Below are 202,462 nucleotides of genomic sequence, written 5' to 3'. Positions count from 1 at the left end.
GTTTCCAGGTGGAGTTCTAGAAAATGTTTGGGTTTAGAGATGGAGCTCTGTGAGATGGGTGGTTTAGGGGTGGAGCTCTGGGGAGATTCGTGGGTTTAGGGGTGGAGTTCTAAAAAATGTGTGGGTTTAGGGATGGAGCTTTGGGAGATGGTGGATTTAGGGGTGGAGTTCTATAAAATGTGTGGGTTTAGGGATGGAGCTCTGTGAGATGGTGGATTTAGGGGTGGAGTTCTATAAAATGTGTGGGTTTAGGGATGGAGCTCTGTGAGATGGGTAGTTTAGGGGTGGAGCTCTGGGGAGATTTGTGGGTTTAGGGGTGGAGTTCTAGAAAATGTGTGGGTTTAGGGATGGAGCTCTGTGAGATGGGTGGTTTAGGGGTGGAGCTCTGGGGAGATTAGTGGGTTAAGGGGTGGAGTTCTAGAAAATGTGTGGCTTTAGGGATGGAGCTCTGGGAGATGGTGGATTTAGGGGTGGAGTTCTAGAAAATGTGTGGGTTTAGGGATGGAGCTCTGTGAGATGGGTGGTTTAGGGGTGGAGTTCTAGAAAATGTGTGGGTTTCCAGGTGGAGTGCTAGAAAATGTGTGGGTTTCCAGGTGGAGTTCTAGAAAATGTTTGGGTTTAGAGATGGAGCTCTGTGAGATGGGTGGTTTAGGGGTGGAGCTCTGGGGAGATTCGTGGGTTTAGGGGTGGAGTTCTAAAAAATGTGTGGGTTTAGGGATGGAGCTCTGGGAGATGGATGGGTTTAGGGGTGGAGTTCTAGAAAATGTTTGGGTTTAGGGATGGAGCTCTGTGAGATGGGTGGTTTAGGGGTGGAGCTCTGGGGAGATTAGTGGGTTTAGGGGTGGAGTTCTAAAAAATGTGTGGGTTTAGGGATGGAGATCTGGGAGATGGATGGGTTTAGGGGTGGAGTTCTAGAAAATGTGTGGGTTTATGGATCGAGCCCTGGGAGATGGGTGGTTTCGGGGTGGAGCTCTGGGGAGATTAGTGGGTTTAGGGGTGGAGTTCTAGAAAATGTGCGGGTTTAGGGATGGAGCTCTGTGAGATGGGTGGTTTCGGGGTGGAGCTCTCGGGAGATTAGTGGGTTTGGGGGTAGAGTTCTAGAAAATGTGTGGGTTTATGGGTGGAGCTCTGGGAGATGGGTGGATTTAGGGGTGGATTTCTAGAAAATGTGTGGGTTTATGGATGGAGCTCTGGGAGATGGGTGGTTTAGGGGTGGAGCTCTGGGGATATTAGTGGGTTTAGGGGTGGAGTTTTAGAAAATGTGGGTTTAGGGATGGAGCCCTGGGAGATGGGTGGGTTTAGGGGTGGAATTCTAGAGGATGGTTGTTTAGGGGTGGAGCTCTGGGAGATGGGTGGGGTTAGGGGTGGAGCTGTGGGAGATGGATAGGTTTAGGGGTGGAGCTCTGGAAGATGGGTGGGTTTAGGGGTGGAGTTCTAGAAAATGTGTGGGTTTAGGGATGGAGCTCTGTGAGATGGGTGGTTTAGGGGTGGAGCTCTGGGGAGATTAGTGGGTTAAGGGGTGGAGTTCTAGAAAATGTGTGGCTTTAGGGATGGAGCTCTGGGAGATGGTGGATTTAGGGGTGGAGTTCTAGAAAATGTGTGGGTTTAGGGATGGAGCTCTGTGAGATGGGTGGTTTAGGGGTGGAGTTCTAGAAAATGTGTGGGTTTCCAGGTGGAGTGCTAGAAAATGTGTGGGTTTCCAGGTGGAGTTCTAGAAAATGTTTGGGTTTAGAGATGGAGCTCTGTGAGATGGGTGGTTTAGGGGTGGAGCTCTGGGGAGATTCGTGGGTTTAGGGGTGGAGTTCTAAAAAATGTGTGGGTTTAGGGATGGAGCTCTGGGAGATGGATGGGTTTAGGGGTGGAGTTCTAGAAAATGTTTGGGTTTAGGGATGGAGCTCTGTGAGATGGGTGGTTTAGGGGTGGAGCTCTGGGGAGATTAGTGGGTTTAGGGGTGGAGTTCTAAAAAATGTGTGGGTTTAGGGATGGAGATCTGGGAGATGGATGGGTTTAGGGGTGGAGTTCTAGAAAATGTGTGGGTTTATGGATCGAGCCCTGGGAGATGGGTGGTTTCGGGGTGGAGCTCTGGGGAGATTAGTGGGTTTAGGGGTGGAGTTCTAGAAAATGTGCGGGTTTAGGGATGGAGCTCTGTGAGATGGGTGGTTTCGGGGTGGAGCTCTCGGGAGATTAGTGGGTTTGGGGGTAGAGTTCTAGAAAATGTGTGGGTTTATGGGTGGAGCTCTGGGAGATGGGTGGATTTAGGGGTGGATTTCTAGAAAATGTGTGGGTTTATGGATGGAGCTCTGGGAGATGGGTGGTTTAGGGGTGGAGCTCTGGGGATATTAGTGGGTTTAGGGGTGGAGTTTTAGAAAATGTGGGTTTAGGGATGGAGCCCTGGGAGATGGGTGGGTTTAGGGGTGGAATTCTAGAGGATGGTTGTTTAGGGGTGGAGCTCTGGGAGATGGGTGGGGTTAGGGGTGGAGCTGTGGGAGATGGATAGGTTTAGGGGTGGAGCTCTGGAAGATGGGTGGATTTATGGGTGGAGTTCTGGGAGATGGAGTGGGTTTAAGGGTGGAAGCATATGCTTTGTTTTCTAAGCACATGCTGCATTTCCTTGTTGATAATAATTTAAAGTTATCTAGTAAACTGTTGTTAACTATGGACAGTTATACTTATATAAGTGCAGTCTGGCACACAGCTTCATGGCTTGATCGTTGAATTAGTACAGCTGAGGCTCATGATACTATATAGTCAATGACAATTTTATATTGTGATTCTTCATCTGATCATGTACCATTCTTAATGCTTGTTATTTCTGAAAGTCTGCCCAAGATGAATTATGAGTGTAAGAGTGCTGCTTTGGTAAAATTAGACTGATCTAAACATACGGATGAAGATATTAAAACATATTATGGAAAAACGGACACACTGCTGAATACGGTGATGCAATCATGTGTACAGATGTGATTTGTAATGACATTTCCCATGGTACAGCCTATTGTGATATGTATGATGATCTTGGGAGATCAGTGTATGATGCTAGTAGACCATATCTTACTTGCCCTGACAAGAAATATCAAGCCAGGGTGGGAAAAGTATGTATCAGCATAAAATAAGCAAAGGAACCATTTAAGGCATGGGATATAGCTGGTAGGCCCAGATAATGAGCAATTTACTTTGTTATAATGTGAATGCTTTCTGGAAGGACGCAAGATCAATAAACAGGAGCAATGTGACATTACCATGCTATATTGAGGGTGTTTCAGGAGCTTGTGGTGACAACATTATTCTACTCTGTTTAGTTGTGTAAAGAGTGAGCCATGTTGAGTGGAAGTAGTCTCTAGTGTGGACACAGGGAGTATTATAACAAATGAGGTTCATCAAGCAATAATTTAACTTAAAGATAGGAAAACTGGTTTTTTAGAACAAATTATTGCTTAACACCTATAATTTGTGTGGTTCTTCTCGCAGTTTGCCTGACTGGTTTTATGATACATGGGCTGCTGCCAGAGTCTGTATTTAATAACCGTGTGGCCTGTTATTAAGGATAAGGCTGGGAAGTGAAGCAGTTTGGATAACTATAGACCAATTGCTTTAGCGAGTGTTGTGTCAACGTTTTTTGGAAAGAAACATATTAGATTGATTAGATGTTTATCTTGATACCACAGACAATCAGTTTGGTTTTAAGGCTCACCTTAGTACAGTTTTTTGTATATATGCTCTGAATGAAGTGGTAGAACTGTATAAAAGACAAAATTCCACAGCTGTAATAGCCTTTATTGATGCTTCTAAAGCTTTCGATAGAGTTAATCATCAAAAGTTATTCAGTAAACAAAGGGGCGTACCTAATAGGATATTAAGAATTTTTACATATTGGTACACTTATCAAAGTTTGCAGATAAAGTGGGGTAACTGTGTCTCAGATACATTTAGAGTAAGTAATGAAGCGCGGCAAGGAGGTAGGTAAGCGGTAAGGGACTGTAGGACTTGAAGCTGTCACGACCGGTGATACAAGGATACACGGTGAGAGATCCAATTGCAGGTAAGTCTTTATTTAAGGGGTAATCCAGAGAGAATAAACAGTCCAAGCAGGGGTCAATACCAGACAAAACCAAACCAAACATAAACAAACAAGGACACAGGGCAAGAGCACGACAAGATGACGGACATGAATTAACAAGGACTCGGTGACACATACTAAGACAGACCAGGTTAAATACACAAGGAGAGACAAACGCTAATGGGAATTAGACCGAGTGTAATGATTAGTAACTGGTGACAGCTGAATGCAATGACTTAGGCAGGGACGTGAGGAATGTGATTAATAAAGTGACAGACACCATGGGGAAGGAGGACACCTAGTGGATTCCCAGGGAATACAACCCAGTGACAGAGGCATGTTTGGTAATACAACAGTCAATCACTCTATGTATACTGATGATTTACTTGTTTTTTCCCCAAGTAGTATTGGTTTTCGACAGTTGCTTAATATATGTTCTTATTATGGGATTAGATATGATGTGCAATACAATACAAAAAAAAAAAAAAGAGATTTGAATTTCCCAGATTTGTACTTATCAGGGCAAGTTTTAAATGTATGTACTACAGTAAAATATTTAGGTAATATCATTAATAATGAAATGAGTTTATGATGATATGTATAGGCAACGTCGTAAGTTATATGCTCCAGCAAATATGTTGGTGAGAGTGTTCAAATAAGTTAAAGATAAACCTTTCTAGAGCATATTGTACTTTTTATGCTGCACCTTTGTGGGTTAAGTTTGAGACAGAGAGCCTATGTAAGCTTCAGTTTGCGTACAATGACTGTATGAGGATCCTGCTGAAAAAAAAAAAACAAGATGGAGCAAGCGATTTATTCTGTAAGGTAAGACTACAATCATTCCCTGCTTTGATGATAAATTTGATGTATACGTTTATTTGTCTGCTAATAACATAATGTTGCTGTCAAATCCTAGGCTTACTGAAGTGTGATATCAGTCCTCAATAAGGAAGAATTGGTATTACTATCTTTTTTAATGTGTATTGTTTTGGTTTGTAATGTGTGTTTCTTGTTAATGGACCTTGAGTCTGTAAATAAAGTAAACCAACCAAAAAATTTAAGTGAGCATAAATAATATAACTACAATCCTTTCACATCATCTCAATCACATGCTAAGTTCACGACCTAATCATTTTACAATCTTAGAAATGCACTACATGAGTCACTCTCTTATTGAGTTTCACTGTGACTGAAAGATGAACAGTCCGACACTTACAGTCAGGCCGGTTCCTTTTGGGAAGTTTCTGAGAGGCATTTAAAAAGTCATTAACATTTCATTGATCAAGAACATTACATGCTAGTTACAATGCATCTTACAATTTATAATGAATAAAAAATAAAAACCATCGCATTTAAATATTTATACTTGTCAGCCAAAAGAGTTTTATGTTACACTTTATGGTATTTTGTGCATTTATTGCATTATTGGTGCCGTGTGTTATCCTGAAGGTGTTGTGTAGGTTATACTCAGCTCTTTGTAAATACAACCATTGTTCCTGGATATGCCAATTTCAATTAATATTATTTTTCATTATATTTGTTTATTATCACATTCAAAATAGTTCAATCAGCATAAACTATACTTACCCTTTGGCCATCCATTCTATTTTGTCATTTGAAGAAATGTATCATTACATCACTTGCTCACCAATGGATGTTCTGCAGTGAATGGGTGCCATCAGAATGAGAGTCCAAACAATTGATAAAAACCAGTTCATCAATTAAGATCTTGTGAAAGTGTTTGCAGTAAACAAGTCAACCACTTGCTTCTGATATTTGGCACTTAATTTGTATTATTATTATTATTTTTAAAGGTACGATGGATTCTGCCAGTTAAAAAGCAGGCTTGTGTATTTATGACATCAATTACTACATTTTTTTTTTTTTTTCAGAAATTGAAGTAACTTTAAATGTTATTGTGTTTGTACTTTTCATAGCCTATTTTTAGCTTTCTACACCAAAGATAGATAGCTTCCAGACTAGTAGATTATTTTACAGAGCTGTCAACACTGATCCGACAGCCTGCAATCAGTCGACGAACATATTTGGGAAGGCACATTGTTTAAGTGAGGTATGACATGGCACAAAAACACAAGCCACAAATCTCCACCAGCCAAAGACTGTGTCCATTCAATGATTTGGTAAGGTTTTTTTGGTATAGCTTAAAAATTGCAAGTGCATTGAAAGTTAATGGGAGAATTTATTAAACAGGAAAAAAAAGTTTGAAGTAGTGTGTTTATTTTAAGAGTAATTATTCACACTAACATGTATTGTTTTCTTTGTTTGTATTTATTTATTAAGATTTCATTAAATTATGATTTTTTTCCCCAGAACCCATATTTTTTAAATGTTCTGAAATTACATGTTTTGAAATCTAGTTTTTAGTAGAAATGTAGGAATTACATTTTTTTGTTGTTGTTGTTGAATGGAGACTATAAAAAAATGATCATTGGATTTTACAAAAAAATCTTGTTTAATTGTTGTGTTGTACTGGGATTGAAGGTTATATAAAAATATTAATAGGATCCTCTGGTTCTAAATTATGACATCAATTATGTAATAAAAAAAAAAAAAGCGTTTTGACTGGGGGACTAATAATAATAACAGCAGTCAGACGTTAAGTGTCCCGTCAAAGTAATTCAGTGGATTAAAAGAAAGTCCTTTCACGAAAAAAATAATAATAATCTGTGACAAAAGGATGACATGAATGGACGCACAAGCTAATGTTTATCAGTCAGCAGCAGCAGCATTCCAGAGAGCAGTTAAAGTAGGACTAATCCCCGTGACGTCACGCCGGGTGGGGGGGAAAGAGCCTCCAGAAACAAGAGAAGAGTCGCTTTCAGAGGAGCAAGTACCAACATGCCCAGATTACGGGACTTCCAAGAAGATTGTAACAATATATAAAAGTCGGAAATTGATCTTTAGCCACAGAGGAGCCTGGCGGCGATGCAGCGACGATGCGTTTGAATCAGGAACGGGTTCTTTAGAGGGCTCACTTTCAGCAGAAACATTTAAAGAAACGAAATAAATGAAGGCGTTGTATACTGTAGTGGGCGCACAGCGGTTACGCGCGTTCGCGTGCAACGTTCGGTTTTTAACGCTGCGCGAAAGCAACAGCGAACGCTTCGCCGATTCTAATTAACCATTGCTTTTGGTTTCACACCAACCTTCATTCAGAATGAACCAGTGTAAAGTCATGAAGGACGGCTATCTGGAGAAGAGGAGTAATGGACTTCTGCAGCTGTGGAAGAAGAAGCGCTGCGTCCTGACGGAGGACGGGCTCCGGCTGTACGACTGTAAAGGAGAGAGCGGTAAAGAGATGCGCTTCGAGCAGATGACCACGCTGGACTGTGTGGAGTATAAGCGGGGTCTGGTGTACTTCACCATCGTGATGAACGGCGGGAAGGAGATTGACTTCAGGTGCCAGCAGGAGGGAACGGCGTGGAACGCGGAGATCGCGCTCGCGCTCGTGCGCTTCAAAAACCGCGTCGCCGTTCAGACCGGCAGGAACAGACATCTGTCACATCTGGGCAGCTGCGGCGAGGGAGACGTCGAGCTCTGAGGGTAAAGACAGCTGATTTTGATGTTATTCTGGAAGGGCTGCTTGTGTGCTCGTTCACGCGTTCTCAGGAACCAATTATCCTGAATAACATCTGCTGTTGATTTACTGGCTCGAGATCTGTGAAAGACACACGGAAATCCATGACTAAATATTCCTTTATAGTCTTACGAGGCTTTGCTAAAGGTTTTGCATGGAATAGCTGACCGATTCCAAAAAAAGATAAGAATTTTCGATTGGAATTTTTATGTTAATTTGGAATCTATTCTAAAAGATCATATTGGGAATTTCGCTTAAAACTCCAACATATCATAAAACAAAAAGTTTTACAGAAATAGTTTAAAGCTCTTCTCCAATAAGAAAACTTCTCACATGGAACATCAAATTGAATTAAAAAAATATTTACAAATAATGATTAAAACACCAATAACTCACAAAAGGATTGTCCTGCTATTAATTCAATTCAAAAGGGTTTTCCAAAGTACACACTATTAATAAATGTATATACAATTCTGTTGGATTTTTCGTGTTATTTAATAAAATGTTTTATTTAAGTTATTATTTGATCCCATAGAGTCCTTTGGTTCCAGATTTTATTAGCAAATCCAGAATTAATTTTGTACCCATTTTTTAAGTATTTAAAAGGCATTCATGCTTGATCAGCTCTCATGCATAAAGCAAAAGCAATTAGATAATGCTGAATGAAACATGGAATTAAACCAGATATTAGTTTTCTTCGCTGTAAAAATAATTTGCAATCATGCATTACAAATCGACACAATTTGGATAGCCAGAATTGGATTTTATGCCTTTTCCAGTCGTGCATGGAAAAATATGAATACAGAAAATGTATTTAATTGGATGCATCTGTACTTCCTTTCACGTCTCATGAGTACTGAAGTGCTCCACTAATGCAGTATAACTGTTGTATCCCCCAGATTTCTCACCCTAGACACAGAATGGGATCCAAAAGAGAGAGAGACTGCGGACAATAAAGTGAAGGCAGGAACCCAATGTTAAGAAAACACCGGATGAAAAATGCTGAGAACTTTAAAACTCACTTCTTCTTTTTTTGTGCTTCCAACATTTTTCAAAGTGACACCTTTTGGCCTGCTCACAGACACAGTGGATGGATTTGTACATGTGGGTGTCAGGCCATAGATGTTTTATACACAGTGGAGTTTTTCCATGCACTTTTACTCGAGGTCAACAGCAATAGAGACCCAATGGATTGCTCTCCACCATAATTCAGTGCTAAGTTCACTCCTCACAACTCCAGTGTTGGATTTTGGCATGGACTTTTCACTTTTAGAGACACATTCACCTCATGCTAAATGGAGGACTTACGCTCAGTATTATAAGTTAAAGCATGATGCTGCTTTAGGAGACATTAACCATAGATGAAGTATGACTCACAGCTGCACTGTTTAACATTTCATAAGTATTTGAGCAGTAGATCTCGAATCATTCTTGTAAAGGTTTTCATCTGCACACAAAGCACGGCAGGAAAACCAGACGGCTGTTCCCTGGAATGTATCCCGACTGGACGGAAAACTTGATGGATGTGTTTTTATTTTATTTTCCACTGGGCAGTGCTGTTATTACTACAATTTTCTCCATATTCTGCCGAGCGGTTGCCAAAGTTAGAAAATAAACGTCCGCATTGTGATGGTTAAAAAAAAGATTATAGAGGAAATGCACAAAGCTCATTATGTCATTAGTTACACACTGTCCAAATAAAAAGAATGATTTTGTGGCTTTGTAAGGCATATCGGTGTGAATCTCTCTTAATTAGTTTCTCGAGGCAACAGCAGGATTTTGAATACTAATTAGTTAAGAATGGTTATATTAGTTCAGTCTGATGCATAAAGAGCACTGATAAATCACTACACATAAAGTAGATACTTTCTATCAGCATTGAGCATCAGTTCCAGTTTGACTAAAGTAAAAAGAGTCAGAGTCCATAATGTTTATGTGTTGTTCCAGCTGTTACAGTGTTATTATGGTGGCCGTGAGACACATAACAGTTAAAAAGACATATCATATGAACAAAGCATATTTCATATTGAAGATAGCAACAGATATTATTAACAAATATAGAGATTTTGAGAATGACAGATTCCATGAATATGTTTATGTTTAAAGGTGCTGTATGTAGGATTGACACCGAGTGGTTGAACTATGTATTGTCCAAATTAAAAATATTGGACATTGGAGAGTTGTTTTCACCTGGTCCCTCCTCCTCAGACTTGACACGATGGCAGGTTGCCAGATTGACCACACAAACAGGAACAAAACCATTTGAAAATTAATGAAATAAAATATGCTGTGTTTTCCACCAACTTGCAACCCAGAGTGCCGAAATACAATTGGGTAAATTAGCAGTGGGCGGGTTTCACAAACCAAAACAGAGACCGACATTCCAGCCCAGGACACACACTTTGACTGTAGCATTGTTTTTCAGATAAACAAGTATGTTAACTTAACATGTTTCTTAAATATCTGCAGACATGTTACGGTATGTTTAGGCATTAGCAGAGTCAGAAACGTACATACAGCTCCTTTAAGCTTCAAATTATATATTTTATTTTAAAAATGCAGTTTATATTTATATACATTTCGCAATTAATGCTTATATTCAGCAAACAATAAATTAAGAGCCAGTTAATACATTTGAACAATTATAAAAGATTTTAAATAAATGCTGATCTTTCAAAATTCACATTTATCAGAGAAGCCTGAAAAATTTCAATGTTTCCAAAAAAACAAATAATAATAATGAAATCACACAACTGTTTTCAATATTGAATCAGCATATTAGAAACATATATAGATATATTTACACACACACACACACGCCTCATATACATATGCGACAAGCCAATCATGTCAGTCTCAGAGTACCATATCATTTATTTAAGCCACTAAATAAACTTCATTCTGTAAAATAAGTATAATGAACGAGGCAAAGGACATTTAGAACGCCTCCATTATGTTTTATAATACCCCCAAAAAAACAAACACAAGCATGGGCATCAGTGTCTGTAACTCTGTCCGTATGACTCTGCTGTGAGATTGCCATCCGTTCTAAATGAACCAGTGCACTCCAGCGAGGGACCTTCCACTAACATCCCCTGCTGAGTGTGTAGGCAGCACTGAACAAGCCACTGCCATAATCCACTCTCTCCAGTATAGCTTCGGTCTCATCTCCAGGCCGTTCGGTGCCCTGGGCTGTGCCTGCGGCCCTGCAATAATAGACAGATTGTGTGTGTGGAAAACCCCAGAGCCGGAGCTTCTGAGGAGGCTCTGTTAATAAAAGCCACAGTCTTGAGATGACTCAGCAGTCTGGCAGCTTCCTTACAGCCTGCCGGACCTCACCACATGTACGCCGTACAGAATAAAGTCCTCTTTGAGTGTGTGTGTGTGTGTGTGTGTGTGTGTATAGTGTCGAGCTGTAATTAGACCGAAATACAGGCTACTAATTGTTCTGTAGAGGTTGCTAAGCTTTAATTTCCTCCGTCGCAACTCCTTCAGAAGATAAGAGCTATAAAAGTGTAGTTACTGTATGTCATAATGTTCAAAGTGAGTACGGTTGCCTCATTCGACTCCTCTTGAATGTCTCTCCCAGTTACGTAACGCTTCAGTCTGCACCTGGACATGTTGTGGCATCTTTTCCCAGAGGTGTGTCGCTGCGGCTTCAGTGGGGTTCGAGGCGGCACACGGTGGCATTCAGACTGCACAGGTACAGATTCACGCTCAAACACACTCACGAGTCATGAGAGAAATGAGCCAGTCAAATCAAGTGTGTTCAACAGCTGAGCTCTGAGAATAAACACTGCAGGAAGGATACAGATATGTCGCTTTTAGATACTAATATGCATCCTTGTTTTCTCAGATTGTTCAGTTTTTACCAACATTCTTCAAAGGATCATCTTTTGTGTTTCATAGAAGAAGAAAAAAGTCATTCGGCTGAGTAAATTGGTGACAGAATTTGGACCTTTGGATGGACCGTCTCTTCAAGCGAAATGAAAACACTTAGAAAAAACAGCAGAAAGCAGAAAACTTAACACGCTGTTTGTTTTTTCTGTGGACTGTGGTTGTCCCGTTTCTCTCTAGACACATTCCAGGAGGTTGTGTGCGTCATTGACAGAGGCATGTGAGGAGCAGAGAGACCGTGTGTGTGTAAACTGTGTTAAAATAGCAGAGGAGTGTGAGCCTGATGAATTCAGCGCGCCTCTGTAACCTGCTGCTCTCGTGTTTAATACACAGTAAACACATACTGCCTGAATGATCTCTGTTAATAAACTGAGAAGCTGACATCTAATGCCATTGCGCTTTGGGCGTCCCGAGTTCGAATAACAGCTCACGGACCTTTCCAGGCCCCCACCCAACCCCACCCACTTCACTTCCTGTGGACCTGCTGTCCTGTTTATATAAAAGGCATAAAATGCCAAAAATACTAAAAGGTAACTAAAGCAGCACATGAGTTTTTAACCACTATCACATATTATATACATATATACATACATATAAATATATATATATATATATATATATATATATATATATATATATATATATATATATATATATATATATATATATATACATATATATATATATATATATATATATATATATATATATATATATATATATATATATACATATATATATATATATATATATATATATATATATATATATATATATTTTTTTTTTTTTTTTTTTTTTTTTTTTTTTTTACTAATATATTATTAGTTATATTTATTAAGTTGTATTATATTTTGTCAGGGTTGAAAAATTTAAAATAAAACGATATAAACACAGACACAAGAAAAGTTAGCCAACATTACCCAACATAAGGAAACTCTGAAGATGAAAATGTATTGTTAAATTATTAAAATATTATCTTAAAATCTCAGGGCTACTTCAAAGAAATGTTTCAGATCAAAAGAGTTTCACTGACAAAGAGTTAAATCCCTGAGTTATATAATACACTTCAAAAAGTCACAATTGATCGCATGACAGTGCATATAGATCTCCAGCAGAGGGCAGACTGACTCAGAAATCATGTGGACTGATGTTTAGGATGAAGAATTTCAGCTGCTAATATATATATATATATATAATTTTTTTTGTTTTTTTTTTGTTTTGAGAGTGAAGCATACAGGGAAGCATCTGTTGGCATGATCCCGATAGATGAAGCACACATGAGGACTGAATGGATGACTGGTTCTCTGGCAGAGTGTAGCTGCTGTTGTATGACATCAGTCTGACTTTAGTCTAAATATATTTTGATAACATTGACCCTATGTGATGGAAACATGCTGGTTTGTTGGTCTAAGGTCAGGTCTAGTGTTACAGGCCACTGTAACAAGAGGCTTCATAAAACCAACAGTGAAATGTGATGAGGCATGACAGGCAAAACCATTGATTCTTCATGCACTGGTTAGTTCGGAGATTTTGGGTTATACGGCTTTTCATAATATGTTGTTTCAAACGAATGGAACAAAAACATCCAAAATACACATTAAAGTGTCTTATTACATCTACTTGCGACTGTACATTTCAAATAAAACGCATATATTTACAGTCTGTTTCCTCAAAACCAGTCAGAAATCTCAATATCAGCAGCACTTACATACGCCATACACTTATATACTGTATTCAGATTTATATTCTGAAGGTTTTACTTAGGAGGTTGTCCATATATCGGTTTCTATTCAACATTTTATTCCTAAAAACATGGTGACAGTATTTTCAGATTTATAAAGTGATAAAACCAATTTCTAAAATCAACTTTCTAAAAAAAATATAAACTTTACTTCTAGTATACGTCAATGAAATTAAACATGAATTGTAAACCTCGCTTTATACAATGTTCAGATTTCTGGTGTGGAACATTTATGCACATTAGTGCATATTCAATTAGATAATGACACATTTGCATATTTAAACATAACACTGAAAACTTGTAATATAAAAATGTTTTTTTATTATTATTCTTAATGTAGTAAATCAACTGGGGAAATATGATGATATCCAGTTACAGTTTTTACCCTATTCACCCGTGCTGTCTCCTCGTCTTCAGGCATGCTGTACTATTCCAAAAATACATATTCATAGTAATTGCACAAATTAAGTGAGCGCTCCATGCTGTGTCAGTGTTTTTCTAGGTCAGCGCGAGTGGATCAGGGTTTGGGTGAGATGCTTCAGCGCTGGAGGGGGATCTGTGAGGAGAGGAATGTGACCCTGCTGCTCGACAGCTGCTGGATTTAACACACACACACACACACAATACACACACACACACAATACACCCAGAGGCAAACATTCTTTCTTAAATCAACTTTAATGTAAGCATTTATTAGAAATGTACTGCATCACTTGCTCACCAGTGGATCCACCTACATCTCTCAAAAAAAAAATGTCAGAATTAAAGGAATAGTTCACACAAAATTTGAATAATTTATGAATATTTACTCACCCTCAGGCCATTCAAGATTCTAGTTTGTTTCTTCGTCAGAACAGATTTGGAGAAATATAGCATTAAATCACTTGCTAGCCAGTGGATTATGTGTATTAAATGGGTGCCGTCAGAATGAGAGTCCAAACAGCTGATAAAAACATCACAATAATCCACAGGTAATCCATTACTGAATCATGTGGAAAGTTAACATAATGTTTTTCACCACCTGTGTGGAAACATCTCTGCTTTAGAAAAGCAGTGTTAGCCCAGAGAAAAGCGTTAGCAGCATTTGTTTTGATGTTTTGTATCTAATACAATGACATTCCCTCATTAAGAATGGCTTAAGTGTCCAAATACTTTTTGGAGCCACTGTATATTGACATTTGACAGCATAGCAGACGAATCAGCTCTGAGCAGATAAACCAGAGCGGTGATGGTCCACTGGCACAGCTGACAGACAGAGATGAACCTAATGTGTGAGACATGGACAGACAAGGAGAGAGAGAGAGAGATCTGTGCTCTAATAATATCCTCCAGTGACAGATTAGAGATACAGAGACGCTCGGGGTTAAATAAGGGAGCACATCTCTATTCTGTTATCGATTATCAGTTTGAGGACAACTCCATACAAACACACTGTGAGGTAAGATGCTTCTCCTGATGGAATATCTGCTGATAGACATTTAAACATAGAATATTTCATGATAAACCACATCTAAATGGTTTTCCGTTCATTTTAATGTGCTCTTGTTTATTTAGTTTTGTATTCATTTCTATATTTAAATATTCTACATTTATTTTACATTTTAGATGCATATATTTCATCAGCTCCCTTCAACCTGCAATTCTCAGAATTTCCATAATGAATAAAGTCCTTCATAATGGTCAGACAATTATATGGGGTATTATGATGCATTAGACAAATAGAATTTAATAGTTTTATAAAATAAGTTGATGTAACTCATCAAGAGGAGAACTACTGTTTATTATGAATAATTTCTGCAGATGAAATGAATAATATAATATAATATAATATAATATAATATAATATAATATAATATAATATAATATAATATAATATAATATAATATAATATAATATAATATAATATAATAATTTACCCTAAATAAGATAATCGGTTTGGAGAATTGATGGACTATTTATTAATATATTATACCCTCCTATATTAAATATTTCATTATTGTATTTTTATTATTATTATTATTATTATTATTATTTACTTCTGTGTTGATATTTGTGAGCAATTGACAATTTTCTTGCAACCTGAAGCATTCACAATTTTTTTTTCTTCCAAAATTCCCCCTTCATCAAACGCTTTGGCTCTTTTATTTGTGGAGCCGGACAGCTCCAGAGTCTTGCTCTTTGTGTTCATGCAGCTGAGAAAGCAGTAGGATCACTCATGACTTTGTTTGAGGGGCGTTTCGGTCACTGACTAGAGATATTCAGGAAATGTGAAGTGGGTCAGAGGAGGACAAGATGAGGCCCTGATGTATTCCTAAGTTCATTCAGTGGGAGTACTGAGTTAAATTTGATTTCATGTGTCAAATTCATCTGGAAAACACTGAATAAAAGGATTCTGCTCTCTTTTAGTTGCCAAGATGCCTGAACAAGGGTAAGTGTGACTCTTTAAGACCAAGATTATCTCGTAATAAGTTGTCAGTATTTAGTAATGTAAATTTGATGCTGTATTTTCAGGCAAGAGGTAAGTAATGCATTATTTCATCTAATAACTAAAACTTGGATTATTTGATCATCTGTACTACATGTACTGTGTTATAACTTTCACATTTCTGGCCCAGAGGAAGTCCAAGATCTCAGCCTCAAGAAAGCTTATGCTAAAGGTTGGTCTGCAGCTCATCTAAATTCAACATTTAATTTCATATTTATATAATTCGCCACCTTAACAAGCTGCACTGTTTAAGATTTAAGAGTTATGATATAAATGTCAATACTTAGAAGTAAGAGGTTTGTTCAAAACACTAATTCAAAAGAACAATACAAACCACAGTATTTTATTTTATTTTATTCAATAACACACCACTAGATGGCAGAAATGTGTCTAAATGTTGGGTCTGTCCCAATATCTACACTTGGTGTCTTAAAAAGTAAGTGTGCAAGAATGTCCCAGGACTGAAAAAATAACAAAGAAAAGTCCCTTAAAGAACACTGAATCCATTTCAGCGGTATTTGAGGCTAAGTGTATCCCACCATTCATCAAATTAATAAGGCTATTACATATTATTTGGTAGTAAATGTTTTTGTCTGATGTTACATAGGGATACTAAACAGACAAAAATAAGTCCATTTTGAAGTGCAAAAAGAAAGAAAACCATGTAAAAAACCAGCCCATGTAGAAAACCAATGAGTGACCACAAAACCAGTCTTAAGGATACATTTTTAGACAATTATATTTATAAATCATCAGCATCCCATGATGTATGGTTTATTAGGATCAGACAATATTAGGCCGAGATACACCTGTTTGAAAATCTGGAATCTGAGGGTGCAAAATAAATAAATAAATAAATAAATAAATAAATAAATAAATAAATAAATAAAAATATTGAGAAAATCACCTTTGAAGTTGTCCAAATGAATTCTTAGCAATGCATATTACTAATCAAAAAAAGTTTTGATTTATTTACAATAGGAAATTTACTAAATATATTACGGAGCATGATCTTTACTTGATGTCCTAATGATTTTTGGCATAAAAGAAAAATCTATAATTTTGTCCCATACAATGTTTTTTTGGATATTGCTATTAATATATTCCAGCCACTTAAGGTCCAGTATTGCATATATGTAAACTTGAACAGTTGGTCAAAAGCAAGCACCAAAAGTGTGGATACTGGAACAGTCCCACTGGCATACGGTTGTGTGTTTTCAGAGTCTGATGGTGGCCAAAGCCAAGGAGGAGCTGGATCAGGAGGTGTTGGATAAAGAGGAGGAGAAGCAGAGGTATCTGATGGAGAAAGTTCCTCCTCTGCAGACACAGGGCATGTCATTCGCTGAGCTTCAGGCAAGTCTTCTTCAAATGAAGTTTACCAGACTCCACCTCCAGTTTAGCACATTTGGTGCCACACCAAAATCCTCATGACTTGAAATCTAATAGTACAATCACTGCTGCTTGTGCCACTGCCTATTTATTTGCATATTAGCTTTCATAAGGCTAATGCAAATGTCCTGCCCAATGCATGCCTGTCTTAATTTGATTAACTGCAATGTAAAAAGCCAACCATGGGCATTTTTATGAGATGTATGTTTGGGTAAAATGATAACTAGGAAAATTGCCGCAATGGTATTTGGTTTCTCATAACAAAAGACCTTTTGGTTAAGCTTTAATGTTGTCAGTAGGCACCCTGTGTAATATAATACACATTCACGTCAAAAAGGATTCCTGATTAACATTTCTGTCTCTTTTAGGAACTCTGTCAAGAGCTCCATGCGAAGATTGATGTGGTGGATGAGGAGCGCTATGATATAGAAGCCAAAGTCTTACTGAATAAGCGTGAGGTATGAAAATCCACATAAGCCACAGTTTAATAACCTGCTGGACAATGGCACAACTTGCTGTCTTCATCTGCTCTATTTGTGGGATTCTAATATTAGTGTGCAGTTCTGAGTAAATGCGGTTTCATCAAAAGGTGGAAGACATTTTCCACCTTTTCTTCCAATACTATGTGAGCTGTCTTGCTGTCTAGTCCCTACATAGGCAACTGCCTTCTAAAGGAACATATGAACTGAAATGGAACCTAATTTGGAATAATGTAATACAAACTGTCATACAAACAGTGCTCCCAAACTCCCAAACGTTTCCAATACTGTTTGGCATTAGCATGTTGCTAAGCTAACAACATGGCACTCTGATCAGCCTACATAAAAAGTAGCCTACACAAAAGTACACAAAAGATTAACTAAAATAGTAAATTTTAATTATTATGAAACATATTTAGATGTACTGTTCACTTTTAAAGGAATTTTGCTCACATTTGACATTTCTCCTGATTGGTTTGCTGTTTTGAATGGATTTGTGTATTATAGTGCATTATAGGATTGCCTTCTCCAAAACTAATTCATAAGCTGTGTCCAAAATTGCATACTGAGTACTACAGTGCTAGTAGAACATTCATCATCTTGTCTCTAGATATTTTTCTCTCCAAAGATGCATAATTAACTTACGTGCATAACTGGAATATTGCATTAAACATTTGCACATTAATCACCGTTTGCATCCAGTGAGATGAAGTAAACAATCCGTCACTTTCTGATAAACTGACGCCAAATATCAGTAAGAACATTTAAATTTATTGCATTAGGAGAAGACACTGAGTGGTATTTTTCATATATAATGTATTCAGTAAATGTGTTTCTATTGTAATTTAAGCATGTTTTATTATTGGCTAAAACATGTACCTGACTCAGTTGAGCACATATGTTTTTTTGTGCATTTTATTTTTGTGCATTAAGTTTTTCGCCTGTATGTTATAATAGTTAAGTACGACTATTAAAAAGCAGGAATGCAATGCTACTTTTGAACCTGGAAGGTATGATCCTGCCTGCCTTTTAGATTAACTTTTCACAAGTGTATTATGCCGAGGTAGAAGGAGAATGCTATCTATGTAGTGAGCTCAATAGCTTTTGGAACAAAGCCTTAATGTGTCTTTATGCTTATAGATGTTTAATTAAGCAATTAAACAAACACTTGTTCATCTAGGTCAAAGACCTGAACATTAAGGTTCTGGACCTGAGGGGGAAGTTCAAGCGGCCCACCCTGAGGAGGGTGAGGGTCTCAGCAGACGCCATCCTCCGATCTCTCCTGGGCTCAAAGCACAAAGTCTCAATGGACCTACGAGCCAACCTCAAATCTGTGAAGAAAGAGGATACTGAGAAGGTATGACGTCATGTGAACACGTAAAGTTATATGACCAAGCTATTCAAGCCATGTCAAACGGGTATATCGATACAAATGAAACCTCGTAGAACAAAACTACTCAAGTAGAAACATTCTGGAATGATAATGGGAGAAATCCGTTGATCCCTCAAGGTTATGCCAGTGAAAACATTACTCACATTTCTAACCTCCTATCTGGACTGGCACTTGGAAAACCTGTGGATCAAGCAAAAGGCAACGAAGAGAAACAATGTACCCTGACTATTCAGAGCTTAACAGCGCTCAGACAGAAGGTTGACATCACCAGCAGCTGTTTGAGAGGCAGAGGCTCATGGGATATGAAGCGGAGGAGTTAAAGGCAACTTTCAGTGTTTGTCTTGAATATAATACAGGTTGGGTGTTGTATGACAGACACGAGAGTGGACAACAGAAGTATGCTACACTAGAAAAGCTTTTGTGTGGATATTTAGCTCAATTCAACTCAAACAGCCTTTTCTAATTATATTTATTTGATGAAAAGCAACACAACAGAGAAAAACCCTGGATAGTGTAGTGCAACCTGAAGATTAAATGGATGTTCTACATTACTTTCAATTGAATCTATTTGAACTGCATCAGTCAAGTGCGGCAACCACCCAGTAGTGACTAGTATTTAACAATTTTTTCAAGAATCTGTCCTTTTGACTTGAACTTTACTTGTCTATGGTCCGAAGCATAATACTGAACCTTTTAATCCACTGCATTACATAACAGCTCCTACACATCATAGAGATGTCCAATTTGTGAATGAGCTGATTCTTTTCACATGTTGAATCGGTTTGCAAATCATTCATCCGCAAATTTCGGGATGTTCATGAGTCAACAAACGACTTACTGATTCAATGATCCAGTTAGACGAGTCTCCAGTTAAATATGGCATTAAATCAAAATCAAAACTTGCGTTCATTCGAGTGCCACGCCCATATCTCAACATCAAATCAACAATGATCCACAGAACCAAGTCCCCGCCCTACATTTTTTCTTTTTCCACAATTCATTACACTTGAATTGCCATCACAATACGCAAAAAAAAAAAAAAAAAAAAAAGATCTGTGGCTACTTTTGCTTCATTGCAACTAACAATCCACTGAATTGTTAACATCTGAAAATGTGCCAAGAACAGCGAGATCCTCAGAAGTTCGGGAACTTGCAAGTGAAAAGTAAATTGTTGATTTTTAATATTATTATGATTATTAAAGCCTTTTAAATACATTTGGCCTCAGAATACATGGCTTCTTTTGAATGACCTTCAGTGCAGAATGATGCTTTTATTAGAACTATACAGTGTATTTACAACATCTACCAGCAGGGGCTAGTCATAATTGATGATTGCGTTATTTTACATATGCATCTGCTTACTCCTGCACTGCTTGCTTCTTCTTCACTTTGTTTTGATCTATACATTCAGTACTCTTTGTGTATGTGTGTAATAGCGCCCCTTTTTATCCAATAAATGTCAGAAAGTTATCCTCGCTTGAATAAAAAAAAAAAGTTTCATTTTTTAGCATTTTCATCTAGCTTCATGCATTCTTTTTTAACAATACTTGAATGTGGGTAGGTTTCATAAAAAAAATAACACCTCCAAAGCTTACACAGTCCTATACCAGTTCCCGACTCAACATTTAATTCGGTAACTCTAGGCAGTTTTGATTCATATGCCGTTTAATGTTTGTTGATCGTGTTATTTTACATATACATCTGCTTTTAAACGCGATTGCTTGTTTCTGCTTCTTCTTCACTGTGTTTTGATCCAGACATTCAGTACTCTTTCAGAACATGTGTAATAGCGCCCCCTACCATCTCGTAAATGATGGACAATTCTGGAAATGGAGGGGAAATAGTGAACCTCAATTTTGTTTTTCTATGAAAATCTTTCTCTCAAGTGGAATCACACAAAAGGCTAAACCCAAATTCAGTATGGGGATATTCAACGGAATTTCTATAATGTGCTGATCATATAATCATGTTTAAAAGCTAGTTAGTAGTATCACTTCTGTTTCGTTCTGCAGAAGAGGCCAGTTGAGGACAGCGACTGGAGGAAGAACGTGGAGGCCATGTCTGGTATGGAGGGAAGAAAGAAGATGTTTGATGCGGCAAAAGGCCCCACCCAGTGAAACCTTGTCTAGTACAGTTAACAATCTACGTATTATTTGGCAGCAAAAAAAAAAAAAAAGGATTAGATTTAGAGTTACATACTAAATATACCATTAAATACCAGATATACTGTTATTTCAGATTTTGTTGGTATGACAATTGTAATTCGTTGCAACTGCTCAGCATTGGTGCAAATCTGTACATGTGGCCAATAAGTAAATAATTACTAACTGTATTATGTCAATATTCAGTTATTAGGAAGAGTCAATGGAAGGGCGTACCAATGTATTATGAGAATAAACAAAGATACATTTTTGTTGATGTACAATACTCGTTATATATGTTTAATCTTTCCAAAAGGTTCCCATGCTCAGTTTGGCATGGTTTTCTGTGAATTATTGTTTACGAATGCTCATATTTCTGATTTGCAGTGGTGAAATTAAATACATAAAATAGAAAGCACATAAAGTTCATCCAAATTGTATGTTGGTAATTGTACTTGCAAAAAAGTGTATATAATAACACAGCTAGAAAAGTGTGATAATGTCTTTTTGCATGCTATATAACAGTAAAGTGCCTGAAGAATTTAAACAGATGTGCTGTGTTTCTTTGTTTAGACTAATTTGATGCAAATGTTTAAATTGCCATTGAATAAGCTCGTTCATAGATGAGATAAAGAGCACAGTCAGGAAGTGAAGCGTTAACTAGGGAACTGTCATCTGAAGACAGTGGACTCCAACCCTTATTTGCATAATGGATATGTCTTCCCTGTGTTGGCATCTGGGTGGGGTGTTCAGGCCACTTATGCATGTTATACTAATTTAACATTTAACAGTTGAAGAGCATTGTTTCATTCCTCACTTGGAATGTTTTTTGTTTTTGTTTTTTTTTCTCTACTTGCATGAGTGAATATAGAGGCAATTGTAAATGAAACAATATAGCGGAAACATGCCACCAGATTTGTCATTCCAGTGGAGTTACCTATTATTTCCTTTAAGACCAAAACATTTGGTATACTGGATATTCTACTATGTCTTTCATCTGGTCAAAGTACAGCAGGTCTAGCTGTCTCTTATAGGTGTGGCACAGGGAATAAAGCAAACACCTCCAGCCTTCCAGCTTCAATGAATTCTGAACTTTAGAGCAAATACCACTGTGAATAATGAGATGAAGTGATGTCCTGTATGCTTGACTTCATTTAAAATGTTGTATTCTAGTGTATTGAATTAAGGTAAGACAATGTTTCCAAATGTAACATTGTTTTGAAAACAAGCATAATAATGTGACCAAACTAGATTCAAGACGAGAGTCGATACAGCATAAAAAAGTTCCTATTACAAACAACGAAGATATCAATGTCTATAAACGAAATCACTGATTATCTATTAAAGTGGATAAAGTAGATTAAAGTAAATGAGTCACCCGACACCTGACATTCTATGTTACAAAATATTAAGCTACAATATAATATCATATAGAATAGAATATTTATTTTAATGATATGTTCTGCTTTTACCTTTCTGTTATTCCATATAACTAAACAATGTTAACATTGATAAATATAAAGTTTTTTTTATCCTACAATATTCAAGGTGAACAGAATGTAGAATAGAATAAAAAAACAAATGCAATATATTTAAATTATATATATATATATATATATATATATATATATATATATATATATATATAATATATATATACACATATATATTATTATTGCTTCTTGCTTTTTGAAAATAACTAAAACAATATATTTTTCGAGTTTTGTTGTTGTTTTTATTTGGGGTGGGGGAGGGGAGGTCTAGTAGCCTAATATTTTAGTCAATTTTTAGGATATATTATTTTACATTTAATTTAGCTTCCAGCTTTTAGACATTTCACATAACTAAAACAATGTATGTTTTGATGTTTCTTTCTTAACTATCTAGCTATAGTTTGTTACATATTCCACATCACCAATCCAACAACCTCTCCCATTTTTAGTTATGTACATTGATATTGTAAGTTTGGAGATATGCAGATGTGTTCCTTCTTCGTCCTCTCAAGGTGCTTTAACATGATGAGTGTGTTGATAGCGCACAGGTATGATGCGCGCGCGCGCGGCGGGAGGTGATGTTGGTGGTCATGTGACGCGGCTCGTGAAGGTGCGGGCGCGGGGTAAAGGTGGCACACAGACACAGGGAAGAGCGCGACACTTCATCCACCTCTCTCCAACCGAGCTCAACACAACAACACACAAACCATGTCTATTAGCCGGAAAAACTGGTCTGCTTTGTCAACGTAAGTATAAATGTACATTTAGCCTTTATTTTGCTTAGCTAATAGTTTTGCGATTTCTGACAGGTTGCAGAAGCGCAGGTGTGTCAGTGTTTATACTGACGTTATAGATGCGTATTCTATAGACATGTTAATTAATATCAGAACTATAACTGGAAATACATTGTTTTTTATGGTTTCTACGTTTCTACCTTTGCTCTAATTTCTGTAAATGAAAAAATCAAACCTTAAGACTTTCCAAATAAGCAAAGCAGCCAAGGAGGCACTTGAGTTTCAGAAATATAGCACCCAGGGCAACACTTCCAATGTATTGTAATTGACAATCGACATCATGTGCATTTTTGGATGTCAACTTTATGACTGAAATAAAACTGAAAGTAACTGAGTGTGGAATGGATGTGCAGTTAGAGTTTGTGGTGCGGGTTGTGAATATTTTGATAGTGTAATGCACTCAAATGGAAAGTAATGTCACGCCATCAGACTCAAGGCATTGAGTATCCTTTAACCAAAACAGAGCTTGAAAAACCAGTTAATGCACAATGAATCACTGTTTTCAAACTGAAATACAATAGTCCACCTCTGGGATATATCATCGAGACCTTTGATCGTAATGAATCTTTTTATACCTTCAAAAAGACTGACAGGATAGGTTTGTGAACAGTTTTAAATCAGTCCAATAAAAAGTTTGAATGCAAGGCTTTCACAGAAATCAAAAGTGGTTGTGTCCAAAACTTCTAATCTTTCAGGCAATATGGGGAAAACTATATTTTGGGGATGCAGTAGAATAAAACAATCGACCTTTCTATCACATCAACCGGCATCAGTGTTCAGAGAAACCTGGAGTGCTGAAACCATATATGTTTATATGCATTTTAAACGTGATGTGTTTGATCTTGAGGCTGGCTCGACAGTGGACTATGGAGGATGAGGAAGAGTTGGAGAGAGAGAGGAGGAGGAAGACAAGGGAGTCTACAGCAGACTCGGATGAAAGTCCCACTGAAGAGACCAATCCACAAACCAGTAGGTGCGAGAACAAAAAAGGACAAAATTACAGAGAAAACCCAACTTCAGACTACATTCATGGTGTATTTATGCTTTCCCTTCCCTCTTCAAATGACTTAAGAGCTGTAATTGGCTTTAGGACTCAGTGATATACATCAAATTCAATGCAAATTTTGTGCTAAGCATTTGCGTGAAGCAATTGACCTTACAGAACATGAGGACGAGTGCTTCAGAGAGCTTTAGATAAAGGTTTATGGTATCATAAAAGTGAATATGAATATGATCTACATGTAATGTTATAATTTGGTCTCATAATACCATATGTAGACACTGTCCATGCATGGCTGTCAAGGAAAACATGTATTGAATGTGCAACTCTAGTCTACATTAAATCTTAAAGTATATCATTATTAATGTACAAATTATTATATTGAATATAATATATTGAAATAAATTAATTGCTAGATCAAACAGAAATGGCTTTAAAGGATTTTACCATAAATGTCAGTGCATTCAGCAGTAAATAGAAGCAATTATGAAATTACATATATAGAGATGCATTTAATTTAACTTTAAACTATAATAAATTTTCATTTCTTTTCAAGAAACACACAAGTGTCCAAATCATTATATCCAACTTGCACATATATTGCACGTTTACATATTTTTCACAAGGTTTTAACCACTCAAAGACTTAAACCCAGTAAGAATGCATGAATATGAATCTTCAAACGCTAACATGACATCATGCTAAACACACTGTAACGTCTCCAGTGTTAGCGGGCCTGCTGATGCTGGCGACTCCGATGGAGGTCTGGCCCAGCTGCAGATGGACTTTGTGGAGATGTTGCGAGTCCGTGATGAACGGAGGAGAATGAGGCACGTTGAAACCCTGAGGAAGAATAAGGAGGAAGATGATGGGGGCAAAGAGACCGGCCCGGATGCGGAGCCCCGTGTGGAGCTGCTGGGGGAAGAGCAGGACGAGGAACTCCTCAAGAACATTCAGCGCTGCGTGGAGACCTTCATCTCACCAGAACCTCCCACCGACTCCAGAGACTCAGAGACACAACAGAAGGTAGGAAGACATGGATTATCAATGCACAGTAGTTCTTCTACAGTGATGGGATGCTTTTAGAGGAAGCAGAGGTGGTCTAAAACCTACAGAGCTGACAACTTAGCATTCTAAGGAATCATGGGTGAGCTTCAAGCAGGCAACAGACTGTTATATTGCCATCAGCCGATAGCTGTGTCCAACTGGCCAATTTATACTAGACTTCAGGTTCCACAGCAATGTTTCCCAACCCTGTTCCTGGAAACGCCCCAACACTACACATTTTCAGACTCATCCATCTTATTGGTAGAGACTCCAATGCATGTAATGGATGTAATGGACATCCAAACTGTGTACTGCTGGGGTGTCTCCAGGAACAAGAGGGATCCATTAAAATAATTAAACAATAAACTGCACAGCATTTTCCAGCTGATTTACTTGGATTTACTTGGATTTACTCACACCTTTGACGGTAACTAAGAAGATATTTTAGATGTTGGCATAACTAGAAAAATGTATATTGGTTGTAAAACTTCACATGGAGGTTTAGTTTTTTTTTTTTTTGACTACATAAGGAAAACAAAATGAGGAGAATTAAAGACACATTTTAATTGTTTAGTTATATTAACTTTTTTCTCTTATTTTAATCATCTTAAGGCTCCTTTTGAAGTTGGCCTGTATTAGAGCTATGTTCCCCCAATATCAGTTCCAAAATCTACCTGCTTCCTCAATAAATGATGCCCCCCCCCCCTCTTTTTTTTTCTTTTAGTAGTAGTAGTAGTATTTTATTGAAATGCCAGCATCTTCATGGCAATAATGCAAGAGTTCCATAACCACAACATAAAAACTAATCAAACCGAGAAATACAGCAGATAAAACTCATATAATATATATTTTTTATTAATATATTATAAGTTCTAAAATCTTTTCTGGTAAAATATTACTAAGTGTACTTTCATAAAAAAAAAAAAAAAAAAATCACCTTTAAAACCTTCAATGGTTTTGCAGAACATGTTTAGAGTTGGATCTTCAGCATGGCATTGACAGTCATGTAAGACCTAATAACATCTCCTACTTCCCAAATCTTGTTTTAAGGAAGAGAAAAAGTCTCTTTGGTTACTTTTTAAGTTAATGTTCAAGATAAATTATTATATTTAATAAACTACAGAATATAAGGTAGACTATTTCATCCACAATCTGCATTGGCTTTGTAATATGTCTGTTTATTGGCATATCGCTGTGGGCTCAACAACATGTTAACGTCAGACTCTCCTGGAATCAACGCACACACCGCACATAGAGCATATTAAACCCATCAGTTATGGTTGCACTGCTGGGCTTGGTATGGTTTGCCATTAAGAGCAATTATGAGTAACTTCTTTAAATAAACCAATTTAAACCTTTGTATGTTTTGGCATGGCGTATTCTTTGCAAAGGCTGGGATCTTGTTTTTTGATAGGGTTATGCATCAGTTCTCACAGCAGGGGAACATTAATGTTGCAAATGACATTGTAGCATTACTCATTAGGTGCTATGTACAGTAGTGACATGGTTAGGTTGTACTGAAGGTAGACGGCAGCGTCATGCTGTTTTTGTCATTCTTAGACATGTTCTTGTTTTGCAATTGTTAATTATCAAATCCTCTTCTCTCTGTTATCTCTATTGTCAGTTGTGCGTAGTGTATATCTGACAGGTTTCATCATGTGGCTAGGGGTCAGAGGTCATCTGCTTGCTGTGAAGCTGTGTCGAATGTGTAATTAATCATCTACAGGATTAAGAGAAAGAGCTGTGGGAGGCCCAGTGTTTCTCACACACACCTACAGGCCCTTGACATGAGAACATGAAGTCATTTGACCCACTTCTGAAGTGTGCCGTCACTTCTGTGAAAGCTTTAAAAACAGTGTGCAACCCGTAACTAAATACACAGCAATGCTGAAATACTGTTAAAGGAACTAATGCGATGTATTAAGATGCCCCTTTTAATGAAACTGCATTATTTCACTGTAATTGTGAATCTGTAGTTTGGGTTAATTGTTTGCTTATGTTTAATCAAAGCACATACTGCACATTTACAGTATGTCAGACAATAATTCAAAAGATGGTTGCGATCTTAAATCAAAAGTGCCCCAATTTCAATTTAAACATGAAATTTCCTAAAGGTTTTCTTAGAAATTTGTTTGGTTCTTAGAAATCCATGTTTACATTTTAAATTAGAGGTTGGTGATGTGACTAAAATCTTATATCGCAGTACAAAAGTAGTGGTGTACACTAAAGTTCACAGGTTTGATTCATTTTACTGAGCAAGGGTGCATTAAATTGATCAAATATAGTAATATAATCATAATATAATACATCATAATATATAATAAATATAATGTTAAGATATCTATTCATGTAAATGCTGCTTATTTGAACTTTCCATTCATCAAAGAATCCTTAAAAATATCACTGTTGCAGCGAATCAGGATATTAGACTGTAATGATGCTGAAAATTCAGGAATAAATTACATGTTAACATATTAAACTAGAAAACGGTTATTTTCCAATATTATTTATATTTGACAGTTTTCGCATTTTTACAGTGTTTTTGATTTTTAAACAAATGCAGAGACTTTTCTCTTTAGAAAAAGAAATACATCTCACTGACCCCAATATTCTGTCAGAATATTATTAGTGCTTCCTTGTAAATCAGTTGTCAAAGTTTTGTATGTATTAAATAACCTTGTCATAATGCCAATTGTTACATAATCAAATCAATAAAATATCTGTACGAAAGAACTGTACTTAATTAATCTCATTAATCATTTTCTCTTTTTATTTGGAACCTGATGGACGCAGACCAAAAGATAAGATAATGCTGAAGGAATGATAAATCTGGGAACAGTGCAGAAACCGCTTCCTATTATATATAACCGCTGAGTTCAAAACAAGCCCCAGACAACAGACCACACATAACTGAGCTGAGTTCACCTATCGTGACGCAAAATGCATAATGCCGAACAATTTCCAAAAACAAGACCACTTCATAAGTCCTTCATCTTGACACATTTCCATCACAAAGCAATCCTGCACACTGACATATCTATACCACAGTGTTTAGCAACATACCGCTTAACACATTTCTACCAGCACATCATACTACATGGCTCATTTACATACTCAATGGCATGTTTTGTCTTTTTATAGCAAGAAAATGGAGGCGCGAACCAAGATTCAACATCAACAAACTCCCAACCCCCGCCAAAAGCATCCAGAAAGTTTGTGAGGTATTTACAATGTCTACCCATTACAAATATTTGAACTGGTGTTTCATTATTTCTCTGGAGACACTGGTCTGTTTGCGGTTGCTCACTTTGATAATGAAAGCACAATCGTTGCCCTGCTTACTGTTGTTCTCTTTGATCAGCTCTCTCTCCATCTCCTTTGATAAGAGTCCCACATCACCCTCATCAACCAGCAGACTGGTTTCTCCACTGAGCCCCAAGTCTCCGCCCCCTCAGTCCTCGAGGGCGGAGTCACCTCACAGCTCCACCCACTCCGGCTCCATGAGCCCCACACCGAATGGAGACGCAGAGGTGAGACTGCCACGACTGAAACTAACAGCACTGCTGTCTCCTTTAGCATAGTTTCCCTACAGAAAGTACTATGGTGATACCATGGTACAATGGCAGTCATTCCAGGGTACTACAACATTTAGCATATATAGAAAGGCATTTATGTAGTACCTCAAAGAATAGCATAATGTTACCAATGTACCACAGTAGAATGGTGTTAGAGCTCCCTCCAGAGGAACATTGATAATATGACACTTACTGTTTTTATTGTGGCCAAAAAAAAACAAAAAAACATTTTCACAGATTATAAATGATAAAGGGGATAAAGGAGACAAAAAATGTTGGTGTAGGATTTGCATTGACACAATTTTCACTCAGAAATTGCTAGTAAATTTCACAATTAATTACTTAAAATGGCATTGAATTAAATACAATTGCAATGTAGAAAGACTGAAATAGAATGTCCTTATAAAACCAAAATGAGTAATCTTTGTTTCACTTACAACTTTACAAACATATTTTAACCATGTTTCACTGAAAACAAATGTGTGGAACTGAATTATTGAAATCATCAGGCATTTCTGAGTAAAAGTTTCAAATAAACTGCAGGTCACACGCTGAATTAAACATGAAATATGAAGTGGAAGTAATGTTTTACAGTGTACACTGGGGAATAAAAGGAAAGATTTTTATCTTTGAAACAATTTGCTCCCAGAAATTACTAGTAAATCTCAGAAATAATTACAATGTAAGCAATGCATTGGATCCCATTCTGTACACAGACTTCTGTTCTTCTTGAGTTACAGCCACATTCTGCAGCTGAATAATTTGAGTTACTTCTAGAGATCTAAACCAGGCTTCATCATTTATTGACTGATTATACTTGTGTAATTCATTATGCATTATCTTACAGTTTCTCCTCTCACGGCCTTATTTATTTTATTTGCATGTGTGCACAGAGACATGAAAATGGGTCGGCGAGCAGTTTCGAACCAGCCGCGAAACCTGCGTTCACACGGCAGAGCTCCAGAACGGTGTCCTTCAGGGTAAAGCTCTCGTTTGACTGTATAAATACATCTGAGCAAATTAAGTTTGAGAGTCAATATGTTATATAACACAGTGTCAACATTTGCATTTCATGTGGACAGTACAGCAAGCCACTAAACTGTCAAATTTGCTTGTGTCAATAACCTTCAAGTGCTACGTCACATACAGCTCTTATTATTCATGCCATGTTCTGTCAGAACTCATTTGTTAAATATTTGACTAACTCAACACACACACACACACACACACAGACACACAGAAACAGACAGTACTGCTTTGTGCCTCAGTGTCATTATCCATTTCAGATGATGAAGAAGAAGGAGGAAAAAAACATGCCGCTACAGAGAAGGTACTGATCCACACACACACACACACACAAATAAATAAATGAAAAGTGCATGTGCAATTTTGCTTAATTTTTTAAAGTACTACTTTTGTGAAAAAGAAGTTTGCTTAACTGTACAAAATGTGAACTTGTACTTAAAAAAACAAACAAAAAAACTGTACTTGCAGATAATAATATAATATTAATGAAATAAGGCCACATAGGTGTATTTAAAATTAACTTTCATGACTGTTTCTTAACACACTTAAGTACATTTTTAAAAAGTGCACTTTGTAATAATGTGAAATTAAAAGATTTACATTAAATACAATTCAAATCATTGTTTTAATTTTGCTTTAAAGAAGTAACCTTATTCTGATGTGTCGACTAACATACTGAAGCACATGTTAAGTACTTGATTTTAATTTTAACTGTAGGGTCTTTATTCAAGATTACATTTGAAATCTAGTTAATAGAGAAGGTAGTATATTTTAAAACTTTGGCATTACAAATGTGCAGTATATTTAAATACATAACATACAAGTTTCAATTGTAAATTACATTAAAGTATATTTTAGTTGACCATAAGTGATTGGCAGTGTATTTGCCATTTCATTTTAACCTTATTTCAAAAACTAATTATGAAATTACATATAAAACATACTTAAGTCCTACTCAAGTGAGTTTATAAAAAAGCACTTTAAAGTTCAGTTAACTGCATTTAATATACATTTAAACTATAGTACATTTTCATTTAATTGTAATTGACTTGCACTTTAATTTCATTCAGCTGTTCACAACTCAAATTTAACAATGGGCTATTAGTTGCATTACATCTTTATTAAATATTCTCTTTTAGTTTAGTTTTTTTTTATGTTCCACGAATGGCCTGAAGAGAACATGATTATTTTCTGAATATGCTAACACTGTGTCTAATCTTTTACATAAATGATTAATAAATGATTAAATGATTGTTAGCACATGTACAATGTTTCTTAAATAAATATTAGTATACCTTACAAGACATCAATACATTTGGTAGAACTTTTGCTCATTGTTAGTTTGTAACTTATTGCATTGATTAACACACACAACCTTATTACCTGACCACAATATCAGATATATAAATGAAATAATCAATCAATGACACTTGATGTAAATAAGCTTATACAGTGATGAGTTACAACAGTCTATATTTCCGTCTCTTCTATGAACATCCAATCTCGTCCACAGTGCAAGTGTGCGGATTGCAGCGAAGACCTTTGAATCCAACAAGGTAAAGCTATTAAAGACAAATCAACTTCAAAACACCTTCAGTCCAGTCTCAGTATGAACTCTCAAGCTAATTGTGGATGTTCTGGTCCGTAGAGCCCCAAACAAGAGGAGGAGCAGCAGACGCCGTTTCAGAGAAAGTGAGTGTGTCTCTATTAGTTTCGGTTTGAGCAGTAAATGAGGGTGTGCTGAATTAACCGCTGTCTGTGCTGTTCCTCAAGCTCCCGACAGAGGTTATCATCTCACTCCATTCAGGAGAAAATGGAACGACTGGCTCAAGCCTCACAGGTCTGAATCCGAAACGACTAAAAACTTCACACTTCTCCACATCCTGCATTTTTTAAAATGCATCAAAGATAAACATTTTTTGAGAACTATTAAATGTTACATGCACTGCAAAAAAAAAAAAAAAAAAAAAATGCATATTTTTTCCAATACAAATATTGAAACATTCTTAAGTCAAGATACATTTACATTTCACAGGCAAATTGAAGATATGAAGTCATGTTTTCTGAAAAACTGAACAAAATTAAATGTGCGTAAAACAAGAACACAAATCTGCCACGTATCTGAACAAATATCAGGAACTAAGCAGATTTGTCTGTTCCCATGTCTGACTTTCGTCTTTGTGATCAGTTTCACATAAGCATGTCTTTTGTCATTTTGAGTCTCCTCTCCAGTAAATATATCTTGATTTAATAATGTTTGGACACTTTCACTGGAAAACAAGACATAATACAGAGGAAAAACAGCATTAGATCTACTTTGTTAATGCAAGACATTTACATTTAGAGACCACATTGACATATCTCATTCAGTTTATTCTTTACATTTTCTTTACTTGGTCTTAAAAACATCTTAATTTTACAATTATAAAACCTAGCTGAAAAGTTGCTCATAATATGTCTGAATGCCACTTTATTTAATTCAATCTAAAGATTTTAAACTTCATCGATTGGTCTCAAAATGCTGCTAATATGGTTGCAGTCAATAAGATTAATATCAAACTAATATCAAGTTGTGTATCAGGTTAAGCAGCAGTTGAAAGCATTTTAGGAAAGTGGCAGATATTGCTGCATGTAAGAATTGTGTTGCTCTTTTTTAACTTTTAGAAATGGGAAATCTCCAAAACCCCAGTGGTGCACCAGACTGTGTGTCTAGCGGATGAGGTGCAGAGGAAGAGGGAGCTGTTTGAGAAAGAGCAGGAGGGATCCGACAGAAGCCAGGTGTTCTCCAGACAGGTGCTTTAGTTTCCTGCTTGAGCTCATCCGAACTGCGCTTTCGATCGTCTGTTAAGAACATGTACTCTGTTTCAGGAGTTTCGCAGCTTTTCTTCAGGAATCTCTGATCGAATTAATCGCTGGGTCCAGAAGAAAACATTCACCGTGTCTTCATCATCACCATCATCGTCATCATCTCATAGTCCTTTGGTGAGTGCTGCATTATGGAGGCATACTTTATTTTAATTTTAGGAGATGATGAGATGGTTTTCTCCAGGCTTCGGCTTGGTGGCAGTATTTCACTTTGCACTTTCACTCATCTGACCTCATTAGTCATCACACAAATATATGTCATGTCTGTGGTGAATCTGGAGTAATTATGTGCACCAATGAAATGCCGGGTTTGAGCCATGACTCATGTAATCAGTCTAGGTAATGACACATGTCCTCACACAGCCTTTTCCATTCATCTGTGCAATGTGGAAGATTCTCGCCTAACTTGACTTGAATGAGTTAAAGGTTATGTTTTCTCTCATATGAGTTATGTTTATGCTCAGGATCTGAGACATGTGAGCATCTCCAGTAAGAAAAGTTTGTTTGAAAGAGGACAAGACCAGGACCACAAGTGACCCGGTCATGGATAAAGACAAAGTGAGCAGATCGTATGTCTCAAAATAAAAGCAAAGAAAAATAGATATTTATTTATTTGCATTGAACGTACGTTTTATGTTTAGTTAAGCGTACCTCATTGTCATTAATGTACTAACAAAAATGTTTCAAAATTGTTGTAATTGATTTAATTTAGCTACATTTTAATTTGAACAAATCACTGTATCCAGCTGTTTTTTTCTTTCTGCATTTCAGGTTTAATGAGCTTCATTTGATCGACTCTTTCACACACTCAGTGCCAAGGATTGTCTCTAAACTCCTTTTCCTTCTGCTTCTTTCCGTTGGCTAATTCCTCGGCACTTTTAAGGCATAGTACTGATCTGCATTATTTGGGTAAAGTCAAGGCTTCTGTTATGGGTTGTGAATGCGTGTACTAATGGATGGTGGAATGCAACAGGACTGTATTATAAACTGAACATCTGACAGCAGGAATACAGACATACAGCTTCTTTGTGTCTGTGCCAGACACTCCTCTTCCTTGTAGCTTGATATTTGTGCTGTTGATAAGTAAGCTATGACCTGAGCCATAACTGATAACAGTCCAAGGTACAGCTGTAATATGATGAATGTCTGTTTCAATGAAGCTGCTGATAGTAAGCTCAATTATTCATCTGGAATCGTGCGCTGAAGCTGATCTATTCTCTCGCTGCTGTTGTTTTAACCTGCCGCAGACTAAAGTCATCTTAAGAAGATGTAATTCAGATGTAATCTATGGAGAAATGTGCCTTATCAAGCCCTTTGCAAACTGACTTCAATCCATTCCTGTTCAACCAAGCTTAGGTTTCCTTTTTTGCTAACCGACCTGTCATGTAATTATCTCTTCAGCCCAGAAGGGTTAATAAACTTCTTTTTTTTACTACTTATCATGTTGTCTCATGTTTTTCAAATGATGCAGGCTTATGATCTGAATTCGTAAGAATAGGAAATATAATAATAATAATAATAATAAAGGAAATAATCATAATAAAAACAATAAAACTGTATTAATAACAACAACAGTCATTTAAAATGACCAGCAAGTCTAATTATATTATTATCAATGGTTAAATTATCTGTCACGTTTTATGTCAATGACATATTTGAATTACATTAGCATTATCATTTTTTTAATGAATTTATAAAAAATCAATTAGTAATACTATGTTGTTATGTTGTCTTATATTTTCGGTGATATGCTAGAAAAAATATTTGTAATATTATATAATAAATATTATATAATAAATAACGATGCTTAAATGATGGAGGCTTGAAGTTACATGACTTTATGAAACACTTCACTGAAAGCCTTTATGTATAATGCATATAAAACACCTTATAATGCATTGTACAATCTCATTGTGCAGTTAATACATTGTAACACTTACACTATGCACCGTCAATTCAGTTATAATTATTTACGACAAGATATAATGTATTACAACACACTTATAATGCATTATACCCTTTAATAATATATAATGCATTGTTTATAAATGCTTTAAGTAAAGCATTACCAATATATATTATAACAATTAACAAAAATGTTGTCATTAATATTATTTATATTTCTAACTTTTTGTGCAGATCTTTGAGCTACACATTATATATATATCTAGTGATTACTCAAAGCACATTAGCAACTGCATAGAAACTCAGAGCACCTAACAAGGCCTTCATTCTTACAATACAAACTGAAATCTCTCTTCAGAAGAAGTATTCAAACAGCATGAGGCCTGTGTGGCCTGTGTGAGTGAGATGTGGAATGGGACGCATGGTGCCATGAAGTGAGTCAGACTGAGACTAACCAGTCCCTCGTGTTATCAGAGGACACCTCTGAGAGACTCGTGTAGATCTGGACATCAGCCATCGCCATTCTCTGCACCATAACAATGCCAGCGGCCTTTTAGGGAGTGTTTGCTCGACGGTTCTCCACTTATCTCTGAGGGTAAAAATAAACCCTCTGAGTGAGATGTAGAGCCGCAGAAACAGCCCCAGCCCCGATCATAAGCATCAAGAGGAGAGCCAGAGCTTCCACACAGCCCTTCTGCACACATCTCTGCTGATATATCAGGTAAGACAGTATATCACTGATGGACAGAAAAATAGATGTTTAGAATAAAAAGCAAAGAAGAACGGAATTTTTAGAATGTTTAGAAAAGCAATTTTTGGGGGGATCAATTATGATATTATATATTTTTAATGCATTTTCATTACAGAGTAAAAATGTCAGACATCGAAGAAGTGGAGGAGTACGAGTAAGTGTCCCAGTTCATTGCTCGATTATCCTCCATCCATCAATGGCAAATACTCATTTTCTAGTAATATTACCTTGTTTAAATAAGAATACTGTGCATTAACTGCACGCTACGGTGACCAGTGTTACTGGTAATTTGCATGTCATATATCCCACTCATCTGATAAGTGTATTTAATCTGAGAGTTCAGGCAGCTGTTGGGAAAGTATTGAGCTGTGAGAACACGTGGAAATAACAGCACTATTGTGTCTTGTTCTCTAGGGAGCAGGAGGGTAAGTCTCGTAATATTACTTTCATACTTCCACTGTATGCAAGCAAATACTCTTCTTGTTTTAAAGTAGGTCATAAATAGCGGCCTTGCAGCTACATAGTTTTATGTAAAAGATACAGCATGTTTTTTTTAAACAGGGTTGTTAAAGAATTGTGTCATTACACTGATATTTGAAATAGGAGATAACCTTCAAAAACGACCCGCTTATCAGGTTTTTACACCTGAAAATCATAAATAGTCTGACATGTAAAAGTGCGGTTGCAAGATATGGTGAACCGTCCTGTAGATTTATGAGTTTTGTTAGTTCAGCTTGTCAGCTTTCAACAAAACACACCCAAAAATGACAAATGTGGAATAAGTAGAGCAGAACGTCCTGAAGCAGGGGCATATCATCACTAAAACATTGCTATGTTTCACTGTCTCCAGATCTCTTAGCTTCAGTTTTTGTGATGTGTTCTTGTTTGTTTTCTTACCAAACCTGCATGGTGTGTGCTCAGAGGAGCAGGAGGAGGAAGTTGGATCTGCTGAAGGCAAAGGGCACTAGCCATTCACTAACACTGAAATGTACTAGGGTAGCATATATATATATATATATATATAAAATGATAATAATAACATGGTATATGAAAATGGAAATCACTTCCGAGGTATATATAAATAAGCAAGAGCGCTGCTGTTGCAAGGTAACAAACACTAATAGGCCTGCTTGAAGGTGTCGCCAAAGAGCAATTTCTCAGGATAAAAAGAGCAATTGGTTAAAACAGCAGCACTCTTGCTTATTTATATATATACCTTGGAAGTGATTTCCATTGTCTAAAAAAGTAGCAATGAATAAAGCACAGCTTACGTAGAAGTTAAAACAGCAAACAGCAAGCTGCTTAATTTTGAAACTACACTATAGACAATAGACATTGGACTTTTCTGCCTATGAAATGATGCACTTTAATTTTTACAAACAGTACTTCACACTTTCATTGTATAGAGCAGTGCGTAGTACTCAGAATGTTATTTTAAGGAATTGGCAAAGTGAATAATTCAATGATTCATTAATCTCTCTGTACTACAATACTTTTTAAGGGTGGTCTGACTTCAGACCTATTTATATCATAGACAACAGTTGTGCAGTTTTGCTGTGTGTAAGTGTGTAACCATCTGAGAGATCTGAGGTATGCTTTAATCTAACATTATCTAACATATATATACAGCTCCTTCGCTCCGCAGAAATTAACTCACACCTTCCACACACTCTTCTATTAAATTTTGTGTTATTCACACTTTCAAATGGATGAAATGACTAAACTCAAATGAATCATTATGTCATTTGATAGCTTATTAGGGAAACAATGAATCATAGTTGACGTAATGCAAGCTAAGTCTATCCGTCCTTCAACTTTCTCCATGTTCAGAGGCTCATGAGGAGGAAGGAGGAGGAGAAGAAGAGACCACTCAGGAACATGGTGAGACCCTCAGTTTGACCCCAAACCCCTCCAGATCAAACAGATCTACTAAAACAGCATTCAAAAAGAGATGTTGGTCAAAAAACAAATACAAAATAATGTGAGGAGATCACAAAGAGTTCAGACTGAAGTCATTTAAAGTAATCAGGTATTTCTTAAAAAAATAAAATAATGGCATATTATTTTGGACTGAAAAGGAAAATATTTGCATTGAAAAATAAACACTACATGCCACCATCTTCCAAAAATCAAAACCAATTTTTCATTTTTTTATTATTCCAAATACAAACGTAAGAGCCCCAACTGAACTGAACAATTTGGAATTGTTTTCTGAAGCAAAAGGGATTCAGATAAATAAATGAAATGTCATCAATGTTATAAAATGCACTAAATCAAACTCCACTGCAGCTTGATCAGCCATAACACTTTTACAAACGAGTTTAAATAAATGTTTAATTGAACGTTATATCTACTTAAGTAGATTTAGACAAAGACGATTGTTAGCAACATTGATAGCTGTTGGAATCTGGTGTTTTGCATGACACACACACACACACACACACACACACACACACACACACACACACACACACACACACACTTGGGATGAATCAAACATTCTGCTCTGTGTTTAGTTGAAGTGCCGAGTGTTTGCTATGTCAGGATCTAATTGTGTCTCTCTGTTCTGGTTCTGTCAGTGATGCTGATTACCCACGTGTAACCTCCTCTCCTTCCCTGCTTTCAGATGCTGAAGAAGAGACAGAAGATGGAGGAGGTATTTGCTCTTTATTGCACTGGCTTAGACAGATAACCTGAGATTTACATCTCTCCAGTAATTGTTGGAACATGTGGAAACCTGTGTTACGGCACACACACCCTTCCGGATAACTATATATTCAACGCATTAGATCATCCCCAATCCTCTTATGATAACATTCATTCCATCAGAAATGAAATCCAGTTTATGGCGCGTTGTTCAGTTCCTGTAACCGTTTGCTATTGTGGAATAACTGCTATGAGAACACAAAAGAGATTTATGCAAATTAAGCTTCCGGTATTTATAATCATGCCTGATTGATATATGCAACAAGTTATAGTTCTAAAAGTAAACGTCTCTCATATAACTTTGAATAACTTCTGTTGTTTGTTTGTATGTTTGATTCTTCAAAAGAAGCTAAACCCAAAATCCCAAAGTAAGTGTAGTTGAAAAACCATTTATTGGTCTTTATGTTTTTAAAGATCAACAGTACTTGGTTTCGTTTCATACAGAATTTGGAAACATCCTTATATTTTCCAGACCTTTTATGTTGCCGAACCTGGTGCCGCTAAAGATTCCAGATGGAGAACGAGTTGATTTTGATGTGAGTACAGTTACCATTGCAGGACCCAGAGCCATGAAACTATTTTGACTTTGATAGGTCAAGACTTGCATTTGTCTTTGAACAACTTCGCCATCTGAAGCATACATTCCATATCATTTTGGAAATTAGGAGATAAAAGACAATATTTTTATATTTTATAATTATCAATCAATATGTAAAAAATATACGTTTATAATTCCTGTAATGTTATAATAATAATAATAACAATAACAATAACAATAATAATAATAATAATAATAATAATAATAATAATAATAATTATTATTATTATTATTATTATTATTATTATTATTATTATTATTATTATTATCATCATCATTATTATTATTATTATTATTATTTTGTTCAGCGTTTTAAATATCTGGGGTATTTTCTGAAAAATTTTGCCTGGTCTGTTTCATTTTGACCCAAAGTCAGACACATTTTCTTTTCTTTTCTCTTTTGCCTTTCGTTCTAAAAACATGCAGGACTGAGTTTGAAATATTCTCTAATGTCCCATTTACTTCATTCGAGAGCATACTGACATATCTTGACAAATGAAAACCTGCATTAGAAGATTTGTAAAATCCAGCAAATCTACAAAAGCATCCGAATGTTTCAGTCGACCCAGACATTTCAGATGGCAGTTACTGAAACATGAGTGATTGATTCATGCTTTTGTCTATACCTGAATGTGCAGATCAACTGTCTCAAATCTCCATCTCATTGTTTAAATGCTTCATCCCCGTCCCGCCCCAGGACATCCATCGCAAGCGTATGGAGAAGGACCTGAATGAGCTCCAGACGCTGATTGAAGCTCACTTTGAAAGCCGTAAGAAGGAGGAGGAGGAATTCATCAGTCTTAAAGATAGGATTGTAAGTCAGCAAGGTTGTAGCTGCTTATTATGTAAAGCTACTAACCATAAATGAATTATTTCCTAAAGACAAATATGTGAACCAGAGTAAAAACATTCCAGCAGGTCTATTAGTGATCAGTTTAAGCCTGAATGAGCCTGAAAAGGACTCGACAGACAATCAGCTCTGTCATTTTACAGAATGAATTCCCCCGTGAGCTCTTGTTGAGTGATGTTTGAGTTGTAAAGTGAGTGATTGTGCAGGAGACACGGCGCTCGGAGCGAGCAGAGCAGCACAGGATCCGCAGCGAGCGCGAGAGGGAACGACAGAAGCGCCTGGAGGTGAGCGGAAACATTTCCCTTCACCTCACACTGATGGACACAACAGACACAGCAAGTCCTTAACGCTTTTCAAATGTTCAGGAAGAAAGAGCTCGCAAGGAGGAAGAGGAAGCCAAAAAGAGAGCGGATGATGATGCCAAGAAGAAGAAGACGCTCACCGGTCTGTATATCGGTGGTTACATGCAGAAGGTCAGAGCTGAGAGATTATGAGACTATATGATAAATATGCTGCTAAGAAACATGATAAAACATGATAAGTTTATCACAGTTCCCCCAAAATATTAAGCAACACTTAACATAGTTTATTACTTTTAACATAGCTAATATATATATATATATATATATATATATATATATATATATATATATATATATATATATATATATATATATATATACAGTGGGGATCGAAAGTTTGGGCACCCCTTGCAGAATCTGGGAAAATATGAGTAATTTTCAAAAAATAAGAGAGATCATACTAAATGCATGTTATTTTTTATTTAGTACTGTCCTGAGTAAGATATTGTACATAAAATATTTTAACATTTATTCCACACACACAAAAAAAAAACTATTTAAAAAGATTGAAACATTCACTGATGCTCCAGAAGGAAACAAGATGCATTAAGATCTGGGGGGTGAAAACTTTTGGAATTTGAAGATCAAGGTAAATTGTACTTAATTTGTGTACCGGGAAACATACAAGTATCTTCTGTTGCTTACGAAGGGCAGAACTAAATGGAAAACAATTATATTTCAACAAAATAAGACAAATTTGGCCATCTTCATTGTGTTCAAAAGTTTTCACCCCCCAGCTCTTAATGCATCTTGTTTCCTTCTGGAGCATCAGTGAATGTTTGAATCTTTTTAAATAGTTGTGTTTGAGTCCCTCAAATGTCCTCAGTGTGATAAGATGCATCTCAAAATCATAAAGTCACTGCTGGAAAGGGTTCAAATATGCAAAGATGCTGGAAAACTGAATAATCTACAGGACCTTAAAGATTTTTCTGAAGAACGCTGCTCAGTTTAACTGTTCAGAACAAACAAGGGACTCATGCACAACCATCACAAAACAGAAAGACAGTCGAGGATCATCAGGTAACAGAACACAGTACTAAGAACCAAGGGTTCCCAAACTTTTGAGTGGGGTTATTTTAATAATTTCAGCAATGTTTTTGTCTTGTGTACTAAATGTTAATATCTTTTATGTACAATATCTTACTCAGGACAGTACTAAATAAAATATAACATGCATTTAGTATGATCTCTCTTATTTTATGAAAATTACTCATATTTTCACAGATTCTGCAAGGGGTGCCCAAACTTTCGATCCCCACTGTATATATATTTTTCCAGCAGGAAATCAACAACTACTTTTAACATTGCTAATATAATTGATTTCTTTTTTTCAGCAGGAGATCAACCAATTATAATGATTTGCATTTAAAATGTACTGACACTTTAAAATGTGTGAACAGAAAATTTCTCATCAGTATCAATGTTTTATTCAAATACATGGTCACTACTTGTTTTGCAGTTAGATAGAAAAAGTGGAAAGATACAGACTGAGAGAGAGAAGAAGAAGAAGATTCTTAGTGATCGGCGCAAACCGTTGGACGTTGACACTGCCAGCGACTCTGCTCTCAGGTTTGAAGAGTCATTCTACAAATGCAACTAATTCATATGCCACAACAGTTCAAGAAGTACAGTTTAACAAAGATGAAGAGTCTGCCTTTTTATTCACCTGTTTGCTGTTTCCAACCTGTATGGCTCTCATTCTATGGAAAACAAAAGAAGATCTTTAGAAGAATGTTGGCAACAAAACTATTTTGGAGACCACTGGGGAGAAACAAAAAATCAAACAAAAAAATCTGAATAAACTTCTTTGTGATCCACAAAAAGTGATTTAGTTTTTGAATGGCATGATGGAGAGTAAATATGGAAGCACGTTTCTGCCACTGAATAAAAAATAAAACAAGGTAAACGCGTAATCTGTTCGTTTTTATCTCACAATTCTGTCACAATTCAAAAAGTCAGAATTGTGAGTTCATATCTTGCAATTCTGACTATATAACATGCAATTTTAGATATAAAGATATATTTGCAGTTGAGAGAAAAAAAATATATATAAAGTGATATATAAAGTGACAATTCTGAGAAATAAAGTCAGTTTGTTCTCACAATTCTGACTTTATTTCTCACAACTGCAAGTTCATATCTTGCAGTTCTGACTTTATAACTCATAATTGCGAAAAAGAAAGTCAAAATTGTGAGATAAAAAGTCACAATTACCTCTTTTTAAATTATTATTATTATTTAATGGCAGAAACAGGCTTCCATAAGTAAACAATGACAACATTTAAATTTTTTGATGAATCATAAGGAGTATTCTTAAGCAGAACCGTAACAGCAATATGATAATTACTGTACATATACTATTTATAATAACCAAAATAAACAAATTCCTCTACCAAGTAATGATTAGTTTTAACTCAGCATTCATTCTGTATGACTTCTTTTACCACTCCTTAACTTCTGTAATAGTATTTCATAGAGTAAAAATACTAACACAGCTTACAGATTTAATAAAAAATATCACTACTTTCTCTTTCTTCTTTGATCAGGGAGAAAGCAAAGGAACTGTGGAGCTGGATGTGTCAACTAGAAGCAGAGAAGTTTGAGTTACAGTACCAGTTTACCCATCAGAAATATGAGGTAAGCTGAGTTTTACTTGAACCCAAAGAGAGTCAATGAAATCACAAATGAGCCGTTTTGTTTTTAATGTGTACAAATCTACACTTCATGCTATATGAATGTAATATATTGGTCCTTTGCTTAATATTAAGTCAACTAAGGCTACTATTGCCAGTATTGCAGTCTTAGAGTCAAGGCAGGAAATAATATTAGTTTCAGATAAGCATAATATTATGTAATTATAATTAGTTGTGAATACCATTTCATGTTGATTATTAAAATGACATAATAGAAAAGCAGTCTTATTCACTTGACTCTAATGTCTTCCTGGATCTAATTATGTGGAAACAAAATGAAAGTATTGTTCAGAGTTTGCAAAAATAACTCCTCACATCTGCAGTTTCCTGAGAGATGAGATGTTAATGTTTCTGATTGTGGATCTCTCTACAGATCAATATCCTGAGGACCAGAGTCAGTGATCACCAGAAAATGTGAGTTCATCTGTGTCTGTCCAACCCAGTTTTATGAAAAAAAGGCAAAACACAAAAACAAACACTCCTAAATTTACCCATCATTAGGTACGTCTACATGAACTAATTTTTCTCAACCATAATGAATTCAGTATCATTTCAGATTCTGAACATTCTGTTCGAAAACTCTAAATGTTGATGTCTGATTCAAATATTCAGCACGCACAGTTTCTAGTTGCTATTTTTGCCTTGATTACATAATTTCCTGTATAAATTATAATAAAAGTTTGCTGAATATTCAATATAATGTATTATTAAGGCCCAAATATTTCAGAAAACAATTTTATTTATTTATTTATTATACAGTATGTTTTTTTGTTGTTGTTGTTTGGCCAAAATAACCTTCACAATTTTATTTTGTTTTGGCTGTGCTAGGTGTCTATTTCATGCACACAACATAAATAAACTACAACAGTGGTTTGGCACGTGTTTATCGCACAAAATAGGTTTTCAGTCCAACTGAACCATCTATATAATTGTAAACCAATTATTTAGGTGCATATAAATATATTGTTGCGTAAGCAGGTTACAACTAGATTTCTACTAGCTCTCAGAGTAGACTGTTAGGGTAGGTTTAGGGTTAGTTGAACAAGCTGACAAAGAAAGTGTTAGAAGATATTTTGTGTATTTGGTTTGATGAAATGTGTTTATGCGGTTTAAGGTTCAAAAAACACATTTTCCACATACTGTACATTCTTGTTGCTAAGCCCCGTCTTTTTAAAATGCTTAAATTTTTATGAGGCTCATCAGTCTAAAAAGTGAGATGTGCTCTGATTGGCCAGCTATCCAGTGCATTGTGATTGGCTGAATGCCTCGAGTGTGTGACTGAAATGTTACGCCCCTCACCATACTGTCATGACATGTCCCGGTGCAACGAGACAAAACTAATAAAACCCATCACAAACAAGGCATTTGTTGCATCCAGTAGGGACATAATTACTGATTATAATGATGTGTACTGTGTTTTAATGCAATGAGTTGCGTATCGCGCTGCATAAGCATAAAACCGTCTTTATTTGTGATTGGAGAAACAACAAACAACAAGCACTACTCTACACTGCTCAAAACTCATGTTTGAATAATCGTTGGCAAATTCTTTAAATATGAAAACGTACTTACAGACTGTGAGTCAGAAGCTCCAGACTGTCCTTGCACAGTTGGTATTGCCCAACTTTATAGAAACAGACACCGCCATTGTAGACTACTCTCACAGGAAACCGTTAAATGCCCTGCACACTTTTGAATATTTGGGTTGGGTTGCCTTCACAACGAAACAGTGTCTCCACAACATGGCAGCAGCAACAAAACCACAGCGAGAATCAAAGCAACACCTTCTTTCTTTGCATGAACATTTCATCGGCGTCATGCAAATCTTTCCACATTGAGACGTAGACATAAGGAGGCGTGTTAGAACTGATCTTTTAGAGTGGTTGACTTTTAACTTTTATAAAGAATATCTCTTTGGATTTGAGACTTTAGTCTTTGCAACTTTCCAGATTTTCTTCATGTGCCAAGAGCTTGTAACACTCCAAAGAGAAAGGAAAAATTGAAATCGCATTTGACCCATTTAACACATACCTGCCATATTCTCTCAAGGTTTGGTATATTGCCTTTTTTTACCTGCTGTAGTTACTACCTGGAGGGCTTTCTCATTGAAAACAAACTCTGACTCATCTGCTCCTGCCTAAGGCATGGAAAATAACAACAAAAAACAATTCCTTGTGTCTGCATGTCAGAGTGAAAGTCCTGTCAGCGCTGCTTCTGTGGCAGTAAACGTTTGCGAGAGTCACTACTAAAGCACTTCAGGGAATGGAGGTTTGGGTTGCAATCTGCTGCTGATGCATTTACCGGTGCATGATTACTTAACAGAGATAGAATATCAGTCCCAAAACCTATTGAGCTGCCTCGTTCTCCATCATTCAATATTTCCTCCTTGTGTATGACTTTACACTCATTTTTTATTTAAATTTTTTGACTTTATCGATCTTTCTGGGTTTGGAGCTACTGCTCCTTCTACTGTTTTCTTTGCTGGTAAATTGCAATAAGCATTCGCGGTCTAATTTTCGCGCTACGACTCGCGCAAACAACACTATAGCGTATGTAGGCCTATGCACAGTATGGAAGGCGGACGGGGACAAAAATCTTTAAAAAGAAAGCGTCAAAAACATCAAAAAGCACAGCAGCCAATCAAATTGCTGTATTTGAGATATCATTTGCATATGTGATGTGGTGACACCGTGGGATGTACAGTAAATTTTCTTCAGTGTTCAGTGAAACACCAACAATGACATCATGATTAATAAATGAAAACACTTTTTACAGAGTATGAGTACAGTCTTCATCTCATTCTACACAATACAGATTACTCTTAACAAAAACAGTTTATTTCTTAATGCGAAAACCTTTGAGTGAAACATTTTTTTAGTCAGTTTCTATTAGCTCTGAGGTCATGCTAGTGCACTTGTAAATATGACATAAAAACAAATCATGGTTTAGAGCTGTAAGGTAAATTAAAGGCTCTTGGCTATTATGTTTTTCTTCTGCAGGACAAAGAGAACCAAGAGAGGCCTCAGGAAGTGAATGCTGTGCTGAAAGACGGACTCGACTCCTCACAAACCCACAGAGATCATGAAGAGATTGTCTTGGAGAGCTGTGTATAGTAGATTCTGATTCTTTTAGTTAGTCCTCACTGAATAAACACTGTAGATTTTGAATGAACAACTAAACAAAAAGAATTAAAAAAAAATAAAAAAATTCAAGCTTTATGTTAAATGCACAACATACTTATAACTATAATTACACCTAAGAAACAAAAGGTATTCATGCTTAGTAAAAAGGTAATACACATCTTCACATGATGCACAATAACACACACTCAGCTGCTCTCTGTTAATGTCCCCTTAGGCCTCTCTGTAGTTTCAGGGTCAAAAAGGTCAGGAGATTCTCATCTCAAATGATTTGCATATTAACCTATGGGACAGGAACATATACAACACACAGTGTCTACTATTCACATTCATTGTTCGCTTGAGCATTGACAAGGGCCCATCTGTACCAAAAGTCAGTGCAGAACAAGTAATGTAAAGTAATATTTGCACAAAACAAGGATTCCATTAATCATGGGCAGAACATGTTATGATATGCATAGATGCCATTTTTGGTGGATTTTCAGTCCAGTGTTTAAGCTTTCCAATATTGTGTCAAGACCGGATGAACTTTTATAATTGCACTGTGGAATGTGTGTGACTCATAAAAGCGTCTCCAAGCTCGTCGCCCGCCATTTCTACTGTAGGGTGGAGATCTTGAGTAAACATAAATCAAGCAGATCAATTAATACAACTGCTTTCTTGAGAAGTGATAAATATCTGCTTTCTGATGGCGAAAAGACTTTCCATAATCTATCACAATGTACAATGAATACATATGTTTGAGGTTTGTTGTCCTTTTACTAAAATCACAAAAAGAAAGTCTTGTCAGCCAACATGCCATATTTCACATAATGATTGATGAGGTGAAAACTGAATGAGAGGGTTTTTCCTCCTCAATAAATCATCTTTCATATTCACTCACACTGTAAATGTATATAAAGCTTATACTGAAAATAACTGACAACTTATTATTATTATATCACAAAATTAATACATTTATATTTAAAAATACAGGTTGTAGGACCTGCCACTAGAGGGCGCACTACCAAAACAATAACAATCGTGTGGTTTGATGACGCTAAGAAGGAGCGTGGAATGATGGGATTTGTTGTCTTCTACCCAACCGCTGACGGCCATCAATCAGACGGAAAGATAAATCATAGATTTAACACAAGTTCAACGATTTGCGCGAGTAGATTATATACAAAGTCAATGCAAAGACGCGATCAGACTATGGATCAGACACATCCTCGCGCAGGTCTAGAGATGCGATCCCCCGTGTTTGGCGTGTAAACCCCATAATACTAATCTTGTTGATCGCTTTAATAGCATACGTTTTCTTTAAAGATACGAATCAAAACAACTCACCTTTCGAGTAAAACACAAGCGAGATCGGCACCTCTTTCTAGTTGAAGTTTGTCGCGAAGCTACTTCCGCATTTGTCCACGAAACTGTTGTCATGTGGTTTCTACGTTAGTAAAGGCGGGAACAAAGGGGAACTAACATCATTGACAGGCGACTGCACTGCCCCGTGTCAATGTTCAGAATGGGAATTATCTCATGATTTATAAGTAGTTGAAAACATTAGAGATATTGTTAGTAATCAGCTGGACAAAATATATAACACTAGCCTAGTGGTTTTTTGGATATTTTATTATAAATATCTTTCAAATTGTACCTTTAACATGCATAGTTAAAATACCCATAAAAGCAACACACCATACAGCATTTCTTGCTGAATTGCACTTTTATTAGTTATTTTTATGCAAGATTAAAATGCACATTTTGGTCATGTAGATGAAAATGTAATTTTTACACAGCCACATCTAATATTTTAGTACAAAAATATTATTATTTATTATAATTTTCTTTCTTTTGTTTGTATTTCTTTTTTTTTTTTTTGCATTTTGACAACATAATAAAATGGGTGGGGAAAAAAATACATTTACCCTCAAGAAGACACATTTAAACACATTCCAGCCAAACAAAAGTAAAAAAAATAATCCTCACAAAAATTAAATATCCCACACATTTAGCAAACAGCACACAGAAAAAGCAAGTTTGGTTTATAAAAAGGATGTCAATCAAAATATTATATAACTGTATATCTAGAAAACAAATTATTTTGCATTTACCACTAAGCAGCAGTCAGACTAACAAAAATATTATTTTATTCATTATAATTCAGAAAAATTATTACCCATTTCAAGTGAATGCATCTAGCATTAACTCTACTAAAATGCAACCATACCCAAAAGGCCAGAAACATCTTTACACTGCCAAGAAGGAACATAAGACACATCTAAAGTTGCATATATACCTTTCAACTGTGCTTAGTCTTTGTAGTATAATGTATTTACAGTAGAATTATGTGTGGCTAACAAAGTAAAACAGAAACAAAAAAGTTTAAGGTGGTTCTGATTCTTCAGTAGGTGAGAACTGAATTTAACACAGCATTCAGTCCCCTTAAGGTAAAACATCCAGAGCTGCGAATGCAACCGAAAGTTCATCAAGCTCCAATCTAACTGGCATTTCAATGATGAATCACACATTTTTTTTTACATCTTACTTTTCATCCAACTTACTTTTAATTAGTATTAACATTGTTGCAATGTTTTTTTTTTTCAACATTAATACAACAACAGACATTATTTCAATCACATCGAAACACCTGCGACGTAAGAGCATGTTTAGAAACCGACAACTATTCAGGCCTCATTGCACCAAAATGCAAAAGCTTTATCCAACATGTATTATGATCCCCAATATACATCACAGGAGGACAGAGGAAGGAAAGCAGCAGAGGAAGAGTGGACCAGTAGTGCAAGTTTGTTAAGTATAAGTGTACAAACTCTTTCCCAATAGTAGATGTGTATTAGGCCCTAAACAGGCCTGTACTAGCAGTACAGCAGCTGCATCACCATTCATACCAGAAACAGGGATTGATTATTCCTCCATCAGTGGATGTCAAGTTTAAAAACGGTTGAAAAGCGCCATTAAAATATCATAAAAGCCATCCAAATGACTTGTGTGCAAATTTCAGACCATGAACAAATCAGTCGGAGTCACAGATTTGGGAACGACTGTACTGAAGATATCTGGAAGGATATTTACTTTTGGTCAGTTCTTGGTCTGTTCTTCACACAAATCATCTTGAATATAGCATCACACAAACTGTTTATCATACTTTAAGGGTCTTTTTTTTGTGTGCCATTTTAGCCCTCAGAAGAATAACATTGGGTTGGAAATAACAGTAAGAGTGTAATAGTCAAATTTGTTACACATTTATAATAGGCAAAGAAATTGCAGGAATCCCATTAAATCTACAATATGTACTGCATATACCCATAATGTCCTGCAATGTATGAAAGCACAGGACAGTTCTCGGAAACTCTGTGGCTTCCTGCAGCACTGCAAAACTGAAAAAAAGTAAGTATATTTTTTAAGTAAAAGTATAATAATTATCAGAATCCAGGCAATAAAATAAAATAAAGTAAAGGCGAGTGTCTTTCCACTCACGTGCACATCTCTCAGTGTCCATCCATGCGTGTTGCTTCTTTGTATGCTGTAGTAGTGGATGTATTTACAAACTTGTCCTTGTTCATCCCTTGCTACAAAATAATAAAAGATCAAAACTATAAATGGAGCATCGTTTTCATTTCAAAATAACATGCATCACGATCACAATTTACTGTGTGCAAGCTCTCAGAAACAAATACATGTGGTGGTTTTACACTGAATCACTATATTTATTTATAAATTACACATCCCTGCATCTTCTGTTCTGTAAATAAATAAATAGCATCTGTCATTTATGAAATAATAACTATTTATTTATTTCCTACCTTGAGTTTATCAACAACATTTTTATCAAAATTATTTAAAAAAAATTCCAATAAAATAAGAATTAAGATTTAATTCAAATTATATATGCATCAGCTTTAATGTACATTTAATGCAGACAATAACAAAAATAGTCAAATGTCAAAAGTTTTAATGACATTTAATTGCATTTTTATTAACTTACAATCTTACTTTTTTTCTGTTGCTCTTTAAAATATAATTTAATACAATTCTAATATAAACACAATAATATATACTAACATGATATTATTATAATTTATTATTCTCCTGTTATTACAAATAACTATAAATTCACATTTCTGCATCACAATATTAGAATTTACAGTATGGATATTCATTTTAAGATTTGTTAAATATTACGTTTCACAGTGTTATTAAATTATTAAGGCTTTTAAAGATTACATTTAAATAAGAACTAGATGACAACAAAGGTAATTTAAAAGCAAAAAATTAGGAGAATGAGAAAAATCAAATATCCATTCATATTTATATATTGATAAATAAAAAAATCTCTAATATCAGCTGACAGAAAATCTGGTGCATGTTTCCACACTGTAAAGACGCACATATATCTGATGTGTAATGTATTGTTATGTGTGCTTTGGACTAATGAGATGTCAGTGTGGGCGGAGCTACATGACCTCATGCTACTGAAATACAAACAAATGATAAAATTAGCTGCTTCTCAATCCTGCTTAAGAAAAAAAACTCAGATTAACGTGTTTCAGTCAGCTTTACAGCGATGTAAGCCTAAAGATCTAAATCAGCTTTATGTGATCAAAGCGTGTATATCATCATTAGTCAGTGTGGTATAGTGTACAGTATGTTTGTATGTTTCAGTGTGTGGGTGTGTGTGTGTGTGTGTGTAGGTGTCGGAGGGTCACGTTAGGAGGAGTGTGTTATGTGAAAAGCGTTTGCTCTGCCATGCCCTTTTAAACAAGCAGAGAGAAAGAACTTGTTTTCCTGGATTCCTGTCTTATCCCGCTGAATCTCTTCCAGGGTTGGGTGGAGTACATGTCAGGGCCTGGAAGTGTGTGTGTGTGTGTATATAGACTATTCATGCAAGCGAATGAGAGTCTTATTTGATGTGTAAACTAGCATACAGACAGAAAGATTGATCGCAGCCTGGGGATTTTATTTTCCCTCAAAGCAGGAAAAAAAAACATAGAAGAAAAAGTGAACACACCCTGCCCTACCCTGCGCTCTCTGCTTTCTTACAACCAGATGCTGCTTCCTTTTTCTTTGCCCTCCCATCACAAATCATTTCAGAATGAGGAAATATTTGTGAAAATATACTTTCACTCTTCCTCTGAAATCATTAACAGCATCTTGTGATTAACCGCTTTGAACAAACGATTGTTAGGTGTGTTGTTTCATCCTAACAATGCAGTTCTTATGAAAAAATGTGCTTGTATTCGTGAGATTCATTATGTGATGAATGTCAGTTTTCAAATGCTCTTATGCAATTGAACAGGCAAAAATCTTAGATCAGATTAACAGGTAAAAAAAATAAAAATTGACCAGGCTTTACTGGCTGTATGTAGTTTGAGGAGGGAGAGTCTTACCTTTTTCAGCACATTCTGGATGTCTTTTTGTCCCCACATACTCCTCAGAAGAACTGCAGCAGCTACTTTGGCTGCGTCAAATGATCTGCAAAACAGCAGGGTATCTGCTAATGCACTTCAACTTCCTACAGAGTAACAGTCATACATGGGTGGCCATCGCAAAACTTGTTATCAAAAGAGGGAGTCATTTGTTGATTTCTTTGCTCTAAACATCAAGCATGAGCTTGCTAATGACATAGCTTCACTTTTACACGGGCATTTCTCTTTGGAAGTACTTACGTATTTGAGCTCAGCATGCTCAGAGAGTCGACGAGTTTGGTGTCGATCACCTTCTTGGCAGTGTCGGGGTCTGCCAGCATGAGTGTGTTCATCACACGGCACGCTGTAGCGATGGTGCTGTCAGACCGAACCATGTTCGGAGTCACAGACGACAGAAGAGCACTGACATTGGGAAGAATTTGCTTGGCTGTGGTTGACAAAAACATCATGGACATCAGGGAACAATAAACTGATGCAACGTTCAAGAAAAGTACAGTACACTGTGTACAACAATATTTCATTTAGTATGATCCTTGGTAATCTGCAAGCCTGATGCTTTGGCTTTATTTTTATTTATTTATTTATTTTTCACTGGAGGAATACATAAGTAACTGGCCTTAATATTAAAGGGATAGTTCACCCAAAAATGAAAATTGTATGTTTATCTGCTTACTCCCAGGGTATCCAAGATGTAGGTGACTTTATTTCTTCAGTAGAACACAAACTGAGATATTGAACTCAAACCGTTGCAGTCTGTCAGTCATATAATGTAAGTGGATGGGAATCACGGCTAAAACATACATTGATTCACGTGCCTCTGATTAACGCACTATCCAAACTGTTAGAACTCTCCTGAGCGTTCCGACATTGTGTGAATTAGAGGTAAAAAAAAAAAAAGTTGTCTTTACACATCAGTGTATCTTCATGAGGCGCAGGGTTTAATTTGGTTTTGTTTGTGTACTTGTTTTATTGTTTGTTTTAGCTGTGATTCCTAATCACCTCCATTATAAGGCTGATAGACGGCAATGGCTTGTGTTAGATATCTCAGTTTATGTTCTACAGAAGAAACAAAGTCACCTACATCTTGGATGCCCTGGGGGTACACAGATAAACATCACATTTTCATTTTTGGGTGAACTATATCTTTAATTACTTTCTCTTATATATATATATATATATATATATATACACTAGCCATTGTTTGCCATGTATATGCAAACAAACAACATAATATCACACTTGATGTATTTTTAAGTAACTGACCTAAAAAAAAAATTGTAATTGTAAATAAATAAATAAGCAACTATGTATATAAATAAATGTTGTCTTGTTGTGTTGTGTAAAAATATGTTTTAGGTGACTGGTCTCAATATTAATTAATTGCATATTACTTAAACAAATATTGCTTAAAAGCAATAAAACATTTACATAATATATATTTCGTTTAACTGACCTTGATGTAAATTAACTGTATATTTCTTATATACATAATGTTATATATTTTTCATGTTTAATAATTTAATAAAAAAAAATTTAAATACATATTTTAGGTAATTTTCTTTACATATACATATAAAATGCATATTTCTTGTATACATAATGAAAAAATATAAATTAATAAATAAAATTTCTAATGAATGGAATTAAAGACATGAAATATGTCCTTCCAATCTAGATGTCAAATGGTTCAGTTTCTTTTAATAATCCCAGTTCATATGTAATATGCTGTAGAGAAATATATATTGTATTCAATTACTGTCAGTAGTGTGGAAGGCCACACCAAGCATTGCGATTGATATCCTTATCCTGCCCGAAAAGACATTACAGTTCACGTCTGCAATAAGAATTAACTAACAGACGTGAATCCTTAAAGCGAATATTGCACTCTTGAACACTCTCCTCAAATGACATTTTCTTGTCTGTTCTTGTGCTTGTGCAGAAGTTTCTTAACAGACACAACACAGAGCACAGAACTGACAGCACTCTTTCATAGTTTATCTGTAGTAGTGACGCTCTACAGTTACAAAAGACTCTTACCCATAGTACCCCGTAGAGATGACACCCGGGACATGTTGCCCACCAAGGACACGGCGGTCTTCTGCAGGCCTAGGTTTTGTGATATCAGCAGGGGTGAAATGACAGACAGGCCTTGCAGCTTCTCTATGATGCTTTGATTCATCAGAGTGGACAACTGTGCAGAGGTCAAAATACAAGTTGAGCAACTTTCCTTAAGTTCAGTTGCATGTATATTTGTATAGTGTGTACATACATGGCTCTTTGAAGCGGTCAGGTTCTGCAGGGCTCCACAGCAGGCCTCCAGAGTGGCCTCATTCTCACTTAAGCACAGCAGAGACAGATACATCTGCAGCGACTTTTGGTTGTACAACCAATCCACTCCTTTAGGATCTTTCTTTTCCATGGCTGGAAAGTTGAACTCCTGATAACAAAAAGCACTGTAAATGTATTGATAATTTAATAATTTATAATTAAATAATTTAATACAAATAGACCCGTTTTATTATTAATGGTATGAATTTCCATGCTGGTTGGGTGTATGGAAATTACCAAAAAGTATTGCTATTGGAGCCTGTGAGATTTTATGTTCTTGAATGAAGTCTTTTATGCTCACCAAAACTGCATTTATTTGATAAAAAATACAGCAAAAACAGTAATACTGTGAATTTTATTATTCTATTTGAACATATTTTAAAATGTAATATATTCCGGAGATCAAAGCTGTATTTTCAGCATCATTACTCCAGTCTTCAGTGTCACATGATCCTTTAGAAATTATTCTTATATGCTGATTTGTTGCTCAATAAATATTTCTCTTATTATTATCAATGTTGAAAAGCTTAATATTTTTTGGGAACTACATTTATTTCAATTTTTTTTGTTGTTGTTAAAAACTTTTCAAAAGACACCCTTCAAAGCTCCAATATTTCTCATGTTGCGTTCTACAGAATACAGAAATTAATATGCATTTGGAATATAATAATGAGAGTTTTATTTTTATGTTAACTTCTCTTTTAAAGGGGTTATATGATGCAATTAAAATTTTTCCTTTCTCTTTGGACTGATACAAGCTGTTCATGAATAGATAAGATCCTTAAAGTTGCAAAGACTAAAGTCTCAAACCCAAAAGACCCAAATATATTCTTTATAAGAGATAAGACTAGTCCACGCCCCCCAAAACACCTCATTTAAACACGCCCCCACATGTCTACATCACTATGTGGGAAGATTTGTATAATCACGCAAAAAAAGAAGCCGTGACTTTTATTCTCGCTGTTGCCACCACCACCATGTTGTGGAGTCAATGTGTGTTTCGTTGTCAGTGCCGCTGCTAGCCATTTTGGTGCCCTAAGAATAATTCCTTTATGATGCCCCCCACCCCGAGAAAGAAAAAAAATGTTTGTTTTTGCCAGTTTAACTTTTTATTACCAAACATAACTCAATACCAATAACACAGAATAGCAGCATCACAGTATAAAACTTAACACTAAAAAGAGAAAGATAATCTTCACAGCTTTGCTGACTTTGTAAACAGTCAACAGAATAGCAAAATAAAAAAAATATCAAAATAATCCAGACTTTTTTTTTTTTTTTTTTTGCAAATTCAATGTCACTTTGAAAAGATTAAATTAAATAATCATCAAAAAGTACTAGGGCTGATTTTTTTTTCGATTTTTAAGACATAAGTGTTCATTGAATCTATTGTAAAATCGATTTTCCATGTCTAACAAAAAGACGTTTCCTTTTTCAACGTCAATAAACGGACGAACGTAAAGAGAGAGCTGGAAAAACTAAAGTCAGCAATATTTTTTTATTTATTGGTATGAAGTTTCATGGCAAAATTTTCAGGGTCCAGAGAAGAGCGTTTTTTATTCACTATATGTCCAGCTGTTGAGAAGACGCGCTCCGACCGCACTGTTGTTACAGGGACACTTAAGTACAGCTGCGCAAGGTGGGGGTATTACTGCCAATTTTCCACCACAAAAGCCGGTCGCTATCAGCTTGCAATGGTCCTTTTCATAACTCAGAATCTCCTGTAACTAGATGCGCGAATGAGGAGAATTCGCGTCTACCGTGCCGGTGAGACCTCCAGACGCGCGGAAACACGTCTTTATATTGTAAGTTATAATAACATAGTTTGCTGATGCTAACATTAACGTCAGCAAGTTCGAGGCGCATTACGATTAGCAGCAGCACGCACATGCAGCACATTTCACATACTTTCTAGACTAGAGCAATTATTAAATATCTTTCTTGTTCCCCCTTTTTTGTTACATATACATGGCTAAAATGTGCCTAATATTTCTATAGGCTAATGAAATAATACCTGCATTAAAAAAAAAAAATCATTAGGCTATTTTTGGTGCCCCCTCAGCACTTGGTGCCCTACGCACAGTGCGTGATACGCGTGTTGGGAGCGGCGGCGCTGTTCGTTGTGAAGGAGAAACTACTTTGTATGGCCTTCCAAAAGAGGACACAACTAGAAATCAATGTTTAAGTTGTATTTACAACACTGTCATGAAACAGATCAACACAAACATTCAGATGTGTGCAGCACATTTTACAGAGGACTGTTTCCTGAACCTACAATGCCAGCTGTTCTGACCAATAATGCTCACTCACAGTCTGTTAGTATGTCTCATTCAAATTTAAAGAATTTGCCACTGATGATTCAAATGCGAGTTTTGAGCAGTGTACAGTAGGCTTGTTGTTTCTCTGATCACAAATACAAACAAACTATGCTTTGTTTGTAATAGGTTTTATTCGTTTTGTCATCATCCAGATGGCTTCACAGTGTGGAGAGGGACATAACATTTTCGTCAAACGCTTGAGGTATTCGGCCAATCACAACGCACTGGATAGCTGGCCAATCAGAGCACAACTGGCTTTTCAGAACAATGAGTTTTGTACAAATCAACGCGTTTCAGAAAGACGGGGCGTAGTGGAGAAACAATAATGTACAGTAATGTGTTTTTTTAACCTTAAACCACAAACACATTGCATTACACCAAATACATAAAATAATGTTCTTTTTAGCAACATCATATGACCCCTTTAAGTCAAGTCGGCATCTCTTAACCAGCATCCAAAACATCTTGCATGCTAGTCGTTTTATCAGGAACAGCTCGTACCTTCTGGGTCTTGGTGCTCTTGGGGCTGAAGAGGCTCTTTTTGTTAGTGTTCTCATTCGGTTTCTCATCAGGAAAAGAGAACAGTTTGAAGTGATCTTGAGCCTCTTTCTCTAGCTGATAACTCAAGTTATGAAGTATGCAGACACAGTTTTCCACCGACTGCTCCCCCATCAACAACACAACAACAACAAAAAAACAGAACCGGGACACAGAAGTCACTTTCAGCTTGTTGAGTACAATTTTAGCAATATTTTGGAGTATTCTGGTAGACATTAAAACTATGGGCTAGATTTACTAAACAGGGCAAATTAGCTTTAAAGCGCAATTCCAAAAAGTGCTGAAGGGAGTGGAAAATTCTGCATTTGATTTACTTACAATGTGCACATTAAAGAACACAGACTCAGCCAAATTATTTCCATAATGACCAGCACAATCTACCAAGAGCAGTGCAAATTAACGCCTGCTTTAAAACATGCATTCTTTGGGTGTTAAATAATGGTGCCAATATCATTAATTAGCACTAATTATGTAGCATTATTCATTTTAATACTCTCTAACATTGGGGCATCTGTTTCAGTGTCCACATATTTCTCAGTGTAGTGTAAGTGCTTGGAGATTGTGCAGGAAAAATGAAAGTATGATAACCTTGTCATCTGGATCGACTCTTTCCACCCGAGTCTGAACGTAAGACATGAGAGAGTCGATAAGTCTTGGGCAGCTCCTCATCGATATCCTCTCCTTCTCGCTAGCACAGCTGAGGTTTCTGCGAGGGTACAGCCAGAACTTGACATTAACACAGACATTCATTTTGCACAATGATTAAATATATGCCAATCTGTCATATATGTATACGTCAACATTTTGTGATCTGCCTTCGATAAAAAACAAGTTTGGCAATTAATTATGCAATGCTGATAAGAAAACTTGCATGAAACAACATGACAGCTCCAAGAAATCTGCTGATATTGAGCATGGATGAATTATAAAGCATCACTCAGGTGGTTTAGTGTTTCAAGTCATTGCCTGTGTGAGGGTTTATTGGGTGTTAAAGATGACGATCATTTGATAAATAGAGTGTGACTATTTTTCATTATGCATTTGACAAAGTAAGAGTTATTGACTCACCCTCATGTCATTCAATAGTGTGTACTGTTATTTCTCTGTGGAGTCATACAACTTGAAATATAGTTCTTACTGTTACTTTTACAGTGCCATTTTAGAGTTTCTTGTTAGGAATCTTAACTATGAATGGAAAAATGATTATTTTGTGCGCATGTGCGTGCTCCATGAAAACAACAAAACAATGACAGTTTGGAATGACATAAGGGTGCCTAAATGATGACAGAAATTTCAGTTTGGGATTAACTACAACTTTAAGCGAAAAAAGTATCGGAGTTATTATATTTTGCTAACAAATATTATTTTATTCCTCATCTGTTCAGGTGTCACTGTGTTCTTGTACTCAACAGTCAGTTTCTGTAACGCACCTTAAACAGTTAGTGGTGTTGTAGAAGACCTCAGGGTCAGTGGGTTTGTTGGTGCTGCTATCAGTCCAAAAGTTGTAAGGCACCACAACGCGTTCTGTAAGCAGCGGCATGGCGTTCCTGATCAGCTTTGGCTTCAGCTTATCAGCCGAGGATAGATTCCACAACAGACCTGACCAGACATCAAAGGGTCACACTCCATACCCCATTTTCTTTTTAAACAGCTTTTGATAAACACATTAATTTAGAACACAAAATCAATTCATGTCACTTACTTATAACTATAAAGGAAAATATTCACATACGACATGCTGAGATCATAGGACAACAAATGACACACGGCACATTACAAAGTTGAAGCACAGGAAAGAGTCCAGTGAGAGCGGCACATCTTACCAGTGAGATGTTTCTGTGTTTCTATAATGTTGGTGTTTCTGAGCAAGGTCAGAATGGCCTCTATTCCTTCAAAACTTTCCACCTCAAGCTTGTTATTGTTGTCTTTAAAAACTATGTTTCGCAGGGCAGCGGCAGTGATCTGTTGCAGCTGTGGATTGTCACATTTCAGCAGCTGAACAAGAGCAGGAATCCCACCCAAACTACTAACCTTTAAATGATACAAAACAATACTTATGATTAAATAATTGACAATGATGTGTATTCGAAAACATTGCAAAAATATATGGAATACATTTATATATATATATATATATATATATATATATAGACCGACAGACAGACAGACAGATATAAACAGACAGACAGACAGACAGATAAAACCAGACAGATATAGATATAAACAGACAGACAGACAGACAGACAGACAGATAAAACCAGACAGATATATATAGACGGACAGACAGACAGATAAATATAAACAGACAGACAGACAGATAGATAGATATAAACAGACAGATATATAGACAAACAGACGGACAGACAGACGGATGGACGGACAGACAGACAGACAGACAACCTTTTGCTTGGCTCTGTCGTCAGTGAAGGTGTGGTGCTGTATGAATGAAGCTCCACACAGCTGATGGCTGATGTCTGAGTGTGACAGATACTCCACTGCCTCCTGCAGAGTGATGTTAGGAACAGATCCATCGCCACCACTCGAACTAAACAATGTTTACGAAACAAGTAACAGACACACATATATAGCTTTGACAAATTACTGTATGACAAAAACAGAAGGAAAAAAGACTGTAAAATTTAAATGAGCATTTTTCGAAATTATTTTTTTAAAGCACACTAGCATATAGAAGATTCAAGGTATCTGTAAAATAAATGTTTAGAAAAAAAAAGTCAAGCATAACAGAAAATGCGCTTTTACATACTACTGATAGTAGATAAATAAGATAAATAAACTACAAACTGCAGCCAAGATGAAGCACACTCACCCCAGCGCTTCTGATTTGTTCTTGGTAGTGGTGACTTTCGTAATTGTCTGTGATTGGCTGAGGGGAGGTTTGATGCTTGCGACCTGTGATTGGCTGGTGCTGGCAGGCAGGTTATTCTCCAGGAATCTCATGGATTGTCCAGTCGCTCGGTTATATCGCACAGTTGAAGACCTGGACTGCTGGGTAACTGTGCCGCCTGCCTTATTCAAGGCTGGATCGCTGACACCACGTCTCATCCCGTTGGACTGAGACTGTGCATTCCAGTTCATCTGAGACTCCCACTGGCTGCTCAGGGTTTGTCTTCTCACTGTGTTGCGCACTGACAAGCTGCGACCAGTCTGGGCAAATAAAAAGCAATGAAGAATAAAGTGCTACGGTTTTAAGAAAAATCATAAATAAGAAAGTAATATTTATTATCAGTATTTATCTGCATACAACTTCAGCTAAATCAGAAAATAATTATGAATTGTCCCTTAGTTTCCATAACAAAAATGTTTTAATATAAATTTTATGTATGTTGTGGAACTGTCACAGATTAAAATATTACAAAAAATTTATTCATTTTAACTTTCTTCACAATTCAATTTTTTTTTCTCCAAATTAAGTTTATTTCTCACAAATCTGAAATTTGTTTTAGAATTTCAACTCACAGTTCGACTTTATCATATTTGTGTTTGTATCTTGCAATTCAGAGTTTTTCCACTGAGGACTAATTAGTCCAAATAACCCTCAAAAGACAAATGCTCCAACCCAAACATCCTCAATGTGCTAATGGGCTTGCCCATGGCATACAGGTGCATCTCAATAAATTTGAATGTCGTGGAAAAGTTCATTTAGTTCAGTAATTCAACTCAAATTGTGAAACTCATGTATTAAATAAATTCAATGCACACAGACTGAAGTAGTTTAAGTCTTTTGTTCTTTTAATTGTGATGATTTTGGCTCACATTAAACAAATACCCAACAATTCACTGAATTCACATAAACAAATTAGAATATGGTGACATTCCCATCAGCTTATCAACTCAATACACCTGCCAAGGTTTCCTGAGCCTCAGTTTGGTTCACTAGGCTACACAATCATGGGGAAGACTGCTGATCTGACAGTTTTCCAGAACACAATCATTGACACCCTTCACAAGGAGGGTAAGCCTCAAACATTCATTGCCAAAGAAGCTGGCTGTTCACAGAGTGCTGTATCCAAGCATGTTAACAGAAAGTTGAGTGGAAGGAAAAAGTGTGGAAGAAAAATATGCCCAACCAACCGAGAGAACCACAGTCTTATGAGGATTGTCAAGGAAAATTGATTCAAGAATTTGAGTGAACTTCACAAGGAATGGACTGAGCCTGGGGTCAAGGCATCAAGAGCCACCACACACAGACGTGTCAAGGAATTTGCTGAACCACAATGACAGAGGCATCTTACCTAGGCTAAGGAAAAGAAGAACTGGACTGTTGCCCAGTAGTTCAAAGTCCTCTTTTCAGATGAGAGCAAGTTTTGTATTTCATTTGGAAACCAAGGTCCTAGAGTGGTGGAAGTGTGGAGGGTGGAGAAGCTCATAGCCCAAGTTGCTTTAAGTCCAGTGTTAAGTTTCCACAGTCTGTGATGATCTGCTGGTGTTGGTCCATTATGTATTTTTGAAAACCAAAGTCACTGCACCTGTTTACCAAGAAATTTTGGAGCACTTCATGTTTCCTTCTGCTGACCAGCTTTTTGAAGATGCTGATTTCATTTTCCAGCAGGATTTGGCACCTGCCCACACTGCCAAAAGCACCAAAAGTTGGTTAAATGACCATTGTGTTGGTGTGCTTGATTGGCCAGTAAACTCACCAGACCTGAACCCCATAGAGAATCTATGGGGTATTGTCAAGAGGAAAATGAGAAACAAGAGACCAAAATATGCAGATGAGCTGAAGGCCACAGTCAAAGAAACCGTGACCACCTCAGCAGTGCCACAAACTGATCACCTTCATGCCACGCCAAATTGAGGCAGTAATTAAAGCAAAAGTAGCCCCTACCAAGTATTGAGTACATGTACAGTAAATTAACATACTTTCCAGAAGGGCAACAATTCACAAAAAATTTGAAATTATGAAGTATAGATAGATAGATAGATAGATAGATAGATAGATAGATAGATAGATAGATAGATAGATAGATAGATAGATAGATAGCTGAGGGGAGGTTTGATGCTTGCGACCTGTGATTGGCTGGTGCTGGCAGGCAGGTTATTCTCCAGGAGTCTCATGGATTGTCCAGTCGCTCGGTTATATCGCACAGTTGAAGACCTGGACTGCTGGGAATTTGTGCCGGCTGCCTTATTCAAAGCTGGGTCACTGCCACCACGTCTCATCCCATTAGGCGGAGACTGTGCATTCCAGTTCATCTGAGACTCCCACTGGCTGCTCGGGGTTTGTCTTCTCATGGTGTTGCGCACTGACAAGCTGCGACCAGTCTGGGCAAATAAAAAGCAATGATGAATAAAGCGCTAATGGATTAAGAAAAAACTCATGAATAAGATAAATTTCTATTTATTATCCATATTTATATGCATACAACTTGTGCGCTCATACTAGTTAAATGAACCGGGTAAAACACGCTCGGGGGGGTTCAAAACCCCTAGTGTGAGTACATCTTTAATTTCATTAACAACTTTTTTTTTACGTAGAAATGTGATGTTTGTTGTGGAAGCTTTTTTTTCATCACAGAATAAAAATATAAAAAAAGTTCATTCATTTTAGCTTTCTCACAATTTTGAGCGTACAGTATATCTCACAAATCTGACATTTGTCTCACAATTGTGATTTATCTAACAATTAAAACTTTATTCCTCCAAATAATGTTTATATCTCACAAATGAGACTTTTTGTCTCAGAATTTTGAGTTTATATATTATAAATCTGACATTTGTCTCAGAATTTTAAATTTATCTCACAGTTCAGACTTGATCATATTTGTTTTTAGATCTTGCAAATCAGTGTTCATAATTCTGACTTTTTCAGAATTGTTACTTTTTATCTTGCAATTGCGAGTTATCAACTGTGATTCAATTTTTCACACTCTGTCCTTTCTCCTTTGAACGCTCCGATGACTTCCTGTTTATATGAAGTCCATCCCTCAGAAATACAGAGGTGTGAAAAGTTTTTTGCCCCCTTTCTGTGTGTTTTTTTTTTTGCATATTTGTCACACTTACTAGAATCATATCATCAAACTGTCATGGTCAGTGTGAAGAGATGAGACGAGGACTAAAGGTGCAGGGAAAATGGGTCTTTTTAGTAATAAAATAAAACAAAACTAACAAAACCTACCCCAAGGTGGACAAACAGGCAGGCAGGCCAGGAACAAGGCACAACAAAGCAAGGTACACACCACACATAAAAAAAAATATATTACACAAAAATAGATCAACTAAATACAAAATGCAGTTTTTATATGATAATTTCATTTATTAAGGCAAAAAAGATGTCCAAACCTATCCTTCCTTACATTAAAAATGTATTGCCCCTCCTGTTAAATCATGAAATAACTGTGATTAACTTCATTATTTTAGAAAGCATGCTTAAAGAGTCACACTGCAATCATGCTTTGATCTAAAGAAATTCAAGAACAGATGAGAAACAAAATAGTTAACGTGTATCAGTCTGGAAAGGGTTATAAAGCCATTTCTAATGCTTTTAGGGACTCCAGCGAACAACAGTCAAAGCCAGGTGAGTGTGATTTCACCAAGTACAACATGTTCCTGGATCAACATCCTTGTTGATCCTGGAACAACATTCCAACCTTTATGGAAAAAAAACCATAGCTTTATTATAGTAAAACTGTTGTAACCCATGTTTTTTTGGCGTGTTGACTACCATTTGTATAACCACAGATTTTCTACAAATACAATGGTTAAACTATGGTTAATATAGCAAAACCATGGTTAATTTTTGGTTACCATGGTTTAACTATAGTAACGTCTCGGTTACGTATGGTAACCCTCGTTCCCTGAAGGAGGGAACGGAGACGCCACGTCGGTGACCGACGAATATGGGATATCGCTTCGATAGACCAATCTACTTCAAGTGTAAACTAAACGACCCGCAGCTCTACAAATATCTGTCAGCGAGGCGCCACGAGCCAGCGCCCAGGAGGATGCAACACTCCTAGTTGAGTGAGCTCGTAACCTGAACGGGCAGGGCACACCCTGAGCCTGATAAGCCAGGGTTATGACATCCACAATCTAGTGGGCCATTCTCTGCTTAGAGATGGCACTCCCCTTCTGCCGGCCTTCATAACAGACAAAGAGCTGGTCTGAGTTCCTGAAGCTTTGTGTCCGGTCTACGTAGCACCTTAATGCTCAGACAGGACAAAGCACAGCCAGGGCTGGGTCTGCCTCCTCCAAGGGCAGCGCTTGCAGGTTCACCACTTGGTCTTTGAAGGATGTAGTGGGAACCTTGGGCACGTAGCCAGGCCGGGGCCTCACGATTACCTGGGAGTCAGCCGGCCCGAACTCTAGGCACGAATAGTCAACCGAAAATGCATGCAGGTCCCCTACCCTTTTTGATGGAGGCCAGTGCAAGCAGGAGCAGAGTTTTCAATGAAAGAAACTTTAGCTCAACTGAATGCAAAGGCTCGAATGGGCCCTGTTGTAGTGATTTAAGCACTAGAGACAGGTCCCAAGAGGGTATACAGGGGGGCCGGGATAGATTTAACCTCCTGGCCCCTCTAAGGAACCTGATGATGGCTACCCAAAGACTTCCCATTCATGGGGTCATGGTACGCAGCAATAGCGGCACCTGGACTTTGAGGGTGGAGGGAGACAGCCTTCGCTCCAACCCTTGCTGCAGAAAGGATAGCACGACCGCAATCGGGCATCTTCGGGGGTCTTCTCGGCGAGAAGAACACCACTCAACGAACAGGTTCCACTTCAAGGCATAAGCGTGTCTCGTAGACGGTGCTCTTTCCGAAGTGATGGTGTTCACTACCTCTTGGGATAGGTCACCTAGAACCTCCGCGTCCCATCCAGGGACCAGACATGGAGTTTCCAAAGGTCTGGACGCGGGTGCCAAATGGTGCCCCGTCTCTGAGTCAGTAAATCCCCCCTCAGAGGAGCCGACCAAGGAGGGGCTGTCGAGAGGAGCACTAGTTCGGGGAACCAGGTCTGAGTAGGCCAATATGGCGCTACTAGCAAGACTTGCTCCTCGTCCTCCCGGACTTTGCACAATGTCTGTGCGAGAAGGCTCTCTGGGGGAAACGCATACTTGCCTAGGTCCCGCGGCCAGCTGAGTGCCAGTGCGTCCGTGCTGAGAGTTCCCTCGGTCAGGGAGTAGAACACCTGGCAGTGAGAGGTCTCTGGAGCAGCAAACAGGTCTGCCTGAGCGGCTCTGAACCACCTCCATATCAGCTGAAGTGACCTCAGAACCTTCTGACTCCAGAGGAGGAGGTGGCGGGCGAGTTGCGAGATGCGACGAGTGTGCAGACCACTTTGTCAGTTGATGTACTCAATAGTCGCAGTGTTGTCCACTCGGACCAGCACATGCTTGCCTCGTAAGAGACCTTTGTGACGGTTCAAGGCAAGGTGCGTTGCTAACAACTCTAGGCAATTGATGTGCCACTGCAGCTGCAGGCCCGTCCAAACCCCTGAGACTGCATGCCCATTGTACGTGGCCCCCCAGTCGGTGGTGGAGGCATCCGTGTCCAGAGAAATGCAAGATCTGACCACAGAGTGAGGGTTTGGCGACAGGCTGGTGTAACTTGGACCCGGTGAGTGCCGCGCTTCCACGCCCACCTCGGGACTCGGCCATAAAGCCAGTGCTGGATCGGTCTCATATGTAATAGGCCAAGCGGTGTAAGTGCCGCCGCGGACGCCATATGCCCCAGGAGCCTCTGAAAGAGTTTCAGTGGGACCGCTGTCCTACTCTTGAACGTATTCAAGCAGGCTAGCACCGACCGCGCACGTTCCTCTGTGAAGCGTGCTGTCTGTTCAACCGAATCCAACTCCATACCGAGAAAAGAGATCCTCTGCCACGGTGAGAGTTTGCTCTTTTCCCAGCTGACCTGAAGGGCCAACAGGCTCAGGTGCCGGAGCACCACATCCCTGTGCTCGCACAACTGATCTCGAGACTGTGCTAGTATCAGCCAATTGTCTAAGTAGTTGAGAATGCGAACACTCTGCTCTCTGCGAGGAACGAGAGCTGCCTCTGTGACTTTCGTGAAAACACGGGGAGGCCGGGACAGCCCGAAGCGCAAGGTCAGTGGCCGGGTCTCCACGCCAGGAGGCGGCGGACTTAGGACACAATTGCATCGCTACCGCCCACTCCACCGACGAGATTCCTGAATACCCCTTCGCTGCATCGCCATCGAGGGTGGTAGCACGGCCGAATCGTCATCTGACAGCTCTCCCTCCGATGCTGAGATCGACATCTGGTCGGGGGGAGTCCCACTGGATACCGCTGGTACGCTCCTTCAAGAGGGCCCAGCACGTTCCGTGGGTCGCTCCACTGGATCGGAGGTGCTAGAGGAGTGGTGGTCCCCAGAGGGTTGGTTCCCTGCGGGGTTTGCCACCACTGTAACCCTCAAACCACTCATGAAGCTCTTTTAGATAAATTTGCTCTTTAGGAAGTGCTCTTTTAGTGTTGAGGTGCACAGGGGAATTGGCCGCTTGCAACACGACAGGTGTAGTGCAACCTGAAGTGTGCAATCCACTCGACACAGGAACGACCACCGCTGAAGCGCCGTCTCGCCAACACACGAAGCTTCCGAGAGTGTGCTGAACTCGTAGTTCACAACAGACACAGTTGAGCAGAGCGATACTAACGCTCGGCTCCGAAGCGAAAAGCTGGTATGCATTGCACCTGCTGCCCTCTTATACTCACGCAGTGATCAGCGGCAGCTGGATGCAATAATTGCATGCCAATGAATGTTTATATACCACAAAAGACTGCTTTGTAAGTAATCTTCGTGATGTATCTGAATTCCTTAGCATATCCAAAACCTCAGAACAACTTGAAGATGTAACAGAAACTATGGACTCTCTCTTTTCTAACATTTTAAATACAGTTGCTCCTTTACACTTAAGGAAGGTTAAGGAAAACAGTCTGAAACTATGATATAATGAGCATACTCGCACCCTAAAGAGAGAAGCTAAGAAAATGGAGCGCAGCTGGAGGAAAACAAAACTATAGGTATTTCGTATTGCTTGGCGGGAAAGTAACCTATCCTACAGAAAAGCATTAAAAACTGCTAGATCTGATTACTTTTCGTCTCTTTTAGAAGAAAACAAACATAACCCCAGGTATTTATTCAATACAGTGGCTAAATTAATGAAAAATAAAGCATCAAAAAGTGTTAACATTGCCCAACATCACTTTATGAACTACTGTACTTCACTAACCAACAACATGTATGTTAGACCCTATTCAATCTAAGCTCCTAAAAGATGTGCTTTCAGAAGTCATAGATGCTCTTCTGACTATTATTAATTCCTCATTGTCATTAGGATATGTACCAAAAACCTTCAAACCTTCACCACTAGGCCACAAGTTCCCAGAAAATAAATGATATGTGAAATGAAAATAAACGATAAACACTGTCCCCCCTGCGGATGAACAAATCATTTTATTGTACTATTAATGCTATAATGCTACAAGTAATTCCTGAAGATGAATTTAGCTATTAATACCCCGTTATTATTATTTACATCTTTGAGCTAATTTGTTAAATTATTATTATCATCATTATTATTATTAATGTTGAAAAGCTGAGAATATTTTTTCAGGAGTTTTTTGGGATAAACTCTTCAGCGAATTTGCGCAAGGATCTGTTTCAGCGTAATCATCCCGAACAGCCTTTTCATAAGGGTGTGATTCAGGTGGCCAAGTAGTTTGCTTTCACAATGAAACACACAGCATCTCCACAACTGATACGGCAGCAACAATACTACAGTGAGAATAAGTTACACCTTTTTTCTTTGCGTGAACATTTGGACGGCATTATACAACTCTTCCCACATCATGATGTAGACATGAGGGAGTTTTAGAATGAGCTGTTTTAGGAGGGCATGGTTATCTCTTAACTTTTATAAAGAATATCTCTTTGGATTTGAGACTTTGGTCTTTGCAACTTTAGAGATCTTCTTTATGCACCAAGAGCTTGTAACACTCCAAAGAGAAAGGAAAAAAAAATCCCATCATATGACCCCTTTATTTTGTGTTCTGAAGATGCACTGAGGTCTAATGGGTTTGGAATAACATGAGGGTAAGTATTTAATGACATAATTTGTATTTTTGGGTGAACTAAACCTTTAACTTTGAAGGTACTGTTTATGCTCAAACAGCAACATTATACAATAACTAACATTAAAGTGAAATCGCAATCAACCACCCCTTTAATTCAAATTTACTTTCTGTTGCTTTTCTTTCCCTTTTGATTTTGCAAACTGAGTGACAATCAAAATTATTTTCTGCTGTAATAGTAAAGATAGAGCTTAAATATTTAACTCAGCATACTCCTTTACCACAGTCATGCAGAGCAGGGCACGAAAGACTTGTGAAAGGGAGGAGCAAACATTTATTGAGGTGAAATGTTGTGCATTCAAACAAACAGTACAGTAATTTGATTCATCTGTTACTTGGTAAACGCAGCCAGATGGAAAGCAACATGGACAGGTTGTGTGACATACCCAAATCCAAAAACGAAACAAACCCATAAACAAAACCAATTTACAATCCAGGTTACATTAGATATGGGTTGGCTTGCAATAAGGATAAACACGGTCTGTACTGATTACAATTTGTAGCTGAGAGCGTAAACTCATCGAAATTCAAGAGATATTTCCAAAACAAACAGCTAGGTCTATAATACAATGTTATACTAACAGTCAGCTTACCTACATTTTGTTAACCCTCTGGGGTCTGGGGGTGTTTCGGGGCCCTTTAGAAGTTTTCTTTTTGTTTCAGTATCTGAAAAACATATTAATGCTAATGTCTGATAATACTATATTTAGTACAAACTGGGCTGCAATAATTTGTGAGCAGTATAAATATACATTGTAAGAAGCCCAAGTTTATGCGTGGTTTGTGAAAAACTAAATTTAAGCCATTAAACACATACAGAAAATATGTTCACAAGACGTCTGAGAACAGGGTGTTGTAGACTAGAGTTTTTGCTAAAAAAATAATGTGAAAATTATTCTGTTCGCTGATTCACAGAAAAAATATTGATTTCACATTTGTAAAGCATGTTTTGTGTTCAAAGTGATATGCGAGGAAGTCACAATGGCCATGAATATTTAATGATTTACACCTCAGAGACAAAGGGCCTCACCTAATGAGCCATCAGTCAGTAATGGGTTTGTGAAACGGGTAAAAAAAAGAATGTGAGGAGATTAAAATAATGGGGGTTTGTATTAGTATTTTATTTACAACACAGTATAATCAAAATGTACAGTGATGGTCAAAGACAAATTAAGAAAACTGATTTAAACACTGAAACTTGAACAGTAACCTGTCATTGCTGATCCTGACAGATCCTGTTCAAATGTTGCAACAAGTAAACCAAACCTAATATTTCCAGTGTCTGGTGCTTTCCATCGATTCAAGTCTGATACAGGAGAAACTATATTAGTACATTAGTAATACCCTTATTTACAATAACTTGTAAATAAATGGATATAAATAAATGATATTTATAGTCATCAACATGTATAAAAATACATTATTATATATAATCATGATATCCTCCGCTGGATCAAGCAGCAAGTCACATCTCCTTTTTCTGGGGTAAATTCAAAGCTTATTCCTCTCAGTGCTTCATATTCTTCTGAGGTAAATACGGTCTTATTCCTCTCAGTGCATCTTCTTCCAGAAACACAAGTAGCCAAGATGAACTTAAAGAAAGGTAATTGTAATTGTGATATAATAAGTAAAAGTAGCTTGTGGGCGTGATCGCATTAAGAATAATTAGGTAAGACGGGAAAAACTGGACACCACGGTTTTATATGGATTACTTTATCATAGAATATTTGTTTTCAATAACTTACTTTGTTTAAAAGTAAACACGTCAAGATTTCTCAAGATATATCTCTTATGTTTGTGTGTCGAGTATTCACAGAGTTTCAGTTCATTTTTGTGATGTGTTTCAAAATGAAGATTACGGAGACCGAGAAGGCTTTCTTTATTTTACAAAAGCACAAAGTTTTGTTTTTATTATTATGAGTGTATACAAATAAAAGTAGACCCTTTACAGATGTGAATGATGTATTGCTCTTAGCTGTACAATCAAAAATGATGAAGTACTAACCCTAACCCATAGGGTTTAAACTAACTGATATTAAATTACTAGAACTACTGATTTAAAGCCACTTCTCACTGTTTAATGAGCAGATGCAGTTTCTCAGAGATAGTGAGTAACCGTCTCGCTCAAGGGCACAATGGTGTAATAACTCCTTCACTCTGATCCAGCAGAGCACTGACTGAGCTCTTGGATTTGTGTTACAAAAATGATCAAGATAATCACAGGAAAAGAGTTGTATAAAGTGTGAGTATATTGCTAAAAAGCCATTGGTTTGACTAAAAATACTCTTGGTTTATGAGTATGAGCACACATGGAGCGAAAATGAACCAAACTGTTTCAACAGTGTTCTTATTTTAATAAACTCTTTCAAATCACAAAACAGAAGCCTGCTGTGTGCTAAGTGTGTTAATTCACAAATGGTGTGCTTTACATATCTACTGCAAATGAAAGACAATGCTTAAAGAGTGACAACATTTTTAAGATGCAGAAAAAGAAAAGAAGAAAAAAAAGAGAAAAACACACATTTGCAATTTATGTTTGTCTATAATGTCTGTCTACATTATTTAGTATGCATTATTTTACATGCAAATACAATTTTTAAAAAGGCTTATGTTTCACATGCCATCAAGTTATATTTTATATTTTAATTACTATCCAAACAGGCAAAAAAGTATGTACCATAATTATTTTACTATCACTGGGATACTATTAATAGTTAGCTTAACCGGTTTTATTCTTATATTTAACTTTTAGTTTGTGTGTGTGTGTGTGTGTGTGTGTGTGTGTGTGTTTGTACTTTTAATTTTTGTATATATATATTTTTTTGCTATATAATCTAAAAGAAAATGAAAATGCTGCCTTGACAACTTGCTTATTTATTTTTGTACTTAATTTAATTTTTTTTATCAAGTTTTGTTTCAAGTTACAATTGTTTTATGGTTTTGTTTTTATGTAAACTATAATATATAGTAAATATAAATTGTTATTAAAAATCTGAATAGCATTAATTTATTTGCCGTTGGCAGTTCTACTGAACTCTTTCCCAGGAATCACACAGCCGGCTCAGATTGATTTAAGTAATAGAAAATCAATGATTTACTGGTCATGAACATGCACACAATCTATAATATCCCTGTCATATTCTGATTGGATGCGTTTCTTTGGCAACTGGCCATTAACACCCTGCTAATGAGAGATTTTAATGTAAATAATTAACTTTAACCCTCCCATTTATGATATCAGTAGGCAGCAATACCCTGTGACTGAGACATTGGGAGAAATGTGTCTAAAAATAAATAAAACTGCTACAGCTCTACCAGTAGATCTAGATAAAACATGCAAGGCATAATTAAATTGCTTTGTAATAAATTTAAATACATGAACAGCATTGTCCCACAAAGATCTGTATTCTGGCTAAAGGAATAGTTCATCCAAAAATGAAAATTTGCTAAAAATGTACTCATTTTTTAAATGCAAGATCTAGATGAGTTGGGTTCTTCATCAGAACAGATTTGGAGAAATGTAGCATCACATCAGTTGCTCACCAATAGATCATCTGTAGTGAATGGGTGCCATCAGAATGAGAGTCCAAACAACTGATAAAAACATCATAATAATCCACAAGTATTCCACAACACTCCAGCCCATCAATTAATGTCTTGTGAAGCAAAAACATCCATTTTTATAAGAAACAAATCCATCATAAAGGTGTTTTACCTTAAAACTGTTGCTTTTGGTAAAAATGCATAATTGATAAATGCTTCCTCCATTGGGAAAAGTCAATCAAACTCCACACAAATTTGTTTTTGAACTGTTGTGGACTGTTTGGGCTTGTAAACATTGCTTGATCTGTGCATATTTCTCTCCTGATTCATATGAAATTACTTTGAAAGAAAAACATTACGGATTGAGGACATGTATTTTAATCAGAAGTGAAACTTTAAAGTTATAAAGTCTTTAATAATGGATTTGCTTCTTACAAACACACAGGTTTTCACTTCACAAGACTTTAATTGATGAACTGGAGTGGTGTGGATTTCTTGTGTATCATTGTGATGTTTTATCAGCTGTTTGGACACTCATTCTGACGGCACCCATTCACTGCAGAGGATCCACTGGTGAGAAAGGGATGTGATGCTTAATTTCCCCAATTCTCTTCCAACTCATCTACATCATGGATGGCCTGAAGGTACATTTGTAGCTTATTTTCATTTTTCTGGGTGAACCAATAAAGTATTAAACAAGGAATTATTATTATTATTTTTTTTGGTAATTCTGCAATCTGCATTGCGATTTAACTCATAAAATAATTTTTCACGTCACTGACAAATGCACACAAAATTGCAAAAAGGTAGTGTTTGCATGACAGTCAACTGTTTGCAATGAGAATATGACCAATTTTTAAATGATCTTAATATCACACAGTATATACAGACACATTGTCTATGTCAAAGAAAGTTAAAGTTAAGAAATGACACATTTTTTCATAAATGCACGAAAATTAACATAATTTACTACTTATCCTTTCATCTTTCAATAACAAATGTAGTCAATAAATCTGACACTATTCCTGCCTCTCTTATTTAGAAACAATCAAAAGCTACAAAACATAATCTCATAAAAATTGACCTGTAACTATATTTCATCTAGTATCTTGTAATAATAAACATTTCATATCTTTTCCATCATATCTTTTTAGAAGTTGCCGTTCAACAGAGTATAATAAAACAAAGTAACCCCCTTCTTTCTTAGGCAATGCGTACAGAACAAATGCTGAACACAGAGCAACAGAGCACATTCTTAGGCATTACACTGCAATGTTTTTGCATAAACAAAATACACTTGGTTTAAGAATATACACAAAGAGGGAACAAAACGAGCAACGCTGTTCCACCAGCCTTCTTCAACAGCAACCACAGACTAACTGTGTTAGTGGGCTAAACTTAAATATCTACTGAAAAGGAAATTAAATGCTAAAGACTGAATATCACAATCATGCTCAGTCATATTATAAACCAAAAATATGCATTTTTGGAAAAATAAAATAAAATAAGCATCAAGCTCTGCTTATATTAAATTCATCAAAAACTGTCAATGATCAATTATGAAAATGTCCATCTAACAGAAGCATTTTATTCAAATTTAGTAATATACTACTTAACTTGAGTCGATTTCATTTGCTGTCTGAATATCAAAATACTTTGAATTGTCAGTAGTGCACAACCAAGCATGTACTGTATCTGCCGTGACAGTGAAACCCTGGATAACAATCATAAATCAGTGTTGCCGAGCAGTAGAGTATATATAAATCATGCTGCGGAGCACATAGTGTGTGTGAGAGACTTTACCGTTCTGCTCTTGCTGCTTGTCATGTTGAGGCTGCTAAATTTGAAGAGTGTGTCGTTCAGTTTTGTTGGTGAGAACTGGAATTTCGGCTCACTGTATTCTGTCGCCGATGCCGGAGCTACAAAAAAAAAAAGGCATAATTACACTAATTAATTTACTAGTGACTAGACTTGATAATTAATCATGATATATTTAGTGAATGTCACATAATGAACATATATAACAACATTTATTTAAATAAAAAAAAACATTTTCAAATGTTTGATTGTAGGGCTGCAAAATGAGTCCAATTCATTTTTTAACAAAATGTGTAATTATAAATAAGTGACTATAATAATAACAACAATACAAATGATTAATATTATTATTTAAAAAAACATATTACTAATGTAAACAAATCAAAAAATGTAAGAAAGAAAATATATAATCATATTAATTGTACTTTATTGTGCAACTGTAAAACTACAATACCAATGTACATAGCTGTGCTAATTACACTATTTTAAACCTTTAAAACACCAAGCTTTTATTTTGGCAAACTCAGTTTGAAACACTAAACTTTATTAGGCTTGTAATTGCATTAAGGCATTTCACAATTAATTTTTTTATTAATTTTTTTTTATTTAACATGCAGCAGTATCCAAATGTCTCACCTGTGTATATGCAATACGTTTTATTTTCAAACTTTCTCTTAATAGATAAAAATAACTATTGTATATGCACTAAACCTGTATGATATCTTCCATTGATAGCATTAACAAACATCATTACATCAATGCGACATGATATACTCCTAATTAAACTACAAAAATTACTGTCTAATTCATGCAGTATTATACATGCTAATAGAGAAACATATAGACTATAATTATTTTACGACGTCGAAGGACTATGTACAGTTCATATGTGAAAACATACATACAGCACTTAAAATGCACAGTTTCTCTTAAATATTCATTCAGTTTTATCTTTTTCAGAAACCCACATTCAGATATTTTGAAATATCATAGAACTTCATATACTGCTTATTTCCACATTAAATATTGATATGGTATGAATTAAGTCTGTTATCAAAGCGTGCAATAGAATACAACATGCAACTGTGTGAAACAAGGCACATTATTCTCTCTTTTTATTCTCTTAGCAAAAACCTAGAGATATTATCATGTGTATCAAATTTCTAAACACTGGTTGGATTACGTCTGTGTCTCAAAGCTTACAGTAAACTGCCAGCCTAGACAGCATTTTGCACAGCATAAGCTCAAAAAAATGTGAAGGTACAGTATTTTCCTGGCAAATGACTGTTTACTGTCAATCATTTTTACAATTAAATGTCGTCTGTCTACTGTGAGCTCACAGACAGACACACAGTGATCACAAGTGTCTGTTACAGTGATCACTTCTATATTTACAGATTAACTGTAATGCAGTGATGGTCACATAATACATAACATTTTTACATTTTCAATTGTTTTAATAATTGTTAAAAATTAGTATACTTATTTTGTTGTGTTGATTAACTTGATTATTGTATTATTTCATATTATATTTTAAGGTAATGTATTTTAAATGAACTAAAATTCAACTTCATTGCAAATGTGTAATCACAAATATATTTAAATACATGACATCATTTTCAAAGGAATGGCGTTAAAGCATATTCCAGTCGATCACATACGCTTTTCAGTACATTCAGCAATACACTTTAGTGGGTCAAAAAAGCTTTCTAAAGTTTGGCTAATTGCGTTTAATATAAATGTAAACTGTAATACATTTTCTTTCAATTGTTCACTAAATAACATGCAGTTATTTCCATTGCATTCAGTTCAGACTTATGTAGGCTATATTCTTTAAAAGTCGCTACATATTTTCCATAATAATGACTCTTTGTAGAAGCATGCTAAAGCGTACTTCTTTTTCATGAGGGAAACTTTGCTGTGTTGCAGTTTTCTATTATTTTGTGAAGTAAGTTGCATTTTTTTATCAATAATTATGTTTATTAAAAATCTATATTGCTGACCTTTGAGTACTTGTCGAGTGTTTACAACTCATACTAAAAGTTTACCAGAGGTATATATAACAAAAGAACAGTTGCATGCCCAAAGGCATAAACAATTAAAAATGTTTTAATAAATAATTACATGGCAAGTCTTAATTGTATACTGACAAATATATTATTCTACACTACATTGTACAATATTGCCACACAGGTGGACTCTAAGTTGTCTATAGGCTACTTGTTCCCAATCAAATAGAACATTAATAAATCATGATGATTTCAAAACACAAAGATTTCAATAACTAAAACAGATCACACACAGTGCATGCTATGATTATGTTTCCAGTAATTAGTTATGAAATAGTGACCTAGAATTCGTTGACTTTACACAGAATCATACTTAAATGAAAGATTAAATGTTTCACTGCATTGTTGGATTGCACGAATAGCATGCATGGGATAAAATGTGTACATCAGCCCCAAAAATGCAGTGTAGGTGTAGGCTTCTAGTTCACATGGCTTTCAGACACATCCCTGTCAAAAACTCTTGTGGCTGAGATATTGATTACAAATGAATGCAGTTTTGCCTCAAATACCTGCTTGAGCTTGCTACCGAAAAAATATAACAAAATGTTTTCATGCAGAAACTGCCAAACAAGCATGCAGTCCTTGTTAGTGAGGTTTTTTTTTTTTAAAGTTGAGGTATTTCTTTCACGCTGTTTCGTTGGCATTACAACTAATGCCTTTGTGCATATAATCGCCGCACTTACTTGTTGGCGACGGAATGGAGTCATTCTTGACTATCTTCGACTTGCTTCTCTTGATGCTGTTCACCTGCTCCAGCACGCGCTGCTGCCCCGTCCGCTGTTTTGTGTCAGAGGGCAGCACCAGAGAGGTGTCCTCCGAGGAGACGGTACCCAGAGCCGAGCGGATCGGTTCGGCAGTCATCGCTGCTCTCAATTGTTCTGCTCGCACCTACGGACAAACCCAACAACAGCGAGCGATCTCCCGTCCGGCTGCGGAGAGAGCCAGAGAGTCCACACCTGAGGTCACGCCCATCTGATGTGTCGCGCGCTGGACCAATCACAGGTCCACATTCTCTTTTTAAACCTGTCAATTACACTGCGTTTCCTTTTAATATCAAGCATTGTATTAAAAACAATGTTTTTCAGTGCTTTACTGAGTGAACGTAGCGTTCCCTTGCAAAAGTCTCAACGAGAAACCTGCATCGTAAAAGTCTTGCGTTCCACAGAGATAGTTTGCGTTTTCTTGCAAAATTGTTCTTGCAAAAGTTTTCTTGCCAAAGCCAATACTAAACTGCGTTCTCTTCCAAAAGTATGGAAGCCGTTTCCGCCAAAATTTAGAAAAATATGATTCTGTAAGTCATAATAATAGAAAACCTCATAAATATGACTTAGTATCTCGTTATATTGAGAAACGTTCTCGTTATATTGACTTTCTCATAATAACGACTGAGTTTGTCATAATGATGATTCTCGTCTTATATCATTGTATTGATAAAATTTCGCGTAATAATGAGACAGTTTCTGGTAAAATGAGAAACTTTCTCGTAATAACTTTAAAAAAAAAAACACACTTCGACGAATGCGCAACACTAGACGTTAGTAAAATGTAATAAAATTGTGATTAATTTTAATACTCTCCTACCATAACTTTTGCGTCTGAGAGGGAAACTCCAACAAATGTATATTCAAGCGCCAATTCATCATCACTGCGCATCTTTAGTAAAACCGCCAAAAGACGGTTTGCGTTCAACACACGCGAGAGTAGCTATACGCAACCCCCCAACATCTCTGTATCCAGTTCTGCTTCACATAACATACATAGGCTGCTGTATGCATACAAACAATAATAAAACATATAATAATAAAAACTAAATAGCTGAAATTGCATTGATTATAATATTCCAAAATGTAGTCCTGCATACCCTTAATTACAGCAATGACGTCATGAGTTGCATCAATGTATGCTTGCAGACTTGTGTGATAGTTGTCTAAGAGTTCCAGAATTATCGTGCAACTATTTCTGCCTATTTACAGAAACATGTTTGTTATATTGGTTAAAGTGTGATATGTGTTTAATGGTTAGGGTAATGTTCTCATGCTCCAGAGTGTTCAGTCTCTGGCATCACACTTCAGTGACAGATCTTGCAGGCGTCAACACTCCTACAATGTCTGACATCCACTCACTATACAACTGTACATACTTCAGTACATACAGCAGTGTATAACCGTGCGTCACCATCCAGGACTCCACTGTGATTATCAAACACACAACAAGTGCTGTAACTCTATATTATAATTAGCCCTTCTTTTACAACCGCACCCAGAAATACTATTTCAATGACTATTTTGTTATGTAACAAACGGGCTAGGATGCTAATTGTTATCCTAAATACTGTTATGGTAATGGTTTCCTAATCTACTTAAACATTATAAAAACCTAGTAAAAGCCACAATCTTCACTTGTGTTAATTTCTATTGAAGGCTGATGTAGCATTATTAGGCTTGGTATTAAATATTAATGCATCCTGCAGAAAATCTATTTAAAAATCTATCTGATTTAAATCTGTTTGCTAAAATAGATCAAAAACTATAATAATATTTTTCCTCTAATTTTTGTAGAATTATTATGCATGCATATGACCTTATATTAGGTAAAAATATATTGTAAACTGTCCAAGTGGTAAGATTTATTTATTATTATTATTATTATTATTATTATTATTATTATTATTATTATTTATTATTATTTTCAAATTATTGTAGCTGATTTTTTGGAATTTCTTTTGTGAAAAAAAAAAAATGAAAGCTTAAAATAAAAATAGCTTGCTAACCACAGAAAACAAATGTTGGCTAAAAGGTTACAGACTAGCTACTTATACTCAAAAACTGTTATTGTTCAATTTTCCGCTCCACAAGCCAGATATTCAATCCTCACACAAAATCCATTTCATAACAATGACCTAGTATTGGTTTTATTTGCCTACAGAACCTCTACTGACCCTTTCACCATTTATACTCTTGCATTCAAGTGCAAGAGCACTACCTTGTGGAAAGGGGTGAATTATTTAAAACACCCTGCAGGAAAAATGAAAATGCTTCAGAATAGGGATTTATTTATTCATGATTATGATGAAATGTCATCCAAACATTCAAACAGTGTTTATAATGCCTGAAATGTGGTGTAGTAATACCTCAACAACAAACAGTTTAAAAAAATGACTTAAGTCTCTTTTGAGTTACATTAAAATATGAGAAAGCACACTGTTCGGAGTGTCTTAGACAGAGATAAGCACAGAATTAAATAACTCGCCCTCACAAACAAGGCTTTCCATTACAGCTTTCACGATTTTCAGTTCGTTAAAATGCAAAGACCAGCAGCTCTGTGATGATTAATCTGTCTATTCACTGAGCTGAGGTAGATATAGCTTCAGAGCACTGATCTCGGATCAGCTCTTCAAGTTATATCCTAACAGCTATTTTGTAACACTGAGGTACAGTAACCTGATCCGGATCCAACCTTACACCTCTCGTTTAAAAGGACTCAGCGCCTAGAGCTCAGGAGAACCATCGAAGGATGAAGATCCAGACAGCCGACATCCTGTCAGTTTAGTCTGGAGCTCATTAGAGGTCAGCATCATCTGGTCTTCAGTCTCTTTCAGGACTTTGATGTGTGTGGTGAAGAGCAGGTAGAGCAGAGCTCCAGAGAGGAGCAGACTCATGCACACGGCTCCCAGAAGCCCAAGCGTGCTGTAGGAGCAAAAGCAGGAGCAGGGCAGGAAGGTCATAACCAGAAGCAGCAGCAGTAACAGCAGAGCACCCAACACCAGACGCATGGCTCTGTCCCGCAGGGCCTCGGTCTGACACAGGCCTTCCTTCACCACCGCACGCGCCTCTGTCACCACGTCCATCTGCTCTGATACAGCCAGTGCTGGAGGAGGACAGGGCCATACAGAATAAAATCAGTTACACCTATCGTTTGCTTACATTGAAATCAAAATATCAAGATTATGTGACTCTTTTTTTATTTTCTTCTTTAAAAATAATGGTTTGATCTTTCTTGAACGTCATATTGATGGGAGTGACATCATAGACTACCATTCAAAAGTTTGGGGTCAAAAATTTGTTTTTGAAATAAGTATTTTAGAAGTTTGTGATAACTGTAATGTTGTGAAATATTAATACAATTTAAAACTGGTTTCTATGGGAATATTACGATGGTGTTTAAGTGCAACGTTGAAAAAAAGAAAAAAAATAATTATACGATTATGAGATTAAAGTAATTATATTTCGAGAATAAAGTCAAAATATTATGAGAATAAAGTTGAAATGTTTCAAGAATAAAGTGGTAATAGACCTACTACAAGATTAAAGTCTAAATATTACGAGAATAAAGTAAAAATATTTCAAGAATAAAGTAAAAAGTTTACGAGATTAAAGTGGAAATATTACGAGAATAAAGTTGAAATGTTTAAAGAATAAGGTAAATATTTTGTGAATAAAGTCGAAATATTATGAGAATACATTTTCACATAGCCTATCTGGAATTTTCACAAAGAAAACAATTAAATTTAATGAATTGTTTCATAAAAATACAGCGATCTGATCATTAAAGAGATTGAAAAACACATTATTGTAAGACACATGATTTGTGTTTCGTCTGAGTCCTTTTAGACGCCACTTTCTCTTGAACGCTTGTACAGTTAGCAGATGAAGTTTTAAATATGAGTATTTTTCTTATACAAATGCATCGCTTCACTTCAGAAGGCCTTTATTAACCCCCCAGAGCCATGTGGAGCACCTTTTATGATGGATGGATGCACTTTTTTTGTGCTTCAAAATCTAAACAACCCTTCAAAGCCATTATAAAGTCTGGAAGATTTAAAACAACTACGATTATATTCGTCTGAAATAAGAAAGCCATACACATCTAGGATGGCTTGAGGGAGAGTAGTCATGGGGTAGTTTTCATTTTTGGGTGAACTATCCCTTTAAGAGTCGTCATGAGAGTGTGTTGCATCAAAACTGCACTGAAGCAGGGTTTCATTTGTTATACTGATGTGAAATGCACGTTTTTGAGTACTCACGGCCGCTCGATCCATGCTGTCTGCTGTCCTCTGAGTGCAGCAGGGTCAGTTCAGCAGTCAGAGCCTCGTGGTCAGAATAAGGGAAGGGTTTATCAGCCACTGGACCCTTGGTGGTGGAGAGAGACTCACACTTCACGGTCATTCTCTGAGAGCCCTGCACGAGAAAAAGAACAAAAATAAACACTAATGTTCAGTATGGCATATAAAAAAGCAGTGTGAAAAACCGTTGCACATTTTATTTCAGGACTCTTTGATGAATAGGAGGTTCAAAAGAAGAGCGATGATTTGAAACAGAAATCAACATTCTAAACATCTTAACCGTCACTTTTGATCACTTTAATGCATCCTAACTGAATAAAACTATTAATTAAACAAAAATGTGTGTTGTCCTAGATAGATTGAATATCTTCAGAGATGATTTTACCTTCATGAGAATGTAGTCAATTCTGATGCCCTTCTCAAAAGGAACAAGATCATGGTTCTTTGTGAAGTGATTGTCTGCTATCAGCGTGTGTCCATCTTCACAGCCCTGCCGAGAGCAACACACAGTGAGGATTCGGATAAAAACAGGGCACACAAACAAACTGAATAAACATGTAACAGGAAGTGTGCTCACATCAAAGGTGTCTGTTTCAGTGTAGCAGTCTCTGAGCCCCGTGTGGGACCTGAGGAGACGGTTTCCCAGGTCCTGAGGGTGCATGTTCAGATCCCCTCCCAGAACCACCAGATCTGCTCCACAGGACGTGTGGCTAAAGAGGCCATACGGTATGAGTTTACTAAAAGCATGTGACCTCTTTTCTCTATGACACATTAAGAAAACAGACTTTCTCTTACCGCACGAACTGCAGCAGTTCCCACGACTGCACTGTTCTGTGGGACAGGTATTGATCTTGAGCCCTGCAGTACTCTGCGTGTAACTGAGAGGAAAGCAGTATCATTACTGAAGGTGCATCGTCTCCAGTTACTCGTTGGGAAGTACACACCTCAAGACCTACTAAAGCCAGATCAGACTTTAGAGAGAGTGACTTACATGAGTAACATAGACGTGCGCCTTTAATCCAGAAACGTCTACGATGACCAACCCGACGGCTTTGCCTCCGAACCAGTCGCCATGGCGCAGCTGAGATGACCACACACACACACACACACACACACACACACACACACACACACACACACACACACACACACACACACACACACACACACATACACACACATATATATATTCATTCATCATTACACTTTAATTACATGTAAATATATACATAAAGTACTATACTTTAAGTTCAGCTAATTGTATTTAATATGAATTTAAACTGTGAAAACATTTTTATTAAATTGAAATGAACATGTATGAAAACATTACATTCAGTTTGCGCTTAAATTATTTTAAAGAATATGATCTACTCTGTCCACAATGGCCATAATGTGACTAGCTTTCGTAGAGGAATCTGAATTTTGTTTGAGTTTCTTTATGATACAATGATTCATGTAACAAAGTTTTAGCAAAGCAAGAATCATTATATTTTGTGTGTGTGTGTGTGTGTGTGTGAGTGTGTGTGTGTGTGTGTGTGTGTGACCCTGGACCACAAAACAAGTCCTACAATATTTGGATGAGATACACATATTTTTAAATCTGGAATCTGAGGGTGCAAAAAAAATTAATTCTTAGTAATGCATATTGCTAATCAAAATTTAAGTTTTGATATATTTACGGTAGGGAATTTACAAAGAGCAGTTGGGGGTTCGATGCCTTGCTCAAGGGCACCTAAATCGTGGTATTGCCGGCCCGAGACTCAAACCCACAACCCTAGGGTTAGAAGTCATACTCTCTAACCAGTAGGCCACAACTTCCACAAGAAAAGGGACACGGGATTGGATCAGAAATAAGAGAATGTTTGTTCTTATCAATCTAAACAACAATACCATTCTTTTTCCCTGCTGACTTTTTTTGCTATAACAAGTTCCAAAGGCTCATTGTTACAGCATGTAAAAAAAGAAACTATTATGTGAAAAGTAAGAAACTCCGGAGTGATATAAGAGAAATAGTTTGAAGCTAGCAGCATAATTTAGGAAAAACAACAACAATAAAAATCAGTTATATAGTTTGGTGACATTATACATAGTATTTGAAGGCAGATTGACCAATCAGAATGAAGTACACAGAAAGCTTACCATATATGGGTAACCATTGAGAGAGTATTGGTAGAGCAGAGCGTCCTGGATCCTGTGTCTGGAGAACACAGCAAGCCCACTGCCGATGACTCCACTATCAAAACATACCAGAACACACAGATACTGAATAACATTTGTCTTCAGTAACAATCATACAGCTTCATGCACTTTTCTAGTATTAATAGGGAGACTGCAGACAAAAACCTTTTATTTGACTCTAAACTCCAGACTTAAGACTAGGGTTATTATCTACTGTATGTTGAGTAGTCCTAGAAAACCTACTTTCCTTTCTTTTGAACATATTGACATTATTACTGTCATTTGTTTTGTGCTGATATATTAAAGGAATAGTTCACCGAAAATGAAAATGTAGTCACCCTCAGACCATCCAAGATGTACAAGAGGTTGTTTCTTCATCTAAACAAATGTACATCACTTGATCACCAGTGGATCACTTTCGCACAAATAATTGCAACCTGTCCTCGAACCAATACGCTTGTATAGGTCGTTTGTCCAAATCCCTGAAATACGACCCATTAGAGCGTATACTACAATTGCACCACTATCAGCAAAAGAGCGTTTTCATATTAATGTTATGTGTATGTACTAATGTTATTTGCGTGTCGTGTAGCTCAGTAAGTATATTATTGCGTTATACCTTGACATGTAATCATGCTATCATGGGTTCGATCCCAGGGAACGGATGTGCACGAAAATGTATATGCTCAATAAATCATAATTTAGCATGATTTCTGTGAGGGTTAGGTGTGGTCATTCGAACGAATAAGCCACCTACAGTAGTAAAATATGTAGGAAATACTGTGAGATCGGTGTAAAACGCCCAAACATTGCATTTAAACAAACGTGCGTTTTGATCGTTAATGACGTTATACGTCAATTCATGACGACAGATGCAACGCGATACTGTCATTATTTTTACGTCCGCTAAATGGCGCTTAACTTTAAAACGTAAATAGGTCATAATAATTGCTTGCACAAATGACCTATATGGTCGTTTTTTATTGGAGGACAAGCTCAATAATTGATTAGTTTATTTCAAGTATGCCGCTTTTCACAAGACATTCATTGATGGACTGAAGTGGTGTGGATTACTGTGAGGTTTTTATCAGCTGTTTGGACTCTCATTCTGACGGCACTCATTCACTGCAGAGCATCCATTGATGAACAAGTGATGTAATGATATATTTCTCCAAATCTGTTCTGATGAAGAAACGAACTCATCTACATCTTGCATGGTAAATGTTGAGCAAATTGTCATTTTTGGGTTAAATATTCCTTTAATACATCCCTTATTTATTCATTTTCTCATGGTGAATGAGCAGAATGTAAAGATTGCATCAAAACCAATAGTGAAAATGTGGGTTAAGGATTTGCAATAGTAATAGCAGATACCACCAATAATGTGAAAAGCCACAAGCTTCTAATTCCCTTCATGCTTTGGGGGAAGTGTTAACTGTAGATAGTACTGTTTCTCTGATAAGTGAGAGGATTACTAATTCTGCCAAATCAGCTTTATTGATTGCATGCTTTTTCGCAGATCATGCTTATTTTTCTTGTCTAATAAAGATAAGGAAAAGATGTAAAGGTCACGAAACGACACAGCATATGATGGAATATTGAAACAAAGAGGATGTTTTTAGCTTCTTAAACAGATAGTTCACCCAAAGTGATTTTAAAAGTCTTAACTTATCCACTTATTCAAGTCGTTCCAAAACCATATGCTTTCTTCTATGAAACACAAAAGGAGAACTTCTGAAGAATGTCCAACCTGCTCTTTTCTATATACAATGAAAGCAGACACCAAAATGAAGGGACACCAAACAACTTGAGTTCTTTTGTGTCTTGTTACCAAATAGTAAATAACAACTTTAGATGTTGGTCTGCTCCTGACAGAATGCTTTTATGGGCTTCAAGATTTCTCCTTTTGTGTTTCCACGGAAGAAAAAATAATAATACGGATTTGGAACGACACAGGGGCGAGTAGATTTTGACTGGATTTTTTGAGTTTTGGGTGATCTCTACACTTTTAGTGGGTATTTTATTTCCCGCCTTTTTCTCTCTGGAATGTGTGAGAGCGCCTAGCCGTTTGATCACCGATCAGAAGGTTTCAAAGTCTCTCTTTCAAAATCCAAATGGCTTTGAAGAACAAAGCAGCATTCAAAGTCCGTCATGTCACGGCGAGTTGAACTGACCTCTTGAAATAGTGAGTATGAGGATGACAGGAGGACAGCTTTCTCTTCAGGAAAAGGAAATCTCTTTCACTCCACACCTAGAGCAATGTTAAAGATACTTAGATCAGTACAAATTAAGTTTATCTGTTTGTCTAGCTAGCATAGGAAATTTATAAGAACATTTTTAAAAGTTTTTTTTTTCCATATGTGCATACAGTGCAAAGGTTTTCTGGTCTCTTACACTGTGTTCTAAGAGTAAGGATTTTATTTATTTTTAGAAATCACAAAGAGCAGTACAATATTTTGAAGAGAAAAATTACATCCACTTAAAAAAACATTGCATTACTTTTGAAGAACTCGTTAATTTAGGCTCAGAGTGATTATGTATTTTATTGCTTTATAATGAAATCTCTTATAAGGACTGCTTTATTTGTTAGAAAAATGTGAATTATTATTACAATTTTAAAGAGATTTCTGTTTGGATATATTTTATAATCTAATTTATTCCTGAATTGACAGCATCATTACTCCAGTCTTCAAGGTCACATGATCCTTCAGAAATCATTAAAAACAGTTGGTCTGCTTCATATTTTTGTGGAAACTGTGATACATTTTATTCAGGATTCTTAAATGAATAAGAATAAGAAGTTCACTGACCAGCATTTACTTTAAATATAATAATTTGTAACATTATAAATGTATTTGTTGTTATTTTTGTTCAATTTAATGAACCCTCACTGAATAAATGTCATTATTATTTATTTATTTATTGAATTATTTAATTATTTTACTCAGCCCAAAACTTTGGTAGTTTATTATGCTTTCCATAAAATTATTAAGCACCAAATCAGTATATTAAAATGATTTCTGAGAGATCATGAGAAACTGAAGACTGAAGTTAAGATGCTGAAGAATCAGCTTTGATCACAGAATTAATAACATTCATAATAGTAATTTAATTATTTTTTTATTTTTATTTTATTTTTTTTGCAATATTACTGAATTATTTATCAAATAAATGCAGTCTGGTTAAATATAAGAGACATCTTTCAAAAACATGAAACACTTTACCGACCCCAAACGTAACCAGCCTCAACCACATGTCAGTTTAGGACACAGTGTTATTCGTCCATCGGGGAAATAAAGCAAAATGAAGTGCTAAAGCCACAAGGGAACTGAATTAATCCCTAAAGACAGTCAGAGGATAAGAGGGTTAAAAGTGTACAGTAAAACACACTTCCTGTAACAGGACGATGTCGTGCTGCTCTCGGCCCAGTAATTCTCCGATCATCTCATACCGCTCCGCACAGAGCTGACTGAAGAATCGAATTCCCCTGAAAAACACGAAACTATAGTCACTACTGTCTTGTGGTCTACTCACATACAAACCCCAACAGCGTTTACTGTATACACATATGCAGTCATTCTGCTCCACATATTAACACAGCTGACTTCATCATTTCACAGCTCCACGTGGATGCTTTAATAATCTGCTGTGTCATCTAAATCAGAGGAATTAATCTACAATCAAAGTCTGCATTATTGTGTTCTGTTGTTCTGGAACGTGGTACTGACAGCGTTAGCATTAGCAGAGCAGGAGGCCCCCACTGAACATCATGTGACCGCTGCAGCCTCTCTGCTCATGTGCTTTCACCTTCATACTTATACCAAAAACCTCAAACCATTCACCACACACACGCACACACACACACACACGCACACACACACACACACACACACACACACACACACACACACACACACACACACACACACACACACACACACACACACACACACACAAACAAACACATAATTTTTAAAACTTTTGTAAAATATTTATGTCAAAGATATCTAAAGATTCTGGTATGTCTGCATGTCTAGACTAGATTTCTAAAAGTTGCATTCAATGCAAAGGTTTTCTGTTCTCTGAACACGTCTTAAGAGTAAGGTTATATAATAGTTCTATGAAAGACCGCAGTTTTTAGCAATACAAAATGTTGGAGCTAAGCGATACTAGCTAAAGGGCTACTACTACTACTACTACTACTACTGCTAATACATTCCATTCAAAAAATGTCCAGTATTTATGAAGATTTGATTATTTTTAGTGCCATTTGAAGGCCTGGAAACCACTATTTTAAAATTAAATATATCAGGTTTATTACTGTTAACTATAAATAAAACCATAAAAAATTGTTAGTTGAAATAATATAAAAAAGCTATTTGCCAAGCTACCATTTATCCCTTGCATGCACTAAAAGAACTAAAACTAAAGCTGAAGTAAAAAATTATCAAAACTTTATAGACACAAACACACACACATACATAAAACTAATAAAAATGATAAAAATACTACAAAATGTAATAATAATAATAATAAAATTGCACATGTATTGCAACACTAATGTGTGTGTGTTTGTGTGTTTGTGTGTGTGTATATATATATATGCAACACTCATCAAGTCTTCAACAATTTTCTAATTTACTTTTCTAGTTGAATAGTACTGAATTATAGGCCTACAAAAAAAGATTTCAGCATCACCAAAGATACACAGATGTCAGGGCATGTCCAACTTCTCCAGGGCCCCAAAAGACCCTCAGACCCCAGAGAGTTAATGCAGAGTATGCTGAAATATCCTAGAATTAGACAACATTATTTTGCTAAAGTTCAAAAATGAAAGAAAAATGCTAATTTATCTAATACAACTACTATATTATCTAGGTAACACCTGCATTTTACACTTAGACGTGTGCAGCAAACCCATAAAATATTCATATGTTAATCCATGCATAATTAACTCAATAAATAAACACAGCGAGTTGCATTTCTCCCCCATTAAAAGCAGCCGACAGTGTTTCGGAGCGCTCCTAATACAAACGCGTTTTCTGCGCGTGATGTTGACGCGCAAGCATCATCAGATCTGAGCTCACCAGCAGTTGAGAGAGAAGACGCGCAGTCTCGAGGGCCGCTCTGTCGCCATGGTGCGGCGCAGCTCGGGCTTCGGTCGGTCAGTCGGTCAGTCAGAGAGCGCGAGCGCTTTAAAGACCGCTGGCTCTGGAGGCGGAGCTTCAAACTGATCCACAGAGCAGCCAGACTCAGGCACATTTGAAACCCTGCTGTTTATTCATTCATTCAAACTATTTGCATTAACAGTAATAATTATTTTGAGCTACATGAACTAACAGCGTAGCAAAAAGGGTTCAGGTATAGTATAGTCTTTTTTATTTCATGTAAGTCATGTAAATATCTGCATGTGACTGGGGCTCAAATCGATGCTCCGCTCGCGCTCTTTTTTTGAGTGCATGACAGGATTTTCTGCGTATGCGCATGCTATAATGCATAGAAACACCTGAGTGCATTGTGGGTAATGTAGTTATCTCATTTATTCGCACATATTTTCCCAGGTAAGGGTTCGATATAAGAGTACGTGTATTTATATAAAAGCAGAAGCAGTTTTTCACAAATTTGTTCTGGTCCAGCTCAGTTTAATATTATTTATTTCACATACAAATATAAAAAATATAACAACTGTTTGAATGAATTAAATAAATCCTAATCCTAATTGAAGGGATGAAAACAAATAGCTAAAGTTAGGTATTACTCAGTAATGATTTGATTGGAGTAATTAATCATGGTTTCTTTTTTTTTTAAATAATAATAATAACTATTTTATTTCCTGGAAAATTAGATCAAGAAACTGTCTTTTGATGAGGACAGAGGGAAAATCTATGAACTGGTCTCAAATGTAATCAATAATCCTCTTTAAACTTCACATTTAGTCTATGTGCATTTAATTGTGATACACTAACTTGCGATTGTTACCTTACAGAGCCATTTTTAACCCATAAAAACACTACTACTACTTTTGTTATAAATGCATGTATTTGGGTTGATTTAGGGGTAATACATCATTTTTTTTTTTTTTTCGGGAACATTTTTTTTTTTCATTGTACATTACATCATTAAAAAACAGTTAAATGTGACTATACGGTCACAATTATTATCCTAATGATATTACCACATTAAAATGTAAAAAGGGTGTGTGTGTGTAATTGTTTATGCTTTAAAGCCACTTTAATGGGCAAAAACATGAAACATTGATGTTACAACCCTTATTTAATATTAACCAGAACAAGAATTATACTGGAACAAACAAAGCCCAAAAAAATAAAAATAAAAATAAGATGGAAAAAAGAATAAACATAAAAACCTTTTTCCTGTAACATTCTTAAAACACACACACACAAAAAAACATCTATTCTATTTTCCTCTCTCTCTGTCTCTCTCTCTCACTCTCACACACACACACACACAAACACACACACACACAAACACAATTCTCTTAAATTGTCAGAGAAGACTCGAAGCACAAAATAAGGCAAGACTGGGATGATGTTCACATTCGATTCTTTGGTTAAGATATTACAGATTAGTCTAAAAACTAAAAAAAAAAAAAAAAAAATCCTAAAGGAGAATGTACAACTCAGTTTTTTAATGGAACAGCAACATGTGCTTTCCATAATGTACTGGACAAATGTATATAAATGCACCAATATATGATGCCATAATCAGCTGACTACAGTTAAACGTCACCGATAATGTCTGACATTTAAAATCATATGTACTAACCAGCGTAGGTGAAAGTGGGTTAAAAAAACAAACAAACTGTCAACACCAAGAAGGATGCCATGTGTGGAAGAATAAATGTAAAAGGAGAAATGAAATCCATGACTCCACGTACTGTATATACTAACATTATAAACCTAGAGTGTTTCTACATTACTGACAGAACCTGAGAAAACGTGGAACAGAATAGCCCAGATCTTATTGCACATTTTGATATGGAATTAACGGTTAATTTCACTCCGTGCTGTTCAGAATCTAATGTTGACCAATGGCACACCTTACCACACTCCAAAAATTGAGAGAAATATTTCAATTTTATATTAAAATACATTGTTTGGTTCTTTCTTTCTTTCAAAACACAATGTTTTTTATGAGGAAAATACTCAAGCACCCAGTTAAGTGTAATTGCTTTGGTGATATAATTATTTAGCATCTAGTTCATTGATTAAAAACACTGAGAGATCAAAACCTAGTGTAACACGCTGAGATCTGTTTTGTCCCGCTGTAACCCCATTATGTAATATCAGCTTTGCCCTCTTTGATTTAAACAGTGATACCTGATCTATTGAATCTTCCTGCTCACTCGCTGTTATGGTGAAGGTAGACACAAAAGTGATAAGGCACTCAAAATGAGGGCAATCGAGTAAAACCATGCATATTCACAATAATCATTATAGAAAAAAAATGCACTTTGCATATCCACAGAGGCCCATTCCCACCACAGAATAATAATAATAAAACAGCTAATTGTGACTTTATATCACAGTTATGACTCTTTTCCCTCACAATTCCAAATTTACATTTCACAATTCTGAGTTAACATCTCACAATTATGTATTTATAGTTTATATTTCACAAATCAGATTTTTTAGTTTCAATTCTGAGTTTAAATCTCGCAATAGTTTTTTTTTCCCTGCTACTGAAAAAAAAATGTAACTGCGACTTTTTCTCACAATTCTGATTTTTTTTTTTTTTTAGAAATTCTGAAAATTACCCAGAATTCTGAGAAATAAAAACATAATCGCGATATAAACTCAGAATTCTCACTTTTTTTTTCTCGCAACTCCAATTATACATCTCATAATTCTGTTTATATTTTGCAATTCTGAAATTTTCTCACAAATCACAATTTTGTTTTTCTGCGACGATAAAGTAAATAAAAAAAGGGTAATGCCATTTTTTTTATTTTAACAATTGCGTTTTTCTCACGATTGCAAGTTTATATCTCACAATTCTGGCCTTTCTACTCAGAATTACGAGTTTATATCTAGTTATGAACTAGTAATTGCCAGTTGCCGAAAAAATTCACTTATATCTTAAAACATTCAGAATTCGTTTTTTTCCCCCCTTTCTAAAAACAAAGTCCAAATTGTGAGATGTGAACACAGAATCGCCAGAAAATGTCCTAGAAGTTGTGAGATTCAAACTCGCAATTATGTTTTTTATTCCGTGGTGAAAACAGGCTTTCACACATATCCACGTAAGACCAGGAGGTAGAAATAGCTCACACATTCGCAAACACAAAAATCAAGCCAAATCGAGAGTAAAAAAGTGTGTGACATTCATGGAACATGAACCCTGAACTTCTGGCAACTTGCGCTTCCCATCACAACAAACATTCAGTGTCTCTTTCCTACACAAAACCATTTTTATTTTCATGACTTACGCATCGTTCTAAACCCAACCTGAGCCCGCGATCTGTCAAAGGTCAGAGGTAGCAAGCTGCTGTGTCTAAATGAAAGACAAACATATGCTATCACAACGTTCCTGATTAGAGAAAACCTTGTATCGACCAGAATTCTTTTCCTTTTCGCTTACAATGGCTTTTAAAAAGACCTTTGTGCCATAGTGTAGTACCATAAACGTGACAGAGTTCACCCACCACAGACATTCAAGACCTCTCCTCCACAAAACAGTAAGAAACAGAATTATCCCTGAAAGTACATTTCCTTTGCTTTTAAGGAACACGGCTACATATACAGCACAGCCTAGTGCAGAGGATCCCGGTTTGTGTTTTATCCACGATTGTGTTCATGAGCTTTAGGTTTGCTTAATTTTCTTCTCCTCAGTTTGTTGGTACGCATCGGACGAACGGCGTCTGGAGGTCATTCAGTCCTTGACGAGTCTGTAAACGTGATACTGTGCTCCGTGATCGCTTGTGGACACCTCGAAGACGAATGCAATGCAAAGCAAAGTCTCTTGTGTGTCTCTGTTTGTGATAACCTGAGGGGGAGAAAAACACATCAAGGGAAAAAGTTAAACAACACTCGTTTCAAGGAAAGCATAGCATAGCAAACTTTCATGTTGGATGAGCTTAATGACATAAGTTTGGAAACACATCCCTATTTTGATCAAAACTTTGTCTTATACAACCTAATACACAAGTTAATATTTTTTAGCAAGGCAAATAATTGTAAAACATCTCCCTACTGTATTTTTCCTAAGTTTATATGTTTACTAAGATTTTTAGTAAACATATGAATTAAAAACATGTTATTTCCAAGTATCCTACAATCTTTAAAATGAGACAAACATCAATACATAAATATATGTCTTTATTGTCATTTTTTTTTGTTTGTTTTTAGCAATTTAATGCACCCTTGTTGAATCAAAGTATTCATTTCTTAACTTTTATAATGCATTCAGGTCTGTTTTGACTAGGGTGACCATATGCGCCCAGCCAGAATTTTAATAATGCCTTAAACATCCAGAGCAGCTTGACCAATAACATGCAGGTATTGTACATAGTCGACCAATCGTGGGGCTGCGTGTGAGAAGGTGAGATCTAGAGGGAACAATCAAAGCTATGCAAATATGCGCACGTATTTGTTCGTTCGATTGACTTGAAGCGTCGCTGCGCACGAATCCAAAAAAAAACAAAAAGTGTGCCACATTCCTTCAAGTCAAACAAACGAACATACACATAAAAGCGATTCAAAAGCATAAGGAGCCATCTGCTCTGATCTTTATAGCGCTCATGATTCACAACAATCAATCTGCACAGTACAAATAGCCAAAACCTGGATATTTTAGGCAATATTAAAATCCTGGCTGGGACGTGTCCCGTATGAACGGCGCATATGGTCACCCCTAGTTTTGACCCAGTAGACATAAAAATGTCTAAACGCTCCGTAATTTAACATGGGAAGGAAACTGTTTTTCTCAGATTTTTTACAATTATTTTAAAGATATATAGCCATTTGAAAAATAGTAACGATAAAAATAAATGGGTCCGGGGTGTGGATGGAGTACCATTAGCTGCCACAAAATAATTATCTATGAAGTTTTTTTTTTTTTTATATTAGTGTCAAAAAATATTTTCCCCATATCTAACATAATTTTGGGACTGATTTTTGTTAATAAACTTATGTATGCCTATTAATGCATCACTGTGGGATCAAAAATTTATCTAACAGTGAAAGTTGAGCAAGCAAAATTTATTAAAATTTATATACAACTTTTCAGAGTAATATATATGCGGTTTTGCAGAAATAAATATATAGGTTTCATAGATTAGAACTGTTTTTAGCAATCATCAGGTATACATTCAAATTAATTGAATTAAATTATATTAATTACAAAAGGGTTAATAATGGTAATTCTCAAGATTTATAAATTTCATTCAATTATATATTTAAATATGATATCTCATCTTTATTGAAATATATCTCATAACTTTGGAACGACACTTTCAAATAATTTTTCAGATTTTGAATTAAAATGCAGTAATAACATGGTAACATTAAAAACTTAGAATTTTTTTTTATTTTTTACATTTAGAAGTTGAACTGATCTGATACATAATGGTTTCCGTTCAAACATATTAATCTACGACTATTTTATAAAACAGCGATTCTTCAGGACCCGAAATATATGAAAATAGTATGCAGATTTACAATGAAATTTCTGAATGTAACAAATAGGCATTAGTCAGTATTTAACTAATGAAGTCCCTCTGTTAAAAGCGATTCCTTTTCCTGTCATTCTGATTCAACATCCTTTGGGGCATTTGGCCAATTCACAGCTATGCATTAAAAATAGTCTTGCCTGCAGTATAGTGAAGTTCTCCAGGACGCTGTTCATCATGTATTTCTCAGGCAGGTGCTTGAGTTTATGGATGAAGTTGATCATGTATTCACACATGGGTGAGCGATGGATCCGGTAAACGTACCTCCCGCCCTCTACACGCGCATACTCCGTCTAGGGGTCAAAAAGTCAAAGTATTTAACCTGTTTTTTTGCCTGAAACTGACCATGTATAGTAGATGACAAAAAAACACAGCTATGAATAATTATAACTCACCTCGACTTTCTCTACCACCTGTTTCCCAAAAGAACAGACTTTAGTGGAGACAGTGATGGTCATGTTTTCAGCGCTGCTGTACTGACTGCTGACCCCATAGAATGAGCCTGCGCCATCCTGAACATTACTGCTGTTCAGATCAGCCTGAAACACATTACAGGAAAAACCTGTCTGAAAATGTGTCACATACAGTAGACCAACATCTAACACTAAACTGTATCTCACACTTTTCAGAAAAGTGGAACAATGTCAGTACAGATCAACGTGTATTTGTGAAAACCAACCCAGAACTTGACCAGAAAGAAGGCGTTTTGTGGGCCTTTCTCATACAGCTCCTTCAGCCCTCCCTTCCTCTCTGGAAACTTGTCGTAGATCTGACGGATGTCCACGGCCTCCAGGAGAGGGTCTGTGTACGAGGGGTTAGTCTGGGCGATGTGGACGAACAGGTGCTTGCTGTACTGTGGATTAATAGGTGAAGATGTAACCCTTATTGCGCTTTCAAATGCATGGAATGTCACCATTCCTGAAACATACGTATATTTTTATGTCAGTGAAAGTATTGCTATTGTTAACCACGATTATTGAAAATATTTAGGTTAAGTTCGGTAACTAAAATAAAGCAGAAATACAATTGTATTAAAAAAACTAGATGTAAAAACTTAAATGAAAATCAGAATTACTAAAACTAAAATAAAATGAAAGCTAAATAGACATATAAAAAAATTAGACACTAATGAAAATAACAAAAGCACATTAACTTATTTATGGAGCCCCGCACATGCCATTAAAGAAAAAAATAAATAAATGTGCACGATTTATTATTTCGTTTGAATGAATTAGTAAATCGTGCAGACAATTTATAAATCGAGGGAAAGAAATAGTAAATTGTGCGAACAATTTAGCCTGCTTTTTTTTCCTGCATGCCATGTGCGGGGCTCCGTAGTTATTAAAACCTAAACTAAAATTAAACTTTAAAATGAAAATAAAAACTAATTCAACATATTGATAAAAACTACAATAACAATAACTAAACTAGAGTAACAAGGCTTGAAGACAAACTTTGACGTTGGCTTGGCAAAGCCTTGCCTGAAATTTTTATATAGTTTTTTTTGTTGTTGCATTAGTAGCACACATGCATCTCAGAGATGTCTATTTGATGTGTGTGCTCTGAAAGACACATTTTTCATGTTTACCCATGTTCAATGTTTCTAGAATGCTTCCTGTCATATGTTGACATTACAAATGTTATGAATGAGCTCAAGTGCCCCAGAAAAGGGTATGAATACAATGAAATCATTTGAGGTTCTTACTTCTAATACATTTGCAAAGTTGTTACAAACCTGTTTTGTACCTTATTATGGTGTATGGAGTGTCAATTGGTGTAGAAAAAGTGATTTAAGTATGGTTTGCTCTGCGAACAGGATTTTAAATGCACTTAGCGTCAGAAGGTTTTTTGCCTCTACGTCATGCACTTAAAATCCTTGAATGCACGGCAAACCATTGATTAATGCAATATTGTAATCCCTTACTTTTAAAAGTAACTTCTCCAAACACTGTGTATGTATGTATGTGTATGTGTTTGTGTGTTTTAGCATGTTGCTAGCATGCTACTATCATGTTTTAAGAAACATCCTAGAAACTCTCAGCACTAGCTTAACCACCCGGAACACCGTACTACATACTAACATGCTAAAACCATTCAGAACAACACAGAAACCACACAGCACCCTTACACACTAGCGTTAGCATCTAATATACTCTGCAGTAGTGGGACTCACAGTGTCAGGGTCTCTCTGGAGCTCCATGAAGGCAGAGTACTCCAGCATGCGTAGTTTAGAGGAGGCAATGGTCCGGTCCTGCCACACAGGCATGGCAGAGGCGCTCGGGGGTAACTGCTCATAACCTGTGGAGAAAACCTGCTGGTTTAGTCTGAGCTCAGTGTAGGGTTGATATAACCCAAGCTCTGCTCTTACTTGACATGGGTGTAGGCAGTGGAGGCTGAAGGGTGGAGTATGGACTCGGTGCAAAGGGTTTGATGCTAGAAAAACACGGAGACAGATCAGCAGGATCTCACAAGAACACTGAGATCAGACCAGATGTCAGAAATACTCACTCCTGAGAAGGTCCAGGCTGTCCTGGGATGGGGCCAGGCCAAAACTAGACAACAAAACAGAGGACAATGTGAGTTTGAAGGTTACGTTAGAGAATTGGTCGAAAGAGAGAGACTTGAACTCTGAACTAACCCGGGCTGGAGGAGGATAGGGGTGCTGAGGAAGAAGAGGCAGCTGACTCTTCATCACACTGGCAGAAACGATCTGAGCGGAGGAGAGAGCGGCCATGTTCTGCATGGCTTTGTCTTTGGAGACCTGATCCTGAGAAAGACACCAGAAAAGCTCATTAGATGCACAGTTTCAATGGGAAGAAAGATGAACCATTTGGAGCAAAACCTGGATTGAAGGAAACATCAGAACTTTCATAATACCACATCTAAGATTAATTCATCTACTGGATTTTTATTATTATTCAAATAATCGATAAAATTATATTCACATTTTATATAAATTATATATGGACACAATAAGAACATTGTCGACGATAAAGTAATTTTACTAATGTCTAACTAATAATCTGCATTCAATAACAATAATATTACTTATGTAATGTAATGTAATTATAATAATAATAATAATAACATATCATTAATAACAGTATTTCTACCATTTGACAAGTTTGAGGATCAGTAAAAAATATATATATATATATATATTTCAATTAATATTAATAACAACAACAAAAAAGCTGTTCTTTTGAACTTTCTATTCATCAAAGAATCATGAAAAAAATGTATCACGGTTTCCACATAAATATTAAGCAGTTTCCGACATAATAATACAAATATAACAATAAAAGCATATCAGAATGATTTCTGAAGGATTGTGTGACACTGAAGACTGGAGTAATGATGCTGAAAATACAGCTGCGCATCACAGGAATAAGTGACATTTTTAAAAAGAAAACAGCTATTTGTAACAATATTTATTCAGCATTCAAAATGCATTAAAAAATAACAGTTTTTATCTTATGTTTTATTAAATAAATGCAGCCTCAGTGAGAAGACTTCTTTAAATAATTAAATAAATAAATTGATTAATTAATAATAATAAAAAACATACTGATCCCAAACTTTTGACCATTAATGTAATATTAGTGCAAGATCTGCATGCTAAACTGAATTGTTTAAGCAAACATGCAAAAATCATGCTTCAAAGGGCACGTGATGCGTGATATCGTGATATGCATATGAACCAGCCACTCAAAATATAAATAAAAAGACAATATCACACAGAAAACTTGAACACCATAAACATTCACTGCATGTAAAGGCAGCGTCATTCGGTTGACAGAGAGAAGAAGAAAAAAAAAAAAGACAAGGAAAAATAAAAGAAGCCAGAAATCTGAAAGTGTCCCAACCAGAAAACTGTCACAGATAAAGTGTCTTAAACATTGCCAAAGAATGCAACGGAAACCACCTTTTAGAGTTAAGTCCATGTCTGAATTTAGCATAAAATGTTCCTCAACTATTTTAGAACATACTTACAAAATAACTATTGATATAATACTACCTTACAATTAATGACAGAATGAAACACTTTCAAAATACATTGCAGCGTTCTGAGTTTGCAGCTATAACAAATAAAGATGTAAGCCAAAACTGAAATGGAGAACAGTAGTAAAAGGTTGCTCAATTCATCCACGCTGTGAGACGGGTGACACTAGCAGCCAAAGCACTGAACTGCACAAACTGAAAGCGGAGCGTCTGCAGGTGTCTGTGCGGATAAAGCTCTGCGGCCAAGCGGACTACAAAACATTTCACTTACCAAGTTCATGGCCTAAAATTGAAAGGAAGAGAAACTGTTATAAATGCTGTTGAGACAAACAGATCAGATGACACACTGATCAAAGACTCTGAGAGGCCAGTGCTTTCTCCTCTGATGCTGTGTGTGTTCACAAATCACAGAGAAGTGCTCTCGAGCTTCTCCACCGAACAATCACTAGAACGGCTGCCTTTCATTTACTGCTGGAAAAAACAACCTCCATTTAAGAACAATCACCGTTCTCCATTTCAAGGAAGTCCTGCGTTTACTTCCCCCTCACAAAGCTGAACCATTAACCATGCAAAAACATCAACATACTAACATACTATTATTCAATAAGCAAATAAATGATTAACTGTGAAAAACATTTTGGACATAAATAAATGAATAAATAAATAATTTAAATATATACATTTTGGACATTATAGAGTGATGAATAAAGAAATACATAAAAAAATAATTTTCGGAATTAATTAAATATAAACATTTTGGACATTGTAGTTTGATAGATAAATAAATAAATAAATATTTTGGAATTAATTAAATATATACATTTTGGACATTATAGTGATATAAGTAAATAAATAAATATTTTTGGGAAGTAATAAAATATTAATATTTTGGACATTACAGTGTGATCGCAAAAAATAAATGAATAAATATTTTATTTTAATTAATTTAACAAATATTTTGGACATTATAGTGTGATAATAAATAATTCATAAAAAATAAAAACTAAAGCAATTAAACATTATAAGGTGGTTACAATTATAATTAGAAACTTTTGGATTATACAGGCAACTTATAAATAATAATAAAAAAAACTACTAAGTGAAGGGGGGAAATCAAAGCAAAACAAAACAAGACAACAACCAAGTAGTCTGTTTCTACTTTGTTGTTGTTGTTGTTGTTGTTGTTTTTGGTGGAAAATTACTTCCAAATGAGAATTATAAAAGCAAAGCAATTCATCAAAAAAATACAAGTATAACTACTAAACCTAAACATAAACTTGGATAGTACAATGTTTCATTAGAGTTAACATATGAATATCACAGAAAGTAAAGATGAGTATAGGTTTGAGTGTGAGTCTGGTTCACGTTAGCAATACAACTAGAATGCAATGCAATATTCAGTCAACCGCCAGTGGGCGCCATTACATTGCAAGCATGCTGCTCAATTCCATCAAAATGTATGTTTTAATGAATGTCTGTTCACAGCGACAGTTACATTGTGCTACATATAAGCCGAACATCACAAGTAATTTTTAACATTTAGTGTGCTACAGATAGGAAGGGTTGGTGAATTTAGGAAAAGCCAGTTTTCAGCAGTCAGAGCAGAGCAGACTGCAGCGAGGCGCATACCTTCAGCTTAGACTGAATCTCGCGAGACTTTCTCCGCGCAAGAACCTGCAGATGGCTAGACACCTGCAGGAAGGAAGTGAGAGGAGGGAGAAAGAAAGGAAGGAAGGAAGGGAGAAAAGAAAAGAGAAGAGAGACATTGAAAAGAAGCCACTAGGTGGCAGAACATCCATACCTTGATGCCTACTTGATATTCCCGTATTTTCTTCCTGGCTAACACCTGCATGTGACTAGACACCTGAGGCAAAACAGGGCCACAGACATTTGACATCATCCAACACAATTTATGTCATAACACATCTGTCAAAATGACCAATGAGTCATAGAGTACAAGAAAACAGCACATTTACATTTGCACTGCTTCAGAATTGGCAAAGAATAGATGTTAGACCTCAGCTACAGATATAGGCAAATAATAAGTTAATAACATTTTCTGTTTATTTAAAGGTGCAGTGTGTAATTGTTAGTGGCATCTAGTGGTAAAGTTGTGAATTGCACCCAGCGGCTCAGGCCCCCGCTCACCCCTCCCTTGAGAGAAGCTACGGTGGCCTACACAGGTAAAGATGTCGTAAAGACAGCAGAGAGCAATGAGATTTCTTTACAAAAGTTAATCAAGGAATTATATTTAATCCTTCAATAAATCGTTGGCATTGTGAATGTTAATGTACTTGTTCATCATTGTGTCAGTGTTTTATTGCAAGAACAGCAAAGTGACGAAACGCGCTCTGTAGAGCAGTTTGTCCATTTAAGGCCACTGTACAAACATGTATGTAGATAAAAATAGCTCAATCTTAGGTAATAAAAACATAACTGTTCATTAAGTAAGGTATTTATACACTTCTGACACTTTAAACATTGTTTTGTACATTATATTGCATTCATGTAAATATATTGTTGTAAATATTACACATTGCACCTTTAAAGTTTCTATTTATAGTGCAATATTAAAAGTGCATTACGTACTTGTTTTACTTCTAGTTTTGCACCTAAAGAACTATTCAAGTGTTTTGCCAGATATGCTTACATTTAACTCATTAAGTTTTAGTGTATCATATATAAGGGTGGTTTCCCCTAAGGGAATACAAATATTAATCCCATAAATAATAATAATTATAAATTAATAAATCATGTTATAAATGCGCCTGTGAATAGGATATTTTCTCATAATAATGAAATTTTATGTAATTAAAATTACATCTTTTATCGTAATAATGAGATTTTATGTAGTTAAGACAAGATAATTACCTCGTTAAAATAATAAAAAAAAAAAAAAAGAATCTCGTAATAGCAAAATATTGTCATAATAAGATGTTTTTCCTATTATAAAAGTGGTTACATTAGTAAGCATACATGAGAGAGCTAAACCATTGTCCACGCTGAAATACACTACATACATTACATTTTATTATTACTATTAATAATCTAAACATAATGTAACCATATATATCTTCTATAGGTAATAGGAAAAACATTTTTTATATTTTTTTTAACATTAGGTCGTTTTAATGAGAAAATATATGTTGTTTTAGCGAGATTATCTCATTTTAGCGACCATGTCTCGCTATTACGAGAGAAGGTATCATTTAAAAATATGTTGTTTAAGAGAATAGATGTTGCAAGATAATTACAAGAAACTATGTAATTTTAATGACAATCTCATTATTATGAGAAAAAAATGTAATTTTAACAACAAAACATCTCATTATTATGAAAAAATGTCATTTTAACGACATAATATCTCGTTATGACGAGAAAAGATGTCATTTTAAATGACATAACATCTTGTTATTATGAGAATAGACATCGTAAAAATGACATATCTCATTATTACAAGAAAATATGACATTTAACAACATAACATCTCTATTACGAGAATAGATGTAGTTTTAATGACATAACATCTCGTTATAATGAGAATAGATGTCCTTTTAACAACAACATCTCCTTAATAACAAGAAAATATGTTGTTTTAATGACATAACATCTCATTATTATGAAAGAAAAATTGTAATATAAACGACATATCTCGTTATTACGAGAACAGACGTTGTAAAAACGACATAACATCGATGTCATTTAATAATGAGATGTTAATCTAGGTTATTGACATAATTGAGTGGGAAAAATAATGTGCGTTATGCAGCAATGTGTCATGGTACATAATGGCAACAATTACTGAAAATGTTTTTTTTTGTTTTTTTGGTCATTGCAGCATCCACACCAGTTGTCAATAAAAGGTTCACTGTTATTTCAACCAGTGAAACAAGAACACTTAAAAACAATGACTTGAATAAGCCAAAATAATAAATAAATTACTGAATCAATTACAAGCATCATAATGTAATTAAGCCAGAATAAAATGATAATCTTTGACTTTGATATCACTTCTGTCGTACCGATCCAAACAAGTGGTAATAGAAACTGTCACATTACCTGTTTGCGTGTGCGGGTTTTTCCGGTCCGCAATTTTATGTATCTTGCTATCAGCTCATTACGACCTGCAAAGGCATCAATAAGAAACACAAGATTAGCATAAATGCAAAAATACACAATGCTGACTTTCACACATAGCATCAGTAATATTAATAACGAAGAAACTGAAAATTGCTTTGATATAAAAACATTTAAGACTTCATATCTTAACGTTGATAAATAGTTTTTCCTTTGCAGTAGCTTAACTGGTAGAGCACTGCACTCCCAACTAGTGTTACTTTCGTCAATGAAATTTATGACTTAATATCGTCGTCAACAAACCTTTATCATGTGACGAAAAACAGACGGAAGGTAAATGCTGAAACTGGACTAGACTAAAAGAGTATGAACATGACAAAAAATTAATAAATAAAAATACTAAAATGACAGTGTCACACAAAGACTAGACTCAAACTAAAATTAAAACAGGCCGCAAAAAACAACAATACACCCAACAAAAGGTCATGGGTCCAATTCCCCCCAAAAAACCATTAATTGCTACAATGTTTCGTTACATGACTCCCAAATGAATAAATACTGATATTTTCCTCGTCACATGTATTTAACCCTTTTAAATAAAGCTGGTGGGAGAGAAGACTCCTATACACAGAAAAGCAGATGGAATTCTGTAATGCCTTTACCAGCAATATCACAGTAGGGTGTAAAGTCTCCAATGAGACCATTAGTTTATTAATAGACCATTGAAAGACAAGGCTTGTGACAGTTGAGTCAGGTGGTATGGGTGGTGACACCATGTGTCAGGACGCTGACCAATCAAGTTACTCTGACTGGACAAATGTTTTCTTAAAAAGAGCAAGTTATTAAACAAGTACAGTAATAAATGGGTTGTTGTAATGGGATTAGAATTATGATATTGGAAAAAAGGGATGGAAACCAAGGAAGATGTGTGAGGAGATTGGGGTAGAGAGATAAAAAAGATTTCATTTCATTCGGTTTATAAAGGGTTGACCTTGTGAACAGCTGTGCAAAGTTTCAACTGTGAATCTGTCTTGACACCCCCACCTCCCAAAGGCATCCCACTCACTGACAGCCGGACCACCTGAACCCAACATAGGAAACCCTGCTCCCTTACTGCAAGCCATATAACGCCAGGGACTCGTATACAAGCATGCTGCCAGCAAACAACATGTTTGGACATTGTGAACGTGCAAACAAATGAAAAGATCTGTGACAAGACAACCCAAATATAAATAAAGCAGCATGCTCCTCTACATGCTGCAGAACATGCCAGAGTCGTTTACATTACAGATTCAGTTGTTTTTTGGGCATTTATATTTCTAGAAGGATCAGCGGGTGCTGAAATCATGTTAAATGCATGCTCGCTTTTGATTTTCAAAATGGCTGACATTCAGTGTTGAGGGGAGGGAAAGGGGGCACAGTCACTTATTTGGAGGGCATGACCGCAAATGCCCCCAACTTCCCTTGGCGCTGACCCAGTTGGAGAGTTTAGATGATGTGAGCGTTTAATAATAAGATGATATGAGAGATGTCCAGGGTTTTGTCACACCAACTAGAGCAAATTAGAGCCTCTTCTGTTTAATTGAATTATCTATTACTGATGAAATGACAACATATGCGAATGTCTAACAGGATTAACCATTCAGACAGCCTTGGTGAGAGAGAAACATCCAGACAGTGAAAGACAGAACACGTGTAAAAGAGAAGGCAAACATCTTCTGTTCCAGACATACAGAGGAGGCTCTGAAAGAGAGACAAAGAGACAGAGTCTGGCTCATTTCCGGCGATATTTTATCTCACGTGTTTTTTTTTCTTGTGTTTTGACCAACGTGAATTACCGTAGATGCTCTTACGACATGCATGTTTGATATATTTGCTTCCCGGCAAAGAAATAATAATAATAAAAAAATAATAAAATCAAGAGCCAGATCACGTAAACTGTTAATACTGGCTACTGTTATATCAGCATCAGGTAAGATTACTCAAGGTCATTTATTCACTCAGTTACATAATGTTTTAATTGCAGATGTACCTTTATGAAAATTAAACATGGGTTTAGCCTACTACTACTACTACAAAAAAAAAAAGAAAGAAAACCACACATTAACATGGTTTTACTATACTAGCCATTTAATATTTAGCATTTATTGTGTAATACTACTAATGGTAATCAATCCGAATGACTATCGCGCGTGATCTCTGTGACGCCCAGATGCACAAAACATACCCTCCCCACCTCTGTAATAAACACGGAGATGCTAGTCCCGTCCAAATTGTGTGACCACCATTTAACTCATGCGGTGCAACACATCTCCTTCACATAGAGTTGATCAGGTTGTTGATTGTGGCCTGTGGGATGTTGGCAGGGCCGTAGCCATCTTTTCAGAAGTGAGGGGGCCAGAAATTACATATAATACATTACAATATAACATTAACTAACACAGATTTAGACAGATTTGTGAACAATATTCGAGAGAAATAGAGCAGCAGTGCACAATAACGACACATACACACATACACACACACACACACACACACACACACACACACACACACACACACACACACACACATATATACACATACATACTCCCTACTCTTTTTCGAATGACATCCTGGGGTTTTTAATGACCATAGAGAATCAGGACCTCAGTTTAACATCTCGTATGAAGAATTGCGCTTTATACAGCGTAGTGTCCCTGTCACTATACTGAGGAGTTAGGACCCACACAGATTGCAGGGGGAGCAGCTCCTGCTGGTCTCACTAACATCTCTTCCAACAGCAACCTATGCCGCGTTTCCACCTAAATTACCCGGAACATTTGTACCAGGAACTTTTTTCCCCAGGAACTTTTTACCCCCCAGACCTGTTGCTTCCTGCATTTCCACCGCAGTGTAAAGTACCAGGAAGATTAGGCAAACAGTCTGGTGACGTAGGTCTGCCCGTGTTTCACAATACAAAGTATGCTGATTTTGAACTTGCATCCTCTGTAGTTCAGACATTGTGCATTCGACTCGTGAGTGTGATGTCCACGACGACACAAATCCGGTAAATCTGCAAACAGCAGCGTACTTGATAACATCAGTCAGCTCGCCTTGACTACTCCAATTTTCCTCTCTGTATATTTACAATAGAACGAAATTGAATATCAAATACCACTGCCTCCTTTTGTTTTCATTTAAACATAATAACAGCTGCAGAAATGTACTTAGTTCAGGGATATATGTATATATACAATTAAACGAAATATTATATAAATTTGCCTTTTTTATTTTCATTTTAACGTCTAGATAAATTGAATACAGGCCAAAGATAACCTGTTAGATTTACCCAAAATGAATTATATTTTATGTTTAACCACTAAAGAGACATCAGAGCCAGTGGCACATATCAGAAGAACTGGCCGAGGTGAGGCTGCTCTCTGCGGATAACACAATAACAGTAACATTTTGAAAATGATCTGAATAAATGGTGGTTGAACTCAACCAATGCTGCGTGAACTCAACCAATCAGCGTGTTTAGCGCCCAAGTCCCGCTCCCGAAAGTTCCGGAACTTTGAAAAAGTACCACCTCGCCAGCAGGGACTTTCTGAGGGGCATTTTTGTACCCGGAACTTTGTTTAGTTCCTGGTTCCTGCGGTGGAAACACACCAAGCACCAGGCCAAAGTCCCTAGCTCCTGGGTAAAGTTCCTGCGGTGGAAACGTGGCACTAGTTCTCTCCGGAAGTCCCCCATCCAGGTACTCACCAGGCTCAACTCTGCTTAGATTCAGTGGGCAACCTGTCTTGGGCTACAGGGTGATATGGATGCTGTAATAGTATAATGATGTATAATCGAATAGTAGAATAGTTAAATGTTGGGCAGAATTTAATCAAGTTGTTTCCTACTACTGAAGCGGTAGCCCTGTGGTTAACATTCTTTAAAGTACCTCAGACATGTTGATGCTACTTGGCCACACAGGAGATTTAGTTATCAATTCCGTCTGCATTGTGTCCCTGTACCTTCCCCCTTAGCTTTCTGCCTGAAAATAATTATATAAAAAAAAAAAGATTAAAACTGTAGTCTACCAGGCAGAGCTTACAGAAAAGCAAACCCAACCCTCCAACAAGGGCTCTTTACAGCAACCCCCGAGTACAAAGAGTAACTCTTTTCATCTCATTGAAAGTGAAAACTGTGCACCTGCCTTTTTTCAGGAGATTTAAAGGCTGACCGTTCCACTGACACAGTGCTGAGTATAAAAAGGGCCAGTTAAACATCCGCTTCATATCAACGTCTGCATAAATACTCCTGCAGATCTCACTGAGACTGCGCCAATGGAAAGTGCTGATTTGCTCCCAGATTCCTCTAAACTACATCAAGGAAAAGCAGGAGTGAAATGAAACCTGTTTGCACACATTTATCCCCCTCAAAAAAGCTCTCCTTAACTGATTTGGCCTATTCTCCTTTCCTGAAATCAGAACAGACAACTTGTGCTGCAGCTGGCATAAGTATGTGAGACAGATAGTTTCACACATGGAAAAGTGTTTTCACGTTTTTGGGCCATTTTGACAGGTATGTAAAGGTGAACCCAGGCTTGAGCTCTTATTTTCACTTATATTTGCCCTGTTGACATAACCATTTGGAAGCGCTAAACTAATTGCAATGTCTTTTGGACTTGCCCTCTTGGTCGCTTGTCAAGAAGTCTGTAAAAAGCAAGCAGTGAGGATGATGATTAGCACCTTGTCTCTTCTGGTTTCCCTCTCTTTAATGGCCATTTTTCACCTGGACAGTTTCCTCCCAAAGTTTACCCTGGTTAACCCTCCATCCCACCAGATGTGTATGTTTATTGAACAAAACCACCTGCATTTTAACAGCTTTCCCACAACCCACCTGCTAACTTTGGCCCACAGTAAAAGACTGGAAACTTACAGTCAAAGGAAAGACCAAACCAAACCAATGGCCAATCAAAAACAGGTTCCATGCCATTTAAATGAGTTTCTCGCAGAACCAGTGCCAGTCTATTGGCATCATATATTCTTATTTTTCATCTCATGATTCTCAGACAATACATCAAGATGTGCTGTATTATGTTCCAACAAATCTCAAGGTAATGAGATTTCCATATGTTGTAGTTCCTTGAAGTTTTCAGTGGGGACACTAGACTGGAAACCTCCTCTACGACAATCATCACCTGAATGAAGACTCCAAATGTTCGTACTGGTAGTTCCTCAAGTTCTCCCACACTTCTATATCTATTAACTTCCAAGCTTTGACCAGTTTGTCTTTGAATGTTAACCTATTTTAAAATACACAAAGAAAATGTTCTTCATATTTCACTGGCTGACACAATGCTATTCCTTTGCTTTATACTGACATCTGGTGACATGGATGGTGACATCTACAAAAACAAATTAAATTGATCATTTAAAATGGATAGATTATCAAGTTGTTCATCATTAAATACATTTTTACATGACAGAAAGTGCCTGATACGATGTATGTGAGAACAAGTACGTGCAGTTCAGCTGCCCAGCTTAACATGGCACCTGGAGGGTTGATCCGCCTCATTTATTATAAAATATATTTTTTTAGGCTATGACTGGATACTTCATCTCATGCGAGTACAACAGACACACCTACTACTGTAAAAACACTCATCTTTTAAAAAGGCATGAAAATAATAAAATGATCTTACAAAAAGAAAATCTAACATGTTAAAGCACTCATTTTTTGTGACCTTTAACCAGATTGTAAAATGTTTTAACCTTATTGTAAAGTGTAACAAATATCTTCATAGGTAAAGATAAGACTTATTTTAGAAAGTGCACAATCGTTTCATTAGTGTACCTTTAAGTTGCAGCAAAGTGATAACTAACATATGCATTTTAGCTATGACATACCTTTGGAACAATAAATATGTCATATTTAACACATTTTCTAGAACTGTATGTTGTGGAAGATGATAGACAGAAACTTGAATTGCCTACAAAAGAAAAATATTTCTTGAGATTAAGGAAAATACGCTCACTCAGTAACGTAAGAATATTAGTCACTAGCAATATTCATAAATATAACAATTATGACGTAGATATGCAAAGGCAATAATTGCCAACAGTGCATAATAAATATGTGTGTGAGAGTTCATTTCTGGAAGATCCTGTCTGAGCCACTGGCAATCCGGCAGAACATGTTTTGACTTGTTCTGAAACAGATACGAACACACACCTAAATTGTCAAAATATGCGAGTTGGAGCACGAGACAACTGGACAGTTGGTCCATCTTCACTGTGAGAGATCAAAAGGTCAAAAATGTCTTCAAATGATACCAACTCACAATACCACTTCAGGCTAGCACTTATCTGAAGTGTAGAACATCTAAAGAACACAGCTTCTGGAGCGTTTATGTATCTCTCAGTGAAGTGAAGCCTTCTAATACTTTAAAACAAGGAAGGGCAGTGTACATACCCTGACCTTTGAACCACTCCTGGAGAGCAAATCTCCACCCACTGGGCCTTAAGTTCTCAACCTTTACTCCTCCACAGATCCCTAGTCTTAATTTTTTTGCTTTCCTTAACACTTTCCCTTATTTAAACCAATAGTTGACTCAAAAATGTAAATTTACTAGGAATATAACAAGCCAGATTTGAACCTGCATCATCCACCATGGCACAATATTCACTAAGCACTGTGCCACAGTCCAGACATTTCCTAGGGAACATTTTCACCAATCTCTTGCAAACGAGCTTTGCTATGTCATTCATCTCACAGATGGGGGAGCAGAAGTTCTCCATGACGAGGATCCATCACATCTGGGAAGCTCGTGCAACTGAGATAATGCCCCCACGTGAAAACAGTCAAATGGTAACTATCAACAGGCTCAATAAATGGCTACTACTAACATAACAGGATGCGTAATGATTAACAGAGCCACAAATTAGCCTAACTCAGAAAAGACATTGAGATCATTCGCTAAGTGTTAGCATTGATGTATTATTTCTCAAACACTTTTGACACACTGGCGATAAACTAAAATGATTGCAGGTCGAGACTTTAAACAAGAAACTTGGCAAGACATCACAGGTGCAGGATTATAGCAGCCAGACTCTGGATGGGAAAATCAAATTGTTTAACCAGTCTTCCCATGGCGCAACAAGAGTGAACTTTATTAGAAAAGCTGCTTTCTGTTAGAAGAACAATTTTTGCAGTGAGTAATGAAGCTCTGAGGAACATTAACGGCTGCTAAATGCTAGCAAACTAAAACATGATCCTTCAGTTTCCACAGTACACCTGAGACAAATTATTCCTAGTGTAACATAGGAAAAACAAAACATAGTAAGCTGCATATAATGACATATAGAATTTTAATGCATCTAAAGAGTGTTCATGGCATAAAAGATGACATTTATTTCAGCTTTGATAATACAATAATTTGTGATTGAATAACAATGTTAATTTAGCATCATGCTAATGCTAAACTCTACTGAAATCTCTATGTGGTCGATGTGAGGAACACTATTCCAAATACTTGAGCATGATTATGAAAGGTGTTGCTTATGTACAGTGTTTCATATCAGTCATATACAAGGTCCCATGACCGTTAGCATGTTTTGCTACAACATAACAAAGTAGGTATGTTTTATAACAGAGCAAACACAAGATGGTCCAGCGGATTATGAAAATCAGGATTCTGGATTCATTCTTTGGTTTAGTCTTACTTACTTAATAGTTTTCAGATATCTAGTGGTAATTCCTCACTGCAACTTTACTAAAATGTCTTCAGCAAACTCTGAGAGAGCAAACACAATCCACAAAGTCACTAGGGCAGTTCTCTCTTGCCTGCCTGCATCAGATAGCCAGACTATTTTAGTGCTGTCTAGTCAAAGTATACATTGCGGCCAGTGAACTTGTGTGCACTGGGGTGGAAGAGAGACGGGGGCATATCAGGAGACTGGCAGGAGTATCGTAACGGAATGGGGCTGTTGGTAAAGAGAGCTGAAGGGCGTGATCTTGTCATACGGAGGGAACAGAGCAGGCCCAAGGGCCTCTGTGTGATAACGTAAGCTACCACAAAAGGACAAAATGCCTGGCTGTTGAAACAAACCTTCTTCATCTGTTGTGAGGGGGATTAGAGCTTGTGTGACAGACGTGGGTGGAGTATTATCGTGGAGGACAAGGCCGCAGAGTTGTGGAATGTGTGTCCCCTTCCAGCCAAAGGGAAAACAAAAGAATGTGGGCCGGTCTCCATAAGCCTTTTCTACAGAGAGGGTCAAAGGTCAAAATACCACCAAGCCAAATGAGCTCATTTGTGTGGCCGATCATATAATAAATCCTGATGTGTACCACAACTCTTTAACAAAAGGAATAGGGGTAGGTCATAAAGTCAAATTTATCTATGTTACATAAACTAATCCATAGTAGTAATCCATAATCTAGTCCATACTAATTACTGAATTTTCATGCTAGTCATTTATAACATCACAATTGTGCCAAAAAAAAATTGCGCTCAAAGAGATAGATGAAAAACTGCGTATTCTGATTCTTGTTCCACTCCAAGAATGGTGCAATGGAAGTAAAATAAAATGAAATGCAAACTAAATACATAGGATGCATTAAATTGATTAAAAGTGGTAGTAAATACTTTCTGCTGCGTGTCAGTAGTGTGGCGGCTGCCTCGCATTTTCTGTGTCTTTACACACCAGAACAGTGCCTGACGCGGCACGGCTCGCTGCTGCTGCTGTTGGGGACATAGAGGGAGGCCGCCGAAAGGCCAGGCTCTTGTCTTCATGACAACAGTATCTATACTTCATGTTGAGCATAAATATAAAGCCTGATAAAGGACACCGTCAACAGTATTGACGGCAAAATAGACTATGTTTGACAGGTGCAATACTTGAAAATCGATAATTATTATTATTATTATTATTTATTACATTTTTATCTGAATTTATGTCAACCTCAAAAAGACTTTCAAACATCAAAATGTCATGAATTAATATGTATTTGTGTAAAAAATGACATATAAACATTTTCCTATTCTATTTTGCCTGGAAACGCTTCCAACACGCTTGCGTATCGCGTGAAAAATAGGCGTCGGTTCTTTTTATAGCTTGCACGCATTTTCCGCGCAGCTCGAGCCGTGCCTGAGATGCGTGACTCAAGCTCTGACCTGTTAACATGGGAGCCGAATTTAAAACAGACACGCCACGCAGCTGAGACGCTTACACCACGCATCCAGTGTGTCGCAGGCCTCATTCACGCATCTAGTTACAAGAGATTCTGAGTTATGAAAAGGACCATTGCAAGCTGACAGCGACCGGTAATACCCCCACTTTGCGCAGCTGTACCATGGGACATCAGTGCGGTCAGAGCGCGTCTTCTCAACAGCTGGACATATAGTGAATAAAAAACGCTCTGCTCTGGACCCTGAAAATGTTGATCGACTTGTTTTCCTGTCCAATAAATTTGTAATGGCCCTAGCCTTTTTGCACATTTTATTATGCCTTCCTAGTGCCGCCTAGCCTTAAGTGTCAGTTAAGTTCAATAAAAAAAACACACATGGCCTGTTCTCAAGTCCATTTAAGTTTTTTTTTTTTTTTTGAACAGTTGTTTGAAATGGATTGAATCATTATTTAAAATAATATTGGAGATTTTTGAATTGCCTAAATCATAAATGCAGCCGGGTTGAAGCCTGCAGTGATGTTTTTCTTTTGTTATGGCAGCCGTCCCCTCTGCATATATATTTTTTTGAAAATGTTGCACTCCTGTTGCTCTTTGTTATTCTGCATGAAACTTCATGCCAATAAATAAGAAATACTTCTGACTTGTGCGTTTCCAGCGCTCTCTTTACGTTCGTCTGTTATTTGAAGTTGAAAAAGGAAACGTCTTTTTTTTTTAGACATGGAAAATCGATTTTACAACACTTATGTCTTAAAAAAAATTATTATTTTTTTCTCCAAAAGTGACAGCCCTAATATTATATATATATATATATCACATTATTGCTGTTTTTGCAGTAAATAAAGGTAAAGTATTTGGGACAAAAAAAATCACATTCAATATGAACATGGCATAAATGCTTAATTTCCTTTCAGTTCAATATTAAAAAAAAGTCACAATGTTTGATTTCTATAACTCTAGTTGGCCTGTAAACAATCATAAACTGACCTCCTTTTAAAAATTATGCGATTGGCAGCAGCCAGATACATCTCTGTAAATATGTAGTGATGTAAACACTATGATATCCAAACAAACATGAATCCACTCCTTTAAAGTATTTTTAATAACTAATGAGTCATGTCTCAATCATACACCCAGCCATATCTATGATAAATAGAAAACTGTTACATGTGATATATAAGGCAGGAGGCTGACTCATGCTTTATTGTGATTGCTGACTCAAAAGGGAGACAGCATTCCTGTCAGTGTATCCCATGTGGGAACGGGAAAATCTGGAGGTGGGAAGTGTCATAAGTTCACCCTCTGATTGACTTCAACAAAACTCCCACAGCTTGACTCACCATACATCTTGCCTTCGTCTGAAAGGATGATCTTTCTGCGGCCACAGGGGGGATAAATGGCCAGAGCCTCCTGGAAACTCTGTTCGATGTCAGGGCTCCAGACGCCCTCTGCATCGCCGTCCAAGCCGGCCTTGTCCATCCCATCCACTCCATCCTCCTGCCCCTCCTCCGGGCTCTCGCTGGTGCTCCACTCGTTGGTTGCAATGGTGGCGGCTCCACCTGGGCCCCTACGTGAGCCCTTACACCCAGGACTAGGAGAGAGACCGAAAAAACAACAGCAGGTCACATTTAAAGGAATCATTCTTCCAAAATGTTTAATTACTTTTAATAATAATAATAATAATTAAAAAAATCAACCCCTTCCTTATATTGTGTCAAACCAGTAGGGTGTTATTTCTCTATGAAACACAACATTTTTGATAATAATAATAATAAAAAAACAATTTTATGAATCTTCACACACAGTTTTTTTTTCTTTTTTTTAATGCCTGTTGGCATAAAAAGGAAATTCATAGTATATATTGAAAAAATATATATATAATAAATAAATAAATTATATATCGGGGGGGGGGGTTGTGGCAGCGTTTTAAATTTTATAAAGAATATCTCTTTGGATTTGAGACTTTGCAACTTTACAGATCTTCGCTATGCACCAATAACTTGTAACACTTCAAAGAGAAAGGAAAAATTTGAAATCGCATCATATGACCTCTTTAAAATAATAATGTTTAATAGAAGAATAAAGAAAAAATACTTTGAAAAAACTACTTAAAAAAAAAAAACTACATTACCCATGATTCTGTGCAGAAAATTCCACCAATCAGAAAGTTGTATTGAGCAAAACACGATCCACATAAACCCCGCCCCTCTCTTACAATTGGCTGCAAGATTTTATTCAGATCTGATCCAATCAAAAACTTACACACAGAACAAAATGCTCAATTTATTTATTTTATTTTACATTTTCGATAATCCGTTTCACTCGGATATATAGCATCATTCGGAAGAAAGTATCTTTTGCTACTACAGTATAATTTTCACTTTTTCACTTATTTCATGACGACTTGCCGATACAGATTGTTAGCTATTTTCCAAGTCTTATAAACATACCGAAATATATATATATATATATCTTTATTCACTCAGAACCAATTAGATATCGCTGGATCACTGATCCACTTAATTAAACTTCTAAAACTATATTATTTAATCAATCAATCTTTTTTTTCTTTGATTCTAGTTGGTTCTGCTCATTAAATCAGTTTGTCTGAGTCACAAATCTGACTGAACTGAACAATTCATGCAAGAATTAAACTGATTCGTTCATGAATCAGAGATCAGCTCACTAACTCTATGATCCTGTCACCATATGAACCGTTAAACAACTACATGAAGATTCTTACAAATATCTAACTTTGTGTTCTGTGGAAGAAGAAATACAGGTTTGGAAAGACATGAGGACTCTTCATCTGCCCCTTCCAGGCAGTCTTACAATAATTGGTTAATTAAGATGGCTCAAGACCAATAGGAGGGTTGACAGTAACTATCATTCCAGGTGGTGTGACCATGAATCTCCCTTTGACGCTGGAGCTTCTCCCAACCCCACTTTAAATAAAGAATCTTGTGGGATCATATAATCATTTGCATGAGCCGTGTCAATCAGTTTATCCCATTATGTGACAGCGGGAAGACGAGAAGAGGAAAGGAAAGACAAAATGACTGTCGGAGCGGAGGACACACTGAGCTGCCGAGCAAGGCGCCAGATTTTTCAGACTCCTGATGTCAAGTGAAGTTCAGGTGACGAGATATCAGATTTTCAAGGCTGTGCTTTACAGCTTTCGTGAGCTGGAGGGTATTAATAGCTGTGGTATTGAAAATCAAGATAGTGAAGGCCCTGATAAATTTCCTTGGTGTCAACAAGACAAGCTGAGCAAGACTGGCCAATGTCATAGTAAAAGCAGACAATGGAGGTCGGCTGTTCACAGATCAATCAATGTAAGCACTAGTAGGTGTTGAACAACATAACAGCATTTGTTAATCAGTATTTATGTAACTAAAATACTCAAATAATTGAAAAAAGTCTCCTAACGGTATCACACTTACAAGTCACCATGACTTAATAAAAAGGGAAAAACTAACCAACTAGTATGATCTTTATGAAAAAATGGCAAAATTCTAGACAACAAATTCATCGCAATATGTATTTTCTTATATGTTTCTTAATTTGTATAAGTCTAACAAAACAAAAATGAACAGCTTGTATTCAATTCATGGCCTTGTTTTTTTCTCCAGTACCAAAATTAATATTTCAATACACAATATAAACTTTCATTATAAACTCTGAAAGTTTGAAAGAAAGTTACTTTTAATGTGTTATCCCCCAACACTGTTGATAATGTATTGTAATGTAATATATCTTTTCATAAATGTTTGTAACTAAAGTTAAAATGCATAATATTTGAAGGTTTGTTTTTCTTGTGCTTTAATGCATATTTTCTATTTAATAGATAAGCATTGTATTGTATTAACTGTGATTACTATTATTCATGATATCATACAATGCATTATAAGGTGTATTAAAAGAACAGCGTTTATATTAAATGTAAATCTTTTATAACCTTAGGGGCCGTTCACATTTCGCGTCTTTTGCGCGCGCAAGTTCGTTTCCAATGTAGGCGCGCAGCATGCACGCTCATAATGGAAGCGGCGCGGTCGCGACGCACACGCGGTGCGACGCACCCGTTTTTTCCAGGCGCGTCCGCACCGCATCGAGTTAAAAACATCTCAACTTTTCAGAATGCCGCAAGCGCACCGCGGGTCATGTGACAAGAACTAACCAATCAGCTTCATCCTTTCCCATAACAACGTTGAAAGCTCAGCCAAGATGAAGGAACAGCTGTTCATAGCTGTATATGGATTGCCATTTTGAAATAAATTTAGTAGCGGAGCTACTGAGAGCGATTTTTTGTGCTTCAAATCCATTTATCCTTTGCTGAAATTTGCGCGTCTTCATGGAGAGAGCACGTCATGGTTGCTTAGCAAAGGCAGACGCCTCAGGGGCGCTTCTGCCCGAGCGCTTTGGAAAAAAGGAGAAAGCGGCGCGCCTAGCGTTTTCCACGCGTTTTTTGGCGCGATATGTGAACGGCCCCTTATGAATGTCTTTACTGGCACATTTGATAAATTTAATGTGTCTTTTTTGAATAAAACTATTATTTCTTTAAGAAAAACTTTATTAAAGTTCAGAGTAAGTAAAAGAGTCAATTTCGGTAAAAACAAATATATATTGTAACACACACACACACACACATACATATACATATATATATATATATATATATATATATATGTTCAGTTTATGTTTGTCGTCCGGTCTACTATGTCCATCTCCTGCCTGCTCTGTCCTGGATTTACCTTTATTTTAAAGACTATTAGCATTTATCTAGGCTTTTTCCAGATTGTTCCAAAAAAGATTCAAAGCCTCAAAGACAGACCCTACCAGTGACATCTAGTTAATTCACATATCTTGTTGATTCCAGTTTCAACACAAAAGCAATAGCAGCTGTGTCTTCAGTCTCTTAATCATTGTTCACACATGAAAGTGTTACTATGTTACTATGAAGCAGGGAGGGAGCACCCAGGATTTTGCGTCTCCTTATAATGAATGAAATCACGCTAAAGATTTGAATCAACCACCTCGCTTCACGTGTTTCATTGTGACATATGAAACCTCAAACATCATTGATTGCGTGATCACGCAGATTTGATACAAGCCTCAATACAGTCTTTCAAACCAGTCTGCTTCAACAGAGTAAAACAGGCTTTGAAGCCTCGGTGTCAAACATCCCATCTCTTCAGTTATCTTCATCTTCTTCATGTGTTTATCTCACCATAGCGTGACAAAAGACCAGACCACAGAAGTGAAAGTGTGTGGCGGGTAATCCACGAGTTTTGTTTTCGTTTTGTACGTTTTTTGTTGTTGTTTCCCCCTGAGCATCCTGAACTCCTGCCCAGCCTCCCTCTCCCACCACCTCTGTACCAGTTCTTAAAATCACCAACGCTGTCTCCTGGCAACCCCTCTGCTCACCCTCGGCCCACCATCTGTGCAGTAGGATCGCTTTCCATTGGCATTGTGGATGTACAATCCCTTGTTCTCAGCCTCCAGCCTCTGGGTTCTGGACTCCGCCTTGACACTTCAACCCAGCGACTCCTGGTCATCCATCAGCTCGGCTGGACTTCCTCGTCCCTCTGGCTCCGCCTTGGTCAGTCATCGACGATCCGCCACATTGGGACTCCACTCCTCTGGCTACAACTCGTTCCTCTGGCTCGGTTAGGCTTCTCTTTCCATCCGGCTCCACCTCGGCCCCCAGTAGCTCTGGCTTAACCACAGCCTTCCGTAGCCCCTCCTCTGCCTCAGTCACCTGAGACATCTACTCCACCTTGGCCCTCCAGATCCTCCCTGGCTCTCCGGCTCTCCATCTCTAGCTCGGGCTCCACCACCACCTGCTTCACCTCTTCAGTCAGCCCCCTGGTGCCGTCAGCCCTTCCTCCACCGTGGCTCCTCCCTCCCTCGGCTCCACCATGGCTGTGGCCTGTGTCCTGCCTGGCTCCTCCTCCTTCTTCCTGTCTTCTCCCTGGCTCCTCCCTCCATCTGATCTGCCCTGGCTCCTCCTGTCTTCTCCCTGGCTCCTCCCTCTATCTGATCCACCCTGGCTCCTCCTGTTTTCTCATTGGCTCCTCCCCCCATCGTCTCCGCCCTGGACTCTGTTCATCATTCTCCTCCTGGGTGTCCGTCCTCTGTCTGACAGTCCTCCAGTATTGATTCCCTGTCTTCCTGCCATCCCGTCTCCATCCCAAATCCACTCATTTGTCCTCCTCCAAATTCCCCCTTTGTCTCTCACTTTGTTGTTCCTGCGGCGCAAGGTTGCGCCTTTCGGGAGGGGTCCAATCTGTCACAATCACAATTTATTTTCCCTCATGTCTGATTATTGCCATTTGGTTCAGGTATGTATCATTAATTACCCACACCAGCCCTCCTATATAATTTGTGTTCAGTTCACTGTTTGTTATCCGGTCTACTATGTCGCTGTATATGTCTCCTGCCTGTTTTGTCCTGGATTTACCCTTGTGTGGATTTATTAAAGACTATTTGCATTTATCTTCATCTTTCTTTGTGCGTTTATCTCACCATAGTGTGACACATATAGGCATTTATCTTAAGGAAATTAGAATTTGTGTATTCATTCTTTAAAAAAAAGTCACTGAGGCCGTATGCAAAATGAATCTGAAAAACAGTTAACTAATAAGAACTGCGCACAAAGCATTTTTGTGGCCATGGATTTGGTGAACGCTCCTCTGCATTCAAACACACTGCAACATTCTTCAAGACATAAATGCTTTAAAATAGATTTATCACTGCTAAGCTATATTTAACTACATCTGTGGTTAACTTTTTTTAAAATTAAAACCATTTTTAAAACCAAGTCTAAAATATTTACAGAATTTTTTGTTGAGGAATTTAAGTATTCATCCCAACTAGAGACTCTAATATCCATAATATGGCAAATATGCAAGAAAAACAACCAAAACCAAAAAACTGGACTTCAGAAACAGCATGAGTGGAGCTAAAGCAGCTATCATAAGGAGGTACTAGGCCTAGAGGACCACTGGTATGGACCTACAGAGAGAGAAGGGCTGACATTCCAGACATGCCCTTATTAAGAAAGCCACAGTGTTGCTAACACACTCTCTGTCTGTCTCTCTATCTCTCTCTCTCTCTCTCTCTCTCTCTCAGGAGATCTGTTGTGTCACCCGCAACTCCGTCCTTCTCCTCTTCTCTCCTTCCCTCTCGCTTACGAGCACCCCAGTCCAAAAAAGGCCTGAAGAACATGGAAATCATAGGGGGTGGGAGTGGGAGTGTGGGTTGCCTGACCAATTTAGGCATCCACTAAGGCTCAGGAAACACACAGAGCTCTCCCCAAGGACAATACTGCTGTTTTAGGTATACTGGGTTCATAACACAGCACTACTCCTAGCCAATGCTATCTGGAAATAAACACCAAGACCTGGATAACATACTAGTACTGAGGGCCAAAAAGCACATAAATAAATGAATGCACCAGCAAACAACTTTCTAGACCTGAAACTGTCAGATAGCCAACTGAACTAGAAATCACAGTCAACATGCACACTAGCTGTTCGGCAGTTTCTTTCTTAAAGCATGTAAATTGTTGTGCGTTTTCTAACTTATGTTTGGGTATTTGTGTGTAGTCCTGATGAGTAAATATTGACCATGGTTTCAAGCTTGTTGGCTTATCTGCGAGCAGACATCATGAAAAGGTCACCCACTGACACCTAGCAGCGCTTGGCCTCTGAAGAGACATTGGGTTACAGAATCAAGTGACAAACCAAAAGCATCCAACACTCTTGATGGATAACCAGTTTTCATTAAAGAAGCATCTTGTCTAAACCTTTAACCCCACACTCTGCTATTATAAACACTTGGATTTATTTGACCGAATTTGAAAGGGCATCTTGTTTTTTGAATCTCAAGAAACCTCTAATGAATACCGGCTTCATATATTCACCGCAAAATCAACAGAAAAAAACATTATTGTCAGATAAACATGAGTGTATCTGACAGAGGCTGAGCAGCACAGACAGGAGGCAGTTCTCTTTGGAGACTTGGAAAAACAGCTGCAGTGCTTGTCAACAGGGAAAAGGCCTTTGCTCCTCAACAACCCTCCTCTTGCACACCACACACACCGACACACACACATACACCCTTTCACAAAGAACAACAGGGCAACAAGTAGACGAGCAGCTGCTGCCCTAGATCGGATTACAGATAAGGACGACATTTTAAGGCATGGGCAAGTTAAACTGAACCCTCGGATGGTTTAATGGGCCGTTAAGAGAATATATGAATTTAAATGCTATATCGACATCAGTTTAAGTGTGTTTTATTTCACCAGGCAACTTGACAACATCCTGCTAACACTGCCCTACATGGAGAAGCGCTTTGCCTGGTTTAGAGTATGTTCTTCAAAACTGTCTAAACCAAAGTATAGATACTTTGAAGAAATGCCTTTAAAAAAAATCTAAAACCTTTAAAGAACACATTTGTGTCTAATCTGCACAACATTCAAATATATTTAGCAAATACATTTCTCAAGTCTTCCAGGATAACAAAGTGAGGAGGATGGCTGCTACACGGACACGTCCAGATCGCTGACAGCCATCCAAAAAGCTCTTTATATATATGGTAGGTGGAAGACTGCAAATTGGACACACAAGAGAGACAAAGACATGTTAAAAAGAGGCACGATTGACGCGTTTCTCTCTCCTCCTTCCGTGGACCCAACCCTTGTCAAACCTGTACAACCTGCTTCTGCAGTTTACGAGAATCCCAACCCCCTTTCTTCAAGGAGCATCATTTCAATTTACTGCATTTTTTCCTCTTACTTACGAAAGCCGGAGGCCAAGAACAGCCTAATAGTGCTGTACTTTTTCTGTAGATCGATAATATCAAAAGTAAAATACTCAAATATTATGAAGTTAGTTACTCATAATGAATTTACTAAATAAAGCCGTAACCGATGTCATCAAATCATATTATATGTAAAAGTTAGCAGCTATGGTGAATAATAATCACACACATAACAACAACATATCTCTATGTTGCAAATAAACCTTATGTCTAATTTTATTTACTAAGAAGATGAGGAAAATAATATGGGTTGAATCCTCAGAAGTTTGAAACAGGAATGAAAATATACAGCTTTTGCAAATAACAAATGGAAACGAAAACAAATTTGTTTTTATTATTATTATTAATTATTATTGTATTCGTTTTTGGGTAAAACATTAAAAATAAGTTGATGTTGAATTCACGGAAAACAACTATTTTACTATTTTGACACCACAAGAAAACAATCATTTCAACAATCAGTTCTAATATGGATAGTAATGAGTAAAGAAATAATACAGCAAATAGGAATGTTGCAAGCTTGACTTGAACTCCCATTTCCCACATGAGCACCAAGGCTCAGTATGTTAAGGAAATAACTACCATATGGGCGGCAGTGGCTCAGTGGTTCATGTAGGTTGTCTACAAACCGGAAGGCTGGTGGTTCAATCCCTGGCTCCACCTGACCAAGTGTCGAGGTGTCCTTGAGCAAGATGGCGCCTTGAATGGCAGACGCCGCAGTCGGTGTGTATGGGTGAATGTGAGGCAAATTGTAAAGCGCTTTGGATGGCCATGTGGTCTGTTGAAAGGGCTATATAAATGCAGTCCATTTACCATCCATTACCAGATATCTTTATGAATAAAGGTGCCACATCACTAGAGAAAGATCTGACAGAATCCATTTGGAATGGTGTGTAAAGAGCAAAGAGACTACAGTGAATTACATTTCTATAATCACAACTGAACTTTTCTCTCACCATTTATTTTCAGCCAATGGAAGCTTAAGGTATAGGACATAGAAAAGCTACAATTTTCTCAACTTTTATATGAATGACAGAGCATCACTTTCACAGATTCTTGCTTTTCAGTAGTGCTCTCTGATGTAATCCCTGGCATGTAGCTGCCCCAAAACCATCATACAGTGCATGTTTACATATTTATAATGATCTCCAATGGGGCTTCCTCTCAGACTCCCAGATGCTCACTGTCCATCTCACAATTTCCTCTCTAGACGTTCATACGCCCTAAATCCTGACTAACATGCTTGTGATTGCCAACATGTGTAACATATGTAGCCATTCCATATCACATCATATATGTAGCCATTCCATAGCATAGCAATTCACCTTGGCATCAAAAGCACCACCCACAGATCTCATTAATCACTGATTTGGAACATTTCATACAAACACAAACTCCACAAGAACAGCAGGAAACTTGACTCATCTGACATTCTTTGCTAGCATCGCTAAGCTAGCAAAGTTTTTATACATGAAAACTCAATTCAATATTATGTGTACAATTATTTAATTGTGTCATCCATCGCCGACTCGCTCTCTTGTTTCAAACAAACGATAATAAATCAATATCTTTTATTGCCATAATTATTTATATGGTGAAATGCTGTGTAATAAGTGCAATGACTGGACAGTGTCCCTTAAATGTCTGTCTAGTTTGAACTTGCTGTTGCTAGCAGCTGCTTTCTTCACAGAAGCTTTGTGTTCAAATATTTCTTCTCAGATTTTGTGGCAGGCGGCTGTGTAATAAGCAGGATAATGTACATCTAGCCCGACAGGCTTATCAGCATCCCAACGCAAAGGCGAAATTAAATTTGTCATTATATGAATGTAGTGAATGCGTGTCTTTAGAATATTTGAATTAAATGGCTTAAATTATAATGTAATGGTGAAGTGAAATTTTAATGGCTGGACTAAATGTTGAAATAATATATTAATATTTTATTCACTTGTGTTTTGAAGATGAATGAAAGTATTATGGGTTTGGAATGATGAAAAAAAAAAAGATTTTTTTTAAAAAAGTAAAGTTTCCTTTTAAAATTAACTTGAATTCTTCCATATGGCTAAGAAAACAATGCAGGTATATGCCGCATATGGGAAGAATCTGTCACACATGTCTAAGTTCAGACTAAAACGACCAACACCAGATGATCAACAGGAAATTATACAATGAGTGACAATTTTGAAGTCTGGATGTACAGACACACCACACCTGAGCTCCACACCCCAGGTGCTGAGACGCACAAAAACGGGTCAAGGTCACCCTTAAATTCTAGCCCTAAGGACGACAGAACTACTCGTGTTGATCAGTAAGTTACTGTTCCTCACACAGTGTACTTGTCTGAAGCACAAAGCACACACTGCAATGCTATTTAAAGCAGTGAGCTCACCAAACACACTTGTCATGTTTTGCCGGCCCTCTTGAAGCTTCACAGCCAGCGTTAAGAAAATTCTCTTAAGCCCCTTTCACACTGCCATTCCGGCAAATACACAGGTAAAGTTTTCCTGCAATTGTTCCCGGGTCACTAGATTTGGCACTTTCACACTGCCAGTGATGACCCGGTATATGTGCGTGCTTTCACACACAACCCTTGAAGATCCCGTAACGACACGTGACATCAGCGCGTGACGTGTAATGTACGAGTCGACAACGCTAGGCACGTTTTACTTTCACTGAAGCAAGCAAACGATCTCAGCGTCAGTGCGGAAAGTGAGGAACTAACTGATCTCTGCTTCATTATAGTTTGCACATATGTTTTTGTTGCGAACGTTGATCTTCCGTCAAAACAGCCGTTAAAAGAGTCGCACGATAACGCACGCGCATCACTTCGACACGGAATTAGATCTGGCTTTTGTTCACACAGCGTTTGTCCCGGGTCGAACCCCGCAATTTTACTAGGTCCCCGACCCGGGTTCAATGCGATAATCAATCCCGGGACGTGGTTGCTTTCACACAGAAGGCGACCCGGCAATGTTCCGGAAATATTGCGGTTCCGGCGTGCAGTGTGAAAGGGGCTTTACATACACAAAAATCGATGTAAATCTGAAAATATTCCATGTTCTTCTAAACATTGTGTAATGTTATTGCCTGAATGGATGGCTATATAAATAAAAAATAAAAGGGAAAAATCAATCATACTTTACTCTGTTATCGCTTAAAGGAACACTCCACTTTTTTCAGGCTCTTTTTATTTTATTTTTTTACCGTTTTTGTATCCATTCTGACAATCTCCGGGTCTGGCGTGAGCACTTTTTTAGCTTAGTTTAGCATAGATCACTGAATCTGATTAGACCATTAGCATCCCGCAAAAAACAATGACCAAGGAGTTTCTTTATTTATCCTATTTAAAGCTTGTCTCTTCTGTAGTTACATTGTGTATTAAGACCGATGGAAAATGAAAAGTTCAGATTTTCTAGGCTGATATGGCTAGGAACTATAGTCTTATTCTAGCATCATAATCAACTAATTTTGCTGCTGTAACACGGGTGCAGCAGGCGCACTGATATTACACAGCGCCTGAAAATAGTCCCAGCTAGTTTGTGAAGATGCAGCAATAGCAGAGTTGCTAGGGACTGTTTTCAGGTGCTGCGTAATATCACTGCGCCTGCTGCACCCGTGGTACATTAAATATACAAACACTTTGGTCAAACACAACTGCTTTTTGGTCTAATCAGATTCAATGATCTATGCAAAGCTTAAAGTGCTACCACCAGACCCGGGGATCGGCTGAATGAATACAAAAACTGTAAATATCAACTGTTTAACTCTAAGGGAGTTGGAAAATCTGCCTATTTTCAAAAATAGTGGAGTGTTCCGATATTCAGATTTAAAAAAGAAATGACAGGAAATGAAACGATGTTCCTATAATAATAATAATAATAATAATGATGAATCTAACTGGATGCACCTGAAAGAATTTGAAGGAATTTAGTGGCCGATCACTAAATATTCAGTTGGGATAACATCTTTTGGGGAGCATTTATGTGAGAGAAGAGCTACTTCAACAAGTGTTCTGAAGGAAACTTCTTGAGTTATTTTTTTTTGGCACCACTGTTACAGTTTGTCACATTTGTTACAAGGAATTCTCCTCTGATTGCTCATCGTAACCTTTCACAACCTGAAAAACCTGTTCAATCTCTGCACGGCGAAACTGAGGGGTGCGTTGATCTGACACGTCACACGTGTGATGACTGAACCAAGATGCACAAGATCTTAAATTGACTTAAAAGACGATTTCTGATGAATGGGATTATTACACTCCCTCTAACAGCTGTAACTGAATCATACTGATCATTTTACACACAATGCAGGGCATTATAATTCAAGACAGAGAAAAACACTTAGCAGTTTAATTTAGTCATAAACAGGCTAGGTTTTAGGAGTTATTCTTAGATACTTAAAACTAATTAACCTACATAAGACACAAAAACGTTGCCAGTATTACATTAATTCTTACCCAGTTTTCTTCTTGACACACATTTACACACTTTCAACTTTTTAGAGCATGGTTTAAACTTCTTAAAAGTTTATTCTAGAATCATAAACAGTGGTTTTAAAACTTTGATGATTACATGTTATACAGCTGGCCTGTTTTTAATAACTAAATAAAAGAAAATGTGGGATTTTTAAGACAAAATTCTCGATACATTTTTACTTTTGATAATTCTATTACATATCAGTTATGTATATTAGTACATTTAACAACAACAAAAACTTTTAAATTATTAAATTAATATACTGACCAGAAGATGCACGCATACTAGTTAGTTTAGTTAAACAACAACAACAACAACAACAATAATTTTATTTTAAAAATTATAATAAATAAATGTATATCAATACTTATTTGTTCTCCACTAGAGAATATTTGGAGGCAAGCAATGAAACTATAATTCAATGTGAATAAATGATTTGCTCCACTGAATTAGTAGCTACTAGGCTACAAACTTTCTCATACTCATCCTACAGTGCTCATATTTCACTGATGCATGTGCGTTTTGAAATATCAGTAATAAGTTTACATCTGTAAAGCAAGGCGTGTGAGTGAGCGATGCAACATCACTGAAGCAGCTCCGAAAAGAAATGCCAAAAATGAGAATAATGTAAAAACTGCAGCGCGAGGGCGATGACTGCAAGAAACAAAGGAGCGCAACAAGAGTTGTGCACTTACCTTAAAAGCAAACCTCTGCTCTACAGTGGGCAAAAAGGGGTTTCAGGCTTTATCTCGTGAGCGCATTTACAAATGCAAGCCACGCTGATGTTTTAGAAGAAATATTTCTCCCGATTTGTCAGTAAAGCTGGAATGTAAAGTATGACTTCGGTATGAAATCACGGCGAAACCGAGCGTAGTGCTGGAGGAGGAGTCATGAAGGAGGAGGCGGTCAAATCTCCACCTACTCCAACTTCACGCGCAAATCTCACCCAATAGTGCGCCCATTGGCTGAGCGTGTCTTCAAATCTAGACTGCATTTTTGGGCATGACTGGTACTTTCCTAACTGACTCAGCCAACTGATGATGATGATAATAATAAGAATAATTATAATGTATTATTATTATTTATTTATTATTATATTTTTTTTTGTTTCATTTCATAATGTTTTGTTGTGATGTGCTAATTTTTGGGGGACATTAAGCACATTCATAGTTTTTGGGCATCATACAAGTGCAATTAATACAAACTAAATTTTTATTTGGCATAATTTATTTTAAACTCCACTCCACCATAAGAATGCACATTTAGAAAAGTGAATTCTGGAGTGGACGTGTTGGGGACTGAACACATTCAGACAGCTGGGAACAAGGCCCTTGGAAGCCTGGTGTCCACAAAGCTTTGTTGAAACAGCACCACCCTAAGGACAACTTCTGTAGATCATCATAAAGTACATGATTTAGTGATAAATCAAAAGTGCGTGGACAAATTTAATTGTAGTTTGCAGCTCCACATTTCCCCTCCAGCTTGTCTCAGTGTCTCAAAAAAAAAAAAAAAAAAAAAAAAAAAAAAAAAAAAATATATATATATATATATATATATATATATATATATATATATATATATATATATATATATATATATATATATATATATATATATATTATTAATAACAACAAAAATATTACAACATAAGAACTAAATACAACGAAAAAATAGTATATTCATTATTTATTTTCATTCAGTATTTGATTTATTATTTCAGAGAGCTCTGATAATTCACCATAAGTGGGCAAAATATATCTTTGACAGATATGCATCATGAAATGTAATAGAGTTTATTTGACATATTAATGCATTTTTTATGCATCTTTTATGCATAAAAATGGAACATATTATTAAAAAACAAACAAACAAAAACAGTTTTTAGAGTTTATAGAGAAGCATATCCTTGACTTCCTTCATACATGGGCAGGAAGTAATTAAATATAAATGAACAAAACAAATCCATTTCTTTCAATAGAAGATTATGTTACAGGAATGGGCATAGAAATAGTAAAACAACAACAACAAAAAAGTTACAGTATGATACTATAATTTCAGTATACATACTATTTTTAATGTTTTTGAAAGAAGTTTCTTCTGCTCATCAAGCCTGCATTTATTTGATCAAAAATACAGAAAAAAACAGTAATATTGTGAAATATTATTACAATTTAAAATAATTGTTTTTAAATGTATTATACTTTTAATTATCATTTATTTCTGTGATGCAAAGTTGAATTTTTAGGATCATTATCACATGATCCTTTAGAAATCATTCTAATATGATGATTCATTATCAAAGTTGGAAACAGTTCTGCTGCTTAATATTTGTTCAGAACATGTGATACTTTTTTAGGATACTTTGATGAATAAAAAGTTTTAAAAAAAGTAAAAAAATAAAAAATAAATAAATATATATATATATATATATATATATATATATATATATATATATATATATATATATATATATATATATATATATATGTATTGTTCTATGTTTTTAAAATATAAATATTTTGTAATAACAATATACACTAATGGACAGTAATTTGGGGTCAGTAATTTTTTTTCTTTCTTTTTTTAAAAAATAAAATCAATACTTTTATTCAGCAAGGATGTGTTAAATTGATAAAAAGTGATATTAAAGAAAATATATTATTAGAATATATATTATTAGATTATTTTTTTTTATAAATGCAGTTCTTTTTAACCTTTTATTGATCAAATATATTAGACAGCAGAACTGTTTCCAACACTCATAATAACTCAGAATATTAGAATGATTTCTAAATGATCATGTGACACTGAAGGGTGGAGTAATGATGCTGAAAATTCAGCTTTGCATCACAGGAATATATATATATATATATATATATATATATATATATATATATATATATATATATATATATATATATATATATATATATATATATATATAAAGTATATTCAAATAGAAACTATTATTTTAAGTTTTAATAATATTTCACAATATTACAGTTTTTTCTGTATTTTTGATCAAATAAATGCAGGCTTGATGAGCAAAAGAAACTTCTTTCAAAAACTTTAAAATAATGTTTCCAAACTTTTGGTCTGTACTGTATATATATATAACATTTTCAATGAGATTTATCATATATTCATAAATCTCAGTACAACACAAAATAAAGTCAAACCAAACTATTTTTCAATCACTTTCAATCATATTATGTAGCCTGCATTCATCATATATGTGCAACGCCTGGCTCTGGTGTCAGTTTCTGTTCTGTATCCAGAAGAAGTTCACCCCAGTCGCATTCAGGCACAGTGGAAATCCTAAAAATGTCCCACATTTTCAATTAACACATTGTCCTTCCTGATGATGAAGTTATCGTGTTTTGATTGCAAAGATGTGACTCTTGGTTGAAGAATTTTGTCCCTTGTGTTCATTCGCAGGCCAGTTTGCCATCAAAGCTGGACAGAGCGATAGCAAAGGCTTGCACTGCACACATGGGATAGTTATAGTCCAGAGTGAACATGTCATCTGCCACTCTTCCAAACTGCATCACAATGTAGCTGTCTGGAAAAGAGAGCGTTTACAGTCAGGTTAGCTTTCAGGCTATAGTAACAACTGAGCACAATTCCAGGATAATATGGAATTATCAAAACAACAGATATGCTACTAAATTCCAATTTCATATTTGTAATATTTTGTCCTATTGTAAAGCTACAAATATTTTTGTGCAGTCCCAGTTGAAGAGGTAAGGGATGGTCAATATCACTCACTGTCTTTGCTGTGGACGATCTGGAAGTTCTTGACAGAGGCTTGTGTGACCCGACCAGAGAAGTTGAGGACATACGAAGCAGTATCGTCATTCCAAACGGGAGTTTTGTTGTGGAGTTCAATCAGGTTGTCCATCTGCCTGTTTTGGTAGCGCATAAGTATATTGTCGTTGTCCTTAAAGGTAAAATAACAGATTTGTTGTGCATGAATAATTGGTCATTGTAGTGAGTGTTGTAACTGAGTTTCTAAGTTATCAGAACTCCCCAACTAGCTATCATTTTTGGGAAATATTAGCTGATGGTTAAGGGCCGTTCACATGGAATGCAGTTTTGCATGTCAGTACACGTCTTTTCCATTGTTTTTCTATTCAAATATGCACATCTAATCATTGTGCAGCATCTCACGGATGACACTTTATTCTAAAAACACAAAACTTATGTTAAATGAAGTTCTGTCATGAGAACTCTCAGAGGTATTGGCATGGTAATGTACATGACAATGTTAATGTGTTTGGTCTTGGCAGAATAGATCTGCTACACTGCTGCTCCTGCACAACATGCTGCTGTGAGCATGTAAGAAATATTGCTGCTGCAAATATAATGTACATGAAATAACACCCCCATAACATACATGAATTAGCTTATATTATATTAGCTTATATTATATTAGCAGATCTAAACAGGTGGAGCTGGGGAAGGTGGAGGGTTTCTGAAGCAAGCTGCAACTGCTACAGTAGGCCCTAGTCATATATTTGAATGCTGAGCAGCGAGCTCATTGGTTACCGATAAAGCAGAGAACCAATCAGCTGTGCCATGTGATAATGATGTCATTAGGTCCGTTTGAGTTAGACCTATTGGACTGCGCCATCTAGAGTTTCATCCCAGAACTCTGTGTTTAAACAGAGAAGTTAAAGTTGCATTTTCATTCCACGGCCATGTCTCACATTTCTTCAATACAAATACACATTGTTTTATGGTCCGTAAAAATGTCTCAAATGGTAGGCAGTAAACTACATTCTGAAATACTTTATTTTTAGCAAATACAAACAAATGTCCTTAGAGTAAAAACAATCCAGGAATTTGCTTTAACTAGCTCTAATTTTCATTTTATTCAGTGCAGAAACGGTGTATAGGAAAAAGTAGGAAATAATTTATATATGCATATACATTTTATTTCAATATTGAATCAGGAGTTAGTGTTCTTTGGTTCATGCGCTCTTTTAATAATGGCTCAAGTCGGTCACTTCTGAAATCTCACTACAATTGCAATGTTGTTTGGGACATGTATGTTGTAGACATCATGTTAGTGTGCTAGGTTTTGAGACACAGACATATCCCTGTTCAAAAATAAAAATAGTATTTTTTTTGCCTCATAATATCTGTTAAATAAAATAATTTAGTCATCATTGAAAATTTGCAACCAAAGCTCATTGAAAAAATGCTTTGTGACACATTTAGAGTGAAAAGTCTGATGTGTGAAGTGGTTCAGAAAGGTTAATGCTCTAACATGTTTGAACATAACATACCACATACAGTACACTTAACCCGACCCTGAAGCAAAAACAAAGGAAATTTAAAATAAAAATGCATTTGCTAAAGCAACCATGCCATTTGACCTTTCTTCTCCAAATCTGTAAGCTATTTTACTGTGACACCTTTGACAGGTTTTATACTATAAATTATATATTATTATATATATTAATACTATTCCAGGTGTGCTACCGAGCACATTTACCACATAAGAATAGCCAAACATATGTAGCTGGGCAAACATCAAAATGCATTAGTATACAAATCATGTGCCATGGTAAAAGTGTTTTGTAATTATGATTTATGTGAAAAGGAATAAAAGTTGTTGGTGTTTTACTGTTACTAATGTTCACATCATCCGTAAATGTGTATAAGTAATTTTTTAGATTTTGGGGCACGTTTTCCCACTAAGCATATGTTGTGAATTAACTTTTTTCCTTTGTTGTTGCATATCACAGTCAGATATAGCAGTGTGTTAGTAACTGAACTCACGGTTTGTGGACGTATCGGCACTCGCTCGTTGTCATCATCCATCCCTGGGATGATGACAGTCATTTTTCTGGGCCCTTTAAACCCCAACACATTTGTCTCCTGGACAGAAACACCAGTGTATACTTTAAAAATGAAATATTTTCTAACCTCCAGGAAACCTTATGTGGAATGGAAATGAGCACTCACATAAATGATAGCCGCTAGCTCTTGCCGGGCATTAGACATGTCCCTGAGGGCACGGTCAGGGTTGAGACCGTTGTCAAACACGGTGAACTTGGTACCCATGAGATTGGACCTGAAGAGAACGAAGAAAGTGCAATAGTCCAGCAATAATGCATACTAGTTTTGGTATGTTTCATATCATGCAAGTTACCTCAACTTTCCAATAAAATTTTCTCCGCCTCGTGACAGGTCAGTGGCATCTATGGATATCAGATAATTTGATGTTGCACTCTTTTTTCTTTTTCGACCAGCCAATAGGAAAACCTGCAGGATGGGGTGGAAGAGGATCTCAAATTCACGAGAGCCATGCATTTCAGCTACCCTGTCATTCACTAGAAAACCATACAGAATTGTCCGAACACAAAAGTGAGAGCAAGTCACCTTCTTGTCATTGTCTAAATGGAGGTAATAGGTGGGGTAGAAGCCTCTGTCCATGCCGCGCTTGTCTCGCGTCACTTTACACTTGACGGTGGTTCCCTGAGGTGCAGGCTGAAGAACAAACTCCTCCAGGTCATCAAACTCAATCTCTGGTGAAGGAGGCCTCTCCTCCTCCTGTCACGAGGGAGATAATACTGTTCAGATCATATAGTCTTTCCCTCCGGATGACATTCCCTTGGTTTACAGTAGTCTTACCTTTTTACTTTTCCTGCCTTTGCCTTTCTTCTTTCTGGGCACTTCTGTCTCCTCATCATCACTTTCTTCAGATTTAGCAGCCTCTACATGTTAAACAAGAAGTTATTATATTGTTATATGAGTTATATTCTGTCTACAAGAAGTGTGATATTATAGGGAGTTTTCATTGAAAATGTAAAATAAAAGTGCTTGATGTATGATGTACTAGAGCAGAAAATGTTTTGAAGCAGAAAAACTGAAATAGTATTTTATTGTAAAACATGCTCCATTAAAGCTGCAGTAGGTAACTTTTGTAAAAATATATTTTTTACATATTTGTTAAACCTGTCATTATGTCCTGACAGTAGAATATGACCAATCAGAGCTGCGGTCCGTAACTTTCTTTTGTGTTCAAGATTAACAAAATGTATATAATAAGCGAGTACACCATGAATCCATTTTCCAAGCCGTGTTTTTAGCTTGTCCTGAATCACTAGGGTGCACCTATAATAAGTGTTTATATTTGGACTATTTTAGATTGCTTCGGGGGTACCGCGGCGGAGTAACCCAGTACCTTTGTGATTCTTCATAGACATAAACAGAGAGAAGTAGATCCGGCTACAATGTGCTTCCGCAAGATGCAAGCAGTTCTGTTTATTAACCGCTAGAGCGTCAAAAGTTACCAACCGCAGCTTTAATCTTTGTCTTCAACAACAACAAAAAAAAAAATAAATACAAAAACATCCCACCATTACATTTCTGTCAGAAATGGAATATGGCTGTATGAAGTAGCATGGATAATGTTACTGCATCCTGAAGATAACAATGTTATTAGTCAATAAACAAAATACTAAGGAAGTCCAGCAGGAGTTGTGCTGTTCCTGGCTGTGGGGAAGCACATGTGCTTACAGTTGTTGAGCTTTTGTCTGAATGTTACAAACAAGCAGTTGAAGTTTTCCTGTGCCAAGAGGGCGCTTACACTTAATCTTTCACTCACTCTTTTTCTTGTTGTTCTTCTCTTTGTCCTTATTACTCTTGTCTTTTTTCTTGTCTTTGTCTCCTCCAGCCTGAAACATGGAGGTGGAGTTGGCGGTGGATTTCTTTTTGCTCTTGCTGGGTTTAGTCTCTGGCTCACTCTCGTCACTGTCAGACTTGGTGACTGGAGCAGATGCTTACAAGATTCAGTCAACAAATGTTACGATTACACTATCAGTAATTCATATTCTTCAAAGTACACTGTGAACAAGCATGCATTGCATTACTATTTTATGCATTTTATGCATTTTATTTATCAATTTTATTTTATTTTGATACAATAGTTACAATATCACCCAGAGATGTTCTTGTCAGACTTCATGAGATCTAGTTGTCTTCAGCAATACTATGATCAATGTACAGTGTTTTAAGAAAAGTGAAATTACCTTTCTTTTTTGCGATAAAATCTGGTTTATCTCCATTTATCTGAAACATGGACGCTGGCTCCTTTTTAGACTTGGCTGTCTTTCCTTTGCTTTCTGATTCACCTTTACTCTCTGCAGAGATAATATGGATAAAACATTAGATTTGATGAGTATTTTCCACTATGGTGGGCAGCTTACAACAAAACCCTGAGTTGATGTAGAGTCACTGAAGCTGATGAGTCACTGAAGGTATCTGAGATGAGTCACTGAAGTTGATGTAGAGTTCATTCACAGCGTATTCAGCCGAGAGTCCTTATGTGATAGTCAAGTTAGGACCAGTTCCCAGAACTCCCTGGGGTTATTCAGGTGCGCCAGCTCCAGATAATCAGCACAGCTTCCAGCTGAAGAGCTGTGTCTTTCAATATGGAAATGATGCTGCTAATGATTTAATACATCGAGGACAGCTTGAATGTCAAAACAGCTTCCCAGAGAGCCATTAGTTCTAATATCTCAGTCTTTTCTCCACCCACAATCATTGTTAAACTTTTGAAACATGCTCATCATGCATTAAACTTGCTCAAATGTTAAATAAAACCTGAATGTACACCCCTGAGGAGTCATCTGTGTCTTTGCTGAACGTCTGGTAAAACGTATTAGTTAGCAGCTGGACTTTGTTTTCCAACTGTTGAAGTCGCTCCTCTATTTATACGAGTGGCTTGATCAGACACCCCCCGAGGAGTTCACCATCTGTCTTTTAACAACAGGAAAAATGAAGCCAAGTCTTCACAAGACGGACAAATAAATCCCTAAACGCGTAACTAAAAACAAGAGTCAAATTCACTTGAAAGTCCCCCACTTCAGCTCATAGATAAAGCGGAGCGGTGATCTTTAAGACAGATCTCGCGTATTGTTCTGGCTAATCTTCTTAGCTCACGAGATCTAGCGCTAATCCTCTTCCTGAGCAGCAAACCCCCATGCATGTGTACATAACGACATTAAGAGTTACACACACTGAAGCCATTGTCTAACAGTTTCCTCTGACTCGATACCTCAAGTGATTGGCTCAGAGAGCGAAAAACAAACTCCAAAAACCAAAGCTTCAGGATTTCTGTTTTGAGGGACCGCAAATACTCCCCACCCCCCAGCAAAGTTCAAAGTGACTCTTACAATAACATAAATGCTGCTTGACTGTTGAAACGAATTGAGCGGAGCTCAGAATGAACCTTGGCCTCGCTCATTAGCATGCATTCAAGTGTGAATACGCTGAGCTGACCTTTGGCCTTTGATTTCTTTTCTTTGGTGCCAGCAGGGGAGCTCTCTTTGGTGGTTTTCTTTTTAGTTTTCTTCTGTGAGGTCTCCTCTTCGTCGTCCTCGTCATCTTCATCATCGGAATCTGATTAAAAAGACATCAGGGTTGAAGGACAAATCATATCAATGATTAAGGCAATGAAATAGAACTAAACCTGGTAAATATCACATGCAAGCCCGATTTCAAGGGGAAATTTACATTAAAAAAGTACTCTGCCTCTTTCTTTCAGTTAAAGGATTATTTCAACCCAAAACCCTTAGTCCCCCCCCCCCCCTTACTCTGGAAGTCGATGGGAACCAACAACTGTTTGATTACCTGCATTCTTCAAAATATCTTCTTTTATGTTCAACATAAGAAAGAAAAGGTTTGGAATGACATGAGGGTGAGAAAATGATGACAAAAGTCTAATTTTGGGGTGAACTATAGGTTTATATAGACCCATATAGACCTTATATAAACCTATATAGGGTTGGCTGGTAATCATAGATTCATTATGTCATAACTATACCATCTGATTGTAAAAACTGTTCTTGGCTGGAATTTTATTGCAAGAAACATATATAATGGCAATATGTCATCATTGTAAAAGTTGTGGAAGGTAACGTTTTTTATTTGAAGGGCTCCAGAAAGCATAACATTGACAATTTCCCCATGCACTACATGTCTATAGCTGCTAGTAAGGTTTGTGACTATTTGTGTTCTGGTGGTGCCATCAGCCAATCAGTGTTGTGCACGCATTAGTCACATTGCAATTTTGGTGCAAAATGTAAAATAAAATAAAATAAAATCAGGCAAAGCAGACTGGTCAATACCCTTTCAAAAGGTGTAACTCTCAAAATGTGTAAGGCCTAGTATGTGTCTTTGAGGTATACCATCTAGGAAAGCAAGCAGATTTCTACAGGTTTTTCGCCATAATTTGAAACTTTTCTTTCAATTGCCACTAATCAATTCCTAAAGCATAGCAAACTAATTCCCATTTGGCATTTTTAAACGTACAATTTTACAGTAATCCCGAGGAAGACAGAATGACTAAAACATTGCTTATAATCTCATAATGATGCAAGTTTGAGTAGTGCCTTATCCAATGCGCCTATGAATGATTGTGTGTGTGAGACACTATACTGTATCTTTTACTATCTTTCCAGTTAAAAATATTTCATGCAGTATTAAAAGAAAATGTGCTGTTTGATTCCCTGTATATGACTCAAGATGCTGGTATAGGCTCCAACATCACTGCAACCCTACAGAACCACTGATTTTCATGTTTAGTCAAATACTTATTTGTTCCAGTTGATAATTAAAAAAACCTTATACCTTTCTTTTTCTTAGGAGTACTCTTGAGCTTCTTTTTTATGTTCTTCTCTGTTGCCTCTTCTTTGTCCTTCTCGGTTTTCTTTTTCTTTACTGCTTTGCTCTCAGCTGAATAAATAAAAAAGTAAGATTTGTTTCAGCATTCCAGTATGACACTGGCCCCAAACGCGTTCTGACTCTAAGCACTAGACATGTCTGAATGTCAGTGCACTTTGACTGTTTGACAATTGAATGATGATCAATGACTGACCAACAGGTCCTAGCTGAGTAACCACAGGTGTAGATCATCAAATTAACTGTGAACTAACATCCATTTAAAAACTGACAAACTTTTTCTGACGTAGTTTGCTTTTTGTAATCTAATGCAATGATGTGTAGACACTATATGTATTTCTGAGCACAAACTTGAACATGTGGAAATTCAGTGTCTATATAACCTTTGTTTATATAATTTCTTAAGTAATCTGAATCCGGACCCACTTTATATTAAGTGGCCTTAACTACTATGTGCTTACATTTTAATTAATAATTTAGTACAATGTACTAATTGTGTACATACATGTTTTTACATTGTACTTATATTTAAAAAACAACAACATGTAATTAGATCTGTATTTAATTTCTGTAATTACATTTATAATTACACTGTTGACCCATACTTTACACCTTAACCCACCCTTAAACTTACCCATACCTCCAACCCTCTACCTAACCTTACCCCCATCCCACCTCAATAGCAGCAAAAGTGTTTTACAATACAATATGAACAAGGTAAGTACATTGTACTTATTATTTTATGTAAGTACATAGTAGTTTAAGGCCACCTAATATAAAGTGGGACCCTGAATCCTATAAGATGAAGTCCCTTGTTAGTTGCGTGTTTGAGATGCATCAGACTGACTCTTTGAGGGTGTACGGTCCTCTTCGCCTGACAACTCTTCACTCTTTTTAGCTTTACTCTTTTTGGGTTTGGCTTCAGCTCCATTGGCCTTTCCAGAATCTGCCTCCGGCTTCTTCTTTTTTGTCTTCTACACTGTAAATGAAGACAATGAATGGCATTCACATTTCAAGGTTCTCTTTGTACATTTTTGTGATGGTTGTGCAAATTTAAGCAGATGTTTTGAACTTACCCATTGCCACACGTCAATGAAAGCAAACAAAATGATGTACAGAATACATTAGAAAAGTGCATGACTTAATACGCTTGTCTATTATTCGAGCAACTTTTTATAAATCATTCATTTCAAAAAGAATCTCTGCAATGTTTACACCTTTCTCAAGGCAAACAATCAAGTCCAAATTCCAAGTTAGGTTGTTTGACTGGATGTGGCACATTGGTTTAAGACGTGACCTCTTTATATACAGAACGCAGAGGGAGGCCAGGCTAGGTTGAGGATATGGAGAAAGTCTAATTCTTACACAGCCTGAATCCGTACTGAACGGAGTGGGGAGCATATAATCTGATTAGTTCCGATCTTAAATGAGTATTTATAGACCTCGCTTTAACAAAGAGCAAAGACAGTGGGATCCTTGATTACTGCCGCCATGGGGATTTTACTAGCTTAGCATTATGGAAAACCCCTTCATAGGCCGTTAGCCACAGTAGATTCAAGTGCGATTCAGTATGATATAAGCATATGATATAAGCATCCAAAAGCATCTGCTTGGCTGGCTGAGAAATACTGACTGGCTAGTTTTTAATTAGAGTTAATGTTTAAGCACTTCTCATAATTTCAGCCATGTCTCCTCAAGGAAAACCTATTTTGGGTCAGTGAGTTTCAGTGCCATGCTCCAGTGGCCTCGATCAACCCCTCTCTGACATATCCCTTTATGGTTAAACAGGGAGAAGGAAACAGATGCAACAAATATTTCCTGTTTTTGAAAAACCAACATTTAAAAATATCAAACGTGGAAATCTGTTCAAAAAGCCTGTTCTTAATTACTTTCAATGCCCAATATATATATAATTTTATTAATTAAACATGAAATAATTTAGTTCATTCTTAAAAAATTTGGATTTATTACTTTTAATTTTAACCATAATAAAGAGGTACCAGGAACCATCTAGAACAATAACAAGAGCAAACTCAATCCAGTTGCTGCCCATATTAGAAAAGCAGTGCTTTCCTTTTCCAAATACAATCAGTTTGATGATCAAAGAGTCAATTCAGTCAGTCAAGAATTAACACAATGCCTAGACTATGAACTATACCTATCTTAAAGGCTAAATGTTCCCTTGTCTTTTTTAATCCAGAGATATTATAAAACAGATTGAATCCAGTTACAGATACAGCATTCCAGACAAAATATTGATATTAAATGGCTTTCCTTTAAGGAAATATGTTAGATTATATAAGTTATGGGTAGATTAATAAAAAATAGATTCATTGATAAGTTCTTGAGGAATTTTGGCAGAATGTGTCTTTAAGGAGGATTGTTTCCTGCCATCTTAAAATATAGTACATATGCATAACTGGTTTTAATGCTCTTGAGAACATGTAAATCACAACCTACTGGATGTTATGTCCTGCAAAAGATCAAATAGACACGAGTATGTTGACACAAAACCCTAATCAATCAAACAGACTTGCATCAACTTCATTTGACCAACCTAGGCTTGTTCAGTACCTTCTAGATCACAGAGCAACAGTATGTGATAACACATTTACTGCCTAAAACATCCAGTATTATATTGATTTAAGACATATATAACCTTTTAGCTCTAAGACACGACAGCTAAGATGTACCTTCTCTGAAGACATGGTTATTGAGATGACATCGGTTCAATAGTAAAAGTCCAGACAGAAGAGCAGATGAAGCTGTCATGTGTGTTTATATGAGAGTGTGCCGAGGGCATCAGTGTGGCTGATTATGAAGGCTAGTTTAGTCCAGAGAACTTGATAATAGGATTCGGTGTAAAGCCCATCTGCCTCAGGAACAACCAAAACAACTCAAGAGGACCGTACCATCTACTGACACAATATTCACGACTGCTTCATTACACTCTCAGATAAAAAGGCTGTCAATGGTGTAGTACACTTTTGAAAGTACCTTATTATTAGTACCTCAAAGTTACATATTAGTAGCTAAAATGTACATATCACTATGTCCATGGTAGGTTCTGTCATAGATGCAGCTTTAGTACTTTTTTTGTGAGAGTGTTAGGTACAAATATTAAAAGGTACTGACCCCCAAATGGTATACCTCAAAGATACATACTAGGACTTACACCTTTTGAGAGTTGCACCTTTTGAAAGCGTATTGACCCAGTTAGTTTTGTACCTTTTTTTCTGAGATTTACAGAAAATTTTAATAAATCCTTTTAGTAATATCTTAGCAACAGCAACAATCAAATTACATCTGCTCTAAAAGTTTGTGTAAAAAAAATAATCGGCTTCAGTGGACGAGCTAATAACTTTAATAATTTTATCTTTAATTTATCAAAGAATGTTATTTATTGGGAGTTTAAAAAAAATGAAAAAGTGTGTTCTCAGACTTTTTGACTCACATTAAAACAGATTTGCACTTGAATGGAGACAGATTGAGACATGCACAAACTTACACAAACGCACTGTACACTTGATGTATAACTCACCTGTACTGAACTTTTGGAGTCATTGTTAGGAAGGCTAAGATATAAATCAGCATTATTAGCAAAGCAGATGTATTTATTACAATATTTGTAGTAAAGCAATTGCTCACCTGTCTTCTGTCCAAACCTCCTGTAAGATCTGTTTCTGCAGAGGCATCAAGTGAAGATCGCAAATCCCCAAAGCTCAATCAGTCAGTTGATCAGTCCAAAAAAAAAAAAAAAGTATCAAAGCATGCATCAGAATTACAACTGATAATTATAAACTACTTTTTTCCTCCTTCTCTTGTTTTCTTTAATTTATGTGGCCTATAAGACATGGTACGTGTTGCCTATATGTCTTTTGCACTTGAAAACAAACAGGTTGGGTTTTACTGGTCGTCCTAAAAGGCCAATAAGATGAAAGTGCTGTTTCCCAGCATGCATTTAGCTTTAGTGTGCCATCTGTCAATGGGAGACAAACCATTACAAAACCAGTCACTGGAGGTCTAACCAATCCACCTGTAAAGCCCCACTGGAAGATTTAATAGGATTGTCATCCGAATTAGAGGGGAGCCACATGTCTCTTTGGGGGATTTGCTGCATAAAGCTCACACATACGTACGTATCATTAAAATAATGTATACAGTAGCAATTTTTCATTTACTCCATAAAAGCCAATAATGACAGTGATTTATTTTTTTTATTATTTTGTTTTCTGATTACATTACATAAAAAAATAAATAAAATAAATTATCATTGTATACTCAATTTTAGGAGTCAGTATGTTTTAAAGATATTAAATAAATAAAGCAATGTGCGTTTCAAGAATAATAAAAAAACAATTACTGAAAAAAAGCTTTGAAATAATACAATTATAAATCCTAAATATTTGAAATAATGTCCAGAAATGCAACTTATAATATATATATATATATATATATATATATATATATATATATATATATATATATATATATATATATATATATATATATATATATACATACATATATATATATATATATATATATATATATATATATATATATATATATATATATATATATATATATATGAATAAATAAATATATTTTTTAAAGATTAATAAAAAATACCATCAATTCTTTCTTTTTTTTATTATTCTTCAGAATTTTGCATGTGTTGCTTGCTGTTTCTTCTTAATCATTTGTGAAATTTACTAGCCATTTCTGCATGAAATTTGGCCTTGTGTACAATCACAAATAATCACGTATAAACAATAATAACAGCATATCTAAATACAAATCTATTTATTTATATTAATTAATGGGGACTGGAGGTGGATCCAGTCTGATCTCATATCACACATCTTATCTTCATTATTTCATGTTTATATTTAATATTTTAAACATTAATATCCTATCATTATTCCCATCATAATTCTTGCAAAAACACTAGCAAATGTATCTTTTATTGTATTTTATTTTATTTTATTTTATTTTATGTATGTAGTTACCAATATGTGCCACAAGAGGGTGAAGTATTGCAGCATTTGATGTAGTGCTGATAAAGTCAGTTCATTCAAGCTATAGTTCTAATATATTTTAAATATAACACAACATTATAGTGCAAACTCTATCATTGGCAAGCATAATATATGCATTATAAAATTATGCATGTTAATTAATACAGTAAATTTACCCTTTAAATTAATTTCTGACCACACAATAAATTAACACAACTTTAAATAATATGTAATGTTTACAGTAAATGTATGTGTGTACTTTGAGGGCCTCTCATACATCAACAGCTCTTTCTAAAGGGTGGACTAATTGAACCTCTCCATTTCCTGTCCCTATACTCACAAGTATGTGGGCTGGTTGCCAAGTGTTGAAAACACGACTGCATCTTTAACCTGTAGCTTTAATTATGAGCCTGAAGGGTGTTAGAGTTCAGTGGCCTGGCATACATCTCCTCCTGACTCGAGGGGTCCAGCTCTGTCCTCGACCCCTCTCCCCTGCATGAATATGGCAGTCTAGACTAATGGATCTCCTGGCTGGCCTGCTCTCTCTGACAGCCTTCCCAACAACTGGCATCACGCCCAAGAGAAGCTAGTGAATTGACCCACTGTGGTGAAGCTCCTCGGGCCTTAAAGAGACAGTGTCATGCTACAACTTGCCGCTGACTGAGTTCCAGTGTGCTTTTTGTGTTTTCACAGGGAAAAAATATATGGCAATTTTAGCTTAATCAGGACATATTTTTCCAAGTCATCTCATTGGCAATTTTTTTTAACCTAAATTCATCCCTGCTGTTTAAATTTATAAACAAAATCTCTGGACAAAAATCAAATACACTTAAGCGCCATTATACACGAAACATGCTCTGTTTAACTGTCCAGAGTTAAAAACTAATTCACAATAGCTTCTGTTTTGGAAAACTTAATGGAGCTTTTGATTCTGTCTGGTTTAAGTGTCCAAAACAAAACAAAACAAAACAAGACAAGACAAAACAAAACAAGACAAGACAAAACAAGAGAAGAGAAGACAAAACACTTAATATACTTAAGCGTGAACTAAAATATAGACATTTAACTGTATGTTAGTTCAATGAAAATTCCATAGTTTAAATTCATATTAAATGCAATTAGTTGAAGTTGTGGTAAGAGTTCTTTTTGACCCACTTATAGGAAATTTAATAATGTGTGTGTAATTTAATAATTATGTCTTTTTATTGTAATAAAAAGTATATTAAAATAGTTTACTTGTTATAACACGTTTGTAAGGATATAAAATAACTTTATTGTAATATCGCTTAATACTCTAGTTAAAATTATAATCAAGTGCTTTACATGTTATTTAATACGTTAGTCAAAAAATTTGATAATGAAAAATAATGATTTCAAATGTACTGTACAGTAAACTTTTCACTTGAAATGATTATAAACTGCACTTTTTTTTTGCATTTTTTGCACTTGCATTTGTGTGTGTAAAGAAATGCATGAAAGTGAACTCTTTTTAGTAATTTGTTAATTTTAATTTGTATTGTATTATCTGCAAGTACATTTGTTTAAGCTTTAAAGCCGTTCAGAGTAATTATAAATGCAGTATTTTTATACAATATTTGTGTGACACAAGTTTTGCTCTTATTAGAGTTTTGTGTTGTTGGCTTAGGAACATGCTAACAGCTAAATGAGGGAGGTAGCTTTTGGAACGGAGCCCGAGACTGATGTCTTTCTCGGTGTAAAGTGTTGGCATGAACGTCATGTTTAGGATAATGCACACCCTAACAGATTTTCAGGGTACAGGACGCTCTGCATCGAAGGAAATCAAACAAAAGTAAATGAGAAACTACAGATAATATGAAACTGCCCTTAGGGGACTGAAGTACAGGGCAGAGTGTGCCTTATTTTGCAACCACATACACACACACACACACACACAAATACACAAAGGGAGGGGATTAAACAAAAAGGAACAAAGGGTGCACGGGAGGTGTTCTCTTTTCTAATAAAAGGCAAAGTCAGATGATTTGTCATGAGTTACAGTACAACAGGCTCCTCGCGCTTGAAAGATGGCATATTCTGACGTCCTCACAGAGAGCAGATGGAGGGCAGTGTGAACAAGTGCACATTTCTCCCTCGGGGGGTTCTCAAATGCTCCTGTCTTCTCTTGTGTGTCCACACATACAGTCACTTTGTGATGCTATTGTTTCTAACATCTTAACACATTTGACTTCCCCTTGTGAAAAAGAAATGCACTTTAACATACTACTACTTAAGTATACTTAAGTGCAAACGGAATGTAATGATTCCAGACCCTTAAAGGCATCTTATTTACAAATAAATGACAATGTACTATAGTTTAAAAATTACATTAAATGCAGTTAGCTGAAGTATTGAACTATGAACTATTTAGGTAGGACTTATATGCAAGTGTACTAAAGTATACTTAAATGTAATTTCTATTAAAACACACTATTTGTGATTACATGTTGTAATATGTATGAATTATATTTCATAGATTAACCTTAAATAATATGAAAATGATATATCAAATCATAATCAAGTACTTTAATATGCTATAGTGTGATAGTCTGTGCATTTACAGTACGATCATGTTGTGTACATGTATTTCATGTCAGTTGTCTCTATAAAACAATCTCACTGTGCAGGTCAAAGGATACATATATTTGTGGATGGATTTGTGATGCCCTATTGTGGTTCAGAAATGCAGCAAGGGTTACTTATTAACTAAAGATATTTATAGTCGGGTGGCACTGTACAGCTCTGAACATAACTGAATAAACACACTTGTTTCTCTAATGCAAATGTCTACGTAAAAATATACTGCATATGCAAGTAATTTTTGTAAAGTTTCTCTAGTTAAAACGAGACACTATAGGCCCTCATGCTTGTCTTATCAGTTCATATGCTGAGTGTATTATGTCAGTGAGTTAGCCCAACATGATGGTACTACTTAAGAATAGGGGCATTCTGGGAAGCAATTTTATTAGTTCATTTAAAGTCTAACATAAACACACAGATATCAAGAAACTGTGGATTTAGGACTTTAGCAAAATGCTTCTCTCTGGACACTGATCTACAAGGGACTACACAATATCTTGATATCTTTCTGCTTTTGACAACATGCAGTATATAGCTTGATATCTGACATTTTTTATTCAAAGGAACCATTAGTTTCACAAGACACAATGAAGATAATGCAAGAAACAATCTAGAGATTAAAATAATCACGGCATGTTTTCCACACTGTTATTCACTAAAATGACAGCATTAAGATCATCAGCATCCCATCACTTACTCACCAGTGGATGCTCTGCAGTGAATGGGTGCCGTCAGAACGAGCGTTTAAACAGCTGATAAAAACTCAAGAAAATCCACACCACTCCAGTCCATCAGTTATTGTCTTATGAAGTCAAACGGCATGTTTGTTAGAAACAAATCCATTATTAAGATGTTTTTAGCTTCAAACCATCGTCCATATTCCATAATAACACTTCCTTCAGTGAAAAAGTCCATCTCTTGTTGTCCTCTAACATTAAAATCCATCCACACATTTGTTTAGAGCTGTTTTGGACTGTTTTCACTTGTAAACCGAGCTCGATCTCCACATATTTCTCTCCTGATTCAGACAAGACAAAGGAAAGGTTATTGTGGATTATGGACTTGTATTTTGGCCAGTTTGAAGTTGTTTCTTACAAACATAGCTTTTCGAGTCAAAAGACATTCATTGATGAACTGGAGGGGTGTGGATTAGTATTGTGATGTTTTTACCAGCTGTTTGGATCTCATTCTGACGGCACCCATTCACTTCAGAGGATCCATTGGTGAACAAGTGATATAATGATACATTTCTCCAAATCTGCTCTGATGAACAAACAAACTCATCTACATCTTAGAGGGGATGAGGGTGAGCACATTTTCAGCAAATTTTCATTTTTGGTAAACCATTTTTTCAAGAAAACTTAACAGACAAATAAAAACCAACCTGTCCTCCAACCAATACGCTTGTCCAAATCCCTGAAATACGACCCATCAGAGCGTATACTACAATTGTGCCACTATCGGCAAAAGGGCGTTTTCATATTAATGTTATGTACTCTTTTATTTGCCCTCTGGGTTGCGTTTCGTGTAGCTCAGTTAGTAGATTATTGCATACCTTGATATGTAATCATGCTATCATGGGTTCGATCCCAGGAATGGATGTGCATGAAAATGTATATGCTCAATAAATCATAATTTAGCATGATTTCTGTGAGGATTAGGTTAAGGGGTGGGGTTAGGTGTGGTCATTCGAACGAATAAGCCACCTACAGTTGTAAAATATGTAGGAAATACTGTGAGATTGGTGTAAAACGCCCAAACATTGCATTTAAATAAACGTGCATTTTGATCGGTAATGACGTTATACGTCAATTCATGACGACAGACGCAACGCGATACTGTCATTGTTTTTACGCCCGCTAGATGTCGCTTAACTTTAAAACGTAAATATAGGTCGTGATAAATGCTTGCAAATACGACCTATTTAGTCGTTTTTTGTTGGAGGACAGACTCCACAGTATATATATATATATATATATATATATATATATATATATATATATATATATATATATATATATATATATATATATATATATTTGCATGTGCTGTGGCTGTAGCTGTAGCATTTTGGAAAATGTCTGATTGTAAGTGTCCCGAGTTGCACTGAAAGCACAGACAAACTACAGTGACTCATTTCAGTAAACAGAGACAGCATATACTGGCCTCAGCTCTATAGAGCATATAAAGATGCCATATTAAAACATTAAATGTCACTATATTTAACTTTTATAGATCGTCACCTGCACCCTTCCCAGATTTCTAGGGTGTGTTTGTCAGGTTTCAATGCAACTTCATGACACACGTTCAGTGTTGCAACAACATGAAACCCTCAGGGACCGACCGGGGTGGCGTGTTGTGATGTGGCTATTTCTCTCCCTCTGAGAATCTGGGTTAGAGAGACATGTGTCCTGACTTGACCGGGTTTTATAGGCGGGGCCATTGTTGATGAGTTACTGGCAATAACCAGGACAATCGGCTGCTCTGTTGTTTGTACAGAGACACCATTGAGCCTGTCTCAAACACATACTCAGCTATGTATTTAGCCTGCTCTTGAACAACAGGGCATTTTATTATACTTCACTTTGACAGAACAGCCAACTGAAAATCAGTGTCCTTAGCTGAACCTGCCAGGCTTGTGCGCAGTGTCACCTAGCTTAGTGCTAAGAAGACTTAACATGTCCGCACATGCTAGCTGCAATGTTTTCAAGTTGTTCTGATTACCTTGCTTTATGTGTGTTTGAATGCAGACAAAAGTAGCTTGGCTTTTTATCACGCAACTGGGATTGAGAACATTTTTGTGAAACCATTTTGTGTCATGACAGATCGCTGTAGCACCTTGTAAGTTGAAGCAGCATATAAACTGATCATCTCTTCCCCTTTACTAGCTGCATGAAATAAACTTGAATGAACATCAGAAGGTATCTTGTTTCAACCATGGAAATATGTCAATACACAATTTTTCTTTTAGGTTCAAGTCCTCCTGTACTCCTGTCTGGTTTATTTGTTGGACAAAAATGGCAGATTCTGGATTATAATTGGTCCGAACGCTTGTCAATCAAACACCCTCTGAAGGATCAAATGTTAAACGGTCACCACACAATATTCTCTCTAATATCATTTAAGTAAATAAAATAGCAAAAATATAATATTATGCTGCTAATATTTTGTCTTTTGAATTTCTGTGATTTCATGGTGCACAAAACTCATTGACCGATGTTTAGCCAATTAACCTTTATTTTATGTCATTTGGGTTGTATTCTTTTACTATAGTTTTGTTCAAGTTTTCCAGGATGGGGGAATTTGTATTTTGTAAAAAATACAACCAAGTTTGATTAGACTGGCATCAACAACAATAAATGTGTAAAACATTTTCTCCATTTAATTTTGTGGTAAGTTACACTTCATTGTTAGCTTTTAGCATTTATTATTGTCTTTCCTCCAACCAGAACAACCCTTATGAAAATGAACCATGGTTTTATTATGGTAAAAGTGTAGTAGGCCTAACCATGTTTTTTGACTTACTGATTACTATTTGAATAAAAACAGTTTTACTACAAATACTATGGCTGTTTACTATGGTTGGTGTGGCAAAACCATGGATAATTTGTGGTTATGGATTGACTATAGTATTTTTTTATTATTATTATATTTTTTTTTTTTTTTTTGTATTAAAACCATGGTTATTTTTCATAAGGGAGCACCTGGCTGCCACCATTTACATTTCAGATCACATGTTCATAGGCTATTGTAGATTCATCAAGCTGCTAGAGTATGTTTTTCTCCACCAATGATAATACACTTCCACCACACTCACTGAAAAGAGTGAAGACCACTTCACTTTCTTAAGCACTCCAACAGAGCTTTCAGCGTGGCACTTAGGAATACTTATCAGCTTCATATTTCAAAAATATGTCAGGTGGACCGGAGCAGGAGGAGGCTGGGCCTTTGATGAAGTGGGCAATGAATTTGTGGAGTACGTTTTTAAGGCAGAGCTATGTTCCATTTAGAGGATCATGTTCGAACTTCAGTATTTATGAATGAATCTAAAATAGAAAGTCATCTAAAGAGGCAAATGCATTAAGAATACACAGGAAGCAGCACTTCTTAAATATCCTCATTTGTTTATGTACGTAAACTTTAGCTTTTGGACAGCACATGATGACTCATTTCTCTACTGTATATGATGAATGGTTATGCTCTCAACTTTATATCAGTAATGCAAACTTTGCAAACAGCAAACGTAATGAATATCTAGCCTTTGCATGCAATTTATCTGTACAGAGCAAGGTGTAAAAAAAATGTCTTACAGACTGAATGAAAATGCGAACACGTTCTCATTATTAACTGACTTTTGACTACGTTTGTTTCAATAAATTCTTAATTTGATTCTTATTAATAGTTAGTAAGGTAGTTGTAAATGTTTATTTGTGGGTCAGACTAAGGGATTCAGAATATGTGTTTTATAAGTACTAATAAATAGCCAGTAATATGCATTTTGCATTATTGAGACACTGTTTTCCAAATGAATGTTGTTCAGTGCTTTGATGCAATGTATTTTGTTTAAAGCACTATATAAATAAAGGTGATTGATAGATTGATAATAAGCAATAAGTTAAGAATGGCAATTGGTCCCTAAACTGAAGTGTTACCGAAAATGCAAATTCACTCTCTGACAGTAGGTGGCATTTTTAGAAAAGCAGAAATACCCCCCTTACTCCAGTAAATAAAGCGCGAGACAACTTTCAGTTTCTGACACCTGATTGTAACAAATAAGTCAAAAAGTATTTGCATGCAGCTGTTCATCCATTGTTTATCAAGCAATACCACATACAAGAGGACACAGAAAAGAAACAGACAACAGATTCTTCCTCGGCTATTCGCCGCTTATCAAAATAGTTGTTGCTTGAGTGCCAACATGTTGTAGTTTTATGTAACAGTAATGTAAATCTTATTGACCTGGGTTCTTCGCAGTGCGATTAAAAAGATACTAGAACATTTATCTGTAATAAAATAAGGTGCATTGTTTTTTTTTGTGCCAGATGCATTGACAGCTTCTTATTCAAATTAAAATGTTTGTCACACCAATTGTTCTCACCAAACATTCATCTTACGGTGTTTCAGTGCTGAATGTGCTGTAACACCCTGCAGATGCAGTTGGTAGAAAGGTTACAATTTAAAACCTAATATTTAGCCAATTTTGAACATTTATAAATATTGCACAAATGCAAGTCATTATCTCGAAAAGCACCCGCCACACTGAAAGTAACATAAACATTCTGGGAAAAAAGGGAACTAGGTAGGTGCAACAAGAACTTGATTTAAACAAGCTCTGCATGTGGAGCCGAAACATAAATGTGACAGTCAGCTGCCCTCCATCAGTCATTTTAAACAGCGCTCTGAATTTTTATGCAATGCTAACACCTGTGAAGTGCACCCAGCCAATGTCAACAGTTCAGGTTGGAAAGTGAGATGACTCTGGAGCCAAGGACCCAAAACAAACATGCAGAAAAACAATCAGCGTACAGGCATCACAGCCCATCCCATCTGAGTGTTTCCGGGCACAGAACTCAAGAGCACAGACGCTTCTTTGAAAGCGCTTAGGCGCAGGTGGGCAGAGGGTCTTTTGAAAGGTACGCTTTACTGTAGGGGAGTAACCGGACCCGGACAGGATCCTGCTTTTAGTTGACTAGATGGCATGTGCAGGAAACGGTAGGCTGAGTGTTGCGGGAGGTGTACACCTCACACACATGAAAAGGTGCTCTGATCTGTCCCACAACAGGCACACAGGGCCTGACCTAGATTTCTCCCTGTCCTGTAAAAAGCTGCTCTGCCAAGTAAGGCAGAGTGGGAAGGGCTGAGCCGTGGTGTGTAGCTTTGCCCCATCTCTCTCTCTCTCTCTCTTTCTCTCTATTTCTTGCTCTCCCAAACATGGGCGGAGTGTAGCGTGGCCTTTTCAAACTCGCCCGGCTGGCAAGCAGACTGGCTTTTGAAAGCAAGCAATGCTGTTCTGAACTGCTGCCAAATGAGACAGCCTCTGCCGGTGCAGCTGAAACTTTTAACAGCCTCCTCTCACATCGGCAGGAAGAGACACGGGGAGCAAATTTGTAGGAGAGGGGGAAAAAAAAGAGCAAAATAAATCTTTGTAGCGTCTACAACTAAGGCACTGCATCAAGGATTTCCTTCTGCGCTTTTACGCTCCCAAACTTTGGCAAGGCGCCATTTGAAAAAAAAAAAAATGTTTAAAAGAGATGGGTTTTTTTTCTCTCTGGGAGGATTGAACGGGGAACGGATGTGCTAGGAAGTGAAGAGTTCAGCAAGTTCAGTAAATGAGAAATATGTAAATGCATTAATAACAAAGGAGCTGTGACGTCATACGCTGTGCTGCCCAGGACACTGCCAGCGAGCAAACGGGACAAACGTGGACTCTTTTGACAAGATGCTATCTTCATACAATAAAGTGTAGTCCTGTTTTACATCAGAGCTTTCTGGCACAGGAAGAAGACCCCACAACGAATGAGATGTTGCAGTCACTTCCTCTTTCATGGTAAGAACTTGAGGACCTGACAAACTTTTAGCGTTATGACTCCAATAGCCTATTTATATAGTTTTTTGCTACTTGTAACTAAATGACTGCATGCAAAGTGCAACTCGGATGATGATATCAAACACATGGTGAGTCATAAAACCAGCTGAATCAGCCAGGCAAATGAGATTAACCGAGTGATGTGTCTTTCAAGACTCTTTGAGGAAGTACCACAGTCCGCTCATGTCATGTTTCGCCGATAAAGAAATCCAAAATGCAGGCGGTGGCAGAACAGCCTCTGGATGTGTGTAATGATTAGTGAGGACTATAACTCGAAGGCTCAAACTACCTGGGACAGATGCCAAATGCTGACAAAGGCAATCATTGCATTCTCAGGGGTGAGCAAAACCAACGCTACGTCCTTTCGCGCTTGCTTTGGGAGGGTTATTTATATTCCTCGAGAAACCACCGAAAGCATTGACTAATTGCTTAAGGGGTCGGTCACATGCATGGCTAAAGGGCATGAAAAATAGCGTAAGTATTAACCTGTTCTGCTGTTCTTCACCTCTTCTACTGGGACCCGTTCAACTGATCAAGTGCTTTCATTGAATAATCAATTCAGAGCCCTTGTTTTCTAGACTGTGTACTTGGAAATACTGTAACTGGGAAATAAGGTTACAAGCTGACCTTCTTGCATTCCCGTAAAAACAAGTGTGTCACATTTTGCGTACTAGTTTGTCACTGGGGGTAGCAATAACTGTACCTTTCTGGGCACTTTGTGATTTTCTGCATTGCAAACCCTCTCGACTTGATCTCTGATTTGTTTTATGTTACTCAAACTCCCTTTCTTTCTCCACCTCCTCTCTCCCTCTCTCAGTTTCTGTCTTTCACTTCGCATCCTGTGCCAAAGTGGGCAGGGAGAAAGAGCTTGTGGTGAGGCGGGTGAAACGGAGGCCGCTGTATGTGCTCTTTCTTCAGCCACAACCCCGAGGAAGAGCATGTTTGGTGGTAGCACGTTTCTAGGTCTCTCTCCCCTAGATAGGCGTATTACGTGCGTGAGTCTTCTCTTCTCGCCGCCATGACCCTGCCTTGTGTTCTTTGACGATGAAGCCTCTAGTCTGCAGGTATTCCATTTTTTTCTCGCTTTCGTACTTTGTAATATCCCGTAGATTATTTTGTCACTTTTTAAGAAATTCTCGTAAAGAATCATCGTCGATTCTTTCACCCAGCTGCTCTGGGTCTCTTGTTCACTGTTGTCTTCCTCTTGTAAACGTGTCTGCTTCACTCCTGAATCAATGCCTCGGATTCCGCCATTTCTACCACACTGAACGACTTTCGGATTAAATAATTGTTGATGTACATTTGAGCAATGTTTTAACGCTAGAACCTATTTTAAAAAAGGCTCGAAGCTATTTAAAAAATTGTTGATATTTTCAAAAGTTATTTTCACAATGAGGTATGTGTTTCTTCAGATAGCATGCATGTTCCGTTAGTTTTGGGTCGTGTTGAGCAATTGATTTTGGGGTTTGCGTTTGTTTAGGAATTTGAATGATTTAAACAACATGTAAATAGTGTTTGGCTGCTACCTTAATGTTTCTGGAGGGAAATTAACACAGTGATGTGTTTGAATATGATGCTAGTGTTTAAAGGATGGCCTATAAATTCCCCTGAAGTCAAAAATATATTGCACATCCCACACATTGTCTTCTGTTGAATAGATTACGGTTTTGTATTATATATTTCTGTAAAAAGAAAGTGCCGGAGAGGAAACAGCTGTGGCAGAAATATTACATTTAACAAAACTTAGACTTAGTTCATCTTACATATACAGTATGAAAGCATAGTTTGACATTGGTAGATATGATCAAAAGTCTTATTTTTATATTCATCAGGTAATCTTTCGCAATGTAGGCTTGTCTTGTTTTTATTCAAATGCTTTTCTTGTTTGTTTCTGTTGCGTTTGTATTGGTAAGTACCTGAATGCCAAAGGACACGGAATATAACTAGTTCGGGAAAAAATAATAATAAAATGGAACAGATTAGGATCTAATTAAATACAATTCTTTACTTAATATCATTTGTATCGCAGATAGGCAGAAGTAACTGAATAAAATCCTTATCAGATATTATCGACAGAATGCATCAAACAGGCGTTTTTAATTTAAGGTTTATTTAAAGTAAAATGATGAAAGACAAAATTGTATTTATTGATCGTAATGTAACAGGGTGGTGAAAATCCATCAAACCAACTATTATGTCAATATGTTTTTCCTTTTTGTCGAATTCATAGTAAATTCCTTTAAAACGGGATGAGCAATCAATGAGATCTTATTCTTTATAAAAGAAAAGGCGACATCCTTTTATTATTATTATGAGGTGTTCTAACTGGGATGAAATAGCACCAATTCACCACTGAAATTAAAACTGCATCGATGAATTTGATTCAAATCTTTGTAAAAAAGAGGCACTCTCAAGATGGCGTCGACATGCCACGTGTTTGTGTACTACTGTACTAAGTGTATATTACTTAAGGGATTTTTTTAGGGACTTTTAATACAGTCAGTCATTTTAATCACATCTTTATTTCACAGCATATCGGCTCTCCACATGCAATCATTTATGGGAAAGCAAGACAGAGAAAAATGATGCTGTTAGGCTAGTTTGATGATTTGGCTATAGAGCAAGGATTTTTCTTGGGTAATGTCTTTTTTGTGCTTTATTACTCGTCAGCAGAAGGAAAGAGGGCAGCTAATCTGCTGCTTGTTAAAGATGAACAGAGATACCCTCCAAAGAGGCACAAAATCTTTGCATATACGTTTATTTTGTTCAGAGACAGAGAGATAGGAACAGGAAAAAAGTGGAGCGAGGGAGGGAGGAAAGGAGAGCATTTCCTCCACCCTCTGTTCTCCTCAGATGAACTTATCATGTAGCGTCATATTTTCTCTCTCTCCCTCTCTTTTTTTTCCTCTTTCCCATACAGTCCCGCTCCCTCCAACATTTACTGTAGCTGACAATCAGATGCACTCTGGGCTCCGACCCCACATTAGCAAACAGGAAGTTTGAAAACAGAGGTTAACCCTAAAAATACTTAGATTTCACTGCACACAAAATAAAATCTACAACTTCTTGCTGCAAAAGACCGAATAGAACACCAGTTTTTGAAGTATTTGGACTTCAAACTGAAAGTTTTATTTGGATGAAGTGTTTAGAACGAGAGCAGAAAATCCACTGCAGGTGAGAAAACACGCAGCATATGCTCGGAGCCTATTAGTTACATGGCCCCAGACGGGGGCAGGGATCTAAGTCTAATCTGCAAGGTCTTTGTATAAACAAGGCAAGGCAGAATCCTTATCGTCGAGTTTCGATGAGTAACAGCAGGCTCTCCAGAGACCGCGTGACAGAGTCAACCAAGGTCAAGCCAAGCCCAACTTCCTGTTTTTTGGGGGCCGCTATTTATGCTTTAAGGGCGTTTCTCTCTGGTGTAGGTTGATGACAGGAGATCATAAGCAGAATGATTAATGCCATTTTAAAAGAGTTACAGCTTTCTGTGGCTCAACTCTTTTATGCAGTGGTGTGGAGGGAATAACTGAAGAGTAATGTCACAGGTACTGTTACTGGAACAGGAAGAAAAGTGTTGTTAAATGAAGTTCAGGGAAACTGTACAATGATTCATACGAATGAAAAATATGTTTAATGTTAATAAATCTTGTGCAGCAGTTGATGTGGTGGTAATATGCTAGAACCCGCCAATGGTAAGAATGCTGATCTACAGCTGTACAAACAAAAGATTACAGATGAGATAGCGACAGTTATTAATAGTAAAAAACAAAACATCTATTGTTTGTTCATACCTTATCTCACATTTTCCTGGTTCATGAGACATGATTTTCGGTTATATGGATGCCAAAGGGATTTTCAACGGGGAAGCTCCCCTCCTACGTTAAATGATCACTTCACAAAGGCATTGTCCCAAGTTCCGTATTCTTACATTTTTTTAAATAAATTGTGGCCTCTTACTCTTCCTCTGCCCACATCCCCCACCCTTCAATGCTCTACCCACCACCCTCGTCTCCGTTCATTGAAATTCAGCCTGGCATACAGGCACTGCCCCTTTCTTGGCACCACTCGGCGACAGAAAGGAGAGGAGAAAATTACAATGAAAACAAGAATATGTACCAATTTCTCAATCGCTGAGCTTGTGCCAAAAAGTAAACCAGTTTCGGTGGATATGATTCGAGCTTATCGATAGCCATTTTTGGTGTACGATTTCAGCAAATATCGTAATCACATATGGTCTTGGCAACCATAGTGCAGTGGGAGGCGTTCAGCGGGCTAATTGATTTGCATGTTTACCTTCTGCGATTGGATGGTTACAAGGGCTAACGGCTGTATCCTTTGATCACTAGGTAAGATAGAAGGCCTTTTGTTGATCTGATTGAATTTGTTTACCTCTTTTTTGATTTGTAAAACCCTCAGACAGGGAAATAAGACGATCCTTTGTGGCTATAAAGTGCTTGGTTATATGAATATGCCAAGAGGTGGTATTGCATAGGTGATGCATAAACAAATGCAGGCAATTAAAAATGGCAGCCATTTATTGAGGGCTTTAGCTGTTTCTGAGATGATGAATATGTTTTTAAGGTTAAATGTCCATTTAATAGCAGGCTTTGTCATGTATATCACATGGTGCAAAGATTATTTTAACCTTTGCAGTGTTTTTCGTGTTAGAGACACAGGCTCTGTTCCAAAACTTAGTGAGCTGCCTATGTAGGGAGAGTTTTAAGTCATCATAGGCGCACTTCTGATGTGAAGGCTGTTCCAAAAGGTAAGATATTTCACTATTCTTAACATTGTATTGCATGGCAAGAGTCCTTCAATGAGGAGCCAATCCCAGAATGCATTTCAAGTTTAACGATTGTCAATGTCAATAAATATCCATATAAAATCTTATTTAAAAAAGTATTTTACTCAGTATTGTAGTGTGTATTTTAAAATGTCGTAGTCTTAGCATAGCCACGTGCTAACACCAGACTCGAGTTTTTGTCTTCCACAATTATCCAAATCAGTCACTTATAATACTGACTATGCAGTAGATCGCAAAGGCTGTTCACTAGGTTTTGAAAAAGACCATTTAGTCTGCAGAGGGCAACCATTCCCTCTTTTAATTCAGATTAAGATGCTTAATACATAATACAGTACAAAGTCTTTGTCAAAAATACATGCTGTGACAGTTATTGACTTATTTTGTTATTAATCTGGCTCCCATGTTTAGGCTATAAACTAAAGCTGATTTAAACATGTTGAGTTATTAACATAAGGAAACTAATGCCTGCAGTGCTATAATGTATTACATGCAGATTTGCGAGTGCTAAGTTATGTTAATGCTATGACTTTGTGTTGCAAGCCTGCATGCATTCAGTTTAAGAGGCTTCCTTTTTATATTTAAAGAATACAGAAACATTATATCATTCTAAAACAAATTAATAACCTAGTTTGAATTCCATTTTTAAATATAGCCTAGTTTTTAAAAGGCTTTGTCAACATTAAACGAAGACAAGATTTTTGGTATATCATTTAAGTAAATGTGTTTTTTTTATTTATTACATATGTCATCTACTTAAGTGTAAAATTTTGCAAGCATTTAAAGTCACATTTCAATCACTTAATGTGAATCCCCTTACAATACTGTACTGTTAGGGTGTGGTGATAATCATATTCATTGTTTTTGTCGTGAGCATTTAGCCCTCAACATTCTCTTAGAGGATTCACTTAGTCCTTTAGTGCCATGTAGAAAAAATAAGTGTAATACTTCACTTTTGTGGGCTCATTAATGCAAACTATTTCCTGAAGTCAATGAGTAAAGTGTAATACAGGCATCAAAAGACTATTTAAATATTGTTGCAGTTCTATTTTATGGTATCTTATGATTCCATTTTCAATTCCACCCACACTGTCTACACTGAAAGCAACAGATAATCTCTAAATTCTCTCTTAAATACCCATAATACTGGTAAAAATCAGGGCATTTGTGTCTAATTTGCATTAGCATTAGTGTTACATATTTTTAAAACACGATTAAAGAAGTCATTTACATATGAAAAAATCTAAGCTGCACTAAAATGGACCTAAATACCTGGCAAAGCACCAAAAAGCACTGGTTAGTCCCCATCAACACGATTACTGCATTTAGGGGAACAGAAGGGCAGACTAGTTCCCCATGTAATCTAAAAATGATCCAAATGCCACATCTGTCAGACCATATTAACATATTTTCCTCTTTCACGGGTGAAGCATCAAATGTCGTCCTCGAATAAAGAAGCAGCTCTAGAATAGCCAGTACATCTAACATGTTAAATAACTACATTTTTTTTGATTGCATCACAATTGCATGTCAGAACTAATGGAGTTGGTATAAAGTGCACAACCTGATGAATTACACACACGCACTGATAAGAGATAGTTAAGCGTGTTTTGTTGCACAGCTTCTGAGCTGACCTTTACAGAAAAGTTAGCAAATCCGAGCTAGCACAGCAAAGTCATGTCACGCCATCTCTCACCTTCTGTCTCCTCCTTTGTGATCCCGCAGACTGCGTCTCGTGCCAAAACTTTTCAATCAATGTGGCCCCAAATGGGCCAGAAAGAGCATGTGTATGCTAATTAGCTAAGAGGACTTTTGTATGTTAACAAATTGCTGAAAGACAATGTCTGGAAGAGATCTATTTATGCAAAGCAGACATGCTCCACCTCTCAACACCACACAATAACTGCTTTTATTGCCGTTTTGCAAATGTTTTGCGTATCTCCTTTTGGAAGTTTATGTTGGGTGTTCAAGAATGAGTACAGAGAGGCTACTTGGGTTGTAAAGCTATAACATTCACAAAATAAGAAAATGGTTTAGCAGGATGATAATATGTTCAGAGTGCTGATGTTCAGGGATGTTTAGGTTCATCACGTATGCTAGCATGCTAACGGGCGTCCAGAAGCAGATGACTTTCACAGCATATCTGTTCATTTTGTTGTGTGTGAAAGAACGCTATTGACTCGAGGATGAATCTTGGCTTTCTTGTGGTTGTACTGATGCCAGGCGTCCTTCAGTGCGTCGAGAGGGAGACCCTTGCTTGTGCAAACCGCCTCTGAGAACAGTGAATGGGTTTTTCAGGCACACCTCGCAGAGGTTGCAAGGAATGCACAGCACTCGCACCCTAAAATGGCCGAAATGACGCCATTTTGTTTTCCCTCTATTTTGCTGTACGGAATAGCAGAATCAGCTTTGTTAAGGCTACAGGAGACAGCTGGGGAAGCCATGTTTTACAACGTCTGTTTACCTCAAAAGCGAAGCTTACGCAATGTTGTCTTGTTGGAATGAGCTCTGTTTTTTTTTTGGCAAAACGGGCGCCAATTCCTGGCGAAGGATCAAGACTTTTTTTTTTTTTTTTTCATCATGATCCAATGCCAGCCTCGCTAGAATGAGTGAGTAATTTCCTTGGCTTTCAAAATTAGCGCTTCCCTCTTAGCCTGCATCCTGGTTCAACTCCTCACAGTTCCCCAGCCTTTTTTCGCGTTTGATCGTTTTTTCCGACTCAAATAAGCGCCGCTGACTCGAGTCTGGAGAACACACATGCCAAGCTTTCATCTACTGTTATTTTTCTCCAACTGCATAGAAATCAGCAGCTCTGTGATCTATGACAGAGCCCTTCTGATGGTGTGACTGTTTGACTGAAGTCAGACCGTTGGTGTCTTAACATACAGCGGCGACAGTTGCACACCTTGATTTAGAGAATAAAACATTAAACCATGCACAATCACAAAAAAAGCTTTTCTTATAACTAACTTCACTTGAAATAACCTTTAACCAGCTAGTGTCATGGTGGCTTTAGTGGATGTGTGAATTCGGTTCTCCTCAATTTCTGTAATGGTGTCCAGTAAGCAATGATTTCAGACACTAAATGTGTCATTTACAGTACAATTAAATGAATATGAATTATAACCATTTAAATTAAATGCAATTAATGCGCTTTTTCCCCTCACTTTGATAGGACTTAACTACATCTTTATATGTATTTTCATATTGCTCAAACTGTTCTGTGGAGTCCAGCAACAACAACGTTTGACTGTACAGTTGTGCTAACCAGCGTCTCTCTCTCCGCAGGAATCCAGCGGTCTGCTTCCTGACTGGTGGACATCTGCTCTGCTGTCCTTGGGGCTGAGGTAGTAGATTGAATAGTTGTGGAGCCCTGCGCTCTCTCTCTGAGATAACTATACAATCTACTGTCTTTCCTAAGGTGACAGCCAAATCATCCACAAACACGTGTCTGTATTCATCCAATGAGTCGCAAAGGATATTCGCTCAAGTTACAGAAATAAAACGGGTTTGGACTGACGTGTCATGTTGGCTTCATTCATACTCCAGCGTGTCAGGCGATGGGATTGGTGTCCTGACAGGGTGAGGTAGTAGGTTGTATAGTTTGGTGGGAGGGATCAAACCCTGTTCAGGTGATAACTATACAGTCTATTGCCTTCCTTGTTGTGCCAACTATCTGCCAGCTAGTGGAAAATCCCTGGAGTTTAAATATTACTTAAACTTTACAGCCAGCTTCACGCCACATTAACTATGTATGTGAACACAGTGTGTAAACAGTGTGCTTATTTCAGCATCCATGTATACACACTGCCTGCAAAAGCAGAAACAATTACACAGTAGTCACCACAAGATATGTTGAAAATACCCTATATAAACCTATTTGTAGACTTTTATTAAGCAGCAAAATAAACATGTTCTATTCAGTAAATCTGACTGAATCAAGATACTGTAAGTTTATCTGCACTTAATGCTTTTCGGTTCTGTTCTGTGTAGATTAATACATATTTAGATATGTACAGTAAAAGCTTGTGTAAATTACATTAAGTACTTTTTTTTTAAGTGAATTTCAGCAAAGATGCATTTAAACGTCAACAAGACTTGTATAGTGTTACAAATGATTTCTATTACACAAATGCTGTTCTGTATCTTTTTCTACTAAATCCTGAATCATGCAGAAACTATTTTCTGTCAGAAATTGCTAGTAAATTTCATATTCAAATTAATATTTTTATTTTGATAATTGATAATAAGAATTGGTAATAATCAGAAATGTTTCTTGAGCAGCAAATGAGCATATTACACTGATTTCTGAAGGATTGCGTGACACTGAAGACTGGAGTGATGATGCTGACAATTCATCTGATTCAAATTTATATATATATATATATATATATATATATATATATATATATATATATATATATATATATATATATATATATATATTAACTGCTTTAGAATAAAAATTCATCCTAAGAGACTTCTTATAAATTCAAAAAGTATTAATAAAAAACAAAAAATCCAACTAACCTCATGTTTGAACAGTAATTTAATGTCGATCAAGTTTGTAATTGCGTTGCGAGTGTGAAAGCACAGTGAGACTCTTACAGCTTTGTGTGTGTGTGTGTGTTTTGTGAAACAGGCCTAACACTTTACCTAACAAGCCTGAACAACATCCATGCCTCTCTTTCCAGCTTAACATGCAGATCTAGTATAACATATGAGGAGAAAAACCAGATTAAAAGAGATTTATGGAGCTCGGATTTATGGCTTAATCAACATTTTGACTTTTCTGTTGGCTTGTGATCAAACAGGATTTTCACACATCATAACAGGAAATTCAGCTTCAATCAGACAATGCATGTGGCCTTGTTCAGAGAATCAAACATACATAAAGAACTGCACATTATGCCTAAAATGATTTTGTTCTATGAATAAAATAGTTTTATTCAACAATATTTTGCCTTTGTGATTTTATTTACATTTTCAAGATGATTTTGAGCAGTTTATACAAAAGAGTTATCTTGTAAAAAAAAAAAAAATATTCTGCTGTTTGTATTCCTCTGATGTGCAACCTTTTTAAAATATAAATCAAACACATTGCACAAACAGATAGTATTGTGTAGGCATGAAGTTAAAGGATCAGAGCTGTAGAACCATTCAAGTGCTGATTTTATGAGTGAAAATGATATCTACCAATAAAGTATGAACTTATGAGAGTATACTTTGATATGTACAGTAAGCCTTTCAAAGTGCATAGCTGAGTGCATGTCTAAAACAAAGTATGACTAGCTATAGTCTGGAAACAAACTGAAAAAAGAGACATACCACTCATTATAACTATATATTGTGCAACAGTCACTTTTCACTACGTCACTTTTCACAATGGCATGTCAGTATTTTGAAGTTAATTCAAGCAAAACTCTTCAGTCCACACCTTCTAATAAGGTTAGTCACACTGTATACTATATTTGATAACCTGTCCTCATATCCAATTTCTACAAAGTTGGTTGCTAACAAATGTAACCGTGCACAAATATTCACCTGTGAAAGAAACTTGTCAAGTGGGACTTTGGTCTAAAGCCCTGCGTGTCACAGCGTTTATCTGAACTCATGAACCACGTCAACAAAATGATCCAGTGACTCACAGTGATCCAGTGTCACATTTGATACACAACTTCCAAGACCTCGAAATTATCAACATGATCCAACTCTGCTGAAAAACGTGTTAAACACAACATACCATACGCCTGCCTCCGTCATCTTACTGATGTTTAAAAAGGCTTTTTGTAGTATCACTGCACGACAAGCATCAGCCTTCATCTTTGTGCTTCATATGTATTTCTCCTGTAAAATCTGTAACCATTTTTAGAAAGTGAACAAATGATTACCGTTTATGGTGTTAGTCATATTTCAAGTTTAATACTTATTGGACTGAAGCGACTATTTGTTTTGTTTTTTCATGTTCTTATCATCTTAAACTGTATCAATTATGATCCGTCAGGCTTTTGAGGAATGTTTATTGTTCATCTCTCAATCATCATTGCATTGCATGTTTTGCATTCCACATTAAAAACGATATTATTGGCAGATGTAAGGCAATCTGAATTTTACCTTAATTCTGGCCATATAAATATCAGCAACTGCATTAAATTAAAGACTGCATTAAATACTTATTTTTTTTTCACATATTATGATTTCATATTATTAGGCTGAAGCATGCCTGCTCTTTCTCTGTTAGCAGTTTCCAGAGTTATAGTAAATGCTTGTGGCGCCCTCTAGTGGTCATGCAGCTTCACAGCTTCTGAAGACTGATGCTTTTCGGTGATATTGTAGCAAATCTCCAATAAACTCTCACTCAAAGATCTACTCAGAATAGTATCATACAGTGCAATCATGATTGTAGTCTATCTGCCCAAGTTATGTGCCAGTGTTGGAGGGAAATGTCATTTGATGACCAGTATTCGGTTCTCCAGGCTGGGATCTCCATGAGGAGCTTGAGAAGTCTCGTTTTCCTCTCCAGCACAGTACATAGCGTCTCCAGATCTCCAGGTAAGCATGCCTGATCTTTGTGATGCGGAGGGCGTAGACCACAGGGTTCACCGCTGAGTTGGCGTGAGAGAGGAGTATCCCTACATAGAAAGCGGTCTGGGGGACGCCTTGAGGACCCGTTGAGAGCAATACACAGTTCATGAGATGCAGAGGCATCCAACATGCTGCAAACAGCAGGAGAACCAGAGCCAGAGAACGTGCCAGCCTCTTCTCCTTGATTAGAAAAGCCCGTAGTTTAGTCTGGTCTTCCCTCCGGAGGCGTTTGCGCAGACTGTAGAAGACCAGAGCATAAAGAAGAGTCATGGCTGCTAAAGGGAGTAGGATGCAGCCCAGGTAGTTGAAGTAGACCATATAGGGCAGAGAGATGACTGCTAAGAAGGTGCAGTTGATATGAGAAGAGTTAAGGAGCAGGGAGGACTGGGAATCGCCATTATGCCAACCAAAGAGAGGGGTGAAACCCAGCAGACAAGATATCAACCAACACAGGACCACTGCCGTCCAGGAGCGCTGCTCAGAGGCGATCTCCTTATACCTGCAGTCACAGAGAGTGTCAACCGCTAATTACATTTACAGCTGGACACACACTTAAGCTTAAACATTTCCTTTGTGAAAAAGAAGTAAAAGAGCACTTAATATGAACATAATATACTTAAGTGTGAACTGAATATAATGTTTTCAGCCACATAAATGTATTTTAAATGCAGTTAGCTGAACGTTAGAGTGCTGGTTTGACCCACTTAATTAGGACTTAAGTACATCTTTAGATGTCATAATTAATTCTATTGTCTTTTATATACTGTTATAAATACACATTTATGATTAATTAAAATATACTTTGATGCATTCCTATTGTTATGTATTTAAATATATTCATAATTCCACATTTGTCTTGAATTTAGCAGATTTAAAATAGTTTAACTTGTAATATAATATCTCTAACACATTGCATTAGAATCATACTTTACGTTTGTTTAAGTACATTAGTCAACATTAAAATAAGTGTACTAGTTTAAAATAGAATGTAGTATGTAGAAACTTTCATCTTCTGTAAAGCTGTTTTGTGTATTGTGAAAAGTGCTATACAAACTGAATTGAAGTCAATTAAAGCATGAAAAAAGACACATAACTTAAAAAACAACAACGTGTACTTAAGTGTGTTAAGAAACAGAGAAACACTGCATTTCACAAAAGCAATCCTAAATTGATCATAGCACCATTTTATTTTATTATTATTATTATTTTTGTTCATATAATGTATTGATTCTGAAACTTTCGACCTAAATATTAACTTCACGTTTCCCTAAGATAAAAAGTTAATATTTCAATAATTTAACACCATTTGAATATTCTCTGATATCTGTTATTGGCCATAAATTGTATTTATATTTTTAATGACAATAATGTGTTTCTCGTTGAGCTCTGGATGTGGGAAAGGCATCTTTCACATGTCAGTAGGGAATACAGTCAACAAGTGGCATATTGTTTAGATAAATGCAGTAAGTGTGAGAACACAATATAAGGAGCCTAAAATAAAAACAGGACATGAACTCCAAAAGACCACTGACATAGAAACTGACAAATTAAAACTGTACTATTAAAAAGACTCATATGACCCCCTTTAATATATGTGACCCTGGAGCACAAAACCAGTCATTAATAGCATGACTATATTTGTAGCAATAGCCAACAATACATTGTATGGGTCAAAATAATACATTTTTATTTTATGTCAAAAATCATTATATTAAGTAAAGATGATGTTACATGAAGACATTTTGTAAATTTCCTATCGTTTATGCATCAAAACTTCATTTCTGATTAGTAATATGCATTGCTATGGACTTCATTTGGACAGCTTTAAAGGCAATTTTCTCAATATTTTTCTCAATATTTTGAACCCTCAGATTCCAGATTTTCAAATATTTGTATCTCGGCCTAATAGTGTCCTATCCTGACAAACCATACATCAATGGAAAGCTTATTTATCCGGCTTTCGGATGATATATACATTTCAATTTCAATTGTTTTATGGTCCAAGGTCACATACTGAAATCCAAGTTGTGATCTGGATAATCTTTTGGTTTTCTGAGTCTTAATGTTATGGCTTTCTGTTATATATCATCAGCTGAAACAATTTTCACTCAAAAATTGCATGTGTATTTTGTTATTGATTACTAGTAAATGACTCAAAAGTCTTTGAAATATATAATAATATTCATGGTCACATCTGTAGCCTATTTAATTAAATAAGTTAAAAATGGAAATTGTAAAACTAAGTAAGAAGAAGTGGCAATCAACACATCGAATTATTAAAAAAAAAAAAAAAGGTAAAGTGTTTTCTGAATTTTTTTATTTTTTATTTACATCTTTATTTATTTTTTTGCCAAAAGCTCTTTACCTGAGAGGTATTGAGACCCGTAGGTATCGGTCCACAGCAATAGCCAGGAGAGACAGCACAGACGCTTGGGTCAACACCAGCACCACACAGCTGACCGCCAGACAGGCCTGGAACGGGATCTCCACCCACCCATCCACCAGCACAGCCAGGGGCACTGCCACCGCCCCCACCAGGAAATCAGCCACAGCCAGAGACACCACGAAACAGAAGGTAGGCTGACGGAAGGTCCGCCTCAAACACACTGCCCAAACCACCAGCACGTTCCCCAGGCAGCATGCCACGGCGATGAGCAGCTCCAGAGAGGTGTAGATCAGCCAGGCCATGAGGAGAAACCAATATGAGCAAACAGAACACAGTCTCATTCGAGAATGAAGAAGCCTGTGACCATCTGGTCTGCACTCCTCCACACACACACACACACACACACACACCCCTGATCTTCAGTATGCATCTCTGGGGGTCTCATGTCCACTCATACGTCTTCTGAATAGACAATATTATTCACAGTCACATCTGTATCTCATCAACTAATTCCATTTGCAGGCGGACAGAATAATGATGTGAAATTTCAAGTCCCAATCAAAATGATGGAAAGCTTGCTGCAAATATTAGTTCTAGCGCATGTACAACCTTACAGGTGCTTGAACATCATCTTCAGCTGCTACAATATTAGAATACTGCCAAAGTCTACTGTGCCTACTTTTTTATATATACATTTTTTGTAATATATATACAAACCCGATTCCAAAAACGTTGGGACACTATCTTTTGATAGAGTAAAAAAGTAATGGAATATTTATTATTTGTGAGTAAAAAAATGAATGGAATTTTTTACAAATCTCATAAACATATTTTATTCACAATAGATTATAGATAACATATCAAATGTTGAAAGTGAGACATTTTGGATTTCATGAGAGCTACAAATTCCAAAAAAGTTGGGACAGGTAGCAATAAGAGGCTGGAAAAGTTAGATGTACATATAAGGAACAGCTGGAGGACCAATTTGCAACTTATTAGGTCAACTGGCAACATGATTGGGTATAAAAAGAGCCTCTCAGAGTGGCAGCAGGGGCGGACTGGCCATCTGGAGCACTGCAACTTTTTTCCCTTTTAAATGACGAAAATCATAATATCACATCTCTGTTTTTACGCAAATGGATGAGTGAGTCGATCGCAAGGGTGCGGCAGACAAGGAGTGTGTTTTGTTTGCATGTGAGTGTTTTGCCCTCCCTCCCTGTTTAATTTGGTCTACTCCATTGCATATCGTGGAACACGCCCCCTTTCTCGTAATCTAATTTACAGAGTAAGAGAGACAGATTTATCCGGTACAGCAAATTTCTCTGAACAGCAGGCCACTGTATACGTTCACGTAAAACAAATCCGGCTGTGTTTACGAGAATATGTGTAAATTCAGTAGTTACGATACCCAAAAGATGTATTAATTCTGTGTACGCGTGCAAGCTCTGAACAAGCTTCAAGCTTAAATCGTTTGAATCGGCAAGATTTAGAAACAAGTGCAAACGATCAACTACGATCCGTTTCACCCCTTCAAGCGAGTGAACAACACGAATCAAGTTAGGAATCACTATTCACGATAGCAGTGATACATTATGGAGCCTGACTGGAAAACACAATAGCCCCGGGATGTCGGGCAGGTGATTTTACGAACCCTGCACCTCAGATCTATCCAGTTTATAAGCCCAGGGGGGGACAAGGGGTATGTTTCTGAGGGACAATGTGGGACACTGCCTTGCACGGCGGTGCCCCCACCCCATGGGCAGACTCACTGATAGTGGTTTACCGATTTCTAGCACATACCACCTTACATGGTATATTAATAATGCCCTATTCCGCTAAACATGTGTAATTGCTGATGTACTGTATGTTTATGACAGAATCGACAAATGCACTTCCACTTACGATTTACTTTAGCTATTTAATTTTATTTATTTTTCATTACAATTGATTCACTTTAAAGGTGCCATCTGTAATGTTTGGCAAAAAAAAAGTCATACTCCACATTCCATACCAGATGGGGGCAGTATGCCTCAATAAAGTGAATTGGTCTACTCTAGAGTAACAAACGAGAAACAGCATAGTCTCAATGCTCCGCCCCTACTTTCACAACAACACTACAGCCATAGCTGAAGCCTAACTGTGCGTTCATACCGCCGGCGTCTAGAGCGTCAAAAATCGCTCTGGCCGCTCTGCTCACTACTCTGTAGAAAGATTTGTGAGCGCTCAGACGCTCTGATGTAGATCGAATGCTTATTTTGTATTTAAAGCGGCCGCAAAGCAAACAAGCTTGTTTATCTCGTGCAGACTAACCACAAGGAGTTATAACCTCATTAAATATTGTTGTGGACGAAATATTAGGATCCTTTACTTAAAATGAACAATCTCAGACACCTTGGTCCACGTATCACTTTTAATTTATTTTTTTATGTCCCTGTAGGCAAACAGGGACACATCATAGATGAATACAAACGCTAAACAGCAATAATCAACCTGTCCTTTATTCTGCTTGAGAACTAATGTGCCAACTCTCAAGCATTCACCATGAGACACACGCAATTGACTCTTTTCACATGCTTTCAAGCCACACATCAATTTTTTCACGCACAGAAAAACCACTAAGCAAAGAGACGGACAGACCAACAGACTAGACAGAGCAGGTTAGTTATGATATATAGGGCTGTGCAAAAAATCGAATGCGATTTTCATGCACCTTTCATCAGTAAAGACGCTACTGTAATTAGAAGTATATCTCCAGCACGAGCATTCAGATCAGGGTTGCCAGGTTTTCACAACAAATCCTGCCCAGTTGCTTCTTAAAACTAGCCCAATTGCGTTTCCGGGAGGTTCCCCGATAAAAATTGCTTCCCGGGGTTAAAATATAAATTTTTGTGAAGGGTTTCCCTGGTAAAATTAGCATTTTAGGGGCTTAATATCACGTTATTGGGAATGGGATTGCTTCAAACCGCGGACATGAAAAACAACCGCAGACTTGGCAACACTGGTTCAGGTGGAGCAGCAGTTACTGCACAGAGCCTTAGTCTACCGACAACTAACACAAAATCGCTTTCAAAATCGACAAATAATCGCCTGCGATTTTAACATCGATGTTGTGTAGATTGTCAGTGAATTACGGCTCTGTGTAGTAAATGCCAACCAGTGTTGCCAAGTCTGTGGTGGTTGTTTTTCATGTCCGCTGGTCACAGCGACCCCAATACAAATAACGTGATATTTAGCCCCTAAAATGCGAATTATGCCAAGGCAACCCTTCTAAAAAACCTATATTTTAACCCCTGGAAGAAATTTTTTATCGGGGAACCTTCTGGAAGCGAGATTGGGCTAGTTTTGAGAAGCAACTGTGCAGGATTTGTTGTGAAAACCTGGCAATCCTGATCACGTGCTGGAGATATACTCCTAATTACAGGAGCGTCTTTACTGATGAGATGTACATGAGTAAAGACATGCACAGCCCTATATAATAAAATGGGTAACGTTAGGTTATAGCTAGCTAATTATCAAACGCAGCTACGGTTAGCCATCGCTAACATTAGCACGTTTATCGAACAGCCTTCGATACATTTCTATGTTATAACTTCCCGAAAACAAATACACAAACATATAAAACAAACTTCTAGCGAAATACTAACAGCATCTAACTTGCAAGTTCGGAGTCGAACCTCATTTCTTTCAGGTCCATCAGTTTTCTCCAGCGATTAAAAGCAGTGCCGATGTTTACTCTGGTATTCTTATCGGATTTGATTTGTGATTCCGAGCGCGGTTGTTTCCCTGTAGCGGGTGTTGGTCTCTTGCCAAGGGCTTCAGCTATCCTTCCGCTCTTTTCCCTGAACTGAAAGTAGTGGGCTGTACTTTCCACACGATTGACATCAGGTTCAAGTACACGCCCACAAGCCCTGCGAGTTATTTGTGTATTGCAGGTTGGCTGTTGGATATGTTGCCCGCATACCGCCTCCCACGGCCGAAACTGGTATTACAACACCTGTCGGGCCGGGGCTAGTAATGCTAATGCTAATTAAGGTTGATATCTCTGCAGCACTATAACTTGACATTTTTTTAATGACATCATCGCCCTTATTTCTTCTCATTCTTTTGATGCGTGTAGGTCATGTTATGGATATTTTTACCTCAATTTCTGCATATGGCACCTTTTAGAATAAAGTACTGCTCATATACAGCATTCGCGTTGAACAAGAGTGAATAATTTGTCCAGGGTTTTTTTTTTCTCTCATGTTTTTTTAATGTCTGGAAAGTCAGAATGCGCATGCAACAACATAAACGGTTGTTTTTTTTTGTTTTTTTCAGCGAACTGTGCCATTCCTATTACCTCAATAATCAATCAATTACAGGCCTAAATCAATCATGCCAGAGCAGACGGATATTAGTACATCTCATCACACCGGCACCCGTGTCTAAATCAGTTGAATGGTCTGGTTTTCAGTCTAAAACAGTTGCGTCAAGTATAAATACTTTGTTCGCACCTCCCAACTTGCACCGGAGGCTCGAACCTTTTGGTGACTCCAGATATAGATGAGGAACCAACTTTTTTTTGAGCCAGCATTGATTATGCGTGACACAGTCTCAATTTGTGGGATGCACGCGCTACGTGGGACGGGTGGTCACCCTAATATATTCCTTTCCAAGATGGCTGCTTGTCCACACGCAGCAGCTTCTCTCTGTCCCAACAGAACAGTGTTTTCGTGTTTTTTTTCTTGTGGGACACAGTGTTTTTGTATGTCGTCATCGCTTCTACCTTTCTGTAAGCATGCCTACAGTCGCGAGTTTCTGCTCGATGTCGGCAGAACTGCATTTTGACAGTTAAACTCCGTGCACTCCGAACAGCTGCGGGATCTCGGTCTGCTACGGAGGCCTACACCATCACCGACCCCCACTACTGCATCTCGCCAACAGCGGAGGCGCCACAAGCGGTGTGAGAGGAAGCAGAAGAGGGGTAAGCACAGAGGTATCCAGGCTAGGCTAACGGCTAACCCACACAAGCCATCTATCCCCACCATCGTACTGGCTAACGCACGCTTGTTGGACAATAACCCAGACTAAATTCGATTACTACGTTCAACTCAGAGGACTGTAAGAGACTGTTGTGTATTTGTGTTCACGGCGGGCTTTGTGTTTAGATCAATGATGCGTGGTGCCGCAATACCATTGTGATCAGCAAATACTGCTCACCCCTGGCAGAGTTTATGATTATTAAGTGCCGGCCGTCCTATCTGCCGAGGGAATATACTGCTATACTGCTCATTTCGGTGTGTATTCCTCCGATCAACATCATCAGCAACAGCAATGACACACTAAATGGACTGTACCAGCACATCAGTGAGCAGCAGACAGCACACCCTGATGCTTTTCTCATCATAACTGGGGATTTCAAACATGCTGACTTAAAGACCAAAAATTTTCCAAAAATAAACCAACGCATTAACTTTCCAACACGAGGTAATAACATTTTGGACTTTGTTTACACTACACAGAGAGGAGCTTACAAAGCACCCCCCCCCCCACCTCGGAGTCTCAGATCACATCACTGTCATGCTAATGCCTGCATACAGACTGCTCATTAAAGTTGCCAAAACAGTTCACAAACAGATTAAAGTGTGGCCAGAAGGATCATCAGAGGTTCTTCAAGACTGCTTCAACACAACTGACTGGGACATGTTTAAGCAGGCTACCACATGCAATTACACAACTGACCTCCAGGAGTACTCAGAGACTGTCACTGCCTACATCAACAAGTGTATTGATGATGCAACGGTCACAAAAACCATCACTGTCCGGGCCAACCAGAACTAATGGATGACGGGGGGGGGGAGGTCTACAGACTCCTGAATACAGGGAATGCTGCCATCAGAGCTGGAGATGAGGTGGGCCTGAGAACAGCTGGGACCAAACTGTCCCGCGGCATCAGAGAGGCTAAGAGACAGTACTCCAGGAGGATAGCTCATCAATTCAGCGACAGCGGAGACATTAGGAACCTGTGGCAGGGGATACAGACCATTACGGACTACAAGCCCCCACCACAGACCTGTGACAACAACATCTCTCTGCTGAACGAGCTGAACACCTTCTTCGCTCGCTTTGAGCAACAAAACAGCACGAATGCACAGAAGACTCCACCTCCTCCCGGCGACCAGGTGAGGTGTGGAGGAGATCCTTCAGCAGGATCAATGCACGCAAAATTCCAGGTCCTGACAACATCCCTGGGCGTGTACTGAGAGACTGTGCAGCAGAACTCACTGATGTCTTCACAAACATTTTTAACATCTCACTGAGACAGGCTGTTGTTCCCACATGTTTCAAAACTACCACCATCATTCCAGTTCCGAAGAAGCCATCTCCATCCTGCTTCAATGACTACCATCCTGTTGCACTTACCCCCATCCTCATGAAGTGCTTTGAACGGCTAGTCATGCACTACATCAGGTCTGCTCTCCCCCCCTCCCTGGACCCCTTCCAGTTTACATATCGGTCCAGTCAGTCGACCCATGATGCCATCGCCACTGCCGTCCACTCAGCACTCACACATCTAGACAAAAAGGACTCATATGTCAGAATGCTGTTCATTGACTTCAGTTCAGCATTCAACACAATCAGCTCTCAACAGCTCATTTACAAACTGATCCAGCTGGGGCTCAACACTGACTGACTGGAAGACCTCAGGCAGTACGGGTCGGCAGCAACACATCCAGCACCATCACACTGAACACTGGGGCCCCCCAAGGATGTGTGCTGAGCCCCCTCCTCTTCACTCTGCTGATCCATGACTGCACACCATCGCACAACCCCAAGCTCTTTATTAAGTTTGCAGATGGCACAACTATGGTGGGTCTCATTAGAAACAAAGATGAGACAAACTACAGGAGCGAGGTGAGCCGCCTGTCCGGATGGTGCAATGATAACAATCTCTCTCTGAACGTGGAGAAGATGAAGGAGATTGTTGTTCACCTCAGGAAGGCAAACACTCAGCACCTTCCTCTGACCATCAACGGTGCGACTTTGGAGAGAGTGAGCAGCACCAAGTTCCTGGGTGTGCACATCAGAGAGGACGTCTCCTGGACCGACAACACCGCAGCACTGGCCAAGAAATCACAACAGCATCTCTACTTCCTTCGCAAACTGAGGTGAACCAGAGCCCCACCCCCATTGTGTACACCTTCTACAGAGCACCATCGAGAGCATCCTGTCAAGCTGCATCATTGTGTGGTATGGCACCTGCAACGCGTCCTGCCGAAAGACTCTGCAATGCATAGTGAGAGCAGCTGAGAAGATCATTGGTGTCTCTCTTCCCTCCCTCCAGGACTTTAATGGAACCCGTCTCACTCGCAAAGCCGTCTGCATCACAGTTGATCCCACTCACCCATCACACAGCTTCTTCAGTCTGCTGCCATCAGGGAGGAGACTGCGGAGTCTCCAGGCCAGGACCAGCAGAATGAAGGACAGCTTCATCCACCAGGCTGTCAGGAAGCTGAACTCCCTCCCATACCTCTCTGTATGTATGTACTGTACATGTGGAAGAATTGACAATAAAGCAGACGTGACTTGATATACAGTGAAAAAAAAAAAACACTTCAAGTTGAAAAGCATCTGTATGACTTCATCCATTGAAAGTGTCAGATTTGGAGCATGCACATGTGTTCTATGCAATTTCAAAAGCAACACGGCAGTGAACAGATGATTGTCTTGTGTTTGATGCATGTGTTTGGCAACTATACTTACAAAAAAAATCACTTTTTATTTTACTTTGGTGGTTTGGTTCATAATGCCAGCACAGCAACTAAATTACAATTGTGAAGAAAATATGGTGGTGAGTAGGGAGGAGATAGTTTCCAAAAAAGATGTAGCTTACAAATGTCAGAGGCAGTTTGTCTTAAATAAATTAATAAATTAATGAATGAATAAATAAATAATGTTTACAGGTCATACAATTCCAGTAATCCCTTCATGCACAAAGCCAAAACCTCCAGGACCATCATATAGTTCTTCAAGTAAAAACCAGCAAATGGGATTAAATAACAGATAATTGTAGTTGACATTCTCAGCAGAAGTCTCATCAAGCAGATGAGGAGGGTTATTCATTCTCCATTATTAAGTCATCTCTCCCTCCATCTGCTGGTCAGTGTTTATAAATGCATCCTGCACATTTTAAAGAAATGCACAGTTTATTTACCTATGGACAACAGTGCTGTGTTTTTGTATTCATCAGCCAAAGGCAATATACTGTATATATTTGATATATATTTTATATATAAAATATACTTTATACTATATGGAGTTTGTCTTTTGTTTAAAATAAGTTTTATTTTCTGTTAATGTTTCATCTGTTATGGTTGATAATTTGATGAATGATGATATATGAATATAATACTGAAATAACATCATTCCTCTGATGTATTTTCTACATGTTAGAGCACTGCAGAGTTGCAGTAGGTAGTTGGTGTCTATTTAGAGAACAATGACAAACCTTTTTAGTAGTTATTTCAGAAGTAGGTAACCCCCCCCCCCCCAAAAAAAAAAAAAAAACAATGAAATATAAACTATAAACAAAACATCTGAAAGAACACAATTCTTTTAAATCAGACTATCTACATGTACATGAACTGCTCTATTACTTTTTTCTATGATTTTTTTTTAAGGAATATGCAAGAATGCAATTATAAAAATTCCAGTAAAAATAAATTCCAGTAAAAAAAGTATAAAATGCCAAATTCAGTTCCATCAGTATAATTTCCAAATGTTAATTTTAGGTTCTGACTAAAGGCCATATTCAGTACTTCTCTATGATTGCAAATCTTGTATCGAATTTACACAACACTCCTGCAACCTGAAATTTGGCAACATGTGCTTCAGACTAAATTGTGTGTATAATTAAATATTCTAAGATCGAATTACTATACTAAATATTTTATGTGGGTTTTAACAGCAAAGCCACTGACGTGTGATACAAACCCCATCTTTCCCTTTTCTTCAATCATTAACAGTTCTGTTGTAGTGGCGGTTTTCCATAGTGTACACATGCTTTGCATATTTGACCATATGTGTGTGAATATGTACATGGTGGGCTTGTGGTAAACTGCCATCAGATGGGGCACAGTGTTTGTCAGTAATACTGTTATCTGTGTGAGCTCCTTGTGATGAGGCTTATCAGTATGATAATTCAGCAGGCTGTATAAAATACAGATGCAAAACCAAACCCCATAGTTTGCATGCGGCTACATCAACAACATTCAACAATTCTTATTTCAGGGAATGTATACTGTTGATGCTATTGAAATGTTATAATTCATATTTACATGTAATTGCCAAAAACAAAAGCACATTTTTTATTATGTTTTAATATATTCTATGATAACACCATGTTGTTTGTATTGTTTATAAAGTATTGTTTTACTATAATATTGTATCATAATACCCTCTTAAATATGAATCGCTCATTACCATAGTAGTAATCGAAGTGCAATTTATTTGCAACTGATACAAACAGTGCCTTCCAATCAGATTTGTTTTGAGAAATATCAGTTTTTGTTGTTTTGCTGCTAAATGAAGTCAGTCATAAGTCCTGTAGCAGATGTAGACAGGCGGTGCTGGGGGAGGTGGAGGGTTTCAGAGAAATTCTAAAGCTTTTCATGTAGCACCAACTTCAAAAACTGAACCAAGCTATTATAATTTTGAGCTGCAGAATCAGCAGAGGCCAATCAGCTTGTGCCATGTAGTAAATTATGGGATTGCTAGCAGATTGCATTTAAGGGACATATCAGCTTGCACTACCTAGAGTTTCAAAACTAGATATGTAGTATGGTTGATTCAGTCATATCGAGTATTCGATTTAAGTTGAATAAAAACTGGCTAAACATGATTACAATGTCGTTTGGCTGGGTTCCTTGTTATTGTCAAAAACACAAATTTACATGTTAAAATAATTTATTCAGGCACATCAGATGTCATTTTAATGTTGTTACAAAGCCATTGAAATGAGCACAAAAATGGGCAACAAGCAAAACGGATTCATAACTACATATAACGTAGTTTAATGTTAACAATCCTCAGATTTATATAATTCAAAGATCAATTTCAACTTCTTAGAATTTCATGTTATTCCATATTATTGTTCATACAATTCCCACGTTCAATTGAGCCTTAATTAAGCCAAACTATATTCGAAAATCAGTGTATTATGCCCATATTATATTATGAACATTACCATTTTCTGTAAAATACTCAGTATTTGTTTACACTTTTCCAGTTAGGAGAAATTCTTGGTGGTTGAGCCACATTAACTACCCATGAATCTTTGCGAGTTGTTCTGAAGGCCTCTCAGTGTTCTCTCTGTGAACTGATAAGTGAGTTTACGCTTCACTTTGCAGATCTCTCCCGTTCGCGAATAGTTTCGTAGGGCGCGGGCCATTTTCTGGTACGTCATGGTTTTCCGGTTACCCTTGCGTCTGCCCCACATCTCAGCCAGCCTTTCCTTGTTCTGGGACGAGAACTGGAACGTTCCATTGTTAGACTGAACCCACCAAATGCAGCTCCGCATGTCTGGTGTCTGTAGCATCTCGTACAAGAACTGAAACAGCCGCTCTTTCCTTTTGCCTGAGAAATGACGTTGTAAATGTCAAATGTATTTTAGTGTTAACAGAATATTAGATATCTATCCAGTGATCTCTGTGCATAATGAATGCATTCTGTTTTCAATATATATCATGACCTTTTCAAATGAAAGATTAAAAATTAGCCTATATAGTGACAGCCAATGTCCAACAAATTCCAAACTGGAGATTGTTCGATCAGTAGAACCAAAGTCTATGTGAATCACTTGACTGTAAAGGCAACTCTGTAAGGGCTAGTTTTAAGACTAGTCAAAGCAATTTATGCAATTAGCCACTGGTCTCTATCTATTTTTTTTTATCTATTTCTCCATTTTAGTTGAACATGTGTTGTTTTGGACTCCATTGACTTTCAATTAATTAACAGTTCAAACATTCTCCAAAATCTCCTTTTTGTGTTCCACAAATGATAGAAAGTCACACAGGTTTGAAATCACATGAGGCTAAGTAAATGATGAGAAGTGCATTTTAAACTAATTATCCAAATATACCGATTCATTAATATGAAATGACTTTCCCAAAGCCAAAAAGAAATAGGTGGAACAATGGCCTACCAATTCTCTGTCTTACCTGAGAGCGGCGCTAGAGCCAGGGAGTCATACGCAATGTTACCCTTCATGTCAGAGGTCGGTGATGGTGGGAATTCTTGGCAACCAGAACTGGTGGACAGCGAATCTGAGTCACTGTACTGGTTTCTTTCATACTGGAAGTGTCCCTAAAACATAGACTATTATTAATGACAACCAACAGGTCAATCTTCGCTTAAAAAACTGCATACAGTCTTGACTGTGATATTACAGTTCATGTCTGATGAGACCTACCCACTCATTGTGACTGGACTGACAGAGCCATGTCTGCTGCTGCTGAGACTGTTGTTCTTCATGCGTCTCATCTGTTCCTGGTACTCCACCATAATGCCATTCATATGTATAATGTCCAGACCAGCTGTTCTCTATGGAAACACATCACTCATTATTACCACATATGCTGCTCCCTAGAATCAACAACACATGCAGGCTGTCAGAAGATATTTATGGTTATACTATAATTGTTTTTAAAGCTAAAATAAATTCTCCTATGCAGCTTAATCAGCATACCATGTTTAGTTTGATTCCCCTGAAAAGTGTAAATACAGTTTTTCTGAGGCACACGCTTTCAAAACATTGCTGTTTGTCTAAGCATTCGACAAGCCTGACATAGCAACAGCTTAACCAATAGTGTGAGTTTGGGGGTGGGGATATCAGTTTGTCTGACCAATGGCAGTTGTGCAGAAGGTAAACCTACTTAAACACTGTTTTATTGTTCAAACTATTCAATTTTTTTTTCTTTTTTTCTTTTTTTTTTTTGATTACACACGTCACAGGTAAGTACTTTTTAGTACTAAATTTCCATACAGTTTCTCCTCACTAAACTAAACTTTTATGACCCATGACATGGATTCCACATCTTGAGACATAAATAAAGAAGCTTTGTCAAAGAGGAAATTACTGACCTTACAAAACTAAAAAGGCACTTGTATTCTATTAACAAAAGGAGAAGTGACCCTTCCCCCAGTGGTCTGTTCCAGTGTTTTAGTTCTAGTGTGTAGAAGTTGATTATCAATCGCTCACCCACTGTGCCATGTTCCTCTTGATCTCTCCTCTGCACACGTGGTGCTGACATCACTTCCACCGAGTGCTCCTGCAGGTACTCCTCTATCATGTCCAGGTCAAGGTTCCCAGACGATGGTTCTCTAGGGCCCAGATCTTGAAAGTATTGAATCTGTAGGTAAGTCAATGTATGTTAGCAAACACTGAGTCAGATAGACTTTACACAATGTACAAGACACAAGCATTTTCTTTCCTGCTTCCTAGATTCACACTCAATGAAATCAAAATATTATATATTACTTAAAATATTATAATGTAACCACTCATGAATGACAGCTGTTTAACAGGCATACTGGAAGGAAGTTGCAACAAATTCGCCTGACTAGTATATTCTTCCTGCCCTCAGTAAAATTTGGTTTTTATTAACACCAACAGAAATATTTGCATAGTGTGTGTATATTTAGAGGTACTATTTTACCTCTCTTTTGACATTATTGTGTATACTACATATAAAATATTTTGACAGTATTTTGAAGGCATGCTTCAACACTTATGTTATTGCATTAAACAACAAAATGTCTAAGAGTCATTAAATACCATTTATTTTATTTCAACACCAGCATAATTTCCATAGAAAACAATGTTCTTCGAAAACATTAAAGTGTCTTAAAAGTCTCTTTTTTTTTCACCACTTTACATTAACGCCAAAACTTTACAGTGAAATCTGCATATTTATTGATCAAATATGATATTATATGGACATAATGGACATTATAGATAAAAATTGATAGCCTGAATGCACTGTTATTTGCTTTGGATAAAAGCGTCTGCTAAATGTATAAATTTAATTGAATTTAATTGAATTTTAATTTAACATTTTAACGTTTCCAACACACTTAATATAAAAAGTTATACAACAATTGAGAATCTACTTATATGATTGGCCAAGAGTATGATATATGATATATTTTACTTGTGTGATGCTTAAATATATCACAATGCTGCTTTATATATATACATACACAAAAAATAAATCATCTGGCAATTGGTCATGCATTTTTCCCAACGCTTTCCCCACTTTCCCAATTGTTTTCCCTTTAGTCAATCTAAATAAATAAATAAATTAACAATACTCACGTTTTCAAGAGTTGCCAACATCTAAAAAAAAAAAAAAAAAAATCTGAGTCAAATAAGTAAAAACAGCACATGAGCACAAACACCTAAATGCGAATCTACATGGCGGAACGGAATGCTGTTAGAATGCAGTTTGATCACATCACGTTTTTCTGAAACATAATTCGCAGCTCAAGCAATGAAACTTAAAGAGCAAAGAGAAACAGACAAACACTCCTGTAAACAAACAGTTTTAACAAAAAATGCAAATAATTGCTAACACGTAAGTTTGAATGATATTGTAGATTTATTGATGTTTAGTTACCTCAGTGCACTTCCAGTGAATAAGACGACTTAGTGTATCACAACAGAAAAGTGGAAAATACCGTAACTGGACGTGAGGTTGGAGTTGTACATCACCTGTAAAGTGCACCTGTTGTCTCATCTGATCCTTTTATATCCTCCCAACTGTCTCTCTGCTTTTGCCCGCCTCCTCCTGGAATACTCGTAACGTAGAGCCACCCTTCCATCACCCAAATGCAAATCTCTATTAATCAAACATTCATCTGGGTTTAACGGTATAGGCGAGTCTTACGGTCACTCCCCTTTGCTCTGTCTGAGACAAAGCCTTCTGGGCATGTGGTCTGCGCTTTTACTTTGTGTCCTAAGAACTGGGATTTTACTCATAACTGTCACAGCGATTATTGAGGTCATTCATGTATTACACAGATCCAGATGAACTTTTTTCCCTGTCAGAAATCTAGCTTGAAATGAAATGCTGTGGTTGACATGATTCTGGATTAACTACTTGAAAACTACTATTGTGAGAGATATTACATGCATGTTCATTTAATGTTAATGTGTGTGAAAAAACAAAACAAAAAAACAAACAGCTTTGTTGATGCATTTGAATCATCATCTTTCTGTTCTGTGGTCAGTAAAACAATTTAAAACATCATATTTCCCTTTTTTCCCCCCACTTTTTATTTAGATTTTATTTTGTGTAATGTCCTTCCGGAGCACAAAGATTCTGTTGCACTTCTAGTAAATAGTTTTCAATAGAGACTTGTTTGACTTTACATACTTTCCAGTGCAATAAAATAATTGAACCTCAAAATGATAAGACTTACATAGTACCATTTTTATTATGCTTTTCTTTAACAACATGAGTGAAAAAACAAAGAAATATTGTGTTATTACTATAAATCTAATCATTTAATTAAATCTCATGATAACATCCTTTTGACTGGAAGATGATGTTCTTTGGCAACAACGATTACATATTTTATGAGGCAGTCAGATGGCTTATGGTGGATTAGCACTTTTGTGACATAAAGAGTGTTACTGCATTGGTTAGAAACGGGGAAGTACCTATCCAAAACATAGCATAGCAGGAATCTACACCTCTGACTCTAGAGGAACACAGAAGAGGATTGGAAAGTTAAATGAGGAACAGCTTTAGGCCTGTTGCAAACTCACACTTACAAACCACTTTCTGGTAAATCCGGTCTGATTCACTTTTATCAGACAAGGTTTTTTTTGTTTTTTTTTTTGATCTCTAGATATGGCTTGAGTCCCTCATTACTGTTTTTAAAAGTGATTTTGTCAGCAATAAAATTATTATTGGCCACCAAACCCTTCGTAAACAAAACTGTCAAGCTGTATGATTTAAAATCATTTCTTAGTGTGCAAAATAAATTAAAATGCCTGTAAAACTTGACAGTCAATTGTTAGTCTAACCTGTAACTAAGCAATAAGGTAATAAATGTCAAAAAGAAAACAATTTCAAGGCCACAGCAAATTTAAAGTCCAGGAACAACTGAAGGATTAGATGAATATGAGATTTATTGCAAACAGAAGTCAATAACACAGCAGAAAATACTCTTATATTACATTGCAAAAAAAAAAAAAAAAAAAAAAAATGGTGACATAAAATGGTGCCATGATGGTTTTAAATCGTATTTTAACAATTTAAGTCAGATATTATCATAACTGAATCATCCTAATTTCAATAATTTTACCAACCTATGGTGTTTAAAATATCTTTTATACAAAGTATCCATTTCAGTATAAAATCCCTATCATAGGTCCAGAATGTTACAAATATAAACATAATTATCTATCATATTAAATGTCTGATCACCATATCACAGACCTATTTAGGGACTAAAACTGTATCCTCTTGCAGAACGATGACACTTTCTTCAAACATCAAAATCATTCCTGTTAAAAAAACAGCATATGCTGGTTACAGTAGGTATGTTTTGAAGCTGGGATGCTGGTTTAAGCTGGTCCTTTGATGGTTTACGATGGTACTTAGCTGGTCATGTGCTGGTTGGACCAGTTTAGGACCAGCACATGACCAGCAAAGGACCAGCATAAACCAGCAAAGGACCCCCATAAACCAGCTCAAACCAGCATCCCAGCTTCAAAACATACCTAACTAGCATATGATGTTTTTTTTTTCAACAGGGATCACTGTTACTTTTTAAAGAAGGAGGAAAAAGAAACACTATGTAGGCAGTGTATACACTAATTCTTTCAGTTTTGGCCTTTCCATCCATACTAAGATGGAGTTTTGTCCTGTAAAAAAATAAATAAAAAAATATATATATATTTTGCTAAATAAAATGATCTTGCCAGAAGAATAGTGTAAGAACTTCATTACATCTTTTCTGTCTCCATCTAATTAAAACTCCACCAGTTTTAATGAGGTTTTACATAAGGTGAACGTTTACTGACTTCTCAGTGTGAATGAGAAACTCCTTGAAAATAGTGTGTTTTGAAGTGAAAACTGTTTTCAATTGTTTCCGCACTTACATTTTCATTGCTCTTCAAATAAAACAATAGATCCTCAATTGAGAGGACATAAAAAAATCCCGTTTATAGACGCTTCACTTCAGTGAGGGAAAAGGTCAACCTCAATCTAACTAGCATTTGCTAATATGCTAATGGAAAGGAAATTTCAGAGCTGGGTAGCTATTATGAAAACACAGACAATACAATGACAAGGTCTTGAACTGTTAGTCGTGAGAAGTGATTAGTAATGAAATCACATGCTTCAGAGGCAGCTGAAAAAATACATCTGGCTCTCTGGCTTTGCCTTGTCAAATAAAGTCCACCATATGGAATATGGTGGTTTTTATGAACTCACCGCTCACTTCAGCCTAACCTCCATTGAGTTATCGAACTGTCTCAAGTGAATGTTTACTCTGTAAACAGGCATCTGAAACCCCTTTCAGTGAGAACCAACATTCGTCCAGTGAGAATCCCACAACAATTCACTCATTTGTGGACTTATTTGTTCTGAATCAGTTCAAGAGATAAATAATATCTGACATAATGTGAACTCTAAGTAGGAATTTACTGTCTGAATTTCCAGATTTTGCCTACCAGAAAGTTCACTTTCATTTTTGTTATCCAAAGTGACATTTATTATACAGACTTGAAGACTCTGATACAGTAGCTGTCATCAGAATCATAGCCTCTGGGTATAAGCAATGCATGGATTGCATCATTTATGCATAATTGCTTTAATGTGTTTGCCAAGGTTTTTTTTTTTTTTTTTTTTTGACTCCTAGTAACCGCTGACGTGTGAAACTGGATTTTTGGAATGTCGATGTATTGAATTGGACATACAAACAGATGCCTTTTTAACCCTTGCCGCCTTCTTAACGATGAACCAAGATGTAAACAATAATACCAACAATGACGCAACTGGTTCTACAAGGGGGAGCTGTAAACCAGACAAGCTCGTTTGGAAAACCCCTGGCTCAAAAAATATCTGGCAGTTGTGTTTTCTGGCACCTGCTGCTGATTAGCGATGTTAAGAGACAAAAACAAGAGATAGCTGCAGGTGTAGTTTTCAGAGATACAAGAGAGAAGATTCTTATCATATTAATATTGTATTTTATTCTTACTACATGCATAATTAATAAGGGCAAATGGGACAGGATTCATATTGCTAATATTCAAAAATGAGGGTCGCAGCTAAACAGATATCATTATCAGGACTCTGTCCAATGTACCGTCAAACTTCTCTCAAATTTACAAACTTATGTTAATAGAATCTTCATTGTGAACGTTAATATTGTTCTCAAAATGTTAGCACAAAAACATTATACATACATCAATAATCCAACATTTTTATGAAATATTTCAGTTTGGCATCTTATTTATTTTAAAAACACCAAAACATGTTTTTGGTGTTAAAAAACTTTGGGGTAAATATTTTTTTATAAATATTTTTGTAAATATTTTTTAAATCAGATGGAACATCAGGTGGAACATTCCCTTTTTTTCTCTAACATTCACATAACCAAGAAAAAGCAAGACGATTTTAAGTTTTAATGTTCAGAGAACACGATTCATTAAATAATTTACAATTTTTCTCAACTATCAACACAATCTCAAAACTACACTACAACGACTGTAAGGGACATGTCACTGAAAAATGACGTCACTGAACATGCACAGTAAGAGCAAATATAAACCAAATAAATATATTCAACAGTAAATAACTTTTTAACAAAAACAATTATCGTACTAAATTTACATAATAAAAATGTGAAAATATAAATTATGAAATATGAAATATGGCTCTTGCATACCGGGTCCTAATTGACAGGCAAGCAGACTGACAATTATCTTTTTAACAAAAACAAAAGATTCATGCTGAAATTATACTTTTATCATGCATTACCTTAAAGACAAAAAGGCCCAATCCCAGTTTTACCCCTTAGCCCTTCCCCTTTCCCCTACCCCTCCATTTCGTGCTTTCACGTGAAGGGATAGGGGTGTCTTGATTCTCTTTTGGTTGGAGGGGAAGGGCTAAGGGGAAGTGCCAGATAGCAATTCAAACGGAGATTTTTCGGGACCACTCTTCAAACGAAGGGGTATGATTTATCTCAACAACATGGCTGCTACAGCGAACAAAAAGACACATAAATGTAAGCTTTTTTGGCATAAATAAAGATAGGTAAAGAAAAGTAATCATTTGTTTTATGTTACATTCAATTGTGAGTTCATATTAATGGTCATGTTACTCAAAGAAATGTTTGCAAAAAATCACTAATATTTGCTAACGTCATATCATTACAGACTGCATGATAGTGCCACAGGGCGATAACTGCTGTAGACATTGATTGATCCCACCAATAATTAGAAATTGCTAAACCATTTTCTCAAATATTGCCTATTCGAGAGAGAGATAGAGATGGAAGTTGCATATATTCGCGTCTGTGCATTTATCTTTTTAGAGTGAGTTTACTTACAAACAGCGATTGTATCCTCTCATCGCTGGAAAATATAATGTACAGATTCAGTATTTAAACTGTATTTAATAAAAGTCGTGGGGCAGCGTTGACAAGTTTATTTTCTCCTGGATGTGTGAGCTGCGCGATTTCCGATATGTGTCATGTCATATGTCAGTAAGCAGCTCATTAGCTATAATGCACACCAGTTATTCTGCCTTTACTAGTGTGTGTGAACTAGCTTTACAGATAGCTAACAATCTCCAATAAAGAACCAGGAAGCTTCTTGCTCAGTTGGTGTGTTTACTGGAAGGACTGTAAAACTGTAACATACAGAAACAATGAAAATGCATATTACAATCTCAAAAGTGTGAATGTACAATACAAATATAAAATAAGTAACTTAGAATAACTAAAACTCTCCAAAAAAAACTATCGCATTAGTGAGCGATTACCATGAAACCAATATACATGGAAAATGCAAAAAGGAAAGCTATAAATACTAGCGCAAAAAATATTCCATACGAATTATGAATTAAAAAAAATGTTAAAATTACTAAATTCAATATCTAAAGGAAGCTAAAATCACTATCAAATAAATACTTACAGACAGATCTTTTTGGGAACCAAATTAATGATTTACAGACTTTAACACACTGGAGATCGACTTGCTGAGGGACTGTAAGAAGAATCACTGAAATACGGAATCTATACGTGGACAAAACACGTGGACGTGGACAAAACACAAACAACTCTTCCCACAAGGGGGCAGCACACTCACCGCCTGGTATACTGCTATAACACTATTAACTTTTAACTAACAACACAATTTCTAAAATAGGTCTTGTGTAAACCTTAGCAGTACCTTCTTTAATTATTCGTACATCTACTTTCCGTACTCTCTTATCTCGACCAGGGTAAGTGTTCACAATAAGTCCAGTAGGCCATTCATTTCTTTTAACCTGAGTGTCCTTTAGGAGAACAACATCAGCGATGGTTAAGTTTGTATGATCTGCTTGCCATTTTCTTCTCGGTTGAAGCGTTGATAGATATTCTTATCGCCATCGTTTCCAGATTGAGTTGGCAAGACTTTGCACCTGTTTCCATTGCTTACGGTACAAGTCCTTAGGATCAAAGTCTCCAGGTGGAATAGAGACGGGACATATTTTCTGTGTAAGAAAGGCTCCTGGCGTCAGCAAGTCGGGTTGTTGAGGATCGGAAGACACAGGTACTAATGGACGACCATTCATTATGGCTGTTACCTCTGCCATGAGCGTCACAAGTACTTCGTGAGTCAGATTTGAAGAGTGAACTTTCAGCAACATTTGCGTCCCGAATACGTTGGGCCACGCCGATCATTCTTTCCCACACTCCTCCCATGTGAGAGGAGTGAGGTGGGTTAAACTTCCAAGTGCATGTCTCATTTTTTGAGGTAGGATTGAAGCTCAGGATCTTCTGAACTTATCTGAAGCTCTTTGCAGGCTCCAACAAAGTTCGTTCCACAATCTGATCTAAAGAACTTGGTGGGGCCTCTTAAGGCCAGGAACCTTCTGAGAGCATTTATTGAACTTGAAGTTGAGAGGTACTCAACTACCTTGATGTGAACTGCATGAGTAACTAAACAGGTAAACATTACTGCCCAGCGTTTGTTCTCTGACACTCCACCTCTTGTCCTGCGGATGCAGATGTTCCATGGTCCAAACACATCCACTCCGGCATTTGTGAAAGGAGGAGTTTGGATGAGACGATCGGCTGGAATTTCTGCCATCTTTTGTTGTTGTACATTTCCCCTTAACCTGCGGCAGGTTGTGCATTTGGTGATAAGATTTGTCACCAATCTTTTTTCCTCCAAGGATCCACAGTCCAGCAGACCTGATGGCTCCTTCTGTGATGTGTCTACCTTGGTGGACAACCTGTTTGTGATTGAACTGGACAAGCAAGGTAGCAATGTGATGCTTCTAAGAAATGACAATGGGTTGGCTTTGTTCTTGAGTTATTTCAGCAGAGGTCACACGTCCTCCTACTCGCACCAGTCCTTCTTTATCCAAAAACACATTCAGATTCTTCAGTGGACTGTGTTTTAATATGACCTCTCCTTTGTTCAGAGTTTTTATTTCCCTTTCAAATAACTTGCCTTGAACAGTTTGTACAATAACTAACTTTGCTTGTGTTAGATCGTCCATCTTAGATTAATCTGACTCAGGAGCTTTTGAAATAGATCTCGCCTTTCCAATGAGTTTGGTGATAGCTTGTGTAAGACGTTTCCAACTGGAGAAGTGCTCAAACCTGTGTGAGCCAAGCAATTTGGTCACAGTCGTGGTTGCAAATGTTGAGACTTGTGGGCGGACTTCAGAGTCTGTGGCTGGTTCAACAAGTTGAAAGCTGTTTAATTGCACAGGACACTCTCCATCACTTCTCCTCAAGAAGTCGGGACCAGTAAACCAATTGGTAGAACTCAGTAGTGAAGCTGGCACATACCGTGTTCCATGATCGGCAGGATTTCTTTCCGTGTTTACAAAGTGCCACTGACTGGGTTCAGAAGAATTTCTGATGCGAGCAACACGGTTGGCGACGTAGATGTAAAACCTCCGGTTGGTGTTGTGGATGTAACCTAAGACCACTCGGCTATCAGTGTAGTATATCACTTTGTGAATTTCGATGTCAAGTTCATCCAGTAACATGTCTGCCAGCTCCACTGCCAGAACTGCAGCACTTTGCTCCAAGCGAGGTACTGTGTGGACTTGTCTAGGAGCTAATTTGGACTTGCCCATGAAGAAGCCTATGTGGACATGACCTTGGGTGTCTATGGCTCACAGGTAAGCAACTGCTGATATGGCTTATGCAGAAGCGTCTGCAAAGACACACAGCTCTCTTTGACAGGTAGCTTGCAATGTCGTGTTCACATACTGTCTAGGGATTTGTAGTTTCTCAAGGTCAACAAGTGAGTTTTTCCAAGATTTCTATCCTGCCTCTTTTTCTGCTGGTAATGGGGTGTCCCATTCACAGTTCTCTGAGCACAATTCTCGGAGGATAGCCTTGCCTTGCATGATGATGGGGGCAGCAAACCCAAGGGGATCATAAAAACTGGTAACAGCAGAAAGAATACCCCTTCTTGTGAATGGCTTGTCTTCTCTTGACACAAGGAAGGTGAAACAGTAATTTTGCAAATCCCAGTTCAGCCCTAAACTTATCTGTAAGGGCAGGGGCTCGGCACTAAGGTCAGGGTTCTTCAGTCCCTTTGCACGTCCTTCCGATGTAAATGCTTCCATAGCATCTGGGCTATTGGAGGCTATTTTGTGGAAGTGAATGTTAGAGTCTGCAAGCATTTCTTTGGTGCTTTTCAGGGTTTGGATGGTGCTGGCGTCTGAAGGAAAGGAAGCCAGTCCGTCATCAACGTAAACGTTTTTCAGAACAAACTGTCTGGCCTCTTCACTGTACTCCTCTTGTGTAGCCGGAGCCGCCCTCCGGAGGCCTGTTCCTTGACTAGTGGTGGGATGGGTTCCGCATGTCCTGACTCAAACATTTTCTGCATAAAGTCCAAAAAATTTTCTTTCATGTGGGGCTTTTTGTCCAGTAAGCGCCACAGCGCATTAAGACGTTTGACCGCTTGGTCTCGGTTGTTGGCACCACCCAACTGTTGGACTCATCCATAAACATTTGCTCATCCCTGATCTCCAGGAAGAGTTCATCCTCCACTGACATGGTGGGTTTGTCATCATGTGGGGTTCTCATGAACAATTTGTTGGTGAGACAATCGTTTTCATCTGTGTCAATCAAGCTGGTCATGTTCAAAGAGTTAAATGGGGAGTTGGAGCTCATGACTTTTTCTTTGACATGGAATGAGTTGGGGCAAGAGTCCAAGAGAGATGAGCGTCCATTGTACAACACTAGTGTGGTAAACACTGACTTTGCGTGGCACGTGAGCACCCCCAAGGCAAACCTCACCAATTATGACCCAGCCAAGGTCAAGGTGCTGGGCGTACGGAGCATCGTGAGGGCCGTTGTAGTGTTCTCTGACCTTGTGCACTCTCGGTATGTCCCGACCATGGAGGACCAGTATTGAAGCATTTTTTTGTCCAAATCTGGAATCTTGTCAGCTAAATGCTTGAGGTGAGTGTGGTGTTCTGCGACCTCCGTTGTCGGGATCTCAGATCAATCATCTGGGAGCATGTTGCACTCTATTAATGTGGGAAGCCGGACGCTAATGTTGCCATCGAGAGACTCTACTATGAAGCCGTCAGCTTGGCGTGCCCTTGTTTCTCCCACACCTGAGCAGGTTTTCAAGGTGTAAACTTTGCTCCCTGAATTAACGTCAAAGATCTCAAAGAATTCTGTCTTTGCTAAAGACCTATTGCTTTGCTCGTCTAACACAACATAAACTTTCACTGCTTTTTCTTTGTGTCCAGCAGGATAAATGTTTACTAAACAGATCTTGGAGCATGAGTGTGAGCTGTTACCTTTGCCACAGATCTCTGTACATTTAGACACAATGGCTTGGATAGGACTTTCTGGCTGCTCCCCGCCATGCCCGTCTGGGATGCAGAACCTGGAGTTTCTTTTTTCCATGGTGCTGATCCAGGGTGCAGTGCGGTTATGTGGTGGTCACTTTTACACTCATTGCAATGTACGCTTGTGTTACAGTTTTTTGCCATGTGGTTGACGGAGGAACAGCACTTGTAACAAATGCTCTTTTCCTTCAGAATAGCTTTTCTATCATCCAAGGTCTTTGCTCTGAAACCACGACACTTGCGGAGAGAGTGTGATTTGTTGTGAAGCGGGCACAGTTTATCTGGGTCAACTGCCTTTTGCTCACAGGATTCACAATAGCCTTTTGAAGCAGTTATTTCAGTTTTTCGAACAGATACTGCAGTTTTGTAATTGGGCTTGTTCAGTCTTTCAGGTCTATAAACACTTCAGTTGGTAGAAAGTAAGGAGACGAAGCTTGGATCATTGAGGGTTTTAGCTTTGTCGCACACAAACTTCATGAAAAAAGGGAATGGGGGGTATGAAGCATGGTGTTGTTCTTTGTAGTAGGATGCTGAAGTAATCCATTTCTCTTGGAGGTGGAATGGGAGTTTTTGAACAATAGGAGTGATGCCCCGGGACGTATCTAGGTAACTTAGGCCGGGTAGGAGACCATCTACATGGGCAGCATCAAGCTCTGAGATTAGATCACCTAGCTCCCTTAACTTGTGATTTTCTCTGTTTGCGATTTATCAAGAGAGCATTCTCTATCGCTTCAGGGGACCCATAGCTTTCCTCCCATCTTTGCCATACCATTTTGACACCAGCTGTGGCATCATAGGTGTGTACAGCTCTTAATCGTTTCGCTTGGTCTGATGATTTGGGGCCTAGCCATTTGCAGAGGAGATCCAACTCCTCTCTTGGGGATAGATAGAGTCCTACTATAGCATTCACAAAAGATGCCTTCCAAGCCCAATAATTTTCAGGCTTATCATCAAATGTCAGGAGCCCTGAGCTAACCAACTCTCTGCGAACCAAATATTTGGCTAAGTCTGATGTGGCTGGGGAATTGGACTCGTTTGCACTGACAACAGGGCCTGGAGACGATAGCTTGGGCTGCAAAGGGGCAGACTCCTTCATAGAGCGTGGCTGATATCTGTAATCAGTAGTTGGATACTGCGAGTGAGAAGTGAAAAAGGCATTTTTGAATGAGCTTTGGGCATAAGAACGATCTGCTCCACTAGTGTTGCCATAGTGCGAGGGATGTGCCTCAGGTAGCTCTTGAAATCCATATTCACTATTCTCTCTGTTTTGTATGCTGTGCTCTTTGACTTTATTTTGGACAAAATCACCACTGTATTTTACTCGCTGAGCTGCTGGAAGCACTAATGTGGTAGCTTGTGCGGAGTCAAAGCGGGTATTAGCCAGCACAGGTGGAACTGTTATAGGCTGGGTCACGTTGTAGCTGTTTTTTGGAAACAAGGTATATCCATCTTCATCCTCGGCCGCTGCTTCCGGGACCTTTGCTTCGGCGTTGGCGGCTGGAGCTGCACTATATAGATGCAGTTTGAGGAGATCAGCGGTGAGCTCTGCTTTCTTTTTTGCAGCTTCAGCTTCGATGTGGGTTTGTTCTTTTATCACCTCTGCTTCTTTTTCAGCGTATGACGCCTGTGCTTGAGTGCTTTTGCTGCCAAAATGCTTGCGTTGGACCTTTTACTGGCTCGTGACCGTTGACTGGATCGTGAGATGTTAGAACAGTTCGATCTCGTTTCCCGCAGGTCACCAATGTTGCTAACTGTACTTTGGTGGTCCGGGGCAGCAGTGTTGTGTTCTGTATCGACTTTTGGTTGAACTTCCATCTGTCTTTTTACTATTCTGCCTTTACTAGTGTGTGTGAACTAGTTTTACAGATAGCTAACAATCTCCAATAAAGAACCAGGAAGCTTCTTGCTCAGTTGGTGAGTTTACTGGAAGGTCTGTAAAACTGTAACATACAGAAACAATGAAAATGCATATTACAATCTCAATAGTGTGAATGTACAATACAAATATAAAATAAGTAACATAGAATAACTAAAACTCACATTAGTGAGTGATTACCACGAAACCAATATACATGGAAAATGCCAAAGGAAAGCTAACAATACTAGTGCCAAATATTCCTGCTAAAATCACTATCAAATAAATACTTACAGACAGATCTTTTTGGGAACTAAGTTAATGATTTACAGACTTTAACACACTGGAGATCGACTTGCTGAGGGACTGTAAGGAGAATCACTGAACTACGGAATCTATACGTGGACAAAATGCAAGAAACTCAAAACACAAACAACTCTTCCCACAAGGGGGCAGCACACCAGTATATGTGTGTATCGTAAAAGCTAGACAACGAATAATGGCATGTGACGTCATGGTAGTGGTGTCCCAATCCTTATGGGAATATTTTCTCCCCTACCCCTTGACACTCTGTTTCAAGGGATAAGGGGAAGGGGTAGGCAGAGGGGTAGGGGAAGGGCTATAAAATAGAATTGGATTTGGGCCTAAGTGTCTATTATCTATTTCCTGGAATATGCATAGTCTTTGTAAGGTATAGAAACACACCTTAATGTTTATTAACATGTTAATAGTTAGCAGTCCATTTCATAGATAAGGCACAACTTGTCAACAGGCCTTTTCAAGGTATTGGTCTTAGCTTTAACCAAAACACGTCTTACTAGTCCTTTATTATCTGGAAACTCTGGAAATTTCTTGGAGACGAGTCGTCTATTATGAGGACAACATCTCCAGCTGAAAGGTTTTTCTTTGCTTGAGTCAATTTTTGACGCTCCTGGAGCAAAGGTAAATATTTGCGCACCCAACGCTTCCAGAATAGGTCAGCAAGATACTGAATTTGTTTCCACTTGTGATGTGCATACATGTCTTCCTTTTTGAAAAGACCAGGAGGTAGGGCTGGTTGCCTTTTCATTAATAAAAGGTGATTAGGTGTCAAGGGTTCCAGATCTGTGGGATCATCTGTTGTAACGGTAAGTGGTCTGTCATTTATTATAGCTTCCACTTCGCACAGGAATGTATGCAAGCTCTCATCATTAAGTGTTTGTTCTTTCAGCACAGATCTCAGGATTTTTCAGACCTTATTTGTCTTTCCCACACTCCATCGAAATGGGATCCAGAAGGTGGGTTGAACATCCACTGAATTCCTTTTAGCAAGAGAGTACTGTTGAATGACTTTGCGTACTTCAACCTCTGCACCTATGAAATTAGTAGCGTTGTACAACATGGAGGGGGCGCACGAGAGGCAACACTAGACCTCTGGTCCTGTCTACGGTCCTCAGACCAAGACGGACCAGGTCCTTCCACCTGCCTGGGCTGGGGCCCGGATCTCCATCTGGAAGCCCCATGAAGCGCATCACCGCTCTGCTTCGGCACGAGCGGGACCCGATCTGCAAGGACCAGATGGTGAACTCTCTTCCCTCAAGAAGAGAGCCCAACGAGAGTGGAGCGTTCTCATAGGAAAACGCTCACAATTTGCACAGGAGGCTCCCTCAAGAGCATTCTGTGCGTGCTCTTTGCTCTCAACGGAAGCGGTCGCATTTCTTTCCTCTCCTCCCTGCCTTTCCTTGCTTTGCTTGTTTTTTCTCTTGTCCTGTCTACTTGAGATACTCTCTCTGCACTGCTCTCCTAAACTGGAATATGGATTTGATAAATTGGTCTCCCAATGCAATTGACACCATCTTCTTGACGAGAAGCCTGGGTTCGGGGGAACCTGACTGCCCTGCCGGAACGTTTGCAGCTGGCTACACGATGGACGCGTGGGTGAATTGGCGGGTCGTGTGTCTGGCGGCTCTTTCCATGGAGGACATTGAAGACATCTACCTATTCGGAACCATGATAACAGGTCTTCTGCTGATTGGATCAGGCTTTGCCCTGGGTTATCGGAAAATTAAGAAGACGGGAACAGCTGTCCAAAGCCTCACAAGGCTGCCCGTCATGATTGAAGTAGTGGGCAGAGCGGTCAGCATTGAGACTAAGACTATTAACCGCAATATGGATAACATCACGAAGAAGCTCACGGATTTGGAAAAGAAATTGGAGAATTTGGAGACCAATGGACAATGTACAATCATAGTGACCGTGAAAAGAAATGCGGCTACTAGACCAAACAACTGGTATCTTATCTTCTTTTGGCTTTCTTTACCAGCTTTGGCTGGATGACAAAAATATCCCAGGCGAGCAGGGCAGCTTGACTTCTCTTGCATTCCTCCACCCTCCCCCACAGACACCTGCTGATTGTTGACTCTGTCTAGGACCTGACCAAGGACGTCTCCATGGCAACTTGTTGTGACGCTGTAAAATGTGCGGACTGAGGCATCTAGAGAGAGTCTCAACTCTCCAGGCCTACAAATACACAAACTCACAAACACATATACAGATATGCATTCACCCTCCCAACCCCCATCCCCCGCCTTCGCCGCTTTGTTCCACCAGTCTGGCAGGCGGGTCTCAACCCCCCCAAGTTCCGTACCCAGTTGCAAAGTCATGTATCTATGGTGTATTGATTATGTGCTTTTTGTGCTGAGGTGTTTTTCCTGTTCTCATACTCATACCTTTTTATATATCCAGGTCGCACGCTCATAATTCAAGCTGATGATTCACGGCTGTCGCCGGTCAGCATGATTGCTGTGAGTTGATATTTGATTTCAGACACCTGTCACACCTGAGGCATTCCCCATAATGTCGATGACGTATTGTCGAAGTTCCCTTCGAAAGGGAACTCCTTGTTTCCTATGAGGATTTCCACTCCATCATCAATGTGAGGCCATTTGTCAACATCATGTTGTTGTGGAATGTTTTCCATTGACACTGGTATGCACATTTGTGTGAACACTTTGGGAAGTTCAATGAAGTTGTTTTCTACCAATCCACTCACTTCCAAGTCGGTGAGCACATAACTTTCCACTCGTTTCTTTGAGTTCATGGTGCTTAGCATCATGTCAATCTTTCAACCCTGGACATTCAACCGTCTTGCAAATATATCAGTTCAGAAGGTGGCAGAGCCGCCTGGGTCAATAAAAGCATACACTTCCAAACACTTATCACTCTTTTTGGATCTTTATCTTGACAGGAACTATGGCAAGAACACAGTTGTCTCCGGACCCAGTGCAGGCACTTGTCTCATGACTCACTGTGGCAGGTAACGTGGTAACTTCAGTCTTTTCAACTTTTACCATTTATTTCTCAGGAATCTTGTCCTTTGTGGTTAAGTGTAACATGCTAGGATGTTTTTTTGAGCACCACTGACATGTGCTTCTTTTGTTACAGTTTTGCCTAAATGTCATTTCACTAAGCATCCAAAGCAAAATCCACTCTTTCTTAAAAAGTCCAATTTGTCTTTATATGGCTTAGCACCAAACTGGTAACATTGCTCCAACATTGCTTTCTCACAGAATGCACACGTTTTTTTGTAGGCACTGGTGACTGATGTACTGTTGGTTTTTATCATAGTCAAGTCTTTTTGAGTTTCACCGACCTGTTTGACGTCAGTTACTAACTGCTGCTTCTTTATCACCTGCCAAATCATCCAGATCTCCAAAAAGTATGTTTGATATCACCTTTGCTTGGCAATCAACAAGCATTGTTATACTGAGTGTTCAGCTCAGAACTTAGAAGCATGGTTAGTACTCCTAGCTCAGTACTCTAGCTTTTTGAGTCATTATGCAGTGTACTTCCGTCTCTAGAGCTCAGCTTAGACAGTAATATTAGTACGTAGGCTCTATCGTGAGTCTCACTTGAGTGATTCGGGCTGGAGCTGACACAGGAAAGGACTCTGTCTTGACATGACCTGGAGTAGAATCTGGATAGGGTCTATGAGCTTGAGTAAACACTGGAGTGGACTTTGAAATGGTTTTGACTGTAACTGTCTCTGGATGGATTTGAACTGGTGAAGACTCTGATATCACATGAAGGATGAGTGGTCTTTCAGGAGTGGACTGGCTCAGCAGGAGGGTGTATAGAATGTATTGTTCCAATGTGCAGTTGTTCTTTTTCCAAGGCATCCATGAACATAATGGTTCATCCAAACCTACATGGAAGAAATTCATCAGCATTCTGTCCTCCAAATTGACAGAAAAGGCCAGCTCTTTCCCCGGCATATTTGACTAAGGTTCAGCCACTTTGACTTAGGGAGTCTAGCTGGTCCACAAGATGGATATGAGTATTCATACTACAATTTCTTGGGTCTGGTCTTCTGTCAGCAACACACAAGGGAAAAGTGGCAACAACAACAGGATTATTTTACAGAGTGGCAGCAGACGGTGATCGCTGAAGCACAGGAGGAGACAGGCGGGAACACAGGTAGGAGAACAGATGTAAGTACAAAGGGGTAAATCCTACTTGATAGGGGAATAGACAAGACCAGACAACGTGCGGGTTCTTAGTGCTGGCTTATAAAGACCCAATGATGATGCTGATGGCAGACATCTGTGGTGATTGGGAACAGGGAGCAGGTGTGACCTGATGAGGATTCTGTGAAATGTAGTGTGCAGAGGTGACTAATCTTGTGACGAGCAGGAAGATATAAATGGGTGAACTTATGACAGAATCAAGACATTAAATCGATATCTTTATATATCTTAGCTTTTTTTTTTTTTACATGGCTACAATGACCCGTTCTTGCAGATTTGCCTTATACAACATAAGGAAGATTAGACCCTTCCTATCAGAGCAAGCCACCCATCTTCTTGTCCAAGCTCTTGTTCTCTCCAGACTGGACTATTGTAATGCTCTCCTGGCAGGCCTTCCTGCATGTACTGTCAAGCCTCTGCAATTGATCCAGAATGCAGCAGCGAGGGTTGTCTTCAATGAGCCAAAAAAAGCCTCCGTTACTCTCCTCATCATTTTACACTGGCTACCAGTAGCCGCTTACATCAGATTCAAGGTACTGATGCTTGCCTACAAGACGACCACTGGCACGACACCAACATACCTAAACTCACTGGTTAAATCTTATGTGCCCTCCAGAAGTTTGCGCTCTGCAAGTGAACGTCGCCTTGTGGTGCCATCCCAAAAAAATCTCTCACAGACCTTTTCCTGGACTGTGCCCAGCTGGTGGAATGACCTCCCAATCTCAATTCGTACAGCTGAGTCTTTACTCAATTTGAAGAAACACCTAAAGACTCACCTTTTTCTCCAGCACTTAACCAACTGATACTAGTACTTTTCTTTCTTTTCTTTCTTTCATATTTAATAATAATAATAATAATAATAAAAAACCTGACTAACTGAGACTTGTCATGGCACTTGTATACTGTTGTTCTCTTGTTGACCTGACTGCTTCTATTGTTCTCATTTTTAAGTTGCTTTGGATAAAATCATCTTCCAAATGATTAAATGTTAAATATTACTCACTGAATGAATGGACAATCAGTCAATCAGTCAGTCAGTCAGTCAGTCGGGTCAGTTGATATAGGTAAGCATAAGTTATGAATTGTTTATTTTTGTTTTTGAGTGTTTTAAGATGTGTTGCTGTTGTTGGATAGAAAACTGCTTTAAGAATGCAGCTGACCTTGACAGGAATGAGGAAAGTGTTTTCTAAAAATAACTGCTATCTTCAATATCGTTAATAGTTAGACTAGTTAGACATATTGTACAAGGCAGAGAAACACAGCACCAACTGGGAATGGATCAATGATGTAATGTGTAATGAGGGAGTGATTTTTATTTTTATTTTTAGTGTAATTTACAATTGTTTATTTGAAATAAAATGTATAAAATAAGTAGATTGCACAACATTATGAATTATAATGTAGTTCATAATATTGAAATAAGTACATTTATTTAATGTCAATCAGATGTATCGTGTTATTGGCAACCACCCAATTTGTAACAATTAAAATGCAATAAAAAAAATGTAATCAAAATATTTAGGGTTTATATATTTTGTTGTATATTTTTTCTTGTTTTATGTTTTAAATTTTTAGGCTCAATGTTTGTAACAAATACAGTAAATACATGTTTACTGTTGTGAAGCCAAAGGAAAGTAATTTCTATAATTAAATTTGTATTTTATTTTAATTGTAATATTTATGAAACGTTTTAGATGTTTTTTACCATGTTACATTTATTCCTAAAATAGCTTTTTTCGAATTGTATTTTGAGCTAGATAAATATCTATTTTCGTCTAGTTTTTCATAAGTAGTGTCTGTTTTACTGTACTTGTGTAATCCAGCATGCAAATATATCCTTTATCTCTTTGATATACAAACAGGCCTTCATGGATCTGAACTGTGTGTTGTGTACATCTGAATATATTCGTGGTTTGGGGGTGGCATTTCACAGCTCTTAGCTGCCGGAAATCTAAAGGGTAATTAAATCATTGTCAGCACAGTGCAGGTGTACTTAACAGTTTAAAAAGAATCCCCAACCGAATTCACATACAGCAAACTATAAGCAAATTAGTTACATGCAGATAGAGGTTTGCCGGGAATTTCCCCTAAGGCCCACAGGCATGATGTTATGGACAGTTTCAAGCACTGAACAAATAGAGTAGTGTATAAACAAATCCAAATTTAGTCAGATGGTTTTTAAATTGGGATACACAATATATGTATAAAAATTCAACTTTGCATGCACTGTAAGCCACAGACTGAGTATGAATTTTTTTAACTAATTTATGTATTTAAAAAAAAAAATCAATTATTGATTTATAAAAATTGCGTCTTTCAAAATATCAAAAAGAAAAGGTTACTGACAAGTGTACCTCCATCTCAATCAACCTCCAAAATCTCCAAATCATACTTTCCCTCCTGGTAAATGCATTAAATAAAAAGCTGTACGTAAATTATACAGAAAATAAGGTGAACATGATATAAAACATTTGTATACTACCATTCATGAGTTTGGTGTCTGTGAAATTAATTTATTTGGTCACATTGAAACATTGGATGCATAAACTGTTACCTATTTCAGACAGTATATTTAAAAAAGTTATATTTAGGGTGGCAAAGCTGATTTTTCAGCATAATACTCCAGTCTTCAGTGTCTGATATGCTGATAATATATATTTATTATTATTAAAAACATGTGTTTACTCTCGCTTTCGAAATGTTCAGTGCATCACTGCTGTCTAAATTTAATAATCCTAAATAATAATAATAATAATAATAATAATAATTAATCAGTATGAAAGCCTAAAACTGATCAAAGCCTAAACTAATCCTAAAGCAGCTGTATTCTATTCAATAATTCCTTATCTAACCATAACTACTGATGAATCACAATCTGCACACACAGAAAAACAGTTTCACATATGTCTATAATAAAGCTGGGAAAACCCTTCCCTTCCAACGCCCAATTCATCTGAGTGTTATTGATTCTTGCAGCGTTATTGCACTTGTGCTGATCTATGACACTTAAAAGACAATAACTCCACTGTACTGACAACTCACACCTGCCATAAAAGTTGATGATCTGAGACAAATTAGGGCAAATGTGGATACAACTTGAAACACCAGCTTTTCCTTAAAGTTTGACCCTAGCGAACTATGAGGTTACAGTGTAGTGGGTTACATTGCATCCCTTATCCAAAAAAGATTTAGGACTAGGAATGATCCAACATGAAGCCCTACAGTTCCAGTGCAGTTATCCCACGGGACACAACTTTCCCAGCCTGTATCCAAAGGCAATAAACCTCTAAACAAACAAAGCCCATTTTATCTGTAGCTGGGTAGAACATACATGAATGTAAATCATGTTTTCTCAAGTGAGAAAGATAAGATAGGAGAGAAGGCCTTCCAGAGTCTCATGCAGGACAAGCTTGAATCCACAGAGATCTGAAGAAACCCACGGTACGAGGTGTGAAGAACACACACACACACACACACACACACACACACACACACACACACACACACACACACACACACACACAGATGGCTTTGTTATGAAAATGTACTGTAGTCCCTCTGCTTATTCATACTCCCATTCTCCATCTGCTTTAAGCAATCATTTGTTCTTTATTTGTCACAGGAGCAAACCCCTTCTATGAGAGTAATGACATATTTCTTTATTTCTTAGTTTCTTTCAAGATCTTTAAAACATGTTTTAAAAAACACTTCACAAGGCAATTTTCTCGCCTCAAAATTAAGCTTTTGGCAGGTCCAATCTTTGAGTTTGTTAAATACAGGACCCAAAGGTTCAATGTTAAATTAATTGGCATTGTAAAGTTATCCTGTGATGGTATATTCCGATGCAAAAAGCATCTTTCTCTACTGGCGTCCACTAAAAGTACCCATGTATTCCGATTGAAACAATTCTGAAAGCATCATATGTTCTACTTGTGAGTTGTGAGATGCTATGTGTTAAGCAGTTCTATCCTTGAGATGAATGGGAATAATAATGACTAGCCTTCTTCAGGAATTACACATTTCAACGTGTTATCAAGTCTCTCTGTTCCTCTGCCACAAGAGGGAGCCACAGATAACAGACACTGAATCCACCTGCTCATGCCACACAAATGAATGTTCTAACCCTGACCTATGAAGACAGAAAGATGTCAATGATTTATTGACCTTGATGTTGCTTTCTTCCTTCACTGAACCAAACAAAATGATATGTTAGGATGTAAGAAAGTAAGCTAGTCCCAGACCTACCTGCAAAGCTGCAAAACTATGCATAAGTGCACCGAGGGCAGAAGCTGCTTTAGACACACCAAATGTTGATTTAATTGAATTAATAGAAGTTAATTGATAAATAAATCTATTTACAACATTATTTTGACAGCATCCTCATTTTCAGCATTTTTACACAAGTGCCTTAACAGAAATGTAGCTTTGCAGAAAGGTCTCTTGAAGCATTGTGAATTATACACCTGTCCTAACTGTCCTGTAGAGTTAAGCCCGAACCCTATTTAAACACACCCGAACCAGCTATCAAGGTCTTACTAGACACTTCCAGGCTGGTTTGTTGAGGCAAGTTGGAGCTAAAATCTCCAGGACAGTGGCCCTGCGAACCGAGTTTGTACCTCCCTGCTCGAATTGTACCTAAGTGTCATGCTTAACCTTATGCTCTAGGAGGCGCTCTAGGATGTTAATTTAAATAAAAAGTACATGATTCCAGAGCTGTCATTTCACAGTACCAACACATATTTTCACTTTAGCTTTACATATACAAAATAAAATCACATCAGTGATGTTATGGGTTACATATTGAAGCACCTATGGAAGAAATGCGTTTAAAAGGACCAAAGTATACTTGGGGTTATCATCACTGAATAAGAGAAAGAGAAAGAATGAGAGAAACATCTCATGATTCTGTGAGTTTTTATCTGCTAGGAACCTAAAAATCAAGATTTGAATACAATTAAATTCAGCACATGTTTTCTATGTCGTGATTAGTCTCGTTGTTGTTGACAAAGATGAAGCGGTCCCTCCTTCGCACACGTGCCTTTATGGGCACAAACACCTCCTGCTTTTCAGGTCAATCATTTTTCTCTGGTTCTGGTTGGCTGAACTCAAATGGAGACAGTAAAATATTATCGGGCAATGTTAACATTCCACCTGAGCTGTAATCGCAGCTTGCATGCCAGATACAATCATCACTTACTGTGCCTGTGTTTCTCTCTCTCTCTCTCTCTCTCTCTCTCTCTCTCTCTCTCTCTCTCTCTCTCTCTCTCCCTCTGTTGGTGTACGTATCTGTTTCATGAATCCAAACACAGCTTAACAAGTGCCATCTCATCTCTGTCCTCTCTTTCTACTCTGCTGTTGTGAACTGATAACTGTTGTATGCTAAATTTCCATCACAGGAAAACCTATTGAATGTGTTCGTATTACTGTATATTTCACAGTATTTTGTCTCTATAAAAGGTTCAGAAAGAGTAAGTGATGCAATAGATGAAAGACATTTTTGCTTTCCCAAAGAAGATTTCAGTAAACAATTCACAAAATAACTTTTTTTTTCTCAGTGAAAAAAAAAAAAAAAAAAAAAAAAAAAAAAAAATATATATATATATATATATATATATATATATATATATTAGAAACTTTTTCAATTATAAAGAACCTTCTGTACATTGAAAAGTTTTGGGTGATGGTGTGTCTTCATTGAACCATCGATGTCAATAAAGAACTTTATTTTTAAGTGTGTAATATGTGAAATAGAATGCACAACAGTAACCATTTCAAACAGCAATAATGCTACAGTTTTGCCACATGACCTCATTATGTTATGAGTACTGTCCATTTATCAACTTGGTAATATTATTTTTCATCAAATTCAAAGTCAACAATGCAATAATTTATACTGTCTATACATGGTAGTAAAATGCTCTAAAATAGACTAAATATGTGCTCAGCTTGCTCTCAAGACTACTTACAGCGTAGCTCTTATTTGCTTCTGTGGACATTCTAACAACTGCAGCTTTTCAGTTCTTTTTGGTTTGATTAACATCAAAAAGAAGGCCTCAAAAGCACAGTCGCCAAATATCCCTGCAAAAACATCTTGAATCAATTGATTTCTTAATATTTACCTTCATACTCTGAATGTGATGCAGTGTCATTGAAAGAGTTTAGATTCTAACCTGTCTGACTTGTCCCGAAGTAACACGTGCAACAAGTCTTTGCCTGGAAATAATTGAAGCAATCAAATTTAAGACAATTGATAATATATCATCTTTATTTATTGCTATTTAATTCATGCCCCCTCCTTACCTTTGCTTCTATAATTGGACTGCCAATGGCAAGACTTAAAATAGAATCCAAAATAAGATCCTTTTCTTTTCTCTGTTCTTCATGGCAGGCTCTGACTCGTGAATGTGTTATCATGCTGACTGCATTTTATATTGTCAACGTGATTCTCACGTGTGAGCCAACATGAATTCAGCTTGCTGTCTTTGGGGTAAACATTCTGGGACCTGAGGTCTTGTGCAGGTTCACAGGTAAATGTCTTGAGGTGATGGCATTTCAAAACTAAGAAATAAAAAGATAAACGTGTTGAGAATAAATTTTGTTAATATCTTTTACAGCTAAAATACTGAAAGCGGCTGCATAGGATGCCTCGTAGCCTAGATTCAATTTGAAAATAACTGTGCCCGTATTCTTACATTAAAGGAACACTCCACTTTCTTAAAAAAAAAAAAAATAGGCTCATTTTCCAACTCCCCTGGAGTTAAACAGTTGAGTTTTACTGTTTTTGAATCCATTCAGACGATCTCCAGGCACTTTTAGCTTAGCTTAGCATAGATAATTGAATCTGATTAGACCGTTAGCATCTCACTCAAAAATGGTCAAAGAGTTTCTATATTTTACCTATTAAAACTTGTCTGTAGTTACATTGTGTATTAGTAATGAAAATTTGTGGATTTATAGGCTGATATGGCTATGAAACTTTACTCTCATTCTAGCGTAATAATCAAGGAACTTTGCTGCCGTAACACGGGTGCAGCAGGCGCACTGATATTACACAGCGTCTGAAAATAGTCCCAGCTTGGTTACTTCCAATAAGCCTATTTTCAGGCACTGCATAATATTAAGTGAGATTCTAACAGTCTAATAAGGTTCAATGATCTATGCTAAGCTAAGCTAAAAGTGCTACCGCCAGACCCTGAGATCGGCTGAATGGATTCGAAAACAGTAAAACTCAACTGTTTAACTCTAGGGGAGTTGGAAAATTAGCCTATTTTCAAAAAAATGGAGTGTTACTTTAAAACTACGGTGGATAGCAGAGTTTGAATGGCTACAGTGGGTATCATGCACAAATACTATGAGGTATACATGGCAGTTAGTGGAGTAGCCTACTGTTAGCTATACAAGAGTTAGCTAAGTTCATGTGCTTGAATTTTATTTAGCAAAACGGCCTTCCAAAATATTATCATTCAGTTTCTGTGTTCAGACTGCAGTCTGGGCATTAAAGATGGAGATTTTCTGCAGGTTTCTGCATCTTTATGCTAGTAGGTGGCGATAAGTGTCCGTTTGAAGTGAGTCACTGAATCGTTGACTCATTCAAAATCCTTCATTCATTCAGAAACTAAATGCTTTGTCTACTTTGCATGAAGAAACGTGACAAGCTTTGACTGTGGAAGTTGAACTAGGCCTACTTTCATAAATGTAAGTAGAAAAATGCAGAGTAACCTAGTATATTCAGTAACTAAAATGTTACTATTGATTTATTTTTCTTTTAGGCTATACGTTGTTCAAAAGAGTCACACTTACAGTATTGCTTTTGCTAATGGAGCTACACACAGTGCTCTGTTTGCGTGAGATACCTACATATATTTTACTTAAGAAGTAAGCCTATTAAAAGCCCTTTCATACAGTGCTATCTATTCGTAAAACATTTTGGTCACTACAGCAAAGTCTAGGTTTAGAAACATAGAAACTGAGAGTTGTTGTTTGCTTTTATTCTGAGACGTTCCCTCAAGTGAACTAAGCAGGTGGTCATAGCAGTCAGATATGACTGCGTTTACCCGTAATTGTCTGTTCCCAGCCTCGGTAAGTGGGTAGAACCAGGTCTCCAGTTTCTCCTCTCATCAGGCAGCCGTTGAATGGACTTCCGTGCTTGACGGAGCTCGAATAACCTGTGGCAGATTCAGACAGGTGAGAGCCAGGTAACTGCTTCCCTTTTGTGTCTTAAAAGATTGCCGATGCTTGGATAGAGTGTGTGGGTGGATATAAGATTGAGTGGGGAGTGTAGGCCTTTGATCTTCTGGGGCAGGGAATGGGGCAAATCTTCCAGCGGTCCCTGTAGCTCCAGCCGTATAAGTAACCCAACCCTGTTTTGGCCTCCGACTCAGCGAGCAGGTGCCCAGAGGTGGGAACTGTTTGCAGAGCTGTGTTTGGTGACAGCACGTCTAACTTTCAGCTTCTCCTTTACTGTCGGCACATTGTTCACAAATCCCTGCTTTTCAGCGTCTGAGCTTTTCAGAGTTGCTTGCTCTTTCTGTTTCGCTCTTCAAGAAAAATAGTGAAAGCAGATTTCATTCATGCTATACAGAAAAACACTAACCTCACAGTCACAAAGCACTGCAGAAATGTTGTCTTAGTATGTACTTTAGCTAGTTTCCCCATACAATTATCTAAATATTGTTTTTTTTTTTTGATCTAAATAACGCAATTGATTTGAAAAACTGAAGTAAAACTGTATATACCTTTTTTTTCTAGACATAAATCTCTCTTGCGTAAAGGCTGTTTAGATATTTTTACTGTAAAACAAGACAGATATTGATTTATAAATCTTTGCAGTGGAAAAAAAGGTTTGAAACACATTTTTACAGATGTTGCTCAAATAAAAATTAATATTTCACTTGTTTCTTCTAGAGAGAAATTAGATTAAATAGAGAAAATGGAAACACTTAAAAATCATGCTTTCAAAAAAACAAAAACAAAACATAAAACACGAGTTTGCAGTGAAAACACAGGTTTTTTTAAGTTTCAGTATCAAAACTAACACATATCTCATTGGCTTGCTCATGACCAAATTACCTGAGCTCACGTTCATTTTATAGCTTATTTCTACTTCTACTGAAATAAATATTAGGGAGAAAACATAAATGAGAGCTCTTCAAAGTATTCTGAGCTGTGACAGAGCATCCTTTAAGCAATTAAATTTTCCTCTGGGTACAGGCAATCCTCAAGTTTTATTTATTTAATCTTTCTTATTCAGCATCTCTTACCTTTCATCACTTCTTGCATGACATGACTGGAAAACTGAACTGACATAAATTAAACCTCAGAGACAGGGGAGTATTGCATGTTTGTGGATCTATATTGAGGCTGTCCTCAGGCAAAGCAATTACTGCATTGAGTGTTTGCATGAGAATTGAGCACTTGATGGTGTTTGGTGTGTGAAAGGTCGACTGATTTGCTGGTGTGTGTGTGTGTGTGGATAATGCAGAGATAATGTGCAGCAATGACTACAGTTCTTTTCTCTTTTTTTTTGAGGGAATGCAACAAAGGCTCCACAGAAAATGAGCTCAGCTGAGGAATTTTAATGAATTAATGGAATTCATTTGAGCCCATTGTGAATGATTCTAAATCAGATGAATGAGCAGCGCTGGAGATCTTCATGCTGGACTGCAATGTTGAAAGCATAAAAAGCATCAACTACAAGAAAGAGATCTGGAAACAGATGGGATGACTAAGATTAATGCGAAACAACTGAAGCACTCAAACTAATGTTATTTGATTCTCAGAAACTAGCCACAGTTTCACAAAAGGAAATGTGTCACGCTAACAATCAAGACCCCCCATGCACATAACAAAAACAAGCCTAAAAATAATAGAATGAAGCAGAACGAGAGAGAGAGAGAGAGAGAGAGAGAGAGAGAGGATAGTGCTTTGGGCACTATACTACACTAGATCCATAATGGGAATTTTTCCAGAAACCACTGCCAACAGAGTAAAAGATGATCACAATAGCACAAATATTACATCCTTTTACAATTCATATTGTATAACACCATGTGCTCAACGATACAGCCACAGTGAAAGTACTTAAAGAGTTTTACAGACATTTGGAGCCACATCTACCACAGCTTCTGGAAATATCCTGCATGTTTCCTGGAAGCTTGTATGTTGTGGTACATCTCTATAGTGTTTTTCTGAAATGTTTAGGTCAAATTCACCTGTTGCCACAGTTAGGACCCTTGGCGCCAATCAATCAGGAGTTCCCATGATCCTTTGAGACATAAACAAATTGTATTTTTCACCTAGCGAAACGGAAAATTACATTGTCCACCTTTCCAATGGAAGAAACGGCGTAATTCATCATTGTACCTTCCACTTGCTAAAGTGAGACCCACCGAGCAAGCCATGAGAATGTCTCTCGCTCTGTATATTCATGCCTCTTGCAGTGAAGAGACACCCTGCTGTACAAGCTAGGACAGCAAAGTAGTAAATCTGTAGTTTGTTTGGCTGATGGTGTTGAGGGGAGCCCGCAGCTTAACTCAATTATTGTTGTTGGGGTTATAAAACACCATGTAAGCGTTGCTCCGAGAGAAATGGAGCGAAACAACATTCACGCATTATTCATATGGAGCAACGGCAGGAGAAGCGGTCAGTGCTTGTCAGCTAAATTTATGTTGTAGGATCTAGGGAACTTTCCACGAAAGTGGATTCAGCAGCTGTAGAAAAGTAATT

General features: G+C 37.2%; 10 protein-coding genes and 2 long non-coding RNA genes across 22 annotated transcripts; 5 read left to right on the top strand and 7 right to left on the bottom strand.

Moving 5' to 3' along the window:
- The first annotated feature begins 6,864 nt into the window (after positions 1–6,864).
- On the top strand, positions 6,865–9,385 carry phlda3 (pleckstrin homology-like domain, family A, member 3). Its single transcript, XM_026199295.1, has 2 exons — positions 6,865–7,621; positions 8,555–9,385. The coding sequence occupies exon 1, from the start codon at positions 7,236–7,238 to the stop codon at positions 7,617–7,619; it is 384 nt and encodes a 127-aa protein (XP_026055080.1). The 5' UTR covers positions 6,865–7,235; the 3' UTR covers positions 7,620–7,621; positions 8,555–9,385.
- Positions 9,386–14,584: 5,199 nt separating this feature from the next.
- On the top strand, positions 14,585–21,321 carry tnni1a (troponin I type 1a (skeletal, slow)). 4 transcript variants are annotated; one of them, XM_026199291.1, is made up of 8 exons: positions 14,585–14,731; positions 15,700–15,721; positions 15,805–15,811; positions 15,909–15,950; positions 17,000–17,131; positions 17,536–17,625; positions 18,827–19,003; positions 21,052–21,321. In XM_026199291.1, the coding sequence occupies exons 2-8, from the start codon at positions 15,708–15,710 to the stop codon at positions 21,154–21,156; spliced, it is 567 nt and encodes a 188-aa protein (XP_026055076.1). In that variant the 5' UTR covers positions 14,585–14,731; positions 15,700–15,707; the 3' UTR covers positions 21,157–21,321. The 4 variants fall into 4 exon arrangements, with proteins under 4 accessions (XP_026055076.1, XP_026055079.1, XP_026055077.1 ...); XM_026199294.1 differs by lacking the exon at positions 15,805–15,811 and having other exon boundaries at positions 14,588–14,731; XM_026199292.1 differs by lacking the exon at positions 14,585–14,731 and having other exon boundaries at positions 15,499–15,721.
- A 1,964-nt stretch (positions 21,322–23,285) lies between these two features.
- lad1 (ladinin) lies at positions 23,286–34,419 on the top strand. Of its 3 annotated transcripts, none has more exons than XM_026199288.1 (14): positions 23,286–23,419; positions 24,315–24,440; positions 25,193–25,493; positions 28,656–28,735; positions 28,876–29,044; positions 29,983–30,069; positions 30,376–30,419; positions 31,629–31,671; positions 31,764–31,807; positions 31,889–31,955; positions 32,780–32,908; positions 32,984–33,097; positions 33,445–33,538; positions 33,752–34,419. In XM_026199288.1, exons 1-13 carry the CDS (start codon positions 23,382–23,384, stop codon positions 33,514–33,516), a joined length of 1,314 nt encoding a protein of 437 aa, XP_026055073.1. In that variant the 5' UTR covers positions 23,286–23,381; the 3' UTR covers positions 33,517–33,538; positions 33,752–34,419. The 3 variants fall into 3 exon arrangements, with proteins under 3 accessions (XP_026055073.1, XP_026055074.1, XP_026055075.1); XM_026199289.1 differs by having other exon boundaries at positions 33,445–33,549; XM_026199290.1 differs by lacking the exon at positions 23,286–23,419 and having other exon boundaries at positions 24,315–24,436.
- Positions 34,420–35,453: 1,034 nt separating this feature from the next.
- On the top strand, positions 35,454–46,063 carry tnnt2a (troponin T type 2a (cardiac)). 2 transcript variants are annotated; one of them, XM_026199287.1, is made up of 14 exons: positions 35,454–35,606; positions 35,752–35,790; positions 36,051–36,061; positions 37,467–37,517; positions 38,263–38,292; positions 38,692–38,710; positions 38,815–38,878; positions 39,638–39,754; positions 39,997–40,074; positions 40,156–40,263; positions 41,612–41,721; positions 42,699–42,789; positions 43,219–43,259; positions 45,845–46,063. In XM_026199287.1, exons 2-14 carry the CDS (start codon positions 35,759–35,761, stop codon positions 45,876–45,878), a joined length of 786 nt encoding a protein of 261 aa, XP_026055072.1. In that variant the 5' UTR covers positions 35,454–35,606; positions 35,752–35,758; the 3' UTR covers positions 45,879–46,063. The 2 variants fall into 2 exon arrangements, with proteins under 2 accessions (XP_026055072.1, XP_026055071.1); XM_026199286.1 differs by having other exon boundaries at positions 38,689–38,710.
- Positions 46,064–47,834: 1,771 nt separating this feature from the next.
- Positions 47,835–76,506, bottom strand: pkp1a (plakophilin 1a). 2 transcript variants are annotated; one of them, XM_026199285.1, is made up of 15 exons: positions 75,836–76,506; positions 73,069–73,184; positions 61,647–61,901; positions 59,446–59,783; positions 59,019–59,163; positions 58,442–58,649; positions 58,049–58,217; positions 57,207–57,324; positions 56,562–56,720; positions 53,684–53,851; positions 53,452–53,605; positions 51,655–51,841; positions 51,376–51,460; positions 49,466–49,557; positions 47,835–49,365 (listed from the first exon to the last, which is right to left on the bottom strand). In XM_026199285.1, exons 1-14 carry the CDS (start codon positions 76,011–76,013, stop codon positions 49,477–49,479), a joined length of 2,361 nt encoding a protein of 786 aa, XP_026055070.1. In that variant the 5' UTR covers positions 76,014–76,506; the 3' UTR covers positions 47,835–49,365; positions 49,466–49,476. The 2 variants fall into 2 exon arrangements, with proteins under 2 accessions (XP_026055070.1, XP_026055069.1); XM_026199284.1 differs by lacking the exon at positions 47,835–49,365 and having other exon boundaries at positions 49,400–49,557; positions 75,836–76,505.
- Positions 76,507–78,184: 1,678 nt separating this feature from the next.
- On the bottom strand, positions 78,185–87,625 carry smpd2a (sphingomyelin phosphodiesterase 2a). The gene is made up of 10 exons (XM_026199279.1): positions 87,480–87,625; positions 85,783–85,879; positions 84,567–84,643; positions 82,354–82,447; positions 81,206–81,295; positions 81,010–81,092; positions 80,792–80,924; positions 80,600–80,704; positions 80,176–80,329; positions 78,185–79,019 (listed from the first exon to the last, which is right to left on the bottom strand). Exons 1-10 carry the CDS (start codon positions 87,527–87,529, stop codon positions 78,640–78,642), a joined length of 1,263 nt encoding a protein of 420 aa, XP_026055064.1. The 5' UTR covers positions 87,530–87,625; the 3' UTR covers positions 78,185–78,639.
- A 971-nt stretch (positions 87,626–88,596) lies between these two features.
- On the bottom strand, positions 88,597–124,516 carry LOC113041028 (transcriptional enhancer factor TEF-5-like). 4 transcript variants are annotated; one of them, XM_026199280.1, is made up of 13 exons: positions 124,311–124,516; positions 111,658–111,908; positions 101,144–101,208; positions 98,886–98,948; positions 97,356–97,367; positions 95,721–95,849; positions 95,591–95,634; positions 95,451–95,515; positions 95,256–95,380; positions 93,762–93,935; positions 93,478–93,621; positions 93,223–93,375; positions 88,597–91,398 (listed from the first exon to the last, which is right to left on the bottom strand). In XM_026199280.1, exons 2-13 carry the CDS (start codon positions 111,794–111,796, stop codon positions 91,285–91,287), a joined length of 1,227 nt encoding a protein of 408 aa, XP_026055065.1. In that variant the 5' UTR covers positions 111,797–111,908; positions 124,311–124,516; the 3' UTR covers positions 88,597–91,284. The 4 variants fall into 4 exon arrangements, with proteins under 4 accessions (XP_026055065.1, XP_026055066.1, XP_026055068.1 ...); XM_026199281.1 differs by lacking the exon at positions 98,886–98,948 and adding an exon at positions 98,714–98,776; XM_026199283.1 differs by lacking the exons at positions 97,356–97,367; positions 98,886–98,948 and adding an exon at positions 98,714–98,776.
- A 2,121-nt stretch (positions 124,517–126,637) lies between these two features.
- Positions 126,638–137,160, bottom strand: tulp1a (TUB like protein 1a). The gene is made up of 13 exons (XM_026199278.1): positions 137,004–137,160; positions 135,158–135,284; positions 134,260–134,364; positions 132,910–133,029; positions 131,658–131,768; positions 131,234–131,407; positions 130,258–130,340; positions 130,006–130,176; positions 129,776–129,888; positions 129,589–129,697; positions 129,403–129,501; positions 127,384–127,555; positions 126,638–127,177 (listed from the first exon to the last, which is right to left on the bottom strand). The coding sequence occupies exons 1-13, from the start codon at positions 137,016–137,018 to the stop codon at positions 127,044–127,046; spliced, it is 1,533 nt and encodes a 510-aa protein (XP_026055063.1). The 5' UTR covers positions 137,019–137,160; the 3' UTR covers positions 126,638–127,043.
- An 11,324-nt stretch (positions 137,161–148,484) lies between these two features.
- On the top strand, positions 148,485–157,366 carry LOC113041024 (uncharacterized). The gene is made up of 2 exons (XR_003275334.1): positions 148,485–148,989; positions 149,333–157,366. It is a non-coding gene; the product is annotated as an uncharacterized LOC113041024 (long non-coding RNA).
- LOC113041025 (uncharacterized) lies at positions 151,116–152,442 on the bottom strand. Its single transcript, XR_003275335.1, has 2 exons — positions 152,307–152,442; positions 151,116–152,069 (listed from the first exon to the last, which is right to left on the bottom strand). It is a non-coding gene; the product is annotated as an uncharacterized LOC113041025 (long non-coding RNA).
- A 2,201-nt stretch (positions 157,367–159,567) lies between the features above and the next one.
- Positions 159,568–162,821, bottom strand: LOC113041023 (adenosine receptor A1). Its single transcript, XM_026199277.1, has 2 exons — positions 162,267–162,821; positions 159,568–160,400 (listed from the first exon to the last, which is right to left on the bottom strand). Exons 1-2 carry the CDS (start codon positions 162,626–162,628, stop codon positions 159,737–159,739), a joined length of 1,026 nt encoding a protein of 341 aa, XP_026055062.1. The 5' UTR covers positions 162,629–162,821; the 3' UTR covers positions 159,568–159,736.
- Positions 162,822–172,214: 9,393 nt separating this feature from the next.
- LOC113041022 (uncharacterized) lies at positions 172,215–176,150 on the bottom strand. Its single transcript, XM_026199276.1, has 6 exons — positions 175,943–176,150; positions 175,642–175,662; positions 174,526–174,676; positions 173,737–173,867; positions 173,486–173,630; positions 172,215–172,901 (listed from the first exon to the last, which is right to left on the bottom strand). The coding sequence occupies exons 1-6, from the start codon at positions 176,060–176,062 to the stop codon at positions 172,585–172,587; spliced, it is 885 nt and encodes a 294-aa protein (XP_026055061.1). The 5' UTR covers positions 176,063–176,150; the 3' UTR covers positions 172,215–172,584.
- Positions 176,151–202,462: the final 26,312 nt, after the last annotated feature.

The sequence above is a fragment of the Carassius auratus genome, chromosome 23 (assembly GCF_003368295.1).
Source record: "Carassius auratus strain Wakin chromosome 23, ASM336829v1, whole genome shotgun sequence".
In the NCBI taxonomy this organism is placed as follows: domain Eukaryota; kingdom Metazoa; phylum Chordata; class Actinopteri; order Cypriniformes; family Cyprinidae; genus Carassius; species Carassius auratus.
Note: the sequence above shows the minus strand (reverse complement) of the source record. Positions and strands in the feature narration are given on the sequence as shown.

Bases quoted from the DNA above. Each gene is read 5' to 3' on its own strand.
- phlda3 (XM_026199295.1), top strand. From the start codon at position 7,236: ATGAACCAGTGTAAAGTCATGAAGGACGGCTATCTGGAGAAGAGGAGT.
- tnni1a (XM_026199291.1), top strand. The intron at 17,132-17,535 runs GCAAGTCTTCTT...TGTCTCTTTTAG, and splicing joins TGTCATTCGCTGAGCTTCAG to GAACTCTGTCAAGAGCTCCA. The intron at 19,004-21,051 runs GTATGACGTCAT...TTCGTTCTGCAG, and splicing joins AGAAAGAGGATACTGAGAAG to AAGAGGCCAGTTGAGGACAG.
- lad1 (XM_026199288.1), top strand. From the start codon at position 23,382: ATGTCTATTAGCCGGAAAAACTGGTCTGCTTTGTCAAC. The intron at 24,441-25,192 runs GTGCGAGAACAA...TAACGTCTCCAG, and splicing joins ACCAATCCACAAACCAGTAG to TGTTAGCGGGCCTGCTGATG. The intron at 33,098-33,444 runs GTGAGTGCTGCA...GTTTATGCTCAG, and splicing joins CATCATCTCATAGTCCTTTG to GATCTGAGACATGTGAGCAT.
- tnnt2a (XM_026199286.1), top strand. From the start codon at position 35,759: ATGTCAGACATCGAAGAAGTGGAGGAGTACGA. The intron at 37,518-38,262 runs GTGAGACCCTCA...CCCTGCTTTCAG, and splicing joins AGAGACCACTCAGGAACATG to ATGCTGAAGAAGAGACAGAA. The intron at 38,879-39,637 runs GTGAGTACAGTT...GTCCCGCCCCAG, and splicing joins GAGAACGAGTTGATTTTGAT to GACATCCATCGCAAGCGTAT.
- pkp1a (XM_026199285.1), bottom strand. From the start codon at position 76,013: ATGACTGCCGAACCGATCCGCTCGGCTCTGGGTACCGTCTCCTCGGAG. The intron at 73,185-75,835 runs GTAAGTGCGGCG...TTTTTTTTGTAG, and splicing joins CTCCATTCCGTCGCCAACAA to CTCCGGCATCGGCGACAGAA. The intron at 59,164-59,445 runs GTGAGTGTGCTT...AACATTGTTTAG, and splicing joins AACAAATCAGAAGCGCTGGG to TTCGAGTGGTGGCGATGGAT.
- smpd2a (XM_026199279.1), bottom strand. From the start codon at position 87,529: ATGGCGACAGAGCGGCCCTCGAGACTGCGCGTCTTCTCTCTCAACTGC. The intron at 85,880-87,479 runs GTGAGCTCAGAT...CGTGTTTTTCAG, and splicing joins GTCTTCTCTCTCAACTGCTG to GGGAATTCGATTCTTCAGTC. The intron at 80,330-80,599 runs GTAAAATCATCT...TTTCTCGTGCAG, and splicing joins TTGACTACATTCTCATGAAG to GGCTCTCAGAGAATGACCGT.
- LOC113041028 (XM_026199280.1), bottom strand. From the start codon at position 111,796: ATGGACAAGGCCGGCTTGGACGGCGATGCAGAGGGCGTCTGGAGCCCT. The intron at 101,209-111,657 runs GTGAGTCAAGCT...ATGCCTTTGCAG, and splicing joins AGACGAAGGCAAGATGTATG to GTCGTAATGAGCTGATAGCA. The intron at 93,622-93,761 runs GTTGGTTTTCAC...AATGTGTTTCAG, and splicing joins TCTTTCTGGTCAAGTTCTGG to GCTGATCTGAACAGCAGTAA.
- tulp1a (XM_026199278.1), bottom strand. The intron at 129,502-129,588 runs GTGAGTGCTCAT...GTTTCTGTCCAG, and splicing joins AGCTAGCGGCTATCATTTAT to GAGACAAATGTGTTGGGGTT. The intron at 127,556-129,402 runs GTGAGTTCAGTT...TTTACCTTTAAG, and splicing joins TGCCGATACGTCCACAAACC to GACAACGACAATATACTTAT.
- LOC113041023 (XM_026199277.1), bottom strand. From the start codon at position 162,628: ATGAGACTGTGTTCTGTTTGCTCATATTGGTTTCTCCTCATGGCCTGG. The intron at 160,401-162,266 runs GTAAAGAGCTTT...CTGTGACTGCAG, and splicing joins CGGGTCTCAATACCTCTCAG to GTATAAGGAGATCGCCTCTG.
- LOC113041022 (XM_026199276.1), bottom strand. From the start codon at position 176,062: ATGAGACAACAGGTGCACTTTACAGGTGATGTACAACTCCAACCTCAC. The intron at 174,677-175,641 runs GTGAGTATTGTT...ACTTACCTACAG, and splicing joins TGTTGGCAACTCTTGAAAAC to ATTCAATACTTTCAAGATCT. The intron at 172,902-173,485 runs GTAAGACAGAGA...GTCATTTCTCAG, and splicing joins GGCTCTAGCGCCGCTCTCAG to GCAAAAGGAAAGAGCGGCTG.